Here is a 273,678-nt window from a genome sequence, read left to right on the forward strand (position 1 = left end):
TTTCAAATTGCCATAACTTTGTCATTTCTCAACGAAATCAAGTGATTCAAAAACGAAAGTTGTAGCCCTTGAAGAGACAAAGAGAATGATACCTTTCCCAACACCTAGTTCGCCGTAGTTTGGCCGGAAACTGCCTCGAAAGCCTCGAAGGTCGCCGGAAACTGGGTATTTTTCAAATGAGTATAACTTCTTCAATACTCAACGAAATTGAGTGAAACAAAAAGGAAAGTTGTAGTACTTGACGAGACGAAGAGATTGATACCTACCTCGACGCCTAACTCGCCGGGGATTCGCCGGAAAATGCCTCGAAAGCTCCGGCCAAACTTTGAACTTATCGATCTCCGTGTTCTTACGTCCAAAAACTTCCAACGAAGCACTCCGAGCTTCCTTGGAACCTCACTAAGCTCACTGTGAGCTTGGATTGTCCTAAAACAAAGTCAATTCGAAGATCATGAACAGTGCACTTTCACGGGGAGTTTAGAATCTAGGTTTTCCGAAGTAAAACTTACCTGAAATTGGTGTCTACGTGATCGTGGAGTCTCCAGGAGTTCGATGGTGGTCTTAACTCCGTCGTTGGTGGAAGTTTAAGGTTGTTTTGTGGTTGGTTTGTTCGAACGGAGAAGAAGAGTGACAGAGAGAGAGATTCGTGAGGGAGGAGAGAGAGAGACAGTATGCAGAAAATAGGGAGAGGATTGAGGGGTGTGGGGATCCCACGTGTCCAACTCAATCCAAATTGTTAAATTTTCGCCCCTTAGTCCCGTTTAAGGGCATTTTCGTCTTTTCATGTCCTCGGAATTAAAATTCCGGGACGGGCTGTGACATGTATATATATACATTAATTTATCCTATTCATAAACAATTATGGGCACATTTTTCGTATGAAAAAAGAAAATTGTTTTGTATAATCAGTTATTTTGCATCAAATAATATGGTTTGATAAAAAAAACAAACCAATTAATGTTCTTTATGTTGTAGGTAAATTATTTTACATAGATTAGACATTTTTTATTTGTTATTATATATGCATGTTAAAAATAATTAATCTATATTTATATGTTAAATATAAGTAAATTAATTTTGAATCAAATAGCATTTATTTTGTAGGCAAATTAAAATAGTAGTTACATTATTTTGGTCAAGTTAAACAGTGCCTAAATTATTTCGTAAAAACTAAACCAAGACAAATTATCACCATTAAAATGAAACAATAGATCGTTATTTTTTTATTTGATTAAACAATAGGTAAATTAAGTTGAATATCAGAGTGCGCAACGAACGAGACTAACAAAATAAGAATATTATTAAACAAACGAGAATGCCGAAACGGCTACAAAACCCTAAGAGACTACATTGTGACTAACTTATTCTCTCTGAATAACAAAGCTCTCTATTTATAATAAACTAACCCTAGTCCCTAATAAGCAAGGAAATGAAAACCTAATTCTAATGGGCAAGAAACTCTAATATCCTTGACCCACAAGAAAACCATAAACAATAATAAAATAATAATTAATTTTCCAACAGCCCCCGTCATACTCATGGCGGTACATGTCATGAGTTTGCCAACAAGTAGATGCAGATGCAAGACTCCAAATTTCAGTGCTAGTGCCGATGCCGATGCCGATGTCGATGCCAATGCCAATGCCAATGCTGATACCGATGCTGATGTCAATACAAATACCAATGCTAATGCCAATTCCAACTTCCGAACAAACAAACAAAAATTCAATTCACCACGTTCACAACGTCACTTGAGTGGTCTCCAATCCAAGTACTCGAGCGATCGTCGCGGTAGGAACAACAGACCAGCCAAACAAAAAACTCAACAGTAGCTCCAATTAACAAGTCCCAATAGCAGCAACATGTGAGCTCGAAACATTTAAAAAAAAAACAACCAATTTTTTTTCTTGCCCGTGTGGGCACAAAGTCAAAACCTCAAAAACAAAGCATTTTCTTCTATTTCCCTTTTGTCTTTTCCTCCTCATTTTTCTGTTTCATTTCGTTTTTCCTTTTTTTTTCTATTTTTTTTCTTTTTCTGGATCTTCTTTAAAGTTTCAAACAGCAGCAATACTGCAAAATGGATTTTGCAGCTGCAGCTCTGTATGACGGCCTTCAACAGGGCAAACTACATATGCTGGTCAAATTCAAACGGGTCTGATACAGTGCAAGTGCAAACAGTCGGATTTGTGCTGGGATTCAAGTGGTGGTTCTGCAAGGTGGGGGCGAACTCGATCCAAGTGGTCCTCGGGTCTGGGCGGTGATGCAGCGGTGGGGCTGGATGGATTCGAATATGCAGGGAAGCAGCAGATTCAACAGGTGGTGGAGTGGACAAATAAATTTCAGCAGCGGGTCCGTGCAGATGCAGATGGTGGTTCAACGGTCCATATGCAAAAATGTTGTGGGATGCGAGTCAGGTGCAGGTTCATAAGCAGGAGTACAGAACAAGAATGAATGATGACAAAGGCAAACAAATTGATACCAACGAGAACGGATTGAACCCTAAGGATCGAACCCGCTCTGATACCAAGTTGAATATCAGAGTGTGCAATGAACGAGACTAACAAAATAAGAATATTATTAAACAAACGAGAATGTCGAAATGGCTACAAAACCTTAAGAGACTACATTGTGACTAACTTATTCTCTATGAATAACAAAGCTCTCTATTTATAATAAACTAACTTTAGTCCCTAATAAGCAAAGAAACGAAAACCTAATTCTAATGGGCAAGAAACTCTAATATCCTTGGCCCACAAGAAAACCATAAACAATAATAAAATAATAACTAATTTTCCAACAAATTATATTGTAGGTACATTATGTTTGTAAAAAAAAAAAAAAATAGGAAAATTGAAAGTAGTAGATATATTATTTTTAACCAAATTTCCTTTATTTGTAGGTGAATTATTTGCATGCATTATATATATTATAAATTTCTTTTGAATCAAATAACATTTCTTTAATTTTATAAGTAAATTATTTTGCATGTATTATTACTGGACAAATTTTATAGTGCCCTTTCAGATTTTCATTTGGGTAAGAAAATGACAAGATTAAATTAAAATTGTAAAATGTTATGCAAATTTGAAAAACAAGTACAAAATCTTAACGAAAGTATAACATTAGTGCTGTTTTTTTTGTTCCAAGAAGCATTAACATAGAATTTGTTATGATATATCAATATGCAATGATTTTAAACTTTAATGCATTTTTTTAACTAATCCCTCCCTTCAAATCTGCATAGAATTTAATGTATACATTAAAACTGTAATTAGGGGTGTTTAAGGCATCTAAAAAATGCAAAATGTGTAAAGGCAAATAGAATTAATGAATTTGCTTATGTGGAGCTTAGTCATTGGGTTTTATTCAGGTAAAAAGACTATGTTGGGTTTTATGTAAAGAAACTTGAATTTCAGGGGCTAAAGTCATATTTTCAGTTATTTTTAAAACCCACAAGAGTCCCCTGTTTCCTGTTTTTCTCAATAACTAATTGCAATCCCCTATTATTTAAGGTCCCATTAGGTTTCGCCTCACGCTTAGGCGGGGTGATCCATGGAACGCCTCGCTTACACCTCCGCCTTTTAATACATTGATGCTTTATTATGCTTTGTCTTCACTCAACGTCTCATTTCAAACAATTTGATGGACTCATCTTCTGTTTTTATAGCTGTCATGTTGGATATGAAACACAAAAACTTTATCTAATTTCTTAGTGATTGGCAGTGGCATACATTGAGAGTATAAAAATTATATAGGTTTTTATCACAAATAATTCCTGAAATTGACATAGTCCATTAAGATGATTTTTGAATTTGAAAATCAATCAATGTTGTCCCAAAAAATAAGTAGTGTAAATCAATGTCGTTCTTCTGTTTGAATTTCGTGCACCTTATGAGCCCCACACTCCAAATATTTTGATGACATGTGGATTAAAATTTAATTTTTAATTTAAATAAAAAGAAAAAACTCGACTCCATCCTTTTACTCCGGGGCCATCAAGAGTCGCCGGAAAGTTAGAGCACATGAATTCAATCTCCCCAGCGTCGCAAAAGGGATGCTACACAATTCAAGATGGATTTCCTTGTAAGTTGAATATAAGCATGTTAGCAGCAGCCTTGTGGATGAATGAATGAACATAGTTGCCTCTTTCCCTTACTCTTTAATTTCCTGCAATCCCCTTTCCCTCTATGTTAATTTCCTGCAATTGTCCCCTTACTTTATGTTAATTTGATGCACTTCCTCCTTATCAGAATACACATTCCACACACACCGGAAGCATCCATTGCCGCAGCAATCGTGTAGCTCCGGCTTCTCGGGCAGCGGAGCCGCTGCTTTGCTTCTTTTTCTTCTTCTCTCGACTTCGCTAATTTTATTGGCTGATTTGATTGTTGGTGCTGTATCCCCTCCGCGGTCGGCCATGGATTTTCTTTGGATGGTGGAGCGATCGGAGAAGGGTAGTCGTGGTTGTCGTGTTTGGAGAAGAAGATGGTTTTTGTAGTTGTGTCTTCTATGTTAGTCGAAGCAATCTCGTTTTTTGAAAAGGTTATGGAGATGAAGCAAAGCAGCAAATCACTGATTGGTACCAAAAACTGCCGGTTGAAGTCAAGGAGACAGAATATGGGTTTGGGGAATTCATCAATCTGTTTGGTTGCTGGGTGCGAAGACAAAGACGACGACTATGATTAGTTTATTTTTGGTTTTTTTTTGTTGTTGTTGTTGTTGTTGTTTATTTATTTTTAAACACATTGCTTTTTTTAAAAAAAAAATTAAAAATTAACTTTTTGTTCCACATGGCGAACCAGGATCCTCTCCTGAGCAGTTCCTTAAGGATTCTGTAATCATATCCATTCATCGTATATCGTGCAGTCAGAAATTATATTCTCCAGTTATATTCTAAACTGGAGCTTAAACCAAATTGTTCTTTTGTTTGGCGCAGCAACCGAGGGGCAAAATGGTTTGTAGGCTCCGAAACCAAGTTGCGCATTTAGGATGATCCTTAGATTCCCCTCCCCTTCTCATTCCGGCTGTTCTTTTCAAAGCCCGTAAGGAGCCCTATGTCATTGGCGGTTGGCCTGATTGACCAGTCTACAAGGAATTGGAATTCTGAGTTACTTTCTTCCACTTTCTCGGTCAATGAGGTGGATCTCATTCATTTCATTTCTCTGAGCATACCCAACATTGAGGATCATCTTTCATAACACTTTGATATTAATGGGAGATTTTTCATTAAATCTACATACCACGTAGCTTGTGAATGGCTATTATCATCTTCGCCGCGGCAACCTATTCCTCATCTGGGTCTGTTTCTTCTCCTCTCTAGATAGCTTCGTGGAAGGCTAATGTCCCCCCAAGGTACGTATGATATTTTTGAGGTTGTGTAAGGATATCATTCCCACCAAATTCAACATTTCCTCATAACGCATTCCTAACGACCTGTTGTGCACTTTCTACAACGCCTATGGCGAATCCACATCCCACACTCTCTGAGACTGTCATTTCGCTCCTCAGTGCTTGGTCCCCTCCACCGTGTTCTTCACTCCTGTTATCATAATCATATTCCAACATTCATATTCCAACAACTCCCTCTCTTTCTATGCTTGGGCATCAGACTTGGCATCCTATCTCCCTCATGATAAGTTGGAACTTTTCAAGGTCATCTGCTGAGCGATTTGGAATTGCAGAAACTCGATGCTTTGGGAGGGCAGGTGTGACTCCCCAAAAGTGGCGGTCTCTTGCACGACAACGTGGTGGCAAGAATTTGTTTGATTAAATGCGAACCATCCATCTCACGATGTTGCAAATTTGTCACCCTCCAGATGGATCACTCCTCGGTCATGTCAACTGAAACTTAATTTTAGCAGGGCTTGGAATCGGGATAGCCTTATTGGTGGAGTGGGTGTAATTGTCCGCGAGGGGAATGGCAACTTGTGATAGCCTTTTGTAAGAAATTTCCCAATGTTCTATCTTTTCTGCAGGCATAGGCTATTGCGACTAGAGAAGGTGTGGCCTGGGCGACGAACAAGGGTTTTTGTAATTTACTAATTGAAGGTGATTCTCTTCAAATTATTGGCGTGCTGTAGAATCCCTCGACTAATCTCTCCTCTCTGGGTCAGATTATCGAGGATACCAAAGCTTAGCTCCCCTCGATCACTGAAGATTTTGTACCCACATCTGTCGTCAGGCCAACAACGTGTCTCATCGTCTAGCTCGCTACAGTTTGTCTTTAGGTAGTGAGTCTGAATGGTTATCATCTCCCCCTCCTTTTATCTTGAATCTCCTTGTAGAGGAAAGTTTGTTATTAGGGTGAGTGTGCTTCTTCCTACATGAACTCTTGCTGTACTTCGTAATTTCGAGACTGAGGTTCCCTTTTTGGGCCTCGGTCAGCTATCTAATACACTATCGATTTCTATAAACAAAAATATATAAAAAACAAAAAAACAAAAAAACAAAAAAAAAAATAAAAAACAAACAAACAAACAAACCTTTCGCTCAAGCAAAAAGACGGACATCCTCTAGGCTATGGGTGTGGAGGGAGAAATTCTTCAGTATGCGGGGAATATGACACGGTACATCAAATGTCATAATATAAGTGGTTATAGTTTTGTTTTTAATATCCAGCCACTTGTATTATAATCGTTAGTATACCAGACTGAGTTCTTGGTACATAGACAAATTTCTTGTGAGGAAACCGCACAAGAATAAATTGTAGTCATTGTTCTCCCTGTGGAGTACCAGATAATTGTAATGAGATTTTCTACAATTTTATTATTTGAAACATTCATTGTTGAAAACCATCAAATCTCGAAAGGATGGAGATTGGACAAGTTCTTGGAAAGAAATAATATGATTTTAATGATATTCAAATTTTTACTACTTGTTGGCTAAGTGCGGATCAAGTTTAGAGGTACTGCCATATTTTTCAATTGCAACATGAAAGCACGTGTAGATTTTTGGTGATTAGAATATTTCTCTGCAGTTTACTGTGTCTCTAGTTCAACTATCTCTTAATGAAATTTAAATTAGAAAATTTCACTTGTAATAAAAAAAATAAAGATATGAAAAATCATATTTTATGCTTAAATGATCCGAGCGGATCCTTTGAAGGTCGAGTTGTAGCCGTTTTTGGTGAATAAAATATTGTTTTGGCTACAATTGAAGTGATGAGTAGATTTTATATTATATATATAATTATATTCTTAGTATATTTTGGTTATTATTTTGGAAGAATTTTGATACTTTAAATTGTATTTTCAATATAGGACTTTCAATTTCCTCTAGAGCAAAACATGATCAAATTGATGAATTTTGGAGTAATTCTAGTTGGAGAACGTTCGTGAGTCACTTAGCTTGATCATGTCAAAATATCAGATTTTTCCACTGAGTAGTTATTTTCTAGCCATAGAATGAATGAGTAGTGCACGGTGCTAGAAAAGTGACTTTTGGTCTTAATTGGGAGTTTTGAAGCCCACGATGGCCTATTTTGGTTTCGGCCCCTTCTGGAGATGTATTCAAAACGCTCCGATCTTTAAAACAAGTTATCATTAGGGATGGCAACAGATCGGTTTGGGGACAGAAATGCTATATCCATCCCATAACCGTGAAAATTAACCATATCCATAACCACAAATTAATCATCGCGTATTATCCATAACCATACCCACCGGATAACGGATTTCACATCGGTTAACGGTAATATTCATCTTCGTTAATACAAAAAATATATTCGCCTAATTGAGGAATGATAGTTTAGTAAATATTAATTTTGTCATTAAATATTTGATGTATAAAATGATTTAATTAATGGATCTTGTGAAACATAAAAATTAAAGCTAAACATTGATAATGTTGGTTGCAATTCGTCTTTAATATTATTTAACTCTTTGACAAAAAAAAAGATAATGTTGGTTGATCTTTGATATCTCGCATAAATACTATAAAATTCTCATAGATTTTGATTCATATCAAAACTTTTGAACTTTTCCACAAAATGCAACTCACACAATGTAATTTTTGTATTCTCAAGGTAATAGATTCGGTGAATAATGAATATACATACATATATATATATATATATATATATTACATATTATTCGGTTCGGATTTGGGTACAGATATGGATTAGGGACCCCTATAACATATCCAAAACCATAACCGAATAATATTCACGGTTGTTCCCCATACCCAAAATATACCCGAATTTTCATACCCAAATACAATCCATTCTGACGGTTATCCACAATTATCGGGTTTAATGGTTAGAATTGCCATCCCTAGCTATCATGGGCTAGATTTGGAGGATATTTGAGGTTAAAACGTGGCTGGTCAGTTCCCTTACAGATTCTCCTAGCTTAATTAGGACTTTATTTTCTAGTATATTTTATTATTATTTGGTTTCCTAGTTGGAACAAAAGACTTTTATTTAGGGATTATGCGATAGCTTATGTAAAAGGATATAAGGCTTTGGCCGGCCCTAGTTTTTCTACTTTCTCTTTTATGCAACTTTGGAGATAGGAAATTGGTTAGGGTTCTTTAATAATTTCAGACTATTACTTTAAGGTGTTTTCATTCTTTTTATTCATAATAATATTTTCTAATATTTTAATTATGAATATGCCTAACTAATCCATTTTGCTAGGGCAAAGCCTTGAGCCTTAGCATGAATATGTAAATTTTTATTTGATTGCTTAGGATTGATTGCATGCATGCTTTGACTTATTGATCACTGTGCTTAAACTGTCACATCCCGGGCTCGACTCTGCCGTAGCACGATATTGTCCGCTTTGGGACCCGACCACGCCCTCACAGTTTTGTTTTTGGGAACTCACGCGAGCAGAACTTCCCAGTGGGTCACCCATCCTGGGAATGCTCTGGCCCCCTTCTCGCTTAACTTCGGAGTTCTTATGGAACATGAATCTAGTGAGCTTCCAAAATGCCTCTTGCTAGGTAGAGATGAGAATATACATATAAGGCTTACATGATCCACTCCCCTGGACGATGTGGAATGTTACATAAATTATCTAATTGTCTTAATGTTGGATCACCATTAAGATCTTTAGAAAAGTAATTTGATGCAATTTTGGTCGGAACGTTCCCTGAAATTGACGCTGGCTTCTTGTGGTTGATAATTGTAATTTCACTTAAGATGAACACCATGTCTTAAGGGTTGCATGGTTTTTCAAAGGGTTTCACAAAAAATATTGAGTCCCTCATGTTCATATTTGATCCGAACGTCTGGACGGATTGCATGTTAGATATACGTTCGATTTTGGAGGTTCCAAGTAGAATATATATTAGGAAAACCTAACATTCAAAGGGGCATGTGTATATCATAAGTAATTGGTAAAAATACATAAGATTGCTAGGTGAAGGTGGAACCCTAGTGCTTTTATAAATTGGTATTTAAAACTCTTTTCTTTTATCGTATTAATTTTGGGCGAGTTTACTATTTCTTTTTAATTAAAATTTGTTTTTAATATCACCCAAATTCAAAATCTCATTTCTCAATTTTTAATTTTAAGTAGTTAATTAGGAATTGTTTTTACATAAATTATTTAAATAGTCATTGTGGAGAACGTCATTGCATGAGCATTTATACTACAAAATCATTGTACTCTTGCAAGTATTTTGTGTGATTTTAACCTCTTTTTGTAGGTACTAAAAATCCTATCACGAAGCTAAAAGGAAGGGAAGATTCGTACTCTAAAAAAGGGTAATGCTAGGGAGATTAAATTTGTAGACTAAATTTTGGAAATTAAAGGACATGGAAGTTGATGATTGATTTATTACTTAAACATTGATAAATGTGCTCATTCCTATTGGTGACACATCATTTAATTTGTAAATTTAGTTTCCAAATTTAGTCTCTCTAGCATTACCTTCTTAAAAATAAATAGCTACGTACAAGGGTACAAGCCTCCACTTTAAATGAAACCAACAAAGAACAACGAAATAAGGAGGCTTCTCCAAACGAATAAATCATAATTTATTGACTGATATTGATTTTGAAGGCAATTAGCAAGATTTTTAATTGTATTATCCCTTGAATAATCGCCAAGGAGGTATAATCAGAAAATTTTTTGTCATCAAAATGTATGTAGTTTTGTTAAAAATATAAAAAACTGATTTGACTGAAAAGTATACAAAATTGATTCTACATGTATTTTAAACTAATTATGTAAAAATGATCAATAATAGGTTGGACGGATTCTAGAAATAAAGGATACAAACTTATTCTATATATAATTTTGTAAAAATGGTCAATGAGGATTTGAGCTGATGACACAGATTAATTTCTTGAAAGTTGTATGGGTGCTATAATAATAAACATAATTGTTTAGGGTATGACTAATATTTTAACAAATTGTTTCCATATTTTAGGTTATTGTTTTTGTCTCTCCTAGAAATGTTTAAAAACTAGGGGAGTTGAAATACTACTAGACCCACCCCAATGTCCTATTTTCCCACCACATGATAATCCCACCCACCACATAAAATTAAAAAAGTAAAATGTTATTTCCCCACCCACCATTATTCCCAAAATAACCATAATTTTTTTTAAATAACTCTGATATATCTTTAAATAATATTATAAATAAATAAATAAAAATATAAAAAATGAAAGAAAATGCAAGACCTAAGACCTAGACATTCATCATCTCCTTCACACCTAATGCTGCAAAAACCCCAGATCCCCAAACCACTCTTCTTCCTCTCTTTTTTTTTTTTTTTTTGTCAAAACCGCAGATCTCACGTCCAATTCTCTTTTTTCTCCATTGAAGTTTCTCGCCTTCATCTAGCACACGCCCATTCCTTCTTCCAACCTTTCCGTCGATTCTAACCCATATATTTCCCAACCTCTTTCCACCAAAGATATCACACCCCACCCACCATTATTTATTTATTATTTTAGTACTGAATTAAATAGGGGTTTAAGAATCTTCTTTTAAAAGGATAAATATATTATTAACATTTTCATTAAATGATGGGTGGGGAAATAAGACACCGGGGTGGGAATATCTATATATTTTTGTCTCCATATGTAAGGCTTTCAAAAAACTACTTAAACAATTTAAATGCCGTTTACCAAAGAAAATAAACAAATTAAATGTCTACCCAAATAATACGTAACAATATATCAGGGATTTGGTGGCGTGATTTTGTGAACAACCAAAATTTATTGATATCTTTTATCCTATACGGCATTATATTTCAAATTGTAAAGGGATTTTAAAATTTTCAATTATTGAAATGACCACATAGATCAAATATTGAAGCTATCAAATTAGAAGTAGTTAACAAGAAATGCAATCCTTGATTATTATATCAAATTTATTTTTCTCTTATGACAAGAGAAGAATACATCAAGAGCGCAATACTTTGGCAATTGCTGCAGCCACATAAGCAACATCATGGAGAGCTTGGCTTTCGTCTTTGAAAGGACTGCCGCCGGAAAAACCTCTTTCGCATGAATCTGCGTTTGTGACGACATTAATCATGGCTAGCTCTGCTGACTTATAATCATCTTTAGGGAAAGCTTCAACGGCGTCAGGAATATGAAGATGAAAAATATCGGAGTAGTTTAATCTGCAGTTTGTTGCGGGTGTATTTCCCGGCTCTCTATCGATCAGCTCCTCGACTTGGAGATTAGCTTCGCGTGCCTTAGCCCTAACTGCATCAACCATTATGATGCCTAAGCCTTTGACATCTGCTTTGGCGCTTCGAGGGTCTGATTGAAGTGTAGAGACACAAAGATCGGGATATGGTGTTTGGTTGCATGTTTGTGCGATCAGATTGGCATCCATTGGAAAGAAGACCGTCAGCCTGTTGCAGTGGCTGGTTGGAAGAAAGACAACTAGACAAACAATTTGAATGAGAAATATCAGTGTTTTTGTTGAAGGAGAGTTCAAATTATTCATCATCTTTTCTTTTCTGGTGAGCACAGAAAAATAGGGTAAACTTTAGGACTTCAGTATTTTGTGGTTGGCTTATAGAATATTGGGGGGGGGGGGGGGTGGGGGGGGGGCGGTATATATAGCAATACAGGAAGGCTAAACTAGGATAGAAATATCAAAACCCAATCAGAGTTATGTCAACATAATTCCTTAAAAGTTAAAATAATGAAACCTAAATTTTAATAAAATGACATAAAACAAAATCCCTTAATAAATAAAATATTTTCCTTTTTTATTTTCGGATCGGATTAATCTACAAGAGCCCAGTATGAGATCTTCATCAATATTAATTGGTGGTGTCACAATCACTTTATATAGAGTAAATCAATCGGATTTTTGTACACAAGGGCCAGTTTGGTGAGTTAGCTAGGATAGGTGATTTTCTTTTGAAAATACGTACGATATTCATTAATCAGGTAAAATACGTACAATGAAAGGGAATAGGATGCTAACAATGGGTCTCGATAAAAATCTTACCAGGATTTCAACCTGGTCGTAGGGAAAATAAAGCATCCAGCACCAAATTAAAGAGTAAGACCTTTGTATTATCCATATGTGGTTCTTCTATTTGTTTGGATTAATTACATGGACTGGATTTAAGTCCAATTGAGTCTCATCCTTAGTGTTTCCCCAAACAATGGATTGAGATTCAAAGCTTAACCAATCTCTACCAATCTTATCTCTAAGGGCCAATCTCATCTAGCGTACAAATCGAGCTCCAAATTCTTTTACTCATGTGGAGTGTCAAAAGGATGGAGATTGGACAAGTTCTTAGAAAGAAATAATATGATTATAAACTATATTCGAATTTTTACGACTTCTTGTACAAGTGTGGATCACATTTAGAGGCTTCGCCGTATTTTTCAAAGTTAGAATTGCAATATGGAAGCAAGTGGTAAATTCTACTGATAATTAGGGTATTATTTTTCAATTTATTGCGTTCAACTTCAATACTTTTTTTAATAAAGTTTAGACTAGACATTTTCGCTTGTAATAAAAAAAATTGCGATACTAAAAATCATATTTTGAGCTTTAAATAACTCGAGCGGGTCTTTGAAGATCGAGCTCTAGCCCTTTTTGGTGAATAAATATTGTTTTGGCTACACGAGAAGCTAAAAGGAAGGATAGTTTAATTATCATTATTATTATTTTTAAAAAAGAGAAAGAAAAAATAGGAAGGATAGATTCGTACTCTTAAAAATCAATTGCTACTTCCAAGGGGAAAAAGATTCTCCGGATCTCTTTATACATAATTCACCAAGTTCGGGATCCAAAATGTAGAAATTTGATTCAACGCCTACAACTATTATAACTTTAAAGGGATTTCCTGTTTGTAGCCGTTTGATCAAATTTCAACGGTTCGGATCACAAACTTTGTAGATCCGGATCCCTTTCCCTTACAAGGCTACATGGCTCCACTTTTACGTGAAACCAACAAAGAACAATGAAATTAGGAGGTTTTTCAAAACGAATAAATCATGACCTATTGACTGATATATAGATTTTGGAGGCAATTAGGAAGAATTTGATTTTGTTTTTTTATCCCTTGAATAATCACCGAAGTAGTACAATAACAAATTGTTTTGTCATTCATATTTATGAAACAAATCAACGATGTTACCAAATACTATATTTATATGAGCTGTGTATTTGTCAGTGTGATTGTTTTTCTGTATGTTCCCAATACAGTTGGAGTTGTAAAATCTCTTTTAGTATGACAGCCTACAAGTATGCATGTAATTATCCAACACCCAAATAGGACGTGCATAATCTGCTAGTATTTGTAGTAATTTTTAATTTCTTTTGCGGTTTTAATTGTGCAATCTTTATAAAAGTATTTTTTTTAATATAGTAAGTTTACGGTGGACAAAATCTTTGGAATGCTTATAACAATTAGCTATATACACAAATAATAAGAATTTAAATTTAGGAATTTCCAAACAAAGAAAAAAACTTGAACAAATTAAATGCCGTTGACCACAAAAATTGAAAAAAATAAATGTCTACCCAATTAATCCGTAAGCAGCCATATAGGTAGACCTGCATTCGTGTCGTGTTTTCCGTGTTCGTGTCGTTTTCGTGTCATACCCGATATCTTAACGGGTCGTGTCGTGTAACACCCGTTAAAATAAACGGATAAAATGACCCGACCCGATAATATTAACATGTAATATGACCCGACCCGTTATCCTTTAAGGAAAATATATTTTAAACCAATAAATAATCAAATGAAAAACATAATACTAAATAAGTATATACATATCATATTGTCACATCCAAAACATAAAAACGCATTTTTCTTTTAAGTATATTTTCACTTACCTAAAGTCTTTAATAGTTTTTTAATTAATGTAGAAGTGTAAAAAAATATAGAAAATATATATAAACGCTCGTACTGACAAGCTTTACAACTTTCATGAAGAGCTTAACTTCGAAATTCGCCACTATAATCATATAAATCATAGATAAAAATTTAACCGTTAATTGTTGTTTACATTTACACTTCATTGTTCTCATCAAATTTTGTTTTTTTCAGATTTTGTTTTTTGAAAACTTGATCTATTAGAGGATGCAGGAAGATGAACGGTTTGGATCGTTGATATTATATTCAGAGTTTTACGGTTAGTGAAAATATTGCTTGATGTTTATAAAGTTTCTACAAACTGTATGACTTTGACTCATATTTCAGTTAATCGTAAATTTCGTGATATCAAATATTTGAACCATTCACCTTCTTACATCCGCCAGATGATCATGTTTTATAAAAGAAAATTAAAAAAATGAAATTCAGTAAGAAGAATAAAGCGTAAATGACAATCGACGGTTAAATATAAATTTAAGGTTTATGAATTATAGTGTTGGATTTCGAAGCTGACCAATTCATGAAAATTGTAAAGTTTGTCACTATGAGTGATTGTATTTTTTTTTTTTTTACATTTTTTACACTTCTACTATAATTATTATTAATTTTATTAATTTTTCCCTCAAATAAAAAACATTATTCATGAAGGTTTGGAGGATTTTAAAAATCTAAACAATAATGTAAGTGTAAGCATGATCTACTCGTGGAGGAATAATGATGAATCACGAGTGTTTATATATTCTTTCACATTTTTCATACTTGTATGTATGTCTTCTTAGTTCTTGCCTATACAAATACTATATTAGTTTATTTTAATTTTGGACAACAACATGTTAAGTAAAATTTATCCTAGTAATGATAATAAGGAACTCTTATAATAAAAATAAATAATGACTAAAACTTTTTTTTTAAACTTATATAGAATAATAATACAAAACTATATATTTAATATAGAATATATTGTATATATTAATATGGCTATTGTATTTTATAATAAATCTTTTAGTAATTAAACTTTAAAATTATCAAAATAATTTTTTTCTTAACGGGTTACCCATATGTTACCCGCGTGTATACCCATTAAGAACCCATTATTAACGGGTTCTTAACGGGTCACCCGATAATGACTCGATAAGTTATCGTGTTGACCCAAAACCCGTTATTTTTGTGTCGTGTCAGAAACTGCCGGGTCTACATATAGGGGACTTTTTGATATATGATTTCCGGAGGCATTTAAAAGTTGAAAAGGTTTACAAAGGTGCTTGGGCAAATACTTTTGAAGGTTTTTATGTTGTTTCAAATTTCACCTGAACAAGGGAACATGGCATTTTTATGGCTGTTATCAACGATTGAGATGTTTTAAGAGGTAGCAATGAACTCATAGTAAAAGTGTGTTTCATTTTTGTAAAGAGCAAACCGAGTTTGAATGTGATGAAGGATACTGACCATGGGCACTAATATAACATCCCACATTGCTCAGGGAAGTGGATCCTATAAGCCTTATACATATATTCCCATCTCTACCTAGCACGAGGCTTTTTGGGAGCTCACTGGCTTCGGGTTCCATCGGAACTCCGAAGTTAAGTGAGTTCGCACGAGAGCAATCCCAGGATGGGTGACCCACTGGGAAGTTCTCGTGTGAGTTCCAAGAAACAAAACCTTGAGGGCGTGGTCAGGGCCCAAAACGGACAATATCGTGCTACGGCGGAGTCGAGCCCGGAATGTGGTAGGGACCCGAGCCGAGATGTGACAATTTGGTATCAGAGCCAAAATCCCTGAGCGGAAGTGTGCCGACGAGGACGTCGGGCCCCTAAGGGGGTGGATTGTAACATCCAACATCGCCCAGGGGAGTGGATCCTATAAGCCTTATACGTATATTCCCATCTCTACCTAGCACGAGGCCTTTTGGGAGCTCATTGGCTTCGGGTTCCATCGGAACTCCGAAGTTAAGCGAATTTGTGCAAGAGCAATCTCAGGATGGGTGACCCACTGAGAAGTTCTCGTGTGAGTTCCTAGAAACAAAACCGTGAGGGCGTGGTCGGGGCCCAAAGCGGACAATATCGTGCTACGGCGGAGATGTGACAACTAAACTCGCCAAACCTAGTGAAATTACAATGCTAGCATTAACAATGGATAGAAATAAATGGAAACAATTTAGTTTGTTTTCATTTTTTTTTTTTGAACAAGCGATATTAACTACACTAAGGGGAGGGGTGAGCTTAGCCTCACAATGGGCTAATAAATTGGTTCAAAATTTGCCTTTGGCAAGAGTTAAACCTAAGACCTCTCACTAATCAGTGAAAGAGGAATACCACTAGACCGTAGTACGTAGTGGCTTAAAATAGAACGGCTTAAAATAGAAGATTTAGTAATCATTTTTTGATTTACTGAAAACTATACAAACTGATTATACTAAAAACTATATAAAACTGATTCTACATGTTTTTGAAACAGATTATAGAAAGAAAAAAAAATTATCGAGGACGGGTTCGACTGATGGAATGTATGTAGTTTTGTTAAATATATACAAATGACTCTACTAAAAGTATATAAACTAATTCTTCCAAAAGGTATACAAAACTGATTTCGTAAAAATAGTCAATGAGAGGTTGGACTGATGACATATATATAATTTTGTTGAAAATACATATACAAACTGATTCTATTGAAATTATACAAATTGATCTTACTAAAAAGTACATAGTGATTCTACATATATTTAAAATTGATTCTGCAAAAATAGTCGAAGATGGATTGAATTGATGGCATGTGAGTAGTGAGCACACACCTTTGAAGATCCATTATCAACGTAGCCAAAGTTCTGATCAAGATTAGAGAGTCCAAGAAACTCATCCATATAACATTGTGGAATAGTCCTAGCTGCAGAACCCCCAGTAAACGACATCCCCCCGGCAACACCGGGCAGCGTCACCTTGCACTCCACCGGCAATGGGTTTTGCGTTTCATATCTAAACACAGACCCAGAACGTGACTTCACAGTAGAATAAGACGCACCAACACCAACAACCACCCCATCACCGTCACCGAAATCCGACTAAGCCGGCTCAATCCCAACCTTGATTCTGGTAAGCAAAAACCTACGGTGAGCCAATACGAAGCTATTGGCCGTGTGAACGGCAACATCACATTTTCTACAGAGCAAAGCTCGATCTTCTAAGCAGAACAAGTACCCAACCGCCTCCTGCAAATCATCATCTAAAAAATTAAAGCAAAACCCAATTCGAATTTTGTGTTTTTACGATCAAATTCCTTAACTCTTTCGTTGTAGGATTCGAATCATTGAAATTCACCTGGCAGATATCACATTTGGGTATGTGGGAGCAGGGCCAGTCTTAAGTTTTTTGGTGTCCAATGTGAAAGCTCAAAATGTGCCCTTTTTTAATACGGAAACATATGTTTAAAAAAAAATGATATTTAACAGGGGCTGGAACCCAGTCGAAGTTGGGGGGCTAGGCCCTCTCGCCCAAATTATATTACTTGAGAAAATATACAACGGGAATGACATAGTACTTAAACCCTGACAATCAAAAGTACAATCATATACAACCAATATTAGCAAAGCTCCTTGAAATTTTAAGCTTTAAGAAATTGTCTTTTGGCATTTTTTGAAGCAAAATCATCAAGTATATCATCAAACTCCAAGTCTTCAATCTCATCATTTTCAATGCATAAGATTGCTAATCCATTTAGCTTATCTTGAGTCATAGTGGTCCGCAAGTAAGATTTTAATAATTTCAATTTTGAAAAACTTCTTTCTGCAGATGTCACGGTCACGGGTACAGTCAACAGTACACGATAAGCAATCAAGACATTAGGAAACATGTCAATTTCTTTTACAAAGTTTGCTATTTCCATGGATGTCCAAGAGTTATCACAGAGAAATGCTCTTTCAGGTAACATCATTTGTAAAACCTGTAATTCGGAACATAAATCGGCTCCATCTACATCCATGGTATTTCCATGTTTCAAATGTGCTTCAAGATTCATACAATTTTCTTTTAGCTCTTGATCATCCGATGAAATTAACTTCGGTGCATCAAACAAGAAACCAAAAATAAATTCAAAAGTCTTTAACTGTTCAAACCTGTGATTCATATAATTTTATGTCACTTGCAAAATTTTATATTAAATTATGAATTAATAATTCAAATTTAAAACTTAGTTTACCTCAAAACTCAAAAGGGTTGGTGAATGCACTGAATGAGAAGGACATGTCGGGTTTGTCGCTTGGAAGCTGCAGCACAGCAACTTGCAGTGAGTTTTGAGGGTTAAATTCCTGCACTTGCAGCCAATGGATGGGAGAAAATGACAGAGACGACATGCAGGGCAGTGGGGTAAATGGGAAACAAGGTCGGGGCAGGGGATCGGGAAAAATGAGGATATGTTTGGAACTTATGGTTAATTAGGGACAAGTGGTCCCTCTTATGTTCTTTTTTTTTAATGACCCAAAACCTAGGCCTGTTCAACATTTTTGTCAAACTTGGGCTCTTGCCCTCCAGCCCCTATTTTGGGCTATGGATTTATATATATATATATATATATACACCTAGTTGTGTGGATTTTTATTTTTTGGTGCCCTTTTCAATTTGGGCCCCGGACCAGTGCCCTGGTAGCATTGAGCCTGGGCCGGGCCTGGTAGGAGGAGGACAGAGGAACCCTCTGGTGCTTGCTCCCGAGCTTGTTCGTTTTGCGAACCTTCTCGTCGCACACTCAGAAGAGAGATGCCTCGTCGGCGCATTAGAGGACGTTCGCCTCCGCTACCTCGCAGATGTTACACTGTATCTTCATCTCTTTCTAAACCCTTCCAAAATCTCTTCTTTTGTGAGTTATGTTGGTGTCTCTATCTCTACAGTTGAAAGATGAGGAGCAGGCCCAGCCTAGGCCCAGTGTTGGCAGGGCGCCCGTCCGAGGCCCAAAATAATTGGGGGCACCAAAATTATTTGGGTGGTATATTTATATATGTTTTCATAAGAGTATAAATTTATAAAATTTGGTTCATTGACAAAGAAATTTAACTAGAACTGGTGGTTTTGTTGTTTGAAATTAATGAGGAGGTCTTGGGTTCAAAACACCATGTGTGCTTATTTACCTTTCAATTTTTACAAATTTCTTTTCATAAGAGTATAAATTTATAAAATTTGGCTAAATAATCAAGAAGTTTAATTAGAATCAATGGTTTTTGTTGTTTAAAATTAACGAGAGGTTCTAAGTTTGAAATGCTAAGTGCATGTTTATTCTTTTCAATTGTTACAAATTTTTGTTTGGTTAATTTATTTTTAATTAGTAGCTAGTAGCTATTTAGGTTGTTATTTTTAAACATTTGTTCCAATTCAAGTCTAATTTTTAACAAAGAATAATGCGTTGACCAAATTTTTAGACCAAATTTGCAAATCATATGACGTATCATCAAAAAATTTAATTTAGTACCCATTTATTACATATACATATCAATTAAAGACTCAAAAACATCATTATTTTTTTAATCCCATATTGACAAAGTTAATAAATAAGAAAAAAAACACCTCACAATTTATACAAAAACACTTTAAAAGTTCAGATGGAAAACAAAACTCATATATATCTACTTGTAAACCTTGAGTTTTTTTTTTGTTTCCTTCTCACGATACAAAATAAATTAGTTTTTCCATGTTTCTAAATTATTAAGTTTGAAGTGATTTTCTAAGTATAATTTTATCGATGTCTTACGTGTGAAAACAAATAATTTTTTTTATATAAAGTGAGGTCATATTTTTTTAACATCGTTCCTAGCCTCAAAAATCTCTAGACCGACCCTGATGATGAGCGAGAGTAAAAAATGAGGGACTTTTTATGAGGACAGCGAACAATTTCAAGGTGACACGTGGAGGGTTTTAACAAGTGTCGTGGCTTAGGAGGCCGCCATTGCTTTGCAACTGTAAATCGGACAATATTTCTATTTACAAATATCTTTGGGAACTCAACTGACACTGCGTTCCGACAAACAAAAATTGACAACTTCATTCGAGTCGGGTTTTGATTGGCTCTTATCTATTGGGTTTACAAGTTGAATTAGCAAAGCGGGTTTGGACAAGTCGGTTGTAATTTGGATGAATTAGCGAATTCTATTCCAACATGTTATTTTAAAGTGATGTGAGTGTGGCCAAATTGATTAGAACAAATGTGTTTCCTTTATACATCAACTAAAAATACTGCGGAGATCGCTTTTTTATAACACAAGGTGTTCTTTTTATGCTTCTTTTTTATTAGTTTTAGTTCAAGTTGGAATGAATTAACAATCATAACAAGCTCGTGTATAGTTATTGATTACTTTTTCAATCATCCTCACACTAAATTTTGTACGGTTTGTTTTCGGATTTAGGTAACTTGTCCCACAACATAAACACCACCTAAATCCGCAAAATGACGGCCTAGTTTAGAATGGACACCGGCCGGAGCAAGTAGGCAATATATGGAGGGTACCAAAATTAATGAGAGGGCTCACTCAAGGACTGGCATTGTTTGGTATGGGATGGTACACCTTTCTTGTTGAGGTTTTGAACTTAATGAGATGAGATGAGATGTAGGAACGAATTAAGGGTAGGTGTCCCTATTGAAGGATTATTGAGGCTATAATGCCTTATTTAAGCTGCCTTAAATATCATCAAGTGTCAAACTTGTGTGGTTGGAAATGCTTTAATCTTAGCTGCTAAATGTACAATCACATAATATAATCTACAAAGGAACTAGCAATTTTTCATAAATAATTAGCTCTCTAGGCATTACATGTGATGAACAACTTATATGAAACAAGTGTATTGGTATGTGCGGTTTTGTCTAATAATGCAATGTTATGTCAAAAGAACTTAAATATGCTATTTCATTAATGAACATGACCGCTACTTGATGACACGCATATTTTATATAGGTCGTTCTCCTAGGCATGATAAGGTTACTTGTTGCTTTCATTCAAGCAAGGTCGATTTGAAAACCTTTTCTACGATAAAACAAAAGCATTACTGCAGAATATTTACATAATTGACATCAGATATATAATTCATCATATGATATCATGGCCAACAATTCATTGTGGTTCATATATTTTGCAAGCTGTCAGACACCACCGATTTGTGAGGATTTTAAGACGGGTTTTTATCACAAATTGTCTCTGAAATTGACCCTTACCATCAAAATGATCCTTAAAATTGAAAATCAATCAATGTAGTCCTTGAAAATAGGTATCGCAAATCAATGTGATCATTCTGTCACAATTCTGTTAAGTGCTGATGTGGCACATAAATGGGCCACATAAGACATTTTTTCTCACAAATAATTCTTGAAACTGACCTGGTCCTTCAAATTGACTTGCAACATCAAAATGGTCTCTGAAATTGAAGATTGATCAATGTAGTTCCGCAACTAAAGTCTCAAATCAATATAGTTCATCCATCACAATTGATGTGACACATAAATGGATCACACAAGTCTAATTAATTTTTAAAAAAATTACAAATAGGCTTAATAATTTAATAGTTAATAAAAAAGATTGTCAACCCAAAAACCCAATCTTGCAATCATCTCCAAACTCAGTCCACATTTCTCTACCTCCTTCGCTCTCTATTTTTTGAAAAAAAAAAATTCTCAATACCCCCATCTTTACACATTCAACACCCTTCACTGAATTGAATCTGGATCGAGGTCACATTTGGTGACGGCTTGGCCGATTGGCAATGACTTTTGGTACATCACCATTAACATTTAGGCGATCAACATCCTCACAACCTTAATCTTGGATAACTTGTTCGACAATTCTCTGGTGGTCTGGTAATGCAAAGAACGGCAAGGTCTGCCTTGGGATAATGAGGTTATAACCGAGGTGAGTTTATTGTTGGTTGGAAACTATTTTCATATCGCCTCTTAGGCCTTGGTTAAGCCTTGTGCCTATGAGAATTTATGGAAGGGATCTCTCTTCGGAGTAGGCCATACTATAAGAAAAAAAAATCATTGTGCAAAAAGGTATTTAGACAACTTTTTTAATTAATTATTAAACCCACATCAGCACATAACAAATTTTTTTACAGAATTGTAGTGGAATTATCATATTGATTTGCGACATCTATTTTCAAGGACTACATTGATCGTTTTTCAATTTCAGAGACCATCTTGATGGTGTGGGTCAATTTCAAGGATCATTTGTGATAAAAACCCGTAAATCTTGTGAGGCCCATTTATGTGCCACACTTAACGGAATTTTTAACGAACCACATTGATTTACAATGCCTATTTTCAAGGACTAGATTTATTGATTTTTAATTTCAGAGACCATCTTGATGGTGAGGATCAATTTTCAGAGACCATTTATGATAAAAACCATTTTAAGAAATGCATCAAATCGGAAAGTTGAGAAACCCTCCAAGAGCCACTCTGGGAATTTTTTATGGTGCTCGGATTCTGAATTTTTTAACCGTTAGATCTTTATTCAAACAAACAACAAGATTTAATAGTTCAAAAACTCCAGAGTATCCCACACTTTCTAAAGTACCATAAATTATTGTTTTCTCCATTGTCAATAATATTGCAATAAAATCTCAACTTCTTTCACTACTTGACATTTAAATATGAATGTGTCGGCCAATCTTAACCTCGTTCATGAAATCATGCCAATTTTCGAATCTTGTTAGGATGGAAAGGTGCCTGAGTGGCTGTCTCCCATCCTAGCTAGCTAATAATGTGCTTTTTGTTTCTCTAGTAATGAAACGATTAGCTCCTTCCTTTACTTAGTCCTTGTTTTACATGCCTATAGATAGCAACCTTGTTGCTCATAGATTAGCTAGAGAGGCTTTAGGCTTGAGGAAGAGATACATTTTGTGTTGAAGCATGCCCTCATCCATCCTCTAGTGCAAGCAGATATATGATGAAATGTGGCAGACATACAACATGGATATATAAATTTGACATAATGTTTTTGTACCATGCATCAATGGATTAATAGAATACGACTAGAAGGGCCCTGATAAGATTTGTATTCCTGTAAAATATTGTAGTAAATTTTCCTTTTTATTAAAGTTTATTTATAGCTACACTTCTGCAATTCGATTTTAATCTCATTTCGTTCTTTGTAAAATAAAAATCGTCTCCTTACTCCTAAATCTCAAAATTTGCTCCACTTTATCCATGGAACTCAATTTTGATCCCATTTTGACCCTTAAAACGCAAAAGTCGTCATTTTGTATGATAAAACTAACTATCGCTCCATGTTGCCTTAATCTCTAATTTCGTCATGCGCGTTTGATTTGGGTGCACCATCCCAATCAATTTTTTTTCCTTCATCTCTGCAACTCAATGCATAGCGACCCAAAAAAATCCAATTCTTAATTTTATCCTTCAAATTATTAATACTTTTTTATTGTTGAAAGTTAATACATAATAGAGATTTATAATTAAATTTATTGGCACACATGTTGCATAGTCTTATTTGGTGGTTGATCCCACGTATGTTTCAGGGAGAAGGGAAAGCATACCAGTCAAGTTTTGAGTTTTAGTGAGTAAAATTGTGACATTTGAATTACATGGGAAAAAATGAGATTAGAATCAAATTCCATGAAGCGTAGCTAAAAGTAAGTCTTTTATTAACAAAAGAAAAGTCACATATTTATGCCTTATGGTCGAGTAGATGGTATTTTTATTCCTAATTCTTTTCATGGAGAGTCCTTCACCGCTAAATATGGTCCAGTATTTATGCTTTCCCCCTGTTTAAATATTTTTAATCAATTAGAAAACCAAGTTTTATAGTGCTTCATGGTCAATATCTAAGAATCTTTTTAGGTACTAATATCAATAGGATAAGATGGCATTTTTTTCTCTGTGAAAAACAAGAAAAAGACACTTTGCATGATCGCGTTATAATATGGCCACAAGAAGTATATAGGTAAATGTCTTCATCAATTGCATGCTTTCTCTCATACGACAAAGGGAATCCGAAAAAGCTCAAAGATCACATTGCACCAACTCTGTCTTCCTTTGCTTTCTAGCTCCTAAATTAAACTAACTAGCTAATTACACCCTCTCTTAATTTATAATTTCCTTTTTCTCTCTTAAACTAACTAGTATTCAGTCTTTTGGTATATATAGTCGTCTTCATTTGATGAGAAGAAGTTTCAGATTCGACTCGCTTACGCATGCTATAATATTATATATATGCATCTCAATTTGATCTAATCATACCCTGTTATAGTTACACTACTTTGTTGTAAATGTGCTGTCGTGTTATCATGATATATTTGTAAATAGACTTTCCTTCATAAAATTAAAAAAAATAAAAATAAAAAATAAATAAATAAAATAAACTGAAGAAGGGGTCGGAAAAAAATATTTGTCCCAAAAACCCAAAAAGAGTGAGCGAGTGTATTTTCCAACAATTAATTAGTCGTTTGTATATGGATATACAACACCACATGTTAATGTTGACCGAGAATTGTGCTAAAAACATAGTGATAGAGAATTTATGAAGAGTTTACTTTTAAAAAAGTCTCTTTAACATTTCTCTTTTTTCGTTTTATTATGACCTTCCATTAGAACAAAAGGATTTAGCAATTTCCAGACAAACTAAAAGTGACCTCCAAAATTTTCCTAATACTATAAGACCAACACTATAGTAATTAATCAATTAATTAAGAGCACACTAATAAAGTTGATTTATACTGCTTTCTTTTTCATAACGAATAATTGGAATCTAATTTTCCGAAAGTTTGTGAAGTGGCGGCCAAGGGCTCATCAAAGTGCATTGACAAATGCTTTTTGTAAAAGTGTCTTAAAAAAACTGCTTTTTGTAAAATCATGTAGGAAAGAAAACAGAAGCAAAGTAGGTCCAATGAGAAATGTGTAAGCTCACGTGAAAGCCAAGTTAACAAAGGTTTGAGATATGAAGGCATAAACCCAAAGATTATGCTGCTGTCGTCACCATGTATATGTCTTGCTGAAGAATCAATATAGATCCGAGCCAGCAGACAATATTCGACAGAATATATAAATAATAAATCTGCTTTTTTATGTTGTTCAGGGCAAAAAAATGAGAGAATGGACCTATTATTTATTAATCTTACTTTTACTTCTCACGACCAGACCATAACTATTTGTTTGTCGATCCTCCTCAATGTTACCACAAGACCTTAATGCACTCTAGTAATATTTGTAGAAAAGTGGCAAATTGTGATTGAATGCTGATAGCATGTCACGTACAACATGTCAAACATAGAGTGACTACACTTAGTTAGGTGCGTCTTTAAGAGTTCGAGAGTCATATGTGAAATTTACACAAGTGTCCTTCCTTAGATAGTTTTTTCCAAAAAAAAAAAAAAGGTAGAACAATGTATTAATTCTAGAAAACAATAACTTAAATCAAAATCAACTTTATGACTCACTGATTATAACTTTTACAAATGTCATTAAATAATAAATTAAAAGAGCTACGAACATAACTTTCACTAAATAATCAAAAGTAGTTCAAAAACAATCAAACAAGAAAAAAGGTTTCATAAACTCTAAGTTAAAAGTTTCATTTGAATATATAACATTATTAAATAAAAAATTGAAAAAAAAATGTTTTTATGGTATTGTTATTGACAATTTCAAATATCTCATTGTGCACTCCAAATTTTTATATATATAAAAAAAATTACACTTATAAGGAGTGCATAATGAGATTTTTTTTTTAAAAAAAACATACAATATTATTTAGGGAACTTTAACGAAAAGCTCCTGGTACTGTTCACTTTAACGAAAAACTACATTTTTACACTAAAAAGTCAATCCTGGTACTATTTACTTTACCCTTTATTTTGTCCTTATCATTAAAACTCAAAGTTTTCAAGTCATTTTCATTAATTTTCCTTATTATTTACACTAAGGAGGAGGGAGTGATCTTAGTCTCACAATGGGCTAGCAATAATGTGGTTCAAACTCGCATTTGTCAAGAATTGAACCTAAAACCTCACACTTACAAATGAAAAGAAATACAATTAGACCGTAGTGCATAATGAGATTTTAAAATGCTAATAAAAGTAATTTTTTTGTAATATATAAGTGGCAAAATGATTTGAAGGCCCTTATTTGGGGTCATGTAAGATTACACATTTCGCTCACCTATGAAGCCCCCACTATACTTAGGGCTGGTTTGGTATTACTGTGCTTTGAAAAAAAATTAATGTGAGAATAAGCGGTTGTGCTGTGAGAATAAGCGGTTGTGAAATAAATCAGCAGAGTGTTTGGTAAACTTTTTTATAAAAGTGCTTTTGGAAAAAAAAAAAAAAAGCAGTCTGATAGTGGGTCTTTTCATTAAAGGAGCACTGTAGCTCCGTGTGCTTTGGAAAAAAGCCAGTTTTCCAAAGCTGCAAATAGCAGCTTCAGCTTTTTCCTTTGATTTCAGCTTATTCTGACAACAATTTCCAAAATAAGCCATTTTTTTTCAGTTTACCAAACACCTAAAACCCTCACAACTTTTTTTCATTGGTGCTTTTTTTTTAAGTACTTCACTTCCAAACCACCCCTTAGTGCACCATGACGCCAACTTTGTAGCTGATTCTTTGGAAAATGCACCATGAAGCCAACTTTATAGCTGATTCTTTGGCTAATTTTGGAAGAACCATTTCGTTTGGTTATCTCAAATTTTCTCTAGAACAAGGTAGTGCAATACCGATGAATGCTGGTGTTGTATGGCTCAATACAGGCTACGTGTCTTTTTATGTTGAAGGCTACGTGTGTTGAAGGACTTAATTTGACATAAAAAAAATACCAAAACAATCATCAAGGACTTTGAGGCAGACATAACCCCATATCCGGATTGGTCCATAATTTTGTGCAACCTTCTTTAGAGATGTATTCCAAATGAACTAACACTATATTTGGATGAGGGAAATAAACTTGGAATTTGGATAAAAATCAAAATTTATAAATTGACATGCACTAATTCCCTTGTTTGGATTTATAACATAGAAATTTAGAATTTCCGCGTGGAAAAAAAACTTGGAATTTGGGGCCTCTAATTTCCAAGTTTAAGTTCCATGTAAATAGGTGTCATTTCCCAATTTCTATGATTGGGAGTTTAAAATTAACAAATTCCGTTTTCAATTCCATTATTTTTTTAGGTTAACCAAACAACAAAATTCACAAATTCTAAAAAAATAAAATTCCTTCATTTCAATTTCTGTTATTTTAAAATTCCTTAGTAACCTTAAATTTCTTCGTCCAAACATAGTGTAAGTGAAAAAGTTTTGACCCATGCTTTTGAAATTCCACTATTCTAGCCGTTTTTATTTGAAAAGTTCTAAATACCCCTAACAAATGTCTAAATCGGTTGGACCTGCGGGTTGGTCCTTTACTCGTTGGCCGATCCGAGGTGCTCGGGTTCTAGTATCTTTGAACCGTTGTCAGCTGATAGACAAGAAAGATCGATCCGTTCAACTTGTGAATATGCAGGCGGGTTGAGCGGTTTAGGGGGTTGTTCGATTTGTCACGGTAGTTTCATGGTTTGTGGGCAACTACGTCGGACATGGACCACGGGAACACAAAGAGGGATATAGAATTCTAGTGCGAGATTGTAGGTGATTTTAGAATTAAAGAGCCAAGTTGTAAATTTAGTGGAAGGTGGTGGGATCCCATGTAGGAGAGACCACAATGTATGACCCGAAAATCAAATTCTCAACACAAAACCCAACCTAGCTTATTATGGGTAGGTCGGCTGTTGGTTGGTTGAGCCGTGAGAATGCCCAACCATTTAGACTAATGTCATCCTTTGCAGTTTGAGTCCAAATTTCGACCTAAAAGTTTCCACAAACAAAAATTAACCACGATAATTGGTGCAGGGGAGAGAGATGGATAAATAAGAGAAATGCTAAGGAGATTTTTAAAAGTGACTATTTAAGGATTCTCCGTCACTTCATATTTTTAAGTATAATGTTTTATAATGTTGACATGGGAATTGTGCGAAAAACATGAAGAGAAAAAGAGCTTATAGAGAGTCTCCTTAGCATTTCTCAAGAAGAAGACATTGTACTGCAAGCTAAATATACTAATTCTCGCCATTTAGTACTAGGTCTAGTGGTATTCATCTTCACTTGTAAATGAGAGGTTATAGGTTCGATTCTCGTCAAAGGTGAATTTGAACTACATTATTGCTAGCTCATTGTGAGACTAAGTTCACCCATCCCTTTTAGTGTAGATAATATCATTTGTTAAAAATAAAAAAAATAAAAAAAATAAAAAATAAAAAACTAATACTAATTTCCACATCCTATTTAGTTCACCATAAAGATGCTTAAAACTCCAACATGTTTCGAAATTCCAAACTTTTCTGATACAAGAGATATTGGTGGAGCCTGGAGGATCTACTTTTTTTATTTTCTAAATACATTAAAATTTCGATCCAAACTTTTTTTTCAATTATAAATACATTAAAATTTCGATCCAAACTTTTTTTTAAAAACTTTTAGAGTTGGAATTTTCAAAATGTTGAATTTGATTAAGGTGTGCTGTCGTTAGGAAATTTTAATCAAAATTAACATTTCATGTTCAACTTGACCCTTAAATTCAATTTAGTACAAAATCATATTTATATTTGCAAACAATTTTCTATGCATGCAAGCAAGGCCGGCCCAGGCTCAATGCTGGCAGGGCGATCGTCCAGGGCTCAAAATAATCGGAGGCACCAAAATTATTAGGGTAGTATATTTATATATGTTTTCATAAAAGTATAAATTTATAAAATTTGGTTCAATGACAAAGAAATTTAACTAGAACTGATGGTTTTGTTGGTTTTGTTGTTTGAAATTAATGAGGAGGTATTGGGTTCAAAACACCATGTGTGTTTATATATTTTTCAATTTTTACAAATTTCTTTTCATAAAAGTATAAATATATAAAATTTGGCTAAATGATCAAGATGTTGAATTAGAATCAATGGTTTTTGTTGTTTAAAATGAATAAGAGGTCCTAAGTTTGAAATACTAAGTGCATGTTTATTCTTTTCAAATTTTTACGAATTTTTGTTTGGTTATTAATTTATTTTTAATTAGTGGCTAGTAGCCATATGGGTTGTTATTTTTAAACATTTGTTCCAATTCAAGTCTAATCTTCAACAAAGAGTAATGCGTTGACCAAATTTTTAGACCAAATTTGCAAATCATATGACGTGTCATCAAAAAGTTTAATTTAGTACCCATTTATTACTTATACATATCAATTAAAGACTCAAAAACATCTTTATTTTTTTGGGAGTTTTAACAAAACACTCTCAATACTGTTCACTTTTAACGAAAAACCACATTTATACCTTTCCCTGGTACTATTCACTATACCTTCAAAAATGGCTTTTCATTAAAAAGGAAAATCTTTTGGACTTTTCGTTAGTTTTTCTTTATTTTTTTAATCCCATATTGACAAGGTTAGTAAATAAGAAAAAACACCTCACGATTTATACAAAAACACTTTAAAAGTTTAGATGGAAAACAAAACTCATATCTATCTAGTTGTAAACACGGAGTTTTTTTGTTTCCTTCTCATGATACAAAATAAATTAGTTTTTCAGTGTTTCTAAATTATTACGTTTGAAGTGTTTTTCTAAATATGATTTTATCGATGTCTTACGTATGAAAAAAAATAATTTTCTTATATAAAACAAGGGCGCATTTTTTGGCATCGTCCTGGGCCTCAAAAATCTCTAGACTTGGCCCTGCATGCAAGCTTCTTTTCGTATCAATTCGAAATATCCTACTTTTTCTTGCTCTAGAATTTGTTCGTGCACTATCATAATCCAACCATAAAAGAAAACAATATAGCCTCTCTTTTTTTTTTTCAGTAGTACTAGGAAAATTAAAGGGGGTGTATTCAATTGGGATTTTAAGAGATTTTAATAAATTTATAAATTCATAGATTTTTATGGAGTTTAACTGATTTGTAGAGATTCTATGTAAAATTTTGATTCAATTCCCTCGAAATCTCTTGAGAAGATGTGAGATTTGTGGATACTTAAAATACACTACAAAATCTCTCCAATTCCCTCTAATCCCTCATTTTTTCCAAATTCTTTAAATTCAAATTCTAATTGAATACACCTGAAATGTTATAAACTTCTTTAAAATTCTAATTGAATACACCCGGATTTCTAAGGATTTTAATAAACAATTTTAATATCATGATTGAATACACATTGAATTTCATATAATCACTTAAAATCCTGATTAAATACCCCTAGATTCATTAAAAGAATTAAAATCCCTCAAAATCTCAATTGAATATATCCCCCTAAATTTCTAAACTAAGGGGGGTGTATTCAATTGAGAATGTGAGAGATTTTAATGGATTTATAAATCCATAGATTTTTATGGAGTTTAATTGATTTGTAGAGATTCCATATAAAATTTTAATTCAATTCCCTCGAAATCTCATGGGAAGAGGTGAGATTTGTGGATGTTTAAAATACACTACGAAATCTCTCCAATTCCCTCTAATTCCTCAACTTTCTCAAATTCTTTAAAATAAATTTCTAATTGAATACACCTGGAATGTTATAAACTTCTTGAAAATCTTAATTGAATACACATGGATTTCTAAGGATTTTAATAAACTATTTTAAAATTCTAATTGAATACACCTAAAATTTCAGAGAATCACTTAAAATCCTGATTGAATACCCCTAGATTCATTAAAAGAATTAAAATCCCTTAGAATCCCAATTGAATACACCCCCCTAAATAATGTGAATATTGATAATTGAATTATTACTTAAGTATTGACTTACGTGTTTTTTTTTATTGGTGATATATAATTTAGTTTGTAAATTTGATTTAAAATTTGGTACTCTTAACATTATTATTTTTTTTTCCTTCTCTCTATCCAAAAAGAAAAAAAATTCAAAAACAAACAAAAGGGGAACAAATTCCCTCCAAATGATTGGTAGCCCCTCCTCCCTCCTCTCTCTCTCTCTCTCTCTCTCTTTCTCTCTCTCTCTCTCTCTCTCTCTCTCTCTCTCTCTCTCCCGCCATAAAAGCCTTTCTGACGACGCTACCACTGTCTCCCAATTACTCTCTCTCATCTCTGTCGCTCGCATTTCTTCCCAGATATTTCCTCCAACTGCATTTCCCCTCTCTCACTTCTCCATAACACATTCCATCTCTCTCACACCCTATAACACATTCCATCTCTCTCTCTCTCTCTCTCTCTCTCGCAATCGGACGACGAGGACCTCTCAGTGTTCATCGGAAGCTCCGGTCGATTTTCGAACGAATCGGTTAGCTCTCTCTCTCTCTGAATGCAAATTATCTTTTTTTTTTGCTTGATCCAGTGTTTGCAATTGCTTTTAATCTCGGATTGTTCATCGAATCCAATTTCTGTCGTAGTTGTATTGATTCTTGTGTGAATTAAGTTTCAAGAAATCAGAATATTATATTAATTTCAATTTATTGCGAATCAATTTAGGAAAAGTAATAGCTTTTAGTAGCAATTCCATTTAATTTGCCAATAAATCTTGCAGACCTCCGAAATAGTCCATCACATATTCGTGTGTGTTGTGTGTGTATATATATATATATGTATGTGTTTGTATTTGTTTTCTTGATATGACTGTGAAATGCAAAGCATTCAAAAAGATAGGGGGAAATGTGTAGGAAAATCAAAGAAAATATGATAAAGGCCGAGAAAATTTTTGGGGAGAATTTTCTGTTACAAAAATGCAACAACTTGCAGGCTTAGTTAGATCAGTTACAATTCTGTTAGGGAAGTTAGTAAACAGCTGGTAGTGATCTGTCTACCTCAACCATGGCAGGAGTTCTTACTAACTCCATTTGCTTTAGCTTTTAGCTCTTCTAGTCACTCATATTCTCTTCCAGTACTGTTATCAAAAACCAATTTTTACGCCTTGTGTCGAAAAGTACCATTTAATGCAGAACCAGATTGGATTTTCTTTCGGCGTCATGCCTTCTAAGTTCATAACAAATAATCACTCTAGCACTAATCAAGTTCTTGATTAAGTGTTCTGTCGTTCGATGTTTTAATATGACGGTCTGCTAGAAAATATCTGCTAGCAAAGGTCGATAATGTAAACTAATTTACACACTACTAGAGATTCGAACTTGAATACAGAGAGACACACTTGTGTAGCTGACTAGGCCATAAAAGTTTGTCTGTTAGAGTTTCAACTTTTTTACAGCCCTTGATGAGATTCCGCCAAAATTCCACCATGATGTGAATCTTTTTTACCGTCTCCAAAACCAAAAGAAGTTTGCTAGCTTGATTGGATGTTAATTTGGTCCAAAGCTCAGGATATTTATCAAAATGGGACCCACCGAAATCTGGGTGCCAAAGTTTGGTTTGCATGTGTGATAAATTTAAATTTTGCGCTGCAAGTTCTCTGACTAGGTGAGTTTTTTCACGAGCTTTGCACCGTTGAAAGTAAAAGGATACCTCCCCTTATCTGATTTGAGCACAGCACAGGAAAACAATAATACCAACGCCGCTTGGATAAGGACTTGTATGGAACAGTACACCATTATGATGGCGTCCACATGTCCTTATTTTATGTGTAAATTTTTGTCCGCATGTTCTCATTCTATTGACACAAGACGCCATGTAATGGTATACCTGGATGTCATATAACTTGCCCTCTTCCACTTGGCTTGCTGTAGCAGGGAAGAAAACAACGCACTGAGCGTTGCATGCACATCATATGACCTCCTTGAAACTTCATTGGCCTATTCCTTCCATTTAGTCACATGTTTGTGGTTCTTTGTCACCCCCTTTTCCTTTTTCTTTTGTTTTTCGGTAAGAAAAAGCCAGAGAGGGAGGACCAGCAAATCTTTATCATCATTCAAAAGATACTCCGAGAAGAAGATACTTGAAAAAGTCCAGTGGCATATTTTTTTTTCCAAGCCAAAATGTTTTCTTTCTCCTTTTTTCAACTAGTCAATGAATGTTACGGTTTTTTCTCTCTCAGATTTCCAGTGCCTGCTGTTTATATGTTCTTATTTACCTAATTTTATATGCCACTTTGATTGCTGGATAAATCTGAATTTTTCTCTTTTGCAACCATTGTTGAAATGTACAAATTTTTCTGGTTGCTTAAGGTTCAATGGTCGCTTCCCAGCGATAGAGAGGTTCTTATTTTACGATACAAGCGATTACAGCAACAACCAAGCCTTAATCCATTTAGGGTTGGTTTGGTATTGCTGTGCTTTGAAAAAAAACTGCTATGAGAATAAGCGGCTGTGCTGTGAGAATAAGCGGCTGTGAAATTAATCAGCAGAGTGTTTGGTAAACATTTTTGTAAAAGTGCTTTTGGAAAAAAAAGCAGTCTGATAGTGGAACACTGTAGCTCCGTGTGCTTTGAAAAAAAAACCAGTTTTCCAAAGCTGTAAATAGCAGCTTCAACTTTTTCCTTTTATTTCAGCTTATTCTCACAGCAACTTCCAAAATAAGCCCTTTTTTTTTTCAGTTTACCAAACACCTAAAACCCTCACAGCTTTTTTTCATGGGTGCTTTTTTTAAGCACCTCACTCCCAAACCACCCCTTAGTGAGGTCGGCTGTATGAATTGTAGAATGTCACCGTGCTCGGTTTTACACCAAGTTATCCGTTAGCTCCAAGTACTCCATATGTTTTCTTAATATCTCTTTCAAAGTCTTCCTAGATCTTCCTCTACTCCTTTTGACCTAGGTGGCGTCTTGATGTAGCTTTTGTTTTTCGACTTAGCATTAATTCTGCTCCAGTTAGGGGTGTGCTTACTTAGTCCCTAATTAAAATGCATCATTGTACTTGAATACTAAAGTGTTTGGAGCTTTATTTGGTTTAGTAAATACAACTTGTGGTCCTAGGCATTGTCGCTGCTTTATATTTTCATCCTATTTAGTCAAAGTCCGACATGTCGTTGATTAAAATGATGTCCCTGTTAAGAATTTCCACATAAATGTGTGCTTAATTAGTGTTTAAGTCTTCGCCCTCAATTCTGTCCCTCAACTTTATGCGCAGCCTTGTACTTTTTGCCTTTATAATCTAAGAATCAAATGAATGAATAACATGTTTGCATGTTCTGGCTTCTTTACTTTACTAACTTTTTAGTAGAAAATGATTTTAACTCAGCGTTTATCTCCTACTGCATACTCTTGTTTATTTCTTATCTTTGAATGAAGTAAATCAAATGAACGGTTTTAAATCGAATGTGTAAAAGTAGAAAAAGAGACGTGAAGAAATCATTCCCCGACTAAAAATTGCCTGTCCATGTGTAGGGAGAATAATTTGTTTGACCATTTATTCAAAATTCAAACTTAATTATGCATCCAGAGTTACCCATATGTCAGATCGATGGAATGTTTTGTGGGTCATAATACGTAGTGATGGAAATTCCACCAATTAGCAGTTAACACTTGAGTCAAAATTCTTGTTTTCGTCAAACTTGTGGGTGATCTTCCAAAATCGTAGTCAATTTATAGATAGGATCAAAATCGCTACAAAATAATATTGGAGGAGGTCCTTATATTTTAGAAAGAATTTTGTATTCCTTTATTAAATTATTATGTCGCATGTCCAGGCACAACCGCTCCAAACATATTTTTTTTTTGAAGTCAAAATGCTTGTCATTCAGTATGCTAGGACATGAGTCACGCACAATTGCCCTTACATTTTTTTAAGCCCAAACGTGAGTCGTCCACTATTCTATGACGCATGTTATGTCCTTATAGCAACTTTTTAGTGATGTACATCACGTAGATTACTATTAGAAATCAGCTATGCGTCTACGAGTGTTTGCTCCTAACATTTTCTGAAGCTCAACTCTGTGGTCCAATATTTTTTAAAATTGGCCATTTCGCTAAAAGGACATTTTAGTGTTGTGCTTAATTTGCATGGATCATCGGCCAGAAATCAGCTACGCATCAACATGCGACAGCCCTAACATTTTGTAAGGCCCAAATGTGCATTGTGCATCGTCCAGTATTCTAGGGTGTTGGTCAAGTCGCTATCAAGTAGCAATAGTTTGATTGATGTGCTTTGTCACTCTTGTCAACTTTTGTTGTTGTATTCCTAATAAAGTAGGTTAACAATCATTTGATGTATGATTACTTCCTTAGCTCCTTGAGACTCGGACGAGACGAGCTAAACAAACTATCACAATTTTAAAAGGTTAATGTTAGTGCAGTGACGAAAATTAAACATGCATATGTATTTTAGTGCATGTTCAATTTTTACCGATCTCTTTTCCTTTTAATAACTAACAGTTTCATTTCTTTATTATTATTATTTGAGTTCGACTTTTGGCTAAACTTACATGTGTTAGAGAAGAACCCATTATGTTATTTTGCTATAGGTAATGTAAGTCCCAAAAATTTAGAACTTCATGAGGACGAGAGAATTAATTAGTAAAAAAAAAATTTAGTACAATTAATTAGTAAAATTTAGGAGAATTAAATTTATATAATTTAAAAATATGAGAATATATCGTACATTGATTTTATCTTAAGTACCATCTTTTGTTTGAGATTAAATTGGATGGAACTTATTTTTTTAATTTTTAAAATGCGTGTTGTGTGGTTGTGCTAATTTAACTTGTTAAAAATAAAATTAAACGAAAGAAAAAATTTCATGCGCAAAAAGTGGAAAGTGATGTAACAAAAAACAAAATGAAAAAGAAAAAGGAAATACAATGAAGTGAGTTCCAGTTGTTTTTGGTTGGTCTTTAGCAAGAAATTGTTATCAAATTTTTGTTCTGGATGAGATAGATATCGAGTGAGAAGATAAGAGAGTTGTTTCTTTCCGGTATATATATGTATAGGTTCACTTAAATTTGTACACTAATTTTCCAAAGGTCTTCCAACAGAAAAAGGACAATTAACACATAAATGTTTTTACTAAAAATATGCAGAATTTACATAAGCGGCAGAATTTGTCTTCATATTTCAGTCAACAACAGCAGCGAAGTGTTACTCCACTAATTAGGGCCAGCTATATTTATTTCTAAAACGCGGTTTTGCGTCAAGTCTTCCGTTAACTCCAAGTACTTCAAGTTTAAGTCAAAGTCTATCTATATCTTCATCTATCCTTTTGCCCTGATCCTTTGTTTTGTAACCGGATCTTCTAACCTAGAAGATTAAAAAAAAACTGAGATTATCTTTGATTATGAGTTAACTATAACGTAAATCTTGATGATTTTATTCCATTAAACTTGGTAGATATTTGTATACTTCTATATTTACAAACTTACACATATAGCAGTGGATTATATATAGAAAAGTGCAAATATAACAAGTAGATTAGATATTGACAGAGAAAGATGGAAATTACACAACAGAAACAATTACTGCCCTCAATTAATTTAGTTGCAAATATAGCAGAGCATTTATGCCATTTGTATAAACCACTGAACTAAGCAAAGTATCTCTTTTTCTTTCCTTTCGGGTATAAATATTTTTGTTTACAACATAATCATTGATATCTCCTGCATGGCTGTAAGGATTCTGTACCTTAAAAGCTCACACGAGGATTTTGTTGCTCCTTTCGTTTTTTCTCTCACTACGTTTTCAGATTTTGGAGATTAGCATCTCTCTCTCTCTCTCTCTCTCTCTCTCTAAACCAGTGACTCTGTTTTAGTTGACATCTATCTCCAAAGGCATATTTGATTAAAACTCAAAGTCACAGGTGGGTTTCTAGAGAGAATTCAAGAATTGGGTTTTTTTATTTATTTGTCTTCTTGTTTTGTTTGTGCTGCTTCTGAACTCTTTGGACAGAATTAAATATTCCAACAGAAACAGTATATGATATTGCTTTCTCAGTTACAGCAAACTGAAGGTTTCAGTATGTTCGTATTTCGGTGTCTGTTGTTTCATTTGAATGATGTTCATAATTTTTGGCTGAGAAAACCAGAGAACTCCGTCACTAGCTGAGCCGTGGGCTTTGTTCTCTCTGTCATCTCCTGTTACTGTTGTTTTTCACTCTTTTGCCCTTATGCTTTTAACCTTTTTCATGTTGATTTTATGAATGTGAGTTTTTAAATTGCTACTTTAAAAAACCAGGAGATAGCGATCGACCCCATTTTTCTTACTGTGGATCATGTTCTTGGGATGATTTTTATTAAATTATTCTGTAGACCTGCTTGTCATTTTTGTTTCTGTGACAAGATTATCATGTACTGCTGTAGAGATGTTCTTATGATATTCTGACCAAGTGTGTTACGAATTTTGCTCTTGGCATCCAAAATGTGGAAGATTTTTGTTTGGCCTGTGGTGGTGTTTGATGACTTAGTTTGCTTTAAACGAAATGTAGGACACAGTTGTTCGAGGATCGCTTGTGTTAGTAGAGTTAGAAGGCAGGGTTCATTACTAGAGAGAGCATATGCCTGGGAACAAGTACAACGGTAATTCAGCCCACATCCCACCAACTCGAATTGAACGGCTCTTGAGAGAAAGGGAGCTAAGGAAAAATATCAAGGCCTTGAACTTGAATGAAACATTTGAACCTGAGTTGCAGTTAAGAGAAGATGAAAACTCAAAAGCTGCCCTTGTTGAACGATTCTTGGAAGGGGCTGCAGCTGCAAGGGCGCTTAATGAGGGATGCGAAAAGCAAGACGGGAGGCCTAGCAGACAACGACTGTTGGTTGTGGCGAACAGGTTACCTGTCTCTGCAATTAGGAGAGGTGAAGATTCATGGTCTCTGGAGATGAGTGCAGGGGGTCTGGTCAGTGCACTTTTGGGTATGTGGTGTTTTAACTCTTCTTTAAATACTGATAATCCTTTATCGAAGTGTCTGTTCCGGTGTGTATCATTTTAATACAGGGGACAAGATTTTCAATTGTGTTGATATCCTTTTCATTTTAAGATTTGGTATTTTTCCTGCAAAGATGAACCTAATTTGTACTGGATGATTTTTTCCAAAGGTGTAAAGGAGTTTGAGGCAAGGTGGATTGGTTGGGCCGGGGTAAATGTGCCGGATGAAATTGGACAGAAGGCGCTTACTAGAGCTCTTGCTGAGAAGGTTCAAAATTTTGTCATTCATAGACATAGATTCAGCTCATTTTCACTGATTGATGATGTATACAACTTTCGGTGTAAATGTTCATGAAATTTTAAAATGGTTGTTTTGTTCCTTGCAGAGATGTATTCCAGTTTTCCTTGACGAGGAGATTGTTCATCAATATTACAATGGCTATTGCAACAATATTTTGTGGCCCCTTTTCCATTACCTTGGACTTCCACAAGAAGATCGACTTGCCACCACCCGGAGTTTCCAGTCACAGTTTGCTGCATATAAGAAGGCAAATCAAATGTTTGCTGATGTAGTTAATGAGCACTATGAAGAGGGTGACGTAGTTTGGTGCCATGATTACCATCTTATGTTTCTTCCAAAATGCTTGAAGGATTACGATAGTAAAATGAAAGTTGGTTGGTTTCTCCACACCCCTTTTCCTTCTTCTGAAATCCATAGGACATTGCCATCACGATCAGAACTGCTACGTGCAGTTCTTGCAGCTGATTTAGTTGGGTAATTATTCCTTCTGCACCAGTAATTACTTTTCTTTGCGATTTACCTTGCTGGATAATTGAGAAATGCTGTTACAAGACTTGGCATATCTTTCGAATCTATCAAGCTTGGTTGTCTTTGCATCTACCATTGAGAAAGTATTTCATGTTTTCGCTGACATATGCACGCAATATCAGGCCAAAACATATCCTTAAAATATCTATACCAATTGCTAGAAGCACCCTCTGTTCTTGACATTTAGGTCATCCGTAAAAAATATCAGCAAAAACTAATGACATCTTGTTCTATTCCTCAAATTCTTAACACTATCTGGTTTTCATCCTTGATGCATAATACTTATGTCTAGCCGTGATATTTTTTTTTCTTTTATGCTTAATCTATCTTCAACTGCATTAGTTTGCTGGCATGAGGCATGATATAGCTTATTGTTTTTCACATGGTTCAGAAATTTCAGAAATAGAAAACCCCATTTATGTAGAAATAACGTGTTTTGATGTCTTTTTGTTGATCTTATGCATTGAACATTGCCTCCGTTCCTCTTCTGAATTATGCTACAATCATCCAGAATAACCATAAAATAATAGAATGTCTAATGGGTCTGTACCATTAAAGCGTGATTCAATTTCAATTAGCAAAATGAGGAGGCAATAATATGGTATCCAATTACCAGGAAGGGAATAGTGTTGACTGCTTCTGTTTGCTACTTTGAGATGTTGTGTGAAGTGATTTCTTGCGCAAAAATGTAATACGCATAACGACTATAAAGTTTTGTGACTTTTGTCTTGTTTTTCAGTTTTCACACTTATGACTATGCACGGCACTTTGTTAGTGCTTGCACTCGCATTCTTGGACTTGAGGGTACACCTGAAGGAGTTGAGGATCAAGGGAGGCTTACTCGAGTGGCTGCGGTCTGTATCTGTTTAATTGTTACCTGTTTTTTTTTTTTTTTTTTTTTTTTTGGTACTTTATCTTTGAAGGTTTCTAGTATCTTTTTATACAAAGTTTAGTGTTTAAAATTTTGACTGATATACATGCATTGGAATCTAATTCTAGCTGTACTTGCTACGTTATGTGTGCTTTAATTTCAGTTTCCTATTGGAATAGATTCAGACCGCTTCATACGTGGACTTGAGGTTCCTCTAGTCCAAGAACACATTAAGAAAATGAAGGAACGGTTGGCTGGGAGAAAGGTACATATTCTTTTGTTGTTTCAGTGAGAGTAGCAACGATCAGTCATGCAACTCAAACACAGAGATTTATTTCTGTTAACCTTCTTTATTTTTTGGCATCATTACTCAAAGGGACTTCATAAATTAGTTCATTTTTTAAAAAGATTTTGGGAATAGAAGCCTTAGAAGCTTTTTTTTTTTGTTTAGAGTCTTCAGTGAGGAAAAACAAATAACATTTCTAAATTTATACCTCTTTTTTCTCTAGTTATATGACTGTTTTTTAACATTGCAGGTAATGCTAGGTGTTGATCGCCTTGATATGATTAAAGGAATTCCTCAAAAGTTACTGGCGTTTGAAAAGTTTCTTGAGGAAAACCCAACTTGGCGTGACAAAGTGGTTTTGCTGCAAATTGCAGTGCCAACAAGAACAGATGTTCCAGAGTGTATGCCCCCTCCTTAAGATGCTTTGTCAATTGGTTTTTGTACTCTTAGTTGTGAGTAGAATAGGGTAGGATCTATATACTCGTTTCATTTCTTTGTTTTATCTTGATTATGAGGTATAAACTACATATCTTGCATTTCTGCAGATCAAAAACTTACAAGCCAGGTTCATGAAATTGTTGGGAGAATTAATGGCAGATTTGGAACTTTGACCGCTGTCCCAATACATCACCTGGTATGTCCTTGTTTCCTAAGTAACTATTCCATGATATATTATTGAAAGGGCATATTTGTCACTCAGTTGATGTCACGTTATTGGTCTTTGTTAACTTTCTGTTTGATGATAGCATATTCGCAGGCATAATTTGAATTTGAAATGCTAGATTTATGAAACAAGGTTCATTAGTTAGTTAAAAACTTTTAGTTCATCTGTCGTGGAATTATCTCTCCTGCTTAGCACTACTTGATAGAGTGTAATAGTTTAATCGCCATTATGATCAATAGCAGTAGTTATTTTTTCATCTATTTCAAGTTTCAAGATCTACTACATTTGATTTGAATGTAATACTTCCTAAACAATTCTTTCATTGTCTGCAGGATTGTTCTCTCGACTTTCATGAATTGTGTGCACTATATGCTGTAACTGGTACTATTCTACATACTCTGACTCTGGTTCCCTGTTTCTTTTTACCCATAATTTTTTTCGAGCAAATAATTTTTTGACATAACTTTTCAGCTAGTATCTAAGAAAATGTATATATAAATTTTCAGCTAGTGATATCTCCTTCTGTCTCATTTTTTTTTTCATTTCCAATTTGTCCAGATGTAGCACTTGTCACATCCCTGAGGGACGGAATGAATCTTGTCAGTTATGAGTTTGTGGCATGCCAGGATGCAAAGAGAGGGGTCCTTATTCTGAGTGAGGTAATAACTAGAAACTTGCATGCTTTCTTATGCTTTATCTTCATTCAACGTCTCATTTCTACCAATTTGATGAACATATCTTCTGTCTTTATAGCTGTCATGTTACATGGATTGGATCCGATGCATGAAAAGTTTATCTGATTTCAAAAACCGTACATAATCATCTTTAAAACAATCTAATATTTGGTCTTAGAACTGTAAACTCGAGTGGAAGTTAGTGTCATAAATTTGCTGGAATGGAAGCTGGAGTGTAATCTTTTTACCTTTTGCCTTTTCTTGCTTTGGCACTTCTTGTTCCTTCTGTAGTTTGCTGGTGCCGCACAGTCTTTAGGTGCTGGAGCAATTCTAGTGAACCCGTGGAACATCACAGAAGTTGCTAATTCAATTGCTCAAGCATTGAATATGGACTCCGAACAAAGAGAGAAGCGACATAAGCATAATTTTTTACACGTGACAGCCCACACTGCACAGGAATGGGCCGAAACTTTTGTAAGGTATGCATGCTTGAGTGTCATGCGTTTAATTCTTGAAGCACAAAACTATTTCTTTGCTATGTCTGACGATGGTAAACCAAAATAATTTAACATGGTTCCTACTGATTGGGAGTGGCATACATTGAGAGTGTTAAATTTTTTTCCCTTTACATCCTATCAGTTTCGACCCCACTTAGTGGGAAAAGGTGTTGTTGTTGTACATCCTATCAGTTTAAGCATTTGAGGACAATGAAAAAACCCATAAAAATTTGGATATGTTTCTTTTACTGGACGTTGGATACATTTCTGCATATGCAGTTTCTGATACCTTGACCCTTTCGAAATGTAGTAGATGGATTGTATACTGAAACTTGACATGCATATTACTATTTTTCAGTGAACTGAACGATACTGTTGTAGCGGCGCAATTACGGACCAGACAGGTGCCACCGCCACTTCCAAACAAGGATGCAATTCAAAGTTATTTGCAAGCAAATAATCGATTGATCATACTGGTATGTCATCGGAATGTCCCAGTTAAGAAGTAATGTCCATGTACCTCTATTGAATCTTTCTTTACATATCATATATCTGCATGGTATTCAAAATTTGATGGATTTTTTCATGGTATTCTTGGTCAATTATTGGAAGCTTGATGCACATAATGGTTAGGTTTTGCAGAATAGTCTTATTGGTAACCAAATCTCTATGTACACACCAAATCTCATTCCCCAAATAATAGGTTTCGGTCATTTAGTGGAAGTGTATGACATTTATAGTAGATAATAGTACATCAAGACACACCAATTTCGATACCATGAAACATGAAGTTGTCAGCTATCTCATTGATTGTTATACTTCTTTTTTCGATTCTTCGATGACCATAAGGAGCTGAATTCTCTTCTTAAGCCATCCAACTTTTCCAGATTGTGTAGGCATTGTAGTTAAAGGGAGGTTTTATGGTTTTACATCTGGTTGGCGTTTTCTTTCATCCTTCTGATCTTTCTGGTGATTGGAACTCAGGGATTCAATGCAACATTAACTGAATCAGTGGACACACCTGAGAGGCGAGGTGATCAAATAAAAGAAATGGAACTTAAACTGCACCCCAAATTGAAAGAAACCTTGTCAGCACTCTGCAATGATCCAACAACAACTATTGTCGTCCTCAGTGGGAGTGAGAGACATGTCTTAGATGATGTAATTCATCCATTTCCACATCTAAATTCTTTACTACCCTTACCTTATCCCTTTTCTAATTAGGGTGTTTTTACAGAACTTTGGGGAGCTTGACATGTGGTTGGCAGCTGAAAACGGGATGTTTTTACGCCTTACAAAGGGAGAATGGATGACAACAATGCCTGAACATGTGAATATGGAATGGGTCAACAGTGTGGAGGTGCTCTTGAGCCTTGAATTCCGTTATATTCCTTTTACTTGTATCGTCTTTCCTTCATACTTACAATGCTGATGTTATTGTTTCAGCATGTTTTTGAGTATTTCAAAGAGAGAACACCGCGCTCACATTATGAACGTCGTCAAACTTCCCTTGTGTGGAATTATAAATATGCAGGTACTAGCTTTTTTTTCCAACCATCTAACCAGAAAAAGAAATTGGGTTCATTGAACCCGATTTCACTTGGAGATGGTTTTTTGAATGTGTAACTTTTGGTTACTCTCATACCTATCTGTTTCTTTTTCACCTTATCATAATTGTAGATATTGATTTTGGGAGACTTCAAGCCAGAGATATGCTGCAGCATCTCTGGACTGGCCCAATTTCTAATGCCTCTGTTGATGTTGTTCAAGGTAGCCGGTCTGTTGAGGTTCGAGCAGTTGGTGTGACAAAGGTGAATCTATGGATGCTTTTCTGCCTGTTGCGTATATTTTTCATACAAAAGATGATTTGTTTGTTTTTCGTTTCTGAAAATTTTCTGTTCCGGTTCAGGGTGCAGCAATTGACCGTATATTGGGAGAGATAGTTCATAGTAAATCCATGACATCCCCCATTGATTATGTGCTGTGTATTGGACATTTTCTTGGGAAGGTAACTTGTTCCGCAAGTCATGCGTTTTCTCGTCTCTCAACCCAGTTATTTGAGTAGCGTTCAACACTCGAAACCCTCTTTTTTTCATCGATTTATGATCTTCTTGTGGTATTCAAGCGTCTGTTTCATTTTCATTACAGGATGAAGATGTGTACACCTTTTTCGAGCCAGATCTTCCGCCTGATCCGAGTAGTCTTCCAAGAACCAAGATACCTGATGGACTAAAGCCTAACGAGAGGCGATCTTCTTTGAAGGCTCCGGCCATCAAAAGCGGCTCAAAATCGTCTCAGAGCAAAGCGCAACGGGCGCCTTTACCAAACCACGAGAAGAAAAATGCAAATCACAACACCACGAATCCACGATGGCCATCTCCAGAAAAGGTTTCGTGGAACGTACTTGACCTAAAGAAGGAGAACTACTACTCTTGCGCTGTCGGGCGGACTCGCACAAATGCTCGGTATCTACTTCAGTCCTCGGATGATGTTGTCTCGTTTCTGAAGGAATTGGCGGGTGCCTCTTCTGCAAGCGTTTCATCTTCCGGTTCGGAGATATAATGCTCTCGAATTTCTCGAAAGTGTAGCTTCACTTTGTAGCTGTTTGGACTGTAGATATTTCTAATGCTTCAGCTGAAGTATTAGATTATTGTTAGTTTAGGTACTGAAACCATCTAAACCACACTGATGATTAAAGACTTAGGGCTATATCCCTGTTCGACAAGAGGCCATATCCTAGTAAGCAAGCAAGGCTGGCGACTTGTAGCTCTCGAGTGGGCAGCCCTCCGACAAACTTTTGCGGAGCCCACATGGGGCTATATCTTAGTAAGCAAGCTTCTTATTTCTTATTTCTTATATTCTCTCTCTACATCCAATAAACAATTAGAACCAAGAAAGATAAATTTTTCAATGTGCCTGAAATACGTTTGGTACACCAAGTATCATAATATAAGTGGTTGAATTTTTTTTTTTTTTTAAAAAGTATCCAATTACTTGTATAATGACATCTATTGTACCGAGCCGTATTCCCGGCACGCTGAAAAAATCTTTCAAAGACAATACACTAAAGTAAAGATATATTTTGGAGGGGTAAAACATAGCACACCGCTCTTTAACCATGCACACCTGCAGACGGCTTTATGTACTCTTTACTTTGAAATCAAAGGAGAATCAACGTACAAATTAAGGAGTGTATAAATTGAGGGCAGAAGTCTCTCCCCGATAAAAAATTGTTAAATTTGGCTCAACTCTGCAGAGTCTAGGCATAGTCATGAAATTTGGCTCCGATACTAATTGTTAAGAACCCACGAGTGGAACTTGCCCCTTAAAATCGACTTGTACGAGGAGAGTGCCCAAGTTCTTAAACTACTCAATATATAATATATTTTTTTTGGTGTGACAATTGGAACCTAACACTTTATTTGGATGAAAAATTTAAAATGACCGAATTTTATTTTTTAGAATTTATGAATTTTATTGTTTGGTTAACCTAAAAGAACAAAAGGATTTGAATACATGATTTGTTATTTTTAAACCATCAATCCTGGAAATTTGGAAGATGACACATATTTACATACAATTTTAACTTGGGAGTCCCAAATTCCAAATTTTTTTTTCCCCAGGAATTCTAAATTTCTATGTTTATGAATCTAAAGGAATTGGTGCATGTAATTTTATAAATTCTGATTTTTGTCAAAATTCCAAGTTTATTTCCCACATCCAAAAATAGTGTAACAGAATAATTACCATGGTGTAAAAACCCATGGGATAAACAATAAACCGCTGTAAATCTACACCATTTCTCTCAGGATTTCATTTCTTTTAGCTCTTGAATTCAAGCAATGAACGACTCCGTGGATATATAAGCTGGTAACAAGATAATTATAACACCACATCTCCGCATCTTCATTGAAAAGAATGTCAAAAAAAGCTTACAGAATTATATCTATAGGGAAAACCGAACCCGTCGAAAGTTTTTGTCAAATGGAACACCAAAAAAAGTAAGATACACCGACGAAAACAGAGGAAGCACACTCGGTTGAATTATACCAAACACCCTCTAGGCATAGAAGAAACAATGACAAGGTAAGAATGAGTAATGAGTGATATTGATCAAACTAAATTGAGGTAATCTAAGCATATCGCCTGCTAATGTGGATGTCGAAGGTTGTACTGCGCTCGATAACTGAAATTTGCTTACACCTTCTTGTTTGGTTCAAAGACATACTTTATCAGCGACTCCTTGATTGGTAGCAACTCGGGGAACTCTTTCTTCAACTTGGACGCATCCATTTCGTTGTTGCTTCGAGCTGCAACTATAACCTTGGCTTGCTCTTCGAGCGTGAAGTTAGCCCATGTAAACTTCGGGTCAATGTATTTCTTGTACATCTCCAGGATCTCATTATGGCTCACGACGCCAGGGTGTGTGAAGTTCCATATGCCCCTCAAGTTCCGCTTCGCCATCTCAATAGAAATGGGTAGTAATTCATCCAGGATGGTCATGCTGTTAGGAATGTTTACCACTTTGTTATAACGAGAGATCTTGGTGATGAAGTTGCGAGGGTTGTTCAGGTCAGATGAGATGGGCATCCGAACTCTGAGAGTGCAGACATTGTCGAATTCTTTCAAGAGTTCCTCAACCTGATTAAAAATAAATAACAAATATAAGACTTGAGAAAAAATAAAGAATGGAGAACAAAACCAGGAAGTCTGAGTGAAATTTACCATGGCCTTGGTTTTTGAGTAGAAAGAACCGTGGAAATTGGGTGTGTCTTCTTCCTTGAACCCAATTCCCGAACCCTCTGGATGTTTAGCGTCATATTCAAATATACACCCAGTAGCAAAGTTCATCATCAGGAGTCCATGCTGTCTGCAAACATCTGCCAAGGTCAAGGTTCCAGCAACATTGACTCGAATTGTTTCTGCTTTATGAGATTCGCACCAATCAACATTAGGTCTACCAGTGACACCAGCAGCATTGAACACATGGGTTGGCTTGACATTCTGAATATCTGCCAATAGTGATGAGCGATCCTCCAGACGCCCTTTTCCGTATTCATAAGGAATCCCTTGTTTTTCACATAGCTTCCCAAGTACACCCCCAATCCAGCCAGTCCTACCATAGATCAAGAACTTATAGGGAGGTTTAAGAGGAGTGCCACTGGCTTTGGAAGGTGGAACCAACATTCGGGGATTACTTGAGACAAAGGATTCAGATTTACCCTCTTCAGACTCTTCCGATTGTCTCTCAATCCCACCAGGCATCATCAGCATTCGAGGATGAGGTAGCAGAGCCCCAGATACATCACCCCACCAATCAGGATTCTGAGTGTACCATTCTATAGTCTTCTTCAACCCATCTTGCCACTGAGTTCGTTCTGACCACCCCAAAATCTTCAGCTTCTCATCATCTAGGAAATACCTCTGATCATTGAAAGGTCTGTTTTCAACAAACTTGATGTTTGTCTCTGGGTCAATTGAGAAAAGTCTGCATATATCTTTGGCCACATCAATAACTCTCCTTTCCCTCTTTGTTCCAATATTGTACACATGTCCAATCTCTCCTTTGTGAAGAATGAGCTCAAAAGCCTCAGCAACATCCTCGCAATACAGATAGCTTCTCACGTTAGAACCATCCCCGTGAATGGGCAGAGGCTTCCCTTGCATGGCCAACAGAATAAACTTTGGAATCAATTTTTCAGGAAATTGATTTGGTCCATAGACATTGTTTCCACGGGTCGTTATAACAGGCAATCCATAGGATCTGCCATATGCCATAACAAGCATTTCTGCTCCCGCTTTTGTTGCGGAGTATGGATTTGTTGGGAGAAGTTGAGATGCTTCATGGTTTCCCACAACAGCATCTTCATCAGTCTCACCATAGACCTCATCTGTGCTGACATGGATGAACCTCTTGATTTGTCCAGTGACTTTGCAAGCTTCTAGGAGAACATGGGTGCCGTAGATGTTGTTCTTTGTGAACTCAAAGCTGTTACCAAAGGAGTTGTCGACATGGGTCTGGGCAGCAAAATGCATTATCGTATCAATCGACTCAGTGATGAGGAGATAGTTGACAAGGTCAGCACTGCCAATGTCCCCCTTAACAAACTTGAAATTGGGTGATGACTTCGAGGGAAAGAGGTTTTTCAGATTTGAACAATAGTCAAGCTTGTCAAGCACAACAATGTTGTAGTCAGGGTAACTGCGGATGAGCCGGTTGGCAACATGAGATGCAATAAAGCCAGCAGCCCCAGTTATGAGGATGTTCTTGGGGGTATATGAACCCATGTCGGGGAAACCTCTACAGATCAAACATTAGGAAACCACAATGAGAACCGAAGCTATCACGACGCATACCAAAATATAACCACAATGGGAACCCATGTCGTGATAAAGCCATAACCCTAGGTAAAACGACGCTATCACGACAATGCAAACAATAGGAAACAGATAATTCAAATGGCGGATCCCCTTAGTTTAAAACAAAACAGAGCGACCAAAATCACATGAACTTTCTAATTTGTTGATTAAAAGCTCAAAATCACCAAATCAAGTACATCCTATACAACCAATTTCTTAGAAATGACTCATCGGTCATCAGTATCATAAAAAGTTCCCACCACCTCAGTATATACTAAGCATTAACTTTTCTTTTATGTTTTTCCTTCCCCTACAAGCAAGTAAACATACCCGAATCGATATCAAACAGAAGCAAGATCACAACACATTACAAAAACATTCACTAAATCCTATCACATCTAACAGACCCAATACATCAACTTTCAGATCATGCATATTCAGAAACACACAATAACATCAAATCATCCAACCCATTCGGATTAAACATAAAAAGATCAGAATCTGATCCCCATTGATAATGCCATGTTAGTAAATCAAAGCTTAATAGCAAACCCAACGCTCAAAACTCTACAAATTTATCACAGATCTAACGATGCAAAAGTACCCAAATCACAACTACCACAACTAATGCAATGATCCAGTACTTTTTATTTTTATTTTTATGATCCAACACTTTGGCCACATAAAATGTAACAAAACATTGCAAAAGACAGAGTGATATGCTTACTTACAAACTTGACTCGATCAAGATCGACCAACCCAGATGGAGAAATTCAGAGACGAATCCTCAGGAGGCCAACGAAAAGAGAGAGAGAGAGAGAGAGACTCAGACAGAGAAATTAGGGAGCGAAAAATGGCCACGGATTGACTTGTGAAAGAATGGAGGTGCAGAGTCTCTGTAAATCTTAGAAACAGTTAAGGGGAGCCGCAGAAGAGACCGAATGACTAAAATACCCTTTCTGGTTGAGGAAATTACAGCAGCGCACGTTTTGTGGGCCCGCCTCTTTTGTAGGGGTAGGTTGGGCGCAAATTTTGGCTTGCAAGTCAAAATTGTGATCTTCTATGAGGTCAAGATCAGTTGAAGTTGTGGTCTTGACAGGTGAAATTCTTAATAAGGCCAATCAGATTTTGACACGTACATTATTAATAACAGTAGTTCAAATTTATTCAGCGTAAGTAAAAAATGTTACCAACAGCCGTTAACGCGTCAATTGGTTGTGTGAAACTGAAAATGTTTCAATTATAACCTTTAACGTTAAGATCTTTTTGTACTTTTGACGCTTATTGTTGAATATTTTTCTTTTTCTTTCATTTTCAGTTATTTAAAATTTTTCAATATGCATCGTTGGCTGTTTTTCTTTATTTTGTCAAAATTTTGAAACAATCTAGAATTCAAATATAGGTAAAAATGTTAACCGCAATTGCTCACGTATTAAACAGTTGTCTGAAACTGAAGGTTTTTTAATCGTTACATGATAAGTTTTATTGTCCTTTTTACTTCTTTTCCGTTTTCCATTAAATTTTGGGAGAAAAAAAAAAGATGATTGAAATTTCTGACTTATATTTTATCTCTCCTCATCGTTTTTCTTATATATATATATATATATATATATATATATGTGTGTGTGTGTGTGTGTGTTTTTCTTTATATATATATATATATATATATATATATATATATATATATATATGTTTGTGTGTGTGTGTGTGTGTGTGTTGAACTCAAGAGGAATATGATGTTAGCCACCATATGGGGTTTGCCCTAATAGGCTAATAGTGCAAGGAGACTCTGTCATGCAGAAGTTAAAAGAAGATTGCTCTTTAAGTACGCTAGCAATTATTCATTTTGCATCTATGTTTGAATTTTATTTTTTTTGCGTAAAGTTGATAAATTTAAAGTAGAATATCTCGTGTATAAATAATAGTAAAAAACAAGGCCATTCCATTTTGTAAATCGACATATAATATAAAGCTTTGCTAACCTCAATTTGTTTGCAGTTGATTTTGTGTTTTGTTCAACATTCTTACTCATCTTCCGTATATAATTAAAGAACAATCCCTAAACCCTAATCATCAAAATACATGTGAAATAATTAATCAGATCATCACAAATCGCTTTCATCAAGATACAATGCAAATACTTGAAGAATGTCTTGGGTCCGATCTTGGCTCTAGTGAATCACACAATGGTGGTTTAGGAAGGTTGAAATGTCTCTAGGAATCTTCCTGACCTCCAATTGAATAGACTGCCATGATGAAGCCACCAGCTGATCATTTTTAAGAAAAAAAAATACAATGCAAATCACCGAAGCATGCATTAATTATTATCTTATGTTGCAACGTGATCAAGTGAAAGGTTGAAAGAGATGTTGAAGTGCTTTTTATATTTATTATACTTGCAAAAACATGCATATCATTCTTTGTCCCTTACATAATTCATTGTTTTCGGCCTAAATTATGGGCAATTCCAGGATCTAGCACATGTTGCTGTCTTCTTTAAAACTATAATCTAATAGCTGGATGGAAGATGTGGAGAGGAGTGGGGAATTGTTTTTCATTCTTGATCAAGATCACCAACAAAATAAGAACAGGTTGACCATATTGTTTAATATCTGATGATGATCCGATCTCACCTGTCTATGTTGCAAAAGAGGGTATCTTAAAATTTGGACTGGTAAATAATAGCACTCGAGTAAAGGACGGCGGTCTTGTGGTATTTCTTTTTACTTGTTAAAAAATAAAGTTTTAAATTTAACTGTTATGAATGATGAGTCTATGCTAAATATAATTGACTCATTGTGTTGTTGAGTCCAACTTACTACAACCAATATCGTTTTATAAAAAAAAAAATAAACGAGAAAATGATTTTGTAATTCACACCAATATATAATGACAAATTGTCGACCTGTTGACTAAGGTAGTGTGGCTGCCTCATCCCTATAAATCAGAGCATTTTAGAATATTTGTCAAAAAAAAGAAAAAATTAGTATCCGGTCCTAAGTTTCTAATGTTCATTGATTAAGACCTTATTAGTTTTTAAATTTTGATCAAAGTCCCTAACATTAATATATTAATGAATTACATGTAAATTACATAATTTTATATAAAAAATTAGTAATTGATTTAGAGTTTTAATACTCACACCCTTATTAAACTCCTAATTAATTTTCAATTCAAACATTTTCCAAAAATAAAAAATAAAATTAGAATAAGTTTGTACCCATAAAATTTTTATAAAAAATTGAAATTGTTTTAATCTTTTATGTATCCATTCTTAAATATACCAATTGTTAAAAATGTACCTTTTTTAATATAAAATGTACCCATTTTTATATAAAATTTCATTCAATCTTTTCCCTAATCCATTTTTTAAACTTATATGGGTACATTATATTTCGTTGATTCGAGAATGTATCCATATTAAGTTTAATAGAAGAAATTTAATAATGTTATTAAGCCTAATATCTTTTTTTTTTGTGCTTTTGAAAAATGTACCCATGTTTTGGTACAATAATTTTTTCGTTAGTTTTGATGAACATGCCCATATATATACACACAATATATTGGAAAGTATAATTCATCTTTAATATTTTTAATCCCATAATTATGGGTTTTATTTAAAATCTCATTAATATAAATAACTACAAATTTCATTTTTAATTTAAAAATATAATAACCCACATAGAAATACATTATTACATTAATGTCAGGAACTTCGATCAAAAACTAAAAATCACAAAGGTTTCAATCAAAGAACATTGGTAGTTAGGGACCGTATCTAAAGTGAGTGTAAAACATTTATTTTAGTCTTGAAAGTGTTCTACCACAAGAAGTTAGGATCCAACTTTGGGAAGTTTATATTTTTATTGAATGGAATGATCGACTTGATCAAATGGTTCTTGCGAAGCCACGTGATTGTATTCCGACAAACGGGGAAGAGAATCAGATCCATGTTGAGTTTCAAGGTTTCTGCAACAATTTTGGTAGTGAATAGGTAATACCTCATTACTTGAAAAGCCGCTCTACTGGATGATTTTCAAGTGAAAAGAGCATTGCATATGATCAAGCTAACCGAACTATACATACACCATCAATATAATCAAAATAAAATTATGGTTTTAGACCTTGCCTCTTGAAGTGGAATGCTTTGAATCCACAAGGAAAAGAACACCCTTAGTGAGAGAAATTTAAATATATTGTCGATAGAGATGAAATTCAAAAATTAAAGGTCCAAACCACTCTTGTATAGCTAGATGATACATGAATGTATGTGCTACATAAATGCATACATGATACGAAACATGAACCTAAGCCAAAACAATGAAATTTGCCTATAATTTTTTAGTACAACGAAATGTTTATATTAAGGAGATAGAAGGCATTGGTTAAGCTACACAAAGGTACCATAATAATTTGATTGGAACTCACTTTCAACTTAAGAATGGGAAAAAACATTTAAGGATGAAAAATTCTTGTTCGTATCATCAGTAAAGAAATCATTATAAATGGTTTAATGTGTCTCTATAACTGTCACTTAGTTTCATAGTCTTGTAACATGTCTTTAGTCCAATTCTCGTTAAAGGCAAGTTCGAATGAAATGAAAATACCCAGTTTCATGTCCTACATCACACCCAAAAGTTCTAAAAAAATAAAAGGGTCAAATTGCAAAATAATTCATATGATTTCTATCAATAATGATAATTCCATGTGATGACAAATGCATGGAATTCCAAAACAAGCAAATAAATCTTTATTGATATTAAACCCAACAATTATCACATATCCCATTTGCAAGCAGTAGCATAATTTTAATTCGTAGTAATAAATATTCCAATAAGTCTTAGTTAAGGAAGGAGTTTGAAATCATAAGAGTATTCTAGCAGAGCTGAATCTCAAAAGAGAGACAATCTTCTGCAGGCATGCATGCATATACCAACTTTCAGAGAGTTCATTTTCTATCTTTATTGGCATTCGGTATCCACCAACTACGCAAGCATGGTCTCGTTCAAATGGCTCAAGTGTCACCCTTTGTTTAGGCGTCAACTGTTCTGCCCCCATTCTTTCCATTTCATGTTCATAAACTTTCTCAGCAGGAAGAGTGGAGTCTATGCAATTTGCCTGGAAAAACGCCGGAACAAAATATAAACCCAACCCTTTCACACTGACCATTTGGAAACAAATATATTAGATTTTCTTTCTGAACTAGTACCCCAATGCCGATTTGCTCCCTAAACTTTTATTTGGACCCCATTAAACTACTAGAAATGCCTATGTTCCCCAACCATCATATTTACATTGCATCTAATTTTCTATATATACGTGCATGCCAATAATTTATTAGTTTATTAAAATGTGACAATTTTAACAAAGTTATTATACGACATTTGGTTAAAGTGACCATGTATAAAAGTTTTGGTCTAAAGTTTAGTGGGAAATTATAGGTAATGGGGTACGTGTTCAAGTGTGAAAACCGGCAGAATGCCTAAAAATATAAGTTGAAACAATATATTAGCAGTTTTCAGAACAAAAATAAGGGCAACACAAACCTTGATTGAGATCAAACAACAACCTCCTACTTTGAGGAAATAATTTGCATTCAAACCTAAAATCCTTGCCTGCACAGAAGAAAGGGTTTAATAGCAAAGCGGATTTTCGGGGGAAATAAAAAAATCAAAATGGACTGAAAAAACAAAGTGATTCATATCCTCCCCGCCATCTCTGTGAGCTTTAATAGATCAGGGGAATAAAACTAAGCATTATATATGGAAAAATTAAGCATTATATATGGTCATCACTACCAAATTTAAGTTGACAGCTCTACCTCTCATTTTGGAAGCATGCATGCACATGCAAGGCTAGAAATACACACACACACACACACCAAGTAGATCTTGAATGTATCCAGATCTTGAATTTTTCATGAAATTGTTGAAAATCAATGCATAAAATGGGGTAAAAATAATTCATAACCAAGATTAGCATCAGCAACTCAATGTTGGAATCACCCTTAATTGATTGTTTAAATGGTGTGCCTGAGTACATCACATGCTTAATTGGTATATTAAAACATCTCAAACCCTATAATTAATCAACAAATTAGTTATGTCACATGACGTATGTGACATAACTGTCATCACTAAAAGAAAAATGGGCAACATCCACGAATAGATATTTTTGAAAGCATGACAAAAAGTTTAAACGTGACAAGAAGTCAAAAAGTTGTCGCACTCTAGATAAAGTAAAAGAAAAAAGAAAATTGATACGTTAAACTTAATTAATTTGTTCTTAAAGAAAATTTGATTTTCAATATGAAAAAAGAGAAACAAATACATAATCGACTCAAATTAGCATCAGATACTCAGTATTGAATCCTTTTATTTTTGGATAAAGGAATTTCTGAGTACATCACATGCTAGATTCGAGAATAATTCAAGCTTTGAAAATCAACAGTTTCGTGCCACAATCCATATGTAAACTTTGAAAAATGTTTCAAATTATTTGAAAGAGCATTAAAAAAATTAACTACTACTACTAAAATATTAGTAGAAACAATTTATCTAAACAAAATTTGATCTTGTAAAGGCTGTTTCATATCAATTTTTTGTTTTCATGTCTCTAAAAACTAAAAAATAATATAAAAAAATAGCTTTTCATTTTTTGTTTTCAATTGAACATCGTTATCAGAAAAGTTTTTAGTTTTAAAAGAAAGGACAATAAAAGTAAATGAAATGATTTTCAAATGGTCCCTAAATAATTTTGAATGGTGATTTAACATGTTTATATATAACAAATGCAACATATATGGCTAATGCAAAACCCTTGTGCGAACTATGGCATATCAAGATTGTTACCATGAGAAAGCATTAAGTATGAAAATCAAAACTGTAATTCTGTATATAAATAAAATCTAACACTGAATTGGTGATTCAGTGTATAATAAAACCTGATCAGGCTGAGCAACATCTGCAAATATGACATCTACAAGGCTGACGAGCATCCAATATCTGGCTGGGTGTCTTGCGTGTACGATGATTGGTATGACATTAGTTCTCTTCTTTGCCATGTTTACCAAGTCCCTACCACCTCTAGGGGAAACTTCAACCGCATACACCACTTCTAAGACTATTAAGTATAATAAAATCTGCTCCACATGTCTATAATATTGTCCAAGATGTAGGAACTCACAATCCCAATGATAGTCAATGCCAGCCAAGATTGCAGCTCCCAGCTTTGAACGAAAGGGGTTCCAAACCCTATATTCCACCCTGGTTCCATCTACATTCTGAATAATATTACAAAAAAGAAATAGTTCCAAAGGAATTACAATCAATTCTATACACACACAAAAATAACTGCATACTATCTGCAAAATGTTCTTTTACATAATGCAACATATATAAACTAAAAGGGCTCAGTTAGGCCATCAAGCTTAATTAATTACATCCTTTCAAATAAATAAAGAGAAGAAACTCGCATGGAAAGGCACACTGCACGGTTCCACAGATTAAGGGGAGTTCCATACATTATGAAACAGGTAATCAAGAAGAAACTTGCATGTATAAAGGCATACTCCACTGTTCACAGAGCGGGGTAACATAGCACTATATCGTATTGTCCATAGAGTGAACATTTATTGACCACATAGTGATTGTTTATAGGTCAGTACTATTTTTTCCTCTTTTTTGGCTCTATAGTAGTATACATCAATCCTACTTCGTGCACAACCGAGTTGGGATGTGTAGGAAGGGGCTTATATACATATAATATTTGGAAGAATATTGAATATGCATATATAGTACAGACCTTTTTTTCGGTTACAAAACTGCATAAACTTCTCAGAGCAACTCTAGCGTTGCAAAGGCCCCCTAGGGCAACTCATTATTGAATCCACCCAATGAACAGTAACTACTTTTAATGAACAGTAACTACTTTTAATGAACAGTAATTGCATTTTGCATCTCCACCCTAAAACTGAATAACCATGGCAATAAGTAATAAAATATTAGTATTTTTTCCTTACCCAATCCATCAGACATCCCCATCACCCTTTCCCTTTTTCCCTCATTTGACCGATTCTTCATCTCTATCCTTCTCTCTCTCTTTTCTTTCTATCTCTCTCTTCCTTTTTCTTTCTTTCTCTCCCTCTTTTCTAGCTCACTCTCGTGAGCTCTCTTCCTCCTTCCTCTTCAAACCTTCAACAAATCAAGCTCAAAAATAATATTTTTGGAATCCCTAGAACCCAAGGAGCCCAACCATGGCCTTGCATGCGGCATCGGTGGAACTAAAGAACACAATTAGTTGTTGGCTTGACTCTTTAAAACCCTTTAACGCCAGCCTCTCAACTCCTAGCCTCAGCCATTCATAACCTCTACATAAAATATAAAATAAAATAAAATAAAAAAATAAAAACAGAGCACTTCCACCACAAATTTCAAAACACCATCATTCCAAAAGCAAAAGCAAAAGAGAAAGAGATAAGAAAATATAAAGAATTTCACGAAAATGGCTGGTTTTTGTTTTTATGAAGAGGAAGTAGAGGAGGTTGAAGAGAAAATGATGCAAACGGAGCAGTCTCAATCGACGGCTCAGCCACAGCAGCAGCAACTAGTGGTGCAAAACTCCGCCGGAAGCCTCTGCTTCACAGCAACATGTCGAATGAGGACGATGAGATGTCAAGGTCGGCGCATGCACTGATGCTGCACATCAACCACAAGTCACACAGCCCTCAGGCTTTTGGGCTGTCGATTCCCGCCTGGCCATCAGGGACCATGTTTTTAGTGACGAGAGCATCGCCCTTAACAGACGTATGTTTGAAAACCCCTTCATGCACACCATATGGGTGATAATTCACCTGGTCTTATGCGGTCACCAGGAGCTGGTCCTCTGCGGAGACCACGAGGGTTATCGGGGCCTCTACGAACACCAGGAGCCTGGCCTCGGCGAACACTAGGAGGGCTTGCAGGGCCTCTATGGACACCATGATTACCAGAACCACAGTGGGCAACACGAGCAACACCAATATTACCTCTATTATATTCAATCAAAAATCCATAAAACATATGGATAATCATTAATCTAGATTCATATATATAGTTTTGCTAATACAATCAGACATTCATTCAATGTCAAGGAAGAAAAGTTGACCACATTAATTTTGAACATGAAATATTGTTGGATTTGACATTAAATCAACATGCCTAAACTAAAAAGGATTAGGATATCTTGGATGCAAGATATTTGGATTTGTGTTTCGTAGTTGGTTTGAGATTTGGTTTTATTATAGGATTTGGTTTCATATATTATAGGGACCTATGACATCTATTAGTATAAATAGATGGATGTGGGATAGAGTTTTGTATGTGAAAGTTATGAGAGGCATAAGTTTGTATGCTTGAGAACACTTTATGTTTGTGAGTTATCTTGTATTTGTTGGTAACCAATAAAGCTTCCGTTGTTAGATAGGTACTCCTATATTAGAGGAACTCTGAAATCGTTGTGTTTTGTTTATTACTTGATTGGTTTTTGGTTTAGTTTACAACAAGTGGTATCAAGAGCTTAAGTTCTTACGTGGGTTATGACTATCACGTAATGACGAAGACTGATGATTCTACCAGTGGTGATGATGTTGAAGAAAAGTCTGGCAATATGAAATCAAGACGACGGTTCAGAGTGCTAGGTTTGAAATTGAGAAATTTGATGGAACGAACAACTTTGCTATGTGGCAATGTGAGGTTTGAGATGTCCTGATACAACAAGGTTTGGTTGTTGTGTTAGGAGACATGCCATTTGCGATGAAAAAAGAAGAATGGGAAAGATTGAATGCTCATGCATGTTCTATAATTCGGCTATGCTTGGGAAAGCAACAAAAGTATGGTGTGATGGACATAACTTCTGCGAATGAATTGTGGGCTGCATTGGAGACAAAATATATGAAGAAAAGTGTAGAGAATCGACTGCATCTCAAGAGCAAGTTCCAGTACAAAGAGGGCACGAAGATGATTAGTCATCTAGAAGAGTTTAACAAGTTTCTAGCTGAATTGGCAAATCTTGAAGAGATAATCAAAGATGAAGATAAGGCCTTGATCCTGATGAACTCATTACCTGAGTCTTATGAGCCTTTCGTGATTACTTGGATTTATGGCAGGTAGACAATTAAGTATGATGAAATCTCAAGTGCTCTTATGAATCATGAGGTGAGACACCTTGACAGGTAAGAAAGGAATAACTTTGAAGCATTGATAGGGAAAGGAAGATCGAAAGAAAATAAAGGTTCATACAGGAAAAATAGTAAGTCTCATACTAAAGGAGTCTCAAAGAAAGAATAGGAAGTTCTTAGACAAAGATGAGTGTGGTTTTTGTCATGAAAAAGGAATTAGAAGAATGACTGCCTTCAAATCAAAGAAAAGACTAGAAATAAGAAGGATGACTCATAAGCAAATATGGCTGAAGTCGAGGATAATGATTTTGTCTATGCCTTAACTACATCGAGCACTGAGGATTATATGAAAGAGTGGGTGCTCGACACAGGTTGTACTCATCACATGACTTCTCAAAGGCATTGGTTTTCAAGCTTCAAAGTTAGGAATGGAACTATGTATATGGGAGATGATAACCCATGTACAACTCAAGGAATTGGAAGCATCAAGATCAAGCATCATAATGGTGTGATTTTAGAATTGCATGGTGTAAGCTACGTCCTAAATCTGAAGAAAAATTTGATCTCACTATCGAGTCACAAGGCTACAAGTTTTACTCCGATAACAACGTGCTCAAAGTTGCTAAAGAAGCATTTGTCATAATGAAAGGGCCTCAAAATGGCTTACTTTATATGTTACAAGGAAAAACTTTGGAAAATGGAGTGGCTATGGTAGTTGATGAAGTGCAAAGTGATAAAAGTGACTTGTCTGCATTATGGCACATGAGGTTGGAACATGTAGAAGAAGAAAAATTGCAAGGATTGATCAACAATGGTGTTTAAAAAGATCAAAAACTGGAAAGATAGAGTTTTATGAGCATTGCGTTCTTGGCAAACAAACAAAGGTGAAATTTGGCTCAGTTGTTAATCAAACGAAAAGGATTTTGGACTATGTTCACTCTGATGTTTGGGGGCCTGCAAAGAATGCTTCTTTAGGTGGAAAAGGATGGTTTATATCTTTTATTGATGATTATTCTCGCATATCATGGATATATATATATGATGAAATGAAATGATTAGGTTTTTGACATCTTTCTGGAATGGAAGAACATGGTGGAGAACAAGACTAGAAATAAGATTAAGATAATGAGAAGTGCTAATAGAGGGGAATATACCTTTGATCCTTTCTTCAAATTGTGTAAAAATGAAAGGATTACTTGGCATTTCAGTGTCAGACATACTCCACACCAGAATGGGATTGCAGAGAGACTAAATAGGACCTTGCTCGAGAAAGTTCGTTGCATGCTACCTTAAGCTAAGTTGCCAATGAGTTTTTGGGCAGAAGCTTTAAGCTATGCATGTCATGTGCTTAATCGACTACCATCAACAACATTGGAGGGTAGAACACCCATTGAAGTGTGGTCTGGAAAACCAGCTCAGGACTATGATAAGCTATGAGTGTTTGGACGCAATGCCTACTTTCATGTGAAGGAAAACAAACTGGATCCACGAGCCAAGAAAGTTGTCTTTATGAAATTAGTGGTGTGAAAGTCTTCAAACTTTGGTGTCCCGAGTTGAACAAGATTATAGTAAGTAGAAATGTGACATTCGATGAAAGTCACATGAAATTGAAGGAATTGTTCAAATGGTGGAGCTTGGGGAACAAGTAGTAGTTATGAATTCACAGCTAGGTAAGGAAGTTGTGAAAGAAGAAAGACTAGGTGATCAACTTGAACATGAAGAGAGTGATCACAAAGAAGAAACAACATCAGAAGAACTAAAGATACAAGATGATTGCATAGCCAAAATGAAGGGAAAAAAGACATATCCCTACCTGCGAGATATAAAGATTGAATGGCCTGCATGATAGATGCATTGCCAGTAATTAATGCTAAAATTCCCACTAATTTTGAAGAAGCAGTAAATGGTGAAGAGGAGAGTAAATGGCATGATGCAATGGACGATGAAATGTTCTCCTTTCACAAGAATAAGACTTGGGAATTGGTAGAGCTACCTAGAGGAAGGAAAGTAATTGTCTACAAATGGGTTTATGCAAATAAGGATGGAGTGGATAACAAGAGCTTGGTAAGATTTAAAGGATATGCTCAGAATGAAGGAATAGGTTACAATGAGGGAATGGGTTTATGAAAATAAGGATGGAGTGGATGACAAGAGCTTGGTTCGTTCATGTACTTGTTAATCTATGTGGATGACATACTCATAGCCTCAAGCAATATTACAGAGAAAGAAAAGTTGAAGAAGCAAATGAGAAGGGAGTTCGAAATGAAGGATCTTGATGAAGCCAAGAAAATATTGGGAATGGAGATCATAAGGGATAGACAAAAAGGTTTGGTGTGTTTGTCTCAGAAACAATATCTTGAGAAGTTGTTACAAAAGTTTGGAGTAACAAAAGACACTAAGCCTATAGGAACTCCATTAGGTGCTCACTTCAAGTTGAGCAGCCAACAATGTCCCAACATTGATGAAGAAAAGATGAAAATGGATGGTATTCCATATGTTAATTTGGTTGGAGGATTAATGTATGATATGGTGTGTACTTGTCTTGATATAGCACACACAACTGGAATTGTTAGTAGATTCATGCATAATCTTGGAAGAAAGCATTGGAATGCTGCGAAGTGGATACTAAGGTATTTACATGGAATGAGGGACAAAGGTATTTGTTTTGAAAGATGTGATGAAGGAATTGATAAGTTCTCAGTTGGATATGGGGACTCAGACTTTGCTGGAGACTTAAACAAGAGAAGATCGATGACTAGGTATGTGTTTACTATGGTAAAGGGTCCTATATGCTAGAGATCAATATTACAACCAATGGTGGCACTATCAACCACAAAAGCAAAATACATAGTGATTGCTGAAGCTATCAAAAAAGCAATGTGGACTCTGGGGTTGTTAGGAGATTTAGGTGTAGAACAACACAAGTTGGATGTATATTGTGATAGCCAAAGTGCCATTTATTTGGCCAGATATCAAGTACATCAAGCTAGGACTAAGCACATTGATGTACGATATCATTTTCTAAGAGAAATGGTAGCTGAAGGTGAGATTCGTCTAAAAATGGTTGCTGCAGAAGATAATCTAGCTGATATGTTGACAAAAGTGGTTAATGCAACTAAGTTCAAGCACTGCTTGGATTTGGTGCAGTTGAAGCCAGTTTGATCTTGCGATATGGTGGAGCAACGGGAGTTGTTTGATATCTCGTTATGGATTTCATGCCAAGGTGGAGATTGTTGGATTTGGCATTAAATCAACATGCCTAAACTAAAAAGGATTAAAATATCTTGGACACAAGATATTTGGATTTGTGTTTCCTAGTTGGTTTGGGATTTGGTTTCCTATATTTTAGGGAATTTGTCTAAACCTATGACATCTATTAGTATAAATAGATGGATATGGGATAGAGTTTTATGTGTGAAAGTTGTGAGAGGCATAAGTTTGTATACTTGAGATTGAGAACACTTTGTGTTTGTGAGTTCTTTTATATTTGTTGGTAATCAATAAAGTTTCCGTTGTTAGAGAACTACTCCTATATTAAAGGAACTCTGAAATCATTGTGTTTTGTTTATTGCTTGATTGGTTCTTGGTTTAGTTTATAACAAATATACATATCTACATAGCATTATAGCAACAATTAAACATGCACAAGCACGAGCGCACACATATATCTAAAAATCTTTATACAAATTAGGGTTTAGTCAGCTTTGGAGGTTTAAGTCCATATCATCCTTGACCAAACAAAATGGTACAGATTTCATAATATACACAAACAATACTAACAGCAGTTTACCAAAAAACAAAACAAAAACAAAAAACAAAAAAACAAAAAACAAAAAAAAAACAATACTAACAGCAAAACACAGGGGTGTGAGAGCGCGCGACCGAATTCATACAATAGATAAACTGAAACATGAATTTATATGTAGGTATATGTAAAGAGAGGCGATGAATATAACTACTAATATTATAATACCTCTTGGAGTTGTCATTGTTAAGCCAAACCAGGGTTAGGAAGAAAGCAAGGAGAATGCGATCAAATCGAGTGGAGGAGGATGTTGACACAGAGCCGCTTTTAGGGTTTAGGGTATCTCGGAAAGGGGGTCCGTCTTATATTCATGCTTCATGGAAGTCCTTCTCTATGCGGATCCTGGGAACCACATGACTGTGGCTGTTGATGCAAATCGTGCGGTCATGGATCAAAGTTTTTATTATTTATTTTTCAAATCGAAGTTAATTTTTTATCTTCATTCTTCGTGTATTTCTTCTTCCTAGCTCTTCTTTTTGAGTGTGTAGAACGTACGCCATGAGCAACAAAGACATATAAAGCAAATTTACAAATTCCTAGTTGAAATGTGTCATTTGTAAATCTCCCTCACATGCTTTTGTAATGCACATAGAAAGGACATTATCTAATCGTGCATTACTAATTATAATGATATTTAAGTCGGTAACGTATTGCTTAGTTAGCTAGGTCGCAACGTGGTGAAGTGAAAGGCTGAAAATGATCGTGTCTCTCCACGCAATCTTGACAATTGCATGGATTGCATATGCATGGTTCTTTGTCGGTGTACAAAAAAAAAGTTAAGTACATGTCAAACAAAAGAAAATTGGACTTGGAGTGTCTGCGCTCCCCATCCCATACCATTCTTATTCCCTTCTATTTCTGTGGTCACGGTTAAGCCACGTCAATATTTTATATTTCCATTGTTTTTTATCTTATTATTTCTATACAAAAAATTAATATAAAATATAGACGTGGCTTAACTGTCATCACATAAATAGGAAGAGATGAAAAGAGAATGGGACGAAGGGTAGATAATCCAGGTCCAAGAAAATTTCCGTAAATTATGGTGAACTCTAAATACCACATGATTGCCCTAAATTATGGTGAACTCTAAATACCACATGCTTCTCCCTTTTTTATTTCAATCAATAATTTAATAGCTGCATGGAAGGCGTGCAACTTTCTTTATGTCCATAACAGTTAAGTTACGGGGTGCTTTTTTTTTCTCACCAACACTTCAAGTGGTAATGTTAATCACTTTATTTATTATCGTTGGATAAGTTAAATTTTGAGATTGTGTTTATTTATTGTACATATCTCGAAATTTAAATTGATCATCTAACGATTTGAAAGTGGTGAACATAAATATTCACTTTAAGTGAGTTATATACAATACCTGAATAAACAACATGTGGGCAGCCTATATGATTTTCTATTGGGAACTGTTATTAGCACTCTAAAAATCATTCTACACTCCTCACAAGTGTGTTTTTTTCTTCTTCTAATTATAGAAAGTTTGGAGTGCCAAATGAGATTTTTGGAGTGTTAATAACAATTTCCTTCCTATTATCCGATTAATCTTATTTTTAGAGAAGTTCACTGTGAACACAAAATTTTCCTGAAACGAAAGAGACAAGAACAACGTGCACAAACAAATATTTGTATTTGATGATTTTGGGTTACAATCTCTCTCTATTTTGATCCTCTGATTCGATCTCCGTAAGGTGTTGATTTGTGAATGTTTGATTGATCCAAGGGCCGTTGAGGCTTGATCTTGGATGAACTGTTGGAAGTTTCTTCAAGGGGCCATGGGCTTGATCTTTGAAGATGGATTTGAGCGGATCTTCAAGGAGCCGTTGGGGCTTGATCTTGAGGATGAGTGTTTCTTCAAGGGCCGTTGAGGCTTAATCTTGAATAACGGTGATGAGCGGATCTTCAAGGGCTTTTGGGCTTGATCTTGAAGAACAGTGATGAACGGATCTTCAAGGGCTTTTGGGCTTGATCTTGAAGAACGGTGGCTTGTTGATCTAAGGGCCGTCAGGACTTGATCTTGGAAGAACGATGAACGAAGAACACTTTCTTCAAGAGCCGTCGGGGCTTGATCTTGAATTGGTGGATGATTGTTGATCCAAGGGTCGTCGGGGCTTGATCTTGGAAGAACGGTGGATGATTGTTGATCCAAAGGGTCGTTGGGGCTTGATTTAAGGATGAACGTTCTTCAAGGGCCGTGGACTTGATCTTGAAGGTGGCTTTGAGCGGATCTTCAAATGGGCTTTTGGGCTTGATCTTTGAAGAACAGTGATGAACGGATCTCCAAGGGCTTTTGGGCTTGATCTTGAAGAACAGTGATGAACGGGTCTTCAAGGGCTTTTGGGCTTGATCTTGAAGAACGGTTGGATGTATGGATTTGTCGACGTTCGTTGATCCAAAGGGCCGTTGGGGCTTGATCTTGGGTGAACGATGAACGAAGAACACTTTCTTCAAGGGCCGTCGGGGCTTGATCTTGAAAGAACGATGAACGAAGAATGAAGAAGGCTTTCTTGATTCTTCGGGAACCTGGATGCTTGAGAGCTTCGGAGTTTCAGAGCTTCAGAGCTTCAAGGTGTAATATGAATTGGTTCCTTTAAATGAATGAAATGGGCTTGTATTTATAGAATTTTCCAATGCCTAATTTTGAATATAATATCCCAGATGAAATAAGTCGTTTCTGCCAGGTGTTGACACGTGTCCTATTTGATGACTTTTCCAACTCATTTCAATTTTCGTTGAGTCACACGCTACGTGTAAAATTTATGTAATACATGAGCGTTGACACTTTGATTTATCGGTCAACATTTATTTACGAAATTTCGATGTCTACAAATGCCCCCACTTCAAGGCACGTCGTATACATGTGCTTGTCACGTGTAAGAGATGCGTTTTGAAGTCCCTTACTGTAGATGTCGATCCAAGGGCCGTCGAGGCTTGATCTTGAATTGGGCTGGAGATTTCTTCAAGGGCCGTTAAGGCTTGATCTTGAATTGGGCTTGAGATTTCTTCAAGGGCCGTTGAGGCTTGATCTTGAATTGTTGTTTGAAATTTCTTCAAGGGCCGTCGAGGCTTGATCTTGAAGGTTGAAATTGGACCACAAGGAGCTTCATGTGGTAGATGATCTTTGGCTTTGGTAGTGGGTGAATCGGCACGTATTTTGTTGCGCTTGTTGACTTTCCACAGCTTTGATCTTGAACTGGGTTGGAGGATTTTCTGGATTCCTCCAATTGTTGATTTTCCACAGCTTATTCTTGAACTAGGTTTTGATTCAAGGGTGGTAGACACTTAATCTTGAATCGGACTTGTGATTTCCTCAATGGCCGTCGAGGCTTGATTTTGAATTTGGCTGGAAGCTTCTTCAATGGCCATTGAGGCTTGATTCTTGAAGGCTGACTCGAACACATGGCAAGCAGGCACGAGGTGAAGGTGACGACTTGTTGCTTTGTTCAATCTTTCTAATTCACACCTGAGCAGTTTGGTCAACGGTATGATCTTCAAGGTTGATGAGCTCTTCTTCCCATTGGTGACTTGATCTTTAAGGATTTGATTCAAGGGTGGTGAATCAGCACGTGCAGCCCACAACGCCTAGTAAGTCGACCCAAGAATTTGAGGGTCAAAACGAGTTTTTCATCTCAGACTTTTTCTGCCGAGTTGACTGAGCATGCTGCATTCTTCTCTGCTTGTTTCTTCAGGCAGATATGGCAGCTTATCGAGTTCTTCAGCTCGGACTCCTTCTGCTGAGTTGACTGTGCAGGCCGCATTCTTCTCTGCTTGTTTCTTCAGCACGTTGTCTCCACATGCTGCAAGGTATCATTTTCACTTGCCTTATCTGTTCTCCAGGCAGATGTGACAGCTTCTATGGAAGTACAGCAGCAGTGGGAGACGAGTACTCGAGAGCAGTGCTAGGCAGGCAATCAGGGAAGGGTTCCAAGCAGTCGGTTCCTTTCCCGAGTTTGAGTGGAAGTTCCGGCATATTGTTTTCTTTATCCTTGTCTTTGTAGGTAGGAGCAAGGACAAAGGAAACGACAGGGAGAACGCATGATATGAGATACTCTTGCTTTCTACCCTGGTGATATGAGATACTTTTGCTTTGAAGTTATTGGCTTACAGAGGTACCCCAAGGAATAAGGAACACTAAGTGACTCGAGATGCTTCGTTGGGAAGGCATTCTCGGAGATGAAGAAAGGTTCTGTATGTCTGCCTTGCTATGGAAGGTGAAGGTGGACAGTTATAGGAGGTCCCTTAATACCTGTAGAGGTACTATTCTTTCACTTGTGTCGGCAACTAACGCGTGATTGAACAGTAAACTTTCACGTGCTTTCTCCTTCACCGAAAATCTTCGACAAATTGCCCGTGATTTGCGCAAAGTTGAGTGTGCATATGACAGGTGATGACGCGGCTGAAAAAGACTGGCTCCTCTTCGATATCTGGGATCAGCGCTTCGACAAATTACCCGTGATTTCCGCAAATCTGAGTTTGCGTGTGACGGGTGCCGACGCGTCTGGAAAAGCAAGATGCTTCTCCGATTTCTGAGCTTGCCTCTTCGATTTTTGAATGGCCTCTTCGAATTCTAAGCTCGCCTCTTCGATCTCTGAAATCCCGTCGAGTGCTGATTTTTTTATAGAGGCAGGCAGTTCATTTCAAAGCACACTTGAATTTTTGCTTGTACCTTCTTGCACTTCTAAGATCTCGATTTGTCCGACCTCTTCTTTCTTTAACACCTTTGAAAATGTCTGGCCCCTCCGATCGTCGTTTTGACTTGAATCTTGGTGAAGAGGCAGTCCCTTCTTCTCCAGACAACATATGGCGCCCATCCTTCATATCCCCCACTGGTCCTCTTACTGTTGGGGATTCAGTGGTGAAGAATGATATGACCGCTGCGGTGGTGGCCCGGAACCTTGTCACTCCCAGAGATAACAGACTACTTTCCAAACGGTCTGATGAGTTGGCTGTTAAGGATTCTCTGGCTCTCAGTGTGCAGTGTGCAGGTTCTGTGTCTAATATGGCACAACGCCTATTTGCTCGAACCCGTCAAGTTGAATCATTGGCGGCTGAAGTGATGAGTCTTAAACAGGAGATTAGAGGGCTCAAGCAGGAGAACAAACAGTTGCATAAGCTCGCACGTAGCTATGCGACAAACATGAAGAGGAAGATTGACCAGATGCAGGAATCTGATGGTCAGATTTTACTTGATCATCAGAGGTTTGTGGGTTTGTTCCAGCAGCATTTGCCTTCGTCTTTTGAGGCTCTGCCGATTGCTGAGGCTTCAAACAGTCAACCTCCGGCACCTACTCTTCCTGGAGCTCCGCCGAGTTGTGAGGCGCCACCTAATCGTCCTTGAAGATCCCCTCTTGTAATTTTGAGTTGATTTGATTTTTTTTTTTTTTTTAAAGGTATGTACACATTTATGTAAAATTTCCAGAAAAATAAAATGGACTTCTATTTCTCTTAATGCATTTGTTTTTTTTTTTTTTTTTTTTGCATGGTGCTAGCCACCAAGGATCCACTTCTTTATATATAACTTTTTTTTCTTTTTTTTTTTTGCTGGCACATGGTGCCAGATGCACCATCCATTTATATATGTATATATATTGTTATTTATTTATTTATTTTATTATTATTATTATTTTCTTTTTCTTTGCATATGGTGCCTGATGCACCTCCTCTTTTTTTTTCACGTAATGACACCACTTTGCTTTGCTCCACCATTTTTTATGGTGCGCACCACCACTTCCTTTTTTTATTTTTTTATTTTCTTTCGGTGCTAGCTGCCACCACTTTCTTTTTGCATGCACCATCTTTTCATTTTTTATTATCTTTTTTTTTTGTCATGGCTGAGGCACCACCTTTGCTTTTCCCTTTTCTTTCTTTTCCTTTCGTGGTGCTTACACCCACCATCACTAATGAAATGATGGCCCTCATACTCATACCGCACCATGATATATGTATATATTTTTTCTTTATATACGGTGCTATGCAAGGATGGAACTCGACGGAAAACATGGAGTTGAGGAGGCCAGGCGCTGCGGTGGAAGGAGTCGATGCCGAGAGCGCAGCCCAACTTGCTCCGGGTGTGCGCACCATGTGCAGCAGGTCAGGTTTGGGTGGAGTGAGGACGGAGCTGTGCATGAGCCATGGCGGAGGAAGACAGTATCTAACTCCTAAAGTCGCATCTTCTTTATCGTCAAGTGAAGTTGCAGCTGCAGTGAAAGAGACAGCCTTTGGTGGTACCATCACCGTCAGAATCTTCACAAGTGACGGCGTTGACGGGGACGAGGTTTTGGAACCGAAAGAACGCACGGCGAGGAAATGACCGGGGCAGGTGAACCCAGATCTGAAACCGACAAGTTGTCACTCAATACGGTTCGGAGACGACGTCGAGCCACCTGATTCGAAATCGCTGCCGCGAGCAAGAGTGTCATCGGGGTGACGGTGTTGTGACGACGGAAGCGCTGTGCAGCAACGTCGTAGGCCTTCGCATCCGTTCAGTTTCTTCTGGAAGACTGACGGAGACGACGGTTGAGAGTGGTGGTTGCAGCGTGTGCATCCATCACTGCTATTGCTGGTGTTTGTATGAACGTGCTGTTTCGACTTAATGTCACGTGTTCCACAACCAACTTGATTTATTGGTTGATGACACCCTGCGGAAGATGAGGATTGTGCTTGACTTGAAGTACCAAAACAAGGACTTACATTGGTTCGTTTTCTTGAATCACTTGTTGTGTTGACGGAACTGCCGCTGCAATTTTTACCAGCATCCATTCTTGACTTTGCAATTTCCATCATTTCCATGCTTTGTCGATATCACTTAAGCCACAACTGTCTCGATTTCTCGGTTGTTGACCACTTGTGGAAGATGAGGACTGTGTTTGGCCTGATCTTTCATGGATTATCACACCATTTTTAGGCTTTTGACTACTAATGCAGCCAGATTTAATTGATCTCGAAGTGAAGCTCAATGAACTACTTTGGATGGCATTCCAATTTTCTCGGAGTTCTTATACTCGAGTGCACACATAGCGACGGTGAACCAATGTTCTTGCAATTGATGCTGCAACACTTGGTAGTGTTTCTGCTGGCGTGGTAATTACTTCATCCGCGATACTGGTAGACCTGTCACGGACAACTGGAAGTGCAAAGTGGTATGGAATTCTAGGGATTCTTGGGAGTTACCTATTAGCCGCCGAGCTATGACCATATGATTCTTGTTCAATGTCAAAGGCCGATATATTTAGGTCTTCGGGCACAGTATTATGCTCCACATTCAGCTCCCTACTTCTTTGCAATACCGCTTTCGTCCCGGTCACTGCTAGTGGAGATTTCGATCCAATTCCTTCAGCGATGAGGCGTACACCGTTTTCCAACTCGTCCCTGGAGTCGAACACTCCAGAAACCAGGCCCAGCTGCTTAGCCTCCGGACCCGAGAACCTTCGACCCGTAAGCGCTAGTTCAATCGCGTTTCCGTACCCGACAATTCCCGGCAGCCTCTGAAGCGTCCCGAGGTCCGCCGTGATCACCAAGTTGACCTCTTTGACCGAAAAGAACGCGTCCTTGCTGCAATACCTTATGTCTCAGGCGGTCACGATATCGATACCACCGCCGATACACGCCCCGTGGATGGACGCAATCACTGGCTTCCGGCACCGCTCAATCGCCGTGATCGCATCCTGCAACCACTTGATCTCCCGCCGAAACTGCTCCCCGACGCGGCCTCGGTCTACGGAGACAAACTTTTCGAAAATCGATGTGAGCGTTTTGAGGTCGATTCCGGCGTAGAAGCGGTCACCGGTGCCGCTGAGGACGATGACGTTGATGTCGACAAGGCTGCTGAGTGGGCTGCCTTTGGTATCTTTTGGATCATGACGACTTCTTTGGATGGGCTTGCAGCATATTGGGCTTGGTGTTGCTTTGGGATCCATATATATATATATATATTTTTTTTTAATACATAAAACATATGTATTTTTTTTTGTAAATACGTAAAACATGTATCTTTTTTTTTTAAATACATAATAACATATGTATTCATTTTTTTTAAAATAAAATTGACTCTATTTAATAAAGCATTTATTTTTTATTTTGATTTGACTGAACTTGTAATTGAATATTCAAGTTGCCTACGTACCCTTCCAAGGAAAGAGATCAAGTCAAAACGTAGTTCAAATACATACATATATATATATTTTTTTTTGGTATTTTCTTTTTTTGTGCCGTTTGTAGTTTCAGCTCGTGCAGGCAATGAGCGTTGGTGTCGTTTGCAGTTTCAACTCGTGCAGACAAGGAGCATTTGGTGCCATGTTGCCGTTTTAGCTCGTGCAGGCAAGGAGCGTTGGTGTTGCCTTTTATGCTCGTGCAGACCAGGAGCGTTGGTTTGTGCAGTTTAGGCTCGTGCGAACAAGGAGCTTAGTGCCATGCAGTTTAGGCTCGTGCAGGCAATGAGCGTTGGTTCGTGCAGTTTAGGCTCGTGCGAACAAGGAGCTTAGTGCCATGCAGTTTAGGCTCGTGCAGGCGAGGAGCCTAGTGTCCTATAGTTTAGGCTCGTGCGGACAAGGAGCTTTGTGTCCTACAGTTTAGGCTCGTGCGGACAAGGAGCTTTGGTTCGTCAAGCGATCTGAGAGAGTTGTTCCTCGCAATCTTCATAGCAAGGAGCCTTGACTGAGTAGTTGAAGAAATCTTCTGGGAAGATGTCACACATCGTGATGGGGATGGATGATCTTTGCGTCAAAGTTTCATTATCTCCAACACTTTCACATTGTTCTAGAGGTGAACATGAGCTGTTTTGCCCCCTTTCCCATTTGTGAGCTTGTGGAGAAGACATATGCTTTTTGTGCAATTTCTTCGGAGTGACATAAGTCCATCCTTCAACTTCACTCGGCTTGACTGGCATGTTTTTGGAGCATGCCCCCAGCGATTGAGGTGAAGATTTTGAGTTGACAGAGCCGGAAGTGACGTCTTCTTCCAGGATTTTGTCTTCTTTGTCTTCTCGGGCCTTCTCTTCAGTGCAGTCCTCTTGGGTTTGTTGCCGTGAAGATTGGCCGGTGTAGATGATGGTGCGCCTCCTTACCTTCAGTGGTCCTTTTGTGTCGACTTCCAAAGTTGCTTGGCGCTTCATCCTTGAAGGAATCAAGCTTTGAACATCGTTTTTTCCTGCTAGACTGTCGAGCTTCTCTCCCTTTGGCGTTGTCTTCCTGTTTCTAGAAGGCTTCTTAGTTTCTTCAAGTCTGTCCAAAGCCGACCGTTGCAGAGGAGATCTAGCTGTGCCACTTTGTTTCTTGGGCTTTGATAACCTTTCAAAGACTGATCTTTGCTGTGTTGGCATCTCAAGCCTTTTGAAGACAGAAGTTTGGTCTCGACCACTGATGCGATCAAGTGTTGCAATTCTAGGTTTTGAATAATTCAGTCTTTCGAAGACTGAAGTTCGAGGGGCGGGTTTAGGCTCCTCTTTTGGCCTTGTGGCTTGTGGTCTTGGCTTCCTCGTTTTTTTGTAGGTCATCGATGTCCGCCATTTCTTATCACCAGTAGATGCATCTTGGTTGCTTGCCATCGGTGATGGTTGTGTAGGAGGTGCCATGTGACTTGAACATTGACGGGAATGATCATGCATGCTTCGGAGATGCACAGGATCGAGTGATTCAAACACGATAGTAGTAGTGTGTGCCGCCACCGTGTCTTCGAGGTCAAGCTCGATTTCCCCTTGCTGTGCTAGCTTCAGGATGAGATCTTTCAGTACGAAGCACTTTTCCGTTGGATGACTGATGAAGCGGTGGAATTTACAGTATCTTGGGTTGTCGGTACGATTCATCTCTTCCGGCCGTCTGCACTCAGGCAAACTGATCACCTTCTTGTCCAACAGGTCATCCAGCATGGCAACTATATCAGAGTCGGGGAATGGATAAATCTTCTCCTCAAGCTCCTTCAAAGTGCGTCTACGCATCTCTTGATCACGAAAAGCTTCGGTTTGAATTGCCTTGCCTCGTGTGGAGATTTTGACGGGAGCTGTGTTGACCGTCATCGCTTCCTTGGTGGGTTTCCATGCGGCCTTTTCCACCTTTGTCCCAAGAACTTTGTCGTTCTTGTAGTCGGCGATCGGTTCTTTCTTCCCATGATGGGCGATGCTCAACTCCATGTCATGGGCGCGAGTAGCCAATTCCTCGAAGGTCCGCGGTTTAATGCCTTGAAGGATGTATTGCAAACCCCATTGCATGCCTTGGATGCACATCTCGATTGAAGAAATCTCGGAGAGTCTGTCCTTACAGTCGAGGCTTAGATTACGCCATCGGTTGATGTAGTCCATGACTGGTTCTTCCTTCCATTGCTTCGTGCTCGTCAGCTCTAGCATGCTCACAGTACGGCGAGTGCTATAGAAGCGGTTGAGGAATTCCCGCTCTAATTGCTCCCAGCTGTTGATGGACTCGGGCTCTAGGTCCGTGTACCACTCAAAGGCATTTCCTTTCAGCGAGCGCACAAACTGCTTGGCGAGGTAGTCTCCCTCCGTCCCCGCGTTGTTGCAAGTTTCAACGAAGTGGGCAACGTGCTGTTTCGGGTTTCCCTTTCCATCAAATTGCATGAACTTTGGTGGTTGATAACCCTTCGGCATCCTTAAGGCGTCGATCTTCTTTGAATACGGCTTTGAGTACAACCCGAAGGTATTTGAGCTCCCTTCGTACTGTGCCTTGATGGTGTTGGTGATCATCTCTTGCAGCTGCTGGATAGAAAGAGATCCCATGAGTGCCGCTGCTTGGTCTGGCTCCGGCTTCGCATCGTTTTTCTCCACCTGAGGCTCATCTTCTGGGTTAGGGTTCTCGTCGTCCTGTGGCTCCAATCGGCTGACGAGTGCAGCGATTTGCAAGTCTTTTTCTTCCACAGTTTGGGTTAGCCTTGCGATTGCTTCATTCATCTGAGCCAGTTGTTCTTCAACGGAGGTAACGCCGATAGTCATGACTTGTGCGACCAATAGACGTGACTTTCCTTTAGACATCCAGGATGCTGATGAAGAACGTCGTTGGCTGCTTTGGGATGTCATCTTATGTGCCTTAGCATCATGCTTCGGTGCCCCCAGTGAGGTCAGGTTGATGACAGACTCACACCTTGGATGCTCCCCTTGCTCTTTTAGCGGCACCAATTTTGAAGTGGCATGTTGAGGAGCGGTCGTGGCGCCAATGGATTGTCCGTTTGCGGCAGAAGTGCTTAGGATCCTTCCCTCAGTGGTTGCAAGAACGGCTTGTCCCTTGCTTGATGCCATTGACTTTGAGGTGTGCTTGGATTCCTTGAACGGAGAAAGAGATGAGAGGTAGAGATGGTCCCACTGGGCGTGCCAATTTGTGAACACAAATTTTTCCTGAAACGAAAGAGACAAGAACAACGTGCACAAACAAATATTTGTATTTGATGATTTTGGGTTACAATCTCTCTCTATTTTGATCCTCTGATTCGATCTCCGTAAGGTGTTGATTTGTGAATGTTTGATTGATCCAAGGGCCGTCGAGGCTTGATCTTGGATGAACTGTTGGAAGTTTCTTCAAGGGGCCGTGGGCTTGATCTTTGAAGATGGATTTGAGCGGATCTTCAAGGAGCCGTTGGGGCTTGATCTTGAGGATGAGTGTTTCTTCAATGGCCGTTGAGGCTTAATCTTGAATAACGGTGATGAGCGGATCTTCAAGGGCTTTTGGGCTTGATCTTGAAGAACAGTGATGAACGGATCTTCAAGGGCTTTTGGGCTTGATCTTGAAGAACGGTGGCTTGTTGATCCAAGGGCCGTCAGGACTTGATCTTGGAAGAACGATGAACGAAGAACACTTTCTTCAAGGGCCGTCGGGGCTTGATCTTGAATTGGTGGATGATTGTTGATCCAAGGGTCGTCGGGGCTTGATCTTGGAAGAACGGTGGATGATTGTTGATCCAAAGGGCCGTTGGGGCTTGATCTTGGAAGAACGATGAACGAAGAACACTTTCTTCAAGGGCTGTCGGGGCTTGATCTTGAATTGGTGGATGATTGTTGATCCAAGGGCCGTCGGGGCTTAATCTTGGAAGAACGGTGGATGATTGTTGATCCAAAGGGTCGTTGGGGCTTGATTTAAGGATGAACGTTCTTCAAGGGCCGTGGACTTGATCTTGAAGGTGGCTTTGAGCGGATCTTCAAATGGGCTTTTGGGCTTGATCTTTGAAGAACAGTGATGAACGGATCTCCAAGGGCTTTTGGGCTTGATCTTGAAGAACAGTGATGAACGGGTCTTCAAGGGCTTTTGGGCTTGATCTTGAAGAACGGTTGGATGTATGGATTTGTCGACGTTCGTTGATCCAAAGGGCCGTTGGGGCTTGATCTTGGGTGAACGATGAACGAAGAACACTTTCTTCAAGGGCCGTCGGGGCTTGATCTTGAAAGAACGATGAACGAAGAACGAAGAAGGCTTTCTTGATTCTTCGGGAACCTGGATGCTTGAGAGCTTCGGAGTTAAAGAGCTTCAGAGCTTCAAGGTGTAATATGAATTGGTTCCTTTAAATGAATGAAATGGGCTTGTATTTATAGAATTTTCCAATGCCTAATTTTGAATATAATATCCCAGATGAAATAAGTCGTTTCTGCCAGGTGTTGACACGTGTCCTATTTGATGACTTTTCCAACTCATTTCAATTTTCGTTGAGTCACACGCTACGTGTAAAATTTATGTAATACATGAGCGTTGACACTTTGATTTATCGATCAACATTTATTTACGAAATTTCGATGTCTACATTCACATAATTAATAACAATTTGCTAATTTAAAACATACTGATTATAGTTAATATTGTATTTAGTTTAGTAATTTTTCTTATGTAATAGTTTCTCTTTGTAAGTTTTGGCGATGTAAGCCGTAAAGAATCTTTTTTTTTGTAATATTTTTATTCTTGAAAAAATAATTAGGCTATACACTGTGCCAAGTTGGAGTACTTGTTGGTTTTGTTTGGTGGCATATAATTAGATTACAACATTGACCCAAAAAAAAAAAAAGATTACAACAAGCTCTTGAAAAAGTAATCATGTGAGTCTACAAAACTATTTTTGCCTTATGACTTTCGTCTCAAGCTCATTGATCACCTCCTATAATTTTTTTAATAGAGATGATCTAAGCAATAAAAGCCAAACTAAATAAATTACCATAATTTATAATGAACAAAATAAAATTTTCACTTCGTTTTCTCAAGTTTTTTTTACTTTCTTTTACTCTCATCACCAGCACCAGGCATAGAACCTCGAGCCGAAAATGACTTACGCTGACAATAACTACCAACTACCATTGATATAAATTTACGTAGAAACTTACAGATCGCGCACTAAGTAAAGTGACATATTAAAAAAGATACCTAACCAAGTGAGCCGATCCTCGTTGGAAAAATATTTACACCTTTCACTCAAGATGGATATAGTTGCATCTCCTTATTATCATCTAGTAGGGAACCTTTTAATCAACTAGAAATATCTACATCATTATACTTGAGATATAATATGCATTTTTACAGAGAAAATCCTCTAGAGTTCCTACTTGGATGTTCCTTCGGTAAACTACATTTTTCGTGTTTTGTCCAACATCACTCTTAGTTTCTATTATTAATTTTTATGTTCATAATGTTTGAAGCGTTAGCAATTTAAGGAAGATTATGAATATCTTTTCTTCAATTGACTTAAAATCGCAACCAAAAAATTAATTGAACTCATAAATATCACTCAAGAATACTTGAAAATCCAATGCGTCCGGGTAAAATAGATATTTGACAATCATATCTATAACCTTGATAATTAAAAATCTAAAATCGGATCTGTGACATCAATTTTTTTAAACATATTTTAATGAGGTATACTTCGTAATGTATTTTAACGAACTAAACCATTTATCTTTTAGAACATCTCATAGATCATCATTGCAGAAAATTAGATAAATTCAAAATTATTAAGTTATTCATTTGTAATAAAGAAAATGAGCGAATTCCACAAAGAAACCTTAAATCCTTATTCCAATGGTTATATAGTTTCATATTTTGGTATTTTTTTTAAAGGCAAGATCTTTGAGAGAAGACCTAAAATATAAACGATTTGGATCGTTAAAATACATTAAGAAATGAACCCCACAAAAACGCATGTAAAAAATTATGTAAAAAATAATATCACGGATTTGTCTTCAAAACTCAAAATTCTCTAAGATTGAACACCTTTTTAAATAGGAAATTGTTATTATCACTTCAATAATCTCATTCTACACTCCAAATTTTCTATATTAGGAAAGAAAAATACATTAGTAAGAAGTGTATAATGAGATTTTTGGAATGCTAATAACATTTCCCTTTAAATAACCCATAATGTCTTTATTTTTTATTTTTTATTTTTATCAAACAATAGTTTAGATGTTAAATTAATCATTAACAAAGTTCGAATCCATACCATCAAACAAGAACCCAACAAAGTTCGAATCCATACCATCAAACAAGAACTCAACTTTTTCCTCTGGAAAAATACCACCTGCCCGGTCTCTCAGTCCCTCAAAGACTTATCTTTTGCATCCAGATTTAATCTAAATCTGAACCACGGGTCCACGATTCGATCCATGTTTATAACATGTCATGATAGTGGAAATGTCAAATGAGGGGAGTTGTCGGACCTGTCGTACCTAATGTGCATAATGACATCAAGCATGTGATTGTACATTGTAGTGGTCCACTCATAACTTCGTTAATATCAGCCAGCTCAGCATTCCTTGTTCGAATTAACACCATCCACCCATTAATTGTTACACGTGTGTCAATGAACACACAAGTATGAGAGATTTTTCTCCCATCTCAAACCTAATTTATCAAGCGTCCTAATATAACTGGAAATAAGAAATTTGAATTAAGCTACAGAATAAGCCTACTATATTTATATTCGTTATGAGGACTTAATAGAGGTGTGTTATCCATACATTATTTTTTACCTTTCATACATCTCTTGTTAATTTGTGTCATTTGATCTTTTTCAATTCGTCCGATTCGATAGTCGAAAATTAAAAAGATATGTTAGAAGTAAAAATGAGTAATAAAAAAATTAAGTTAACCACACGATAAATTAATATAATAATTTGTTACCGAGCTTTTGGTTTAATTTAAAACTTATCACTTATAAGCTTAGGATAATACCGAGGAACTGTAGGACCAAGCAGCAAGAAATGTCTAAGCTTTTATTAGTCGACCCCTTGAAAAGTCCCAAGTTGGAGTCTTGAAAGCCATGGAGTGTTCTACATTTGCAAATTGTCTAAATATAAAATATAATGAGAGGCAGATAACAATTATAAGGACATGTGCTTATTAAGCAACAGCTCCTCTCCTTTTCTCTGAGACCTGGGCGGCTCTGCCAAATTTCCAATATTTGAGAGAGAGAGAGAGAGAGAGAAGGAGGTTTGCCTATAACTCTCTTGGGGTTTTTTTTTGAAAGGTGATTTGGGTTTGCTTTCTGGTTGTTTAGTGTGGAGTTGGAGTTGGAGTTGAAGGGACTGATGGTTTTTTCACCTTCAAATCCCGTGTTCATAATCTGCAAAGGTGCAGCTGGAATTGCAGGTGCTATTATTCTCTTGAATCTTTTTTGTTTTTGCGATCATTGTCCGAATTGTTACTGTTTTTGGCTTTTAATTTTTCTTAATTAAGAACTGAAATTACCCATTAAAGATTAAACCTTGGCTTCTGGTATTGCATTCATTGCAAAAGGAAGGATAACTTTTTTGGTGGAGGTATGATAATCCAGTAGGTTAATTTTGGTTGGAAACTGTTGGCTCTGTTGATTTCTAGGCAACTGGGCAAAAGTCTTGAAGTTAGTTCAGCAGCCCACGTTGCTGTTTGATATCAGGATTGTTAGTTGACAATCGTTATCGACGAGAGTTTTTAAATTGGAAAACATATTGATGTTATTTTGCAGTGATGAGAGAGAATTTTAAATCTTCAAGACCAATTCTTTTGTGCTACCAAGTTATCATGCAAAAGTTCAAAGCTTTGGCAGCAATATTTGATGTATTGCCATGCGTTTTTCCTGACTGATATCAGTTTTAAATCTCTTTCGCTCGCCCTATTTAGTAAGAAGTTTCAATGCTTGGAATGAGGCATTTCGTGAAAGCAGCAATATCGACGTTGAGTTCTATTGCTGTAAATACTGAGCTACAACAATGCATCAACTCTTGATTCACATGTTAGTTTGGCTGAAAGCTTTTGTGTGCTGCGTACTCTAAACTAAGCTGTTCAACTAATAAATGTGGGATTTGTCCATCTAAGTAGTTTCTGAGGCTTACTGTGCTCGATAACAAATTCGGAATCTCAGACATCACTAATTTGCGTTGAACTATAGCAGAATGTTGGTATTAATGCTTGGACATGTGCGCAAATCATATCTTAGAACTTTAAATCAAGAAACACCCGGTTACACCGGCAACTTTAAACATAAAAATATTAAGAAAAATTATTTCCTGCTATTTCAAATTCTGAGTGTTGAATCGTAACCTGTGATGACCTCTGATTCTCGCAATTGAATCCAGGATTATATTGATATATGTATATACGCATATTGGGGTTCCACTGATTTTTAATATCTGTTGCAGGGAACATCTTTGCTTTTGGACTGTTTGTTTCACCAATGTAAGTTTTTATCAGTTTGGTAATAATTAAATGTGAGAAAACATGAGAACAAGAACGATTTGTATTCATTTCCTCACCGGTTTGTTTTTTAATTGGCTTTATTTTCTTACTTTCAGACACACATTTAGAAGAATAATGAGAAACCGTGCCACTGAAGAGTTCTCAGGGCTCCCATACATATATGCCCTTTTGAACTGCTTGATCAGCATGTGGTATGGATCGCCTATTATATCTCCTGATAACATAATGGTTATGACGGTCAATTCAGTTGGCGCGGTGTTTCAATTAGTGTACATAACCCTCTTCATAATATACGCTGAGAGAACAAAAAAGGTTACCTATATTATTCACACCTGATACCTTGGTGAAGTTTCTGAAAGCCTTATTATGTTCTAAGTGTCGTTAGTTCCCTCTATCTTTGCAGATGAGGATGCTGGGATTGCTGGCAGCAGTTTGTGGTCTAATTGCAATCATAGTATATGGGAGCTTGCAAATTCCTGATGCTGCTTTGCGTCGGCTAGTTGTTGGACTGCTTAGTTGTGCATCTCTAATATCAATGTTTGCATCTCCTTTGTTTATAATTGTAAGTTAATCCAAGGCCCTTGCCGTACTTTCTTTATTTTGGTTTATGTTGGCATCAACTATGTATTTTGTTGTGTTACCTTATTTACTTTGTTGTGTTTTTGCAGAACTTGGTGATCCGAACAAAGAGTGTTGAATTTATGCCATTCTATCTCTCCCTTTCCACCTTCCTCATGAGCACCTCTTTCTTGCTTTATGGAATTTTTAATTTTGATCTCTTCGTTTATGTAAGATTCCCTTGCAGCACATCTTCTCTATTTTTTAAGAAAAGATATATGGAGCTGTCAATTCAGATTAAAGTTCTTGGTTTCCCAGGTCTTACAGTATCATTCTTGATGCATTTCAGGTCCCAAATGGAGTAGGAACCATTTTGGGGATTGTACAATTAGCGTTGTACTTTCATTATAAGGATTCGTCTAAAGGAAACTCCAGAGAACCGTTGTTAGTTTCATATGCATAAATCAGTTCCGGAAACAAGAGAGTGCATGTGTTTTGTCTTTGACGTAAGTGTTATCTTTTTTTCAATTTTATTTATTGCAACGGGAAACCATAATCTTCTCATTTCTAGCATGTACAAGTCTGATCCTTCTGAGTGTCAAATTTATCACAAATAAATGCTATATATGCTCCATTTTCCCCACGCAAAAGAAATTTGTGGCCTGGGTTTCCCTTCCCTGAATACATGAGTACATGTAAAATTAATGTCATGCTAATCTTTTGAATTCATCCTTGACTGTTAATAGGTGAGAACAAATCTTATCAAGTAGGCAAAATGATTGGAGAGAAGAGTGGTGCGGCTTACCTACTTGAAAACAAAAAGTATGTCCTTTCGACCTTTCAATCTCCTCTCAGGTCATCCCCCTCGCCCTCACTCTCTCCCTCTGTCTTTCTATGTGTGAAAGTGCATCTATGTGTATCATAGATAGTTGGAAGAGTTGTCAGACTAGTAATCCCATTTTTTTATCGGTAGCATTCATGAATTGGTATGAGTTCTATGATGTAATTGTTTCAGATCATCGGATCAACTTCTTCTCATCTTTCCTGCATCAAGTTGAAACCTGTAAAGCCGTTTTTATATGGCTTTAGCAGCTTCACTATTGGTATATGTCAAGGAAAAGAACGGAAGAGGTCAAGGTTCAGATGTGAAACACATCCTGCCTTATTTGTACAATCAATACAGTGTCACGGTTTCAATTCCACTTTCCTTTCTCAGCTTCTTTTTTGCTTATGTGATTTGTGATTGTACCTTCTGCTTCAGAATCAATCATGAAATACTTTTTGATTTGCTTGTGTTTCTATTTCGCATTCGTATTCTCTTTGGGAATTTAGGTAAATTCAATTCTCTTTCTGAATTCTTTACTTTCTTGTGTGATAGCATAAAATTGTCTAACATGTTAAATTGTTGACTCATACCTGAAGCTTTAGAAGAAACATTCTAGCAAACCATCTGAACATATCAGAAATACTAACTGGCTTCATTAGAAACCTCTGTTCCAAAGAAACACGGGAGGACTTAAAAGAAACGTGAGTTGCAAGCTTAGGTACTTGAGGCATGAGTTGGTTGTGATCGGAAAGTTTTAATTAGACTGAAAGGAACAATAAGATCTGCATAGATTAGCTGATATCAATAATTCTGCATAAACAAGTTCTTCGATATCTTTACTGCCAAGCTTTCTAAGATATTAGTGGGTTAACTAATGGAGTTTATAGATTTTCTTGCACATGCATTGGGAAGGGGAGATTAATTTTGAACATGGGAATTTCTATGGACCATCAAATTAGCACTTGAAAGTAGTTATTCTGCACTCCTTCCGCCCTTGTCTTTTTCTTTAGGGACGAGTTCAGAATGAATATTTTGGAGTGCCAATAACATTTCTTGATTCAAATATGGCAGATGAAGCGAGAAGAGATCGTGCATTCCTTTATTTGCACATTGACTGTTTATCTGTCATTGTATACAAAAACTTCATGATGCACATCACTGGTAGCTACCACTCTGTTTTGGTAAATCCCTTTAAAAACATTTCTGTTAGAAAAACTACAGCAAGTCCCTCAAAGTTGTTCTTCCAACACCAGCAGTCTTATCCTGCACATCAAACCAAAAAGAATATGTTGATTGAGAAAGATGCAACATTTGATAACAAGAAAGTTTCTCTTGGGTCTAAATTGATACAAAGCTTTAGATAAATCTCCGTGTTTTGGCCAGATTTGTGTAATTTATAGGTCTCGGTTGTTATAGAGGATTAGATTGGGATGGATAACCTCTGAAGTCAAGGCAACTTGAAGGAGGAGGAGAATGATTATTCGTTAGGGGGTTAGATATGAGGGAAATTCTCTCTCCTAAACCTACTATTTTGGGGCCAATTGGAATTAAGTATTTTTTGTTAAGAAATCCATCTCCAACCGCTAAGTTGGTTATATTTTCTTCATTTCTTCCTTTAACATACCTTCAAAATAGTTCCTTTCTATTCCATTCAAATCCTCTGTACCAAACGAGGCCATAAAATTGTGTTTTGTGCATATGCTATGTTAAGGGTATCCCAAATTTGAGAGAGAATTTTTCCTATAAGCACTTAAAAGATCTTCAGCCTCTCCACTCATTGTCAATTGGTTTTGGGTTATACAGTTATGCTCTAAATCTTGTATGCAAGGCAAGATCCTTCCCACCAAAATTTTGATTATCCAAAAATGGTTTCATAAAGGCTTAGAAATTTCATCTGTTTTCGTCTAGGCGATTTGGGTCGCGTTGGTGCCTAAGATTGGAAAACTCATAAGATTCAACATATGTTAAAGGAAGAAATAGGTGCCAATTTGTGATGACTAAACCGTCAATTTAGACAAATTTTTGAAAATTAACATTTATTTATGTTTTAAACGTACTTTGAATCTAGTGAGTTGTCAAGTTCAATCCGATTACAAAAACCAAATGATTCCTAAACATGTTCTTCACCATGCCATGATGTTTAAATTATCTTGTGGTTACCAATGTGCATAAAACAATTTATCGTAGTCTCTGACATGCAAAAGATTGTGAAATTCTTATCAACTATCAAATCTATGTTCCCAGCAAAAATAAGGGAAAAAAATCCTTTTGGTCACTGCGTTTATACCTAAAGTCGATTTTGGTCACTGTGTTTTTAAGTGACCAAAATAAATGTTAGGTATAAAGACAAAAAGGTTTGTAACCCCAAAAATAAAATTCAAAGGAAAATTACTAGATTGATGAATTATACCTGGTTTCTAGTTTCCTCGTGGAAGTCACACAGAGGCCAACCTCTTTCATCATAGAGAATAAGCCCACTGAACCTCGGAAGCTCACATTTCTCCCCCATAAGTATAGGCCTCTGCCACACAGGAGAATCCGAGTTATGGCTTCGCCACCCTACTTCAACCTCAACCCTTTTGTCCAGCAGCGGCCGCGGCGTCTCTCTCCAGCTCCCGCCCCTCCTCTCCTCCCACTTGCTCCTTCTGCTCCACCGCACTGAGTTCACCAACGCCCTCTTTATCGACCCCCAACCACAACTCGGCTCAGACCATTTCGGTTGGCCTACTACCTCCTCTCGCTGGCTGCTCATCACAAGCTTCTGCTCCTCCGGCTTCCTCTGAGCCTTCTTTAGCAAAACCGTCGCCGCCATGCAAAGACCGACGATGGCGAACGCAGCGGAAACTAATAGCAGAAATGCTTGTTGGGTAGAGAGCTTCCACTTGTCTTCTAAATTCCACAAAGCTTCCATGGGATTTTGTTATTTCCTTATATGGTGTATAGCGACTAACAAAGTTTAGATTTTGATGATTTTGTATGGGGAATATTTAGAAAGGTAGAAACAGAGTGATGATTTCTTATACGTAGAAAGATGCATGCTAATTCTGCATTGATAGTGTACGGCCTACACGTGATGATCCACCGCCTGGCTGCAGGGCGTAGCTGCTCTCTTTGGTTGAGTTTTTACGACCGTTGGGGAATTAAGGCAGTCATGGGGTATCCATGGTTGTTCTAAACCCTAATTAACCATCTCTCTCTCTCTCTACTATTATATGGAACTTTAAAATTCCTCGTCCAAACGCACCGTTGCATAAGAGTTGCACGACTAATTTGCCGTTTTCATTTCCTCGTGTCATAAACTGAGATTTGACATTTCTTGGTTGGATGCGACATGATGATCACGATCAATGTTATGTTGAGGACAACTGAGGATAAATACGAAGCAAAGCAAGAGCTCACGAGAGAGAGAGAGAGAGAGAGAGAGAGAGTCAAACTTCCATCAACCCTTGCCCATGCATGCATTTAGATATAAAAAAAAAGAAGAGTGTTTTGTATTGTGTGAGGAATTTGGATCCTCTCCGGATCTTAATTTTGGAGTCTAAGGATTAGAAAATTCAAGTTCTTGGTTTGTGTGAAAAAGAAATCAAAACTCTTGGTTTGTGTGAGATACTGATCCTTGGGCTCCGGACAGTGAGATCTAAAGTAGATATTTGTCTATGTGTGTTTTAACAAACATATGGCCATATAACCATAACATATGATATCAACAATGTGTTAAATAGATTTAAGGTACGTATTAACTTAACTAGGCCAGTTTGGCAATAGATTCGCGAGACACAATGCAGTTCGAACGATTATTGTTAAAGCCATGTTTGTGTCATAGTTCACACGCGATTAAGTTGAACACTTAAGCTCAATTTGAATTCGATCGAGTTAGTTATGTTGTACTTGAACAACCATGTATCGTTTTTATCTTGTTCCCAATCATAACTTCTCCCATTCATTTTCTTCTATTACCCATTAATATGGGTTCATATTTCAAGTTCAGACATTATTGAGTACTTCAGTTAAGTGCTATTCCGCTTGTAAATGAAAAGTTCTTAGATTTGATTTGCGTGAACGACAAGTGTGACATCAAAACTGTGGCTGTTAGCCAAACAAATGGACATTATATTATGGCTGACTCATTGTGTGCGGTTGCATGTTTTATGCGGCTCCAAACTAAACACACCATCCGCAAATGATGTTGGGCTTGGGCCCAATAGCCAATAATTCGTACTGTTCTCTCCGGCCCTGCTTCTTTTCATTCAAAGTCCATTCTGATGAAAAAAGAAAAGAAAAGAAAAAACAGAGAAAGAGAAGGGGAAATTCTTTTGGTTTCCCTTCACCTTCCCCTCCTTCACAACCCCAGCGAGGAAAATCCTGCTGTGCTAGGGTTTCTGGACCACTCCGAGCTCGTACCGCGACGGACTCCATGCCCAGAAGCCCCTCCTTGTGACCCTCGCAGGCCTCTACCTTCCCAAAGGTTAATAATTTCTACATTTCATGCTTTTTTCTTACTGTTTCAATTAAATTCGTCGAGTATCACTTTACTTTTCTGTGGAAATATAGCTCTATTTTTCTTCTTGGATGACGAGAAAATCGAAAATATAGTTCGAGTTTTTTTAATTTGGTTTTTAGTTCTGTTGGGTTGTAATAATTTTGGGAATTCTGATTTTATTTTCTTGCGTTTTCTTGGCAACCAAACATATATTTAGGTAGATGGATGTGGATTAAGTTGATGGATTACAATTTTTTATTTTTTATTTTTTTTATATAGTTGAGTGAGTTAGAAGTTAGAGACTCGGTGAGAATAATGCCTTCAAATGTTTTAGAATAGAGGTTTCTAGATGGGTTTTTTATTTTTCAGCTAAATTTTTATGTTTGACAGCGGCAGATATAAGTTCGTCGTTGGTAGATAATTGAGATTAGAGTTGATGTCATTCAGGTTTAATTTCTCAAACGCGCTTGGTTGATCTTTCGAGAAGGAAATATTTTTGTGGTTGAGTCTTTGAGTAAAAGAAAATCATGTCCGGAAGAAATCGTGGACCACCTCATGCTGGATTGCCCCCTCCGGTTCACGAACCCCCATATGGAAGAGGACTTGGTCCGATGCCCCATCCTGCATTGCTCGAGGAAATGAGAGAATCCCAGCTTGGCATGGGTCCCAGACAACTTCCTCCCCACCCTGCAATAATTGAGGAGCATCTTGCGGCGCAACATCAAGATATACAAGGACTTCTAGGTAATAACCAAAGGCTGGCTGCAACCCATGTTGCTCTTAAGCAGGAATTGGAGGCTGCTCAATTTGAGTTGCAGCGAATGGCTTACCATGTTGATTCACTGCGGGCAGACAAGGATGTCAAAATGAGAGATTTGTATGACAAGTCTGTTCGTTTGGAAGTGGACCTTCGTGGAGTGGAGGCCATGCGGAATGAGCTGCTTCAGGTTCGTGCTGATATCAAGGAGCTCACTGCTGCGAGGCAGGAGCTCTCGGCTCAGGCACAAGTGATGACACAAGATCTGGCTAGAATGACTGCTGATTTGCAACAAGCACCAGCTTTGAGAACAGAAATTGAAGCAATGAAACAGGAATTGCAACGTGCCAGGTAGATTTTGCATGATTTATTATTGTCCTTGAATTTACAGTTTATGTTTTGATTATTGTCTTTGGATTTGTTTTAACTTTATGAGTTATTTGTTTGCATTAAGAGCTGCCATTGAGTATGAAAAGAAAGGATATGCAGAGAATTATGAGCATGGTCAAATCATGGAGAAGAATTTGACATCAATGGCTAGGGAGCTGGAGAAACTTCGTGCAGAAATTGCTAACACGGAGAAGAGAGCAAGAGCTGCAGCTGCTATTGGAAATCCAGGTATACAATCTGTTTTTAGTTTATATTGTTAGTTAGTTTGAATTAAGATTTCACTCTTGAAACTTTTTTTTTTAATAAAGAACTGAAATCTCACAGAAAACAACATACCAATGGATCGTGGAGGAGGAGAAAAGATTAATTAAAATAATACTATCAAGTGGAAAAAAAATATACCACTTATGGGAGAAACACAATAACAAACTATCAAGGTGTACCACATACTGAAAATTCCACTTTCCTTCAGCTTGCATCACACTGTACCAGTGGAATTATAACCTTTTATCATTATCTAAGTTTGACAAGTTTTTCTTTAATTCAAATATATACTTATGTTGTGAGTTTTAGCCTCAAAGAATGCTCTAATCTGGATATGTAATGGTTCTGATTGATTTTGTTGAGGCTCAACCATGCCCATACATGATGTAAAGTATAAAAAGCCAGTCATGGACAATTTGCCGAGTCAACTAACTTGATACCTATAAAGCTTAAGTTGGACCTGACTGTTAGTCTTTTGTATACCCACATCATATGAGGATTCAACTTCATCCGATTCAATTTCTATGAATTAATTCATGGTTTAGGGCCTTTAGGCCTGTCCGATTATTCCATACTTTTTTAAATTGGTTGTCACAATCACATTGAAGCAGCACAATTTGATGATAATTATATTTTATATTTTCTTTTATTTGGAGATTCATTTGGAATTACTGTTGATTTTGTCTTTTAATTGTCTCTAAAGCTGTAGGTTATAATGCCAATTATGGGAATCCTGAAGCAGGATATGCAGGAAACCCCTATCCTGCCACTTATGGCATGAATCCTGTAAGTTTTGTTCTCTTTCATGAATTCATAATAGGCGTGTTTGTGTGGATACCTGATTAAAGCATTGATGTTTTTGTTTTGTATGTGCCCACACGATAATGCATATCTGTGTAAACTGCTGTGGCTATTATGAATGCATTAGTTCCTCCCTCATTTTTCAGGTACAGAGTGGTGCTGAAAATTTTCCTCAGTATGCACCTATGCCAGGTTCATGGGGTGCATATGACATGCAGCGAGCTCAGGGACACAGATAAGCTAGTTCATCCATGGTGCTGAGCCCTGTCTTGATTGGTATCTTCGCCGCGGTGTATTAGATGCTTAGGTCTGTGATTGAAGTGTTATCTGATAGTAACATTTTGGAAATTTAATTGTTTATTGGGTGTTTAGTAACTGTACCTAAACACCTCAAAAACTTTATTACCTTGATGGTGCAGTAAACCATTGATAATTTGGTGTTCTTTGATGCATATATTTGCATTATGTTCTCTAAAATGCATTTCATTATAATATCAATGCTTCATTTCCTTAATTATGTATACATTGCCAACTGTCGTATTTAGACAGCTGATAGTATTTTCTGAATTCTGTTTCTACCTTTTTTGTGCTCATCATATATAAGATGCTTTGTTTGTTAGGTCAGTTTGTTGAATTTCTCCGTTTTGAAACAAGAACATTGCTAGTGCTTTACAAAACTCAAAGTTTATTGGTGGATTCTGCCCCTTGATTGTGAATTCGTGTCATTTACTTGTGAGCTCCCTTTTGTTAGCAAATATGGTTTATTAATGCTCTTCCCATTTGTTGGTTAAGGTTAGTTTCTTTTTCTGTCTTGTTTGCCAATATATTTTAAGGCTCAATTAGGTTTCTGCCCTAGGAAGCTTTTGTGCTCTGCTCGTGTAATTGGATTACTGCATAATGTTAGGGGAGCACTCCTGCTAGAAGCACTTTCATTAGAAGCACAACTTTCTCAAAATCTAAGTGCTTTTAGAGTCCTTAAGGACTATTAAGTTTTCTGTCAAAGGTTGTCATAAGCGCTTTTGGTTATTTGGAAGTGTTCTTCCAAAAGCAGTTGCAAACAGGCATAGAATGTTGATAAGTTGATCTTTGATAATTGATAATTCACATGAGGACTCAAATCCTTTATCATTGTAGCTTGTCATTTCTTCTTTCATTAAATGTAAGCACTTGGTGAATTTGTTTTGTGCTAGGCTACCATCAATATATTATTTCTTTTTCTATGCTTAGGGTTTCATCTGCCCCTTTGTTTTTTTCCTATTGATTTCTTACATCTTGTAAATAATTTCCATTCTATGATATAAGTGTTGCTCCGTTTTCTCATCATAATGGTTGTGCTAGCTTAAGCTAGCTTAAAACTCAGGAAAGTTACTTTTCTTGGAATCCTATAAAGGAAGAAAGTATCACACACAACCACACACTTGAGAAGATAAACATTCGAAAACAACTTGCATTACTTTGTATAGCTCACATATAAATCAACTCTTCATGTTTATTTGGTGACTTGGTTATTTTGATGTTCTGGAGATTTCTGGATTGATACAAGTTGTGGAGTTTTTGTTGTATTTGGCAAGACTGAAACTCTAATTACAAACATTTAGTCAGACATTTTGTTCGTTTTAATGCATGCCAGATTATTTAAAAGAGGAAGTTGTGGGATTAGTATAATCTTTTTTTAGTCCCAAAACAAGGAATAATGAAGTATTCATATTGAATCTGTAAAAGGTGTGGCAACCTCAATTAATATTAGAACTGCATGTAAAAAATTCTTGGGATAATGGACTGAATACTCAAGGACAGGTCATTAACTTATTGTATATCGTAGATCTAATAGAAAATTCCCATATAAGATTTTATTCACCAATGTTTTACTGTTAGGGCTAATAACCAAATTTTTGCAGTAGTACTTAATGTTTTCTGTTTAAACTTGTTAGCCATGTGCTTTATTTTGGTTTTGTTATTTTAGATATTGTTGTGTGCTTATGAGTGGAAGCGCCCCTCAAATTTGGGGGTCTCGAGTGAGTATGTTGGTTTCCATTGAGTTGTGTTGCTCATGAGTGGAAGCGCTCCTCAAAATCACTTAAAATCTCCGGTGCAGGCTGGCTGCTGAGTTTGAATGAGCTGTTACCCCTTGCTTGATTTGTTATGTCCAGGAAACCTTTGCACCCAGGAAACTTGGATCTGTTTGAAGTCAGCTTTTTAGAATTTGAGTTAGATTCCATGTGTCTGTTTTCTATGTAGTGGAAAAATCTTAGTATAGTGTTCTCTCTCTTTCTCTCTCCTCTCTCCCCCCATTCTCTTCTCTCATTGTGCATGGCATGTGTAAAGAGAGGTCTTCATTCTTCCCCTTCACTTTTTGACTGCGGTTTTTCAGTTTATGGATTATAGGTTCTATAGTCATTCATTTCATTTACTAGGACTATGGTGAGACAGATTTATGGGACAATGGGAGTCAACTGTTAAGGACATGGATTTTTTAATAGCAAGAAAGTGCTCGAAATTTTTCATGAGTTTTTTCATTGAGTTTGGTTCAAGAGATACTCTTTAAGGAAACTTTATTTCCGTATCTTGTTTCTTTAGAAGAACAACAGCATAATGTAAGGGAAGTGTATTCATAGCATGAGGTATGCTGTTCATTGCGAAGACATTCAACAATGGAGCTGCAGAATAAGTTTCTGGTCAAGTAAGTGATATGAATTTCTGACTTTTCCCAGTCTTTGTTTTGTTCTTCTGTACTTTTTTTTCTAAAATATTCTTCCCCTCTTAGTTGTTACTGCAAAATCGGGTTTCTTTAGAACCAGACTCGTTAGTTTTGTGTCCAAACCCCTTGTCAGTGGCATTTTCTAGGAATTCCTTGTGATCTGTGATTGAGGTAGTTTGGTACTTCACATCCTTACAACAACAACAACAAAGCCTTTTCCCACTAAGTGGGGTCGGCTATATGAATCCTAGAACGCCATTGCGCTCGGTTTTGTGTCATGTCCTCCGTTAGATCCAAGTACTCTAAGTCTTTTCTTAGAGTCTCTTCCAAAGTTTTCCTAGGTCTTCCTCTACCCCTTCGGCCCTGAACCTCTGTCCCGTAGTCACATCTTCGAACCGGAGCGTCAGTCGGCCTTCTTTGCACATGTCCAAATCACCGGAGCCGATTTTCTCTCATCTTTCCTACAATTTCGGCTACTCCTACTTTACCTCGGATATCCTCATTCCCAATCTTATCCTTTCTCGTGTGCCCACACATCCCACAAAGCATCCTCATCTCCGCTACACCCATTTTGTGTACGTGTTGATGCTTCACCGCCCAACATTCTGTGCCATACAACATCGCTGGCCTTATTGCCGTCCTATAAAATTTTCCCTTGAGCTTCAGTGGCCTACGACGGTCACACAACACGCCGGATGCACTCTTACACTTCATCCATCCAGCTCGTATTCTATGGTTGAGATCTCCATCTAATTCTCCGTTCTCTTGCAAGATAGATCCTAGGTAGCGAAAACGGTCGCTTTTTGTGATCTTCGCTAGATTGCTCCGGTCATTAGTGTGGATAAGTATATAAATGGATAGAGATAGGAAAGCAAACACAAGATGTACGTGGTTCACCCAGATTGGCTACGTCCACGGAATAGAAGAGTTCTCATTAATTGTGAAGGGTTTACACAAGTACATAGGTTCAAGCTCTCTTTTAGTGAGAACAAGTGAATGATTTAGTACAAATGACATTAGGAAATATTGTGGGAGAATGATCTCGTAATCACGAAACTTCTAAGTATCGGAGTGTGGTGTCATCTTGACTTGCCTTATCTGTCTCATAGGTAGATGTGTCATCTTCTCTGGAAGTACTCTTCCTCCATCCAGGGGTGGTATCTTTAACTGGTGGAGATGCACAAGGTAATGTATCAATTTCACTTGAAGCTTACTTGTAGTTTCAAGCTTGGTCAAGCGCGATACAAACCATGTAGTAGGAGTCCCCCAAGTCGCCGAGCTAGGGGGTCTGCTGAAAGAGGTGACAGACAAGGTAAGCAATCAGAGCTCCGACTGATTGTTCACCTTCTCCCCATCTTGCAGCAGCATGAAGGATAAAGAGAAGAAAAATGAGAAGAGATGATATGAGATACTTTTGCTTTTGAAGAAGTAACTTTCCACAGGCTTATTCTTGAACTGAGCTGGAGGGTTTTCTGGTTTCCTCCAAAGTATAAGGCCGACTGAAGAATTTGAGGGTCAAAACAAGTCCATCAAATCTAGAGTACGTTCCACCCTGCTGATATGGGATACTTTTGCTTTTGACAGAGTAATGGATGTATCGGCACGTGTGCTGTTACGCTTGTCTCCACATGCTTCCTTGTATCCTTCGCACTTGCCCTATCTGTTCCTCAAGCAGATGCGGAATCTTCCCTGGAAACATAAGATGTTGAAGATGAGTACTCGAGAGCAATGCCAGGTAAGTAATCAGGTAAGGGGTTCCAGGCAGTCAGTTCCTGGCTGGAAGCTTGATTCCAAGTGCTGACTGATTGCTCTCTTTCTCCTTGTCTTGCAGGTAAAAACAAGGCCAAAGGAAAAGACAGGGAAAAAGCATGATATGGGATACTCTTGCTTTTAACCCTGATGATATGAGATATTCTTGCTCTAGTATAGCTTGTTTGCAGAGGTATTATCGGGGGGAAAGAAAGCTGAATATTTCGAAAGGCTTCGTTGGGAGTGCCCTCTCAGATATGATGAAGGGTTGAGCATTTTTGCAGGTCTGCCTGTCCGTTGGGGATGGAGGTCGACATATATAGGAGTCTCCCTAACAACAAGTAGTAATGCTATTCATTTACCCTACTTGGTCATAGCACGGTAGTGGGAGCTGCCAGTTTCACATGTGTTAACTCTGTCAGAGCACTTTGAAAAAGTGGTCTGTGGTATCTGGCTCTCGAGATTCGGAGAACGATGCCTCTTCGATTTTTGAGAAAGCAATCATGCTGGGGGTCTGGCTCTCGAGATTCGGAGAGCAGTGTCTCTTCGATTTTTGAGGAAGTAATCATGTTGGGAGTTTGGCTCTCGAGATTCGGAGGGCGGTGCCTCTTCGATTTTGGAGCAAGCAATCCTGTTGGGAGTGTTGTCTCGAATGTGAGTAAAGGTTGGGCATGTTTGCTAGTCTACCTTGCCCGGAAGCACAAAGGTTGACACACAGGGACTTTCCAATTATCTAGCAATGGTACTGTTCCTTTACCCTCTCTTCGCTTTTGAGAAAGTAGTCATGTTGGGAGTCTGGCTCTCGAGATTCGGAGGACGGTGCCTCTTCGATTTTGGAGCAAGCAATCTTGTTGGGAGTGTTTTCTCGAATGTGAGTAAAAGTTGGGCATGTTTGCTAGTCTACCTTGCCACGAAGCACAGAGGTTGACACACAGGAACTTTCCAATTATCCAGCAATGGTACTGTTCCTTTACCCTTGTGGGTAATAATATGGTAGCTAGACCTTCAAAATTTATGTGTCTAAACTTTGTTAGTGCTGTTTCTTTGCTATTCTTTTACCTTTCTTGGTCAAAGCGATGTAGTGGGAGCTGCAAGCTTCACGTGCTCAACTTTGGCAGAGAACTTTGGCAAAGTTATCTGTGGTACCCATGAGCTATTGTTGCGTGTGGGAAGTGGGTGATTGAACAGTAAGATTCATGTGCTTTCTACTTCACCAGAAGTCTTCGACAGAATGCCCATAATTTCTGCAAAGCTGAGTGTGCGTGTGACAGGTGCTGACAAGGCTAGAATAGTAGGTGCCTCTTCGATTTCTGAGATCGGCCCTCGTGGTCTCTGAGCAGCCCAGCTTTTGAGAAAGCGAGCGCCTCTTCGATTGATTCGGAGAACGATGCCTTATCGATTTTTGAGAAAGCAATCATGCTGGGGGTCTGGCTCTCAAAGATTCGGGGAGCAGTGTCTCTTCGATTTTTGAGAAAGTAATCATGTTGGGAGTCTGGCTCTCGAGATTCGGAGGGCGGTGCCTCTTTGATTTTGGAGCAAGCAATCTTGTTGGGAGTGTTTTCTCGAATGTGAGTAAAGGTTGGGCATGTTTGCTAGTCTACCTTGCCACGAAGCACAGAGGTTGACACACAGGGACTTTCCAATTATCCAGCAATGGTACTGTTCCTTTATCCTCTCTTCGATTTTTAAGAAAGTAGTCATGTTGGGAGTCTGGCTCTCGAGATTCGGAGGACGGTGCCTCTTCGATTTTGGAGCAAGCAATCTTATTGGGAGTGTTTTCTCGAATGTGAGTAAAGGTTAGGCATGTTTGCTAGTCTACCTTGCCACGAAGCACAGAGGTTGACACACAGGGACTTTCTAATTATCCAGCAGTGGTACTGTTCCTTTACCCTTGTGGGTAATAATATGGTAGCTAGACCTTCAAAATTTATGGGTCTAAACTTTGTTAGTGCTGTTTCTTTGCTATTCTTTTACCCTTCTTGGTCAGAGCGATGTAGTGGGAGCTGCAAGCTTCACGTGCTCAACTTTGGCAGAGAACTTTGGCAAAGTTATCTGTGGTACCCATGAGCTATTGTTGCGTGTGGGAAGTGGGTGATTGAACAGTAAGATTCATGTGTGTTCTACTTCCCCAGAAGTCTTCGACAGAATGCCCATAATTTCCGCAAAGCTGAGTGTGCGTGTGACAGGTGCTGACAAGGCTGGAAAAGTAGGTGCCTCTTCGATTTCTGAGATCGGCCCTCGTGGTCTCTGAGGAGCCCAGCTTTTGAGAAAGCGAGCGCCTCTTCGATTTCTGAGATCGGCCTTCGTGGTCTTTGAGCAGCCCAACTTTTGAGAAAGCAAACGCCTCTTCGATTTCTGAGATCAACCCTCGTGATCTTTAAGCAGCCCAGCTTTTGAGAAAGCAAACGCCTCTTCGATTTCTGAGCAGGCGCCTCTTCGATTTCTGAAGCTCCGTCGAGTGCAGATTTTTATAGGGGCTGGCATTAAGTTCCAAAGCACACTTGAATCTCCACCAGTAGAAGCTTCATTCTTGCACTTCTAAGATCTTGATTTGTCCGACCTCTTCTCTCTTCAACACCTTTGAAAATGTCTGGCCCCTCCAACCGTCGTTTTGACTTGAACCTTGTTGAAGAGGCAGCCCCGCCTTCTCCAGACAACATATGGCGCCCATCCTTCGTCTCCCCTACTGGTCCTCTTACCGTTGGGGATTCCGTGATGAAGAATGATATGACCGCTGCGGTGGTGGCCAGGAACCTTCTCACTCCCAAAGATAACAGACTACTTTCCAAACGGTCTGATGAGTTAGCTGTTAAGGATTCGCTGGCTCTCAGTGTTCAGTGTGCAGGTTCTGTGTCTAATATGGCCCAACGCCTATTTGCTCGAACCCGCCAAGTTGAATCATTGGCGGCTGAAGTGATGAGTCTCAAACAGGAGATTAGAGGGCTCAAGCATGAGAATAAACAGTTGCACCGGCTCGCACATGACTATGCTACAAACATGAAGAGGAAGCTTGACCAGATGAAGGAAACTGATGGTCAGGTTTTACTTGATCATCAGAGATTTGTGGGTTTGTTCCAAAGGCATTTATTGCCTTCGTCTTCTGGGGCTGTACCGCGTAATGAAGCTCCGAATGATCAACCTCTGATGCCTCCTCCTTCTAGGGTTCTGTCCAGTACTGAGGCTCCAAATGATCCCCCTCCGGTGCCTTCTCTTTCTGGGGCTCTACCGACTGCTGAGACTTCTCCTAAGCAACCTTTGTGAAGGCTCCCTCTTGTGTGTTTATTTTGACTCATGTATATGTACATATTTGTAGCTTATCGGGGATATCAATAAATAAGCTTTCCTTCATTTCAACGTATTGTGTTAAATACACCAAAGCCTTCTTCGCTAAGTTCTTTGAATTTGTTCTGGATTCATTTTCATAAGGATTCGACGTGATCATGGAGTGCCGGCTGTCGACTACCTGACGCCCTCCCCCTCCTCCTTTATCCGGGCTTGGGACCGGCCATGTAAGACATAGGCGGAGTTGGTACTTCACATCCTTGATCCTCTTTTTTACGTCTGTTGGGTCTTAGATGTCAAATCAATGGAATAATGTTTTAGACTTCTATGGTTGCACCTTGGTATCAAGTAGGATTTTATTCTCCGATTATTTTGTTTTGCTTTGTTACTGTGATGACCAAGCTCTGACTGATTGGTATTTCATGTTTGCTATGTGTGTACTGTGTAGTAATTTAAGGTCAATTAAGGCTTGCTTTCCTTCTTGATTGCAATATTTTATAGCAAAAATTAATAGAAGCAAGTAAAGCTGGAAATGAAATTGGGTAGAACAAAAGCCATTTTGGTAATTTTGGATATCGAGTTTAGAATGAAATGGCTTTACATCGAAGCATGAGGTACTCTTGTTACAAGATGGTTTAGGAATGCAAGGGTTGTAGTGAAGCATCTGAGTAACTGATATAACTGACTGTATGAAAATTTACAAAGTATTCATAATAGAGTTAGTCTAGGGAGGAGCATCATTCTTTCTTTTCTAGGCAACATGAAATACATTGCCTGGGTTTGGACCATGAAATGGCCCTTGGTAGATTTACCACCAACTCTCACCACTGAAACTTCAGTGGGCAACATTTAGTTTGTTTAGTGAGTTTCATTATGGAATATGGATCACAACTTTATGATCTTAGAACTGTACATGATTTTTCTTTTGGCTTTTACTTGAGCATGGTACTGTTTGGAAGATTATATATGATTCAACTGCTTATTTGGGTGTTATTTTATACATAGGTCTAAGATAAATGCATAACTAACTTTCAAATGTAGACCTTTTTATTTAAGTTTTATTACTTATCTTATCTGATGGTTTAAGCCTTAAAACAGTGCTGCTTAGTTTTCCTCTCTTCCTGATACACTATTTCATGTAGGTTATCTTCATCATTTGAACAGAAGTTCATCAATTTGATCATACTGTTTTTTGGGAGGGGGACAGAGGCAGTGTTTAGCTAGTTTATGTGTATAATGATATTACACTCATTTTAGGGAAGCTGTATTTCGGAACGGGGTTTAGCTGCAATTAGTACCCCATTGCATGATTTCTCTCGAGTGGAATGGAAATTGAATCTGGAACTAATGTTGTTTCCTACTGAGTTTGTGTTTCATCAAGTCTGTCTTTATGTCCTATTTTCTCTTGAGTTCTGTTCATGATCACTTGCATTTTTAGAATTAAAGCAATGAATACATGTTTATATATCTGGTCTCTTATGTTCTTCATGTATGTCTTCATCCAGGTTCACAACCTTTTGACCCTGCAAATCTGCTGCCTTCCATGTATGTCCAATGTTTCTCAAGTTCAGTTCATGATTTCTGCAAATCTGCTCATGAGGTATGTCTAACCATTCAACTTTACACCTTCTGTATTTTGTTTTATCATTTTGATAATGCTGCTGCTTTTGGTTTGTTATTAAACAAAGAATACCATTATAATTGAGGTTTAGTACTATCTTAGAAATTTTGCAAAAGAAGACGGATACATGATGTAATAAACAAATTGGGAGGTTGCATTATAAGCTAAAGTTGAAAAGATTGAATGGGCTCATACGTGGTGATGCAAGATCGATGCTTTTACTAAAGTGACTTGGAAAGTTAGAGCCATGATTCTAGAAATAGTTGTCACATAGGTTAATTTAATGAATTTTCCAAAATAAGCTTAGAAGAAGAGCGGTAAATTGTAATGAAACTTTGATGAGAGAACAAGGGATTTAGGGTTTGAAAATCTGGACAAAGGTTTCCTAAAAGATGAAAGAGACTTTTTAATTATATGCCATGGCTAAAGGTGACAGTGACAATTAAACCTTATGGATACCTGTGGTTCAGATTAGACATAGACGGATTTGTGGGGAGATTTAAATGTTGTCAAAACAGGTCAAGAAAGAATCAGCTTGACTCTGGTGGTGCAAGTGCTTCTTGAGAATTAGCAACAAAGTTACTTTTGGTGCAGGTTTCATGAGAGAACTCAGATTAAGGTTTCGTGGGTTAGTTAAAGTCTACATTTTCAGAAGGAATTAGAAAATATAACCCAGAGGATACTTCAATTCTTACGCACTTGGGATTTGAGTTTCGTCACACGGTTCTCAAAGAAAGCTGCTGCCAACTTCGTTAAAAGTAAGGCTCCTGCCAACTGCGTTTAATTTTGTCTAAAAATAGTGGGCCCGCAATCAAACAGAAGTTCTCGCAATGATCAATTTGTCTTCACACACACACACACACAAAACTACTCATACAAGTCTCCATTGAAAAATTGAAGAGGAGACATTTCTGACAGTATATGTGTTCTAGGAGATATTTAACTGCCTAAAAGTTTAAGCTGATTCATTTTGTTTTCCTTATTAAGTACTTAATATGTAGTCCAAACCAGTTGGCAATCTTTCCTCTCCTTCATCAAAGAACCATTGACGACTGAACCCTTACTATCTGGATTGGTCAGCTTACAATTTGTGGCAGAGGCTAAAAGCCTTCCTTTTAGAGTGCGTTAAGTTCCTCCTATGAAAATGCCTTGTGAAAGCTTTACTGTGGATTTGATTGCTTCGCACTAACCTGCTGAAATCCTTCTAGTAGTGTTTCAACCTAGTCTAGAAGTCCTGTAGACGCAGTTGATGGAGTTTAGTGTATGATTGCTTTGTAGCAACACATTGAAAATCAAATAACTGTCTGTTTATGGGGTAAAAAAAGACAGGATTCATAAGTGCTAACCAAGTTTGGCCTGACATTATTTGCATGGGGTGTGCTATCTACACACCCCATTTTACTTTTCACACACCCTTTGATAATTTGTCCGTTGATCTTCTTCAATTCATCCGATCCGACGGCCGAAAATTAAAAAGGTGTGTGAGAAGTAAAAAGGGATGTGTGGATATCACACTCCTATTTGCATATATTCTAAGAGTTGTGTTGTATGCAATTTATTTGATAAGTTGAATTATATTCTCAGGTGGTGATTTCCCAATTGCCGCACAAGCTAAAGCCAGACTGGTTTGATTCCTGTTATCTGAATGCAATGAACAAACAACGAGGTGGTTCGATCTTATGATCCCTAATTTGGTGGTGGTAGCAATGTTGGGTGACCATAAATTGCCTCCTCCTCCGTGCTACTATAATCAGAAGGCACCAGGTAAGGTGTGGGAGCTGGCACAATTGCAAACAAACACTATTTTTGTTCAACCGTTTCTCCATTTTTTTTGCAAGAGAGAAGTTTGTGTTTTTCGGCAAGGGACTGTTTGATAACCATTTAGTTTTTAGTTTCTAGTTTCTAGTTTTTGGTTTTCACGTTTTTTGAAATTTAAAATCTTGTTTGGTAACTACTTTCAGATGAAAACTGAAAACTTAAGGCAAAATTTTGAAAACTCAAGCGTATAGTTTTCAAGTTTTGGTTTTTAGTTTTCATATTTTTGAAAACTAAAAACAGTTACTAAATAAGATTTCGGTTTTCGGTTTTCAGTTTTCAAAAAAGTGAAAACAAAAACTGAAAACGAAATGGTTATCAAAATGCCAATGTTGTGTTTGGATGAGGGATTGTGATGGTACCAAGGGATTTAGGAAGGAGTGCACTGCAAAACATTAGATTGATGCATTTGAAATGACTGCAATGCACCAAGTAATTTGTAAATGACTGCTTGAAAGGGGCCATTTGAAAATCCGTCATTTAGTGGCCTTGTAATGCTCATGTAGGTGTACTTTGTAATCCATCTAATTTTTTGTAGTGCACCTCTAAATAATTTTAACTAAATATCGTCGTACTTGGAAATTTCTCATCCAAACAGACCATATTAGTTTTTAGTTTTACGGTGGAGAACCCTTTTCCCCTCGTTGTTGAAAATCATGATTTTTACATATTGGATGACGGATTTGCCTCATCGTTTAATTAACACAAGGAGGTAAAGAATTAAAATGATTTCAATTCTTATCTCTGTAAGTAAAACTAATTTCTAATTTTTCAGGTATTCGATTATGAACTTGAATATGGAACTCACATTTCTTTTCGGTGTATGTTAGTGAACAGAGAAAAAATAATTAGAATATCCATATTTAAAGAAATGTAGAAATTTTGAGAAATGAAATAATTCTAATATCTTTCCTTACAAACATGCTATAAACTTACGCACAAACCAAAACAAAAAGTTGATTATAAACAAAACTAAAATAAATAAATAAAATGTGGCCAAATAGGACTATTCATTATATTGTTGGACAAGTAGTTCTTTTGACAATGGAAAGTTTGATAGAGATGATTGGTCTGGATATGATTATTCACTATATTGAAAGTATTTTGAAGGAAGAAATAGACGACAACTTTCTTATTTATCTAGTTGAAGATTACTTATGAAGAAAATATATCTCACTAATCCTCACAAAAATGGTAGAATTAAAAGGGTAACTTTTCTTCATGAGTAACCTTCAACTTGGACAAATTAAAAAAGTTGTCATCCATTTCTTCCTTTAAATACCTTAAATATAGTAAATAGTTTTATTCAAGCCAATTCTCTATATCAAACGAGACTTTTAGGTATTGGATTACAGACCTGGATAAAACCTACATTCTTTATGTGTCAGTAAATACATGGATAGTTAAGAATTGAAATAATTCGAATATCCATATATTATTAAATGCATAAAATCCATGAACCAAAATAATTCTACTACCCCTTTCTTAGTTAACAAGCTTTAGATTTCTTCACAAACTTATTGTAGAGGGTGATTTCAAAATTAATAAATTTAAAAAAATTTAAATTATTATTGATTGTTTAATGCCTTAGAGAATTAAAACTGTTTACCCATAGTTGTCCCAACTCCCAACAAAACACTTATGGTGCGTTTACGTAACGGGAATGGGGTGAGTGGAAATGGAATTGCATTCCTTCTAAAGGATTCATGTGTTTACTTGTATTTGGGGAATCAAAATAAAGGTGGGGTCCACCTAAAATGGGGAATTCAATTCCGGATATACCCGGAATCCGATTACCAAGAAATAGATGGTAATTGAATTCCGGGAGAAAGGGACCATCAGCAATCAAATTTTTCTTCCCAAACTACCCTTGTACTTCTTTTGATATCCCAAACACCCCTGCAGCTTCGTTCCCAACGCAGCACCTCATCGTTACACTCTACCATTTGGAACCAGATGAAGAAGCTGAACAGCTTGCCCATGAGGCATTGCGCATTCGTGAAAAAGCATTTGGAAAGGACTCCTTTCCCGTTGGTATGTTGTTGTTTTCTTTAACTGCAAAGGTGGGGTGGATCTGCAGCAGAGAAAAAGGGGTAAAAAAATCAAGGCTGGGATATGGAGGGAGGGAGCATGAAAGGTTCTTCGCAAGGGTGGGGTGGATCTGCAGCAGAAAAAAAAAATATGAAAGATTAAAAGTTTTATTAAAAATAATTAGCATATAAAATAGATTAGTTCAACTAGGGCTATTTTAGTAATCATGTTAGTTTTTATTCCGATTCATAAGAATTAGTAAACAGTTTATATATATCAATGTCTTTCTTACTCCAATTCCAGACAGTTTTAGTAAACAACTCTAACAGGAATCTGATTCTAATTCCACCTTATTCCAATTCTTCCTCCATTCAATTTCTTTCAATTTGATTACGAATTAGTAAACGCGTCCTTAAGCAAAAGTTGGCCCAACAAAATTACCATAGTCCACTTTCAATAGGGTTGGTTGACTAACTTTCAAAAGGGTTGGTTGGCCGAATAACTGACTTGATGGACTCCTTGCGTTGCATGGCACCTTCTCTAGAGTTTCTATCGACAAAACAAAAACTTCCGATGAGATTCTCTACAGATTAGAGAATGTAAGATTATGGGGTTAAGCTGCTGAGTTACTTGGGCAACGAATTTTCAGGCCTCACTAGTTGTTTCTTATTTGGGAAATGTTATTAACACATCATGTACAATTTTCTATACATTTTGCTTTCAGTGTTTTTATAAATTTAGAGTGCATGATGATTTTTTTTCAAAGTGTCTTTAACAGTTCGACTTTTTATATTAATTGTCGTTATAAGATTATTGTCAATGAGTTGTGATTTTCAAAAGAGTGGCCTTATGCCCACCGCATTATTTTATCTCCTCACCCACCTTATTGTTATACATTCTATCCCCACTCACCGTTATTTCCAAAATAACCCTTGCTTTACAAAATAATTATAATTTAAAAAACAATTATCATTAAACAAAATTGTTCCAAAACACCAAATACGATCGGGGTTCTAATTGTGGAGGTGGAGAGGTTTATGATACTTTTTATCCCTTTTATTTTTTAGTAAATCCCATAAGGCTCATAACATAGCTATATTAATTTATAGAAGTTTCAAAATTTTCCCACCTACGATGCTCAACATTTTATCTCACTAGGAATTATAACAACTGGGAATAACTGTAATTGAAATGCCGAATTTGTTTATGAACTATAACATCAATTACTCTTCTCAACAAAAAATTTTGTAAGCTTCCTATTCGACAATTCCAATTGATTCTGGAAAATGTTAGAGCCGTCCTTGCCCACGATCTTGTTATTTGACATGCTCGTCTCCTCTGCTAAATATTATAAACCTCTACACCTCCACAATTAGAACCCCGATCGTACGTATTTGGTGTTTTGGAACAATTTTGTTTAATGATAATTGTTCTTTAAATTATAATTATTTTTTAAAGCAAGGGTTATTTTGGAAATAATGGTGGGTGGGGACATAGTTTGTGTTTATTTATTTATTTATGGTGAGTGTAAATATAAGGTGGGTAGAAAAATAAGACACTGAATGGTGCTTAGTAGAACTCTTTCAAAATTCTTATTGATTGTTTAATGCCTAATTAACGAATTAAAACTGTTTACCATCAACTAGCCCAACAAAACACTTAAGCAAAAGTTGGCCCATCAAAATTAACATAGTCCACCTTACAATAGGGTTGGTGGACTAACTAAAGATGCATGACAAATGACAATTGTTAAGGTATGAAAAGGTCTCTGGTTACGGGAGAGGCGAAGCTAGGGTTTCTTTGCTCTGGGAAGCCAGGTTTTTTTTTTTTTTTGCTCTGGGAAGCTAGGGTTTGATCAGGTTATACAGTCATGAGTAAAAAAGCGTACATCCGAAAAGAAGACGAAAAGCAAAAGGCCGCCATAGCTGCTTCCGAATTACCTGACTTTGCTATCCACCAGGTCTTCCAATTACTTTGCCCTAGAGATGTCGTTCGGGCCAGTATCGTTTCCAAGCAATGGGAACGTGAGTGGCATTCTGTCCCTGTATTAGATTTAGACGAGGAAAAGCATGTCGGCGACTACCTCCACAGTATTCACCATCAAAATTTCATTGACTACGTGACGTGGTCTTTGAAGTGCCGCCTGAAAGATAAGTCGCCATTAAATAAATTCAAGCTCCGTACCATTCGGCATGTTGACTATCGTCTCGTAGATGGGTGGTTGAGTTTGGCTCTTGAGAGAAACCTTAAAGAGTTATACATAAGTACATGTAAATACAGTAACTGCTATGGCTTATCCGCACCTGATAATGGCAACTACTGCTTATCCCACAAGGTTCTCGATGCAAAGTTTTTAACTGTTCTAGATTTGCAGTTTGTGAGGATAGACTCACATGATTCGATAAGGCTTCCATCTTTGAAATCTTTGTCCCTCAAAGAATGCTACTTGCGGTACTTCCACTTGCTTTCGGGGTGCCCTTCCATTGAGGATTTGTCGATAAATTCATGTTACGGTCTTTCAGATGTTAAAGTTTCGAGTTCCACCCTCAAATCTTTGGAAATAATTATGTGCTTCGCAATGTATGATGTTAAAGTTGAAGCTATGAATCTTGAATCTTTTAGATTGGGTGGCAATCAATATAATTATCGTCTGAGATGCAACATGGTAGACTTTTCTTCTTGTGGAGCACTTAGAAATCTGGATATCATTTTTGCAGAGCTTGAAGAGCAATGGTTTGAAGACTTTGATTCAAGATATCCCGCCGTTGAGCGTTTGATCTTACTTAAGTGCCGCGTCTTGGGACATATCAACCTCAGAAGTCAGCATCTAAGACGCTTTGTATTTGAGAACCAAGGATACGATTCAATTCTGAGAGGCAGAATTGATACACCAAATCTAAATTATCTTGGGTTCTGGGGTAGTGTGACTTGGCCGAATACGGAAGTTCATATAAAGGCTCCAAATTTATCCGAGGCTACAATCGTACTTAATGACACATGCACGACGCCGATGTTCCCCTTCCAAAAGAGTTGTTGTATAAGAAACTTTCTTGCAAACTTTGATAACTGCGGAACTCTACTAACTCTATGTGCTTGTGATACTAAGGTATGTACAAATGTGTGTGTGTGCGCGCTTGTCATGGGACAGATGTGGAACCATGTTTTTTACACAATTTTTGACACACATTTTTGTAGAGTCCACTTCGTAATATACTTCAACGATTTCAACTGTCCATCTTTTAGAACATCATTTACAGACCGTCCTTGTGAAAAATACAAAACCAAAACCATTAAAGATGATCTATGAATGATGTTCTAGAAGATATACAGAGGTCCAGATGTTTAAAACACATTACGTCATAAACCCCACAAAAACGTATGTCAAAAGTTCTGTTGTATCCGCCCCATATAGTTCGTATGTCCTAAGGGTGCTTATTATTGAAAGTTTTTAATTCTTATAAATTAATGATTAATTTCCTTTTTCTTGTTTGTGTTTGAAATTGTGTAGGCTCTCATCTTTCCAGAAAACATGAGAAGGGAATGCTCCCCGCCATTAACTAGTCTCAAGCATCTTAAGGTAATAACCGATATAGAGGAGGTATACCGTTACCCAAAAACAAACACAATCGTCAAAATAGCTGACTTGATGGACTCCTTGCGTTGGATGGCACCTTCTCTAGAGTTTCTGTCGACCAAAACAAAAACTTCCGACGGGATTTTCTATGAAATACGCAGAGCTGTTGATGAGGTACTTGGCCAACGAATTTTCAGGTCTCACTAGTTTCTTATTGGAAAATGTTATTGACACATCATTTACAATTTTCTATACATTTTGTTTTTAGTATTTTATAAATTTGGAGCACATAACGACCTTTTCAAATTGCTTCTTTTTTCGTTTTGCTTCTTTCGATCGGTTCTTTGTTAAGGGACTCATGATCCTCTCGGGATCCTTGTATGTGACACTTGAATATACTAATTATTCAAGGGTAGTACTATATTTACGCACATTTTTTACCTTTCATACACTCTTATTAAATCTTGTCCATTGATCTTTTTAATTCATTTGTTTTGACGGTCAAAAATTGAGTGGAGTGTGTGAGAGTTAAAAATAAGTTTGTTGATAGTACAAACCTTATTCAAATTTTTTTATTGCAATTCCCAATGCTTATATTAAGTAGACCAGTTTTTTAGACCAAAATTTTAAATTATATGATGTGTCACTAATAAAAAATAAGCACGTTAATCAATATTTAAAGAATAATCAAATCATCAACAATCATTCTATATAATTTACAGAATTTAATCAACAAAGTTAGTCTCCTTAGGCCATCTCCAACCAAAGAGTCTAGATGGCCAGAAGGTCGAAAATAACACGAAAACCGTCTCCAACTGAGGGTTAGGCCAAAGAGTTTGTGGGCCCCACCGGGCCAAAACCAGCCAATCAGGCTAGCGGATTGGCCATCTCCAACAAGCCAGCCAGCCCACTTTTTTTTTTTTTTTATTTCTAATTTTTTCCTACACCTTTTCTCATATATTTTTCACCATTTCATATCATCTTACCTCATTTTATTTCAATTTTTCACATTTCATACTATAACCCTTTACCTCTCGGTTAGAGATAGTTTTTTGTCACATGACTATCTTTGGCCTACGACTCTTTGGTCCCTCAATTGAAGAGTAAAAAATATAACCTTACAGTATTAATTTTTTGGAATACTAGAGGGACGTGTCCTTGGCACTGCCCCAAATGAAAAAAAATTTAGAAACCAGTCCACTCTGCAAAACGCCGTAAACATCTGGAACTGAAAGCAAGTACCCAGATAGCGAGAGATACGAATCCAGAGAAAATGCAGTCGTCACTCTCATATCCCCATGGAATTACAGGCTTCAAATTCCAACCAAACCCCATTTCACTCCTATTTTCATACTACACCAACACATCTCATTCCTCCTCTTCTTCCATTCAACTCGCAGCCACATTTTCCCAGCAAACCCAAATGGCATCTACCCTCGAATCCCTTTCCACCCATACCAACTGCCAAGAACGCACGACTACCACTAGCTTCGCTTCACTGTGGCATTTCGTCGAACAGCTCCAATGCAAATGTTACCAGAAGTTTCAGGGATTGGGTTGAACTGGTTGGCGAGTCTGTGTCGACTGCGTTTCCGATATGGGTTGCTTTGGGGTGCCTGTTGGGGCTCGTCAAACCGAGTTCCTTCAATTGGGTCACACCCAACTGTACCATCTTAGGCATAACACTGACCATGCTCGGCATGGGCATGACCCTCACTTTTGACGACCTTCGTGGCTGTCTATGCCCAAGGAGTTGCTTGCCGGCTTTTTTCTTCAGTACTCGGTTTGCAGCTCCACATTTCATATGTATACTAATGCTTATATTGAATTAGCACATAATTGAATGAGTACTGAATGCCATTCCCTTCATTTTGTTTGATGCATATGGATCAATTGTGTTCATGTTACAAAAAATCTTTGATCTTTGTGCTAATTTCCCAGTTCAAGGGAGTGTCAGCTTTTTTGTAAAAAGGTCGTACCCAGTGCACAAGGTTCCCGCTTTACGCAGGGTCTGGGAGAGGTGAATGTCGGCTAGCCTTACCCCCATTTATGGAGAGGCTGCTCTCAAGTCTCGAACCCGAGACCTACCACTCATGGGAGTGTCAGCTTTTTTGTAACTCCAAATATATAAATTTGTTGCACACTCTTAGTTGAATGCATTTTTGCTCACCCCCTATTGATCGGAGTTAAATTAGTTTAAATTTTGAGATTCGTATCTTAGATCAATTAAACGAAGCTAATATAACGGTGACCATTGAGGGAGAGCGTCATCCCCACAGTTTGGGGAGGGGGGGGGGTTGGGGTGGGGAGAGCAAAGATACACTTCTCTTAGTTACCCCTGCAGAGTTCAGCCTCTTGTTTTCTTAGGCTCCACTGTCAACAACTTTGATCTTTCGAACATTTCTAAATCTGTTCTTTTGTACTGGGGTTAAAAATTATGTGTACTTCAATCTGTTTAGGCACAAATATGTAACATTTATGATCTAATGGTGAGTACTTGTAGGTGATGCCGTTATCAGGATATTTTGTGAGCAAGCTCCTGAATTTGCCATCGTATTATGCAGCTAGTTTGATATTGGTTGCTGCCCTGGTGGTATGTATCTATGCCAGTCTTTTCATAATTATTCTTGTTTACTCAGCTTTTTCTGAATACACTTCTTCCCCGGTTTACTCTTTTGCAGGAACAGCAAGTAACATTGTAACTTACATTGCGCGGTAAATGAATTATCCTATCATAGAATAATACCCTTTTTCTTATCTGTGTCCAAATCTTTTTTTTTTATATCCGTCTAATTTGCTGAAAGTTCCATTTTGGTGCTTGAAATTTAAAAGTTTCAACCGTGAGAGCAACTAGTAGTAATTATCACTCTTTTATGTTGCCAACCCCACACAGATTTTGGGTGAGTTGGATGGGTATAATCATATTGAAAAATTGTAACATCGACATGTCTACATTCCACTTGCACCTTGCATGTGCATACCACCTTGCTGCTAAGGTGAATAGGACCAAACGGGATGAAACTAAAACTTACAAAACCTAGCGTGACGGAAATCTACTTCGCCTTTTTCTTCTCTCCGCGGCCAGAGGATCTGATGACCTTGTTGTTTTTGCAGTGGAAATGTGGCACTTTCAGTTTTAATCCCATTTTCTCCTAAAACTCCGGTAAAATTGTATTTTGGTTAACATTCTGTTATATCTATTTCGTTTGCCTGTTAAAAGTTATGGGGTGAATTAAGCTATCTCCTTTTGGAAAAGATTCGTTAAATATTAAGTATGGGTAAAGTTGTCCTCTGTTCGATTCTCAACCTAAAGTGATCTGCTGAAAGCTCAGACCTTAATGTACTGGGCGCAGCCATACATATTACACTGATTAGCTTACAACGATGAGGAGAGTATTAGATCTGTCTCATAACGAGGGAGATATTCCTTTAAGTAGTTACTACTTACTACAAGCTTATTTCAAGGAACCTTACGTCTTTTATTCTTTCATATTGTAGATCATGATTCATGATCCCCTTTCTCACAGCTAAACTTGCCGGTCAATATGTTGCAGTAGATGCTACTGGGCTTCTGTTCTCAACACTGCAGGTAAGCTTTCAATTGTTTTGCCGACTTCTTAATTATAACTGTTCCTGTTTTAAATTATATTAATGTACCATATGCGTTGAACACAGGTTGTGCTTCTCCCTGTTTTGGCCTGTGCATTTCTGAATCAGTATTTCCAAGGCCTGGTTAAATTTGTATCCCCTTTGATGCCACCCATCGCTGTGGCAACTGTAGCTGTTCCTTGTGGGAATGCAATTGCCCAGAGTTCTTCTGCAATCCTTACGTCTGGTAAACAACTGGTGCTAGCTGCCGCTCTTCTTCATGTAAGTGGATTTTTCTTCGGTAACATCTTTTCAAGGATACTTGGGATTGATGTCGCATCATCAAGGACTATCTCCATCGAGGTTGGCATGCAGTTAAGCATCATTGGGTTTTTTCCCCCGGATATTTTAAAGAGAGTTGCTTCTCATTTTCATCCATTGACTGTTCACATCTTTTCCATTGCCAATTACTTCGAGTGAAAAGATATTGCATTCATTTTTTCAAGCGAGAATACATTACTGTCGTTTGTTAATTTCATTCTACAGCCAGTAAGCCAAAGACATATGATTGCTTATGACGTGTGTATGTATAATAGAAAGAATGCCTGTCAATTTGTATCATGCATTATCAGTTGTCTGTGAGTGTTGTTATCGGCTCCTTTATGTTTCATAACTGTCTGTTTATGGGGTAAAAAAAAAAACTGGATTCATAAGTGCTAACCAAGTTTGGCCTGACGTTATTTGCATATATTCCTAAGAGTTGTGTTGTATGCAATTTATTTGATAAGTTGAATTATATTCTCAGGTGGTGATTTCCCAATTGCCGCACAAGCTAAAGCCAGACTGGTTTGATTCCTGTTATCTGAATGCAATGAACAAACAACGAGGTGGTTTGATCTTATGATCCCTAATTTGGTGGTGGTAGCAATGTTGGGTGACCATAAATTGCCTCCTCCTGCGTGCTACTATAATCAGAAGGCACCAGGTAAGGTGTGGGAGCTGGCACAATTGCAAACAAGAACTATTTTTGTTCAACCGTTTCTCCATTTTTTTGCAAGAGAGAAGTTTGTGTTTTTGGGCAAGGGACTGTTTGATAACCATTTAGTTTTTAGTTTCTAGTTTCTAGTTTTTGGTTTTCACTTTTTTGAAATTTAAAATCTTGTTTGGTAATTCCTTTCAGATGAAAACTGAAAATTTAAGGCAAAATTTTGAAAACTCAAGCGTATAGTTTTCAAGTTTTGGTTTTTAGTTTTCATATTTTTGAAAACTAAAAGCAGTTACCAAATAAGATTTCAGTTTTCAGTTTTCAAAAAAGTGAAAACAAAAAGTGAAAGCGAAATGGTTATCAAAATGCCAATGTTGTGTTTGGATGAGGGATTGTAGTGGTACCAAGGGATTTAGGAAGGAGTGCACTGCAAAACATTAGATTGATGCATTTGAAATGACTGCAATGCACCAAGTAATTTGTAAATGACTGCTTGAAAGGAGCCATTTGAAAATCCGTCATTTAGTGGCCTTGTAATGCTCATGTAGGTGTACTTTGTAATCTATCAAAACTTTTTGTAGTGCACCTCTAAATAATTAAGAGAACGGATTGCAGAAGAGACGAAAAAGGTAAAAAAAAAAAGAGAAGGGGGAGATAGAAAGAAGAAAAGAGAGAGAGAGATTGGAGTGAGAGGGGAGGAGGGAGAGAAAATAAAGGAGTGAGTTTAAGTTTAAAAACTCACTTTTTGTTATTTTTTAGAGAATAGACTATATTTTTTTAGTTAGCCTTGAGTTCAGTTTTTGAAAATAGTCATATCAAATAAATTTTTTAAGGTCTAAAACTTAAAAATTGTTTTTGAGTTTAAAAAGTGGGATTCAAGTAAAGTATAAAAAAAAAGAAAACTAATGAAAAGGGCTTGAAAACTTTGAGTTTTAATGATAAAGACAAAATAAAGGGTAAAGTGAATAGTACCAGGATTACTTTTTAGTGTAAAAATGTGGTTTTTTGTTAAAATGAACGGTACCGGGTGCTTTTCGTTAAAATTCCCTATAAAAAAAATGCTCTCTAAGCTAGAAACCAGGCCTCCACACTACACAACACTGTCAACGCCTGGAAGTGAAAGCAAGTAACCAGACAGCGACAGATACAGATCGAGAGAAAATGCAGTCGTCACTCTCATATCACCATGGAATTACAGGCTTCAGATTCCAACCAAACCCCATTTCACTCCTATTCTCTCACTACACCAACACATCTCCTTCCTCCTCTCCTTCTAGTCAACTCACTCTAAGATCCCATTGCAACTCGCAACCACAATTTCCCAGCAAACCCACATGGCATCTACCCTCGAATCCCTTTCCACTCATACCAACTGCCATGAACGAACGATTATCACTAGCTCCGCTCCACTCTGGCATTTCGTCGAACAACTCCAATGCAAATGCGACCAGGAGTTTCAGGGATTGGGTTGAACTGGTTGGCGAGTCTTTGTCGACTGCATTTCCGATATGGGTTGCTTTGGGGTGCCTGCTGGGGCTCGTCAAACCGAGTTCCTTCAATTGGGTCACACCCAACTGTACCATCTTAGGCATAACACTTACCATGCTCGGCATGGGCATGACCCTCACTTTCGACGACCTTCGTGGCGCGTTGTCTATGCCCAAGGAGTTGCTTGCCGGTTTTTTTCTTCAGTACTCGGTTTGTAGCTCCACATTTCATATGTATACTAATGCTTATATTGAATTAGCACATAATTGAATCGAGTACTGAATGCCATTCCCTACATTTTCCATTTGTGTTCATGTCACAAAAAATCTTTGACCTTTGTGCTAATTTCCCAGTTCAAGGGAATGTCAGCATTTTCGTAATTCCAAATATATAAATTTGTTGAACAGTCTTAGTTGACTGCATTTTTGTTCACCCCTTATTGATTGCCATTAGATTAGTTTAATCTTTGAGATTCGTATCTTTGATCAATTAAACCAGACTAATATAACGGTAACCATTGGGGGTGAGCATCATCCCCACAATTGGGGGGAGCAAAGATGCACTTCTCTTAGTTACCCCCCGCAGAGTTCAGCCTCTTGTTTTCTTAGGCTTCACCGTCAACAACTTTGATCTTTCAAACATTTCTAACTCTGTTCTTTTGTGTGTCCTTCAATCTGTTTAGGCACAAATCAGTAACATTTATGATTTAATGGTGAGTACTTGTAGGTGATGCCTTTATCAGGATATTTTGTGAGCAAGCTTTTGAATTTGCCATCGTATTATGCAGCTGGTTTGATATTGGTTGGTTGCTGCCCAGGTGGTATGTATCTATGCCAGTCTTTTCATAAGTATTCTTGTTTACTCAGCTTTTTCTGAATACACTTCTTCCCCGGTTAACTCTTTGCAGGAACAGCAAGTAACATTGTAACTTATATTGCACGGTAAATGAATTATCCTATCATAGAATAATACCCTTTTTCTTATCTGTGTCCAAATCTTGTTTTTTATCTCGTCTAATTTGCTGAAATTTCCATTTTAGTGCTTGAAGTTTTAAAGTTTCAACTGTGAGAGCAACATGTAGTAATTATCTCACTCTTTTATGTTGCCAACCCCACACAGATTTTGGGTGAGTTGGATGGGTATAATCATATTGAAAAATTGTAACATTGACATGTCTATATTCCACTTGCACCTTGCATACCACCTTGCTGCTCAGATGAATAGGACCAAACGGGATGAAACTAAAACTTACAAAAACTAGGGTGACGGAAATCTACTGTGTCTTTTTCCCCTCTTCCTGGCCAGAGGATCTGATGACCTTGTTGTTTTTGCAGTGGAAACGTGGCACTTTCTGTTTTAATGACAGCTGCAAGCACTTTATCAGCTGTGGTTGGTAAACTGATGTAAATTTCTTTTGATATGTTTTTGGTCTTGAAGTGGTGGTACTTGTATGGTGCATAGTTTAGCACATATATTGAAAATGGTTGGAAAGTTAAGTTTGAATCCCATTTTCTGCTAAAACTCCAGAAAATTTATATTTTGGTTAACATTCTGTTATATCTATTTTGTTTGCCTGTTAAAAGTTATGGGGTGCATTAAATTATCTCCTTTTGGAAAAGATTCGCTAAATATTAAATATGAGTAAAGTTGTCCTCTGTTCGATTCTCAACCTAAAGTGATCTGCTGAAGGCTCAGACCTTAAAGTACTGGGCGCAGCCATACGTATTACATTGATTAGCTTACGACGACGAGGAGAGTGTTAGATCTGTCTCATAATTGGGGAGATATTCTTTTAAGTAGTTACTACTTACTACTTACTAATGAGTTAAACTATAAGCTTATTTCAAGGAACCTTACATCTTTTACTCTTTCATATTGTAGATCATGACCCCCTTTCTCACAGCTAAACTTGCTGGTCAATATGTTGCAGTGGATGCTGCTGGGCTTCTATTCTCAACACTGCAGGTAAGCTTTGAATTGTTTTGCGGACTTCTTAGTTATAACTGTTGCTGTTTTAAATTATATTAATGTACGATATGCGTTGAACACAGGTTGTGCTTCTCCCTGTTTTGGCCGGTGCATTTCTGAATCAGTATTTCCAAGGCCTGGTTAAATTTGTATCCCCTTTGATGCCACCCATTGCTGTGGCAACTGTAGCTGTTCTTTGTGGGAATGCAATTGCCCAGAGTTCTTATGCAATCCTTACGTCTGGTAAACAAGTGGTGCTAGCTGCCGCTCTTCTTCATGTAAGTGGATTTTTCTTCGGTTACATCTTTTCAAGGATGCTTGGGATAGATGTCACATCATCAAGGACTATCTCCATCGAGGTTGGCATGCAGGTAAGCATCATTGGGTTTTTTTCCCCGGATATTTTAAAGAGAGTGGCTTCTCATTTTCATCCAGTGACTGTTCACGTCTTTTCCATTGCCAATTACTTCGAGTGAAAAGATATTGCGGTCATTTATTCAAGCCAATAAGCCAAAGACATATGATTGCTTACGATGTGTGTATGTGTAATAGAAAGAATGCCTGCCAATATGTATCATGCATTATCAGTTGTCTGTGAGTGTTGTTATCGGCTCCTTTATGTTTCAGAATTCGGTGCTTGGAGTTGTTCTAGCCAGTCAGCACTTCGGAAACCCTCTAACTGCGGTACCATGTGCTGTTTCCAGCGTTTGTCATTCAATCTTGGGTAGTGTCTTGGCAGGATTCTGGAGACAGACTGTGCCAACCCAGAAGCAAGATTGAAATGTCATGTAGAAGCTTTAGACGAGGAGCACAAACATAAATCCTTCTATTATCATATGAGCTGCTATTTGTTGGAATTTCTTTGCGTATTAGCGATGGAACTGTTGGATTTGCAATTTCTGCTATGTTGTATTTACTTTGCCTTTCAATGTGAATCCTTTTGATTTTCTACTTGTGGATTTTAACTTAGGGTCACATATTTGTTCATGTATGAATGTCTTCCTATTTCTATGTTTTCAAAGATAACAGCAAGCCTAAATTCCAAAAATATCCCCACCCATTCTTGGAAACAATGAAGTGCAAGATTTTTTGGTAATCTAAAGTCTGTTTGATAATCATTTCGTTTTTAGTTTTTATTATGAATAATGAATGCAGAGGTGAATACAAAGGGTAAAGGAATGACGAGCAAAGGTGGAGGAATGGCGGCGGGAAGGAAGTTAGGAAAGATTATACAAGATGAAAATTGAAAACTAAAATCAATTTGTAATAGAGTTTTGTTTCCTGTCTTGCGTCCACCATCTTTGTTCTTTAATTTTTCAAATACATTCTCTCTATCTCAACCAAGAAAAACTAAAAATAGTCCAATCCAAAAGGGGGATCAAACTCGGAGGCAACGGAGTACGCACATTATGTTAGTCAACCAATCTAACCCATATCTACAAAGTTTCATGTTCGAATTCCTCTTCCCGTAATTAAAATAAATTTAATGTAGATTATCTCTTATTTGTAAAAAAAAATAAATAAATGCTCTAGGACATTTTTAGTTTCACTCAAATTGTAGCCCAAGTCCAACAACAAAACCGGACATCTCACCCAACCAGGTTTGGGACCAAAATTCCCATCGGGCGCTGGTTTTTTTCAAAGCAAAATTGAACGGAACCAAAAATTTCGAAACCCCGCCAAATTCAAATCTCGGCTGCAAAAAACTCAAAACGAAAGCTCCTCAATTTCAAAGTTCCCACCACAAATCCAATTTTTTTAATTTCTTAATTCGCTTCAAATCCCAAATCCCAAACCAAAACCTCAAAAAGTCTCTCAAACTCTCTCAACTAGTCCCCCCACCGAATCAATTTTCTCTGCCCAAAAACCAGACCCACAAATGGATCAGAGATTTCATGGCCTGCCTCCTCTCAAGAGATTCAGACTCATGCAGCAACAGCAGCAGAATGATGCCCTTTTGTCCCCGTCGAGCCTTCCGGCAAAGAAGCGAAAGGCGCCAAGAGACCAACTCGTTCTCTCTGACCCCACCGCCTCTGCTGCTGCCGGCTCCACCTATTCCCTGCCTGCCAAGAAAAGGGTTTGGGCGTTTCAGCCCGATTTGTTCACTGAAGAGCCACTTTCGACATTGGACCTTAATGTCGAGTATAAGCCGCCTTTTGGGTGGGAGCTGGAAGAAGAGGCAGTGGAGAAATTGGAGGAAGAGAAGGGAGAAGCTGAAAATGGTTGCAATGAAGATATTGAAAATGCCCGAGACGAGAAAAGCCAAGAAATCGCAGGGGATGGGGAGTGCAATGAAGAAGAAGAAGATGATGCTGATGATGGGATTGTTTGTGCTGTTTGTCAGAGCACAGATGGAGATCCATCAGATCCAATTGTCTTTTGTGATGGGTGTAATCTGATGGTTCATGCCTCCTGCTATGGCAATCCACTCGTAAAGGGTATTCCGGAAGGTGATTGGTTCTGCGCCCAATGCGCGTTTTCAGCTGTGCATTCTCAATCCAATGAGTCCTGTTCTTGCTGCTTATGTCCTGTCAAAGGAGGGGCAATGAAGCCCACCGGAGACGGCAGGTGGGCACACATTGTGTGTGCGCTTTATGTCCCGGAGGTGTTCTTCAAGGACCCTGAAGGCCGGGAGGGGATTGATTGCTCCAAGGTTCCGAAAAGGCGGTGGAAGGAGAGATGCTATGTTTGTGAGAGTTCAAAGGGGTGTGCTATTCAGTGCTCCGAGCTTAAGTGCCCTCTGGCATTTCATGTGAGTTGTGGCTTGAATGAGGATCTTTGTATTGAGTACAAGGAAGGAAGGAATAAGGGAGCTATTGTGGCTGGGTTTTGTAAAAAGCACTCAGATCTGTGGAAAAAGGTAGGTGCTTTTTTGCATATCACTTCCCCTTTGAGTTTTAACTTGATGAGTTTGATTATCGTATTTTGATGGGGATTTTGCTAATTGGGTTTCTTTCTATTTGCAGCAAGAACAAACTGGGAAGTACAAGATTGTCGCTAGAGAAGACTGAATAGTACAAGTAATTAAATTTTGATGGATTAGTGTTTGATAATTGGCTTTTTCTTTGTGTCCGGAATTTACATGTTGCTGTCATTTTTTTAGATGTCTGTAGGGTTCTAGTGTCGACTTATTTGATTCTTGCTGTGACTGATGATGCATTTTACTTAGACTCTAACATATCGTCGTTGTGTTCGGGTTGAATTCAAGTAATGTTGAGCATCTGCTAGCCAAGGAAACCCAGGTTTAGGTTTGAGCTAAATGATTTAGACGAAGAAATCCACTCTAATGATGTTTCAGCTTATGTTACGAAAGTTGATTTCAAGTTGTATTTACAGTGTTGTGAGTTTTTAACTACTCATGGCAATAGATGTAAAAGGATTGTGGGGTTTCATCTGAATAATTATATCGTTTACTTATGTGTGAGATGTCTGATTTATGAATCTTTCGTTCGAATCGCCAGGCCTGGCAGAGGAAATGCTCATGTCTGTCTTTTAAGGATGTCTTCCAAATATTTACATATGTGGTCTGCACTTTGAGTCCTACTGTACATCGTTGCTTTTTTAAGTGGCTTAGACATCCCATTTGCTAGATATTTGTGGATTCTTAAATATATATTTAGTTGTTAAATTTAATGATGTATGTTATTGTTTGGATCCAAAATTACACATCGGTCTATACAATTAAGGCCGTTGAGTGAGTATAGCTTTCAACCGTTAAATGAAAAGGTGAAGATAATTTTGTTATTATTAAAGGATAATATTATGGTTTTTATTATAACAATTATTTTTTAATATGAATTATTTTGACAATGGGATAGATAGGATGCAGATTATTTCCCCAAGCAAACAGTACAGTTCAAATTGATTTGGGATGTTTGGTGTGTGGTGGTGGTGACAAATTAACAAGTAGTTAGAAATGAATTTAAAATGAAATTGAAATTCATTAAATGGGTGCATGGATGGGTGATGCAATTATAATGAGATAAGAAAGCCTAGGTAGGCTAGGTTTTTCGTCATGATGGGACAAGCCTGGATAGGCTCTTATTATCTTTGAAAAGTCAGTTATATGAAGATAGGCTTTAGCCTATGCCACATACTAATTATTCTACGAGTTTGAGTTTTAGTTGGTTTTTACGAAATTATCAGGTTGTGTCAAGCAAGTCTCGGTCAATAAGGATTTTTGAGTTCTTATTGGTAGATGTCATCTTATCAGCCTTCTCAGCGAAGTGAGGTGTTATTAGATTATACATTCAACACGTTGAAAGTCGAATTTGGAATTGAATTTTGCAGAACTAGTAATCTTGTCTTCAGGCTTTAGAACTCGAAGGTCGAGACTTGTTCCTTTCTCGGCCGTAGTTGTAAAATTAAGAAGTCAGCAGTGCATCCAACGCACACTAACATATTTCACTCCTCGGCCGAGCTCGGCCAACGAGTTGGCATGTCCCTTACATAATTGAATAACGTAGTTAGCTTATTAGTTACTCGGTTTACGCGCTACGTAAACTTGATAGTTTTTAAGGCCAACAGTTATACATAAAATTCTACATAAGCAAGATAAAAGAAAGACACGGAAACTAGAAAATGTCAAAAAGTTAGGTTCGGATCTCTTTCGTTTTCATCTATGGCACATTGGCATATGAGCTATGGATTTGTAGCTTTCAGCTCTTGCATTTAACTGATGAGTCGTGTTCTTGTCCATGCAACTGCTTATGCCTGTCCAAGGGGTGGTTTGGGACCCATGAAAAAAAACTATGAGGGTTTTACGTATTTGGTAAACTAAAAAAAAAAGGTTTATTTTGGAAGCTGTTGTGAAAATAAGCTGAAATCAAAGGAAAAAGCTGAAATCAAAGGAAAAAGCTGAAGCTGCTATTTGCAGTTTTGGAAAACTGACTTTTTTTCAAAGCATACTGTATTACAGTGCTTCTTTAATGAAAATAGTGGGCCAACTTGCATGGATACCATGAAGTTGAAATTTTACCATAAACAATTGATAATATGGATAATAGCCCAACTCTTTATATTATAAGCACATGGAAGCTTTGATAAACTTCCAATATAAGACATTTCTGCATGTCCTCACAACTCTATTTCTCATCACGTAACTAAGGATGATCTTTGGACGGATTGGGTCAGAGACAAGGTTTTCAATTTTCATTTCAAAAATTTGAGATCGAATTTGAACTTCCTCCAATTTCCATTTTTTTTATCAGATTATTCGAAATTGAAATTATCTCAGAATTTTTGAAATTAGAATCTTTTTGAAAATGTTCGGATTTGAAGCGGAATTCTAATGGCTAATCTGAAATTTCAATCCAACTTGCACCCTACACGTGACTGAGAGAGACACGCAAAGAAATATATACTAGCAATTAGAAGGCAACTTGTTTTTGAAGGGAAAATTTTCTCGAGGCAAAACCTAAAATGACTTTGTTTACATGCTCTTGCGGGCGGGTTTTTACACTTACAATGTCAATTCATTTTTTTTTCTTGAAAAGTAAGAATCACAAGTTGGAAGGGTTATGAAGAGGTGGTTAGGGTTAGTAATGAGATAAACCAGAGCTTTAATTATGAAAGATTTTTTAGTGTGTCGGAAATTCAGCCCAGTGCACAAAATATCCTAATACAAGTGATATGATACTTGAAAAAAAAATTAACTACTTGTATTAGTTGACATTTGGTGTACCAGATCGTGTTTCTAGTACATTGAAAATTATCTTTAATTATAATGATTTTTGTTTGATCTACATAACTAATAGCTGATGAAACTAACCAATAGTGTCTGAACTAGAACCCTTATTACATTTGAAAGAATATTCAAATAAAGTGGCGTACCGCCCACGTGTGTTTGTATATACACACACACAATTCATAGCTAATATTCATCAAATTCCAAATCATAAAGTCTGCATGCAGATCTCAAGCTTTGACACTTTCCTTCTTGTTCAGTAATTCAACGTCTCTATCCGATTTAGGGTTGTAAAGTCCATGACCAAATCATTTACGTACAATACAAGTAAAATTCTCGAATGGATAACACCAATACTATCACCTCACCACCTCTCTATAAATACCCTGCATGGCATGGCCTAAAAGAAAACACACACACATTCTACAATATTACCAGATACTTGTTTGTATATTGTGAGATATTTTGAAGGGGATCGAAAGTACTCGAAATTATATATACCATGTCTATGAAGTTGATTGGGAGCCTCTGCAGCTGCATATGGCTAGTCATGGCCATATCAACCCTAGCCCAAACATCCGATGACTCGAATGCAGTGCTTGACACTGCCGGGCAGGCTCTTCAATCCGGTGTAGACTACTACATCCAACCCGCTATTACCGACAATGGCGGGCGTTTCACTTTGGTCAGCAGAACTGGATTATGTCCACTTTACGTTGGTCAAGAAAATGTCTCAGGTCCTAAGGGCTTGCCTGTGACATTTTCTCCTTTTGTTGAGGGGGAAACTGTGGTGAGGGAAGGAAGGGACCAAAAGATCACATTCTCAGCAGGCACAATCTGTGTGCAATCAACCACATGGAAGGTGGGTGAGACTGATCAAGACACCCAAAGGAGATTAATTGGCACCGGAGAAGACGAAAACCAAAGCCTTCCTGGCCGTGCTAGAAACTACTTCAGGATTACAAAGCAGGCAACACCAGATGGTGTGTACAATCTGGAATGGTGCCCTACTGAAGTGTGTCCAACTTGTAGGTTCATTTGTGGATCTGTTGGTGCTTTTGTTGAGAATGACAAGAGGCTGGTGGCCTTGGATGGTTCAGTGCTTCCTGTTGTGTTTGAGAGGGCTTAAATTTAAATATGTCCACATATTATATGGGAAACTAATTAATAATTAAGGGGATCTTAATTAATAATAGCTCTTTCTGTAATAATGGGAATCATGTCCTAGCTGACTATGATCATGATCTCTTCTCTCTTTTATCTCAATAAACTGGTGCAAACTAATATGGTATTGAAGTTAATGATTTCTTAATTATATATTGTCGTCGTATGTTAATTAATTATGAAAAACAGGTGCTAACATAAACAGTTCATCTTTTTTCTACCCTTAGCTTGACGATGGCTTTATATACGTTGATACATGTCATCTTTAGTGATATGTTCTCATACAAAAAAAAAAGACAACCATACACACCCTTTGCTGGTGAGCTACCCTCGCCTACCTCGTCTATAGACATTTCTATCCATCCGCGCGTCTTGTGACTGTAATGGTTGGGGTTGTTCTGTTTGTGAAGTCAAATATAACGAAATAATTAAAGGATAGTTATGACTTAAATGTGTTCATAGGATAATGCTTACTTTCCTCTTTCGAGAGGAATATGTCCATTTCACCACTTTTAATAACACATATTTTTAGCTGAAAATTCATAATCAGAGTCAATTTTTTAATCTTCGTTAGAATATATATATATATATATATATATATATATATTTTTTTTTAATCATTCAAATCAGAATTTATTTAATTATTCAAATGTATCATATAACATTATTTTATATCATAATATTATACAAAAATTAGAAGGGATAGGTTGACTTCCTGATTAATGCATGTCTCCCACCTTTAGGTTGGAAAAAAAACAGTTTGAACATGTATACATTATATATCTACTGAATTATCAATCCAATACTAATTAAGCACCAAGCATGGCCTAAAAGACTAACCATGATTAATATATAAACACATGTGCCGGGCCACATGTAGAATGGAGTGAGTGGTTGTGAATCTGTGATTCTGATACACCATGATTTCCTCCAATAACGATGAATTATATATAATTATATTCCTCTCAATCATCCCTTTAATTAGGGAAAGGGATCTGCAAAATTAGGGAAAATGATTTTCGCCGGTTTTTTTTTTTTTTGAAAATTTTAAGGATTCTGTAATCATGATCATTTTTGAACGAAAACTAAATTTAAAATTAAATATAAATAGTATTGAACGAAAACTGACCGCACGATGTACGATGAACGATTACAATTACATGATCCTTAGGATCCCTAGGAAAAGGATCCACGCCGGATCGCGGATGCTTTTCCTTTAATTAGCATTGTGCGAATTTGGATCCCATCCGAATTCAAATTGTGGGGATCTTTAGGATCATCACGTCTTAACCATTCATTGTATATCGTACGGTCAGAAATCTTTTGACTTTTATTTATTTAAAATTAAACACAAATAATACCTGACGAAAACTAATCGCACGATGCACGATAAATGGTTAGGATGTGAGGATCCTCATCCTCATCATGCAACTCAAGTGATCAAACATCAGTTATCCCTCAATTGACGGTGTGTTTAATTTCTTCTTTCTTTATTAAGGTAGTGTTTTTCACTTTCTTTTTTACATTCAACACTTCTTTGTTAATTTTTATCCTTTATTCTTCAATTGATTTGGTTCGACAGTAAAAAAATTGAGAAAAGTGTGTGGTACTATATTAGAAGCGGTAAATTTAGCTACATATATAACATGTCAACTATAATTAAATATAAAACTCATCATTCTTGTGAGTCGACTTGATTGATATCATTTTTCTTGTACAAATAGAGGAGAGAGGAGCCTCTTTGTGAGGATCCTAGGGATCCTCAAATTACATTCGTTCATCGTATATCGTGCAGTCAGAAATTACTGTAAGTTTTTTATTTAAAATTAAATATAAACAGTACGTGACCAAAATTGACCGTACGATGCACGATAAACAAATATAATTGAAGAAATTTTGAGATCCTCATCAAAAGTATCCAACGATGATCCTCTCTACAAATATAGAATAATATTAGACTAAAAATAGTCAAAATTCCTTTTTAATTATAATGAAGAAACCGCTTGTCCTTTATGAAAAGCTGTCTCTTCTAGTTAGATCAAATTTAGGTTGGTGATGTTGAGAGTTGTCCCATATCGATGAGGGACAATGTTTGCTATGTGTTTATATAATCTTGGGCTACTCCTCACATAGCCAATTGGTTTTATGGTGAAACCTCAATTTCATTATGGTATCAAAGCAAGGTTGTCCACGTGTGAAGTCAAACGGCCACACACACTCTACGTCACCCAGTTGTTATCCACGTGTATGCTTGAAAATCCGCTACACGTGCGGAGACGTGTTGAGAGTTGTCCTACATCAGTAAGGGACAAGGTCTGCTATGTGCTTATATGGTCTTGGGCTACTCCCTACATAACCAATTTGTTTAATGGTGGAACCTTAATTTCATCAAGTGACTGGTCCACATCCAACTAATAGTTCAAACAGAAAGTGACACACAATGGAGCCGCTACACATGCGGAGACGTGTTGAGAGTTGTCCCACATCAGCAAGGGACAAGGTCTGCTATGTGCTTATATGGTCTTGGGCTACTCCCTACATAACCAATTTGTTTTATGGTGGAACCTTAATTTCATCAAGTGACTGGTCCACATCCAACTAATAGTTCAAACAGAAAGTGACGCACAATGGAGCCGCTACACGTGCGAAGACGTGTTGAGAGTTGTCCCACATCAGTAAGGGACAAGGTCTGCTATGTGCTTATATGGTCTTAAGCTACTCCTTACATAACCAATTTGTTTTATGGTGAAACTTTAATTTCATCAAGTGACTGGTCCACATCCAACTAATAGTTCAAACAGAAAGTGACGCACAATGGAGAAAGTATTGTACGCAAATAAAGCAACCTCGCGAGTCTAGACATTTTTTTCACAATGATACGTATTATGCATGTTGTTTGAAAATTTCAACTAATCAGTTAAAGTACCTAAATACTATAAACTCAAGTTCTATAAGCATTGTATTTTTTTTCCCTCTACACTGCCCTAGTGGGCCTTGGTTGCCTCATGTGAGAAAGTAAAGATAGAAGAGCCTCACATTAGGGAAATAACAATGTAAGGGTTTATAAGATGTTGGGTTACTCTACATATTACCAATAGTTTTATGGTGGAATCCCAACTTTATTCATGATATCAGAGCAAGTTAGCCCACGTGTGAAACTCAAAGGACGCACATGTTCCACGACACCCAATTCATGTTGTCCATGTATTTGATTTGAAAATTCACCACATAAGAGGGCGTGTAAGAATGTGAAGATAAAAGAGTCTCACATTAGCGAAAGAAGAAACTTTGCAAAGGCTTATAGGAGGTTCACCCTCATCATTGATCGTCAATCGTCATCATAGGACACACGGCAAGAATGAGAGAGAGGGACATAATATATATATATCCACAATACGAGCCCTCTCGATAGAGCCATCAACTTGGTGTTTTAAGGACCCACCTGCAGCCAACTGTACGTTTGCCTCTTGGTAACATGACCAGTTCCATCACACCACTTTCAACACTCGAAAGAGATAAGGAACCTAAAATGAAGACAACTTCAGGAGGGGTTTAGACTGAGTCTTGAAAATCTCGTGGAAAACCCTTTTTACCAGGGCCTATCTAAAAGTTAAAACACCCAGCACATGCAGCGTACGCAAAAGCCAACTATGGAAGAAAAGGCATCTGCCGGGAAGAGTATGTACGGTGGTTCTCTTCTTGTTCCTAGTGTTCAGGAATTAGTAAAGAAGCCAATATTCAAAATCCCACCCAGATACATACAGCCTCATCATCAAGATGGTAATTACCAAAAGCATGACATGAACATCAATTCTGAGCATCTTGCTGACCAGATACCATCCATTGACATGCATAAATTGCTTTCCCAAGAATCAACCAATTCTGAAGCTGAACTAGCCAGGCTCCATTTTGCTTGCAAAGAGTGGGGTTTCTTCCAGGTAATTAAATTACTAGCTTTTTCCATTTAAATCTTTCATCCAATAGTTCTGATTGTTTTCGCCCACGAGTTCGAACAATTTGTCGATGGTCATTTAGTAGTCTAGTATCATCTAGTCTTCATTGGCTATGTGAATATTAGTACATAATATTAATATGTAATCATGTAATTAAATATATTTAATTCACCTCAAATTAAGCTTAATTAGTAGTCCACTTCAATATTAAACTTCCCCTTGATTTGTCTTTGGTTGAAATTCATGTTAACAAAAAGGAAGTCGATCTGAAAAATAGCCAGCCCACCCTTTTGGGAATTCATGGCTTTGCCTTGTTAATTATTTAGTTATCAATTGTGTGGCTGATCTGAAAAAAGTTGAGACTTCACAGTAAAATCAAGTAGTAATATCAGGTCAACTACTTATAAGTACATGTAAGGGTTCTTCTCTCCTCATTGTGGGATTCATACTCTCAACATTCTCACTCATGTGTGGCGAGTGATTAAGCCTAATACATGGACAACACAAATTTGGTGATGTAAAACACATGTGGACGTTGAACTTCAATCGTGACCACCTACTCTAATACTATGAAGGAAGTTTGTGGAAGCCTAGGGGTTAAGCTATAAAATAAGTAGCTACAAAAAAAATTTGATTTATAGTTTTTTGTTCTTCTTTTCCTTGATGAACTTAGCTTCTTGTTAGTTTATAGGCCTAACCTATGCTTTTCACCTTGCCTGCATACTGAATTTTTTTAGAGTTCGCTAATTCGTAGGTTTTTGGCCGTTGTATTCACTCTGTATATTTTTACAGTTGGTAAACCATGGTGTGAGCTCTTCCTTGTTGGAGAAAATGAAGACAGAAACTCAAGAATTCTTCAACCTACCCATGGAAGAGAAGAAAAAGTTTTGGCAACAGCCAGGAGACGTGGAAGGTTTTGGACAAGCCTTTATAATTTCTGAAAACCAAAAACTCGATTGGGTTGACATGTTCTTCTTGAATACCCTTCCTGTCCAAATGAGGAGGCCTCACCTATTTCCAAATCTCCCTTCTCCTTTCAGGTCCTCTCGTTATCTCAAATATATATATGTTTGTGATTTTGTGCAATATGAACGGGAATGCATGCATGAATATATCGAAGAGTAATGTTATTTAGTTAAAAAAAAAAAAAAAAAACCTGACGTTATTTGTTGACAATCTCATTGATACAGGTGAGTACCACATACAGACTCACTTTCATTATAACAAATATTAACCTTTTGTGTCTGAATACAGTGCATTATGGGCATTTAGGTATTCAATTCCTTACTAAGCTCTGGTATCGAATTAGAATTTTATATTGGGCCTTTTTATGAGGTAAATTGTCTTAAATCTTTGGAATCTATACCCATAGGTACGCTAAATATTCAAAGAATGTATTCACAACAATGTACTATACTCTACGTACCTATGTGTATATTCATGATGACCGCCATGGTCGAATTCTAATTATGGCACCAATGTCTATTAAAAAAACCATCGACATTAATCCAATTTTCTATTCCATAATTTAATCGAGTATTTTGCAAATATTTTAATCAAATAATAATCCTTTATTTTGTAGCTAGGTAATTTATTTTACATGCATTATTATATTGGGCACATTTTATTATTATAACATATGTACCAATAATAGATAATTTTGAATAAAAACCATTACTTCATTTTGTAGGTAAATTATTTTTCATGTATTGTGGCATATATTGAGCCCATTTTATTATAATATGTAAGTACAAATAATTTACCTATATTTTTATAATGCAGAGAGACCTTAGAAACTTACTCATTGGAACTGAAAAACCTAGCCATGACTATCCTATCACACATGGAAAAAGCTTTGCAGATGGAAACCAAGGAAGTGACCAAGTTATTTGAAGATGGACTGCAAGCGACGAGGATGAACTATTACCCTCCATGTCCTCAGCCGGAGGCAGTCATCGGTCTGACCCCTCACTCTGATCCTGTAGGCCTCACCGTCCTCCTACAAGTCAATGAAATGGATGGTCTCCAAGTAAAGAGAGATGGGATTTGGGTTCCTATTAAGCCACTTCCAGATGCATTTGTTGTGAATATTGGAGACATTCTAGAGGTAATGATATTCACTGGTAACTTTAACCTTTTGAATATTATCTTGCTAGATCGATACATAGAAGAAAATGTTATCCCACAGTCAAATTCATACAATTGATCATATATATATAAATTTCATGTTCAAAACTAATTTTACACTGTAAGGTTAGTGTTTACTTATATGCATGTATGCATGGCAGATTCTAACAAATGGGACGTATCGTAGCATTGAGCATCGTGCAACTGTGAACTCTGTAAAAGAAAGACTCTCAATCGCCGCATTTCACAGCCCTAGATTTGGTGGTGAAATTGGCCCGGCCTCTAGCTTGATGACAGAACAAACACCAGCAGCATATACAAGGGTGGGAGTTGAAGAATATTTCAAAGCCTTATTTGAACGTAAGCTTATTGGAAAGTCTTTTCTTGATGAACTGAAGATAAGGCATGATGGTGAGCAGTAGAGAACTGCTCAACTACATGCGACTTTCTGATGACAAGAAAAAGGTGTATGTTGTATAACTATATGCCCAAGTAAGTACCTAAGTTGTAATAACATGCATATACAGAGGTAGGGCCTTCCTTTTCAAGGCCGTTGTGTCCCATGTTTAAACCATCTCCCTCTATTTAGTACAGTTTAGAGTAGTAATTTCACTAATAAAATGTTGAGTTTAATTACTTATTTAACATTGGAAGGTTTCGTACCCTTGACTCAGTCTACTCCAACCGGTGAATCCACTAACCCTAGTGGCTTACTTGTGATTTCTATCATTAGTCTATTCCACCCGTCACTCTATAGTACTCATCACATGACCAAGTTTCTGGGACAACACTCAAAGATTTTGCCCTCAAACTTCCATTAGTCAATGTTCATCCAGGATTAGAAAATAACACTTGATTATTATTAATACCCAATAGTGCATACACATAATTACACAAGGCACAATTGGAAAGGGAAAAAAATGGATTTTATACAATCACTCCACCCTCCTCAAATATGAAGACTACCACCCCTCTTTGATATTGAACCCACTCAAGACAATCCATACTGAACAGCTCCAGTGTTCCGGTGAGCAGCTGCAGCTACAGCTACAGCTACGGCACCTACAGGACCAAACTGAGATTGCGCGTGCAGTAATTTTGAATCTATCGAGTTTAATTGATCTACTTTGGCGGGTGGCGGGTAGTATGGGTTCGTATTGACTTCAATGGCCATGCCCGGAGAAGACTTTGCTGCTAAGTTGCACTGTTCGGGTTGGGGTTGCAGTTTAGCATGTGATTCATACCTCTGCACCTCCACTCCAGCCTTGTCTTGATTGGCAGTATGAATTCTGAAGAAGCAGTGTGGAGAGACAGACTGAGGAGGAACTGCGTTTCTGTATAACATCCTCGGATCATACATTTCCTTCACATTTCTGCCATTCTCGTATGGAAGAATTGGTCCAACAACTCGCCCAGGTTTTGCTGTAGGGTAAGGAAAATTATTAACACTACTAGAGCATAAACAAAACAAACAGATGCACCAATGCTATATGCTATGCCATGCTGGGGTTTTATTTGAACCTGGGCGTGACATGGCTAGTAAATCATACGAATGACAAAAATAAAGTCATTTGTGCTTCTGAAACTCATATTCCGAAGGGCCAGAACATGCTGCTTGTTAGGCAATAGTGTCAGAAGAAGTGGTGTTGCAGAAAAAGAAAGAGCATAAATTGGGTTATTGATAAATCATCACTAGATCATGATAAATTCTGCCAATTCTAATTTGAAATTGCATACCTTAAAATAAGATTAGCTAGGTATTATTACAAGGCAGTGGATTACCTGTTGGCACCCTCGGTGGTGGCCTTGAAACTTTTGGTGCATTTCCAGAAATTGTGTCCGTTACTCTAAAACTGCTAGAAGCCTCTTGTGTCTGTCGGTTCTCATACGAGACCAAATTTGACTGTGCATTAGGGGGGACTGTACTTGAGTGAACGGTGGATCTGAAAACAAGGACATCGATAATCAAAGAAAAAATCCCAAAATCAACATTTTTACCTGATGATAGCACAAGACTAACATTGACCAACACCAAAAGGAGCTTGAAAATAACATACCGTGGAAGGGAGACATGCTTCCTCTCTGGAGGAATAACCGGTCCACTTTTCCCACCATTTTCCTCAAGATAAGCAAACTGCTTTCTGAATTGGCCTATTGCACTGCATTGAAGAAATATTATAAATATTATGGAAACAGCAAACTCTATATGACGAAAAACTGTGATAGGATTGTTAAGAAATAAAATTTCAACCTCGGATACATAAAACTTGTGCCTTCAGTCCCATTCATGTAGTCCTTAAGTAGCTGAGGATGGTATTCTAGTATTTCCCGGTAAATTAGCTCCCTGATGTCCTCCTTTGTGACTCTACGCCTTTCAAATTCAAATTCCATCTTCGAAATAGGCTGACAAGAAGGTTCTCTCTCAACTTTGGCTAGACCCTTGAAGTAAGGATCAGCTAGTGCCTGTGTAAAACAAAGAGAAAAAGTTTTAGTCCACCTCTGTTAAACAAAGAGAAGAACAAGCTCCCCAAATCTACTTGCTAGATGCATTTTTAGTAAATCTTTATCTGGCACAAACCTGCTCAGCAGTTGGTCTATCCTTTGGGTCAAAAGCCAATAGCCTTTGTAATAGGCGCAGTGCTAGAGGATCTGCTTTAGGAAATTTTTGTGTAAACGGCACAGGAGGTTTTCTCTGCATTTCCAAGTATTTCCTTGCCTTCTCATTTCTAACCTGAATGTAAAGAAATAGCCATAGCATTAGTAACTAGAGAAAAAACAGCAAACTCACCAATATGCATGTGTGCTTTTGAGTGAGTGAGAGACTGAATGAGAGAGAGAGAGAGAGAGAGAGAGAGAGAGAGAGAGGAATAAATGGCACATACTCCAGAGATGGTCTCGAGCGGAGGTGTTCCGAGGAGATCAGTGATCAAATCTAATTGATGAATAACGCTTTTACCCGGAAACAATGGCTTCCCTGTCAATACCTCGGCAAAGATGCAGCCAATACTCCATATATCAATTGCAGGTGTGTACTGCATACAAGAAGCAAGCAAAAATCAGATCATCGAACCAGAATTAGAAAGCTCATGAAGCACTTGAACCACTCCAGAGAAACGGACATAACCTGACTCAATTACCTGACTGACAGATACAACTTCCAGGAGAATTCAATAGTCCTCCCTGAACAAGAATTATTATAATCTAGTATTACTGCTTACTATAAAGCACTCAGAAGAGAAAACACTCCAGACAGAAATAAATGCATGATTTCATCTATGTCAAGCCAAGTAAATTTCCAATGCTTATTTGGCTCTAAATTGCCAATCAAACTTCTTATTTCAAAAGTAAACTCACTTTAAAACAAGTTGAAAATAAATGTATTTAGGCAACGCCACAAGAGACTGTGAGACGAGAAAGGTCAATAACAAACCATACAGCATCATAACAACACCTCCAAAAAAAAAAAAGGAGCATGATCTATTTATATTGGCATTGGCTCTGAAATCTGAACACAAGTCACTGATGTTAGAAAAGGCATACCTTGGAAAGGAATGACCCACATAATTCTGGAGCTCTATACCATCTTGTAGCAACATAGTCCTATAAGTGCATCAAAGAAGCAACATCAATGCCATTATTTATTGCGCAGGATTGAAACAATTAACAAGTAATAAAATTCTGTTAAAGGAAATTGGAGATTGAAAATGACTCACTGTCCAAAATATTGTTGTTGGAGTATCATTAAAGGCAACTCTTGCTAGTCCAAAATCACAAACTTTGAGCTTGCAATTTGCATTTGCCAGTATATTTTTTGGCTTAAGATCTCGATGATACACATTTGCTGCAACCAAAACACTAATTCTTAGGTCATAGTGCAGACCTAATCATGAAATTCACTCTTGGGTTTCCATAAATAATAAAAAACTAAAATGAGAATATATCTACCATTGAAGAATTAATACAACTATGGAGACATTCGATATTTAAACACATTATTTATGAAATTTAACAATTTATGGGAAAAACCAATAAAGAACAATGAGCATAAATGAGAAAAACAGGAGAGTCACCTGTATGCATATATTTCAAAGCACGTAACATCTGGTAAAGAAAGAATTGAAGGTGTTCGCGGGTCAAGTCATCATTAGCCTTGATAACTTGGTGAAGATCTGACTCCATGAGCTCAAAAACAACATAAATATCTTTGAACTCTTTCTTTGAAGGTGGCAACATGATCCTCTTAATTTCAACAATATCAGGATGTCTTAAAAGTCTAAGCAACTTAACTTCACGCAAGATCCTAAAGGCATCAGAGATGTGCTCAAAGATATCATGTATTTTCTTTATTGCAACTTTCTCCCCAGTATGTGTGTCAATAGCTGCACAAACAACCCCATAACTTCCCTTCCCTATGACTTCGAGAATCTTATATCTATTAGCTTCACCATATTCGGTGAAAAAGTCCATCTCTTTCAGCTCCTGAAAAATAGAAAGAATACATTTAGAAAAACACGTGCATATATTATACACATAAATTTCAAAAATCAAACAAATTCTAACTTCCTTTTGTACAACAAAATACAATGTCATAACATAAGTTTTATGACAGACTAGGTGGTAAGCAGAAAAATCCAGCAAATTTTTTATGATCCGAAAAAAAAACAGCCTAAGATATATCACAAAAGCACCAATTATTTCATAACAAATGCTTCTTCCTCAGGTCAAGGTTTCATTCACGTATCTCAGTTGAAGAGTTATGTTAAAGAGTTACCAAGACACCATTTCTGTTCAAACAGGAACCAAAGACATACATTGTGATAACTATACTCATACGGCCCTCCAACAAAGTAATAGAATCAGGTGCCAGAAGAAAAGGGAGCAGAGTAAAACAGTATGCTATGGTGGAGTACAGTTATAAAAAGACTAGATTCCTTGCTTTGAAATGCAGTTCCACAACAAAGAAACAGAAAACAAAAAATAAAACACAATCTGACCAAAACCACATAAAAAGAATATCCAAAGCACATTCTTTAATTAAACCATTCTGCTTGTAAGAGTGACCAAAACAAGATAAATAGCTCAAAAAATTACTACAAAAACAGTAGCATCAACAGAAAACACAATAGAAATAGCAATTGAACAGTTCACCCAAGAAACAAGAAACTGGAAAAAAAAAATGCCACCAAAAAACCAAACTGGGCTTAGTATTAGTCTTACAGGCATTGATAATATGGTGAAAATTCAGGCTTACAAAACCCAATAAAATAATATTAAAGAAAATCATAAATCCATTAAATTTTGAATGATATCTTTCAAATTCCCGAACACATTCTCTTAGCAGTCAAATGGATGATGATAACCCCAACCCAGGTCTTGAAAAAGCCCAAAAAATTCCAGAGAGAGAGAAAGATACCTTATTTTGGTGATCAGGACGCATCATCTTCGTCTTGCTCTTCTAGTAATCGAACAAAATTCGAACTCGAAGGAAAACGACGACTGATAAAGTTCTAGATACAAAATCTTTGTATGAAGAAGTCCAAGAAGAAAACTAAACTATCCACATTTGCACCAGTCCGAACGACGAGGCCAAAGTCCTTTCTAGCACAAACAAATACACCACCAACCTCCTCTCTCATCCAAATCCACACCCTCCCCTCAATTCCCCAATTTCCCCAAGATCCAGCAATCCCAAAATCAACCCCAAATTCAGAAATTTCAATAACAAACTGAAACGGAAACCCTAGAAACTTTGGAAAAATCCAATTTCCAAACCCCCAGGATTGTTCGAAATTTGAAATTGGAAACCCTAGGCTCTCTTTGGGAACGAGAGATCCAGTAGGGCGGCAGTGGCGGTGGCGGATCGGAGAGCAGTGGAAGGGAATTCAAAGAAAGGAGCGGAGAGAGATGGTCGTATTTGCTTAAATTTTGGGGATTTAATTGATAATTTTGATTTTTTTCGTTTTATCCACCACAACGGACATTTTTTTTATATTTTGAAATTTCTCCGTCCAATTAATCTCTTTACAAAGTGTGTACGGTGTACTGCTGGCGTATATGTCAGTGGCCGTATTGGTAATTCATTCAAATATCATGCCTCTTTGGATGTTTAGACATAGAGAATAATAAATTCCATCTTATCCTATTTGAATCCACTAAACTATATTTACACGTGTTGAGACTTTTTACGAGCTTTTTTATTTTTACGATGAAGTTAATATTTGTCCTAAATATTCTATTTTTTCGTCTAATTATAAATTTTGTTAGGCTTATTATATTAACACTTTACAAATTGTTGAATAAATCTCACATACTTAATATACTTCATACTTAATTTTTCAATTAAAAATTATCTTTATATACCCCACATACCTCTCCATAATACTCTCACACCCCACATTCTCAAAACACACATTATATTTCTATATACACCCCAATTTCTTCAAATTTTATAATACTCATTTTTAATTTTGATGGATTGAATCTAGATACCATGTTGTTCCTAGGCTAATTACTTATGTGATTGACTTGTTTTTCATTTCCAGCTTGAGAGCATATTATCATTAACCGATTTGGACGCTAACACTTATCTTAAATTTTTTTATCTTTGTGCAGATTGAAAAATCTTATGTCACTTCCAAACTCAAGAATTATTCAAACTCAAGATCTTATGTAACTTTTCTATAACAAAAAAAATAAAAAATAAAAAAGAATTATTGAAAGTTTCAAGCTATTAACATTGCAATTCACAGAGTTGGTTCAAAGGCATAAGTTCTGATGTTTTTCGACATAGTAAATGCCGGGATGTGATAAAATGTGTGGTTGGAGAGAAAATAATTTCTTGCAGTCAAAGTGATCAATAGCATTGGCATATTCATAGACATTTTGTTAGGTTTTCTCAATCAATGTGTTTGTAGTTTCATTAGTTAGAATTTTGTTCAACAATGGAGGGTGAGAAGTTTTATTCACTTGGAATTTTTTTTTTTTAAACTTAATAAGGTCGAAATTGTCATTGTATAGTATAATAAATAAGTAATTTAATATTAAATTTTTTGTAGGGTGCATTCAACAATATGTGGGGTGCTAATAAAAAAAGTCATTTTGTTATATTAGATGCTAAATTAGTTACTGATAGGATTCAGATTCACATGATTATGTAAGGATTCAACTTTTTTTTATTACTGTGGCAAAATGTTGTGAACACGGAAAATTCCTGAAACGAAAGAGACAAGAAACGACGCGCACAAACAAATATTAAGTATTTGATGATTTTGGGTTACAATCTCTCTCTAATTTGATCCTCTGATTCGATCTCCGTAAGGTGTTGATTGGTGAGTGTTTCGTTGATCCAAGGGCCGTCGAGGCTTAATCTTGGATGAACAGTTGGAAGTTTCTTCAAAGGGCCGTGGGCTTGATCTTTGAAGGTGGATTTGAGCGGATCTTCAAGGGCTTTTGGGCTTGATCTTGAAGAAACGGTGATGAACAGATCTTCAAGTGCTTTTGGGCTTAATCTTGAAGAACGGTTGGATGTATGGATTTGTCGACGTTGTTGATCCAAGGGGCCGTTGGGGCTTGATCTTGGATGAACAGATGATGAACGATGGTGTTTTCTTCAAGGGCCGTCGAGGCTTGGGCTTGATGAACAGCGGATGAGCGGATTCGATGATGTTGTCGATCCAAAGGGGCCGTTGGGGCTTGATCCTTGAGGATGAACAGTTGATGAACGATGAACGCTTTCTTCAAGGGGCCGTCGAGGCTTGGGCTTGAAGGTGGATGATTGTTGATCCAAGGGCCGTCGGGGCTTGATCTTGGAAGAACGATGAACGAAGAACGAAGAACACTTTCTTCAAGGGGCCGTCGGGGCTTGATCTTGAATTGGTGGATGATTGTTGATCCAAAGGGCCGTTGGGGCTTGATCTTAGGATGAACGAAGAACTAAGAGAGCTTTCTTGATTCTTCGGGAACCTGGATGCTTGAGAGCTTCGGAGTTTCAGAGCTTCAGAGCTTGCTTAATGATTTTGGTTCCCTTAAAATGAATGAAATAGGCTTGTATTTATAGAATTTTCCAAGGCCTAATTTTTGAATATAATATCCCAGATGAAATAAGTCGTTTCTGCCAGGTGTTGACACGTGTCCTATTTGATGACTTTTCCAACTCATTTCAATTTTCGTTGAGTCACACGCTACGTGTAAAATTTATGTAATACATGAGCGTTGACACTTTGATTTACCGGTCAACATTTATTTACGAAATTTCGATGTCTACAAATGCCCCCACTTCAAGGCACGTCGTATACATGTGCTTGTCACGTGTAGGAGATGCGTTTTTGAAGTCCCTTACTGTAGATGTCGATCCAAGGGCCATCGAGGCTTGATCTTGAATTGGGCTGGAGATTGTTTCAAGGGCCGTTGAGGCTTGATCTTGAATTGGGCTTGAGATTTCTTCAAGGGCCGTTGAGGCTTGTTCTTGAACTTTTGTTTGAAATTTCTTCAAGGGCCGTCGAGGCTTGATCTTGAAGGTTGAAATTGGGCCACAAGGAGCTTCATGTGGTAGATGATCTTTGGCTTTGGTAATGGATGAATCGGTACGTATTTTGTTGCGCTTGTTGACTTTCCACAGCTTTGATCTTGAACTGGGTTGGAAGATTTTCTGGATTCCTCCAATTGTTGATTTTCCACAGCTTATTCTTGAACTAGGTTTTGATTCAAGGGTGGTAGACACTTAATCTTGAATCGGACTTGTGATTTCCTCAAGGGCCGTCAAGGCTTGATCTTGAATTTGGTTGGAAACTTCTTCAAGGGCCGTTAGGGCTTGATCCTTGAAGGTTGACTTGAACACATGACAAGCAGGCACTAGGTGAAGGTGACGACTTGTTGCTCTGTTCAATCTTTCTAATTCACACCTGAGCAGTTTGGTCAACGGTATGATCTTCAAGATTGATGGGCTTTTCTTCTAGTTGGTGACTTGATCTTTAAGGATTTGATTCAAGGGTGGTGAATCGGCACGTGCAGCCTACAACGCCTAGTAAGTCGACCCAAGAATTTGAGGGTCAAAACGAATTCACCGTCAGAGTGATTGCAACTTTGATGATATGAGATACTCTTGCTTTTGAAGAAGTAGCGGATGAATCGGCACGTGCTTGGTTGCACTTGTCTCCACATGCTTCAAGGTATCATCTTCATTTCCTTTATCTGTTCCTCAGGCAGATGTGGCATCTTCTCGAGTTCTTCATCTCAGACTCTTTCCGCCGAGTTGACTGAGCATGCTGCATTCTTCTCTGCTTGTTTCTTCGGGCAGATATGGCAGCTTCTCGAGTTCTTCAGCTCGGACTCCTTCTCCTGAGTTGACTGTGCAGACTGCATTCTTCTCTGCTTGTTCCTTCTGCACCTTGTCTCCACATGCTGCAAGGTATCATTTTCACTTGCATTATCTGTTCTCCAGGCAGATGGGGCAACTTCTTTGGAAGTACAGCAGCAGTGGGAAACGAGTACTCGAGAGCAGTGCTAGGTAGGCAATCAGGGAAGGGTTCCAAGCAGTCGGTTCCTTACCCGAGTTTGAGTGGAAGTTCCGACATATTGTTTTCTTTATCCTTGTCTTTGTAGGTAAGAACAAGGACAAAGGAAAGGACAGGGAGAACGCATGATATGAGATACTCTTGCTTTCTACCCTGGTGATATGAGATACTTTTGCTTTGGAGTCATTGGCTTGCAGAGGTACCCCAAGGAATAAGGAACACTGAATGACTCGAGAGGTTTCGTTGGGAAAGCATTTTTGGAGATGAAGAAAGGCTCTGTATGTCTGCCTTGCTATGGAAGGTGAAGGTGGACAGTTATAGGAGGTCCCTTAATACCTGTAGAGGTATTATTCTTTCACTCGTGTCGGCAACTAACGCGTGATTGAACAGTAAACTTCACGTGCTTTCTCCTTCACTGAAAATCTTTGACAAATTGCCCGTGATTTGCGCAAAGTTGAATGTGCATATGACAGGTGATGACGCGGCTGAAAAAGACTGGCGCCTCTTCGATATCTGGGATCGGCGCTTCGACAAATTACCCGTGATTTCCGCAAAGCTGAGTTTGCGCGTGACGGGTGCTGACGAGGCTGAAAAAGACTAGCGCCTCTTCGATATCTGGGATTGGCGCTTTAACAAATTGCCCGTGATTTCCGCAAATCTGAGTTTGCATGTGACGGGTGCTAACGCGTCTGGAAAAGCAAGATGCTTCTCCGATTTCTGAGCTTGCCTCTTCGATTTTTGAATCGGCATTTTCGAACTCTGAGCTCACCTCTTCGATCTCTGAAATGCCGTCGAGTGTTGATTTTATAGAGGCACGCAGTTCGTTTCAAAGCACACTTCGCTTGTGAAAACTCCCCTCTTGTACTTCTAAGATCTTGATTTGTCCGATCTCTTCTTCCTTCAACACTTTGAAAATGTCTGGACCCTCCGACCGTCGTTTTGACTTGAATCTTGGTGAAGAGTCAGTCCCGCCTTCTCCAGACAACATATGGCGCCCATCCTTCATATCCCCTACTGGTCCTCTTACCGTTGGGGATTCGGTGATGAAAAATGATATGACCGCTGCGGTGGTGGCCCGGAACCTTGTCACTCCCAGAGATAACAGACTACTTTCCAAACGGTCTGATGAGTTGGCTGTTAAGGATTCTCTGGCTCTCAGTGTGCAGTGTGCAGGTTCTGTGTCTAATATGGCCCAACGCCTATTTGCTCGAACCCGTCAAGTTGAATCATTGGCGGCTGAAGTGATGAGTCTCAAACAGGAGATTAGAGGGCTCAAGCAGGAGAATAAACAGTTGCACAAGCTTGCACACAACTATGCCACAAACATGAAGAGGAAAATTGACCAGATGCAGGAATCTGATGGTCAGATTTTACTTGATCATCGGAGGTTTGTGGGTTTGTTCCAGCAGCATTTACCTTCGTCTTCTGGGGCTGTACCGACTGCTGAGGCTTCAAACAGCCAACCTCCGACGCCTTCTCTTCCTGGAGCTCTGCCGAGTTGTGAGGCGCCACCTGATCGTCCTTGAATATCCCCTCTTGTAAATTTGATTTGATTTTTATTTTTATTTTTTTATTTTTTTTTTTAAGGTATGCATAATGCAAATTTGTGTAAAATTTCCAGAAAAAAAAAAAAAAAATAATAATAAAATGGACTTTATTTCTCTCGATGCATTTTTTTTTTGTTGCTATATACATACATATATTATGTACATACACACCGCATTATCATAACTTCATTTTCTTTTCTTTTCTTTTCTCTTTTTTTTTTTTTTTTTTTTTTAAATTTTTTTTTTAAATTTTTTTTTTTAAATAAATATATATATATATATATATATATTTTTTTTTTTCTTTCTTTTTCTGCACATGGTGCCAGACGCACCATGAAACCCCTTTTTTTTATTTTTTATTTTTAATTCCTTCTTTCTTCTTTTTTTTCACGTGTAGCTGATCCACCACTTTTTTCTCTTTTCAGAATGGTGCTCATGCCATTCTCCTTTTTTCACGTGGTGCCAGCACCGTAAGATTCCATTCTCCTTTTTTTTTTTTTTTTTTTTTTTTGTATAAATTTCGGTGATCTTCACTGCACTACCGTAGCATGTTCACTAATGGTTGACTTTAGCGGCGGGGAGGGCGGTGCCCTTGGTGATGTTCAAGACGACGCCGAGTTGAGCACTGCTTTTGAAGGTCTCACAGAGGCAGGAAGCGTCGGCTTTGAGCACAGTCTTGAGGCCGCTGCAGCAAGTCTCTGCCAGCTTCGTGTCCGTGTTCCCATTCGACACAAATGACAAGCAGTCCGCCATGTTCAAGATCAGGCTCGAGCAGTCCACCGCAGGAACCGGCGCCGGGCAGTCCCCAAGTCCAAACGACAGCACCGCCATCACCATCACCACAGTGCTCATCCAAACCCTCGTTGCTGCTCCCATTTTTTTTTTTTTTTTTTTTTTTTTTTTTTTTTTTTTTTTTTTTTTTTTTTTTTGTGGGATTGTGATAACTCAAGAAGGAATGATGGCACCAAGTAGGAAGTGGGTTGGTGAGACAACAGACTTCGCGGAGAGATTATTGCAGTCGTGTTCGCCATTGCAGATGACTCCAGGCCAGGTGCAGATCGAAACAGACTCATTCCATTGGACCCGGTTCGCGTGTGGGGTGTGGGTGTGCGGACGAGTCGGTCGAGCTCGCGGAGAGCAGATATGTCGAGATTGAGGCGTCGGGTGAGGAGTTTGTTTGGTTTGCTCCGTGCACAAAAGCTGCTGCAAGGGATTCCTGCGCTTCGCCGCCTCGTCGCTGAAGTTCTCCGACGGAGGCAGGCCCAGCTCGTCGTCCGAAGCTTCTAGCAGGTATCCAAGGTCAGGATTTGACTCGCCGGACTCTGACGTCAGGTCAACCACCAGCACCGAAGCTGGATCGGTCTCCGACTCTTGCTCCGTATCCGATGCCGGACGTGGCGACGACTGACAAGAATTTGTTGCGGCAGCTATCTCTTCCTCGAAGCTCTCATGACGGAGTCGAGGTCCTGAGTCGTGGGATCGGCGTCCGAGTCGTCGAGAAAAACCCAGAAGGTCTTCCCTGAGCCGCTTCACCTCGGCCGAGTCGTCCGAGTTGTCTCGGACCCGCTTCTTGTTCTTTGAGGTGTGGTCCTCCATGTTTGAAATAATACCAATCGCAAGAGAGAGAGGAGAGTTTTTTTTCAGATGAAGCGTGGGGATGTCGTGCTCTCTCTGGGAGAAACCATGGAGATTTGGGCATGGTCCTTGCTGTTGCAGGCGGAAGGGAGGAAGAGACCCGTGCTTGATGGGCTTCAAGAGCCTGACGGCGATATCTAAACCATTGTTGGCCCAAAAAAACATTGTTGTGGTGGATTGGGGCAGCAGAGGTATGGTGCAGGATCTCTTTGGGCTTCGATAAGGGCCTGGGCTGCACGGGCTTGGATCCACGCGCTGTGGGCTGAGAATGGAACTTATATATATATATATTTATTTATTTATTATATATTTTTTTATTTTTTTTTTGTTGAAGAAACTGTTTCATTCATTTTTTTTTTAAATAGTACACATTATGACATATGTATTTACTTATTTAACATAACACATTCTAACATATGTATTTACTTATCTAACATAACACACACATATATACATATATATATATATATATATGCCTTTCAGCGCGTCACTTTTACCGTGTGGGGTTGTGCAAGAGACTTCAGCAGGGATTTGCTATGTAGCGCTCGAGGCAGAATGTAAGGTGGCAAGCTTCATGATCGGCTAGTCGTTTGACGGCGGTCATTGAAGTCTCTTCGTCGATTGGAGCATGGTGGCCAGAGTGACGAAGCTGGTGTTGACGGCCTTGCTACTTGCCCTTGCCGCTTGGAGCTTGAGGCAGAATGTAAAGCGTCGAGCTTCATGACCGGCTAGTCGTTTGACGGCGGTTATTGAAGTTTCTTCGTCATTTAAAGCATGGTGGCCAAAGTGACGAAGCTGGTGTTGACGGCCTTGCTACTTGCCCTTGCCCCTTGGAGCTTGAGGCAGAATGTAAAGCGTCGAGCTTCATGACTGGCTAGTCGTTTGACGGCGGTTATTGAAGTTTCTTCGTCATTTGAAGCATGGTGGCCAGAGTGACGAAGCTGGTGTTGACGGCCTTGCTACTTGCCCTTGCCGCTTGGAGCTTGAGGCAGAATGTAAAACGTCGAGCTTCATGACCGGCTAGTCGTTTGACGGCGGTCATTGAAGTTTCTTCGTCGTTTGAAGCATGGTGGCCAGAATGCACTGTTGTTGCTGCTTGGAGCTCGTTCCAGTACGTCACTTTTACCGTGTGGGGTTATGCAAAAGACTGCGGCGAGTTTATGCTGTGTAGTGCCTTTTGTTGCAACTTTCCTCGGAGGTGCCGTCGCCGTGCACACCGACCATGCCGCCTGCCATCTCATTCCTTTAAAGAAATAAAGTATCCGTATTTTGGATTTGCTCTTTATTCTTCAAAGTGTTTGTGTTTTTATTGATGATGTGACTGTACTTGAAGTTTTGAAGTTTCAAGTTGCCTACGTACCCTCGATTGAGGAGGGATCAAGTCATGACGTAGTTCAAATACATTTTTTTTGTTTGTTTGCAGTTTCAGCTCGTGCAGACCAGGAGCGTTGTGCCATGCAGTTTAGGCTCGTGCAGGCGAGGAGCTTCGTGTCCTACAGTTTAGGCTCGTGCGGACAAGGAGCTTTGGTTCGTCAAGCGATCTGAGAGAGTTGTTCCTCGCAATCTTCGTAGCAAGGAGCCTTGACTGAGTAGTTGAAGAAGTCTTCTGGGAAGATGTCACGCATCGTGATGGGGATGGATGATCTTCGTGTCAAAGTTTCATTATCTCCAACACTTTCACATTGTTCTAGAGGTGAACATGAGCTGTTTTGCCCCCTTTCCCATTGGTGAGCTTGTGGAGAAGACATATGCTTCTTGTGCAATTTCTTCGGCGTGACATAAGTCCATCCTTCAACTTCACTCGGCTTGACTGGCATGTTTTTGGAGCATGCCCCCAGCAATTGAGGTGAAAATTTTGAGTTGACAGAGCCGGAAGTGACGTCTTTTTCCAGGATTTCTTCTTCTTTGTCTTCTTGAGCCTTCTCTTCAGTGTGGTCCTCTTGGGTTTGTTGCCGTGAAGATTGGCCGGTGTAGATGATGGTGCGCCTCCTTACCTTCAGTGGTCCTTTTGTGTCGACTTCTAAAGTTGCTTGGCGTTTCATCCTTGAAGGAATCAAGCTTTGAACATCGTCTTTTCCTGCTAGACTGTCGAGCTTCTCTCCCTTTGGCGTTGTCTTCCTGTTTCTAGAAGGCTTCTTAGTTTCTTCAAATCTGTCTAAAGCCGACCGTTGCGGAAGAGATCTAGCTGTGCCTCTTTGTTTCTTGGGTTTTGATAACCTTTCAAAGACTGATCTTTGCGGTGTTGGCGTCTCAAGCCTTTTGAAGACGAAAGTTTGGTCTCGACCACTGATGCGATCAAGTGCTGCAATTCTAGGTTTTGAATAATTCAGCCTTTCGAAGACTGAAGTTCGAGGGGTGGGTTTAGGCTCCTCTTTTGGCCTTGTGGCTTGTGGTCTTGGCTTCCTCATTTTGTAGGTCACCGATGTCCACCCTTTCTTATCACCAGTAGATGCATCTTGGTTGCTTGCCCCTGGTGATGGTTGTGTAGGAGGTGTCATGTGACTTGAACATTGACAGGAATGGTCATGCATGCTTCGGATATGCACAGGATCGAGTGATTCAAACACGATAGTAGTAGTGTGTGCCGCAACCGTGTCTTCGAGGTCAAGCTCGATTTCCCCTTGCTGTGCTAGCTTCAAGATGAGATCTTTCAGTACGAAGCACTTTTCCGTTGGATGACTGATGAAGCGGTGGAATTTACAGTATCTTGGGTTGTCGGTATGATTCATCTCTTCCGGCCGTCTGCACTCAGGCAAACTGATCACCTTCTTGTCCAACAAGTCATCCAGCATGGCAACTACATCAGAGTCGGGGAATGGATAAATCTTCTCCTCAAGCTCCTTCAAAGTACGTCTACGCATCTCTTGATCACGAAAAGCTTTGGTTTGAATCGCCTTGCCTCGTGTAGGGATTTTGACGGGAGCTTTGTTGACTGTCATTGCTTCCTTTGTGGATTTCCACGTAGCCTTCTCCACCTTTGTCTCAAGAACTTTGTCGTTCTTGTAGTTGGCGATCGGTTCCTTCTTCCCATGATGGGCGATGCTTAGCTCCATGTCATGGGCGCGAGTGGCTAGCTCTTCGAAGGTCCGTGGTTTGATGCCTTGAAGAATGTATTGCAAACCCCATTGCATGCCCTGGATGCACATCTCAATTGAAGAGGTCTCCGAGAGCCTATCTTTGCAGTCGAGGCTTAGAGTGCGCCATCTGTTGATGTAGTCAATGACTGGCTCGTCATTCCACTGCTTTGTGCTCGTTAGCTCTAGCATGCTCACAGTGCGGCGGGTGCTATAGAAGCGGTTGAGGAATTCTCGCTCTAACTGCTCCCAGCTGTTGATGGACTCGGGCTCCAGGTCCGTGTACCACTCAAAGGCGTTTCCTTTTAACGAGCGCACAAACTGCTTGGCGAGGTAATCTCCCTCCGTCCCTGCATTGTTGCAGGTTTCCACGAAATGTGCGACATGTTGCTTCGGGTTTCCCTTTCCGTCAAATTGCATAAACTTCGGCGGTTGATAGCCCCTCGGCATCCTTAAGGCGTCGATCTTCTTTGAATACGGCTTTGAGTACAACTCGGAGGTATTTAAGCTCCCTTCGTACTGTGCCTTGATGGTGTTGGTGATCATCTCTTGCAGCTGCTGGATAGAAAGAGATCCCATTAGTGCCGCTGCTTGATCTGGCTCGGGCTTCGCATCGTTTTTCTCCACCTGAGGCTCATCTTCTGGGTTAGGGTTCTCGTCGTCCTGTGGCTCCAGTCGGCTGACGAGTGCAGCGATTTGCAAGTCTTTTTCTTCCACAGTTCGGGTTAGCCTTGCGATTGCTTCATTCATTTGAGCCAGCTGCTCATCGATTGAAGTTGCTCCAATGGTCATGACTTGCATGGCTGAACCGTCGCTTGAATCGGCATCGGAGAGCATGGATTCGGAGTATTTCCTTGGGCTTTCCCCCCTTGGTGCCCTTAGCGAGGCTAAGGTGATCAAAGGCTCGTGCCTTGGGTGCTTTTGTTCCCTTGGCATAGTTGATGCAGAGGTGAAAGAGGCGGCAGAAGTAGCTCTTGCCATGCTTCGAGTCGTGATGCCTAAAGTGACACCAGTTGCGACGAGGACGCTTTTGTTCTTTACGTCGGTTGCGGGAACAGTTTGAGCCTTCCTTGATGCCATTAATTTTGGAAGTGCGCTTGAATTTCTTGAACGGAGAAAGAGATGAGAGGCAGAGATGGTCCCACTGGGCGTGCCAATTTGTGAACACGGAAAATTCCTGAAACGAAAGAGACAAGAAACGACGCGCACAAACAAATATTAAGTATTTGATGATTTTGGGTTACAATCTCTCTCTAATTTGATCCTCTGATTCGATCTCCGTAAGGTGTTGATTGGTGAGTGTTTCGTTGATCCAAGGGCCGTCGAGGCTTAATCTTGGATGAACAGTTGGAAGTTTCTTCAAAGGGCCGTGGGCTTGATCTTTGAAGGTGGATTTGAGCGGATCTTCAAGGGCTTTTGGGCTTGATCTTGAAGAAACGGTGATGAACAGATCTTCAAGTGCTTTTGGGCTTAATCTTGAAGAACGGTTGGATGTATGGATTTGTCGACGTTGTTGATCCAAGGGGCCGTTGGGGCTTGATCTTGGATGAACAGATGATGAACGATGGTGTTTTCTTCAAGGGCCGTCGAGGCTTGGGCTTGATGAACAGCGGATGAGCGGATTCGATGATGTTGTCGATCCAAAGGGGCCGTTGGGGCTTGATCCTTGAGGATGAACAGTTGATGAACGATGAACGCTTTCTTCAAGGGGCCGTCGAGGCTTGGGCTTGAAGGTGGATGATTGTTGATCCAAGGGCCGTCGGGGCTTGATCTTGGAAGAACGATGAACGAAGAACGAAGAACACTTTCTTCAAGGGGCCGTCGGGGCTTGATCTTGAATTGGTGGATGATTGTTGATCCAAAGGGCCGTTGGGGCTTGATCTTAGGATGAACGAAGAACTAAGAGAGCTTTCTTGATTCTTCGGGAACCTGGATGCTTGAGAGCTTCGGAGTTTCAGAGCTTCAGAGCTTGCTTAATGATTTTGGTTCCCTTAAAATGAATGAAATAGGCTTGTATTTATAGAATTTTCCAAGGCCTAATTTTTGAATATAATATCCCAGATGAAATAAGTCGTTTCTGCCAGGTGTTGACACGTGTCCTATTTGATGACTTTTCCAACTCATTTCAATTTTCGTTGAGTCACACGCTACGTGTAAAATTTATGTAATACATGAGCGTTGACACTTTGATTTACCGGTCAACATTTATTTACGAAATTTCGATGTCTACAAATGTCACTTGCTATTTGCCCTAAATATTTGCTTTGGTCATTCCACAAGTCATCTTGTGATCTAAACCTTTCCTTTTTTGTCATTACCAAAGGATGAAACGAAATAGAAAATCAAAATTGACAACATTGATTTCAAAAGAAAAAAGTTCGACATCAAATTAAATCAGCATATGTACTCTTCAAAATGACGCTGTTTTAGTCCTTAACTTAAGTAAAAGAAAAACGATGTGTAGCTCAAAGAAAGAAAAAACTACATGTCGTTTTTTCAGGGATTTGAGAGATCCCTTCGTGATGTCAGCAGCCATTTTTCTCCTATTTCCTCCATGCACACGCTATTTCACGTCGTTCACTCTTGAAGACTCAAAATTATTCAGCTCCACTTCCTTTTTTAATCTCTCCACCATTGCTAAGATCCGTCCACCAACAAGAAAATATAGAGAAGAACAAGCATGTATTTTTAACCTAAATTTTCAATTTCTTAGTTCCAATATGTATTTCCATTTTTGTTTTAATTCCCATTATTGCTTAAGTTTAGGATGGTGAGTTGGTGATTATTATGAATTGGGTTTATGTTAGTTGTGATTTTGTGATGTTTAACCTTGATTATTAATTTTAATTTGTTGATTAGTTAATTGGGAATTTGAATTATGATCGGTTAATTGACGAGGAGAGGTATTTGAATATAACTAAGGGTAAGAAACCATCACCACCACCACCACCATCACAACCAAACTAATCCAAGTAATGAATCTTCCAAGAGAATGAAATTGGATGAAATCTTAGTTAATCTTCCTGCATACCCAAGACTTTGGCCTCCAATGTCAGAGTATCCTAATTCTCGAGATGAAATTGGAAAAGCATATAAGCTTTCATTTTTGAAAGTTGTAATGTTGTTTCCTTTATGATTTATAATAGTGTCGTTTAATTTTAAAGTGTTTTTCCACAACTACTCATAAGCCGTCATATTTTGTCCACCCAAGATTATTTTTGAATCCGTCCTTGAATATTGTCTCACTTTGTTTACCAAATGACCAAGAGAATAAAACTTCAATCATTATATGCATTATGAGGATGCCATTAGTACACTATATATACAGTTATTTTACCAAAGTTATTGTATTGGTTCTATATGAGAAATTAAATATGTAGGAAAAAGTAGTTGAACACAAACAATACTGTTGACTTCTAATATTTATATATGAGAACTAGTCAACTTGCCTGAAGATTAAGGTCACCAACTCAAAATATCTTAATCTTCTTCATCGCGCGTCATCAATTTGGCCGCCAAAGTCATAGTACATAGCCACAAATTCGGACCATGCAGATTACGTCGTCGTTCCTACAAGTACAACTACTGTTCCATCTCTTCGACTAGTATATATCGTGAGTTGCAACATGATTTTCCTGGACCACGTTATTTTCATGCATTGCTGTTTCTGCTTGAATCTCTACACAACCAATAGTGCCACCCTCTCTCTCTCTCTCTCAAGAAACACGTTGGTGTAGTGATGATCCCATGGGCATACCAGGGCCGACCCTGAGAATTTGGGGACCTTAGGCGAGTCTTCAAAGTGGGGCCCTAAAATTCTCAGATCTCCAACTCTTTGTATATTGGTATGTAGTAAAAAAAAATCGCTAATTACATTAAAAGTCTATTTCTTCATCGAATATCATTAAAAATTCATATCAAAAGAAAAGAGATACTAACATTACTTAATATTACATGTCACATGTCTTTAGACGCAAATGCACTAAGTGTTTGCAGTCAAGAGATTGAGAGTGAAGAGCAATAAAACTTGATGATCAAGAGAGTAAAAAACAATAAAACTTGATTGACGAATATAATAACTCAACAACGCCAAGTGGTTCTCTTGCGTTCTTTCTAAAATCAACACACACTAGCGAATCAAATTTTAGAATAACCTAGTTTAAAAATAAATTATTGAAAAAGAAAATTTAAAGTCAAAGTTATGGTTACCTCAAATTCCAATCTTCAGGACCAAGTGATAGTTGCTTAAACATTCAATAGAAATAGAAAGGCTGGGAAGTTGAAAGAAAAATGATTACAAAGTTATGATTATTCTGGTTTTTGTTATTTTTTAGGTTATTTTCAAAAGCAAAAGAAAAAAAATGCATTTGTACATATTGAGGCCATTAATTTCACTAGCCTCTTGTCACACATGTAGGCATGTGACAATTGGCCTTTGTATTTTTTTATTTAAGAAACTCAAGTTTTTTCTATTTATACAATTTATATTAAAAATATTTTTGAAAATAAATAAGAATTTAAACATAAACCACCCACTAACATGAAGTTTTGTTATTTTTTTTCTAAAGTTGAAAATTTTAAATTCATTCAAAATTAATATTTGTTGAATTATTTTAACTCCTTTTGATTCTTGTAATTTTAAATTTTTAAAGAGCAATTTATCTTTAATTTCATAGATTTGAAAAAAGCAAAAACTAATGCCACCTACAATGTCATAGCCCGTCCCAAGAAATATTTATCGCTAATGTGAAAAGACTAGATTACCCTTGGACATTAAGAAGTGTGGTGTGTGATTTGTTTTGAAATGAAATTATTTGAATTTTCCTAAGTTTTTGGAACCACTTAGGAACTAAGAAACTTTGGTTTTGATTGGGTGTTGATTAGTTTGGACCACACATATCACTTCTCCTTTCTCTCTCTTCCCTCTCGTGTTCTCTCTCTGTCCCTCGGACTCTCTCTATCTCTCTCTCTTCTCTTCCGTACGAACTCAAACCCAAAACCCATTGAATCGTGACCGATCGAGGACGTTGAAGGCACCATTGTGTTCCTTGCAAACTCAGGAACACATCTAGACCATTTTCAGGTAAGGATAGCTTCATTTTCACGTTGAAACCATAACCCCGATTTAGGGTACTATTCATGCAAACGTTAAATCTCGTGTTTTTGGAAATTTCAAGCTTGTAGGAAGCTTAGTGAGGTATCAAGGAAGCTCGGAGAGTTTTGTTTGAAGGTTTTGGAGGTCGGGATCGTGTGGATGAAGCTTGGCTGGTTTTTCTTGGAATTCTCCGGTGAGATCCCGTGACTTTTAGAGCTTTAAAATGGTATAACGTGATTGTAGATGTCCTTAGCTTCATTTTGGTACCAATTGCATGAAAAATGGTTGAGAAACGAGTGAGAAATCAAGGTTTTAAAAATTCCCAGTTTTCCGGCGACGGCGACGGTCGCCGGAGTCCCAAGGTTGAAGGTGACAGAATATTCCGTCAAGTTTGACGGAATATTCCTGGAATATACCTGACGGCGTCAATTGACACCGTCAGTGTGCCTGGCACATGGCCGCGCGTGGGGGGCACGTCTGGCCGTGCCATTGTCGGCGCGTGGGGACGCGTGAGGCTTCCAAATTTTTTTCTAAAAATATGGGGATGATCCTGAGGTTGTGTAGATCACTGTGGTATATTCATATACCCATTTTGAGTAATGTATGAGAAGTTATTGGCTAGTTTTGTATATGTGTTTAAAAATAACGTTCTTATAGTTAATTCGCATATAGGTGAGACCTATCCCGAGGACGAGCGTATACACGGGCAACTCGGGGGTTATGACCCTTCGACTTATCAGTGAGTGGGCTTTTGTTTTCAATATATATTTATACACTTGATATATTTCCCAGAAATGCATTTTTAAAGAAAGTATGCTTTGAAATAATATGCCAAATGCTTCTATATTTTGAATATGCCTTGCATGATTGCATACATTTATAAATGTGGTGCTGTGGAGGCACATGTGAGTTCAGGTAAATTATGTTTGGTTGTGTGAATCATTGATGATGTGATATGTGATATGTGATTAAGTAATGTTGAGCTCATAAAGCTGCACCTAAGGTGATTGTGAATTAGCCAGAGATATGAAGTACATGCCTGTTTATTTATGTCACCTCCCACACTATATGCTCATATTGGATCCAACTTAAGTGCACAGTCTTGTCGTACAGACCTTATTCATGGTTCCGACTTGTAGGTGACTAGCGAACTATTGTCCGGCTATTATGAGAGAATAGAGTTTAGCATAATTATATTTCACCCAATTTTATCGTACAGACCCTTTTCAGTGGTTCTGACTTATGTGCAGTATATTGCCGTATAGGTCATAGTAGTGACTCTGGCTAGATTGAGTTTGAGCTATGAATTATGGGAAAATCTTACATGTTTTACAGCGAGGGGTTAGTATGTTGATAAATGAAATGTTTTTTTGTAAAACATTTGTTTTTGCCCACTCACGTTTTCTGTTTTGCGCCCCTCCAGGTTCTAAGTAAGTTGTTGTTAGTGGCTCGGGATCGTCGACAGTTCTGACTTATTTGAATAATAGTAGGACATTCCTGGTACTGTGTAACTAGTACTTGTCCTACTGGACTACACCTAGACTTATTATGCTCTGATTAGGAGTGTTCATTATTGTAACCAACTCATATCACTTTCGTTTAGTAGTGCACTCTAGTAATTTGGTTTTCAATTATTCGTGTATTTGCTATCTTTATCGCTTCCGCACTGTGCACATGGCTACGTCACTCTCACGTGACGGCCAACATGCCTTAACCTCGGTCGAGGTGTGTCAGTCACATCCTGGCTCGGGTTCACCACATCCCGGGCCCGTTCCACCACCGTAGCACGATATTATCCGCTTTGGACTTACCATTCCCTCACGGTTTTATTTTTGGGAACTCACGAGCAACTTCCCAGTGGATCACCCATCATGGGAGTGCTTTGGCCCCCTTCTCGCTTAACTTCGGAGTTCCGACGGAACCCTAAGCCAGTGAGCTCCCAAAAGGCATCGTGCTAGGTAGGGATGAGAATATACATTTAAGGATCACTCCCCTGGGCGATGTGGGATGTCATATACAAGGTGTTTCAAACCGCCCACCCCAATGAAAATGGAGTGGAACCGTTTCCACTGTACCCACGAAATAATCTTGATGCTTGTTACGTTTTCTTTATTTATATTTTATATATAGGATGTATAAAAAAATTTGGGGCCCCCTCCGAACTTGGGGGCCCTAGACGACCGCCTACCTCTGCTACCCTTAGGGTTGGCCCTGGGTCGTACATAGGGAATGAGTTACACTCCGCATTCCTATTTGCGAAGGCTGCAGAATGAGAGTTTGGATCGTTGAAGAGAAGTAGAGATCAAAGTCATTCAAGTTTTTGAGGTTTTGTGAATTGAGCCAGGGACATCAAGATGGGCAAATGGAGGCTATATTGAAATTAAGTCGTCTGGATCTTTCAGTCCTCACACTATAGACACAAAGATCCGAAGTGAATCTCAATCTGTATATATGGACATACGTACACATTCATGCACAAAACTACAACCAACGTGGACATATAATATGCTTACACTAGGGCTGACGAAAGAAAACTATACGTGCATTCAATGGGAACGTTTGTGGCCGATTGAAGCCAAATTATATATGTATGCGCGCATCAAACAAAACGTGAAATACAAGCATTGGTTACAAACATCAACTGATCGAGGGTTATGTCAACACACCACTACAACAATTTGAAGCTCATATAACACAAACAATGAACAGATGGCAAAGATGACTTATATCAACTACTCACTAGAAGCCAACAACTATTCTACCAAATCATATAAGACTTTTAAAACATTTGTGTCCATAGTAGGATCTTCTTGAGAATTCGTGCTCTCAACAGTCGAGAGGGAACTGAAACCTCGCAACGAGAACAAGTATAGCTGCACATGACATCCCGTCGACTCAAAAGGTTAGGACACTTCTGATGCAGAATTATATCTTAGGAATATATTCATTAATTTAGTCTCCTATTTGTAATAGAGTTAAGAGATTACTTTCCTATATATTCCTTACATTTATGATTTTTTTTTCCTGTTTGTAGCAGAAAAGTTAATAGAAATAGGTGTTTTTGTACCTCATGGATGAGACTTTGAATGATCAAGAAAAAAAAATTTGAGACTCGAACGATTTGAAATTACCAAAATAAAAAAAAAATGAAAAATAGAGAGAGAGGAAATTGCTCTATGTACAGGGAAATTTTTTTAATGGGTCCGGAATTCATAATCGGTATATCACGTGTTATTATAAAAATGGTAAGATATTTATGTTAAAAAAATTAACAACTTAAAAAATAAAAAAATATCTTATTTATATAATAACACCTAATATAATTCCGAGTAAAATGAAATTTTTTTCCTGACCATTTGGCTCTCTTATCAAATCACCCACAAACTTTTTCCCAAAGCAAACAGCAATGAAAAGAATAGTTTGCTTTTTCATAATTGTACAATCATACTTTTGATTATGTCATTTCATCTTTTTTCTGCTTTTAGACCAACAAAATATTTACCAATTAATTCAACAACATTTTCGAGATCCTCTCAACCAATAAATAGCAACTTTTAGCACTGAGAGATTTTTCGGTATAACTGATACATAGAGTGATACATTATGTATCATTATATAAATGATGAAATATTTATGTTAAAAAATTAATAACTTAAAAAATAAAATTTATCACCACTTATATGAAAACAAATGATGTATCACTTATATTCCCATCACAATAAAAAAAATCGCCTTTTAGCACAAACTAAACAGCAAATTCACATAATAACTATTTTCGGTTCATGAATTATTATCGGTCAACTAAAAACTTAGCCTTTTGACCCTGCACTGTCTTAAAGCAAATCAATCACAATCAGCAGGCGCTTAGGCCACCTAGTCACTACTCCATTACCCCATCATCTCTTCAAAGGTATTACTACTACAGCTATGATCTACACAATGCAAAACATCGTGCACCAGTAGCATGTACAGAGGGGGAAAGCTTTGGTGCCATCAGGAGATCATCATGTGAGTATCTCACTTAACTCTCGATTTAGTAGAGTGATGGAGCAGATTCAATTTTGGCTCAGCCACTACCCTCTCTAGTTCAATCACAAGGATATTCTCATGTGAGAATCTCACTCAACTCTTGATCTAGTAGAGTGATAAGGCAGGTGAAATTGTGGCTCCGTCAGTGTCCCTATAGTTCAATCTTATAATGCTTTACGTAATTGGTATACGTACCACGTTAAGATTTAAACCTAATTATTAAGGTAGATTTCTGAGCAAGTTGCATGCTAGCTAAACTTGCTATTATATATATATATATATATATATATATATGTATGTATTCCTACAATTTCGACACAAGAAACTAGTATACTAACTACCAAATGATATTGAGGTTTCTTGTCTTTACATTCTAACAAAATTACATGATAGTACAAACAGAATTTGAACCACAGTAATAGGTGCTTGAAGTAATTTTTTGTGCTTTAATTTGTCATTCACACTACTTTAAAAAACTTTACAGTGCGTGAATTGACATCTTCACGTTGGGTTGAAAGCGGTACAGTATTACTTTAGTTTTGAACGAAATGAAGAGTGTATCTTTGAAAAAAAGAAGAAGAAAGATAAATTAATCTTTATGCAATTTGAACCAGCTAGCTAGCTAATATGCAAAGAAAGAAACATATATGATAAAGAAAATAAGAGTCATACGATTACTAGGTACTTCTTCGATCGCTGAGGAATTTATAGAATTACTGACAGGATTTGCTCCTGAATGTACTTCGTGCAACGCTTTCCTTTTGACATGATGATGATTTCCTTCAACAGATGATGAATAGTAGAGCTGCTGATGATTGACATGAAATAGATCAGGAAGTGCCTGTGTGAAAGAGAGAAGAAAAATATAGTAGTCCTCAAGTTTGTATTCTGTGTAGTTACCTTGACCCGGAAATCATTTGATGATTCTCTTACTACCTTAGTCTTGGTATCCTCATCTGAAACAAACACAGGTTCATGTTAACTCATCAGAATATATGTGCGGGAGAGGGAGGGAGAGAGAGAGAGAGAGAGAGAGAGAGAGAGAGAGAGAGAGAGAGAGACCTTGTACTTTTCTTGTGGCCAAACTTGAGTGAGCAAAGAGATCATGGGAGAGGGAGACTAGAAGGATTAGGAGAAAAATCAAGTAGAAGTTCATAGTGTTTCGTTAGTAGGGGATCATGATAGAATATTGGTGATCAACGATAAGAAGTGTGGTGGAGAGAGAGAGAGAGAGAGAGAGAGAGAGAGAGAGAGAGAGAGAGAGGCTCCAATGCAATGCATAGGGAGATGATGCTCAGTTCAGACAGTTTGAGATAGACAACAAAAGATAGTAGTACGTTTGTCTATTGTAGTTGGGGATGCACATGGAGAAGTGCATTCACACGCATGTGTGCATATAAGCGATCCTTTTATTGTAGGAGAACAACTTACATAGAAATTGTACATTATCACGTGATCTCTCGTGCCAGTACAACGAGAACATATGGACTAAGTTTTTTTATTTCATTGGCACCAAGATCCTATAAATTTTTTTATTTCATTGGCACCAAGATGTCATTGAAGCAGTATACTTATATCATATTAGTCGTTAACTCATTGCATGCTTCTTTGGGGATGTTTTTATATCTATTCAAGTTTGACTTGTTTTTTCGGCCTTTGGTCCTGAATGTGAGTAAAAGACGAAAAGGGGAGACGCATTTGGAAAACTACGTTTGTAACTAGGACAACCATGTAGCAGCGTTCCCAACCAATTATCGCATGAAATAGCTAAAACTTGACGGGGAGTGATAAGATTGCAATACTGTTATCTTAGACCATCTTCAATGAAAATGTCAAATTATAAGAGTTAAATTACAATTGATAGCTGATGTGGTAATCTGATGTTTTATGTTAAATTTTATACTTATCAGAATTGTCAAATGTTATTTTCTTATTTTAATATACTTTTAAATTGTTGTAATTGTTAAAAAAAAATTATTGATTGAATGTTAGTTGAATAAAGGACCCACCATTAAAATGAACTAAAAATAAATTTGACATTAATGTCCAATTTGACTTCTAATCACAAAGCCTTTAAATCTAATAAATAAATAATACTTCGATTGTATAGACTTTTGATGTTAAATATGCACAGTGACATCCCACTTAAGATTTTGACATCTCATTCGAAGATGCTCTCTGGCCTCGTTTGGCAGTTCGGATTGTACTCTACTGACTATTTCTATCGGATTGGATAAATAATCACTGAATAGTACTGACTAAATTAGTCGGGCGTTTGGTGCAGTATCAGATTAATGATCGTATTATTTATATAGTGTTTGATATTATATCGGATAGGAGGAAAACTTAAAAAAAAAAAAAAAAAACAAACAAACAACTGAAAATCTAGTTCCCAGATCTCTCCGCCCCCCCCCCCCCACCCCCCAAAACTTCCTCCATTTCTCTCCCTTCTTCTTCCCCGACTATGAAGAATCCCAAATAATGAAACCCATATCTCTCCGCTGCACCCCCAAACTCCCTCCCTCTCTCTCTTTTTCTTCTTCCCCGAAGGTAGTTGCAGGTGACAGGGAAGACGATGGCAGAAGGCGACGACAATTGCAAGCGATGGCAGAAGGAAAGCGACGGCAGTTGCAGGCAATGGCAGAAGGCGACGGGGACAGTGATGGCGAGAGAAGGTGACGGGGAGGACGACAGCGATGGCAGAAGGCGACGGGGACCACGCCAAGGAAAGGCGAGAAATAGTGGCTCGAGTTCGCGAGCGGAGAGCGAGAGCAAGAACAAGCGGAGAGGAAGAGACGAGGTTGACTAAGTTATACGGTGAATTTGGACGGTATAACAAAGCAGGTAAACACCGGGTAAAAAAGGTGAGCCCGGATTATTTAATCTAGTGCCTATTTAATCCAAACGGCACCAAACACCGTACACCATATTATTAGTACCATCTGATGCCTTATACGGTGTGCCAAACAGGGCCTTAGTGTCTAAATTGCCCGTAAGCACCTTATGGTTTTGTTGGTAAATGTCTTCAGCTGATTGTGTTGTATCAGGAAAGGATTGAAAAACAAATGCAACAAAGGAAGCGGGCCATAAATAACTAAGGAAAACTAATTAAAAGGGCTTGAAAATTTTAAGTTTTAATGATAAGGACAAAATAAAGAGTAAAATAAATAGTACCATGATTGACTTTTTAATGTAAAAATATGATTTTTCGTTAAAATGAACAGTACTAAGAGCTTTTCGTTAAAATTCCCAAATAACTAATCAAAAGTTTGGCTCGCGTTTCAAGAGCTAGGTGTTAGGCTTTCACATGCTCACACAAAAAAAAAAAAAAAAAAAAAGAGTTACCAAAACATTTCCGATACTATTCACTTTTAACGAAAAACCACATTTATACATTTATCTGATACTATTCACTATACCTATAAAAAAGACTTTTCATTAAAAGAGAAGTTTTTATGAACTTTTCGTTCTAAAAAAAAATCGATCGAGGAGAAAATACATCAACCAGCAACAAATCATGCATCCATAATCTTCCAACACGCAAGAAATCAAAATAAAAATTGAGCTCCGGAAATCACACGCACAATTTAAAGTTAAGAATCCGCAAAACAGGCATTTTTAATAGATCTGCTTTTCGAAGAAGAAATCAATTTGACAACAGCAATTCTTCGTTCTAAGTTCTTCCGAATAATAATAAGCCAATACTGTAGTTAACGTAGATAAAGGCAAAGTGGGGACACGAACCTATATCAACTAATTCGAATGCATCCCTTTCAATCTATAGACTAATTCAAAGATCTGCTCTTCCTGGATATCTAGGGAAGGGAATAACATCTCTGATGTTGTCAATCCCGGTAGCAAAGAGGACCATTCGCTCGAATCCTAACCCAAAACCACAATGTTTGACAGTCCCAAAACGCCGCAAGTCAAGGTACCACTCGTATGGCTCAGCAGGCAGACCCATTTCCTCAATCCTGCAAGTCAGTTCATTTTAACATTACATAATACAACTACGCACTCCAAAGTATGGGGAGAGAGATTCTGCAGACGTCTCCACTGGAAAGAAACTCAATAATATAACAATAATAACAACAGCAGATAAGATCACTAAAACAGACCAATGAAATAATACCTGCTCATAATAATATCGTAACGCTCTTCCCTTTGGCTTCCCCCAATCAACTCTCCCACCTGAAATATACAAAAAAAACATAAATGATAAGCGAAAGATACACAATGCTAAAGTATACAACAGAGCAGTGAACTCAACGATACAAAGTTCAGAGTACAATGCCCACCTTTGGTACCAAAACATCCATAGCAGCCACTGTTTTTAAATCATCATTGAGCCTCATGTAGAACGCTTTGATCCCCTTAGGATAGTTGTAAACGATAACAGGTTTTTGAAATAATACTTCTGTCAGGTATCTGCACAAAACCAGAACGAATCAGTGAGGTCAATTTAATAAGTAACCATAATAAGACAAACCAGTAGACTAATTCTAAGGGACTACCTTTCGTGCTCAGATGCCAAATCAATCCCCCACTCTACATGGTTCTCAAACTTCTTGCCCTTTTTCACAGCATCAATTAGCAGATCTACTGCTTCTGTATAGGTAATCCGTTTAAAGGGTGTCTTAGCAACCATTGTTAGACGATCAATGCAAGTTTTATCAATTTTGTCAGCCATAAATTCCATGTCTTCCCTGCAGTCGTCAAGTAACCACTGACACAGAAATTTCACATACGCCTCTGCACAGTTCATATCATCCTACATGAATACACAAACTATAAGACATCTGCATGACAGTAGGATTCAAAAATACAAAAATTCATGAATACAACTCCTATGTTCCCACGATAAACAAACCATTCTCTAAATCTTACAAAGCATTCAAAAAAATGATAGAGAGAATTGAATTCCGACAACCAACTAAACAATGAAAATAAAGGACCTTTAACAATACTTCAAATTAAGGATACTAGAAAGCAGATATTAGTTCTAATAGAGAATCCTAAAAGAAGGCCAGACAGTCATTTTCTTGGACCACTGTAAAATCTGTATTGTAGCGAAGTAAACCTAATGCTGAGGATTTTGATATTAACATTATTGCATCTACATAGCATTTTGACATGAAAGTTGCCATTATATTGCAGATAATTCATCTCTAGCAACAGTGACCAGTGAGTAAGAGGGGTGTTTTAACAATACTTCAAAGTTCAAAAGAAGACACAAGAAACAAATAGGAATTAAAACAGAACAAAAGGGTTTAGGAAGACTGTTAAGAAGCTTAAGCTAGATTGTTGAATTAAACATGTTCTTAAGTGTAGGTGACCGAAGCATAACACTGGGATATAACATAGAAGACATATATACAACCTAACATTAAAGTACGCAATGCATCTTTGACCACAATAAAGCTTCACACACCTCAAGTTCTGCAAATGCAATTTCTGGCTCCACCATCCAGAACTCTGCCAAATGCCTTGAAGTATGGGAGTTCTCAGCTCGAAAAGTAGGCCCAAATGTATAGACGCTACTAAGAGCACACGCATAAGATTCGACTTGTAATTGGCCAGAAACAGTCAAAAAGGCTTGACGGGCAAAGAAATCTTGGGTATAATCAACCTTCCCATCCTTTCGAGGGATACCAGGTTTAAGCTTAGATCGCTCCTCCAGCTTTAAGGCATTATCCTTTGCCTTTTTAAGCTCAGCCACAGCAGCACCAATTTCCTGCTTACTTGCTTTAGCAGATTTCAGCTGTGCAACATCATCTCCTCTCTCCTTGATGATAAGCTTGGCAGCTTCTATGTCTGCTTCTGATGGAGGAGGGTTCTCAATCAGATCCTTTTCCAACTTTTCAGCTTCACTAAACAAGGTTGTGACTTGAAACATCTCACCAGCACCCTCACAGTCACTGGTGGTGATAATTGGAGTTTGCACATAAAGAAATCCATGCTTATGGAAAAATGAGTGGGTTGCAAATGCCAATGCATTTCTGATTCGGGTAACTGCAGAGATCTGAAAGCAGATACAATATAATCAAATCAAACACTAATTGTCAAAATCATAAGAGGTCCTACAAGCAAGATAAAACTAGAAAAGGCCTTGGAAGCAACACATTATCATCAACAATAACTGCCCTTTAAAATCTCTCCATAAAAAACCAATGTCATATTCAATCAACCATTTTTTTAAAGGAAAAAAAAAGCCTCCACATAATTCATATTTCATTAAAAATTATAAGAAAGAGTTATATTAATGAAATTAATAAGAGTCAACAAGCTGTCCAAAACCAGCATTACATCAATAAGCAGTAAGCTAAAATGGTAAAGAATACACTTCCTGACACAAGTTGAAACCCATAACATTAATTAGGCTCCTTAAAACAGCTGCTTTCCAATCAGCTAAACAATAAATTGTAATGTCTTAAAATGTGAAAATAATTGAAGCGCAAACAGAAGGCCAATCTCACTTAATCCAGTAACACCTGCATCCCCTCCCCACGGTGATTGTCAAAATTCCTTCTTTTCCTCTCAGACCAAATAAACTAAAGCGCCAAAGAACACAATATACTCAACATCATAATTTTTTTTGTTACTTCCAGCAAAGGCTTATGCCTTCTAACTTCCAAGAAAAGAAGGAAATGCATGAAGCTGGAATTACGCATATCTCATTCATTCTTTTCAATAACTACTACTACTTTTCTTCCCTTTTTAAATGAAACCAGATGATAACTACTAATTATCCATTATCTAAGGATCTTTTCCTTTTCACCACTAATACCACAGAATGCTCTGATGGCCAAGTACATGTTTCTAATCAAACAGAACGAACTAAAATACATATACAATAGTGCATAAAGTTATATTAATCATAATGATAAACACAATTAAAAAAAATTAAAAAAACAAATCAACACCCAAGGGCCCAAGTACAAATTAAAAATTTCTATAGGCACACAATATACCTGCGTGTATGGTTTATGAGTTTAAACGTGTTTCATATTGATGCAAATAACTTACAGTGTTGGTTCTGGAACGCAAATGAACATGCTCCCTCAAAAACTCGAGGGTGAGTCTGGTCTTGGGCAACGGGTATTTAGCTGGGTCAACCGGACCCACATGGATCACCTTCTCAACATCAAGCTCCACCTTCTGCTTTTTCCCATCTGGGGGAAGCTTAAGCACACCATCCACAGACAGGCAAGTACCGGTCTGCACAAGCTGCCCAAGGTCATACTTGTCAGCCTTCACAATCACCTGAAGGTTGCTGGCGCATGACCCGTCATTCAGCTCCAGGAATGCAAATGCATCCTTGTCTGCCTTGCGACCAGTCTTCACCCACCCACCAATCCGAATTTTCTGCCCAGCCAACCCAGATCCTCCATCAGGTCGCGAAATAATGGAACGGATGAGGACTCTATCAGAAAACTCCGCTTTAAGAACGGAGGCATCGTCGCTTAAGGTTACTGCAGCAAGCTGGGCACTTGGAGGCGTGGAATCATCAGCCATTAGGAGTTGGAATTCACACTCAAGCCAAAGGAAATAGCTTGAGATGGCAGCTGGGTATTGTTACCCAGGCAAATGTCTGCAAAAGACAAAGGACAACCGATTATTACGATTCAATCTTCAAAATCAAGTGTGTGCATGTGTTTTCGAAAGCATCAAGAAAATACAAGAAAGGAACAACAGAAACAGGAGTAAAGCTAAACACAAATATAAACCTTCATCGAAATTTATAGCACACACATGCAAAACATCCATGGATGCAGCATCAAACACAACCAGCCAAACCAAAACAATGAATTATTAAAAATTTCTAAACTTTATCAATTATCTAGTATGCCCATCACACGCACAACCGAAAAGTCAATGAAATCACACTAAACATTTACGAAATTACACTAAACATCTACAAAATTACCCTAAATCGCAGTTTTTCCACATCAATTTCAATAATTTATAAGTAACCAAACAATGTAAGCGACGACATTTAAACTAAAACAGTAAATCCAAATTTCAGATTCTAAATTTCTGATAGCGAATTGTGAATAGGAAATTTGGTTACCTGACACGGAAGTGAAGGGTTTTTTCGTTTCACTGCAAAACCCCAAGATATTTCGATTTCAGAGTCCCCCTCTCGGTTTCTTGAAACCTTAGTTGTGCACACTTGGGGCCGCAGCCACTCGTTCGCTCGCTCACCACCGCAGCCACCAAAGAGAGGGAAGGATGGGTTCTAGGGCGAAATGAATGAAACGACAAAGGATACAAAGAGAGTAATGCTAGTCAAAAAATAGAATTTGGACCAACAAAAAAGGGCAAGAAATACAATTTTTTTTTCTCTCTTTTCTTGCTTTCAACTTTAAATGATACGTTTTTATTCTGTCCGTGAGCACAGTCAAGCAAACTCATTATCTCAGAACATCGAAGAAAACCAGCACAAATTTTCTCAAGTTAGGCTTAAACAAGTCATTCATCAAACTCTAAAAGGTTGCAAGTGCATCAGTGAGGCCGAAAGCTGTTTTAGGCACATCATCAGGTTGCATTAGAATCTAGTGGTATCCATCGAAGATCAAGCTTGGAGAAATAGGTAGCACCATGTAGCTCATCAAGTAGGTCATCAATCAAAGGAATAGGGTATTTATCCTTGATTGTCAGTGCATTGAGTTCTCTATAATCAATACACATGCGCCAGGTTCCTTACTTCTTCTTCACCACAATGATAGGAAATGAAAAGGGGCTATAACTTGGTCGAATGTACCCTGCAGCAAGCAACTCTTAAACAACCTTCTCAATTTCATTCTTTTGCAAATGAGCATAATGATAAGGGTGCAAATTGGGAGGTTTTGCCTCAGGCACCAATGGAATATGGTGATCATGCATCCTCGAAGGAGGCAGCTGAGAGGGTAACACAAACAAGTCTTCAAGGGCTGCAATGAGAAGTTGCAAATCTTGTAGTTAAGATTGTGCTAAATCACTTATCTGTCCATTTTGATCCTCCAACAAAAAGAGACCTAAGTGTGAGTGGGAGAGTTCCTTGTCTAAGTGGTGGAGTGAAACTTCCTGGATAAGTGCTTCCACTTGAGGGTTGTGATACAACTTATAGTGTTGCTAATTCTTTGTGAATTCCATTGTCAACAATTGGAAGTCCCAAAGGACAAGGCTGATTGTAGAAAGCCAATGAACACCCAAAACAACATCATATCCTCTTAGAGAGGGGAATAAAGGTCCACTTCACACTCATAACCTCCCAAAGATAGAGAAGAAGACCTGCAACATCCATAATTTTTCACTTTTCCTCCATCTGGAATCATAACTTCAAAACATTGAGTAGATTGAGCTTGTTGCCCCTACTACCTCAAAAGCTTTGAATCTATGAAATTATGGGAACTACCAGAGTCCAACAAAATCCTAATAGCTTGTCCATTCACCGAGCCATTAACCTTCATCGTGTGAACAATTTGCTTAACATTAGTACAATAAAAAACACATTCACTCAATTCCATGAATTGTAATTCAGGATTAGATTCATCAACACGCTAATCAAGCAGTCCTAGATCAAGTTCATCAATCATAAGCAATTGTTTAAGACCACATTTATTACCTTTTGTCCACTTATCTAAGCAAAACCAACATTCCCCTCTTTCTCCCTTTTATTGAATCTCATATAGACTCAATTTTTTAATAGGCAAGGTTCCAGTTCTTGGTATAGTGTGAGGATTAGTCCCTATAGGTTGAGGCTTAGGGTTAGTAGCAACTCTAGAAAAATTTGACCTTATCTCAGAAATCTTAGATTCCAATTGCACTGCTATAGCTATAGCATCATGCACAGTTGCAAGCTTAAGAAGTTTCAAATCAAATTTCAACTCACGTTTAAGTTCTCCCCAGAAGTAGCACTTGAGGAGAATCGGACCCAAATCACTAGTTCTATTAGCTAACCTCCTTAATTCAGCTATATAATCTCTGAGTGTACATGTTTGTCTAAGCTTGAATAGTGACTTAGCACTATCATCGAACTCAGATAGACCAAACACTCAACAAAATGCTTTGGTAAAGTTTTCCCATCGTGGTGTGGTGTGCGCACAGTCCATCCATTTGAACCATTTAAGTGTTTCCCCTTCAAGGTGAAAGAAAGCCGTGAGGACGTGTTGAGTGTTAGGCGTAACACACCCTAACTCGGAATGTCCATCTGGACTCCGAATCGAGCTATGTTGGTCGATACTAGAAGGTGACGAAGCCATAAAGTGTAGTGATGTGGAAAATATGAATAAATTTAATGTGGAAAATATGAATAAATTTAAACCTTAAAATGCCTAAGTACAAGGGTGACAAACGCTGCCACTAAATCCTGGAGGGATTATAATGTTTTCAAAAAGGTTTTTATAAAACTTTATTTTCAGGCTCACGCACCTTTATTTTTCGCCATTCCAGGATTTAGTGGCAGCATTCATGTCGACAAAGATTTCTGGCGTACGTTCATATTGAAGACTACTTCATATGGTATAATTCTCAATCTACTTTACTGTACTTTACTTATGCTCTAACATCAATTGTGAAATGAGTTCATTCATGCTCACTAGCACACTCTTATACTTAGACACTTTTAGGTTTAAATTTATTCATGTTTTCCACATCACTACACTTTATGACTTCATCACTCTTCTGGTGTCGACCAACACAGCTCGATTTGGAGTCTAGGTGGACATTCCAGATCAGGGTGTGTCAAGGCGTGTTGTAGAACATGAAGAATCGGTCTGCCTTGTAGATCTAGGCTAATGGATTATCACAATCAACGAAATGAGGGAAATCCACGCTGGGAGTCCAGGATTGGCTAATTTGGACTTCTCGGCAGTTAAATCGGATATGGCTCACGCGGTGGGAGTTGATCATGAATCACTGGAGCTGAAGAACTCTCACTTTCCCGGCGAATTGCGAGTTCCCAGTGAAACTGTTCGAAGTACATCAGAAGACGATTATCCAGATGGACTGACAGTTTGGACTACAGGACCTCAGAGATGGTAGTATGAACGAAAGAGTTCACCGCCTCAGTGATGATAGAGTGGATATAAGCAATGGAAGCTTCGAGAGCTGAAACACGAGCGTCTATGGGTGTCACACGAGCGGTAGTAGGTCGGCGGGGCATACACAAAGGAAGGGAACTAGGAGAAAATGGGTGATACCAATGTTAGCACCCAAAATCTAGATTCGACCCTATAGTAATAGAGGTTACATAGAGAATAAGAAGAACAAGGGAATTTCTATTTTAATTTCAATAATGATCGTTGCCTCCACTATCAAGAGGTTGTAACAAACTCACCAAACATGTGAGTGCTAACTCAGCAATACAAGACAAAACATAATAAAAATATCCCTTCAACTTACTAAAATACTACTAAATCCCAACTTATTACATTTCCATACTAAAACTACTTTTTCTTTTTCATTTTCGTCATCTTTCTTGTGATCAAGGTAATCACAAAATTGGGTCATAACACCAGATTGCAACATCACATTCGCATGTCTGATGGTCGCACCAGAAACAACACTCATGCGATCAAGGTGGACCCCACCACTCTCCAGCGCCTCAACGATCAGCTTCCTATGCGCGTCCTCGCCCACCTGGCCGAGGAAGCATGTTGGGTAAGAAAGTTTTCCACCATAGGCACCCTGGTTAACGCCTTTGTCGCCGGGCAGGGTCTGTTCGCTCTTGGCCGAAATGATCCCACGTTTATTGCGTAACCGGTCGATTTCAACGTAGATGTTGGCATTGGCAGAACCGACCACCAAGAGCGGCATGGTTGTGTCGGTAAGAGGGGTTACTAGGTTTGGGGTTTTTGACGAGTCTATGGAGAAATAAGGAAATGAGTTTGTTTTTTTTTATTGAAGATTTGGGTTTACCTTGTTGATTGATCTGGTTTGGTGAGTTGAGAAATGGGTTTGAATTTTTTCGTGCCATTGATTTGATGGTGAGAATGTTCATAGGTGGGGCCATGAAATGACCAGAATGGTCCTGGCTTACCTTGAATTTTTTTTTTCTCACACAAAAAACAAGAGTTATTCTTTTGATTTCCAATGATTTTTCACGGGATTGAGGCCCCAATTAGAATATTTTTCTTATTTCTTTCATTGGGTTCGATTTGAGGCTATGACTTCTATGCAATTAATCAGTGTCATTATGAGTTTTGCAGAAATTAGGTGATCAGAAGAAGGAGAAAGAGAAAATAGGTGAGATAACTAGTTTTTATTTTGATATTTGCTTTATTCTCATCCTCCTTCATTCCTCCACCACTTGACAAGAAAGACTTCACACCAAACCCAAAAGTATTAGCTTAGGACATGACATACCTTTATTTTTCTTATGTCACAAGAGCATTTTAGAGTTAGATTTTTAGGCCCTTCCTGAACTAAAATTCTGACTCCACCATTGAAAATGTTGCTACTCAGATTGCACTCATTGCTCTCTATCTCTCGTCTGAGTGAACTTTCAAGAGTGATGATGCTAGAAAATGAAGGGAACGTACCCGACAGTTTTCTGTTGAGACCTAAAAATTTTGTCACTTTTACTTTCCAATTTTACACTTTAAATTTTGGAAAATAAGCCACTTAGTACTACAGTCTATTGGTATTTATTTTCACTTGTAAGTGAGAGGTTTTAGGTTCAAATTTCGTAGATGGTGAATTCAATACTAAATTAGGTTGTCCATTGTGTGACTTAGCCAAACTTGACATGCTTCAATCCTGATATTCCCCGAACACTATAATAGACACGTGATGGCCGACACCCGAGGGTGACGAAGGCCATTTATTGAATGCAAATGCTGAGAACTAAAAATAAGAATAAGAATAATAGAAATTTAAATATAATGAATATGAAATTTAGGAACGTGTTCAGAGCACACATCTAATCTAGAACACTAAAAGAAAGAATACAAAATTGAATGAATAAAGGAATGTGGGTCCTACACCGAGATGACTCGAAGATGCCAATGCGGAAGTGCCTTGATGCCGGGATTGTACGCCTTGATTCTAAGTCCTGAAAGAGGTGCAAAACAAACATGAGTGGACCAAGTTGATATATATATATATATATATATATATAAAATAAAACAGTTATCAACATACTAACTCCCAGGTTTTATGAAAACACATATAGCATGATAAATAAAAATAGGTTTTTCGAAACCTAGCATGTCGTGTAAAGTCTCAAAACATATCTCGTATATATAGTAATCGCTAGTGAATGTCCAATCTCACTCCAGGCCCCATGCCAGCTCCCCGTCCACGTGCCAATTGCAAGAGGAAAATCACCTTCAGGCCTCGTGCCAGCTTCCCGTGTCTCTTAGCCCGTAGTTAGAGATTATTTCTTCAAGCCCTATGCCAACACCATAACCTTGCCCGTGACATAATCTATCCCTCGCCCCTTAGCGAAATAGGGACCACTAGGTAAGTACAAAACCATAGAACATACATATATTTGAAAAGCAACTTCATAGTATAAAGTCATCCATCATCTATACTATAATGAGGTATTTGAAACATGTTCTAAATATTATATCGTCATCCATCATTACTTTAGTCTAAAGAAAGCATTGCAATTGGCACTGTTCTTTACTGTTCATTGTTTTTGGACCCCAATTTCACTTTATTTACGAGGCTGCCACTGGCTCTCTCTGCTGCTGATCTTCATGCCGCGTGTTATAATCATGGAAAGGCAGGGGTGCGATGGTCATTTTAGTCTGTAGGGTTTCGAACGGGATGGGTGGGTTAGAGACTTTCATTTCCTTTCTTTCTGATGAGCTGCAGTGGGACTCGGGGACAGCATGCCGTCGGGAGAGAGAGAGCGAGCGAGCAGAGAGAGAAGAGAGACAGGGAGGAGAGAAGAGAGACAGGGAGGGAGAGAGATAGAGATTTAGTGAGAGGAAGGCATGCGGCTTGCAGGCAGACAGAGTCACAGGGGGTGTACGATTCGAGGGAGAGAAAGGGGGTTGGTTTCGAAAGCTCTACCTAGGGTTGTTTCAAATCTTTTGTGCTTTAGGATTAGGTTTACAAACTCTATTCATATCATGCAGCTTCAGATTCGAAATTGTGATTTTGGTCGGCAAGAATTCTAGGGTTTGTGACGTTTGTGAGGTTTACACATTTCAATCTCCTTTTGTCTTCGAATTCTCTCTAATTTATTGCTATGTGATGTAACTCTTATTCTGTGTATTTTACTGATCAATCGAACATGCAAAGGTAGTGATTGAAGCCTTTTGTTGCTGGTTTCCCTTCGATTCAAAATGTAAGCTTTCTTTCAATTCCTAGATTACTGTTTGAATAAACATAGGTTTTAACTGTTCATGATTTTTGCTAATAAATTAGGGTTTCTTGCATTGTATTTTTTTGTCGTTCTCTTGGTCTCTTTGCGTCTCGAGAACCTAATTGCAGGTTCCTTTTCCATCTTCAATCTTTGCTTTTTCATTTTTTTTTATTATGCTGCTTTTCTATTTCCAGGTTCTTATATGTTTTAATAAGCTTTAATTTCGTTTGATTAGCTTTAATTATATTTGATGTAGAGTATATCTATGCTTTGAAGCTCTGACATTTCCAGGCTGTGATTTGGTTTGACGTTTTGTGCTTGGCTTTACTTCTGTGCATAAAGAAATTTAAGAGTTTTCTCAATTTAAGTGTTTTTCTCAATTTGTTTTGTTCTGTGCATTTAAATTTAATTGTTTTTCTCAATTTTTTTCGTAATTTGTTTTTCTCAGTTTTGGTTATTTGAACACCTAAATCATGTTCTGTTTTTTATCATGTTGATTCAAAGAATGGCCCTTTCTTTTGCCAATCATTTAAACCTAAATGATTAAAAACAGTTCACACATTTGCTTCCATTTCCAAGCTGTCATTTGGTTTAAGGTTTTGTAATTTGCTTTGCTTCTATGCATTTCAATTTCAATGTTTTTGTCAATTTGCATTTTTATTTGCATATTCCAGCAAAGATAGATATTTTTTGGCCAGCCAAAAGTATAAAATGTCAATTTATTGGAGGTGCTTTTCATTTTGTGATTTAATTTTATTCCAAGATTTGTTAACCCAATTGCCATTTTACATTTAAGTTAAGTTTATTCCAAGGTTTTTCATTTATGCCTCTGTTACTTTAAAGCTTCATGTTTCTTTAAACTTCATGTTTTACAAGAATCTAAGGCACAGATGAAACTGTGCCAAACTTGGCATGTGGTCATTCAAACAATTGAATGAAAGAAGAAAATTATGGCAAAAGTGGTTGTTTGTGAATGATTGGACATAATTTTGTTCTTTCATTCAATTGTTTGAATGACCAAATGCCAAGTTTAGCAAGGTTTCATCTGTGCCCTGGATTCTTATCAGCCAAGCATCCCTGTTAATGAATCTGGATTCATATGGTTGTTGATTTGAAATTGCTTTTCACTGTGAGCAGGGTGCAAGTGGTTAATTAGTTAATTGTTTTCACTCAAGTTTTGCTGATTGTTCAAATGAGTTTTAATCACCTAAATCACGTTCTGTTTTTAAATAGGGAGGTTAGTGGGATCTGTTTTGATAAGTCCCTTTATCTTTCGATGTGAAACCCACAAACCAAGTAGTGACGGTTGAAAGCCTCAAACATGGCAGGCGTGAATTGGAGGTACAGTGACGGTCAACAATTGCCTCCGTTGTTGATGAATTTGGCCGTCAGAAAGAATCTTACGGTATGTTGAATTTCTTGAATTTCCATTATTTGGGTTTCCTCTATCCTAATTGCGTTGTATTTCTCATATCAGAGCTGTTACGGGTGGAGGCAAGCTAGAGCTGGTATAGATTATGAATATTAGTTTTGCACAGCGCTGTAATTTTGATTGGTGAGATCATCCTAATTTAAAAAAAGAACAGCCATCTTTCAATTCAATAGTAAAGGCCCTCATTCAAATATGAGTTTTGCATAGCACTGTAAATAGTGTGTAGTTGCAGAATTCCTATTTTGATTGGTAGCTTTGTTGTTTTTTTGTTAAGTTGATTTTAATTTATAATTAATTTACTTAATTTTTAGTACAATTATTTGCTTTCTGGTATTTCGAATCTTTGGATGGAGTTAGTCAAGAGGGGATTGTAATTTTTCAAATTTAGGCTCGACAAAATGATTGAAATTTTGAAACTTTAGGCAATTGAAGGCGTTTGATTTGAGTTTCCGCATTTGATTCAGTATGTAGTATATGTGACTGATTATGTTTTTGGTTGAGGATTGGGGATTTTGGGTGATTAGGTTTTAGTTTCTAGCTTTTGGGTTATTGGGTATATTTTGTGTGTGTGTGTGTGTGTGATTGGAGATCCAATCGCAGCGACGAATTGAAGAAGATGAAGATCATAGTGATGAACGGAGACGAACAGATCCTCTCCTTAGACATCGATCCTTATGAGATTGTAAAACCCTTACTTTTCACTTTAGTAGAAACCCCCAATTGATTTTATAGTTCTTTCAATTAATTTGGAAGTTCAAGTTCTCCTTTTTTTTTTTTTTACTTGAATTTGATTTTTTTTTTGTGATAGGTTGAGAATGTGAAAGCTCTACTAGAGGTGGAGGTGAGAAATTTCATTTAATTCATGATTTATTGTTGTTTTTATTTTAACCTTATTTTTGTGGGATTGTGCTGTTTTGGGGGAAAGCAATATTAAATTGAGTAAAGTTTAGGTCTTTCTGTAATTGGGATTTAGAGTAAGAGATGAAGAACTCAATATGATTGTAGAATTAAAAGTTTAGAACTCTTTTGGTTTGGAAGCTAATTTTAAATTCAGTTAGCTGATCAGTTAATAGAGAAATGTATAACGAATGAGTGCTCTTGGTGTCAGAGATGAAGACTTGAAAATGATTGTATCCAATGACGCCTTGAGGTATACTTGATAATGTTGTACTTTATGTGTAATTCACTGTATAATGTTCATGCATTTAATTGAAGGGGGGAGGGGTGATGTCGGTGTCACAAAGAGGTTTGCATGGTTTGCACAATCACAGGGGTGGGCGTAGGATTTCAGGGAAAAAAAGGGGGGGGGGACTGAGCGGTGATGCTTGAATTGGGGGGGGGGGTTGTTTCTGCGTGTGTGGTCTTTAGTGAAATATGGATCCATAACAGCTTTAAATCTTATGCTTTTTACATGCTTTACTACTTTCTAATTGTTCAAGTCTGTCAATCGATTGATGGGTTTTTCTCTCAAATCATGAAAAGAAACCATATCTATGAGAAGGCCATGTTGTGTTGAAACTCTAAATTTCACTCTTTAGGCCCTCTTTGACTTGAATTCATAGCCAATGTGACTGCTTTTGCAAATTGAATTCAATTTTTAGCTCGGCAGAAGGCGTTTAAATTGGTGCAACTTTCCACTTCTCAGTTCTCTAATCCTAGGGTTTTGGTTTTTTTTTTTTTTTCTTTCTCTCTTCCTCTTGGTACTTTGATTTGGGGTGACAATGATGTACCCTGATCCACAACACCACAAACAACAGCACCCACAACATCAGCAACAACACCCTCAACATCAGCGGCAACACCCTCAACATCAACAGCACCAACCTCAACATCAGCAGCAACATTTGCAACACCAGTAGCGTCAACAATAGGGCGGAGAATTTCATAGCCCCCCCTGGGCGCCACCGGCCCCAATGATGCATCAGCCGTCGGTATGCCCCCCGGAGTATCACAACCCACCTGTGCTTGCTCATCCTCTTCCTTATGATGGTTTGTACCAAATTATGCCTTTGTCTTTGCTATTTTGTTCTGGTTCTTTTCGGTTTTGGTTGGAAATTAATGGAGAATAAAAGAAAACAATTGAATTGTGGGGAAGTACCTAAACAAGAATTTGGTTGCATTATACTTCTTTTGTTGACTGGGATTTTCAACTTTAAAGCGCATTAAACCTTTAGAATTGGTTTTGGATCTTGAAGTTATTGAGATTTGCAATTTAAAAGGGTAGGCCAGTGAGGCCAAGGGTGTAAATGATATTTGAAAATAGTGGTTTAATTTTTTTGAGAGGTTTAGTGCAGAATTTAATATAGTTTCCCTTTTTTTTATAATGAGTGACAAATGGTTTGTTTGTTGCAGCTCATGCTGACACTTTTCTTGGATAAAAGATGAGAAAGCTTACACAGAGGAGAGCAGTTGATTATACTAGCACTGTCGTGCGATATATGCAGGTAAAGTATTCATTTTTTATTATACTTTTGTTCTCAGCAAGAAGTCATCCTTTAATTTGACTGGCACATGTAGTTTGGGTGTGCATTTATTTGTTCATTTTTCTATGTTATATGAACCCGTATATTTTAAAAGTTGTCATGCGATATGGTCTTATCTCTTCTTAAGGAAGACACCATCATTTTAACATCTGTTCCGGGCCAGTAAACAGTCTAACAAACCTCCCTGGAACAACCCAACCACAACCCCTACAAAGGGCAGATCAGAACAGCAAACACCACATAAAATTAAAAACTCCAGTTCGGATATTAAACTCACAAAAGATCACTATGTTATGTCCTTTGGATATGTCTGTTTCATTTTAGGTGTAAATAACCTTTTTAAGGATTCAGGTTGTCATTGTCTCTTAAACTTGCAAATTTATGTTAGTGATCAAGTATCCTAAAATCATTTATTATTGTGTTCAGTTACTGGTATAATTTTTTTTTTTGGTCAAAATGGCGAGTTTCTCAATACAGTTTTAATTTTTGTGCGAATAATGTTTGTAAAAAGTGTGTTTTTATTTAGTTCACCATTCATGCTTTTAAAGATAAGAAGTCCAATGCTCTCTCAGATGTTAGTTTTGGGAGGCAAAGTTTTGAGCTTTCTGCATTAAATGTCTTATTTTTCGGACAAAATTTTGTGTTTTAAGATGTAATGAACAAATTGTTGCTGGTTGGGTTTTGTGTTGTTGCAAATTTACTTGAGATCCTCACTTGATATCCCATTTATGCTTCCTATGCTTCCTTCTGCATAAGGACCAACCCTGGACATCCATTACTCATACACTTCCTCTACTTTATAGCAGGCTGTGCTACCGAATTTGAGTTAATTTTTGTAACTTTTTTGTTAATTGTTGAATTGGCTTCTAATTATATGTTTTTGCCTTTTTAATTTACCGAGAAATTGATGAAATTAGAATGGAAAGTTGTTTATTTGGTCAAAATAGTTGAAAATTCACATTCCTTAATGCTATTTTATTGGTTGAGGTTGAATTTGGTACTTTTCCTTGGGATGCAAAATTTGTACTGTAATATTAACTGGATATACTCTTACTTTGATCTACCTGTTTAATGGGCAATAATCTAACTATCTGCTGAGTTGAAATTAGTCAAATAGGTTCTTTATTGACTGGGCTTAATAGGTTTTTGGTGGCATTTTTTATGAAGGTAATTTTTTTGGTGGGTTTTGTGTTTACTGTAGTGAATTTTGGGTGATTATGTTAGTGGCGTTTGTATTTGGGTTTGGGCTTGATGGGGTTTGTTTTTGATGATTGGTTGTTGGTTATGAACTTACTTTCTTGGATTTTTTTATATTTTGTTATTTAAATGTGTTGTTTTTTTTTTTTTGGTGAAGAATTAAATGGAATTTTGTGTAATGTACTACATTGATGAGTGCTTTGTTTTCAGTCCATTCTTGGGTACATAATCTGATCTCCTGATAAGGGGCATCACCTGAAAAGGTATCACATGATTTGATTTCAGTTCAATGTTTCGTTCATTGTTCGGGGTTGTTATTATCAATGTAGAAGTTTTGTTCTCAGTTTGAGGTTCTGAATTATTTTGATTGAAAGTTTCGAACTTTATGACTTACGATTGAAAGAATAATTTTCAACTATTTTCATATAATGCAATTTCTGTTCTTGCAATTTGTTAGGAGCAAGATCGGTTGTTGAAACACCATTTGTGAGAGTTTGTGCGTCAACTAACATAAAACAAAGAAAGTCTTCACACCAAATGGATGGGAATCGGTAAACCATTCAGAACCTAAAACTCATTTCCTTGGTAATCTCCATTACTTATTGAATTAGTATTGTTATTATTATTATAATTTTTGCCCACAAAGAGAGCTTGATACTAAGAAAATGAGAAGCTTATGAAACCACAATAGGGTATAAATAGTCAATAATTTTATCCATTTGCTCTATAATTACTGCATAAAAAACTAAAAACCTAGACTATCTGCTGAGTTGAAATTAGTCAAGTAGGTTCTTGATTGACTGGGCTTAATAGGTTTGTGGTGGCATTTTTTATGAAGGTAATTTTTGGGTGGGTTTTGGACAAGAAACAAGAACCATTTTGCTTCATTGTTCCAAAGTATTATGTAGAGATTGCTTTAATATCTTGGCTTCTTGGCTGTATGTCGGGTGTCTGAGATAGGATTTAGGAGATCTGGTTTAGGTTTTGCAGAGAGAGAGAGGGGGGGTGTTCCGAAAGAAATGTGAGGGGATTTAGGCGAGGGATTTCAGGGATTTGTTTAGGGTTTCTTTTCTGCAATTTGCAGACAGACAGATGGGACAAGGGTGAGAAAGAGAGATGGGAGAATTTTTTGTGAGGGTAAAGGGAACGGGTAAGGGAGGTATGGGTATGGGTAGGGGATGGAAAAGCATTTCGTTTTCCATTTCTTCCTGAAACTCGAGGGATTTATGCGATTGCAGAGAGAGAGAGAGATGGGGGTGTCTGTTAGGTGCCCTTTAATTGTCACTTTTGTGATTTGTCCATCCTTGATTGTTGTGTGATTCATTCTCACGAACGTTCTATGCACAAGGTTTCATATTATTCCTTCCTTTTAATTTTGATATTATTGTGCTTAATTTCAATTCTGTTTTATTGGGTGATTGGATTAACAGACCTTGGATATTTTGGTATAATAATTTCACATCACGTGTTGCTCTTTTGCATCACCTTAATTGTTCGTCAGATGCTAACTTTTAATTATGTTTTCTTTGGGTCAGTCTCCATCTGGTAAATTTGTCCATCCTTCTGGAGTGGAGCACTATCTTTCTAACAGCATAAATGCTCTGAGAAACTGCCATGGAGACAAACAGTTGTTTACTCCATTCTAGGTATGTTTTTCTTTAGTATTTTAGAGGGATTCTTAACTCTTCCCCATTGTAATCTTAACCTTTGTATCTATCTCTCTCAAAAGACGATGAGAGTAACAACTGTTGAAAAGCAAATTCTCAGATGTATCTAAGCTTATACATACATTGGACAAAAACTGAATCTTAAATTGGGGCAGTGAGTTCTGCAACATCCTGGTGCTGCATATATTGTCACTTTTAAAAGTTGTTTTATGTCATTTTCGTAGGGCAATTTAGTAGATATTTAGCACATAAAAGAAGATGCGTGAATCAATACATTTAACCTAATAGTGATTTGGTTCAACGTAAAGACTACTGCTAGGGCACTCAAGTCATTTTCTTAATTTGTGCGCATATATATTATACGTAACCAACACATGTTTTCAAAGGACGTTAGTGTTCAAGCTCTGTTGATATTTTATTCAGTTCATTTTGATTTTGTTTTTCAGTTGTGGTGATAGGATTGTTTTTTCTCTTTTCTTTTTTCTTTTTTTCCCCCCTCTGTACAGCTTTTCTAAAATTCAACTGTTGTTCTCAATTTGGTTATTTGAACCAAGGCCAGTTAGGATGTGCCTTTGGAAGGTCTCACTGCTTTTAAAGTTGAATGGTGCCAACTAAATATAATGCGTTCATTCTTCAGTGTGTGAGCGTATGTCTATGCACTGTATTTAGGGGTTGTTGTACGATTCTAGGGAGATAAAGAGAGGGGATTGAGAGGTCATGCTAAGGAGAGTATATTGCTTGCCACTGAGGAATATACTTCATATAATAGCAATGTGATGATGTGTGGCATATGATGTGTGGCATGCTTTAACTAAGGAATATTTTTGTGTAGTAAGAAAGCCATATAGAGAGTCACATTTTTTGTTTTTTGGTTTTTTTGGGATTTGGTAACTGAAATTTTGTGTGAACTAATGTTTTTTTTTTATTGGAAACCATCTCTTTCTAATAAAAGACGTTCAGTTTTTCCCACAAATTGTACAATGTGTTTATATGCCAGCTCACTTGAATGTATATAAAAAAGACTTTGTTCATAATTGTGTTGAATTTATTCAACTTAAACGTGTTTTATTCATCCGATTACACTTGAAACAACAGATTCCCGCAGCAACGCGCGGGCATATTTTCTCGTATATTCTATAAAGAACACGGGTAATAGGAAAAATAATAATAATTCAAACTAGCATCAATAAGCATGTTATCTCATAAAACGTAATCATTAAATCAAGCTTTTCATGTATGCATTTTTACTATTAAAACATGCATTTTAGAAGGGGTCCACTCACCTTACATTGTTGGTGCACAACCGTACAAATAGGAATAATAGAATCACCGCTATTAATTTCACCTAAGCACATAAAGAGTACAATTACCAAAACTATATTCAAACGATTGAATTTGGGAAAACGGACATTAAAAACAAGTTAAGGACGTTGAATTACCCTAAGAAGGGTCCCGAATAAATTTATAAAAAGTCAACACGAAGAATATTCCTTGGAATATTCCAACCGGATGTGAGTTTGGGCCGAAAGGTCCTATGCCCAAAGGCCTTGGGTTATAAGGGTTAATGGGTTAGGCTTTTAAGGGTTTCAAGGGTCACGGGTTGGGCTAAAGGCCCGTGGGTTTTGGGGCTGGGTTCAAGGAATTAAAGGGTTTTGGGCTGGGCTTGAAGCCTGGCCCAATTGTTCTTGGGTTTTTAAAAGAAAACCAAATAAATAAAATAAAAAGGATTTGGGTTAGGTTTAAAGCTTAACGAGTCAAGGCCCTGGGTTTGGTCGATTGGCCTTGGGCATGGAAGCCCGCTTCATGCTGGGGAAGAAGGCCGAATTTTGGCCTGAGAATTCTCGAGCTCCGGTGGAGCTCGAATCTTAACCATTCTAAATGATGTAAATACCAAAAATATAGATATCAAGGCAAAGAACAAGAATATACCATGAAAAGGTTGAGCTGACGTCGAGATCGGCCGAAGAATGCTAGCAAAGGCCGAGTTCCTCGTCGAAAAACATGGAGAATATTTCCCCGACATGTTTATGTGTCCAACAACATACAACACACTTAATTTACTGCCACACAACGTAAAATGACGAGTTAGAGGTTTCCCGAGGCTTACCCATGTCGGAGGGATAAGATATCTTGCTGGAGTCAAACTCCAAATAGTAGGGGTACCATTGTGCAGAGAGAGAATGAGAAAGAGAGATAGAGAGAGATAAAGAGAGAAAGAGTAGCACGGTGGTGTGGTGGTGTCGTCGTCGAAGTCTCCTTGGGTGTGGGGGTAATTGGGTGTGTGTGTGTGAGTTTGGGGAAGAGGGAAAGAAAGAGTTGTAGAGAGTTTCGGGGAGAGAGAGAGGTGAGTGAGAGAACAAGGAGAGAGCATATGGGGGGAGAGGTCGGGGGACACAAATTAGGGGTTGGACCCCTTAGTGTAAAATATATCATTATACTAAAAATTTTTGGAAAATACAAATACAGAGCCTTTCAATTTTACCGAAAAGTTTGTGTAACATAACAGAATGAGGATGTATTTATTCAATTGAAAATGGGTTAATTTTTGAGGATGTATTTCTTCAATTGAAAAAAGATTTTTTTTTTTTTAAGGTCAATATTTTTATAAAGTTATCATTTCTTTTTGTAATAATATAGGTGCCCACACATTGAAAGGAGAAGAAGAAATAAGCGGTGGATGACAAAGCTACCAATAATTCACCGTCAACAAATCATTAACAAAGTGATAGATGACTCACTTACAATAAATCGCTAACAAAGCTTTTTGGTTTGTACTTTACGCTATTTGCTATAAGAGTAATGCGAGGGAGACTAAAATTGTAAACAAAGTTTTGAAAACTACAAGACATGGAAGTTGATAATTGATTTATTACTTACACATTGATAAACGTGCTTATTCTTATTGGTGATACATCATTTAGTTTGTAAATTTAGTCCCCCTAACATTACCCTTGTTATAAATAGGTGATGAGAGCTCATTGGTAAACACACCACTATTCTAAAAATATCTGACTGGACGTTAGGCAACTGACCACTGTCTTGATTATTTCCTAGACGTTTGAAAGTTAAGAAAGTGCGCCTATATTCGCCTAGGTCGCGTTTCTCACTTAAACAGAAAATCGATAACTTTTGTTTTGTATTCTAATATTTCAATAAATTTTAAGAGAATTTTAAGAGACTTTGTAAATGCTTAAATGAACACTTATTATATGCTTGTTCTCAAAGTTTTCAATATAATATAATAATTTACCATTTTGTTTTGTAATTTATATATATCCCGTAGAATATGTGTGAGATCTCGTATTCGTAGTTTTGACACATTTGTATTAACCACGATGGTTGACAATGTGAAGTACAATCCAGAAATGATGACGTAGCCAGCAGAGAGACTCTTTCTCCAATACAATCTCAATGAGAGCCACATATCCAAAAACATAAATCTGCTGCTCCAAGTCCCTTCTAATACCGTGATCCAGCCAATCCAATTGCAGATATCAAATCAAAAGCAGAAGAAAACTATTAATTAACGGCCGTGCTTTAACTAACACCATCATCGTTTTTTCTTCGATAACAGAAGATCAATCTCAGCTGACGATTTCATGCCCATTCGGTTGTTGCAGGACATTTGAAAGGTATAAGATAGCTAAATTTCAAGGTTGTCAATGGCGTCTTCTAGTTTTTGTTCGAGCTTACCCACAACAACTGCTCGCATTTCCTCCAAAACCCAGTTCGCATCTGCCTTGAAATCCAAGAAATTAATTTTGGTTTCCCGATCTTTGGTCAAACCCCAGAGGCTTTTCTCCTCTGTTCGTCGTATAATGGGTTTATCTGCTTCTTCCCCAGACAGAACTCAAGGTATTTTCTTTTCTTGATTATATATATATATATATACACACACACACACATGGTTGATGCTAGAGAGAACATCTACCAGAACCATATAGTCTCTAAAATATGGTCTAAAAGTATGCTATTTTCCTCTCTGTGTGTGTATATATTCATGGGCGTAGATGGTGTCCCGATGACAAATTCAGTCAGAGTTTTGGTTCTCATTTAGTTTTATCTAGAGAATTTCTTTGTAATTGTATTTGGTAATGGATGATCTTTTGTTATCTAATCTCTTCTTGGAAGCGATCGCTAAGACCTAAGAGTCGCTTCGCTTTCAGATAACCAAAAAGCACTTCGAACAATGTTTAGCAAGAAACTTGAAAGTGTTTTCAAGTGCTTATGGGTTGAAAAAGCACTTGGAGTACCCCCTGGATAGTTTTCCGAGATGCTTTCAATTAAAGTTCTTCTATAAAAAGGCATGGCTGGGTCATATGCAATTATGTTGCAAAAAGTTCAAGGTTTTTTAACTTTTTTTACACGAAATTGATTTTGGTTATGTATATGCAGGATAATCTTGAATGTCAGGTGTTAAAAGTTCAAGGTATTTTTACACGTTGTGTTTCAATTTTGTTGGTAATGTGCAGAGACAGGTGTTGGTGATTACAAATCTGTAAGTGATCAAGAATGGAAGGAGAAACTCACAGAGGAACAGTTTTACGTTACTCGTAAAAAGGGAACCGAGAGGGCTTTCACTGGGTATGCTTCTTAATTCCTACTTCTGTTTCAGATATTTGGTAACTTTGGTTCATCAGTGTGGACTTTCATATGATTGCAGAACACCTGCTATAGCCAAAAGTTTGAGTTTTTGTTCATTTTTGGGAGCTTCTGAAGGGTGGAAGGCCTGATCAAATCTAGAGAATTTTGGAAACACTAGAAAGTTCAAAAAATACAATTTGAAATCTGAATTGAGTAATCATCTTGCAAGTTAATCTAAGTTTTGTTACCTATGGCTGTCCCGTTGTAGTCGTTTGCTTGTCTGGGATTTGGCCCTCTGAACCTAAAACAATAAAGAGGCCTTTGATAAACGAGGATGCTGATTAGTTCATTTTTCTGCGCTTATGCCCTTGAGTCTGTTAAGTAGGACAATATCTATGTAGAATGTGTTAGCTGATTAGTTCTTTGTTGACTCTGCTATTTTTCGCCCTCAGTCACCTCTCCATCTAGAACGTTGGAGAATTTTCTGGCAGCTCATGCATCGTAACCTTAGTCGTTATGTAGCATGCGCCTTATCTGCTGGCACAGAAGGAGACTTATCGGCCTTTAACTGTTTGTGTAAAGGTCTTCATGGTGCACTGTGCATAAGTCTAGCAAGGCTTTCTAACCATGTCTCGGAGCAAATATGACTCATGAACAAGTACTTAGGATGGTATATAGCATAAAGGATGGGTTTTCTCTTTTCAGCCTCATGTCTTGCACACACATCTTTTTACCAGTCGCAACCTGGAATACATGGCGGAATGAAAAATGTTGCTCGTGCTTCCCACATAAACACATCCAAAACGACCAATGTCGAGACAGCCACTTGCATTATATCAATAACCATTTTCTTCTGTTATTCATGTTGGCTTTTTCCTCTTAATCTTCAGGGAATACTGGAATACGAAAACTAAAGGAACATACCATTGCATATGTTGTGACACACCTCTTTTTGAGTAAGTATCATTCTTACTAATTTTGCATATTGTCCTGTATCCTAGTGGATAGGGTGATGTATTTTCACCCATGCGTCATGGGTCGAACTTTCCATTGAACATTATGCTCTTGTGTATTCTATAACATTGACTGATATTTCTTATATTCTCTTCTGCAGATCATCTACCAAATTCAATAGCGGAACTGGTTGGCCATCGTATTACCAGCCCATAGGTGACAATGTGAAGTCCAAGTTAGACTTGTCTATATTTATGATGCCTCGAACTGAAGTTCTTTGTGCCGCTTGTGATGCTCATCTTGGCCATGTCTTCGATGATGGTCCACCACCAACAGGAAAGCGTTACTGTATCAACAGGTGATTAATCACTCACCATTTTTTCTCCTTTTGCCCGGTTATTGAAGCATTTGTAGTCGTTTTGAGGTGATGACTCATGAGAAACTACCCTGCAGTGCCTCCCTGAAACTAAAGCCAGAGTAGGAAGCAACACACCCTTCTTGCGGGCCACCGGACCAAATACGTTGCCACCAGAGGGACACCGAGGTGGAGTGAGTCGCTTCGTTGAGTGAGATCGAGAGTTTAAGTAGTTGTTATGTTCATGTTACATAATGATAAGGAACTGTTGTAATACATGTTTATGAAGACCTCAAGTGCATATGGGCAAATTCCTTAGGCGAAATATACATATGCATATTAATATCTCATATATAGATTAGATTGCAGTATATAGTCGTTATATTGTACTTCTTTAATCTCTACTTTTGATTGAAATCACGATATGATTTAACATTTGAGTATCTTTCTACAACGTGTTGCAATCTGAGTGATTGTTTTGGTGTTTCATTACATCTTATCAACCTAGAACCTTAGGGTGCCTTTGTTTGCTATGGTTAGTATTCACTGGACTGGACTAACATTCATTGTAGTCTTGTGTTTGGTGCTGCAAAGGATTAACTTAAATAACGTCAGGTCGGACTCGCCTCGACTCGGGGCTTCGTTAAGCGTAGTTAGCTGATCCAGATTGAAAGCTTGGTATTAGTTAAGAGTATGTCACTGCCACTCATTCGATAGGCACACAACTACCAACTCTCTTATGATTTATTTATCTACGAATTTCAAATACTGACTAATTGATATCGGTTCTCTTTATTCATTAGTATAGACAGATATCGTTGACTATTCCAACTAAAAAATTTGAATTGAATTGTGCACACTATTAATTCGGTCAATTTCTGTAACTGATGTCACAATTTTTCTCATTAACCAAATTAAAAAAAAAAAAAAATTGAGTTCAAGTGGGACGAAAAAGAAAAAGAATCGAGGATCTGAGTGAAACAACAACACATAATTAGGGGCAAATTCGTAATATAGTTAAAATTAAAAATAAAAAATAAAGATAAAAACGCTGGTTTTCCCACTCTAACCCCCGAAATCCAAAATCCGTTAAACCCTTCCCTCTTTCCTTCTCCTCCAGCACTCGCAGAGCAGCCCGTCTCCTTCTTCCCCGAAACTCACCTCTCAGAAAGCTTCGATTATGTACGGAGGCGGTGAGTTCCGAGAAAACCTAACAGCACTCGCATGCTACAGAGATTTCTCTCTTTTTTTTCCTCCATTTTTTTTCTGATTTTTTTGGGGGAATTTCTGGTTTCTTTGGTGTTGCAGATGAGGTATCAGCTATCGTGCTTGACCTCGGCTCGCACACTTGCAAAGCCGGCTATGCCGGTGAAGAAGCGCCGAAAGCTGTCTTCCCTTCGGTATGTGCTTCCTTTCTGCTCAATTTTTAGTTCGACTTTGCATAGTGGCAGTTACAGTTACTCTGGTATGTTCTTTTTATTCTTGAAGTTCTTAATTGTTGTAGAAAATTTCACAACTTTGTTACTATGTTTAATCGAAATGCGAACTTGTAGTGGTAGCACTGAGGATTTTCATTTTATAGATTTGGGAAATGTTTACCCCTTTGGTCAAATTTAGTGGTAATGCAGAGTGTTTTTCAATTGCCCATTTGAAACTTTTAAGATTTTTAGCTAAAGAATTGTTCTTTATGAGTCATTTTGGGTACAGATTTGGTGTTTCGACCGTCCCAAAGTATTTGAATTGTATGCTGTTGTTTACTCAGAAGAATGATGAGTCCTTCATCTCAATTTTCCACACCATGATGGATAATGTGAAACTTTTGATGGAACATCTTTAATAGAGGGGGCGTTAAGGCTGGTGGGATATATGTGTAATCATTTGGAATTTTTGAAGAATGGATGAAGCTTTTCATTTTTTTTTTCCGAATTTTTTTAGACTTATTAGTTATGAAATTTATATGCATCGAATTTCCAGGTATTAGGGGATGGACCTTTCTAATTAAATCAGTCACATTAGGTGTAGAATTTGTTTACTGTGCGTCTGCCTGTTAATTGGATATTCATTATCACTAGTTCAAGTGAATTAAAAATGTAACCTTATTTTTGCATCTGTTTTTGTTCATTTAGGTTGTTGGGTCAATTGATCAGATGGAAGTTGATGCAACTGAAACGGAAAACAATTCTGGATCTGCTGTAGATCCAAAGAATAATTCAAAATCTCTTGATTCTGACAAAGCCAAGGGAAAACGCAAGTTATATGTAGGATCTCAATCCTTAGGGTACCGTCGGGATCATATGGAGGTCAGTTTTGAATTAAAGGCTTTTGTAATTGAAGCACAGTTCAGATCTTTTGTAATAATATTTTGATTAACTACTGCTGTTGTATCAGGTGCTGTCACCCATAAAGGATGGAGTTGTTGTTGACTGGGATGCTGTGGAGGGTATATGGGACCATGCTTTTAGGTAACTACTAATGGATGAATTATAATGGGTTAAATTTTTTTTTCTCATTTCAATTGTTGATTAGTGAGTTGATTTAAGTGAGATAAGGCATTCATATAATGCAACGGCCTGAGCAGTTAGCTTCTTCTACTAGGCTTGTGGACATAATAGTCCTAGTTTCAGTTTAGGATCTAATGATCAACAAATGATATATTGTAATTTTGGCAATCTATCTAGTACTGTTTTCTGTCGTATGTTATAACTGCGGTAATGCTTTGGTACAAAATTTCCTCGCTGATATTGGGTCAGAAGAATATTGATTCCATCTCTTTTCTAGGAGTGATCATCATATGTTATAAGTTTCTCTTGTCCAATTATATTCCATTTTTCATTTAATATGAGTTTGGACTTAACAGATATTGTAATACTGTAGCAACATATGTTGTTCCAAAAGTCCCATCCAATACTTTTACATATTGTGAAGGCTTGGATTTTATCCTTTTCCTAGTTAGTTCTCCATCTAGCAATTTCTATTTTCCAATAATTTAATTCTATTTCAGTATATTACCATATCACTAAGTGCTTTGCTATTATTTTCAGGGAATGCCTATTGGTTGATCCTAAAGAGCATCCAATGCTACTTGCAGAGCCATCTTCGAACACTCAACAACAAAGAGAAAGGTAATTTGGTAATTATTAAATTTTCTGATTAGTTCAAAATTGTAATTAAGTCAAGCCAAAATGCTTATGCGATTTTTTGTGTATTCTTTTGTGATAAACTTGGACTTCAGGGTTACCCCTATGCCTTTGAAAAGCTGAACTTTAGGTTTGATTGATGGGAAAGAGATAATTTAGGTAAACATGACATTTAACTACTTTTATTTCTCGAAAACGTAAGTGTAACAAGTTCAGATTTAACCAGGGATAGGCCTTTGGAGATAGGTAGCTTTGTCAATGGTATCATGACTTGTAGATTTAGACTGGTTAATGGGTGTGAACCATGTGGTTTACTTGATATTACTTACTTAAGAGCATCTTCAATGGAGAGATGCAACTACAAGTTCTACTCCAATGGGGGAGATGTGAACTTGGGATCCCATTTGCTTTTCTCTCTTTACTAGCGGGGTCCACCTTCAAAGATCTTAAACAACAAGATGGCTATTTACAGTTTTGGGCCAAGATGGGTACTTACATCTTGTCCATTGGAGTGCTTTCTGGACAACAAGAGATGCATAATGTCCATTCCAAGGCATCTTGCATCTTCCATTGGAGATGCTCTTAAGTATCATATATATAATCTTATGCAAGACTCTGATATACAATGTGATGTTTTCTGTTGTCGAAGCTGATGTCTTGATTATGTTCCTGTACTCTAATTGCATATTTGTTGTTTTTAACTTGTAATAAATGTTCCTGTACTCTACTTGCATACATTGGTTTCTTTGTTTTTAACTTGTAATACTTATATGGAGTCACTTGAGAAAATGGTTGTATTAACTCATTAGATTGACAAATGCATATAAATTTTTTGTTATCACATACAAGGCTGGTAAATGTGATATATATGTTATGCAAGTCTGTTATAGAATGAACTATAGTTTTTTGCTGTGTAGACTGATGGCTTCATCATGTCTGTGTACTGTTGTTGCATACCTAGATTTTGTTTTTCTTAAGTTTCTAACTTGTAATAATTGAGAGAGGATCCTTGCTGGATCCTTCAATCACTTCCGTTCATCGTACATCATGTGGTTAGAAATCATTGTACATTTTTTTATTTAAAATTGAATATAAACAGTACCAGACGAAAACTGGCCGCACGATGTACGATGAACGGATGTGATTGGAGGATCCGGTGAGGATCCTCATTCGTAATAATTATGCTGGACCCACTTGATAAAAGGTTTTATGCAAATGATATTATTTGTTACATAATTATTGATGGTTTAAATTGGTGTCTTTATGTAGTTTACTTTTTATGTTAAGTGATGGTTTTATCTTGTACCCAACAGGACAACAGAACTTATGTTTGAAAAGTACAAAGTTCCTGCCTTATTTTTGGCCAAGAATGCTGTACGCCCCTGTTCATCTCATCTCCCTGATTCCAACTTGTAGAACATGGATTACTATATACAGACTCTGTTCTTTGTTTCCTTTTAAATATCAGACTGCAATTGGTGAGTAACTGGAATTTCTTTTATGCCAGGTTCTCACATCATTTGCATCAGGCCGTGCTACCTCATTAGTAGTTGATGGGTAAGAGACTACATAATTTTGACTTTCGCCATATTTAATTTTAGTACTTGCACATCCTCTTTTGTTTTATTACAATTATATATTATTTCATCCTTTCATTTTCACGCTTATGCATAAGCTTAATTAAGTTAAACTGTTCACTTGGGACTCAATTTCTGTTCATGCAGACCATGGATCCACATGTTTTTGCTTTATGTTAATCCCAAGAAAGAGACTGTTGATGTCTATACAAATCCGTTCATCTTCTAAAAAAAATGTCAAAAAATTATCTCTATCAGTCGACTTTTGGTAAAAGTGGACACATGCAGAAACTTTCTGAAAATCTGATGTTTTTGGATGTAACTTTAGGAATCATAAACCAAACGATAATGTATCAATTGAATTTTTCAAACTTTATGGAATACTACATCTGTGGATTTGAAATTGTTTTATTACAATGTAGAACTTGTACGAGTTTTTAATATCGGTTCTAGTATGATTTAATGATGTATTGATTGTCCGTTTATATTTTGCCTGATTATTGTGAATGCAAAACTAACATATGGTATTATGCAAAATCACAAAATTTACCTAGTGGTGGAGGATCAACTACAGTTGCTCCAGTTCATGATGGCTATGTTCTTCAAAAGGTATTTCTCACTTTTCTTACCAAATTAAATGATTGATCTTGACAAGAAGTTAATTTGTTGGTCATTGTTATATGGTTACATTTCAGGGTGAGCTATGTCTTTTATTTTGTTCATGAGCTGCTTGTAGACTGAACTCATGCACTGTATAAACGTCTTTAGAAACCTTCTGTCCAAATTGAAAAAAACTGAAAATTTAAGAATGCTTGTTTCTATGATATCATTTGTAACCAATCATTCTCAATTTTTTGACACTCTTTTTCTTTCCTGTTTTGTTGTTTTTCAACTTGTTACAGGCTGTGTTATCTTCTCCTATTGGAGGAGAATTTCTTACTGATTGTTTGACAAAAAGTTTGGAAAGTAAAGGAATGACGGTGAGTGACTACACAAATTTGGTTTTGGAGGGGAATCAATGGCCTGAAATTACTGTTGTATTCTTAATTAATCCTTCTTATTTATTTGTAGATTAAACCCAGATATTCTTTCAAGAGAAAAGAAACGCGACCTGGAGAGTTTCAGGTACCTTTTGATTTTATTGGTAGATGTATTAAAAAATAGTTGTATGCAAGAGTTGCAAAATATGCTTCCATTCTGAAAATTATAGTGGTGGCTTGGTATACTGGCTGTCTGGTGATTAATTGTTCCTCTGGAACTATGCACTTTTGTTTATCTTGTTACCAATTGTGAGACTTGGTAGGTATTCGACTTTGATGCATATTTTTGTTTTCCTTATTTAGAGCTTAATGATATTCTCAATGTTGTAGGTAGTAGATGTTGATTTTCCAAATACCACAGAAAGCTACAGACTCTATTCCCAGGTTTGTGATTGACCAGAATATTTCTTATTGAGATATGAATCACATGATGTATTATTTTTCCAATTCTGCTGAATGTTTCTTCGTGGCAGAGGATAATTGCTAGTGACATTAAAGAATGTGTGTGTAGATCCCCGGACACTCCATATGATGGTTTGCTATTCATCCCTTCTCTCAAGTGTTTTAATATTTTTAGACTATAGACTTGGTCAATGACATCAATTTTTGTTCAGGATAGCAGATTCCATTTTTCGTTCAATTGGCTATTATGTTATTTTTGCTACTGAGATTAAACAATATTCATTTGTATAATACCTAATATTTGGAAGGGAATTTGTTTGGATTTTCCCTTTATTCACAAATGATATCCTTGATCGTTGCCTGGAGGTCCATTTATGAACTTATTTTCTCTAAAAGGTTTCTTGATTTATAAACTTATTCAAATGTTAAGGCAATTAGATGTGCAGAGATAGCTTAATTCTTTGACAGCTTGATCCGTTTGAGTTTTGGGATTTTTGCAGGCAAAGAATGCTTAGTTTTTTGACAACTTGATTGCTTGGAGTTCTACGATATCGTTTACATTTACACGATGAATGGATGATGCTCTACTCTTTTTTTTCTTTTTCTTTTTTCAATGAATCAACCTTGTCAGTTATTTTCATATTGTCCGTAGCTGTATTATATGCTCTATTCTTCAAGCAAAGAAAAAAAAATGTTCAATTAGCTTTCTAATAGGATTTTCATTTTCATTTTCCAGAAATCGCGTATTCAAACATTCCAATGACCTCATATGAGCTTCCTGATGGCCAGTGAGTCCTATTCTTTTGCATCTTTGAATTCCTTAGATCTGGTCTTAATCTTGTTAATTCATGGTGCACTTTGTTAAATGATGACTGCCTAATTTTGCGCATATTGTCTACTATTTAATTAGCCTTGATTTCTGTTTCTTATATAAATGTGTAGTTACTTTATGATCATGCATGATACAGGACAATTGAAATCGGTGCTGATAGATTCAAGATTCCTGACATTCTATTTAACCCATCATTGGCTCAGGTGGATGTCTTCTGAACTACATGATGCCAGCTTGTTACTCTTTTCTTGAATGCTTGAAAATCTCATGGGACACATTTGCATTTAACCATGATCTGTTATTATTTATTCAATAATTTCATTTAATTGACGCTTTGAAGTTACCAATTTCATCTTTATATGTGAACCTTGTGTGAAGTGAGATATGGCTGTTTCATTCTGACCAAATTATTATTATGTTTCTGACAAGAAATCTCTAGCAAAGTACAATGGACAATAAGTCCATCATATGCTCCGTCTGTTTTCAGCGTTCTTTACACTTAAGTGCTGACTCAAAGAATATCTCGAATTTGTTTCTTTTGACTGTTTTAGTTTTTAATCAGTAAATTGGCTTTCGTGGAATAGTTCATTACTTGATTACTAACTTCTTCATGTCTACTGATTGCATGGGTGATATTTTGATATATGAAATAAAATATGCTTGTGAAATAGAGCTTGGTCAGTCTCATAATTTGATTAGGCTCCTGGAATTTTTTTTGGATTGGATATTACAATTTAAAAAAAAAAAAAAATTGCTGGACCACATTATACAAGTCAATTGTAAATTGTACTTCATAAGAAAGTTTGATCCCTGATACTATTATGATATCCCTGTTACCAAATGCTTTTCTGTTGAAGTGATTTCTGGATGGATTAGTTGCATAAATATATGTTTTAATTGGTAAAGAATAATATATTTTTCATGCGTGTTTTACCTGTCATAATTTGTTTGCATGAAAATGTCAGACAATTCCTGGTATGGAGCATTTTGCAGAGATTGCTCCCGCTGTTCGTGGTCTTCCACAAATGGTAATTTTTTGCTTTATTTGACAATAAGTGGGTGTATTTCTCTTTTTTTCTTTTTCCCCCTCAATTTTTAATTCATGGTTAACCTCTCTGGTTTGCTCTCCAGGTTATCGAGAGCATTAACAAGTGTGATGTGGACATCCGTCGCGAATTATTTAGTAGCATACTGGTAAAATGCATGCACTCACTTATTTATTTTTCTTTTCAGAGTGTGAAATCACTTATTTTATGCGTGATATCTCTTATGTTTCCCCAAGTAATTGACAAAAATTAGCAAAAATTGGTTTACTTTAGACATCTGGATGCAAATAAATATCTTTTGGGACTTACTGAGAGTGTTACAATTTCTATGGGAATATGCGGACTTCCTGAAAGCGTTACATCCATTAACCTCAAAAGTTCCACAGAATTTCTTCACATGCGACGTAGCAGAACATACTTCAGAAATATAATATGGTTTTCCTTCTTTATTTTATACAGCTTGCCGGTGGCACAGCATCAATGCAACAGCTAAAGGAACGCCTTGAGAAAGATATGCTGGAGGTATAGCTTTTAAATGAAACACTACCATGGTCTTATTTCTCTTTTCCTGTTTCTTGTTATTTTTCTTCCAGCCAACGTTCGGTTATTGAATTTGGAATCTATTTGGTATATGGTTTCATTTAGCAGTAACAATTTCACGATCTCAGAATTCACTGTAAGATTTTAGTACTAAATGTGTTTGTGCCATTACAACTTAGGAGACTATGATCTTATTGTTGTGTTGTTCAATGTGTTTGTGCCGCAAGCAATAGCAAACATGCTTTTCCCCATTTCCATCAGTTCATGAAAACATTGGCCATTGGCTTAATAGTTTGATGTCATTGTTTTATCTACTCCCCTTTTCCAACTGGTAGTGTTTATTTGATTAATTATTTATAGCTTCATGGGCATTGAATAAAGACATAGTATTTCTAGTATGAATTATTAAAATCCCGTCATTCAATCTGCAGGAGTCTCCTCAAGCTGCTAGAGTCAAAGTATTGGTGGCTGGCAATTCAACAGAAAGGCGATTCAGGTAATATGCATAGCTTCAAGTCCTCTTTTCCTCTGCCCATGCCGGCACAAGATCCCGTACATAAGCAATTTGGCTGCAACTCTGCAACTGTTTGTTAATTTTCTGATTTATTTCATCTAAGGATTTACAATTTCACATCAATGATGCATTAACAGATCAAACGATGTGAAAAATGAATTGTGAAACTCACTAAACTGGTTTCAAGTTTCACCTTATCTAGTTATAGCTTATGTGTTGTTGAATTTAGTGTTTGCAATATACATTCATCCAATTTCTCATCCCCTGACTTCATGTTGGTGTTTAATTTTGCAGTGTTTGGATAGGCGGAAGTATATTGGCGTCTCTTGGTTCATTCCAGCAAATGTGGTTCTCCAAGGCTGAGTAAGTTTCATGACTTCACCAGTCTTGCTTATCTGTATTAAACGGTCTACATCGTAAATGGTGATTAAGAAATCATGTAAAGTGTTTTATAGTTCCTTCTTGATATTTTGCTTCATATGATTGCGATTGACAGGTACGAGGAGCATGGAGCTTCTTACATACAACGAAAGTGCCCTTGAATTTTCTGTTTTCTGATTAGCAAGTAGGAAAGGTTTGTGCTCGATGTCAACTTAATTATTACTTCCGGATTCTTATATTTTCTCCTAATATAAATTATAAACGCGAAATTACTTTTCTACGTTCAGGTCTCTCTCGTTCTCCATCACGCTAGCCTTTTCCCGAATGATCAAAGCTTCAAAGCCCGTGTTGTCGAAATGGATGGAGGGATGCTTTGTTTTGTATCGATCATCGCTTATCCCGTGTACCGCAATACTTTTCACTGCTGTAGCTTGTGTTAATGTCCGTTGATTAGGGTTCAGAGTGTTCATCTAGTTTATACACCAACTTTGCTAGCTCGACTAGTTTTATATGTCAAGGCCATATAACATTTCTAACAGCTTATGTTGCTTCTTACACGACCCTCTTTATTTATGGCCATCGGATTGATTAAACTAAACAGATTAAATAGGAGTGTGTGAAAGGCTAAAAAAGACATGTGAAAATCATTTCCCATCGCGGAAATGCATGAATTCGGATACCAGCCAATATTACTTGGGTGCACCCTAGATCGCATTTATCCACCCGAATTGCAATTGACAAATTTTTCGTCTTACAAATGTTATAATCGTTGCTGTCATTAACTATGTCGTAGATCACAATTTCAAAATCATCTAATAAATAAAAAAAAATAAAAAATTAAGAATACCGTTTAGCAGCCTATATGCATTTAACAAGTTGATGATTTTGGTTTTAATAGAAATTATCGTAACCATTTATTCCCTTGAATTTGATGAACAATTCAACATGGATGTGTGAAACCATTTCCAATTTGATTGACTTAGATGTCTAATTACTTGTCTAAATTACAAGTGACAAGTAATTACAAACCTTGTGCAATAAGCAATCCTAGTTTTACAGTATAATAATGTGGTTCAAATTCGTCTTTGGCGAGAATCAAACCTAAGACATGTCACTCACAAGTGAAAGGAATACCATTAAACCGTAGTACAAAGTGACATTTTGAACTAGATGCAGTGTAGAAACATCCACTTCATCCCACCTATTTTTAGTTGTCAATTATCATTGTTCGGCATTTATTCTATCAAATGCAATTCGGGATTATAACTACGTTCGCTTCCTGCGTGAGTATCTCTTTGATCATTGTTTTTAACTTCATTTTCATGTAGGGTGATTTGCCTGTTTTTGATAATTTGAACCAATTGGAGCTGGACTTTAGTGATTGCGATTACTCGGAATTGCTAACAAAGTTGCTCAAGAGCTCACCAAAGCTAGAAAATCTTGTTATCAAACGTCAAGTAAGATTTATTTCCACTGCTGCTACGTGTTTCCCGGTCTGCAGTCTTTCAGGATTCTCGTGTCATTCCTTCTTTTCAATGATTTTTAGTATTGTACCGAATCTGCTGAAGAATACTCAAACGCCGAGGATGAAGAATTTGATCCACCAGAGGCTGTGCCTATTTGTTTGATGTCACACCTCAAGATCACCACAGTAAACGAATTCAGGGGAAGACCGTATGACAAAGAAGTGGTGACATATTTGTTAAAGAACGGCGAAGTTTTGAATAAGATGACTGTTTCTACCATGAAGGCTTTTGGGGATCGCCAATCTGCAGAAGAGAATGCGTTGCGGAAGGAAGTTTTGCTGTTTCGAAGGGGTTCAAAGACTTGTCAAGTTGAAATGAAATTTTAGGTTTTGGTATGATTAATTTGCAGTTTGTTTTGTGTCACATATTTTCTCATCAACGTTCTTTTTCTTCTTCTAATTTAAAACATGAGCGCAATTCTTCTTTCTCATGTTTGGATCATCTCTTATGCTCACTAGTCATGCTTGTGCTGCTCTCCAATTTCAACTCATTTGGATCAACTCTTAAAATTTCTGTTACTTTCGTTGAATTTTAATCTAACGCCGGCTTTCCTCTGGAGATTTAAAGGCGACATTTGAGAATATATGTGTCGTTAACATGGGAGTCCGATAGTTATACCACGAAATAGAACCATTTTTTGAATCATTTGTACGTGTTTACTTACAAAGAGTGAAAACTTTGGGTGACCCAGTTTGAGAGAGAGATCATCAAAGCTTTGACGTTGGGTTTGCAATTTAGTTATATCGGGGATGTAAGTTCATAATCCTTGCTTGAGATTACTCGTGTTGTTGCCTCCCTCATCTTGTAGATTAGTCTTCTGTTATATCAGTATCTCAAAAGTGGAAATGTCCACGGCAGATTTTAATTTCAACGTTGAACTTTTATGGCCAACTTTTTTGTGATATATGTGCATTAATCATAACTGATGCTTTGCAAGTTCCGAATGGCGAATGCCCGTAATCGTCAAGCTGAAACAAAGAATCGAACACTACCATGTAACATGTCAAGTATCTAGTAAGAGAACGTTACTATTAATTAAGTGTTATCCTACATGTTTATTAATCTCACACACGTACGTTGTCACATTGCAGCAACGATCGAGCCTAATGCGGACGCAGAGTGTTCAAAAAGCTTGGGAAAATCCATCTGAGTTGTGGCCCATTTCAATCTGAGAGACTGATTAACCCTAAAATCTTCAGGCGCTTGAGCAACATTGAGTGCCTAGTTAATGATGGCAACCCTATTACATATGGTGCAACTGTCTCTTTTCAGTATGTCGCACCACACCGGTTCCCTCTTGATGTTTCCTCCCTCTCTTGCTCAAATTAATGTCTTCAATATGTACTCACACAAAGTAGTAGTGCTACAATGTATGAACTGCAGAAGTGGATAATGAGGAAGATTCGTTTTTATTGGATTTACAAGGCCTTGACTAGGTGTAACTTTTTTTGTTATTAATAAAATTTCAACTTGTGCCGTCGAGATCTTTAAAAAGAAAAGTAAAAAGGGTTGCAAGGCCCATTTTCTTATGACAGTTGTTTTACAATTTCACCTTGTTCGTGCTCTCGTCGCCTATGTTCTCGCAATGAAGGACAAGTTGGGCAAACAATTTGGATCTTCATAAGAAAAAACCAGAAAAGATCTTATTAATTTCCTTGTTGCTGTACAACTGAGGATGGATAATGTTGAACATCATCAACAAAAGAGAATTGCAACGGAGATTGATGTCAATAAATTTTCAAATGTGTTTTGGCTACAAATGAGGAGGAGAGTTTCGTGGGTTGCAAAACGTTTGATGAGTGAAAGAAGTTGTATAAGTCGACCATTTGGGTCCGTGTCCTTATTTTGTTCAACTTTCATTGTCACTGCTTGCTGCGGATGAGCCTTGTTAACAGAACCTGCATACAAATTATCAGTTGATTTATTGCAATAGAGTAGAATGTAATACACAGACCGGTCTGACTCGGTCCGGTTACTCGGTTTTGAATTTTTCGATTAATATGGTTTTTTTTTTTCTTTTTCTTTTTTGTATCTTTAACATGGTTTGATTTGGTTTTCAGTTTGGCGGTTTTTATGCCCATCCCTACCTAAAATGTTTGCACCTCGAGCTTTCTTATGAAAACAAAAACTAAAAAACCAAGAAGGATGATTTGATAGTCCTATCGGATTCATATTCCTATTCCGATTCCTATTCTTGATAAGAAAATATTTGCATCGAATTCCTATCCTAGTAAGAAAATCATATTCCGATTCCTTTCTTGATAAGAAGATAACATTTGCATCGGATTCCTATTCCTAAGTAAGAAAATGATATCTGCATCGATGGGGTGGTTGAGTTGTATTTAAACGCTTATAGTTTTATTTCCTTTCATTCATTCTCTTCAAGATCCAGTTAATTAATTAATTTTAATGCCAGTTTTAATGGCGGCTCCTCCACCTGTTAATTCTTGTTCGACATCGTCGACCAACTGTTGTTGCTGCTGCAGATCTTCGAAGCTTCGTCCTATTTTTGATCTGCTCTCAAATATACACAATCTTATGCCTATGAAGCTGGACTGGGTCAACTTTTCTGACTGGAGGTATCAGATCGACACCATTCTGAGAGCTTACGATCTTATAGGCTACGTCGATGGCTCACTCAAATGTCCAGACAAATTCATCGTTCAAACTTCAACGACGCGGAAGATGGTTAATCCGGCCTATGAGATATGGTGCAGGGAAGATCGAGCAGTGATGGCGGGGATCAATACTACGCTCTCAACTTTAGTACTCAGGGAAGTCAAGAAATGCTCTACAGCCCGACAACTATGGCTTGTACTAGAGCAAAATTATGAGGATAAAGCTATGTGGTGACACACCAATTTTTATTTTTCACACACCCAGATGGTAGAAGATCAACCATAAAAAAACTAACAAAAATGTGTGAAAAGTAAAAATAGATGTATCAATAGCACTAGCCAATTATAATAAGACATACGCATCTCCAAACTAGCTTGCTTGCAACTTTCAACCCTACCCCTTCACCAATACACCTGTTTATACCTAAAATTGTTGATCTCGATGGGAACAAACAAATCTCTAAGTTGTATATTTGAGTTGAGATTTTACGAACCCATTTTTGCCTGTGGTCCCTTTGTGCCTTTGTTAATTGGCTGATGATTTGGTTTATTTTTTATTATTTTAATTATTATCAAGTTAACATTAATTATGTTTAGTTCAATTAACAAAAGCACAGAGGGGCCATAGGCAAAATTGGGTGCAGAAAATCTCAACTCTGTATATTTACCTTCGTAGACCAACTCCAAGGTAATCTTAAAATTTACCTTATATTTCCCCCCATTTTTTCCTAACCCTTGGGCCAATTTGGCGTAATGGGTCAGAAGCTAAATTGGGTCAAATACCGGTCAGAAAGGTGGGTTGGGTTAGTGGAAGAGACGCGCCTAACTTTTGCCCAGCACGCGGAGCACCAGACGCGTGACACCTGACGAGCTGACGACAGATAACCAGCGGGTCCTATGCACATGGGTCTGTCAGCCACTTGCACAACCCCAGCGGCTAGTTTTGTCAGAACCAGGATCCTCTCCTGAGCAGTTTTCTAGGGATCCTGCAATCTTGTCTGTTCATTTTATATCGTGCAGTCAGATTTTGTTAGGTACTATTTATATTTGAATTTTAAAATTTAAAATTTAAATAATTTCTGACCGTACGATATACGATGAACGGACATGATTGCGGGATCCCTAGGATCCCTAGGGAACAGCTCAGGAGAGGATCCTGGTTCGTTTTGTCATCCAAAGGCCATGATTAATTGGACAATTGGTGGATCCAACAATTCAGGTTCAATTTTTTTATTTTATTTTATAAATTTATTTAATTCAACAGCTGAGATCGAATATGATCAAATCTAATAATAAAAAAAAAAGATTTAACTGTTCAAATTTAAATTGAACTTCTAAAAGCTTTTAGATAATAATGCAGGAAGCTCAATGGACAAAAAGCTTTTGGATTGGCCTACCAGATGCAAAATAGCACTAGGTGCGGCAAGAGGAATATCGTACCTTCATCACGATTGCATCCCTCACATAATCCATAGAGATATCAAATCAAGCAACATATTCTTGGATCAAAACATGGAGGCTTGAGTGTCTGATTTCGGATTGGCCACCTTGATGGAACCAGATAAAACTCATGTTTCGACACTTATAGCTGGAACTTTCGGATACTTAGTTCCTGGTACAGTTGAAGTGCCACCCATGAATTAACAATAATATTTCTAGTAGCATACTGCTTAATTACCTTCTTGTGTAGAATATTTTGATACGGGAAGAGCAACAGCGAGAAAGGCAATGTTTGTTGGTGGCTAAGCATAGAAGCTAGATCAGATGCATTGCAGCTGAAGAATGAAAGAAGGAAATGGAGTTCGAATGGTCTAAGTGTTAGATTAGTTGAAATTCAAATCATGTAATGAACAGACAAGATTATAACATCTCTATGGTGCATATCTTGCCATGTGTCTAGTTTGTTAGGAGTTAAATGAAAACATGTGATGTGCACGTGATCATAGTCACACTGCAAGTGTGTGTGTGTGGGTATGCAACAACTATAAATCCCACCATGTATGCCGACTTTGGAGGATCGAATCCAAAGTAGATTTGAGGAGCAATGTACTCCTTCTCTCTCAAAAGTTCATCTCTGATATTCAATTACTTGTTAAATTGATTACAAATACATAGAGAAATTGAGCTCAAAAGTAGCTCAAACACTAACATTGCCTCAGAGCCAGGTTGGATTTGAATCTGGGAGTGAATATGTGAGTGTTCATCTGGGTTTTCAATGAAGAACACAGAAGCATAAAAATGGCTGGATCTAGCACTGATCTTCATGCACCAATAGTCACGGGAGTCAATTATGAATTCTGGTGTATCAGAATGATGACTATATTCAAGTCTCACAATCTGAGGAGCTTTGTTGAAGATGGCTTCACATTATTGAAGGAAGGGAAAGAGACGGATGAAAAGCAATTTCTTACTGATCAGGATCTCATCTCTAGAGATGCAAAGGCGTTGGGATTGATACAAGGAGCTGTGAGTGATGAGATCTTTCCCAGAACTATAAATCAAGAGACTGCAAATGATGCTTGGGATGTTCTTAAGCAAGAATTCAAGGGTGATGCTCAAGTCATGGCTGTGAAACTACAAAGTATTCGCCGTGATTTTGAATATGCTAGGATGAGAAATAATGAATCCGTCTCTGATTATCTAGCTAGATTACCAGCCCTTGTGAATAAGATGAAGATGTTTGGTGAAACGTTGTCAAACAAGAGACTAGTTGAGAAAATGTTAATTAGTCTAACTCCTGCATATGATAACATTGTGTCTGTCATTGAGGGAACTAAGAAATTGGATGAGATTGATCCAAATGAGGTTGTTGCAACTCTGAAAGGATTTGAGCAGAGGTTGAAAAGGCATACTGAAGATGAGGAAGTCAGTGATAAGGCATTTAGCAGCCTTAGTATTCAAAACAAAAGTGGATCATAAACCACTGGGTACAAGGGGAAGAAGCCTTTCAAATTTAGAGACAAGAAGGGTGATTTTAAGGCTAATGATAGGCCTTAATATGCTACCAAACCTTATTTTAACAAGGGGAACATAAGAGAGGCATGCAAAATCTGTGGGAATATACACTATGATGAATGTAGGTTTAAGGGAAAGCCAAAGTGTCATAACTGTGGCAGATTTAATCACTTTGCCAGAGATTGCAGAAGTAAACCAGTTCAACAGGTTGAAGTGGCATAACAAATGGAGGAGGAAACCTTTATGTTCTTTGCTTGTAATTCTGCTGTAATAGTCAAAAGTGAGCATGTTTGGTATATTGACGTGGATGCAGCATTCACATGACATCACATGAGTCTATGTTGATTAATCTGAACGGAAGTGTTTCAACAAGAATCAAAATGGGTAATGGATATATTGTCCAAGCTAGTGCAAAATGAACCTTGGTTATTGAACTAAGGGAGGCACCAGACACATTAAAGAAGTAATGTTAGTGCTAGGACTGGATGAAAATCTCCTAAGTGTGGGGCAAATGATGCAGCATGGTTATTTCTTATTATTTGGAGATGACCAGGTTGCAATATTTGAAGATAGAAGCTTGGAGAGTCATGTTGTTACAATACAGATGACTGGTAATAGATGTTTTCCACTACTTATGAAGGATATGAATGGTTCTGCACTAAAAGCTAGTATTGAGGGTGATGCTTGGGAATGGCACAAAAGGTTGGGGCATTTGAATTTTAATATCTTGCAATTATTGTCCGATAAAGAAATGGTGTTGAGTCTACCCAAACTCAAGAAATCAACAGGTGTCTGTAAATGGTGTATTGCTGGAAAACAGCACAGAGATGCATTCAATAAAGAGTTAACTTGGAGAGCAAGCAAGCCACTGTAACTTGTTCACTCAGATGTGTGTGGACCAATGCAAGTCACAACATTTGGAGGAAACATATATTTCTTGACATTCATTGATGAGGCCACCAAAATGTATTGGGTTTATCTCCTAAATCACAAATCATAAGTGTTCAAAATGTTCAAGAAATTCAAAGTCATGGTTGAATTGCAGAGTGGCTACAAAATTCTAAAGTTAAGAAGTGACAGAGGTGGAGAGTACAACTCTCATGAGTTTATTCAATTCTCTGAAGACTTAGGGCTTGAGAGACAGTTGACTATGACCTATTCTCCACAGAAAAATGGTGTTGCTGAGAGAAAGAACATAACCATTATTCAAATGGCTAAGAGTATGCTTCATGACAAGCATTTACCCTATGAGTTCTGGGGAGAAGCTGTTAACACAACAGTGTATTTACTCAACAGATGTCCAACAAAGGTTGTGGACCACAAAACTCCATTTGAAGTTTTCAGTGGCATGAAGCCAGGTATTCAACATTTAAAGGTGGTTGGATGTATCTGTTATGGTCATATACCTTAACAATTAAGACAGAAACTTGATGAATCCACTATGAAAGGTATCTTTGTTGGATATGGAAAGATAGATAAATGATACAAGATTTAAAACTTGAGTACCAAGAAGATATTTATGTCTAGAAGTGTTATATTTGATGAGAAGGTACTTGGAGTTGGAATGCAGAAAATGGTGAGAAACTATCATTTCCTGTTAATCTGAATTTACCTGAGATTGATCCATTACCACTGAGAGATGATATTAAACTAGAAGGGAGTGATTGTGTAACTCAAAGGGTCACTGATTCTCAAACTGAGAGTGGTGAATCCGGTTCTGCTAAAATCACACAAGTTAAAGAAAAGTCACTAAGTGAAATATATGCTAGATGCAATGTTAGCATGATTGAACCAGAATGCTTCACTAATGCAACCACTGATGTAGCTTGGAAGAAAGCAATAGATGCTGAAATTGAGATGATAGAGAAAAACAAGATCTGAGAATTGGTTGATAGACCGTTAGGCAAACCTATTGTTGGAGTGAAGTGGATATACAAGACCAAATTGAATATGGATGGGACAATCCAGAAGCATAAGGCAAGACTTGTTACCAAAGGTTATACACAGAAGCCTGGTGTTGATTTCAATGAAACTTTTGCTCCTGTTGCAAGATTGGATACCATTAAGACTCTCATTGCCTTAACAGCTCAAAAGAATTGGAAGCTATTTCTACTTGATGTGAAATCAGCTTTCCTTAATGGAGTGTTGCAAGAGGAAGTTTACATTGATCAACCTGAGGGATTTGTAGTGCAGGGTGCAGAAGACAAAGTCTATAAACTGAAGAAGGTCTTGTATGGGTTAAAACAAGCCCCAATGGCATGGTATGAAGAAATTGATACTCATTTGCACAATTGTGGATTCACTAGAAGTCCAAGTGAGGCATCCTTGTATATCAAGTCAAGGGGAGAAAGTGAAAGCATTATTGTCTTTATCTATGTAGATGACATTATCTACACAGGTAGCAGCACTGAGTTGTTAGAAGAGTTCAAGTTTGACATGATGACCCTATATGAAATGACAAATTTGGGACTATTATATCATTTTATTGGCATAATAATACTACAATCTGAATCTGGGATTTTCATTAATCAAAGAAAATATGTTGTTAGTTTGCTGCAGAAATTTGGATTAAAGGACAACAAACCTGTAAGCACTCCATTGGTGGTGAGTGACAAGCTTAAGAAAGAGGAAGAATGTGAGAAAAATGATGAAAATGTATATAGGCAATTGGTTGGGAGTCTGTTGTACTTAACTGCAACAAGACCATACATTATGTTTACAGCTAGCCTACTTGCTAAATTCATGCATGGACCATCAAAGAAGCATCTGGGAGCAGCAAAGAAGGTTCTCAGATATATACAAGGCATATTAGACTATGGGATTGAGTATGAGAAAGGCAAAAAAACAATTTTTATAGGCTATTGTGACAGTGATTGGAGTGGGGATGAAACTGATATGAAAAGCACATTTGGATATGCTTTCTCTTTTGGAAGTGGGGTTTTCTCTTGGGCCTCAGTTAAACAACATAATGTTGTTTTGTCAATAGCTGAAGCTGAGTACATGAGTGCAATTGAAGCAACCACTCAAGCTGTGTGGTTGAGGTTTGTACTTCAAGATATTGGTGAAGAACAAATTGAAGCTACTCCTCTCTATTGTGACAATACATATGCCATTGCTTTGACAAGAAATCATGTGTTCCATCAAAGAACAAAGCACATTGGAAGAAGATATCATTACATTCGAGAAGCATTGCAGTCAAACATCATCAAGCTAATCTATTGCAAATCTGAAGATCAGCTTGCAGATATTTTCACCAAGGCCCTGCCAAAAGATTGATTCTGCACACTCAAAGAGAAGCTTGGAGTTAAACCAGCTACCAGCTTAGAAGTGAGTGTTGGTGGATAAGCATGGAAGCTGGATCAGATGCATTGCAGCTGAAGAATGAAAGAAAGAAATAGAGTTTGAATGGTCTAAGTGTTAGATTAGTTGAATTTCAAATAAGTAATGAAATAGACAAGATTATAACATCTCTACGGTGTATATCTTGCCATGTGTCTAGTTTGTTAGGAGTTAAATGAAAACATGTGATGTGCACGTGATCATAGTCACGCTGCAAGTGTGTGTGTGGGGGTATGCAACGGCTATAAATCCCACCATGTATGCAGACTTTGGTGGATCAAATCCAATGTAGATTCAAGGAGCAGTGTACTCATTCTCTCTCAAAAGTTCATCTATGATATTCAATCTTTAAATTCATTTCAATTACTTGTTGAATTGATTACAAATACATAGAAAAATTGAGCTCAAAAGTAGCTCAAACACTAACAATGTTTACAGTTTTGGAGTGGTTTTACTCGAGCTTCTAACCAGAAAGAAACCTACGGAGGAAGCATTTATTGAGGAGGGAACAAAGCTTGTGAAATGGGTAAGTTATGAACTCAACAATTCAATAAACCATAGCAACCATTATTATCAAATCCTCCATATTCTTACTTGAATTGCCATAAAATTGCTTTCGTCGTTGATCAGCGACTAAATCAATCAGTTAATGATGTTCGTAGGTGAAGGCAGTTGTTCAGGACAGAATGGAGGAATATGTACTTGATTGTAACTTGGGCTGCTGTTCAGTCGATGAGATAAACACTGTTATTAGTACTGCATTGGTTTGGCTCGAACCAGAGCCTTCAAAGAGGCCTACCATTGCTGAGGTTGTCAAGATGTTTGAGCATTTCAAAAATAACATACTTGCGAAAGACACTTAAATTGGTACACCTCTTTATACCCAAAATGTTTGTACCTCGAGCTTTCTTATGAAAACAAAACTAAAAGGGTTTTTATCACAAATGATCTCTGAAATTGACCCTTACCATCAAGATGATCCATGAAATTGAAAATCAATCAATGTAGTCCCTGAAAATAGGTGTCGCAAAATCAATGTGGTCATTCCGTCACAATTCTATTAAAAAATCTGTTAAATGTTGATGTGGCACATAAATGGACCTAATAAGTCATTTTTTCTCACAAATTGTCCTTGAAATTAATCCATTGCATCAAAATGGTCCTTGAAATTGACCCGCGACATCAAAATGGTCATTGAAATTGAAAACTGATCAATGTAGTCCCTCAAGTCAGTGTCTCAAATCAATGTAATCCTTATGTCACAATTCTTTCAAAAATTATATTATGTGCTGATGTGACACATAAATAGGTCACACAAGTCTAATTAAATTAAAAAAAAATTACAAATAGGCTTAATAATTTAATAGTTAATAAAAAAATTGTCAACCTAAATACCTAGTCCTGCAATCACTTCCCGATCCCAGTTCACATTTCTATACCTCCTTCACTTTCTATTCTCTAAAAAAAAAAAATCTTAATGCACCAATCTTCACACACTTTGACACCTTCACCGAATTGAACCTGGATTAAGATCACCTTTGGTGACGTCTTGGCCCATTGGTAATGACTTTTGGGACATCACCGTTAACATTTAGGCGATCAACATCCTTACAACCTTAATCTTGGAGAGCTTGTTTGGCACTTTCCTAGTGGTCTGGTGATGCAAAGAACAACGAGGTATGCCTTGAGATGATGAGGTTATAACCGAGGTGCATCCATTGTTGGTTGAAAACTATTTCCACACCCCCTCTTAGGCCTTGGTTAAGCCTTGTGTCTTTGAGAATTTATGAAAATGAGCTCTCTTCAGAGTAAGCCCTATTATAAGAAGAAAAAAAAATTCCATTGTGCAAAAAGGTATTTAGACAACTTTTTAAAGTAATTATTAAACCCACATCAGCACATAACAAATTTTTTTATAGAATTGTGGCGGAATGATCATATTGATTTGCGACACCTATTTTCAAGGGCTGCATTGATTGATATTCAATTTCAGGAACCATTTTGATGGTGTGGGTCAATTTCAGGGACCATATTGATGATGTGGATCAATTTCAGGGACCATTTGTGATAAAAACATGTAAATCTTGTGGGGCTCATTTATGTGCCACATTAACACTTAACGAAAATATTAATAGAATTGTAACTGAAGGACCACATTAATTTGCAACACTTATTTTTAGGGATTACATTGATTGAATTTTTTATTTCAGGAATCATCTTGATGGTGAGGGTCAATTTCAAGGACCATTTCTGATAAAAACCCAAACTAAAATAAAATTAACCAACAAGGATGATTTGATAGTCCTTCAGATTCATATTCGACTTATTATATTAACACCCCACATTTTGTTGAATGCACCCCACATATTTAATACACCACACATTTGTTTTTTCAATTAAAATTTATCTTACTACACCCCACATACTTCCCCATAATACCCTCACACCCCACACTCTCAACATATACTTTATATTTTCTACACCCCACATTTTCTATTTATACTTCACACTCTTCACATCTTACATCTTAGGTGCAAGTGAAAAATCATGGAAGTATCCTTCTTCTATTTATTTTAAGTAAAAAAATAACATGGAATTGAAAAAAGATCAAGGAAGTATCCTTCTTCTTGTTTTAAGATCATTATGTGTGCGTGGACATATGGAGAGAGTCATGAGGGATGTCTAGCTCTTGGGTGTCAAACAATTACTGCAGTTTTTGTTTATGCATTTTAATTCAACTACAAAAACAAAAACCCAGGAATAAAAAACAGAAAGTATAAAACTTTCAACATGTTCTTATATCTGCATTGCTTTAATAAACAGCTCACAAGAAACCAACAGAGCATTGATGGGCGTTGCTTATGTTTTGTAACAAGTTATGACTTTCTTCCATGTTCCTGGAGATGCATTGATATCACTACTTCATGACAATTTTCTCTGCCTAATAAGCAAGATAAAGCTTTATCAACAAAAACCAGTGCCTTCATCTAAGGGTCATGAAGAACATTCACTTTGTCTGAGAGTTGAAGAAGATAAATAATCTTGAGATAAACAATTTAAAATGATTTGGGGTGTATTTAGAAAATTTTTAATTATTTTAAGGTTGAAATTATCATTGTATAGTAGGTTAAATAAGTTATGGGAAATTTTATTTGAACCCATATAACCTCTTTTTACACCCAACTTACTCTCCACACCCATATTATTTTTAATTAAACTATTAATATCTTTTTAAACCCAATTTTATTACCTAAACTACCCTCATAAACCCAATTCAATATGTAAATTTATCTTTACACCCATACTACTAACTTGTTGAATTTGTCTTCTTTCTTGTGAATTTGTGATAACTTTTTCTCTTACAGAATAACCAAATCAATATGATTTAGATTCTGATTTATGCATTCCCTAATTTTGGTTTTTACTGAGTTTGATTTCGAGACTTAAAAGTCAGAGGCTACTTGCAGTTTTTCTTTAATCTTGTTATATTTTGCATTTGTTAGAAAAACATCAGTTGCAATTTTGTTTGACACGTTTATCTATACAAGTTTAGGTATGGGATTGATGTCTGCCCCAGCACCCTTTGCGGTCATATTGTTGCCAATTCCATAAGCAATTTTACTCTCTTCATTGTGTCCTTTTGGATGATTACAGCTTTTATATTGACATTCGGCTTCAAATCTTTGTTACAATGTTAAAAAAATACTTGACCGGTGATTTTCACACTCGATTGAATCTCTTGCACTCCTCCCTTTGAGTGCAAAACACTTAAAGATGATTATCAAAATTGCTATTCAAAAGTTTATGTTTTTTTTTTCCTTTAACTTTTTACCACCTTTTAGCAATAACCCTTAATTTTTCTATAGGTGCCTATGCTCTTTGCCATTTGAATTTAGTTTTATGAATATTTACATAAATATCATCAATCTGGTTTGTGCTTGACCAATTTTAACTAGTACATAATCTACATCTTCTGTCTCCTTTGCCTTGACGTTGGAGTGATTGCCTCAATTTTCTATAAGATGGACTGGGAAGTGGTATGCCTTCATGGACTTGTGATTTTTATGTGCCCCACATTCAGTCACGAATCTTATTTTTTTCGTCACTTTCTAAGTTTCGTAGAAGAAAGATTAGATTGGTGATAGTAAGAATTTGATTATTGGATACAGGTTTATTGATAAAATTTAGTTTTATTGTTAATTACATATTATACTTTATAGTAATTGTGTAATATGTAAAAAAGAACACTTCATAATTAAAATTTAAGTTGGGTGTGGAAAAGAATTTATATGGGTTTAAATAAAATTTCTCATAAGTTATTTAGTATTAAATTTAATGTGAGGTGCATTCAACATAATATGGGGTGTTAAAACAAACCTAGTAAAAAAATATTTGCATTGGATTCCCAGTTAAAAAAAAAAAACATATTTGCATCGGATCTCTATTCCTATTCCGATTCCTATTCCTAGTAAAAAATAATATTTGCATCGGATTCGTATTCCTAGTAAGAAAATAATATTGCATCGATAGGGTTGTTTGAGTTGTATTTAAATTTTAAACGCTTGCTGTATCATTCTCTTCAAGATCCAATTAATTAATTTTAATTCCAGTTTCAGTGGCGGCTCCTCCCCCTGTTAATTCTTGTTCGACATCGTCAGCAACCAGCTGTTGCTGCCGCATATCTCCAAGGCGTCGTCCTATTTTTGATCTGCTCTCAAATATATACAATCTTATGCCTATGAAGTTGGAGGGAGCTGACTTTTTTGTCTGGAGGTATCAGATCGTCACCAACCATACTGAGAGCTTACGATCTTATAGGCTACGTAGATGACTCACTCACATGTCCAGACAAATTCATCGTCCAAGATTCAACGACGGGGGAGTGGTGAATCCGGCCTATGACACATATTGTGCTGGGAGGATCAAGCAGTGATGGCGGGGATCAATACTACACTCTCATTTTATGCATTCAAGAAAGCCATGGATTGCTCTACAGCCAGACAACTATGGCTTGGACTATATCAAAGTTATCATAGGATCCCATATCGAAACTCGCTTGCTTGCAGCTTTTCAACCCTAAGTATGTACTTGACGGTAACTTAGGCTGCTGTTCGGTCGATGACATTAACACTGTTGTTAGTATTGCATTAATTTGCCTCGAACCGGAGCCTTCAAAGAGGCCTACCATGGTTGAGGTTATCAAGATGCGAGAGAAAACCAAAAATAACAAACTTGTAAAAGATACTTAAATTTGTACACCTGTTTACACCTAAAATGTCTACCTAGAGCTTTGTTTCGTCATTTCTCTCAGATATGCAAAAATGGATGAGCAATTGAAACAGACATTCTCTGTTATTCTTATTTTTCTGTAAGCATTATTTGTGTTGTAGCTTGAACTTTAACCGGAGAGCACTCAGCAAGATAGCTACCATAAGATGGTTGAGCAATATATTTTCTTTGAAATTATACCACTTCCCGGTCCAACTCCAATCCAAGGTACAAAAATAGATACATAAACGAAAGACGTCAGCTCAAGTGGCCAACAGAGGAAATGAAAAAGCTTACTTGTAGCATCTACTTGAGGATTGATTCCAGTCCATTCAAAACCGAAGCTTTCAAGGAGGGAGAAACTGGAGTATCTCCGAAGAATACGTCAAACAGAGCAAAAGCCACGTTTTCTGATTCAATTTCAGCATCCACACCAGACGGAAGCCCATCAGATGAGATACAGACCTAAATATCACAATAAATCTCATTTGGTAAGATCGCATACAAAGAAAAAATTTACATAGAAGTATAACATAACTATGTTGGTTTACGTTTGCAAAGCAGCAAGCAACACAAACTAGTATCAGAATGCGTATCAGAGGAAATCCGAGAGAAAAAATTCAGGGAAACATAGAACTCCCGAAAGCCTGCACTAGTTGGTATGCATAAGAAACCAGTAAATTCGTACTTACAAGCATTTTGGAAGGATCTGGCCAAGTCAAAAATATGAAAGTTCCCTTCTTAAGAGGTTGCCCTTGAAAGATGCTACGGAATGTGGATAGTGCAGATTCATCAATAGGAGTTGGTGATTTGATTCTTGGAGAGATGGCATCATTCAAGGCGTCCCAAAAAGTTTTCCCATCAACATCTCTAACCAGAACAATCTGTAATGATTTCACCAAAGGAGCTGCAGTTAGGAAAATTAACGTTAGCAACACAAGTGTGTGTGGCAAGGAAGATGCACAATTTTTATGATTATTACATAGAAAAATGGAGCTGAACAAGGATGAATCCTCTTGAATCTCAGAAGTTGATCTTCCTTTCCAAGCATTCAAACTATTTAAGATGGACTGGTTCGCATATAGTCCTGCAGCATAGACTTTTACGCCAATAATTGCAAAGACCTTTTCCCTGTATCCTGCAACCATTGACAACATTGAAGTTATATGCTACATGCCTCGCCTCAATTTAATTAAAAGCTACTATAATCTCAGAATTTGTATCAAAAGCCAGCACATGGCTATCTTAATTTTCTTTAGAAAGAATGCATTTTGGTATATATGATATGAAGCAACTGACCAGTTCCAAGCAAGGTCAATGAACTCGAGCAACCCGGCAGACTCAAAGATGTTTGAAATTTCTCTTTGGTAACAGGCTCCTCGATATATTCTGCCCTTCCAACTGCAGTTTTGTATATATAGAAAAATACATCAGAATTTGTTATGAATGCAATCAAAGAAAATGCATAAGCATCCAAATATAACAAAATATATTTTCTTTACTTTCGTTCGTTGTCTCAGTCTTCAACGAAAAAGCAAAACAACAACAACAACAACAACAAAGTTTTATCCCACTAAGTGGGGTTACATTTATGAATCCTAGAATGCCACCGCGCTCAGTTTTACACTAAGTCTTCCGTTAGCTCCAAGTACTCCATATCTTTTCTTAAAGTCTCTTTCCAAGTCTTACAACTGGAGTTAGGTGTGTCTATAAGGTTAAATCTTAATCAGATTGTCTCCATGTTTTCAAAGTTCTGAAACCAGTATCAAATTCTACAACTTCACCAGGTTTTGTTGTTTCATTTGAAGCAATATAATAACAAAATCGACTAAAGTCACTGACTTTCCGAAATCTACTCACTCTCTGACCAGAAATCTGATTGCTTTCCTGTCATCCACCTCAATTCAACAACAATAAACCTATAAAAAAATATGACCACATTTACAAGATTTTTACCAGAGCTTTCTGCAGTCACACTATTTATCCCATGGACATTTTCAGATGCATTTCTTCTTGTTCTACATGACTGTTTTGATTTAAACAGAAAGAAAGTAAATTCTCTGCAGATAATTACCATGGCAACTGAAATTTCAAATGAAAATAATATACCAAAACCTTTTTAATTTCACACAGAACAAATTGAAGTTCAAATTCTGCAGATAACTGAAAAAAGAAGTGAGGAAACTGAGTGGGAATACTTCACCTGAAGTTGAGGAAGCATTCACTGCAAAAGGGGTCCGAGATTTAATGTTCTTCTGAAGGGAGAAGTGAATGGGGGTTTGGCAAATGAGAACACTTGGTTTTGAAATTCCAGTAAGGAATCCAATTCTGGGTTTGGGAATGCAGTTCCTGGTGGGAATGGGAGATTGGAGCCATTTGGGACTGCAAATTGATTGAGCTTCAAACATGCTTTCAGCCTTTGGATTCTGGAAAACCTGTTTTCGGTTTTCCAATCAAACTGTTTGATAAGTGAAAAAGATGGGAGTTTTACCGCGTTTGTTTTTTTTACTGCAGTAAATAAAGGAGAACTGTTCCGAAGTCCAGCTCTCTGGGCACTAATAAATGGAGTTTGATTGGTAGGACCGTAAGATGACGATGACACGAGTTGTAAAACCAATCATTAGTCGATCGATTATTTGCTGACTCTACGAGCAAACAAGGAATGGATTCATTGTCAGGCTGCGTCTCCGTGCAATAATACAATCTCATAAGTTAAAAGCTTATTGATATTATTGCTTAATTAGAATTGGAAACTACGATGATGGTAAACCAATTTCATATAAATTTGAGGTTGTATTCGTTGCACAACTCAAAGTTTAAATTGTAAATTTGATTAGTTTCATGTGTTTTATATAGGACTTGATAAATCTCCGACAACGGTTGTCTTTAAAACAAAAATGTTATTCTTACTATATTTTTCATATCACATTTCTATCATCTTTCTAATAAAAATGAAACTCACATACGTTGATATATCTTATTTTTATTGAAAATATTATACAAGTATGATTTGAAAAATGTGGCAAGCATATCATTACTAATGTGAACTGTGAAGCCAGCAGTCGGTCAGTCACTCCAATAACTTGGGGTGGAATCCGAGGTGGCTGATGATGTGAGGTAGACGCAAAGTCCCTCTATACGTGGAAGTTGTTCTCAAAAGCTCCGATCTTTGCAACTGTTACAAGAGAATTCCAAGAGGGAATTGGATCCTCTCGAGCTCAAGCTCATAATCCTCCTGATCAACATACGTGAGCTGTTGGATATTGATTAAATGGTTACAAACAGGAGATTATTCTAAAAATTATAATAATTGTAACCGTTAGATTAACATCCAACGACTTACGTGGGCTGGTCAGCAGGATTCTGAGTTTGTGCTCAGGAGAGGATCCAATTCCTTCCGATAGCATCCCAAAACGGATCACTTAACTCACTAATTGATTGACCCCCGGTACTAAAAGATAGCCGTTACACTTTGACCTTTTCTCCCACTTTAAAATCCGACCTTTCTTTCTCTCTGATTCCTTTCCACCATCAGAAAACACAAAAGATTTCAACTTTCTTCTTCTTCCTCTCCTCAACTTTTTTGTTTCAATGGCTAAAATAGCTCTCTCTCTCTTGTGCTCATGCTCTTGTCCTTCACTTTAGGTACTTCTCATATACCAAATTTGGTATAACCACACAAAGGACCAAACTTTAAGGGGTGTGATATCCACACACTCATTTTTACTTCTTATATACTCTTCTAATTTTCGACCGTCGGATCAAATGAATTGAAGAAGATTAAGGAACATAAATCGACAAGAGGTGTGAGAAGTAAAAAAATAATGTGCGTGAATAACACATCCCAAATATTAGCTTAAACTCATTTTTTTATCACAACCAATCAATCATGATATGATTGAAATTATCACAGTTATGGTCCACAATACCATGCAATGTGCATCACGTGAGCTTCTGTCAGGTTACTCACCTCAGCTCCTCCCTGTGACGACTCACAGTCTAACACACGAGCTGCTGTCAGGTTGGGCAAAGATAGAGTCTAACAACGAGCTGCTGTCAGGTTGGGCAAAGATATGATCCATTAGTTTCAGTGCCTATAAACTATTCCTTCAGGCTCAATTTACGATATTTCCTCATATTTAAAAACTAATCATTGTTTTAGTTTATAATTGAAAATTATCCTTGCAAGCATTTTACCAAGACTGGTAGCCGTTCAGTGATTTGATAAATAAACGGATACAATGTTATCGACATATAGTTAAATATTCACAATAATAAACGGACACAATTTTTGATAACTTAAAAAGAATGAACAGTTTAGATTATGAGATTATTTTATAAAGGATGCCCAAATAAATAGTAAACATTATATTAAGTTATTAACTGGTTAGTGTTTGAACATTCCTATATATTTACCTTTGGGTGTTCCTTTTCGACTTAAAAAAAATTAGAGAGGTGTTGTTATCATTCTAAAACTTCTAATTAGCTTGCCATTGTTTTCTTTTTGTTTTTTTAATGCAAAGGTGAACACTCAGCCATTGAACTTTGCATATTATAATGTATACATATAAAACATATAATAAATTGATATCTGCACAGCTATTTTTTTATCTCCGGGCCTCAAGCGTCCTCACAACTATCATGTTAATGTGATTGTCCGATATAATCTAACTAGACCACATGATATATTTTCTTCTGTGTAATCCTACGCAGTTGACCTAATCCCATAAATTTACTAAAGTGCTCTAACATACGGTTATGAGAATTCAAACTTTTATACAAACAAGTACAGTACCTTACGCAACTGACCTAATTCGCATCTACACTTGTTGACAAAAAAAACAGAAAAAAAAGAAGACCTAACCCGCATCTACACATACACAAAATAATAATTATTTGGGTTAATATTTGTGTAGATTTATAATAAAAAAAAGTTGGGCAATAATTTTATCACACTACAATAATTTGCAAATGAGTAGGATTCTCTTATTTCCTGTTACCATTCTCTCTCATCCCCTCCTCTCACACTCTTCTTTTTGTCTTATTCTTTATACAAAAAATTCAAAACAAAATGTAGACACGGCGTAATCGCAACCGTTTAAATAGGAAGGGATGTAAGAGGAGAGAGATTAGGAGATGAGAGAATCCTACTCCATTTGCAAAAGAGGTAAAAAAAATCAGACAATAGAATAATATTCAGGACATTCTTGAGAGAAAAATCTTGATAGGTGGAAGATCCACTATCCATGTGATGACCACCAGTCGTTCAGAGGGAAATTGATTTTCTGGCTCTCATCTGACCAACAAACTTGAAAAATTGCAAGGACAAAGCATTTGCAACCATAAATACAATTCAAACCTAAAAGCACTTCACTTCCTCTTCAAACTTCTCCCCACAATACAAAGGCCCAACTCTTTTTCTGAGGGTCACTCATCTCTCTCACTCTCTCCAACTGATAAGGAGGAGCAAAGAGAACTCTCTCTCTCTCTCCTCTCTCAAAAATATATACATATACATACATACATATATATATATGTGTGTGTGTGTGTGTGCATGTGGGCTTCTTGGATTCACTCAATTGCTATTCCAACTTGTGCTCAATGTTAAAACAGAAACCATTCCCAGTGGCCCCATTTGATTTTTTTCGCAGAGTTTTCTTCATTACCCACAACTGTTTTAATGACCATTTTCTTGCTGGCGTTTCGTTTCTGAGAAAATTTTGGTGATTTTCCTTTCTGGGTTTTTGGTATTGGTGATTTTGGCTTGTGGGTTATTGAGTTTTGGTGACCTTGGCTTCTGGGTTTTTTCTTTGAATGATGTCAATGACATGCCACACTCTTGATGGGAGAGCAGTGTTGGATTTTGTGGCTTGTGGGTGTTCTTCCAATGCTTTGTTGGATCGTTATTCGGTAAGGAATTACTCAAAGACAAACTCCAAGGGGAGTTGTCGAGGTTATGGAGCTCGGCTGAATCGAATTCGGTGTGGAGTTTCTTCAATGAAAACAGCTGAGACTCCAGCACCGAAAAAGGCAGCTGAGGCTCTGCTAAATGGTAAGGCAATAGAACTTTTTGTTCCAAGTTTGAACTTTTAATTAATTCAATTTATTTCAATACCATATGAGTTACTTCTATCAAATGCTTGAAGTTACAGTTTTTTATTTTTTTTGTTCTTGTTTTTACCGTTGTAGGTGTTCCTCAAGGTCTTCCACTAGTCTTGAATTTAACTAAAGAATCCAGAAAGCCGGTTTCGCTGACAAATTTGTTTGAAGTTGTTGCTAATGACCTCCTGACATTGAATCAAAATCTTCAGTCAGTAAGTGCTCCTTTTGGATTTCCTGGTGCCGTGTGATACTTATATCTATTAGGAAGTGTATGGTGTAGAATGTCTCGTGCCGGGCCCAGCTGAGTTTAGTTTTAAACAATCTTTTTCCGCTTGATACTTATATCTATTAGATACTATGTTTGCTTTCAAGAACAAAAAACACTTTGACCTTTTCTCATGAGGCCCTTTAGAAAAAAAAGTCTCAATACTACTCTGAGAAACGAGAATACATGTGTGCATATGTTTGTTGGCGTGGTGATGAGCTTCGGTTAGAAGCTGGCAATTTGGCATCTTTTTTATGTTTTGACATTATGACGGATAACTCTTTATAGGTACATAGGTCCTTGTTAAAGCCAGAATCGTTTTGATAAATGTACTAATAAGTGGAAGTGTCATGCTTATTTGGAGGTTGTCTTGCCCTTCCCATTTTATTGACCGTAGGTATGAATATAATCCTTGTTCACTTATTCTCGCCATGCCTTCCCATTATATGTAGATCATGCTGTTATCCATTTGATTGCTTATCAGTTATAGTTGAGCATGCATATCCAATCGCAAAAGTCAGAAGTCCCTTATCCCAGCGGTTTGGGTAGGCAATATAAATCTTTACCCTGTTCTTTCTTGTTTACCTTATCCCATTTACGAATTTTCTTTATATTTTTGAAATCATCATCATCCCTGCCTTCATTCCCAATCTTGCCGATTCCAAAAGGAAGAAATTCGTGTGATAGTCTGTCCTGGTGGTGTTATATTCATTAGTTTGAGTGAGCTGCATTCTTGGGAACACTTTTCCAGTCTTGAGCTTGTTGTACAGTGAAAACTTCTTATCAATCATCCTGGTACGGCTAACTTTTTCCAGTCTCTCGCTGCCGAATTATGGCACCCTTGTCATACCAAAATGTTCATAGACTTTATTTCTGATGTCTTATAGCGTACATGATTTTCTAATGTAATAATTATAGTCGACTTAGCAAGTGTTTAGAAAATCAACCATGTGAATATAATGTTATATTGCATTACTCCTTATGGTTCAGCTCGGCTTTATGATTAAAAAGTTGTGTGCTTGATGATTTATGGAAATTTTAGATTAGTGCACGTTAGTGTCAGGGTGACCTGTGCTGAGATTATATTATCAGGCCTTATTTTCTGTTTATATCTACTTTAAGTGGAAAGGATAGTTTGTGATAATATGCTTGTTTCAGATTGTTGGTGCAGAAAACCCCGTCTTAATGTCAGCTGCAGAGCAGATTTTTGGTGCTGGTGGGAAGAGGATGAGGCCTGCATTGGCGTTTCTAGTGTCCAGAGCAACAGCAGAACTAGTTGGGTTGAAGTGAGTTTGATCCAATGTTCTTAAGCAGTGAGTATTGTATGAGGTTAACAGATTTTGACTTCACTCTAAACTTTTCTGTTTAGGGAACTTACCAAAGAGCATCGGCGGTTGGCGGAGATAATTGAAATGATCCATACAGCTAGCTTAATACACGATGATGTATTGGATGAAAGTGACATGCGACGAGGTAGACATCTTTAACTTCTTATATATGTCAGTTTTAAAGTTATAGAGATGTCTGTGTCAAAATATATCACATACCTAACCTTTGGCCCAAAATTTTAGCTACTACGGTACCTGTCCATAAATTCTCAACAAACTTTCTACCTTAAATTCCTCGTTCTTATGAATGCCTGAAATGTCTGCAACGGTTGAGGGCAGCGGCTATCTAGAAATCATTGCCAGTGAATGTCTAGCACAAAGCGACTACCACATATTGCTCATGCTTTTATTATTTTATAGTGTTTCATTTAGTTGTTTTCTTTTATCCCCATAGATCCAATTCCAATGAATTCGATCCTTATTTGCAGGGAAAGAAAGCGTTCATCAAATGTTTGGTACAAGAGTGGCAGTTCTTGCTGGGGACTTCATGTTTGCACAGTCGTCATGGTATCTTGCAAATCTAGAAAACCTTCAGGTCATCAAGCTCATCAGCCAGGTAAGTTGTGTCATGTTTATACTCTCGAAGCCTTCATGGACTGCGATCTTGTTTCTAAAAGACTTCAAACTCAAAAGTCGAAGAATAAAACAATTAGAAAGAGGTTGCAGTCTGTTGCATACTTGCAACCTTTAATTTAGACGTAATTCAGTTAATGCTATGGCAGGTTATCAAAGATTTTGCAAGTGGTGAGATAAAGCAGGCATCTAGCTTGTTTGATTGCGATGTCGAACTTGAGGAGTACTTGCTTAAAAGCTACTACAAAACAGCATCGTTAATTGCTGCAAGTACCAAAGGAGCTGCTATTTTTAGTGGGGTTGACAACTATGTAGCGGAAAAAATGTACGATTATGGCAAGAATCTTGGTCTGTCCTTCCAAGTTGTTGATGACATATTGGATTTCACACAGTCCGCGGAGCAGCTGGGTAAGCCTGCTGGAACTGACCTCGCCAAAGGAAACCTGACAGCCCCTGTTATATTTGCTTTGAAGAAAGAACCAAAACTAAGAGATATAATCGATTCAGAATTCAGCGAAACTGGTTCTCTCGACGAAGCCATTGCATTGGTTAAGGCTTGTGGGGGGATTGAACAAGCACAAGAATTAGCGAAAGAGAAAGCTCATCTTGCAATCCAAAATCTCGAGTGTCTTCCCAAGACTGCTTTTCGATTGGCTCTGGAAGATATGGTGATGTTTAATCTTCAACGGATTGATTAGAGGGCTAATTTTTTTGGAAAGCCTTTATAGCTGTGGTAAGCATAAAGGAAGAAAGGTAAAAGATTGAAAGCTTCAACCGTTGCAAGCACTTTTCTGCAAATGTACAAAAAGTGCTTCCGGGTAAAGGTATATATGCTATAGCTGAAGCTCATTATAGTGTTGATTTAATTACACCTTCTTCATAAATTGGCATAAAAATGAAATTAATACTTCACCATTGTTGGACAATAAAATTCTGAGGTCATCAATAATTTTCACCAAAAATATTCCCTTGTTCTTTGAACTTCAACAATTCCATGTTTGGTATATCATTCGTGCGTGCACGGAAATGATTGTCACATAAGAAATTTCCCGTAAATTTATTATGTCTTGATTCTTAAGTTTTTGTGATATTTGAGTACCTTCAGAAAAAGAAAAAAAAATGAAAAAAAAGGAGAGTATATGCAATTTAGGTTTGTTCTTTTGAAGTCATTGAATATTGATATTCAATTCGATCCAATGTTGAAAATCCAACCAATCCAAAAAAAAATAAAAATCAAAAATAAAAAATCAAAAATCAAAAATCAAATGATCAATTTTATTATGAAGGAATGATCTAAAATATCAAATTTAAGTTTTTGGCTAAAATACGTCCATAAATTGATATTTAATGACCATATCTGACTGTCAATGGTTGAACTATATCAAGTTTGTAGAAGTACCACAAAAAACTTTCTTTTATTATAGTAGTGCCCCCCGCCGATCTCTCCTCCACCATTTTATTAAGAAATATAAGGGAAAGAAAAAGGAAAAAATACAAGCGGGGGACTAAGCCAAGATTATCAATGACAAAATGATCAACGAAACCGATAATAAGGGCAATATGAAATGTCACGAGCATGGGTAGAGACAACAAAATTTGGAACCAGAGACTACCAGTGATAAACATAACTTCTGCCCCAAATGAAGCTAAAGAATCAGCAACTTGATTTTCTTGTTATATATGTATACATATAAATCGCTTTTGACAAAATCACTAAAGATGATTTTACCAATCCACCATAAGAAATCAAGAGACTGCATTATGAGCCTTGAAAAGATAATGAATAACCAACATGGAATATGTTTCAATCCATATATCCTTCCAATCTTTGACTACAAATAAAAAGCTTCAATTATTAATAAATTTTTTACATTCTTCTTAGGAAAAAAACTTGCAAAATCACTTATGAGTAGAAGTGCTTATTAGATAAGCATTTTTAGAGAGGTCCATTGGTTAAAAAAAAAAAAAAACTAAATTAAATGGGTTAGATTGGATCATATGTTCTGATTGTGGAGCGGCCCAATTCCACCCGCTAAATTATAGTTTAACCCGACCCTTTCGTTTGCTCGTCCCCGTTTTCCCTTGGCCTGATACACAAATTCCTTCGGCCTTTCCTGATGGCAAAATAAGCCGTGGATCTGTCAGCAACTACATCAAAGTTCATGCGTTTGCTCCACATCACTGACGCCTACCTCTGCTCCTCCACCCTGGTTCGTTTCTAAACCCTAAACCCTAAATAGGTCTGATGTCAAACACATCGGATTCGGGGTTACGGGTCAAATTTGGATTGGATCAGATATAGCCCATGGGTCGGATCCTGGTTTAGGTCGGGTATGGAGTCGGGTTGGATTCGGGTCGAGTATGAACATCGGGTCCAATCAGAGTTTTTGGATCGGGTCGGTTTTGACCTGGATACCCTAAACCCTAAACCCTTAAAACCCTTAAAACCTTAAACCCTAAACCCTAAAAACCCTTAAAACCTTAAACCCTAAACCCTAAAAACCCTTAAAACCTTAAATCCTAAACCCTAAACCCTAAACCCTAAACCCTAAACCCTAACCACTAACCCCAAACCCCAAACCCCAAACCCCAAACCACTAAACCCTAAACCCTAAACCCTAACCACTAACCCCAAACCCCAAACCCCAAACCCCAAACCACTAAACCCTAACCCCTAACCTAAACCCTAAACCCTAACCCCAAAATCCTAAATCCGAAACCCCAACGCCCTAAACCCTAAACCCTGAACCCTAAACTCTAAACCCTTCTCTCGACCCCGACATCACCACCAACCACCACCACCAAATTCACCACCCACCGCACAAAATCTTCCAAACACTTCCTCGGATTCGTCGAATTTCTTACAAAATTTACAGCCATTCAAGCTTTCTAGAGAGAGAGAGAGAGAGAGAGAGAGAGAGAGAGAGGAGATGAGGCTTCTGAGCGACTGGGGACAATGGAGAAGCGTAGCAAAAGAAGCCATGGATCTGTCAGTAACATTAGCAAAGTTCATGGGTTTGCTCCACGCCACCGACGCCTACCTCTGCTCCTCCACTCTCGTCCGTCACTCTAACAATCCCGTCACTCCTCTTTCCCAATTTCCATTTTCTAAATGCGGCGTCGTCTGATTATCCGTTGCTTGCAGGTCTACGGCCCCAGTATGCTCCCTACCCTGAACATCTCCGGCATGCTTCTCTCCGAACACGTGTCTCGTCGAATTGGGATGGTGGGTTCCGGCGATTTGGTCCTGGTTTGGTCTCCGACGGACCCTCGGAAGATTGTGACCAAGCGTGTCCTGGGTATGCAGGGTGATAAAGTCACCTACTTTGTCGATCCCAAGCACAGCGACAGGTAGCAGACGACTGTGGTATGTGCAATTTTTACTGTTTTTTTTTGTTCTAGTTTGTTGATTTTATGGTTTTGGTAAATTTTTTGTGATTGCAATGAAATTTTCACTGCATTTTGTACTTTGGGAGTGTTGGTTTTGTTGTAAAACAAGTAATTCATCTGCATTTTTTAAAAAGGTTAGTAACTTGTAATTTGAATGGCATGTTCTTGGTGGTTTTAATGGCTTGTTCTTAATTGAAGATGCATTGGACGTTTCGGTTCAATAGAGCTCCATTTAGGAGTAGTGCGTATAGATTTGAACGAAGAAAATTGAGGTTTCATCATAAAACCAATAGGAAATATAGGAAGTAGCCCAACCTTTTATAAGCCCTCATGCAAGATCCCCTCCTCCCATAAATGTAGGACTCATTCTCAACATTGAATGGCTGCTGGATCATTGAGGTTGTGATAATCACTAACATATTTGTATACTGGCGGTTGGGACGGCCATCGACAGTTTTTTTACAAAACTTAGTGGCCATCTAACATATTTGACACAACCTTCTTATTCCGATCATGACGTGTAGCATATTATCAATCGAAATGCTAGTTTTATTATCCTGTGTTCTACCTGTACACAAATTCTTTTCTTTTGGTGCTTTTTGGATTCAGAGTAGGCTGTCTTGTGTGTTAAGCACCTTGAGTTATATTATGATCCAGGAGGATCTTAATGAGATGATCAAGCAATTCAAAGTAGGGCTCAAAAGCTTCTTCCTTTGTTTCTGATCTAAAAGTTGTTAGTTTCCTCTCCTACGAACAATGTTTATGCGCACGAAAAAGCACACACGCTTTGTTCCATACTTTGACTCAAAACAATGTAAGCGCAACTTTCAAATCGTTAAGCCTAAAACTTTTATTCAACACCAATAAACGTAATACTTTTTACCATAACCAGAAGTAGAAGGGAATGACCAGTCTGTCGTATTCCGATCAGCAACAGATGAACTTTACTGACTTCTGCAATCTTATCAGCAATCTGCAAGGAAAACAAGCGATGAATAGAAAAGGTCACTAACAGAAAGTAGAGTCGTAAGTTCCAACAGTGAACTGAAACAGAACTACGGAAACTTAGTATGGGAGGTTCTATCGGTCTGGAGAAATCAGCAAATTAACAAGATCAAGCAAAACAGATCAGATAGGGCAGGCAGACAGAGATAAGGACAGTGAATTACATAATGTTCTAATAAGTCCTGCTTCTGACATTGCAAATACTGTTCGTCATCACATGATAACTAGCACTATTTCTAGACAGCCAGCATTACCCCGTTAATCAATATAGTGTATTTATATCACTGCATACCTCTGTTATCAAATGGTAAACATGAGCAGTTAATGCAACCTTCACCAAGAAGGTCAAAACACTAGCCACCGAATCTTGTAACTCAATCTCCTTATTGAGTACTTAATTTACAGATATGAAAATGATACAACTAAGTAATTATTCCTGGAAATGAGCAACAAAAGGATAAATGATTCATGCTTTAAGTACAAGTCATCTAACAGCACTTGGCACATCAACCGCCATAACATTATAAAGTCATTATCGAATCCTAGAGACTTGTTCAAAATAATTCTTGGAGCCACAGAAAAAAAGGAAACAAAAGGGGCAAGGGGACGAGAATTCCATCACTGCTAAATGAAATTTGAGTGATGTCAACACCACTAGATGATTCAAGAAAACTGACTTCTAGTGCAATCAAAATTGCAATCAGAATTTTACCTTTGTTTCATCCAAGCACAAACTATTAAGTTCCTCCTCTTCATAACCTTTCCCCTTTGAAAAATTCCATACAGATTGCTAAGTCTAGTGTCTTTGGAAGCAGAAGCCATTTTATTGTTTAAAAGAAGCATCTGCAAAAGAAACTTATCACATTCGCATACAGTTTCTTCCTCTATTTCTCCTGAAAGTTAATTATCGAGCCTAACAGCTACTTCTCTGTTTCGGGCCACTATTTCCTTTCTTCTAATTAGACCCTACTTCCAATTCCATCGTTTTCAAATACCACAACAAACTTGTAGAAATGGTGACAATCGCCATCCAAGATGGCCAATTTTCAAGCTTGTGTAAACAACCTGTCGACATTGCTGGCAACAGGCTTGGCAAAGAAATCTAAGATGTTGTATCAAACCTCAAACACAATGACATTTTGAAGACTATGACGCTCGCAACCGAAACTTGTACAACTATAAAAACTTAGCTTCTTGATAATTACCAAGGTTTTCATTTCGCAATTAAACATTTTCGCCATTTCCTCAGCATCAAATCTCTTCCACAGCACTAAAGTTTTGATTTCCGTAAGAAACCGATTGCAGTAACGAACAAATGACACATAAATACTCAAAAACATAAAAATAAGCAGACCATCGCAAAACCCATTTCTGAAAGCGAAGAAATTGCAAACAAAAAGGAGAGAAAACAATGGAAACGAAGAGCTTGAGAACTTACCGTTTTGGGAGGCTACCAAGACGCTTTCTTAACGCCATTCAGCATGCCTTTGGAGGCGAGAGCACGGAAAACGATACGGGACATACGGAAGGTCTCGTAGACGGCGCGTGCGCGGCCGGAGAAGATGCAGCGGTTCCTGACGCGCGTGAAGGAGCTGTTCCGGGGCAGCTTGGAGAGCTTGAAGCGGTTCTCCTCGCGCAGATCGCTGGGAAGGGTTGGGTCCTTGCAGAGGGCCTTGTACAGGTTCCGCCTTAGCTCGTATTTCGCCGCCAGCAAGCGGCGGTGGTGGTCTCGGATGTTGGCATTTTCTTCAGACACTGACATCGCTGCTCTTTTGGGTCAAATGGCACATTCTCTGATTTTGGTCGATGTCGGGTCCTAGGGTTTTAAGCTTTGGAGACCTGTCAAACCGGGTCGGATTTTTACAACAGGCTTTTCCGAAACGAATAGTAGAGGCCCAACTAAAACGATTCACACTAAAAGGCGCCATTCAAACTTCAAATTGGTGCCTTTCTCTTCTGTACTTTTAACAATAATCTCCAGTGCTTTCAGTCTCATAGCGTTCCATCGTTATCATCTAAAAGATGGGAGATTAATTTGCTTCAGACCTACTTGTTTCATGTTAAAATTAAAAAAAAAAAACTTACAAATTAGAGTGTGTGTATATATAGGAAATCTTTAGGGGAAGGGATCCATTTTTTTCTATAAAAATGGGAATTAGTTGTAGGATCTACACTACATCGAATTTTAACGATCCGAACTGTCTATTTTTCAAGTTGCAACTCATAGATCATCTTTACAAAATATTAGCTAAATCTAAAATGTTTAAGATGTTTAATTGGGTTCAAAGAAATTAACGAATACTTTGTTATATAAGAAATAATGAAATTTTATCTTAATAATTGAATAGGCAAATGATTTCGGATTGAATTGAATTTTTGCACAGATGATCTATGAATCGAGACTTACAAAATAGATGGTTCGGACCGTTGAAGTTCGACGTGGAGTGGGTCCCACACAAAATCCCCATTTTTTGAAAAAAAAAAGGGAATCTATTTGCATAAAGGGCCTATATATATAGGAAAAGGATCATCGCGGTATCCTAGGAATCCCGTGATCGTGACCATTTATCGTATATCGTGCGGTCAGTTTTCATTAGATACTATTTATATTTAATTTTAAATTTTAAATTTTGAAATTATTTATGACTAATCCTTTTCCATATATATACACTAGAGATGAGCACACACTTTGTCAAAAGATACAAAATTACTATTTTGCCCTTCTCATGTCAACATTGTGTATTCAAAAGTGAGAGTAAAATTGGAAAAAAGGGGCAAAAAGTTGACAAGCCCTCTTCTCTTACCATAGTAGATTACAACTTTAAGGTGACTTAGCGCATCAAAAGTTGGTTTAGTGCTTCCAAAGACTTACAAAACTTCTTATTGTGCTCGAGTTTGCCAATTCAGATTTTGACTTGGTAAAACCATTGCCCCAAACAGGCAACACTGAAGTGGTCTCTTGCCCAGCAAAGTAAAACAGCTTTCACTCTTCAATCACATCTTCAATACTCATTCCAATGTTTTTGTTGTCCCCATGCTCCTCAATTTCCTTCAAGTTGGACTCCAAAACTATACCCAATCAGTCATCTTTACGTACCTTCACCTCACTTGATCATCTTCTCTCTTCTATCTATAACACCCATGAGTAAACCTTTTATATCTCAATTAACTTCCTTCAAACTCTTGTTCATTTTGGTTGGTAGAAACCTGCACAAAAAAAGCACTACTTCAATTTTTTTGGAAGACGTCAAGAAGATTAAGTGTTTTCACCGATTATTGTGACATTTGTAACCTAGTCTGTTATAAAGGAGAAATTTTGGTGTCCGTGTGACTCCAGACACAATAAAACTCACATACGCCACTGCCCCTAACATTGAGGCCCACCACTCTCCATGTCATGACCTCACCCCTCTCTCGCACTACTTTTATGACTCATTACCTCCGAGTTCTGGATGGAAGAATTTCTCGTTATAGAGATAGTAAGATGTAAATTTTGTAATGTTTTTTTTCCAATGAAAGACGATTCAAATTTTACCCCATCCTAGAAATTATCAGCACATATTGTGCATAAAAAGCATATTAAGTACTAGCCATACTTTCAACTTCTCCAAATGGAATGCAGAGTTGATAATCTTTCTGTTAATTAGGACTTGGATTAGTTACTAGCCTATTTTGATATGCGGTTCGGATCGTTGATGGGAATGTTAAAAATAAGTGGCATACCATAAGAGTTCACAATTTGATGGGGAAATGGGATGACATGTGGCGCAATATCATGGCAGCAAGAGAGTTTGATGGGTTTGGATTGTGCTTGTTGAGCTCTCCTTGGTGTCTCCAATTCAGCACCCTCCATGCCCATGTAATTACTATGCACACCAGGACAACACTTGGGTGCAACACAACTAGCCATTGATGCTTCCAGTACTACTTTTTGTGTTAGCTTTTTGAGAGAACATTAGACAAGGGTTCAACTTGGAAACTTGTTTGGGAGGTGGAAATTGGTCTAGGTTTTATTTAGTGTTAAGTCACTAAATTAGTGTGAATACTAATTACGTAGCCCCTTATCCAAGTCCATATATACAATGTATTTATTACAAATCATTGAGTTGAAAATGACAATTATGTCCGGATAATGCTTAACTACTTAAAAATGAGTAAAAATCCATGCTCAAAATTCTTCGTGTCGGATTCACAATACTTCATGTTTATAATCAGAACTGTTCATATTAAAGAAAACTACCAAGCTCTACCAATTTTATTGAAATTGAGCCACAATTTGTGGGCAAAGACAATTACAAGCATCAGAACATTTACATTTCCAGCTAAAATGATTCTTAATTAAGTAATTGAAAAAGCAATGAAAATATAAGCTGAACACTAAATCACACAAAAGAAAGAAGGTGAATTCTTTTTATAAGAAATTGATTGGAATTTATTTGCCCATAGTTTCTACTTACATATTTTCTCTGGTAGATACATGGATATAGTACAGTTCTACATTCATCTGGAAAATCGCATACGGCTCTGATTACAACAAGACAATAAGCATGGAGAAAGTAAACTACGAAATAAGAACACATCGTACAAAATGCAGGCACCAAGATCAGCACAGCAGTAAGAAGGTGCCCGACTCTGATGAACAAAACAATCTCTTTTAACTTTGGGGTTCCGAAGCCGGGCTTTGACATTGTTCAAGAATAATGTTACAGTTGTTCATGGTGCGTGCATCAAGGAGACCGTGATTCCACAATTTGATCATAAATAATCTCCAACACCTGCCAAAGTGATTTGTCATTTGAGATTCGCGAAATATAATCAATAGCAAAGCATGATAATACTAGTTGTCTTCCGGATCGTTTTTGCTGGATAGGGGGAGGATGATGCAAAGACAAAATCACTTTATACAGATGTGTTAAATCAGATCATACGATTCACCTGTTCATACTTCATAGCAGAAGGTAAAGTCCTTGAACTTCAGGGCAAAGAACGAAAAAGGTTTAATATTATACCAGGTCCACATCTGAACGCCACTGTAAATATAATCCTTAATTTTGCGTTTGAATGAGGGACTTTTAAGTTCATGGAACTCAGGCTTAATTTGTTAGAAATGCATTACAAAAATTAGATAAGAGGGGGTTGTTAATGACTATATGCAACAAATTCGAGGGAACTAACAATCAAACGAGTGCGATTAATACCATATCAGAGCAGGGGATTTGACAAGATCATGCTCGTGCAATCTCGAAAATGCCTCACATGCCCAAGGAATATGACCGTCAGCCAATACCCTGCCATAATTGCACAAAATAATTCACATAAAGAATCAAGAGAAAACTAAGGGCCTATTTGGTATTCTATTTGAAATTTTTTATCATTTCTCAAAATATTTCTTAAGAACATTTCTTGATAACAATTTTTTTTAAGACTAAAAAACTTGATTGGTTTGCGATTTAAATTTTTTAAATCTTATGACTTAAACTAGACAAAGAGATCTAAAAAGAGGGGGTCGCAGGAGAGGGAGAAAGAGGAGAGAGGCGGACAAAAAGTAAGAGATGATTGAAGAAAAGAGAAAGAAGAGAAAGGGTCGGACGAGATAGAGAGGAAGAGGAGTGAGAGAAAGAACTGAGAGAATGAAGAGAGCAGATTGGAGGGAAGACGAAAAAGGTAAAAACAAAACGAGGAGAGAGAAAGAAGAAAAGAGAGAGATAGATTTGGAGTGGGAGGGAAGGAGGGAGAGAAAAGAAAGAAGTGAGTTTGAGTTTATATACTCTAAAAACTCACTTTTTATGTTTTTAGAGAATAGCCTATATTTTTAAGTTAAAGTCTTGAGTTTAGTTTTTGAAAATAGTTCTACCATACAAGTTTTTAAGGTCTAAAACTTGAAAATTGTTTTTGAGTTTAAAAAGTTAGATTCAAGTAGAGTACCAAACAGGCCCTAATGTTTATCCACACAAGAAAATGAAGTTGTCCGTTTTTCTCTTGACCTGGTGCTTGTCCATCATTGAGCATTATTCATGCAAATGAAGAGCCCTACCAGACGTGCCATGATATCAACGGTTGTAATTAAAAAAATTGAGTGTAGAGAAATTACTGTTGCTTCCTCACGAAGGAGTTCCACATATGCATCATTTGCTTCTCATCTTTAGTCACATCAACAAAATCATCAAGCATCTACAATAGAGTAAAATACCACTTATTCATTTGCTAGATGCCAAGTCAATGTAAAGTGCTGCTAACATATTCCCAAATAAGCTTCCAAATGTTCAACGCAGATCCATGTGCACAGGAATGCAAAGAAAATAAAACAAAGTCTAGATGGCAAGAAAATATTTTCCTCGATGACTCAATCAGCCATCAATAAAGGTCTTGTCTGACTGAAAGTCAGTTGTCTAAGAAACATATGGTATTCGCAAGAGAGAGGTTCAGTTTTATACCCTTCGGTCTTCAAGATCAGCAACATCATCATCAACCTCATCCTCACTATTCTGATCTGACAAAACTTGTTCCAACATCATCGGCTTCAAGCATAAAAATAATAATTAGGAATTCAGTGCCGCATATTCTAAGTAGTGTCATTTAAATATATGAGCCAAAAAGAAACTAAACTATTGACACCTGTTGGCCTTTGGAGCTAGCAACTGAGCAAGCGGCTGATAAAGCAACTGTTGCTAGCAGCCCTCAATGATTATACTAATATAGAGTCATACCATAGCAGTTACAGACTTATGATACAAGTGCAAGAATAATTTACTGTGACAGAACACGTGCTAAAGAAAAGAAAAAATATTATGGTGGGTCAGGCCAAAAAATCAGATTGCTCTCTCGTTCATACACCAAGGAAAGAAAAATTGGCAAATTCACAAAGGCTTCCATATATGACACTTCAGAGTATATGATAACTGAAAAATTCACAAAGCTTAATCAGCGTTCGGTGATGCATTCATCACATAAGTTATTCTCACCTGGGCCCTATGTGAGTGAAAGAACTTTCTCTTCCGCAGGAGGGCACAGCTGAAAATATAGAGAAAACTTCTAGATAAAAACCATATTCATATGTGGCCACATGCAAGACTAATAATCGACATGCAAAAGCAAAATACCACAGTATAAAGAACACATTTTAAAATAATTGAAAATTAACTTTAATGGAAAGTATTACACTGCTGATACATTGGCAAGTGAAAACACAGCCTGTCCACACATGATCAGTTTTGAGGGTGTGCGTCTGTGCGTGCATGCATGCATGTGTGTTTGTGTGTGCATGTGTGTGTGTGTAGATTGACAAGTTAACATCAGAGCAGCTTGGGAGCAACGGTTAGCATCCATCTATTAAGGTTCAAATTCACATGCATGCACAGGCTCAACAGAGCTATTCATCCATTCAGGTTGTTTTATCAAGTTTTGCTGAACCAATCCTTTTGGTTTCAGGAAAATAGGAACTGAACCGAACCAAATAACCAGTTCAGGTCACTTTAAGTCAGTTGCTTCATATGGTTCAGGTTGAGGAAGTTGTTGGACAGCGCTACCAGAATTTTGTTAGTTTTATTAAGAATGAGTAGCCATGCATCCAAGCAACATATGATGGATCTAAGCACACGCGAAGCCATAGATTGGTAGCTGAAGGCCAGGTAAAACCTCATACATTTGGCTTTGATGAGAATCATATACACCCATAAGTAATTACACTGCAGTATTTCATGAGAGAGAGAGAGAGAGAGAGATACTTTCTAGGGTCTGGGCGCTCAACAGATAACTTTCTTGTCTTTGCAAATAGAAGCGTTGGAGGTGCAATATTGTTTCCCGATACTGACTGAACGCAACCAGGATCACCATATGACTGTAGCGTGGAGCTTGAAAACCCTGCAACATTAAAGCTGGATTAAACAAATTTCAGAGACAGCAGCACCAACCGTATCATTCTGCAGATTACTCCTACCTGATATTCTAGCCTTATCACCTCTACTAGAATGAGCATCTGAGCAAAGAAGTTGAGTGTTTGACGACAATATCCGGAAAAGGATTGCATTAAGAAATATTAGTTCAATCTGCCTAAAAGAATAATAACTCCAAAATTCTTTTCAGACATTAGGTAAGGAAAAAAAAATTACAATGCACCTTTAACTCAATATGTTCTTCTCAGCGTAAAAATAGGAAAAGTTAACTATGTGTTACAAACATAGAATAGCTATTTGTGTCACTCCAAAGCAAGTCTAATAGAGACATTGCTCAATTATTCAGGCCTAATTTAAGTGAATTCTCGTAGAAAATAATATTCGACAGATGCTTTGCAGGCACCTGAAGGAGTTACTACATAGGTCTCCAGGAGAACAATGATATTTCATCTGCAGTCCGGAGCTTGAAATTTCATGTTGCAGGACATGTTCAGATTAACTATGTCAGGAACACTTCGGGTTCCTAACAATAATCCAATCAACTAGTCAAGACACACATGAGGATTGGTTGATCCATAATTTTTGGACCATACACTTATTTTGCAAGGAATTAATACTTATTCAAGTCTTCACCATTACTAAGATATATCTTTCCCATATAATTCCAGAGAAAATAATTCTTAGCTAAAAGACAGTTCAAATCTTTGACACAGTTCAAAAAGCCTTATTTATTCCATCTTTTTTTGTCCTTTTTGGTTGTCTAACCTCCATTGACTTTAAAACAACAAACACCCACCCAAAGTATAACATTGCCAAATACATATAAAGGAGAAACAAAGAGAGCTTCAGCACCTTCTACTTTCTCAAATTTTTAATAATAATCGATCATGTAGTCAATTCAGATAGTTTATGTGAACATGAGAAAGAACATGTACCATCGGCCTTGTCCAAAAGCTCACAAAGTCCAGAAGGAAAGTCAGACTCTAAGACGTGAGGATGTACGTGCTTTGCATTTTGATATAGGCTCTTGGGTCTTCTGCGTCTTAGTGGCTTTGAGCTGGGAAATGCATGAGCTTACTCCTTTCAGTTTAAGGCATTCATATATCTCAAATAAAATTACATATGGGCCAATAAAGAAGAGAAAACTTACCAAAAGGAGAATACTTGTTGCTTAGGATCAACACCATCAGCAACAATCTGAAGAGAAAAAATAAGATCTAAATTTCTGCAGCTAGTTATCAAGGTATTTCTGCATTTTTTTTCTTTTGTACCACTACCATCTGTTTTTTAAGAGAATGTATTCTCAAAGTTAACTACAATTCATAAATTGGCATAATAGTCGTTTCATCTGTCATCTTCGGCAGCCAACATCATCTTTACTATTTCAACATGTATATGTCCAAAGAAACTAGAAAAGATTATATCATGATGACATTTGCCCTAATCTAATTCCAAATTAAACATAGGACAACTCATGATTGGGGAAGCAACCTTGTATGGGACTTGCTCAATTCCTCGGGTAACAATATACACACACAATGTAACATTAAATTTTACTGAATGGAATGAAATATGGTTGCTAATACTTAATACAGAACTTGATCGCTGAGAAATGTTATTTTGCTCTATCATCAAATAATAGAAGAACACATACCTCAGATCCCCAATTATTAGTTTTCACAGACACATTTACAGCTTGATACTCTTCGGTTACCTATAAATAATCATCATTTTAGTAGCCATCGGTCTACCATAATTAAATGAACATAATCCCACTAAGGTTCTCACAGAATACTAACCCAAAATTCAAAGTTGAAGAGATCATGTGATGAGAACAAATGATGTCTCAGACCCTACAAAAAAGATTGAATAGATTTTAAGCATCAGTCATAAGTGCACTAGCTATTGGTTCAATTTCAGATTGCTACACTCCTACTTTTCCCATAAGCTTAAGCTATTAGAATCAATTCTATGTGTACCAAGACTTCAACTACGAGAGGGCAGGTACTATTTTTATTTTAATGTGGAATTGAGTGGCACAATTTGAGCACAAGACCTTCTGCTTTGATACCATGAAAATTTGTTATTTTTCCTAAAACCTAAGTTGTTAATATGTGAAGTAATTAGTTATCAATATACAATAAAAAACAGATTTTGGCAGAAAGTTGCACCTTGAAGCTTGCACAACTAACCAAGCAAAATGGACAAGAAAAATCTTCAGTTACTGCAAGATGAACAAAGGATTATTTCACAAACAAGGGAATGTGTATTCATTGGTATACAAAAATATATTAATTGGTTAAAGAATGTGAGGAAGAAGAAAAAACACATTAATTGGAATACAAAAATATTTTTTTTGTCTTTATTGACAAGGAAATGGAAGTATAGAATAAAATTACCAATTTCCATATTTTAACTTTAAGCTGCCAACATGTCCCATAACGAAAATTTGGAAGTTGCCAACAATTATAAGATATCATTAATACCTTCTGTCCGTTGCAATGTATTGTTGTAGTATCTATAATTAAAAATCACATTTCCTGCCCTTAACCTGGACAACACAAGTAACAAATATTTAAGCATATTGCCAAGAGCTCAAATATAGACATATACATACTGATATAAAAATAAAATCCTCATTAAAATCAGCTTAAGATCACACAGATTTTGTACTCTCCATGAATAGCATGACAAATCACCCATTTGCATGCAAGAAAATGAAGTATAAGAAGTTTTGTGGGAGTATATCCAAATTAAGTTCATAGAGTCTGTTCTTATGGAAAAATACCACGAGACTAATGATCAACTATTTCAATTTAGACTAAAAAGGTCGTACCCAGTGCACAAGGCTCCCGCTTTACGCAGGGTCTGGGAGCGGGAGCCTTGTGCACTGGGTACGACCTTTTTAGTCTAAATTGAAATAGTTGATCATTATAAAATACAAGTAGTGACCCAAAAACTAAGTTTTATAAATATGATCAAACAAAAAACAGTATCCGATAACAACAATTTCAGGGAAGCAAAAAGTTAGAAGGAATAACAGAATGACGTGAACAGGCAAATTTACTTGATGAGAGATGAAAATTACCGAATGATATGAGGCAATGATGAAGAAGGAATGTCACTACATATGTAAGTGCTATAAGGAGATTTTTCCCTAGCACCAAATTCCTCTGCAGAAATGGTGACCTGCACTAGCTGAGAAATGACCTTTGAAAGGCCCAAGCAACCAAAAGTAACAGATATTCATCAGCAACGGTTGCCAAGAAGAGAATGTTGAATACACATACATGTATGTTCCGTGCCTAGAGAGAGAGGAGAGATTCAAATTATTGATCTAAGAAGAAAACACTGAAAAAAGAACATACAACAGTTTCTGGATTATGGGGAGTTGCAATCATAAGGCACTTGTCCTCATTTAAACAGCTCAACTGCAATAGGGAAAAGACCAAATCAACTGAAAGTGGAGAAAAGAAGGCCTACAATTATACAGGTCCAATCACGAATAAGAGATTGGAGAAAAACTAAATTATTTTGACAGCTACAATGTCATAAGGTTTACCACATTGTTAACCAGGAGCTCTTAGTCAAGAAAATTACAAATAGTTAATCAATAGTCAGGGAACTGATGCCATACCTTCAAGAAGCAAGAGCGCATGTCAGTCGTTGAAATCATCTCAGCTCTCTGTCCCAAACCAAAATTAGGAGAATTCTCCCAAGAGATATAGAGTAATTCAAGTGGTATCTTGCTCCATAGACAATATCCTCCTGCATTTGCTGTCAAGCAAAATTGACAGTGAATTTAGAACCAGAATAAAAATAGAACTGATTTGAGCAATCAATCTCATAAGAAAGAAGATTAAAGTCGGTGAATTAATTCTCAATATTACAAGGTACAAAGAATGTTTCATCTTTCACTCCACATATCTTGGTGTGAAGAAACATTTATTCACATAGTTTAGACAAGGCATGACATAAAGTGTACTCGTCCTATCTTATTTTTAAAGTGGGTAAAATAAATCAGAAATTCAAAAATTTAGGGAGCTGCAAATGGGTCATATAGTTAAACATCTGGTCTCTGCATATCGTAATGTGCCAGCATCATGTAGAACATAAAGTTTACTAAAGAAATCCAAACTGCAAAATTATGTCAGACCTGTCACAAATTTAAATTTTAATCTGTTAAATAACATAACAAAATTCAAACATGTGATAGAGCTTAGCAAGTAAAGCTTTAACTTACAAGGGAAAGAAGACATATCCACAGGACCCTTGGATAAATTGATTCCACGAAATGGATTTTGTGCTCCCACTACAATGAACTAATATATGAGCCCAAACATTTCGATGACATCCACATAAAAAAGGTTTCCATACCAACAAAATTTCACAAAAAAGTACCAAAGCTGACGAGCAAGATTGCAAGTGAGCCAGATTTAGCCTCCAGTGTTAGCTTATTAATGTCAGGCAGAATAAAATGTGCTTGAAGTTGACTACTCCCATCAACCCCAGTGGAATTGCTTAACATGCAAGCCCGACTGAATCGATATGTAGCAGAATACTTGTTCATACATTCCAAGACAGAACTCTTATCAGATACATGAAAATGAAACCGGAACAAAGCAACACACTGATTAACAATTCGAAAACTAAAAACATACATAGACATACCTCTGGAACCGCAACATCAGGAACTAGTCTGGCCAAAAACACATACAAAGGAAAGAGATTATGGGTTTGTACACCTTCCTTCTCATACATCGAAATGGAAACCGTCATTTGTATCCTAAATTTCAACCAACACCAACCCAGTCAGTAAAAAAAAAATTAGCACACACTTGTATAGACACAAAAGTTCAAATTTTAATTGCTGCCATTACCTCCTTCTGTGCTTGGCCTCTATTTTGTAGCTCAAACATCTTTGAAGAAACGCCGGCTACATTCGAAAAATGCACACAAACCCATTACAAAGTGGCCACCGAAGTATAAATCCTCGATTTCATTGGTCACGTAAATGCAAATAATTTAGCTGAACAATACGAAATAAATTAGTACATTTCTAATAGCGCGGCGTTGGAGAATGTTGTAGAACTCAACAGGCTTGCAATAGACAGAGAGGCTTTCCTCCGCCGCAATTTCTTCCTCCGCCGACATCCGCACCCGCGCCTCCTGCCGGCACATGTTACCGCTGCCGCTGCTGCTCCTCGCGTACCTGCAACCAAAGATTCAATTTTTCTAGGCGAAAGTCGCAGCAACAGAGGAGTGAGAGAGAACCCACATGAGGAAACGAGAGCTTACGGAGCCAGGAGGAAGAATTGGAGCTGAAGACGAAGAGATTGGGTGGAGGAGAAGGTTTGGTGTCTGCAATTCTTCTTCTGGCTTTTGGGTTCTTCTCGGTGTTTCCTTCCTCATCGAAAATCGCGATGGACGCTCTCTTCTACCAGACTCCCTCACTCAGTCTCTGCGTTACGCTGCCATTTTTCTCAGCTGGCAACTTCGCCTCTTTCTTCAGACCAAAAATTATATTTATAATCCTTTGCCTTTTGTTTTTTTTTAATTTTTTTTTAAGAAAACTAATGGAAAATGTTTGGAAATTTTGAGTTTTAACGTAAAGATAATAAAAGATAAAATGAATAGTACATGATTGACTTTTTAGTGTAAAAATGTGGTTTTTCGTTAAAGTAAACAGTACATGAAGTTTTTCGTTAAAATTTCTTCTTCTTTTTTTCCAAGGTTTTGTTTTCGCTTAATTTTGAAGAAAGAAGAAAAACGATAATAACAATGGACGTTTTATAAAGCGACGTGTATAAAATAAAAAATATGTAGTAATCATTTCTCGTTTTAGTAATTTAGACAGATGTGTGATTTGCTTGGCTATAAATCTAAGTGTAATTTTTAATCCTTTTATCAATCCAAACCAAATATTCAAGATTTTTACCAAAATATAGATTATGACCAAGAAATTCAAAAGAGAGTGATATGATCTATGAGTTCAGTTGACCAAAACCAAAAAATCTATGAGTTCAGCTACAACGTTTATAGTCTAACTCAACTAATTTTGGGATTTTGAGATTCCTCGAGATTGATTCATGTTTGACTCGGTTGTAGTATTGTTTTTTTTGAATGTATTGGCTTTCCTTCTTCACATTGATGAGGCATCTATTAGGAATGTGCATTTATCATGAGACTTGTCATGTTATAAGTTTATTTGTGTTTGCTTAAATAATTTTTAATTTTTCATCAAAGTTCAAGCTGGTTTCAGAAATGAGCTAAACCAAGCTAAGGTTCAAGCTTAATCCATAAACGAGCCAATTTCGGCTTTAGTTCAAGCTTGAAACTGAACAAGCTTTGACCGGCAGTGTAAATAGTCATATTCTGCAAGACTTGGCCATTCTCTAGCAAATACTTGGGTACTTCAATCTGATCATCTGGATTTCCCCTGAATGCCCTCATGGAGATAGCTTTGATGTGCGACGTCAAACAAATAGGAACAAACTCTGGTGGATTCCATGGAAGATCTGAGTCCGCATAATCTCGGTTTACTTGAAGCTTAATCATCAAGCTTTTGTCAATTTTGGAGGGGCGGCGATACTCATACTCATTTTGCAAGACAAGGGAATGTAGAGCAGGTGATCTCTTGAGCAACTCTATTAGCATTTCCCACCCCTAACAACAGCTGTGAAGAACCAGCGTCAAATCCATTTTCTCAAAATATCAAACGCAGGCACAGGCACCTTCATCATCTCTAGCTATCATGCCAATAATGATGAATCTTGGCTTCGAGTAGGGATTATTTACTCTCCAAGATATAACTTGACAAAAGCTGCTCACACGATATCAACTTTTCAAATATTTGGTGCATTTATAAAAAAAAATTGTCTACATCTTGAAGTGCTCAGACTTATGCTTAACCCCTTCAGTTTAGGCAAAAAACTGTCTGAAAGACTTAACGTCAATGGTCAAATCTTCAAGTACAGGGCATTGAGATAAAAGTTTTTCCATTGAGTGAGTCTGAGGGTAATGAAATGTGATGTAGGAATACTGGCAACAAAATCTGTCATCAGCTTCATAACCATTAGTGTTTTGCACATGAAAAGGCTTTTAGGCAATTCAAATTGCTCGTAATTATCAGATGATTGAACCCGAAGATCATGTTCCTCAGCATTACGCCTAATAGCAGTGCGGATCGAAGCATCAACATGAGAAAAGTCATCCACATAGTTATTAAAAAGACGGAAGTTTTGAATGTTGATGAGTCATGAAAGAAGAGCACACGATCAACAAACTCCGAAAGTCAGCAGAGGAGGAGAAATCTCGATCGCTGAAGTCTAGATTGGGAAAAGAGACAATATGTTCTTCCATCTTGTAGACAATACGCTGGTACTCACAACATGTTTTGCTGAAGGGAAAAAAGTATGTGACAAGGAACTGCATCTGGTAGTTCGCTGATCCAATTTTTCGAACTTGCTTGACTGTCAGACTTCGGACCCATTTGTAACCTGATGCATTTTGGGAAATATTGTCATGTTGCAGCACGCTTTTTAACTTGGTAATTCACTGTCAAGAAGCTTTTGTATAAAAAACTTCACATAGAAAAGGCTTTTCATTTTTTGGTCAATCTTTATGCTCTATTTTTGCTAATCAGAAATTGATGCAGAAAAAAAAATATAAAATCAGAAATTTCCTTTGTTTTTGAGTTATAATAGCTGTACAATGAATGATAAAAACAAGTAAATTTAAAATGTCTTGGCATATGTTTTGTTTAGGGACCATTTGATAACCATTTGGTATTCAGTTTTCATATATTGCAACATCAAAATCTCATTGTCACATCCCAGTCTCGAGTCCACCGTAACACGATATTATCCGCTTTGGGTGCCGGTCACGCTCTCACAGTTTTGTTTTTAGGAACTCACACGAGAACTTCCTAGAGGATCATCCATCCTAGGATTGCTCTCGCTCAAACTCGCTTAACTTCGGAGTTCCGATGGAACCCGAAGCCAGTGAATTCCCAAAATATCTCATGCTATATAGAGGTGGGCATGTACATATAAGGCACATTCCCTCCTCTTCGTTGTTCGATATGGGATGTTATACTCATAATTTCAATCATAGTAAAGTCAGAAAGTTTTACCATCTACAGAAACAAACAAGGGGAAAGACTTGAATTTCTAACCCTATTTACCAAACAGATAGTAAGAGGGTTTAGTAACAAATAGTTCGACCGAAGACTTAAGCATTGTTCATCCACGAAGCAGGATAACTAGATAAAGATACGAATTCATTATCGTTCCCTTTTGAAAATTTGTTTAGGCTATTGCCTCATTTGGTAGGCCGGATAATTAAAGGATGGGAGATTTTTTGACGTTAATTGGACTTCGGAATGGGATAAGATCTATCTGGCTCAATTGACAAGAACTAAAAAAAAAGACCAAGTAAACAGGTGAAACACAAAACGAAAACGATACTCAATTAACTGTTTGCCTAGCAGGTAGGTCTCAGACTAAAAAAATAGGCACAATAGTGTCAATTGTTTGTCAAAGGGGTGCTCGCTTGAGCAAATCAAAAGAAAATGAAGGAACAGAATTAACAGGGGTAAAATGCGGAGTGCTCGCCTAACAGATATATTATGCCAAACCAGCTTCAATTTTCTCCAATTATCAAACGCAGGCAGAAAACAAGAGTGTTTGAAAGTTGATATAAGAAAATACACCACGGAAATAAAACTGCCAATGATTCTTTTACAACTTTTAAAATGAAATCTTTTGGAACCCTAGAATATGATACCAAGCCTAAAATTGCATTTCAACTTCACACGTCTTCGAGCCCCTTTGAAACAGCAAAAATTCCTCGAACAACGCCTTCTTCTGTTCATCCGAAGTCACCTCTGTAGAAATGGTCATCTTATTCAGCACTTCGCCGTTCTTTAACAAATACTTTACCAATTGCACCTCATACCGCGTTCCCTTGTATCTGTTCACAGTGATAGTCTTGAGGTGCGACGACAGAGAGATAGGCACAATCTCTGGTGGATAAAATTCATGCTCAAAGTCTTCTTCATTGCATTCTGAACATTTCACAAACTCTTTATAACAATCAACGAACGCGCCAGAAATCAGGCTGCCTGCTGGAATAGGAGTACTATAGCTGTAACTGCGTTGTACTTTGTGTTCAAAGACGAGATGTTCTAGATTAGGTGATCTTTGGAGTAACTTTGTTAGGAATCGCCAGTAATCACAGTCAAAAAGAACCAGCTTCAATTGGTTCAAATTGTCAAAAGCAGGCAAATCACCCTATATGGAAATAAGTTCAAGCAATGATCACAGATAAATTCATACAAAAACTGACCATTTAGTTAGCATAATTCAATGTAGTGTAAAGAAACAAGTTAAAGAGATACTTACCTCCAAATTATGTGCTGAAAGAGACAGGTATTTGACATTGCAGATATCTTTAAAAATCGCAATTGCACGATCATGTTGTTCTGCATATTGGTGAATATCTTCCACATCTGCAGACTCTCCACTAGGCTGTTCTTCGTATGGGAGATCAATGTTTGCTTTCACTACGGAATTTTCATTGATCGATAAAGAGAAGTTTGACAAGCCATATAGCCTGACGTCAAGGGACTCAAGTTTGGGAGAATTAGTACAAAGCTTGAAATCCTCATCAAAATTTTCAGTTTCTATACTTAACACTAACGTCTTCAGTGCTGGTGCAGAGATGTGAATATCTAGACTTTCAACATCATAGTCATCCAGAAATCCACCTATAACCAAGTCTTCCAGTACAGGGAAGTAAGACAAAACCTTTTCCACCGAGTCAACATCAGGATGATGAATATCAACATTGAGGAACTTGAGATTTGGGAAACACTTTGATGTAGGAGGACGGGCAATAAAATGAAACTGCAGCTTCAAAACTTTTAGTGTTTCGCACATGAAAATGTTTTGAGGCAATTCGAAATTCTGGTCTGGTTCTGAGTGATGAACACAAAGATCAAGTTCAACAACCTTCCGTTCTATTGCAGCGTGAATCCAACGATCAACAGGCGGGTGTTCGAAGTAGTCGTCGTCACAATGAAGATGGAACTTTTGGATCCGTGATAAGTCATGAGAGTCAAGTACTTGATTCACAAATGCCGTAAAATCATTAACCTCAGGGTAATCATCGTCACAAAAGTATAGATTGGGAACTGAAGTCCATATGTTCTTCCATCTCTTAGACAACACGGTGGTCCTCACCGCATAATTAGTTGGAAGAAACGAAAGTATATGACAGAGAACTTCACTTGGTAATGCGCTTATCCTATCACTCACTCGCTCTTGATTCTTTGGCATCGAACCCATTCGTACCTTCCAGTAAAAATTTATAAAAAAAGATAAGCCAAACTTTTACAATCTAAGGGAGAAGTAAATAAGCCAAATTTTTGGCATATCATACTTCGATATTTCATATCAAGAATTTTACAAATGAATGGCAATAACTTTGCATTTAACCACAATGTCCTCAAATGATAATTAATTGCCTTCCGTGATATCTATTTACTATTTCTTAATGGAAAAAAAAGAAATAGATCCAAGAAAGGAAGAATGCAATATTGGAACATTTCTTGAGGAACTAAATTCATTGAGAAAACAAAAACAACAAAATAAAGATTTAATATTTTTGTTGAGATAACCAACAGAAAGAATAAGACTAAAATCCCTCTATTGTTTTCGGCAGTTTTCTTGGTATCCAAACAAATGGTAATGTTAAGGAAGTAAACATGTTATTAGGAGAAAATCTGAATTATGAGAGTGGAGCACAAAACAAAACATATTTTTCAAAATTCATTTGATACAAAAATAAGTAATGAGTAATGAGTTTTTTTTTTTTTTTTTTTTTTTCATATAGTATTGGGAGCTCATTTTTCAATCTAGTTTTAGCTTCTCATACACCTCTTTTTACTTCAAGTCCTCATATTAAGTACATCAGAAGAAAACAACAGACATGATTAAACAAGAGTGTGTACGATGAGAAAAAGAATTTGTGCTTATCATTTCTCATGGTTATTTCGGTCAGTTTGAGATGAGTCTATTCATCTGGTAAATGAATTAAGGAGATCACATTCCAAACATACATTTCATTTGATAAAACAAAATTGAAAACTAAAGGAGTTCCAAAAATCAATCCACTCACCTTCGTAGAGGTTCTTTAGAACTTTGATTCGTCGTCTTAACAAGGTGCGAGTGTCAGGAGACCCAAATTTTGTATCTTAGGGTTTTTGGTTTCGTGCGGCGTTGAAATTGTGAGGTGATGAGGGGGTCAATGATTAGTTATTTATACATAGAACACTTTCATAGCAGGTCCCCTTGTATTTTTATATGAACAATACAAATCTTCATCGTACAGATGTCATAATCAGAATCGTTCATTGCGAACGCTACACCTCTCTTTGAGCTGTCTTTGTTTATCAAGATTGCTTAATGAAGAAGTATTACAAAATAAACTTAAGCATTTAAAACAATCTGGTAAAAAAAAAAAAAAATACAAGTTCTCATTCCCACCAAAGAAAGTTTATAATAATTATCATAGAATAGGAAAAACAACAATCAAATGTAATAAGAGCACTATTTCTTATGCAGCGTCCAATTTCTCATCAGCCATTGATCACCAAAGTGAACATCAGATACTGCAGTCAACTTCATAACAAAACTTGAAGGTTGAAAAATAAATGAAATGCATAACGTTAACCTCTGATGCTTTAAGCAAGAAATTGAAGTTTGTCCGAAATAGAGAAAATCTTAATTAGTTTTTCCACCCTTCGCCACAAAAACTTAATTGCTAATTAATTTATTTCATTCCTTCAAATTCAATCCATCCAACTTTGAAGGGGTTGAATATTACGGGCCAACATGAATGCTGCACCCCACAACTCTTCCACTTTACACAAAATAATGGTACAAAATGTATGCAGTAGCATCCATCCGTTCATCCAAATTACCCCTTACCTTTCTTTCTTACAGTTGTAAGACAAGCAAGTTCGGATATACTTACCTTCAAAAGATGAGCTAAAAGGGATAGATGTTTAACATTGCAAATCCTTGCTAGAAACGTGGTTGCACTGTCAGAAGCGAGGAATTGTAACATTTGTGTAATGGTCATGGAGGTCAATATGTGGCTTTGAATAGAAAGTGTGCATATTCTCTAGAATATAATCCGAGAAACCCAGCTGAACCAAGGCTTTCAAGCTTGAGAGTACATGTAAAAAGTTGTCCCCTTGTTTCTCAAAATGTTCAGTTCAGAAGCGTAAATATTTAAATTAAAAACTACACCATACCGAAGATATCCTTCTATAGCCAAATCTTCACGTACAGGGCAGTTCGGGAAAAGTAAAACATTGAGTCATTTTGAGGATAATTAAGTATAACCACTGTTCCAAAAATCTCTGCCTAGAACCGCCTGATGAAATTGAGGTTCCACCATAAAGCGAATTGGCTATATGAGGAGTAGCCTAAGATCATATAAACACATAGCAAACCTTATCCCTCACCGATGTGGGCAACTCTCAACACGCCCCCGCACGTGTGGTGGATTTTCAAGCCTACACGTGGACAACAACTGGGTGACGTAGAGCGCGTGTGGCCGTTAGGCTTCACACGTGAACAACCTTGCTCTGATACCATGATGAAATTGAGATTCCACCATAAAATCAATTGGCTATATGAGGAGTAGCCCAAGATCATATAAGCACATAGCAAATCTTATCCCTCACCGATATGAGACAACTCTCAACACCGCCTAGGCGCTAGGCAGTTGACCACCGTCCTGATTAGCCTCTAGATGTTTAAAAATTAAGAAAATGCCCCTAGACCCGCTCAAGCGGGCGCCTACCTGCTCAAGCATAGGTCACAACTCTCACTTGGACAAAAAATCACATTTTATTTTTTCAATAAAATGTAAGAGGCTTGTTGAATACTTGGATGAACACGCATTATATACTTGTTTTTTTTCAATATGTTCTAATACTTATAATCTATATGTCATTTTATTCTACAATTTATATATGCTAAGACAATTATGTGTTTTTTTGAAGTATAAATATAGGCACTTATTTATACAATATATATTTAATTTACTTAAATCCGTCTAGACCCAGCCGTAGCACTTAACGTCTTTTAGAACCTTAAGTATAACATAAAGGAACTTGAGAGACTTGGGAAACAACCAGATGCGGGAACATTGATAATAAAATTCGACCTCAGGGTCAAAACCATTAGTATTTCGGATGTGAAAAAGCTATTAGGTAACTCAATAATCTGGTCTCCATATGTAGCAGCATAAAGATCAAGCGAAACAAAATTATATTTCTACCTAAAAGAAGTTTGAATCCAACCATCAACGTGAGAGGAACTGACCTTTTGGAAACAATCACAGGCAAGACCCATTTTTTGGATATCCGATGAATCATGAGAGGAAAGTACCTGCTCAACAAAATTTTAAAAGATCATCAGAATCAGCAGGAAAATCCCCGCAGCGGAAGTCTAGATAGGGGTAGAAACACATACATTCTTCCATCTTGTAGACAGATTGCTGGTCCTGACAGTCCATTATCTTTCAAGGAAAGAGTGTATATATGCAACAAAGCACCACATTTGGTAATTTGCTGACCTATCTTTAACTCTTGCCTGAGGCTTTGACATGAAAAGCTTGAAAGCCAGTGAACATTCCAGAAAATGCGGAACTGCTGTTAATTGGAACTTATAGGTTCAGCATCCACACGTAATAAAAAATAAAAAATAAATTCTTTTAGGGGTTTTATTTAAGACTGAAGCAAATGGAAAGTGAATGTATTTTTTCCACCCTTTATATATGTCTACACAGACTGTAGAGAGTTATAATTGGATGATTCTACTGATTGGGGTGAACCCGGAGAAGCTGCCATGAGGGAGGGGGGCGGCTAGGCTAGCGGATAGGCTTAGGGTTTGACAGAAAAAATTACCTAAACTACTAGTACCATATGTAAGATACTATAAATGGATAATTCTGTTGATTGGGGTGAACCCCTTTCCATATACATCACATACCCTTGTGGCACAAGTAATATTATACTTAAAGTAATTCGAATACAGAATTAATTACAATTCCTAAAGCACAAGAAATCTTAACTAGTTAGGTACTCTATATCAGGTAAAAAGAAAAATGCATGAAATTCTACGAGTCCAACAGAACAGAAAATTTAGCAAATTAAAATCTTAAATAAAATTCTGCTTCCTGAAGTATCAAATTTTATTTTCTAGAGAAATAAAAAAGATTCCAAAGAGGCGAACAGAACCCAGAAGAAAGTATTGAACGGAGCATTTTTCCAGGAAGAAGAAGAAGAAGAGTACCTGACAAGAGAAGAGCCTTAGTTGGTGGCTCAGATTGGTTACTGAGAAACGAAGGGAAATGCTAACAGCAGCGGTTTCACAATTTCTGCAACTCTCAAGTCTGAGAATTCCACAAGAACAGCAGCTCGTTCTAACTTTTATCTCTTTTTTTGGTCAAATAAGGTTTATCTTTGTTTGGCAGTTAGCATTCCATAAATCAAATATAAGTAGAACTGGATCTAGCATAGTTGGTTTAAGCACTTGTCGAGAGTAATAAATTGGTTGCTAATTTGAATTTCATTTACTGCAATTCAAATTAGATTGGATTATAAGCGACATTGGCAGCTACAAATAGCAAATTCGTTCATTGTCCTAGCTTCAATAAAGTACTCGGAGAAATGAAATCACACTTCAATGAATTCAACTTGACAAGTCTTTGAACCCCTTTCAAACGTAGCAAATTCCTGGTGCAACGTCTTCTTTTCCATATGACAACGATTTGCACATATCGTCATTTTACTTTAAACCATACCATTCTTCAACAAATACTTCGCCACTGTCATCTCAATATGTCGTCCCTGGAAATTCCGCACAGAGACAGTCTTGAGCCGCAACAAACAAACAGGCACACATTCTGATGGATTCCACTGATGCCCTGAGAACCTCGAACTAAATTCAGTGCTCGACACAGTTATTCAAAAAGAGTGAAATGAAAAACTTTAACAGGTGCAGGTTGGCATAAAAACGGAGAGTGTAAACACATTGATCATACTCACATCTTCTAAGACAAGATGTTGTAGATTATGTGATATCTGGAGCACTGCTTTTAGCAAATTCCAGTAATAGCAATCATGCGGAACCAACTCCTCTGGGAGGAAGTATCGATGACAACCACCCTTCATGAAATATATAAACATTGATCAAACATAAACGCATTAAAAAATTTACTTGCTATTTCAAATCATAAAGGCGTACGTCAACACGCACTGTGTTTAGGGAAGAAAGAACACTAAGATAGATCGATATCAGGGAAGGTAAACAACTCTGCAAGCAATAGTGTAAAGGAACAAGAATCAGGGTATACTTCTGCACATTCACCTGAAAGAGAGAGATGTTTAACACTGGAAATTGCTCCCATAAGCGCAATGACACGAATGACAAAGAAAGTACTTCATTCCTTTTCTCGACACGCTTCGAGAACAATATTGGCATTAACAAGAGAGCTTACATTCTAGAAAAAATAATATGCCATAGTATTCTGGCTAAGATTAATGCTTTTCAGATTTGGAGCAATAATTAAAACATTGTACGGACTTGTGGGACAAGCTGACAACCTTATTGTCAAAGTCTTCAATTTAGACGCAGAAATGTTGAAATTAACATCCACAGAATCTCCACGAGTGCCAACAAATTCATCAATAGTCAACCCTTCAAGTAGAGGGCAACAAGAAATGAGCTGCTCGACAGAGTTGTCAAGAGAAGTATGAAGTGTAATATGGAGGAATTTGGGACTCGGAAAACACCCGGATGTAGGAGGATAGTAAGTAGTACAATTTGAAGAAAGCTTCAAAACCTCCAATGTTTTGCACTTGAAAAGGCTTCGAGGAAACTCAAAAGTATCCCTGCGGTTATACTTATAAATATGAAGAAGATGAAAATCAAGTTTAACAACATTATGCCTGGTGGCAGTGCAAAGCCAACCATCAATTCGAGTGAAATCATATAGATCAATACAACTAAGAGTAAAGTTTTGGATTTTTTATGAGTCACGAAAGAAAAGTACACGATCAACGAATGTCATAAAATGATTGTGACATGCATCTTCACCTTCATCTTCATATTCCGGACAAAAATTTGGAATATAACCAAAGTGTAGATTAGGAACTTTAGTCCATATTTTGTTCCATCTTGTAGACAAAACGGTGGTTCTCACAGCATGTACCGTTTCAAGGAAAGAAAGTATATGACAAAGGATCGTCTCAGGTAATTCACTGATCCTATCTTCAATGCTTGCGAGGTTTGATATTGAACCCATTGGTAATGGTAACCACCTCTAGTCCTCTGTGTCTGTACATTTCAGTTCAGTGAAAATTGAAAAGGTTAATGCAAACTCTTAATTTTGATGCTCTGTAAATGCGTCAAATTTAAGTTTCTGTTTAACATACTACATTATATTTCGCTTTTTTCTATTTAAAATGCTAACTGGCTTCACATAATTATAGACATGAACTCTTGAAATTCCACATTACCATGAATTATATATGCTTAATTTTTATGGAAACAATCAAACCCCACTAGAGATTACCTACTCAAAATTACATTTTTTTTTCCAGAGAAAAGCAGAAATGAAAAGACTTGAAATATTTTCTTGGTAACCAAACATTTGAGAATGTAATTGTTGTTGAATATATCATTCTAGCTCAACAATAGTTAGTTAGACAGTTGAGAATGTGGCTATATAAACTGTTGTCTCATAGTTGTAAATATTCATTCAATCAATACAATTCCTATTCTCTCTAAACACTCTCTCTCTCTAGAATCTCTCTTTTTTCTCTCTGCCTTCTTCCTCTTTCTCTGTACAAATCCTTCATCTTTGCAATGTAGTTAACATGGTATCAGAGCCACCAGGCTTACACCTTGGATTCTGGTGGTTCCGGTTTTCATTAGTTTTCATTGTTTTCTAGTTTTTTTTATTTATTTTCTACTCAAATTTTTCATAGAAATTTTGTCAAAGTTCTTCGGTGCTTCCGCGATTGTCCTGTCACTTCTTGGTTGATTTTTCGTCTGGGCTATGAACAAAAAAAAAAAAATTGTCGGTGATATCTGGATTTTTCATCTTCCATGCGTAGTCGGTGATTTCAGAAATAAAGTGCATCTGGGTTTTCTTCAGAATTTGGTGTTGCTTCGTCGGAGTTCGGATTTTCCTCAGGATATGGTTCTGCAACCTCGTGCATGGATCTTGATCCTTCAGGTCAAAATAGAAGTGCTGGGTTTGCTGGGTGCAAGCCATTGGTGGGTTCGAAGCATGTTCTCCCTCTGGAGATGCAGTTTTAATTACCAAAGATGATCTGGAAGGGTACCATGGAACTTACGACGACACTGCTCGGGTTCCATGCCTTTTCGCAATGTGAGCAGAAAGGTCTCACTCTCTGCTCTTTCTGCAGATTTTGGTATGGTTCTCTGCTTCTTCCTTTCATAATGTTTCACTGAACTTGCACTGGATTTGGGTATGGTTATTGAAGTTCTTGGAGTCTAGTTGTTGTTCAAGATTGAAGTTCTTATCAGGTTCTTGATTTCTGGTTTTCACAGTGCACATAATCTATTTGATTAAATGTTTCAGTAAGAAAATGTTTGATTTCTGATCGAAACAGAGGTGAATATCTTCGTTCATATCTTCTCTAGTTGGGGTACAGATTCAAGGTTCGTAGAATGTCAGGTTCCTTTATCTTGCACTCTATGTGTTTGATGGAATGTCGCAGTCAAAGTTCTTTGCTTCAAATTGCATAATTGTTAGAGGCCGATAGCCATAAGTGTTGAAATCATGAAAATTGTAGATAAATGAGGTGTTTGTTGGGATAGAGAGGCCGATAGCCATTTCCCTTTTATGACCCACTTCAGAAAGGCCGATAGCCAGAAGTGTGTGTAAGTTGTTTGTTTCCTCCACAAGGCCGATAGCCTGAGTGAAAAGTTATGTTTCAGATATTGTGTGTTACTCCTTAAAGGCCAATAGCCGGAGTAACGTTCTTGAATAGTTTTTGTTTGTCGTTATTGTGTGCAACTTCATTAAGGCCGATTGCCGGAGTGTAGTTCTTGTTCCTTTTCTTCATTAAAGGCTGATTGCCGAAGAGGGTTGTGTTTCTTGATTTCTGTGATTGTAAAGCTTGTTGTTTGATGACTGTGGGTGCTGCTGAAGCATAGATTGTGTTGACTGATGAATGGGAGATTGTTGATTCTGTTGAAGACTAGATGGATGTGATTTCACCATAGAAGTGGAGATTGGACAAGTTTTGGGATATATCCTTGCTGCTGCCACGGCTGTTGTGGAACTATCTACTGCCACAGTTGGATATGATCTGACAGATGTAAACCTGAACCAGTTGGTTGAAAGGGTATTGGTAGCTACAGCGGTGAATCAGTTTGAGGGGCTGAAATTCTTTGGGAAGTTGATTGATGAGTATGAAATAACACTGCTCTTGAGTAATTTTTCAATGCTTGCAGCCATGGAGGATTAATTGATGATGGGAGCAGGGCTAGGAGTACATCGACAAGAAGGATTTCATTGTTCTGCAGCATTCATTCAATCTCAACCTGGGGATCCCAGTTGAGATTGAGGGGGGATGTTGAATATATCATTCTAGCTCAACAATAGTTAGTTAGACAGTTGAGAATGTGGCTATATAAACCGTTGTCTCATAGTTGTAAATATTCATTCAATCAATACAATTCCTATTCTCTCTAAACTCTCTCTCTCTCTAGAATCTCTCTTGTTTCTCTCTGCCTTCTTCCTCTTTCTCTGTACAAATCCTTCATCTTTGCAATGTAGTTAACAATGGTCACGATGTAATTACTACACCTGGTAAGAGCTGATCTGATCTACGCTGTGATAGCTCTGGAAAATACCACCAGTTTCTCTCTGCAACTCTCAACTCTCTAAATGGAACAAATGTGTCACTCAATGGACTGTAATGATGGTATTTTCAAGTGTTTGTGCTGTAGTCGAACCCCTTTTCACTAATCGTTTGCTTGTCTAAGACATTCTTTGGGGTTTATTTTGCTTCTTTTGTAGTTAGGTGCTTCGTGCTTACTGTTTTGGCCAAAGAAAGGTTATATACTGCTCGCCATGTTTTGGGCACCTGGGTTTGCTTCTTTTGTGGTTTGGCTTTCACTATATTGTGCATTTTGTCTTAATTACCATTCCACATGAAATAGAGACCACCGATGTATATAAGTCAATGAAAACTTTAGAAAGGACATATTTTCTTACCAAATTGTGTATCCCTTTTTCTTGTCAATCTAGAGAGATGGTTGTAAAGGCGTTTATCCTTACAGGGCATGCAATGATATTAAACTGGCCCGAAACATTAAAGACTGCCACCCTCCCACATAAATTGCATGTGGGTTGGTTTGGTATACATTTTCGTAGAACATGCTCAAGAGGTGTGCTCGGGTTGTGTTGCTTCGGTTTGGGGTCAAAACTGAAACCAAACCAACCTATTCTGTCGAGCTAAAATTGCTAACCGAAACCAATCAAATCGGGTCTAAAACTGATCATGTTGGTTAACCGACAATGGCAGGATGGTTTGGGTAGAGTGGGAGAGAAAGAGCTATCATCTGGACAGAATCATGATGGTGGTGGAGGAAGGAAGAATGGAGGACATGACCTTGCTCCCTCCCTAAGCACAAATTAAACTCCCGACGTTAATAAATTATACTATAGTGGTCAAAGAGAGGCTAAAATACATTTTTGAGTCTTCAAGATCTATAAAAGAATGGTCCCCTAAAAAGGTGGGTTCCTCGAAAAACAAGTGAAAGATGGAGTCCTTTGTCGTGTAAAAAGGGCACAAGCTTATCTATGAATGTGTAAGAGATGTGGATGAGTGGTCTGGCAATGCCCACATGCCCATCATCTGCCATGGACTTTTCCATCATTTCTTCGCTTTGATTGAGTGGTGGCTCTCAATTCCTCGTAAATCCACCACAATTGCCCAAATTTACTTCAATTTGTGTGTGTTCTGGTAGTTTGTCATCATCATCCCCATCGCTGTCTCCTCCCTGGGGTTCTTTGCAGATGCAATTTCTTTTTTTTTTGGAAATATTTTGACCAAGTAACGTGAGTTTATTATTGGCTTTGGCTATTGAGTTGTATTTGTACACATGCTCCAATCCAAATAAAAGTCCTATCCTATGCATAAAGGTCCTTTGGAATTCATCGATGGGTGGTAGCCACTAGTCATCTAGTAGCTTTTTGGTTAATGCATCCCGTCTGTTACCAATGCTGTCTTTACTATACTTTGTTGCGTATGTTTAGTTCCTCACAAGCTCATAATTGAAGCCAATCAACTCATTGAACTTCAAGATAATTGGCCCGTCCCATGTCACTCAAGTTCAAATCTCACTTTTTCTAAATAAGATTAAAGTAGTTTTTTACTTTTTAATACATATCGTCTTGTACAAAATGAAATATCTTAGATCTACCCTCTGCCAATGGTTTTACTTTGAGAAAAACCCCACGTACACAATAAATGAAAAAACTTTTGCAAACCCCAATGATGACCCTTGGATCTGCTCTAATCCTTGAAATAAAACTCAAATTTTAAGTTATAAACTTATCTCAACTTACTTCAACCCTTGGGTCAAAACTCATTTCTGGACAAAATTTAGCTCAGAATTCCTCATAGGTTAGTGGGGCTAACCCACCATATATGCATATTTTTTTAGTTTTATATTTATAAATTCATTGAATCTAACGATTAAGATCTAATTTGATGAAATCCAACAGTAAAAAAAAAATCTAACGGTCCAAATTTAAATATAACGGCTAAAGTAATAAAAAAAACTTTTATATGTTTCGTATTCTTTTATAGTATTTCACGAGTTTTATGGTGTCGGTTAGTTATTTTTTAATATTTGTCAGAATCTAAATATTTTTAGGTTAAAATGTTCATAAAATTAAATTAGGATAGTCTACATATTTTTTCTTTTAAAAAGTTACTTTAAGAAAAAAAAAAAGCCTAAATTCATTATTTAATAATTTAGAGCTAAAATTTTAACTCTGAAGGGTTGAAGTAAAAAAGTTGTTTCTGAGTTAAAACTTAAATTTCCTGGGCTAAAAAATTTAGGTTTTAACCAAAGGGTTGGAGATGGTCTTAGGTGTCAGTTGTGTATAGCCGATTAACTCGTCACTCGTCCTCACCTATAAAAAACACTATTTGAGTCATGAGAGAATTTCATTGTTTTTAATTTGCCCTTTTTGCCACTTAGTACTACGGTAAAGTATTATTTTATTTCACTTGGTTGTAAGTGACAGGTTTAAGTTTAGAATCTCATGGATGGTATGTTCGATACCAATTTATTCTTCACCCCTTACTGTAAGAAAATACTTGTGTCCCTCCCATGAGAATCGACTTGTCCCATAACTTGAGATTAACGCATCTCCACCGTAAAAACATCATAATAGAAATTCATGCGTCTCGGGTTCGAAACTCTTCCTTCCTTAATTATTGTAGTAATTTCAAACCCTACCCCCTCCCCTTAATAATAATAAATTAAAAAAAATCATAATCAAATTCGTTCATTCTCTTTTTCAACATCTAAAGATAGTCTATGCAAAAAATATTCAATTGGAAGATCAATTAGTCATTCATGCATGTCAAGCCAATCAACGCTTTTGATATAAAATATAATCCTCATAATAAACCGTATATTTGTTAGATGCATATGAATGACTAAACGGTGTTCAAAATTAAATGATTTTTTTCGTATAAATTATAATAAAAGGGTTTTGATTATAATGTTTGTATGTTAACCATTAGTCTTAATCAGTATCTTCTTTGTCCCACCAGTTAGCCTTGAGAGGATCATTGACCTCCGCTTCCAAACTTCTCACCTCAGAAGATTGATAAACCAAAATCTGACAGGCATTGGAATTTTCTTCTCACCTCAGGAAACTATGCTACAATTGGAAATATTTTCAAACTTTTACACTAAAACTGAACAATTAAGAAAAAAGGCATTAGAAAAATACTAGATTAACAACTTTTTAAGAAATGGCAATGTCTGCAAAACAGTATCATATATTGCCCCTTCTATCATCACCACCATAGGTAAGTCCATAATAGAATTCCCAGAGAGTCCGAAGAACCTATCGAAAGTTGATACAAGAAAATATACCACAGAAAAACTAACTGGAAACGACAGATCACCTTCAAAAACGAAAGAGGATTTTTCTTTTCCTAACCCTAGAAGCACACTGGATAATAATTCACTTCTGAAACCCACAATCGCATTTCAACTTGACAATCGAAACCCCTTGATCATCTTCTGCATCCATTTACAGTGATGGTCTTGAGGTGCACCATCAGAGAAAGAGGCGCAAACGTTGGTGGGATTAAGTACTTGCCGGAAGTCTACTTCATTGGATCTGTAACAATCACACTACAAGAAAAATGACCAGTACACACACATAGTTAATTGTGCCCTATGAGACTTAAGGACACCAATATATGTGTTCTTTAACAATAGCAACACTCCAGTGAATTTGAACCATATTATTGCTAGCCCATTGTGAGACAACACTCCAGTGAATTTGAACCATATTATTATTAGCCCATTGTGAGACTAAGTTCATCCCCTCATCCTTAGTGTGATAATATCGTTTGTTCAAAACAATAACAACAACAACTAAATATCATGTGTGCCCTCTATGGGCATGCCCTTTGATCATAAGGCACAATATTGTCTTTTGTGCTCAAAGAGAGAAGCACAAATAAGGTTTTTTGGTGCCTCAATTTTGACATGTGTCAAATGATTTTTCCGAGCCATGTTAGCACAATTTTGTTATTGTGCCCAATAGGTTAAACGTTAAAAAAATACAAATATTACAAAATCAAATAGTAATACCACCGGTAAAAAATTATTCATACTGATAATGAAAACAATTCCTAATACATTTTTTCTTCCATGAAAATGAACTCAACTAAATCTAAGAATCTAACAATGTAACAAATATCATTACATTTGAGTTCCTCGCAAACCCAACAACACTTAACCACGCAAACAACCTTTAGCCCCTGCTCCAACCTCTGAAAAATGGCCATGAGTAAGAAACATACTTTGATATATACCAAATTATAGCGAACAAAATACGCAACTAAAAAGAGCAGCTAAACTATCATTACTAGCAACCAAGATGTACAAAACATTAATTTCTAAGAAAGATAGCATCTGCTAAAAACCAGAAAAAGAAATTGAAGTAAAAGAACATCATGCTACCTGAAACAACTGTGCTATCAAATTAGAATCATACTTCCTTGCCTGTTCAATTGCATTGCATTGCCGGAAAAAGATGAAAAGCAAAGCAACTGAAAAAAGGTTCGCAAATATATGCAACTCACCCTTGATAAGGAATCTACACAACCGTAAACAAGCATCTGCAAAAATCAAAGCAATTCATTCATCTTCTTTCACAATAGTTCATGCTGTTACAAACTCGAAAATGGATTTGTGCCAAATCTCAAATGCATTTTGAATATAAAATGCTTGAAGAAACCAAATTACGCTTCAATGATTTCAACTTCACAAGTCGTTGAGCCCCTTTCAAACATTGCAAATTCCTGGTGTAACTTCTTCTCGTTTATAATCCCAAGACCTGCATATTGCCATTTTACTCAAAACTTTACAATTCTTCAATAAATACTTTGCCACTGCCATCTCAACATGTCGTCCCTGGAATCTCCGTATGGAGATAGTCTTCAGCCGAAACAAACAAACAGGCACACATTCTGGTGGTTTTTACTGATTCTCTGAGAACCTTGAACTAAATTGGTGCTCTGACAGTTATTCAAAAAGAGTGAAATGAAAAACTTTAACAGGTGCAAGTTGGCATAGAACACAGAGTGTAAACACATCGATCATACTCACATCTTCCAAGACAAGATGTTGTAGATTATGTGATATCTGGAGCACTGCTGGTAGCAAATCCCAGAAATAGCAATCCTACAGAACCAACTCCTCTGGGAGGAAGTATTCTGGGAGGAAGTATTGATGACGACAACCCTTCATGAAATATATAAACATTGATCAAACATAAACACATTCAGAAATTTATTTCGCCTACTATTTCAAATCATAAAGGCGTATGACAACACCCACGATGTTTAAGGAAGAAAGAACACTAAGATATATCGATATCAAAGAAGGTACACAACTCTACAAGCAATAGTATAAAGGAACATGAGTCAGGGTATACTTACTTCTGCACATTAGCCTGAAAGAGAAAGATGTTTAACATTGGAAATTGCTCCCATAAGTGCAATGACACGATTGGCAAAGACAGTACTTCGTTCCTTTTCTCGACAGGCTTCGAGAACAATATTGGCATTGACAAGAGAGCTTACATTCTCGAAAGAGTAATAGGCCATAGTATTCTGGCTAAGATTAATGCTTTTCAGATTTGGAGCATTAATTAAAACATTGTACGGACTTGTGGGACAAGCTGACAAACTTATTGTCAAAGTCTTCAATTTAGACGCGGAAATGTTGAAATTAACATCCACAGAATCTCCACGAGTGCCAATAAGTCCATCAATAGTCAACCCTTCAAGTAGAGGGCAACAAGAAATGAGCTGTTCGACAGAGTTGTCAAGAGAAATATGAAGTGTAATATGGGAGGAATTTGAGACTTGGAAAACACCCTGATGTAGGAGGATAGTAAGTAGTAAAGTTTGAAGAAAGCTTCAAAACCTCCAATGTTTTGCACTTGAAAAGGCTTTCAGGAAACTCAAAAGTAACCCCGCGGTCATACTTGTAAAGAAGAAGAAGATGAAAATCAAGTTTAACAACATTACGCCTGGTGGCAGTGCAAAGCCAACCATCAATTCGAGTGAAATCAGATTCATCGATACAGCTGAGAGTATAGTTTTGGATTTTTGACGAGTCACGAAAGAAAAGCACACGATCAACGAAAGTCATAAAATGATTGCGACATGCATCTGCATCTTCATCTTCATATTTAGGACAGAAACTTGGCATATAATCAAAGTGTAGACAAAACGGTGGTTCTGACAGCATGTACCGTTTCAAGGAAAGAAAGAATGTGACAAAAGGATCGTATCAGGTAATTCACTGATCCTGTCTTCAACGCTTGCTTTATGGAAACAAACAGATCCTAGATGAAAAGGTTCAAGTATAATTGCATTCGATCAGGGAAACGAAACAATCAAACCCCACTAAAGATTATTTACTCAAGATTACATCTTTCTCTAGCGAAGAGCAGAAATGACTTTCGTTGTGATGTTTAGCTCATTCTCTTACCACTCGTAATCATCACCCTTGAATGTTACAAAATCTAATTGCTCAAAATGAGTGTAAAGATGTTGTCCCCTTATCCTTGGATGTTAACAATGGAGAAAAAAGGCATTACAAAGATACTAGATTAACAACTGTTCAAGAAAATGGCAACGTCTGCAAAACAGTATTATATATTGCCCCTTCTATCATCATCATCACCGTAGGTAAGTCCACAGTCGAATTCCCAGAGAGTCTGAAGTACCTATCGAAAGTTGATACAAGAAAATATACCACAGAAAAACAAACTGCAAACGTCCGATCACCTTCTAAAACGAAACCCTAGAAACACACTGGATAATAATTCAATTCTGAAACCCACAATCGCATTTCAACTTGACAATCGAACACCTTTGGAAACTGTAAAATTTCCCTGTATAAGTTGTCAAATAGATGACCTGGAATCCCTTTAATAGAAATGATCATCTTTTGTAGAAATGTCCCGTTCTCTAACAAGTACCTTACCACTTGCACCTCTTCCCGCCTTCCCTTGAATCCGTTTACAGTGATTGTCTTGAGATGGACCATCAGAGAAAGCGGCGCAAACTTTGGTGGATTAAGTACTTGCCGGAAGTCTATTTCATTGCATATGCTACAATCCTAAAAGGTATTCAAAAGAAAGAATGAAAGCATGAGAATCCAAAAGGCTACCATGTTATTAAACAAGTAGCATAAGTGGAAGTACATCTTACCTCGTGTTCAAAGACGAGATGTTGTAGGTCAGGTGATTTACTGAGTAACTTTATTAGAAATCCCCAGTAACCGCAATCATAAAAAACCAGGTTCAATTGGTTCAAATTGTCAAAAGCAGGCAAATCACCCTACATCAAAATAGGATCAAGGATCACAAAAGATATTCATGCAAGAATTGAACATTTTCTACACATAATTCTGTCCCAAATATAACGTAACGAAACAAGTCAAAGACAACATACCTCCAAATTACGAATTGAAAGAGACAGGTACTTCACATTGGAGATATTTTTCAGAATATCAATGGCACGATCAGCCTGCATTTTATACTGGAGACTATATTCCACATCTGCAGATCCACCATTGGACAGTTCTTCGTACAGGAGGTCAACATTTGCCTTGACGACGGAATTTGCATTGATTAACAATAAAAACTTTGACAGGCTATCCAGCTTGACGTCAAGGGATTCAAGTTTTGGAGCATTAACACATAACTTATGATCATTGCCACCATCAGCATTTCCATACGCTAAATTTATTACTAATTTCCTAAGTTCTGGTGCTGAGATGTTGACATCCACATCATAATATTCAAGGTATCCCCGTATTTCCAAATCTTCAAGTACAGGGAGGTAAGAAAAAAGCATCTTCACTGAGATACTTTCAGGATGCTGAATTACAACACAGAGGGACTTGAGACTTGGGAAACACTTTGAGGCAGGAGGATTGGCAATAAAATTGAATTGCAGCTTCAAAACTTCTAGGTTTTTGCTCGTGAAAAGGGTCTGAGGCAATTCAAAATAATCTTCTGCATCTGAGTGAACAAAAAGATCAAGTTCACGAACATTGTGTCTAATTGCAGTGCATATCCAACGATTAAGAATAGACGGTTCGACGTTGAAGCAGGAAGAATGAAGACAGAATTTTTGGATGCGTGATAAGTCATGAGAGTCAAGTACACGATCCACAAACGCCATAAAGGCATTAACATCAGGGTAGTCATTGTCACAAAAGTATAGATTGGGTACGGAAGTCCATATGTTCTTCCATATCTTTGACAAAACAGTGGTCCTCACAGCATACTTCGTTGGAAGAAATGAAAGTGTGCGACAAAGAATATCATTTGGTAATTCACTTATCCTATCACTAACTCCTTGACGCTTTGGCCTCGAACTCATTTGTACCCTTCAGTTAAAATTGAAAAAAGTAAACAAATAAAATATTTATTTAAGCTCTGCATATGGTTACTAGAATCTAATGGGGAAGTAAATGCGCCAACATTTTAGTATAATATATTTTGATATTTCATATCAAGAATTTACAAAGAATGGCGGCAATAACACTGCATTTAACCATAATGTCTTCGACTGATAATTGCCTTTCACAGATATATTCCACCCATGAAATTCCACTTTGCCAAGAAATTTTTATTACTAAATAGAAACAAACAGATCCAAGAATAAAATATTCGATACCACAACATTGTTCTGGATGCTTTATTCAATGAGGAAATAGAATCAACAAAATAAAGATTTCATCTTTTTCTAGAGACAATCAACAGAAACGGTAAGACTTAAATTTATCTATTCCTCTATAAATTTGGCAGTTTTGGTAACCAAACAGATGAGAATGGTAAGGAAGTCAAAATGTTATACCTGGTAAGAGCTGAGCTGCTGTGATGGCCCGGGGAAAATATGAATTGGTTGTCACCGCCACTTTCTCTGCAACTCTGAAGTATGAGAGTGAAGCACAAAACAGAACACACATTTGACTTCGTACTAAAACAAATTGAACAACATAATGAGTAAAGACAAGGGGGAAGTTATGGTGGAAATGGCCCTTCCCCTTTGCACTACCACCTCCCTAAAACATGCAGAAATTGGATGAGAGTTTGCAAAACATGCAATGAAATTTGAATTGTTCTGATGCAGTAATTTGGGATGAAGAAGCTCTTTCCTAGTTGGAATCTTCTATATAAGATGATATGCCTGTTACCCTTGGGTTTCTTGCAATCAGTGATTCTTTTCAGCTGATAATTGAATTAAAAATATTACATTCCAAACATGCATTTCATTTTGACAAACCACAAAGGAAAAGGAAGGGGGTTTCAAAATAAGACTTAAGGGATTCGATTATTGCTCACCTTTGCTCTTGTAGAGGCTTCTAAGACCTTTGATTCGTTGTCCTAAAGAGGTGCGAGTGCCAATTGAGGATCAAAATTTTGATCTTTAGGTTTTCAGTTTCATCCGGCGGAAAGTTTGAGGGGGCTGAGGGGTCAATAAAGATCTATTTATACCCAGTTCTATTTTGTATTTATTAGAATTCATAAGTTGTCCGTTTTTGTTAGAAATATTCTATCTATGTAAATTTTCCTTGTTTATTGAGTCCCTCTATGGTTTCTTGCACAATAGCAGGAAGAAAATAAGCACTCCTATTCACACTGAAATAATAAAAATTCAGAAAATCAAGTGCACCCATAAAGTGAGCCACTTTAGGCTACACCAGACCAACAGGAACAAATTCTTCACTCTAAACATTGCATAGAGCCTGAGATTCACATATGACCCCTCTCCAAGTCCTAAGCAATTTTAATTCTACAGTATATGAAGAATTTATGCAACGAAAAACAAAGAGACTGCGTACTTATGTTCACCTTTGATAACAGACTCATGGCAAAAGATCATCTTCAACGAAGCATCCATTGTTTCCATTTCAAACATCAACAAAGCTAAAATTAAATTCCTAGATAAAAACCCTTATAAAGCCAACAGTGTCACTTCGATAAATTCAACTTGACACATCTTAGAACCCCTTTCAAAACATTAAAAATTTGCTTGTATACCTTCTCTTTGTTAATCCAAATTCAGGAGCATGAAAAGTCATCTTCTTCAAGACTTCACCATTCTTTAGCAAATACTTTGCTACTTCAATCTCATCTACTCGTGCCTTGACTGCCCTTATAGCGACAGTTTTGAGGTGTGATAACAAACAAGAAGGTAGAAATTCTGATGCACTCCAATTAAGCTGTACGGATATATATATCTGAAGATATATACCAGATTTCTTCAAGCATTACGCCTAAGCATTCTTCATTGGATGTGGCCAGGTGTACTCTTGAGTGACTCTATTAGGTGTTTCAACCAGAAGCAGCAGATAGGAGCAAGCAGTATCAATTTTCTCAAGTAAACAAAACTCCTTTGTGAAATATAAAGCATTAATCAAACAGAAATTCATGTGAAAATGAAACATTTGGTCATGCATAATATACTATTTGGAATCATAGTTGCCAAAAGGGGAAAAAGACTTCAGTTATAAAGCTATGTTTGGTACCTTCCATAATGCAAGTGAAAATCTTTTCATGCAGGTGGCATTAAGCATCTTTATTATTTCCTTTCCTTACCAAAACATTAGTAGTGAGTTTCTTTCAATCTATCATACATAATGACAGTACGTAATGCACAGAACAAGTTAGGATATGCTTACCTTAAAAATATGACCCTAAAAATACAGATATTCGGCAGTGGAAATTCCGGCCAGAAGCTTATGCATACGGTTACCAAATGCATATTGTTCATCGTCTTGGTACCTCCAATTGACAAAATCTTGGCTTCGACTAGGGGTTTTGTATCCTCCAGGATATATTTTGACAAAAGGCCCTCGTTGAGATGAAATTTTTAAAGTTTTGTAACTTGGAAGACCAAATGGAGTTCTAAAAACTTATTCTTATCCACTTCAGTTCATGTGCAGAGATGTCAAAGCTCAATACTTCTCCAAAATCTCAGTCAAAGTTCAAATCTTCAAGTACAGGGGGGACTTCCACTGAGTGATTTTGAGGATACTGAAATGTAACATGGAGGACTTTGAGACATGGGAAACAACCAGACGTAGGAATATTAGCCATAAACCTTCACCACCACAGGTTCAAAAGACCACATCAACATCTCACCATCATCTGATTCAACCAAAAGATCAAGTTCCGCAACTTTACGCCTAATGGCAGTGCGAATCCAACCATCAGCATGAGAGAAATCCTGGCTAAAATCCTCGGCAAGGGAATAAAAAACACGGAATTTTTTTATGCTTGTTGATTCCCGAAAGAAAAGCACACAATAAACAAACTCTGAAAAGCCAGTAGAGGAGGAGAAATCTCGACTGTCGAAGTTCAGATTGGGAACAGAGGCCCTTATGTCCTTCCATCTTGTAGACAAAGTGCTAGTCCTCACAGCATCTTTTGGTACAAGAACCGAAAGTATACGATAAAGAACTGCATCCGGTACCTTGCTGACCCTCTCTACCTCCGGCTCGAATCTTGGATTCCGAACAACAACTCATTTGTAACCTAATTAAAGAAACCGAAAAGACATGAAATTGCATAGAAATTAAAGAAACCGACAAGAAACCGAAAAGAAACCGAAAAGACATGAAATTGCTCAAACCTAGAGGTCTCTGTAGACTTAAATTAAAAATTAAAAAGTTAAAAGCTCTTAAATTTATGCTCTGTTTTGTTACGCAGAATCTAAAACGTAAATAACAGAAATAATTGCAAATTTTTACATCAAATCCCACTGTCTCAGTAAATTTTTTACAGATTGAAACAAAAATTTCACCAGACATAGTATAAATACACAAAGTTCAGACTTGAACTTTCAGTTCTTTCCATTTACTTTTCTCAGTTTTCTTGGTAACCAAACAGATGGTAAGGAAATCAAAAAGTTAGGAAGAAATTACCTGATAAGAGTTACGAGAGGACCAGAAAAATGCTAGCTTTGGTGAACGGTGAAGAAGCTGATTGGTTGCTGAGAAAACCGGGAGAGATTGTGGCTGTTTGCCCTTCTCATACCATCTCTGCAACTGCAACTGTCAAAGTTTAAACGCAGCGCTGTTGCTCTTTCCTCCTTTGCTTCCATGGAAAATTGCACAATTACCACATGAATTTTCCACTTTTGTGGTAATTACCACACAGACTAAGCTATTTTGCAATTACCCACCCAAATTTTAGAGTGTTTTACAATTTGGTTCCTTTAACGGAGGTGATTTGCACACACGGTTTTTTTTCTCACCTTTCACACTCTTTGCTTTGTTTTTGGCTTTCAAGTTAGTTTATTTGGACGATAACCACAAGACGTGAGACTCACAGACGTATGTCTAATGGAATCATCAGGTGGGTTGTCGAGTTCAATTTCAACCTGTTGGCCAACCAAATAGACTTGGTTGGACTGAGTTTCACGAGTTTCACCAGAGATTCAGATAAAGCCGAAAGGTTGTGAGATTATTTCTTATTAGCATTTTACCCAAACTAGTCCCTCATGACGGCATAATTCCTCACTTTAGAAACTAATTTGAAATCGATAGAAGTAGTCATGAGTTTGTCCATCACTCATTTTGGTTTTTCTGTGAAAAAATCTCTTTTAAATAAAAACCAAAATATCAAAAATACCCTTAATATAATAAACAATTGGCCAAAATGATTTGCCAAAAATTGAGGGTAACTCTGTGATTTTCTCCTTACGTAACAGAGATTTTTTACGAAACGATCAAAATGATCAATGGTGAACAAACTTAGAAACCAATTTTATCGATTTTAGTCTTAGGAACCAAAGTGAGGAGCTATATATTGATATCGATATGGGTTGCATTCGATGGAAACGATAGAAAATTTCTAAAAATGTTGAAATTTAAAATGAAACTTGCCATTGTAGTTGTCGGTATTTTAGCTGAAATTTCAAACACTAGAACTAATCAATTAGAGTAAATTGTAGCAATGATCCCTCAACTTTAATAAGATTGGAGCAATGGTTCTTCAACTAAAAATCTATTACCATTGGTCTCTCAACTTATCAAAATGAGTAGCTATAGTCATTTTCATCAATTTCATCAAAATTTTGTCAAAATGAGTTATGTTGGAATGATCATTTATACAATTAGGGTCCCTCAACTCATCAAAATGTGTAATTATGGTCATTTTCATCAACTACGTCAAAATTTTTGTCAAAACGAGTTATGTTGAAATGACGATTGCTACAATTGGGTTAAAGTTGAGGGACCAATGGTAATAGATTTTTAGTTGAGAGACATAGCTGCACGTTTTGATGAGTTGAGGGACCAATGGTAATGAAGTTTTAGTTAAATGACCATTACTTCAATTGAGTTAAAGTTAATGAATCGTAACTACAATTTACTCAATCAATTAATTACATGTAAATTACAATTGGAAATATCTTATAAATTTATTTAGTGGTCATACATGCGGTCGATCATCGGAGTACATGTAGTTGATCATACATGCGTATTAAAATTGGAAATATCTTTCTCCGGTGGCTGACGACGAGGGTGATACCTGCAGCCTGCGAGTGATTGTATGCATGCGACTGCCGACGGGTCCATTAATAACCGTTGGAATTCAAAACGCCCCGTTTGGGGTCGGTTTTCCACTTTATCAAAACCCAACCCTCGCGTTGACCAATACCAGAGGGGAGGATGGCGATCAACATCGTGGACTACGAGCTACCGTACGACACCCACAACGTGTACGACGTGTCGTTTTACAACGACAGAGTCCACACCATGGTCACCAGCAACTCAGCCATGGTGGAATCGTGGCTCTCCAACGTCACTCCCGCCAACCCCAACCACCGCATTGTTGGCCTCGACGTCGAGTGGCGCCCCAACAACCGCTACTACCACAACCCGATCGCCACCCTGCAGCTCTGCACCGGCCCCAACTACCCCGGCTCCCTTCAAATCCCGGCAGGCACGGTGCTGCCCGGCGTCTGCTTGGACCCCAATTGCCTAATATTCCAGATTTTACACTCCGAATTGATTCCCCATTCCCTATCCACTTTCCTCGCCAATCCTGCCTTCACGTTCGTCGGCGTCGGCATCGAGAGCGATTGCGAGAAGCTGCTTTCAGACTACAGGCTGCGCGTCGCCAACGTTGTTGATCTTCGGGGTTTAGCAGCGGATAGGTTGGGGGTTTGGGAGCTGAGGAACTTCGGGTTGAAGCGGTTGGCGAGCGCGGTGCTGGGGAAGGAGCTGGAGAAGCCGAAGAGTGTGACGTTGAGCAGGTGGGACAGTCAGTGGCTTACTTATGCTCAGATTCAGTATGCTGCTGTTGACGCTTTTATTTCATATGAGATTGCTAGGCAGTTGAATCTTAGGGGTGCTTAGATGGATTGGAATTCGACATTGTTGCGATGAGAATTCTAATGTTGATGTTCTTTTGCTTTAGTACAATTGTTTACAATGTTGGGTAGCTTTAGAAATTTGGATTAGAATGCTGGTTTATTGGAACATAATTAAGGATTTCGTTCGATATTGTGGATAACTTTTCGTGTTGATGTGTTGTAAGTTGCACTTGTGAGCTCGTTTAGTAATTGCTTTACGTTTCTCATCTGATCAGATGGTTTTGACTTCGGCATCTGTATATAGTATACATGTATTGTTGTTTCCTGATTGACTCTGTTCAGTGCAAGTTTGTGGAATGGAATGGTGATGTTGAAACTCAGAGATGAAAATCGAAATGTCGGGCTTTTGATGCGTTTAGTAGCGTAGTAGAAATTGTTTACAATGTTGGGTAACTTTAGAAACTTGGATCGCTTGCTGGTTTTAATCGGTCATAGTTAGGGATTGGATTGATATCGTGGAAAGCTTTTGCTAGTGATGCTTTGTTAGTTGCAATTTTTGAGCTAGTTTAGTAATTGCTTTATGTTTTTCATTTGATCAGATGTTTCTGACTTTGGCATATGTATATGCATATATTGTTCGTTTCCTGTTTGAATCTGTTCAATGCAAGTAGGAAAAGAATCGGACACCTCCTTGTTAGATGTGTTGACGGGAGTCCGTGAATTGCTGCTTAATCCTTTGTTTCTGACTGTAAGAGCCAGTTTCTAATATTATTACGGCACAATGCATGTTCTTGTTTGACATATCTTGGGTAGGCTTCAAAGACTTAAGCTGTTAAAGATGTTCCGAAATTAGGCTCGCATGCATCATATGCTGCATGCGTGTTGATGCAAGCTCAAATTGTAAGCATCCTGTAGTAATGTACCGGGAAGTAAGAGCACCGACTTTATGTTTCCATGTTTACAATTCGAGCTTGCATCAAACTGTATTGCGATTTAATTTGTTTCATTCCCCCAATCTGTCCAGTTTTTAAGGGGGTTGAATATGATGGGTCTGCATGCAGGCCACACCCCTCCACTCTTCCTCTCTACAGAAAAGGAAGAGAAAACTCCTCCCCTTTTTCTGTGCACCTCATGTGTGAAAATCGCTCTACACCGTGGAATGGTGCATCGGATCAAAGAAAAAATCCGAGAGGTTATGAAGCTCGTATGAGTGACATTAATACAGACATGTGATTAAAAGACATCCAATCCCAATTATAAAACAACATTTCACAATCCTTTGAAAATCTACCACACCACCACCGTCGCCACCCAAACTCCACCATAATCGTGCTAGTGGCATCTCCCTGCCATATTCTTGAAACGTTGTCTGAAAAGTTATCGGATTATCATATTATATTATTATTGAGTTTAATTAGCGAGATGGAGTTGTAATTTGCAACATGTTCATAAATAATGTAATTTTGCAGCTGATGGGTTAGCCAAATTGGGTTTAAACAGCGAGAAGCCTCCTCCAAACCGATTACAAGAGATATACTTGCATGAACCGATTACAAGAGATATACTTGCATGAAGCTATTGTATATTGTTACAACCTGTCCCTTATTTTCATGTATTTTATTTATCAAAGTAATAAAGGTCGTACCCAGTGCACAAGGCTCCCGCTTTACGCAGGGTCTGGGAGAGGTGAATGTCGGCTAGCCTTACCTCCATTTTATGGAGAGGCTGCTCCCAATTATTTATCAAAGTAATGAAATTACAAAAATGCTCTTGACAGGCTAAGTGAAGATCCTAAGTGGTTTTATATGTAAAAGCATCTCTTTATGTAATTTCAACTTTTTCCTTTGTAATTTCCCTTCAACCAAAACTTAATAAGTATTTAGCTTAAGTCTGTTGTGCTAGGATAGCACCAAACCTTATGGAACCAACTCTTGATAACCCACAGGAAATATATCAAATGAAATGCAAGAACAAAATATTAAAGACACCAAGATTTTAACGAGGTTCCTCAACAGTCAGTGTAACTGGAGTACGTCCTCGGAGCAGTAGGAGCTCACCCAATAATCCACTATCAACCAAATGGGAGTTTACAAAGTGTTGGCAATCTCACAACCCAAATAACCCAATACACCCAATAGCTCTCACACACCACAGAAACAAATAGAGAAAGAAATATAATGAATAATTTCTTCTCTATACATGTAGCTTAAAGCTATTACAACAATAACTATGATGGATGATTGCTAACCAAAAAGAAGAGCACCTTCTTCTTCTTTTCTGCTCTCAGTTTTCTACTCTCTGCAGCTCTCTTTGCTCTCTCAAAGATGGACTACTAAAACAGAAAATAGTGCACACTCCTTCCTCTCTCTTTCTCACTTCCGTATGCTAACATTCATCCATCCTAAAACAACTAATAAACAAAACCAAAGTAAAGACATAATGATTACTTTACAAACATCATCATGACTTTCCTTTTTTCTTTTCAACAAACATAATCATGATTTCTTTCACTTTTTTTTCTTTTGGTTTGTTTATTAGGAAAGGTGATGGCCACTTGGCCACAATTCAACAATCTCCACCTTGGCCAAGTTCCGAAAACGCTATGATAAGCCAACCAACACAATTGACCCAAAAAATCACTCCCAAACACTAGCAAGAGAACAATTCATGCCAAGCCAAATGCTCCAAAAACAAAACTCCTACTGCTCAACACCTTCTTTATATAGGCATAATGTGAGCCAAGTTCAAACAGTGAACAAACTTGGCTACACCAACAACCTTAGTCAACATATCAGCAGGGTTGTCTTTAGTTGGAATCTTCTGGAGAATGATTTCCCCTTCACCAACAATTTCACGAACAAAGTGATAACGCACATCTATGTGCTTGGTCCTCGCATGATGAACCTGATACTTAGCCAAATAAATGGCACTCTGACTATCACAATGTACCTCCACTTGCTTCTGATCAACCCCCAAATCTTTAATCAGCCCATGTATCCAAATGGCCTCCTTTATAGCTTCAGCAACTGCCATATATTCAGCCTCTGTAGTAGACAAGGCAACAGACGACTGCAAAATGGACCTCCAACAAACTGGTCCTTTAGCCATAGTAAACACATAGCCTGTAGTAGACTTCATTCCATCCAGATCACATGCATAATCTGAATCAACATAACCAACTGCAAAATGACCAATACCAAAGTCATCTATCTCAAAGCATAAACCAACATCTCGAGTACCATGGAGATACCTCAATATCCACTTAGCTGCTTGCCAATGCTCTTTACCTGGATTATGCATATATCGACTCACCATGCCAACTGCATGAGCAATATCCGGTCTAGAGCATACCATTGCATACATCAAACTACCAACCAAATTTGCATATGGTATATTTTTCATTTGCAGCTTCTCTTTATCAGTTTTAGGACACTGTAGAGAACTCAATTTAAAATGAGGAGCCAAAGGGGTACTAACCGGTTTGGTTGAATCATGAACTCCAAACTTCCGAATCAACTTCTCAAGGTATTGTCTTTGATTCAAACTGACGAAACCCTTTGCTCTATCTCTAGTGATCTCCATGCCAAGGATCTTCTTCGCTTCACCAAGATCCTTCATCTCAAACTCATTCTTCATTTGCTTCTTCAATTTCTCAATCTCTTCGACATTCTTTGAGGCAATTAACATATCATCAACATATATCAATAAATAAATGAAAGACCCATCTTGCAACTTCTTGAAGTACACACAATGATCATATTGACTTCTAGAATAATTTTGTCCTCTCATAAATTTATCAAACCTCAAATACCATTGCCTTGGAGATTGCTTCAAGCCATAAAGTGATTTCTTCAATTTGCAAAACAAATTTTCCTTCCCTTTCACTATATACCCATCCGGTTGACACATATAGATCTCTTCATTCAAATCACCATGTAGGAAAGCCATCTTCACATCGAGTTGCACAAGCTCAAGATCATATTGTGCAACAAGAGCTAACATAATACGAATTGAGGAATGCTTCACAACCGGAGAAAAGATTTCATTGTAGTCAATGCCCTCCTTTTGTGCATACCCTTTAGCAACTAATCTTGCTTTAAATCTCACATTGCTTTTCTCATCAGCATCTTCCTTCTTGGCATACACCCATTTGCAACCGATAGCTTTCTTGCCCTTAGGCAATTTAGCTAACTCCCAAGTCTTGTTCTTCAAGAGAGAATTCATCTCATCACCCATGGCATTGCACCACCTCTCATTTTCTTCACTCTCAATAGCTTCCTCAAAATTGGATGGAATCTCATCAGTGATAATAGGAAGAGCAAAAGAGACATAGTCACTATACCGAGTTGGCTTGGTAATTTGTCTCTTTCCTCTGTTCTTGGCTTGGCAATAGACTTTTGAGGTGAAACTTCCTCTTCAACTTGAATAGAATCTTCAAGTTCAACTTCTTCAACATCTTCATGGTCTCCAACTTCTTCACTTGTAGTGGCTTCGACATCAGCGGAAATAGGATTTGAAGTACCAGAGACAACTTTCTCAAGCTCCACCTGTTGGACATCTTTCACATTCTTCTCAGAGTCTTTGAACATACTTTCTTCATCAAATGTCACATCTCTGCTGATTACAAGTTTTTTCATCTCTGGGCACCACAACCTGTAACATTTGACACCACTACTAAAACCAAGAAAGATAGCCTTTTTGGCTCTAGGATCAAGTTTATTTTCAGTCACATGAAAATAAGCAGGTGAACCAAAAATACGGATATAGTCATAATCAGAAGAAGATTTTCCAGTCCATACCTTCATTGGTGTCTTACCCTGAATAGCAGCTGAGGGTAACCGGTTGATGATGTGACATGCATAATTAACTGCTTCTGCCCAAAATGACTTGCTTAAACCCGACTGAGACAACATACATCTAACCTTCTCAAGCAAGGTTCGATTCAATCTTTCTGCAACTCCATTTTGTTGTGGAGTTCCCCGAACACTAAAATGTCTCACAATTCCTTCCTCTTTGCAAACTTTAAAGAAAGGGTCGGATGTGTATTCACCACCATTATCCGATCTCAAAATCTTAATCTTTCTCCCAGTCTGGCTCTCAACCATTTTCTTCCAACTCAAGAAAATGCTCAATACCTCACTCTTGTGCTTCATAGTATAAACCCAAGACCTTCTTGAATAATCATCAACAAAGGTCACGAACCAATGTCTACCACTCAAAGAGGGAGTCTTTGTAGGACCCCAAACATCCGAATGCGCATAATCAAGAATGTCATTCGTCTGATGTACAGCAGTACCAAACTTCACTCTAGTTTGCTTCCCCAAGACACAATGCTCACAGAAATCAAGCTTACAAGTCGTGGCACCTTTTAGAAGACCTTTTTTCACAAGCCCTTGTAGAGCTTTCTCACCGGCATGGCCTAATCTCATATGCCACAATCTAGTAGTATCTGAATCAGATGTGCCCATATTTTCAGAGACTACAAATGCTTCACCTGTCACAGTGTTTCCCTGCAATAAATACAAATGGCCACATCTAGGAGCTTTCATCACAACAAGTGCACCATAAGTAACTTTCAATGTCTGTCCATCTGAATGAAACCTGAAGCCATTGGATTCCAAAGTACCCAAAGAAATAAGATTTTTCTTCAAATTCGGTACATACCGAACACCTGTCAACTCTTTAACCATGCCATCATGCAACTTCAAACGAACTGTACTAATCCCTTTTGTTGTGCAAGGATTGTCATCTCCCATGAACACAACGCCACCATCAAACTCTTTCAAGCTTGAAAACCAATCCTTGTGAGGAGTCATATGATGAGTACAACCCGTATCCAACACCCACTTAGTAGCACAATCAAATGATGAGGAAGTGGTTAAAGCAAAGTCAGAAAAATCTGTTTCAACCTCAGCAACATTAGCTTCAGAACTTTCTTTGCCTTTGGTCTTCAATTTAGGACAATCTTTCTTCCAATGACCTTTATTACGACAAAAGGCACATTCATCCCTTTCCAAAGGTTTTCTACCTTTAGAGTTTCATCTAGGTCGAGACTGTGATTTTTTCCTACTAGAAGATGATCTCCTCTCCGATGATCTACCTCTAACAAATAAAGCTTCAGAGGTACTATCATGATTTTTATCTCTATGCCTCAATTCATAATTCATCAAGGCATTTGACACATCTTCAAATTTCACAGCTTCTTTACCATGCATAATAGTGATAACAAAATGCTCATAAGAGTCCGACAAGGAATTCAACAATATTAAGGCCTTATCTTCATCTTTAATATCCTCATCTAAATTTAACAAGTCGGTAATCAACTTATTAAAAACATCAAGGTGTCTAATCATTTTTGTACCTTCTTTGTATTGGAAGCGGTATAGCTTTTTCTTCAAGTGTAGCCGGTTCTCTGCACTCTTCGTCATATACTTGTCTTCCAATTTTTGCCACAATACACTTGCTACCGTCTCCCGCATCACAAAATACTTCTGAGTTTTTGCAAGGCACAACCGAATTGAAGAGCAAGCCCACAAATTTAATTTCTCCCATTCCGGCTTCGACATAGCTTCCGACTTCTCTCCCAAAGCGGCAAGTAGATCTTGTTGAGCCAACACATCTTTGACCTCACATTGCCACATCCCGAAGTTGTTTGTGCCATCAAACTTTTCCACTTCGAACTTTGCATTTTGCACCGTAGTTCTTGCAAACCCAGAGGTGCTTCCAAAAGGATTCTCATCTTGCCCATCTGACATCTTTGGCAACTAGACAGTACCCAAGAGCAACCAGTGCTCTGATACCAATTGTTGTGCTAGGATAACACCAAACCTTATGGAACCAACTCTTGATAACCCACAGGAAATATATTAAATGAAATGCAAGAACAAAATATTAAAGACACCAAGATTTTAACGAGGTTCCTCAACAGTCAGTGTAACTGGAGTACGTCCTCGGAGCAGTAGGAGCTCACCCAATAATCCACTATCAACCAAATGGGAGTTTACAAAGTGTTGGCAATCTCACAACCCAAATAACCCAATACACCCAATAGCTCTCACACACCACAGAAACAAATAGAGAAAGAAATATAATGAATAATTTCTTCTCTATACATGTAGCTCAAAGCTATTACAACAATAACTATGATGGATGATTGCTAACCAAAAAGAAGAGCACCTTCTTCTTCTTTTCTGCTCTCAGTTTTCTACTCTCTGCAACTCTCTTTGCTCTCTCAAAGATGGACTACTAAAAAGGTCGTACCCAGTGCACAAGGCTCCCGCTTTACGCAGGGTCTGTGAGAGGTGAATGTCGGCTAACCTTACCCCCATTTATGGAGAGGCTGCTCCCAAGTCTCGAACCCGAGACCTACCGCTCATTCATCCATATGCTAACATTCATCCATCCTAAAACAACTAATAAACAAAACCAAAGTAAAGACATAATGATTACTTTACAAACATCATCATGACTTTCTTTTTTTCTTTTCAACAAACATAATCATGATGTCTTTCACTTTTTTTTCTTTTGGTTTGTTTATTAGGAAAGGTGATGGCCACTTGGCCACAATTCAACAAAGTCTCACCCGTCCATTCTTCCTTCCTTTTTCCGGCTACCCCTTTCTTTTCCTTCTATAATCCTCTTGTGGACATAGTGTAAAGGGAACAAGTTAGGACAGACCTACCTCGTTATCAGGATAGTCAATTGTAGCGGGGAGGAACTTGAGACTCGGGAAACAACCAGAGGTGGGAGGAGTATGGAGGTAATAAAATTTCACATCAACTTCAAAACCACCAGTGTTTTGAACGTGACAGGGCACTGGGGCAACTCAAAAAGGCCGTCAGCTACATCATTTACATAAAGATGGAGGAGATCGCGTTCAACAACATTATGCCTGATGTGAATCCAACCAACAATACAAGCTATATCCTCGGCATCAGACCAACGAAGAGAGAATTTGTGAATGTTCAATGAGCCATGAAAGAGAAGCACATGGTCGACAAATCCCATGAAAGCAGCAGAGTCAAGCCAACGTAAATCTCTATCGTTGAAGTTCAGATTGGGAGTAAAGGTCCATACATTCATCCATCTTGTAGACAAAACCGTGGTCTTCACAGTACCTTTTGTATGAAGGAACGAAAGTATGTGACAAGGAACTCCATTTGGTAGTTTACCGATCCTATCTTTAGCTGCGGCATGAAGTTTGGTTTCTTATATGGAGAATTTTTCCAGGAACATTAGTTCTAGAACTACAAGCAACAGCAAACATCAAATCGTTTACAGAGATGAAAAATTCAAAGGTTAATACTTGAATTTACTACTATTGCTCTATTGTTTTTTTCCCCTCAGTTTCTGTGGTAACCAAACAGATCATAACGAATCAGAAGGTAAAGAAGTCAAAAAGTTACCAAGAAAAATTACCTAATAAGCGCTTCTGGTACGGCCAATGAATAGTAAAAGCTCTGATTGGTATCTGAGAAACGGTAGGAAAATCCAAGAAAATGAGAACCGTAGTACTGTCGTCAACGTGAACGTCTCAGGCTCTCCCATCCTTGCAAAGTTTCGAAACTCGGTACTTCTTTCTTCTATTCGAGGGCACTTTAGTTTTACTGACATCTTGAAATTCATAAAAGTTTCAAGTACTTTCTTTCTACACAAGCATTTGAAAGTGCTTCATTAACACACACTTAGCAAGTTCTTTAGACAGTACTGTTGTGTATTGTACTCAAATGTAGTCAAAAGCGATTTTACTTGTAAAATCGTCATTTGCAGCCTTAAGATTTCGTTAAAAGAAAATAATTTCCACAACACTATTTAAGCACACTCATGTTTATCTGCTAACCTTTATATCGAGTACAGCAAAAGACAATAAAGGACCGGTTTAAACATGAATGTGCGCAAGAGAAACAAACGTGTACAAAAATCATTTCTTTTGGTTGAGAGGGGGCTCAATGCCCAAACCAACGAAGCAGACAACATTAATATGGAAAGGGGCAGCAATATCTTGAAAGACCAATTTCCAATACAAACGAAAATATTGAAACTAAAATGCAAATAGATTATTCAGTACCATCTTAAGAAGAACTACATAGTTTGCTTTAGTTTTCTTTGCCAAAAGAACCTTTCTAAAACAGAGAATAAAATCCCTAAAACTCATCATGCTCAAATTCCACTTGGCATGCCTTCGAACCCCTTTCAAACCAACAAAATTCCCTGTATAACTCTTTTTTTTTCGGCTGAAAGTAATTGGTAAGAATATTCATCCTATTCAAAACTTTGCCATGTTTCAGCAAATACTTTGCCGCTTCCATCTCATCCTCCCTTCCCTCGAATCGCAATATTGAGATGGTCTTGAGGTGCGATGACAAGCAGACAGGCACAAAAGCTGGTGGATTCCATCCGTGCTCCAGGTGTCCATAATCTTCGTCGCAGATTAAACCCTGACAGTTATTTGAGGAAAGAATCAAAAGAGAATCATTAAGAGCAGCATGCTGGTATTGTTGGTATTGAGAAGTTTACTAACTCAACACCAAAATATGTGGGTGATAAGTTTACAAACTCTATCACACCTCTCACTTTCTCTCTCAATAAAATTGGACTAACAAACGGAGAAGGGATAGGAAATAACAAGCTTCCACGAAACACACTTTCTTGATATATGAAATAAAAGGCAGTTTACAAACTGATGAAGAAAAAAAAACAGAAGCTTACAAGCTTATGAACCTGAGAGAATACAATCAGAAAAATGGGATTTGGATGGGCTGCTTCTAAAGCCTTACGAGAGGCTTCCTTAAATACTACACAACCTACACCTTTACACCATCAATTGACAGCACACAGACAGCAGCATATCTGCTGTCTTTAACACATGGGAACGTGAAAAAAATCAAGAGACCAAATGTGCTCCAGGTTGTCTACATTCGGCTAGCACATGGCAGCACCATTCCAGGTTGTAGTCACAACCTTTCAGTTAGCACATGGATGAACTTTTAGCCTTTAAAGTTGCAGCATGTGTGGATACATCCTGTAAAGAAACTAACAGCCATTAGCAACCTTTTACAGCCTGTTTTGAGTTGAATTTCCAACACGCCCCCTCAAATCAAAACGCCTTCATGCCTAGCATTTCACGCAATAACCTGAATGGTTCAACTGGCAGTGGCTTAGTGAAGATGTCAGCCACTTGTTCCTTCGTGTGACAATAGACAAGCTCAATTGTCTTTTGCTTCACATGGTCCCTTAGAAAATGGAACCTGGTATCAATGTGCTTGCTCCTTCCATGTTGAACAGGATTCTTTGCAAGCTTGATAGCTGAGATGTTATCCACATGAATCACAGTCGATTCCACTTGTGGATGACACACTGACTTCAACAGATTTCTTAACCAAATTGCCTCACACACAGTTGAGGCTACAGCAACGTACTCGGCTTCACACGATGACAAAGCAACAATTGATTGCTTCTTTGAAGTCCATGAGAAAGCTGTTGATCCTAGAAAAAACACATAGCCAGTTGTGCTTTTCCTTTCATCTTGGTCACCTCCCCAATCACTATCTGAATAACCAAATAATTTTGCATCTTCACCAAAATTATAAAACAGACCATAGTTTAGAGTACCTCTTATGTACCTCAAGATTCTCTTGGCAGCCAGCCAATGAGACTCCCTTGGTATTTCCATGTACCGACTCACGAGTCCAACACCATAAACTATATCAGGTCTTGTGATTGTAAGGTACCTTAGACTTCCAACCAAGCTTTTGTACACGGTTGAGTTTACAAACTCACCTTCTCCTTCTTTAGACAGCTTCAATCCAGTTGCAACTGGAGTGTTGACAATATTGCACTTATCCATATTGAATTTCTCCAATATATCTCTCATGTACTTTTGTTGAGAGATGTAGATACCGTCACTTTCTTGCTTCACCTCTATGCCAAGAAAGTATGACATTAATCCATTGTCAGTCATCTCAAATTCACTGAACATGGATTGCTTGAACTCACAGAACATTGCTTCATTGTTTCCTGTAAACAACAAGTCATCTACATAGAGACAAATAATTAAGAACTCCCCTTTTGCACCATTCTTCATGTAAACTGAATGCTCGTATGGACATTTCTGAAATCCATTTTGGTGAAGGTAGTTGTCAATCCTTGAGTTCCAAGCTCGTGGTGCTTGCTTGAGGCCATACAAAGCCTTCTTCAAACGATACACCTTTTCTTCTTCTCCTTGTACTTGGAAGCCTTCTGGTTGTTCCACGTACACTTCTTCCTCAAGTACTCCATTAAGGAAGGCTGACTTGACATCTAGTTGATAAATTTTCCATTTATGATGAGCGGCAAGAGAAATTAGCAATCTTACCGTGTCAAGTCTTGCAACTGGAGCATAGACTTCATCATAGTCCACTCCGTACTTCTGTTTGTAGCCCTTTGCTACAAGCCTTGATTTGTATCGATCCACACTCCCATCTGCAGTGCGTTTGATCTTGTAAACCCACTTGACACCAATAGCCTTCTGATTTGGTGGGAGCTTTGTCAACTCCCAAGTGTCATTCTTCTCGATAGCATGGATTTCTTCCTCCATGGCTATTCTCCAACGATCTTTTTCCACAGCTTCATTGAATGAGAGAGGCTCGTGGTCTGCATACAAGCAGAAAAGGTTGGTTTCTTCTTCTTCTTCTTGTCCATATATCTCGGTAAGACTTCTTAGCCTCACTGGAGTTGAAGAGCTGCTTTCTTCACTAGATGTAGGACCACTCCTTGCAGTTCTGTGCAATGGAGTTGTTGTGGTTGTTTGAGCAGGTTGTTGCTCAACAGTTGGTACAACTTCTGGTTCTTCAAAATCAGTGGAGACGATCTTCTCTTTACTGACTTCTTTGTTGTTCCACTTCCATGCCTCTTCCTCACTGAAGATGACATCTCTACTAACCACTAGTTTGCCAGTTAGTAGGTTGTAGAGCTTGTATGCCTTGGACTCTTCACTATAGCCCACAAACACACACTTCTCGCCTTGATCATCGAGCTTTCTCCTCTTGGCTTCTGGAACTTGAGCATATGCAACACACCCAAAAACTCTTAGGTGTGCAACACTCGGCTTGTATCCACTCCAAGCTTCTTGTGGTGTCATCCTCTTGACACTCTTTGTTGGACATCGATTCAACAAATAAATCGAACAAGCTACAGCTTCTGCCCACAACTCTTTTGGCAAATTCTTCTCCTTAAGCATGGATCTTGTCATGTCAAGGATGGTTCGATTCTTTCTTTCGGCTATCCCATTTTGCTGTGGTGTATATGCAGCAGTCAGTTGATGCCTAATTCCTTGCTCCTTGCAGTATGCTTGGAAAGCATTGGAGGTGTACTCTCCACCTCTATCTGATCTCACAGCCACAAGCTTGTGGTTGCTTTCAGCCTCTGTGAGTGCCTTGAACTCCTTGAAGATTTTTAGGGCAGCCGACTTCTCCTTGAGAAAATAAACCCAAGTCTTCCTACTGAAATCATCAATGAAAGTAATAAAATACCTATTACCTCCATAAGACATAGGATCCAATGGACCACATATATCCGTGTGTACCATCTGCAGTGGTGCCTTTGCTCTCCATGTATCACCAACAGGGAATGATAGTCGTGCTTGCTTGCCAAGCACACAACCTTCACATACTTGGCGTGTGGCTTCAATCTGGGGTAGACCACGAACCATTCCTCCACTTGACAGCAACTTTAGGCCATTGAAATGAAGATGGCCAAATCGAAGATGCCATTTCCATGACTCATCTTCCATTACACCGATGTTGCAACTCCCAATCTTTGTGTTCAACTTCAACGGGAACATTCGGTTCTTTGACATTTGAACACGTGCAATAAGTTTTCTCCTTGCATTCCTGAGAGTGAGAAACATATCCTCCATATGTATAATATACCTTTTCTGGAGCAGTTGACCAATGCTCAGAATGTTGCTCTTCATACCTGGTATGTAGTAGGTATCGGAGATGTATTCTTCTCTACCATCCTTCTGGATGATCTTGATCTTCCCTTTTCCTTCAACTGGCAACTTTGAGGAGTCACCAAGACTTACAGATCCATAGGCCCCATCTTTGAGTTCGGCAAAAAACTCCTTCTTTCCACACATGTGATTGCTTGCACCAGAGTCCAAATACCAAACATCTTGTTGGCTACTGGAATCATGGTGTGCTAGCAAGACTGTAAGTTCCTCACCAGCATTTCCATTTGATTCTGCCATGTTGACATGCTCACCATTTTTATATGAACATTCATTTGCATAATGTCCATATTGCTTGCAAGTGTGACATTGGATATGCGCCTTTCCTCGGGTAGATCTCCATTCTTGAGATTGACCTCGGTTTTGTTCATAGCCTCGACCTCTTCCTCGGGCTCGTCCTCGGCTACGGTTGGATGAACTCCCACGACGTGAGTTCCCCTGCCCACGACCTTTATTTGGTTTGTCAATTTTCAATTTTGACTCCAAAGCTTGCTCTAGCATTGTGGGGCTTGCATTCTTCTGAATGCGTTGCTCGTGAACTAGGAGGGATCCTAGTAGCTCCTCTACGCTCATCGCCTCCAAATTCTTGGATTCCTCAATGGCAGTCACCACATGCTCAAACTTAGATGTGAGTGACCGGAGTATCTTCTCCACAACTCGTACTTCATCGAGTCTCTCGCCATTTCTCCTCATTTGATTTACTATCACAATGAGCCTTGAGTGATAGTCGGAGATGCTCTCCCCTTCATTCATGTGAGCAGTTTCAAAATCTGCTCGAAGTGACTGTAACCTCACTTTCTTGACTCGATCTACTCCTTTGTAGATTGTACTGAGTGTGTCCCATACTTGCTTGCTCGTTGTTGCTTCTGCAACCTTCTCGAACGTTGAATCTTCTAATCCTTGATAGAGAAGATATAACGCCTTCTGGTCCTTCTTTCGTAAATCCTTGAGAGTGTTCCTTTGATCTGCAGTATATGTGGCTTCTTGCTCGGTAGTGGGTACAACATACCCATTACTGACAACTTCCCATAGCTCTTGTGATCCAAACAATGCTTTGAATTGGATGCACCATCTTTCATAATTTTCTTTCTTCAATGTGGGAACTTGGAGCTGCACTAAGTTGGATGCCATAACTGCTGCACCTGCCAGAATGGTATTCTGGCTCTGATACCAATTGTTGGTATTGAGAAGTTTACTAACTCAACACCAAAATATGTGGGTGATAAGTTTACAAACTCTATCACACCTCTCACTTTCTCTCTCAATAAAATTGGACTAACAAACGGAGAAGGGATAGGAAATAACAAGCTTCCACGAAACACACTTTCTTGATATATGAAATAAAAGGCAGTTTACAAACTGATGAAGAAAAAAAAACAGAAGCTTACAAGCTTATGAACCTGAGAGAATACAATCAGAAAAATGGGATTTGGATGGGATGCTTCTAAAGCCTTACGAGAGGCTTCCTTAAATACTACACAACCTACACCTTTACACCATCAATTGACAGCACACAGACAGCAGCATATCTGCTGTCTTTAACACATGGGAACGTGAAAAAAATCAAGAGACCAAATGTGCTCCAGGTTGTCTACATTCGGCTAGCACATGGCAGCACCATTCCAGGTTGTAGTCACAACCTTTCAGTTAGCACATGGATGAACTTTTAGCCTTTAAAGTTGCAGCATGTGTGGATACATCCTGTAAAGAAACTAACAGGTATTACGTAGCAGACGAGGAGATAAAGCTTACGTCATAAAGTTGTATGACAAGATATTCCAGCTTTGGTGATCTCTTGAGCAACTCTGTTAGCAAATTCCAGTGATTGCATTCATAAAGATCCAGCTTCAATTGGTTCAAATAATCAAAAGCGGGCAGAAGGGCAGGCTTCATGAAAGACAAAGTACTGATCAAAGATAAACTTTTGCAGAAAATTAAACATTTGGTTATATACAATATCTCAAATCATAAATTTTCCAAAACGAGAAAAAGGCATTAACCGCAAACAATAGGTTTGGAACAAATAAAGAATAATATACTTACCTCCAAAAGATGAACTGAAAGGGTTAGATGCTTAACATTGTGAATCCCAGCCAGAAGCCTTCTTGCACGATCAACAAAGCACGGTGCTAATGCACTTGCATAATGTTCAGGAAGATAAATCTTGGCTTTGAAGAGATGGTTTGCATTCTCCAAATGGTAACTTGAGAAACCCTCCTCTCTGAGATCAAACGTTTCAAGCTTGGGAGCGAAAATAAAAAAAATGTCCCCATTTTTATCAAAATCATCATAGTCCAGACTTATCCTTAACCTCCTCAATTCAGGAGCAATGATGTTGAAATTGAAAACTACACCATATCGATGAGAACCTTCTATAGCTAGATCTTCAAGTACAGGGCAGCTCGAGAAAAGCTTACAGATTGAGTCATTAGTAGGCTCTTCAAGTACAACCCGAAGGAACTTGAGATTTGGAAAACAACCTGATGCGGGAACATTGGTAATAAAATTTGAACCCAATTCCAGAACCCTTAGGGTTTTGCACGTGAATACGCTTTCAGGCAACTCGAAGGTTTGGCCTTGATATGAATCAGCCAAAACACTAAGTTCAATAGAAAGATCAAGTTCAACAACATTATGCCTAACAACATTGCGAACCCAACGATCAATATGAGAGAATCTGATGACGTCGTCACACAAACAGTGAAGACGGAATTTTTGGATGTCTGATGCATCATGAAAGGAAAGTACACGCTCAACGAAATTAAAAAGGTCACCAGAGCGAGAGAAATGCCCACGGCGGATGTCTATATTAGGAATAGAAGCCCATACATTCCTCCATCTTCTAGACAAAACGCCGGTATTCACACAACATTTTGTTTCGAGAAACGAAAGTATGTGCAAAAGCAACGCGTCTGGTAATTCACTGATCCTATCTCTAACATTTTCTTTACCCCTTGACCTCAAGGACTTCAAACACATCCCTAAAAACATGGTACAATGTTGTAAATTTAAAGACAGCTTAAGCTTTCGTACTTAATAATTCATATAAAAAAATTCAATAAATTATGTTTTATCTGAGTTAGAAACAACAAATCAAAGCAGATAAAAGCACATGCATGTTCTTACCCTTGTATCAATAAAATAAAAAATAAAAACGATTTTTCAATTACTTATGTTTTATTTACATGAAAATGGATGCGGATCTAAAGCGAAAGAGTAAGGCCTTCTGACCTAAAAAATTACATGGTAAGATATGGTTCTTTTTTCTTTCTTTTTTTAATAAAATAATTTCCTCTATATTAGTCAGAAACAACAAATCAAAGCAGAAAAAATATCATGCATGTTCTTGCCCTTGAATCAATAAAATCAAAAATAAAAACGATTTTTCAATTACTTATGTACATGAAAATGGATGCGGATCTAAATCGAAAGAGTAAGAACTTTTGACCTAAAAAATTAAAGGGTAAGATCTGATTTTTTTTTCTTATAACAAAAAATTCCTCTATATTCTTTTCTGTTTTTTCTCGGCAACCAAACAGATGGTAAGTCGTTTGACAGAAAAAAACAGATGGTAAGGATGTCAGAAATTCAGAAGGTGAAGTACCTGATGTGAGCTTCTGGGATCGGATGGACCCAGAAGAGTGATCAGATTTGGTGGTTGGTGGACGATAAAATTGTGATTGGCAGCTGAGAAACGGTGAGGAAAGATAAGAAAGTGAAAAACCTGAAGAGAAACCCTATCGGGACTTATTTTAACCGCAGCTGCTGCTGCTCTCAAAGTGCGAACATTTCAGATTCTCTTGACTCGAGAATTTATATAAAGTCACCATCTTTGACCTTTTTACTTTGGTAAATGGGGTTTTTATTACCAACCAAACATGCGATTCCACAAATGGTAAAGAAATGATAAGCAAACAAAGCATATGGATACGGTAGGTGCTTTTGTGTTTTTATTTTTTATTTTTTTCAATAATAAAGAAAAGCTATTTTTTAAGTAGAAATAATTTTTTTGGAAATGAAAAGTTGTAAGAAATGAACAAAAATGGTGGTGATTCACAAATACTATGTGGAAACGAACTAAAAAAAAAGAGATATCGAAGTAGTACTTGTAATGTCGAATAATTAGGATCAAATTCCTTGAATAGCTCCTCGTTTGCACACTGAAGAGCCAAATCCAACGAGAGCAAGAATCATTCTTTTACATAAATTCTATCTGTTTGCAAGGTGTGTGCGAGAAACCCGTCCAAGTGCACTGATTAGTAGTGCATTCATTATTTCCCTTAGGAGAACGAGGTTAGCGATGATTGTTTCAGCCTGGGAAACAGTCAGTTGATGTAGGGATGAAACAAGCACAACTTAATTTCGCTTGTTCATCCATCTTTTCCCTTTGAAAGCCCGTTTTGAGAAGAACTTGGTGAAGAAAGCATTGGTGGTACTTCTCCCTAGACGTGACTTTGGCCCTCCTATTTGTTGAAACATGGAGATTCAACATTTCACCTTCTTTCACATTGTTGAAATGAGATAGAAATCTAATATGCATTGTCTTCATTCAGATAATGCTCTTACACAAGTTACAACTACCTTTTACTTCCCTGTACAGAATCAAAACAAGTTCCAAATTTAAATTGTTATAGTGTACTTCTTAATTGCATACAACAGAATCACGAAGCATGAAGAAAAGAGAAATGCGGAAATGTTTTCTTTCTGAAGGTTGAAGCGTGTTCATTGTCTCCGACATAGAGCTTTCTCTCTTCTCACTTCTCGTTAATATGACCATGGCACGAATGCAAATGCAAGTATCTTCAGATATAAAAGAGCCCACAACAAATAGTTTCATCTTAAGAATAACAACGTTGCTTTAATATATTATTGCCAACCAGGACCTTTCAAAAACATAGAATCGAACTTCAAGCAGAATATCCTGGAAAAAAAAACTCATCTTAATCAGATTCGACTTGACATTTGACAAGTTGTTGGAACCCCTTCAAAACCTTCAAACTTTAATCTATGCGTCCTCTTCTTGAGATCCAATGCTAAGGTTAATAATCATCTTATGCAAAACTGTTGAGAATCAATGTCAAGCCCAAAACCATAAGTAATCCACAACCCAATCTAAAGTCCAAGTCCATATCTAGTTTGATGATGTAAGT

General features: G+C 37.4%; 27 protein-coding genes, 3 long non-coding RNA genes and 6 pseudogenes across 55 annotated transcripts; 17 read left to right on the forward strand and 19 right to left on the reverse strand.

Annotated features, from left to right (window-relative positions):
* Positions 1-11,281: 11,281 nt before the first annotated feature.
* LOC126616501 (cell wall / vacuolar inhibitor of fructosidase 1-like) lies at positions 11,282-11,982 on the reverse strand. The gene has a single exon (XM_050284580.1). It carries the CDS (start codon positions 11,916-11,918, stop codon positions 11,361-11,363), a length of 558 nt encoding a protein of 185 aa, XP_050140537.1. The 5' UTR covers positions 11,919-11,982; the 3' UTR covers positions 11,282-11,360.
* Positions 11,983-17,032: 5,050 nt separating this feature from the next.
* Positions 17,033-19,122, reverse strand: LOC126617184 (B-box zinc finger protein 22-like; annotated as a pseudogene).
* Positions 19,123-31,355: 12,233 nt separating this feature from the next.
* LOC126616497 (alpha,alpha-trehalose-phosphate synthase [UDP-forming] 1-like) lies at positions 31,356-44,717 on the forward strand. Of its 4 annotated transcripts, none has more exons than XM_050284569.1 (18): positions 31,356-31,591; positions 37,608-38,034; positions 38,218-38,315; positions 38,434-38,822; positions 39,616-39,730; positions 39,911-40,012; positions 40,284-40,434; positions 40,579-40,667; positions 41,030-41,078; positions 41,256-41,356; positions 41,663-41,850; positions 42,227-42,344; positions 42,853-43,029; positions 43,106-43,228; positions 43,315-43,402; positions 43,549-43,679; positions 43,778-43,876; positions 44,017-44,717. In XM_050284569.1, the coding sequence occupies exons 2-18, from the start codon at positions 37,677-37,679 to the stop codon at positions 44,428-44,430; spliced, it is 2,790 nt and encodes a 929-aa protein (XP_050140526.1). In that variant the 5' UTR covers positions 31,356-31,591; positions 37,608-37,676; the 3' UTR covers positions 44,431-44,717. The 4 variants fall into 4 exon arrangements, with proteins under 4 accessions (XP_050140526.1, XP_050140530.1, XP_050140528.1 ...); XM_050284573.1 differs by having other exon boundaries at positions 43,639-43,679; XM_050284571.1 differs by lacking the exon at positions 31,356-31,591 and adding an exon at positions 36,707-36,983.
* A 1,030-nt stretch (positions 44,718-45,747) lies between these two features.
* On the reverse strand, positions 45,748-49,124 carry LOC126616498 (trifunctional UDP-glucose 4,6-dehydratase/UDP-4-keto-6-deoxy-D-glucose 3,5-epimerase/UDP-4-keto-L-rhamnose-reductase RHM1). Of its 2 annotated transcripts, none has more exons than XM_050284575.1 (3): positions 48,960-49,124; positions 46,594-48,169; positions 45,748-46,509 (listed from the first exon to the last, which is right to left on the reverse strand). In XM_050284575.1, the coding sequence occupies exons 2-3, from the start codon at positions 48,154-48,156 to the stop codon at positions 46,066-46,068; spliced, it is 2,007 nt and encodes a 668-aa protein (XP_050140532.1). In that variant the 5' UTR covers positions 48,157-48,169; positions 48,960-49,124; the 3' UTR covers positions 45,748-46,065. The 2 variants fall into 2 exon arrangements, with proteins under 2 accessions (XP_050140532.1, XP_050140531.1); XM_050284574.1 differs by having other exon boundaries at positions 48,956-49,122.
* Positions 49,125-53,091: 3,967 nt separating this feature from the next.
* LOC126617185 (rRNA 2'-O-methyltransferase fibrillarin 2-like) lies at positions 53,092-57,208 on the reverse strand. Its single transcript, XM_050285222.1, has 5 exons — positions 57,122-57,208; positions 56,986-57,079; positions 55,172-55,560; positions 53,775-53,843; positions 53,092-53,346 (listed from the first exon to the last, which is right to left on the reverse strand). Exons 1-5 carry the CDS (start codon positions 57,206-57,208, stop codon positions 53,092-53,094), a joined length of 894 nt encoding a protein of 297 aa, XP_050141179.1.
* An 11,341-nt stretch (positions 57,209-68,549) lies between these two features.
* On the reverse strand, positions 68,550-69,396 carry LOC126617186 (uncharacterized; annotated as a pseudogene).
* Positions 69,397-69,433: 37 nt separating this feature from the next.
* On the reverse strand, positions 69,434-70,117 carry LOC126617187 (delta(3,5)-Delta(2,4)-dienoyl-CoA isomerase, peroxisomal-like; annotated as a pseudogene).
* A 7,350-nt stretch (positions 70,118-77,467) lies between these two features.
* Positions 77,468-80,692, forward strand: LOC126617363 (bidirectional sugar transporter SWEET2-like). The gene is made up of 7 exons (XM_050285421.1): positions 77,468-77,761; positions 78,790-78,826; positions 78,943-79,159; positions 79,251-79,409; positions 79,516-79,635; positions 79,755-79,911; positions 80,152-80,692. Exons 1-6 carry the CDS (start codon positions 77,701-77,703, stop codon positions 79,866-79,868), a joined length of 708 nt encoding a protein of 235 aa, XP_050141378.1. The 5' UTR covers positions 77,468-77,700; the 3' UTR covers positions 79,869-79,911; positions 80,152-80,692.
* Positions 80,693-81,303: 611 nt separating this feature from the next.
* Positions 81,304-83,268, reverse strand: LOC126617365 (uncharacterized; annotated as a pseudogene).
* A 1,229-nt stretch (positions 83,269-84,497) lies between these two features.
* On the forward strand, positions 84,498-108,266 carry LOC126617362 (protein FLX-like 1). 8 transcript variants are annotated; one of them, XM_050285415.1, is made up of 9 exons: positions 84,499-84,696; positions 85,159-85,819; positions 85,923-86,086; positions 86,826-86,908; positions 87,070-87,230; positions 89,501-89,603; positions 96,158-96,252; positions 96,868-97,031; positions 97,858-98,173. In XM_050285415.1, the coding sequence occupies exons 2-5, from the start codon at positions 85,239-85,241 to the stop codon at positions 87,160-87,162; spliced, it is 921 nt and encodes a 306-aa protein (XP_050141372.1). In that variant the 5' UTR covers positions 84,499-84,696; positions 85,159-85,238; the 3' UTR covers positions 87,163-87,230; positions 89,501-89,603; positions 96,158-96,252; positions 96,868-97,031; positions 97,858-98,173. The 8 variants fall into 8 exon arrangements, with proteins under 8 accessions (XP_050141377.1, XP_050141376.1, XP_050141372.1 ...); XM_050285420.1 differs by lacking the exon at positions 89,501-89,603 and having other exon boundaries at positions 84,498-84,696; positions 86,832-86,908; positions 97,858-98,589; XM_050285419.1 differs by lacking the exon at positions 89,501-89,603 and having other exon boundaries at positions 84,498-84,696; positions 85,102-85,819.
* On the forward strand, positions 101,946-107,393 carry LOC126617357 (FBD-associated F-box protein At5g22730-like). Of its 4 annotated transcripts, none has more exons than XM_050285408.1 (6): positions 101,946-103,225; positions 103,628-103,867; positions 106,197-106,286; positions 106,375-106,408; positions 107,221-107,282; positions 107,369-107,393. In XM_050285408.1, the coding sequence occupies exons 1-4, from the start codon at positions 101,990-101,992 to the stop codon at positions 106,393-106,395; spliced, it is 1,587 nt and encodes a 528-aa protein (XP_050141365.1). In that variant the 5' UTR covers positions 101,946-101,989; the 3' UTR covers positions 106,396-106,408; positions 107,221-107,282; positions 107,369-107,393. The 4 variants fall into 4 exon arrangements, with proteins under 4 accessions (XP_050141365.1, XP_050141362.1, XP_050141363.1 ...); XM_050285405.1 differs by having other exon boundaries at positions 107,192-107,282; positions 107,369-107,392; XM_050285406.1 differs by lacking the exon at positions 107,369-107,393 and adding an exon at positions 106,808-106,856 and having other exon boundaries at positions 107,192-107,275.
* Positions 108,267-109,304: 1,038 nt separating the features above from the next.
* LOC126617359 (probable sodium/metabolite cotransporter BASS1, chloroplastic) lies at positions 109,305-112,673 on the forward strand. The gene is made up of 7 exons (XM_050285409.1): positions 109,305-109,964; positions 110,481-110,574; positions 110,662-110,695; positions 111,089-111,143; positions 111,636-111,719; positions 111,806-112,093; positions 112,350-112,673. Exons 1-7 carry the CDS (start codon positions 109,428-109,430, stop codon positions 112,500-112,502), a joined length of 1,245 nt encoding a protein of 414 aa, XP_050141366.1. The 5' UTR covers positions 109,305-109,427; the 3' UTR covers positions 112,503-112,673.
* A 734-nt stretch (positions 112,674-113,407) lies between these two features.
* Positions 113,408-115,139, forward strand: LOC126617361 (uncharacterized). The gene is made up of 2 exons (XM_050285411.1): positions 113,408-114,582; positions 114,689-115,139. Exons 1-2 carry the CDS (start codon positions 113,602-113,604, stop codon positions 114,731-114,733), a joined length of 1,026 nt encoding a protein of 341 aa, XP_050141368.1. The 5' UTR covers positions 113,408-113,601; the 3' UTR covers positions 114,734-115,139.
* Positions 115,140-117,798: 2,659 nt separating this feature from the next.
* Positions 117,799-118,709, forward strand: LOC126617367 (kunitz type trypsin inhibitor 104-like). The gene has a single exon (XM_050285422.1). It carries the CDS (start codon positions 117,911-117,913, stop codon positions 118,535-118,537), a length of 627 nt encoding a protein of 208 aa, XP_050141379.1. The 5' UTR covers positions 117,799-117,910; the 3' UTR covers positions 118,538-118,709.
* A 3,336-nt stretch (positions 118,710-122,045) lies between these two features.
* On the forward strand, positions 122,046-125,297 carry LOC126617360 (protein SRG1-like). The gene is made up of 4 exons (XM_050285410.1): positions 122,046-122,510; positions 123,318-123,565; positions 124,308-124,632; positions 124,814-125,297. Exons 1-4 carry the CDS (start codon positions 122,199-122,201, stop codon positions 125,072-125,074), a joined length of 1,146 nt encoding a protein of 381 aa, XP_050141367.1. The 5' UTR covers positions 122,046-122,198; the 3' UTR covers positions 125,075-125,297.
* Positions 125,298-125,490: 193 nt separating this feature from the next.
* On the reverse strand, positions 125,491-130,613 carry LOC126617356 (mitogen-activated protein kinase 19-like). Its single transcript, XM_050285404.1, has 10 exons — positions 130,066-130,613; positions 128,723-129,131; positions 128,366-128,493; positions 128,193-128,252; positions 127,535-127,684; positions 127,231-127,383; positions 126,904-127,115; positions 126,710-126,811; positions 126,435-126,595; positions 125,491-126,074 (listed from the first exon to the last, which is right to left on the reverse strand). The coding sequence occupies exons 1-10, from the start codon at positions 130,090-130,092 to the stop codon at positions 125,644-125,646; spliced, it is 1,833 nt and encodes a 610-aa protein (XP_050141361.1). The 5' UTR covers positions 130,093-130,613; the 3' UTR covers positions 125,491-125,643.
* Positions 130,614-136,266: 5,653 nt separating this feature from the next.
* Positions 136,267-136,587, reverse strand: LOC126617369 (non-specific lipid transfer protein GPI-anchored 31-like). Its single transcript, XM_050285426.1, has one exon. The coding sequence runs from the start codon at positions 136,585-136,587 to the stop codon at positions 136,267-136,269; it is 321 nt and encodes a 106-aa protein (XP_050141383.1).
* A 51-nt stretch (positions 136,588-136,638) lies between these two features.
* Positions 136,639-137,307, reverse strand: LOC126617366 (uncharacterized; annotated as a pseudogene).
* A 12,563-nt stretch (positions 137,308-149,870) lies between these two features.
* On the reverse strand, positions 149,871-151,051 carry LOC126617368 (uncharacterized). Of its 2 annotated transcripts, none has more exons than XM_050285424.1 (3): positions 150,607-151,051; positions 150,445-150,500; positions 149,871-150,352 (listed from the first exon to the last, which is right to left on the reverse strand). In XM_050285424.1, the coding sequence occupies exons 1-3, from the start codon at positions 150,698-150,700 to the stop codon at positions 150,167-150,169; spliced, it is 336 nt and encodes a 111-aa protein (XP_050141381.1). In that variant the 5' UTR covers positions 150,701-151,051; the 3' UTR covers positions 149,871-150,166. The 2 variants fall into 2 exon arrangements, with proteins under 2 accessions (XP_050141381.1, XP_050141382.1); XM_050285425.1 differs by having other exon boundaries at positions 149,871-150,349; positions 150,607-151,050.
* Positions 151,052-153,130: 2,079 nt separating this feature from the next.
* On the reverse strand, positions 153,131-157,835 carry LOC126615672 (asparagine--tRNA ligase, cytoplasmic 1-like). The gene is made up of 7 exons (XM_050283540.1): positions 157,616-157,835; positions 156,571-157,135; positions 154,976-155,566; positions 154,059-154,315; positions 153,843-153,972; positions 153,677-153,735; positions 153,131-153,518 (listed from the first exon to the last, which is right to left on the reverse strand). The coding sequence occupies exons 2-7, from the start codon at positions 157,057-157,059 to the stop codon at positions 153,335-153,337; spliced, it is 1,710 nt and encodes a 569-aa protein (XP_050139497.1). The 5' UTR covers positions 157,060-157,135; positions 157,616-157,835; the 3' UTR covers positions 153,131-153,334.
* Positions 157,836-163,118: 5,283 nt separating this feature from the next.
* Positions 163,119-166,416, forward strand: LOC126614531 (uncharacterized). 2 transcript variants are annotated; one of them, XR_007620414.1, is made up of 4 exons: positions 163,119-163,828; positions 165,080-165,251; positions 165,324-165,960; positions 166,087-166,416. It is a non-coding gene; the product is annotated as an uncharacterized LOC126614531 (long non-coding RNA). The 2 variants fall into 2 exon arrangements; XR_007620413.1 differs by lacking the exon at positions 165,324-165,960.
* A 1,219-nt stretch (positions 166,417-167,635) lies between these two features.
* On the forward strand, positions 167,636-170,741 carry LOC126614532 (uncharacterized). Of its 3 annotated transcripts, XR_007620417.1 has the most exons (3): positions 167,636-167,722; positions 169,416-169,509; positions 170,494-170,741. It is a non-coding gene; the product is annotated as an uncharacterized LOC126614532 (long non-coding RNA). The 3 variants fall into 3 exon arrangements; XR_007620416.1 differs by lacking the exon at positions 167,636-167,722 and having other exon boundaries at positions 169,243-169,543; XR_007620415.1 differs by lacking the exon at positions 167,636-167,722 and having other exon boundaries at positions 169,243-169,509.
* A 3,488-nt stretch (positions 170,742-174,229) lies between these two features.
* On the forward strand, positions 174,230-176,953 carry LOC126615198 (peptide methionine sulfoxide reductase B1, chloroplastic). The gene is made up of 5 exons (XM_050282972.1): positions 174,230-174,480; positions 175,098-175,209; positions 176,100-176,165; positions 176,324-176,521; positions 176,617-176,953. The coding sequence occupies exons 1-5, from the start codon at positions 174,288-174,290 to the stop codon at positions 176,642-176,644; spliced, it is 597 nt and encodes a 198-aa protein (XP_050138929.1). The 5' UTR covers positions 174,230-174,287; the 3' UTR covers positions 176,645-176,953.
* A 615-nt stretch (positions 176,954-177,568) lies between these two features.
* On the forward strand, positions 177,569-186,525 carry LOC126615196 (actin-related protein 4-like). The gene is made up of 21 exons (XM_050282970.1): positions 177,569-177,711; positions 177,827-177,918; positions 178,645-178,818; positions 178,907-178,980; positions 179,560-179,640; positions 180,969-181,029; positions 181,163-181,212; positions 181,787-181,841; positions 182,135-182,212; positions 182,304-182,357; positions 182,603-182,656; positions 182,746-182,806; positions 183,411-183,462; positions 183,643-183,709; positions 184,472-184,534; positions 184,638-184,700; positions 185,012-185,074; positions 185,524-185,588; positions 185,901-185,969; positions 186,103-186,180; positions 186,275-186,525. Exons 1-20 carry the CDS (start codon positions 177,699-177,701, stop codon positions 186,146-186,148), a joined length of 1,335 nt encoding a protein of 444 aa, XP_050138927.1. The 5' UTR covers positions 177,569-177,698; the 3' UTR covers positions 186,149-186,180; positions 186,275-186,525.
* Positions 186,526-186,932: 407 nt separating this feature from the next.
* On the forward strand, positions 186,933-187,839 carry LOC126617188 (putative FBD-associated F-box protein At5g38570). The gene is made up of 3 exons (XM_050285223.1): positions 186,933-186,938; positions 187,316-187,444; positions 187,534-187,839. The coding sequence occupies exons 1-3, from the start codon at positions 186,933-186,935 to the stop codon at positions 187,837-187,839; spliced, it is 441 nt and encodes a 146-aa protein (XP_050141180.1).
* A 2,030-nt stretch (positions 187,840-189,869) lies between these two features.
* Positions 189,870-197,288, forward strand: LOC126617189 (receptor-like serine/threonine-protein kinase At1g78530; annotated as a pseudogene).
* A 4,573-nt stretch (positions 197,289-201,861) lies between these two features.
* Positions 201,862-204,214, reverse strand: LOC126615197 (fatty-acid-binding protein 3, chloroplastic-like). Its single transcript, XM_050282971.1, has 5 exons — positions 203,897-204,214; positions 202,993-203,094; positions 202,676-202,831; positions 202,386-202,600; positions 201,862-202,158 (listed from the first exon to the last, which is right to left on the reverse strand). Exons 1-5 carry the CDS (start codon positions 204,099-204,101, stop codon positions 202,000-202,002), a joined length of 837 nt encoding a protein of 278 aa, XP_050138928.1. The 5' UTR covers positions 204,102-204,214; the 3' UTR covers positions 201,862-201,999.
* Positions 204,215-207,040: 2,826 nt separating this feature from the next.
* LOC126616763 (solanesyl diphosphate synthase 2, chloroplastic-like) lies at positions 207,041-210,983 on the forward strand. Its single transcript, XM_050284875.1, has 6 exons — positions 207,041-207,745; positions 207,883-208,007; positions 209,219-209,346; positions 209,430-209,533; positions 209,877-210,004; positions 210,171-210,983. Exons 1-6 carry the CDS (start codon positions 207,508-207,510, stop codon positions 210,717-210,719), a joined length of 1,272 nt encoding a protein of 423 aa, XP_050140832.1. The 5' UTR covers positions 207,041-207,507; the 3' UTR covers positions 210,720-210,983.
* Positions 210,984-211,991: 1,008 nt separating this feature from the next.
* On the reverse strand, positions 211,992-212,832 carry LOC126616772 (uncharacterized). Its single transcript, XR_007621253.1, has 3 exons — positions 212,748-212,832; positions 212,493-212,583; positions 211,992-212,452 (listed from the first exon to the last, which is right to left on the reverse strand). It is a non-coding gene; the product is annotated as an uncharacterized LOC126616772 (long non-coding RNA).
* LOC126616766 (uncharacterized) lies at positions 212,693-213,589 on the forward strand. Its single transcript, XM_050284879.1, has 2 exons — positions 212,693-213,080; positions 213,167-213,589. Exons 1-2 carry the CDS (start codon positions 212,952-212,954, stop codon positions 213,374-213,376), a joined length of 339 nt encoding a protein of 112 aa, XP_050140836.1. The 5' UTR covers positions 212,693-212,951; the 3' UTR covers positions 213,377-213,589.
* A 647-nt stretch (positions 213,590-214,236) lies between these two features.
* LOC126616767 (ribosomal protein S14, mitochondrial-like) lies at positions 214,237-216,229 on the reverse strand. Its single transcript, XM_050284880.1, has 2 exons — positions 215,855-216,229; positions 214,237-214,384 (listed from the first exon to the last, which is right to left on the reverse strand). The coding sequence occupies exon 1, from the start codon at positions 216,176-216,178 to the stop codon at positions 215,867-215,869; it is 312 nt and encodes a 103-aa protein (XP_050140837.1). The 5' UTR covers positions 216,179-216,229; the 3' UTR covers positions 214,237-214,384; positions 215,855-215,866.
* Positions 216,230-218,812: 2,583 nt separating this feature from the next.
* LOC126616759 (polycomb group protein EMBRYONIC FLOWER 2-like) lies at positions 218,813-227,826 on the reverse strand. 4 transcript variants are annotated; one of them, XM_050284863.1, is made up of 22 exons: positions 227,607-227,825; positions 227,364-227,520; positions 227,189-227,244; positions 226,980-227,094; positions 226,710-226,869; positions 226,552-226,620; positions 225,946-226,085; positions 225,677-225,739; positions 225,397-225,518; positions 224,795-224,859; positions 224,480-224,532; positions 224,108-224,161; positions 223,963-224,022; positions 223,459-223,505; positions 223,244-223,365; positions 222,353-222,391; positions 222,141-222,276; positions 221,379-221,427; positions 220,851-220,934; positions 220,508-220,587; positions 219,615-219,704; positions 218,813-219,191 (listed from the first exon to the last, which is right to left on the reverse strand). In XM_050284863.1, the coding sequence occupies exons 2-22, from the start codon at positions 227,487-227,489 to the stop codon at positions 219,071-219,073; spliced, it is 1,851 nt and encodes a 616-aa protein (XP_050140820.1). In that variant the 5' UTR covers positions 227,490-227,520; positions 227,607-227,825; the 3' UTR covers positions 218,813-219,070. The 4 variants fall into 4 exon arrangements, with proteins under 4 accessions (XP_050140820.1, XP_050140822.1, XP_050140823.1 ...); XM_050284864.1 differs by lacking the exon at positions 218,813-219,191 and adding an exon at positions 219,201-219,508 and having other exon boundaries at positions 227,607-227,826; XM_050284865.1 differs by lacking the exon at positions 222,353-222,391.
* A 3,227-nt stretch (positions 227,827-231,053) lies between these two features.
* On the reverse strand, positions 231,054-232,657 carry LOC126617190 (putative F-box/FBD/LRR-repeat protein At5g22670). The gene is made up of 3 exons (XM_050285224.1): positions 231,713-232,657; positions 231,473-231,601; positions 231,054-231,391 (listed from the first exon to the last, which is right to left on the reverse strand). Exons 1-3 carry the CDS (start codon positions 232,655-232,657, stop codon positions 231,101-231,103), a joined length of 1,365 nt encoding a protein of 454 aa, XP_050141181.1. The 3' UTR covers positions 231,054-231,100.
* Positions 232,658-247,791: 15,134 nt separating this feature from the next.
* Positions 247,792-253,529, reverse strand: LOC126616760 (putative F-box/FBD/LRR-repeat protein At1g78760). 4 transcript variants are annotated; one of them, XM_050284869.1, is made up of 7 exons: positions 253,145-253,529; positions 251,900-252,755; positions 251,259-251,540; positions 250,072-250,137; positions 248,659-249,601; positions 248,416-248,544; positions 247,792-248,323 (listed from the first exon to the last, which is right to left on the reverse strand). In XM_050284869.1, exons 3-7 carry the CDS (start codon positions 251,297-251,299, stop codon positions 248,006-248,008), a joined length of 1,497 nt encoding a protein of 498 aa, XP_050140826.1. In that variant the 5' UTR covers positions 251,300-251,540; positions 251,900-252,755; positions 253,145-253,529; the 3' UTR covers positions 247,792-248,005. The 4 variants fall into 4 exon arrangements, with proteins under 4 accessions (XP_050140826.1, XP_050140825.1, XP_050140827.1 ...); XM_050284868.1 differs by lacking the exon at positions 251,259-251,540; XM_050284870.1 differs by having other exon boundaries at positions 250,072-250,145; positions 250,560-252,755; positions 253,145-253,526.
* Positions 253,530-254,680: 1,151 nt separating this feature from the next.
* LOC126616764 (3'-5' exonuclease-like) lies at positions 254,681-255,806 on the forward strand. Its single transcript, XM_050284877.1, has one exon. The coding sequence runs from the start codon at positions 254,894-254,896 to the stop codon at positions 255,581-255,583; it is 690 nt and encodes a 229-aa protein (XP_050140834.1). The 5' UTR covers positions 254,681-254,893; the 3' UTR covers positions 255,584-255,806.
* Positions 255,807-264,574: 8,768 nt separating this feature from the next.
* Positions 264,575-272,294, reverse strand: LOC126616761 (FBD-associated F-box protein At4g10400-like). 2 transcript variants are annotated; one of them, XM_050284873.1, is made up of 4 exons: positions 272,133-272,294; positions 270,572-271,509; positions 270,281-270,415; positions 264,575-264,977 (listed from the first exon to the last, which is right to left on the reverse strand). In XM_050284873.1, the coding sequence occupies exons 2-4, from the start codon at positions 271,505-271,507 to the stop codon at positions 264,684-264,686; spliced, it is 1,365 nt and encodes a 454-aa protein (XP_050140830.1). In that variant the 5' UTR covers positions 271,508-271,509; positions 272,133-272,294; the 3' UTR covers positions 264,575-264,683. The 2 variants fall into 2 exon arrangements, with proteins under 2 accessions (XP_050140830.1, XP_050140829.1); XM_050284872.1 differs by having other exon boundaries at positions 270,572-272,294.
* Positions 272,295-273,678: the final 1,384 nt, after the last annotated feature.

This window comes from Malus sylvestris, chromosome 3 (assembly GCF_916048215.2).
Source record: "Malus sylvestris chromosome 3, drMalSylv7.2, whole genome shotgun sequence".
Lineage (NCBI taxonomy): Eukaryota > Viridiplantae > Streptophyta > Magnoliopsida > Rosales > Rosaceae > Malus > Malus sylvestris.

Bases quoted from the DNA above. Each gene is read 5' to 3' on its own strand.
- LOC126617363 (XM_050285421.1), top strand. From the start codon at position 77,701: ATGGTTTTTTCACCTTCAAATCCCGTGTTCATAATCTGCAAAGGTGCA. The intron at 78,827-78,942 runs GTAAGTTTTTAT...TCTTACTTTCAG, and splicing joins GGACTGTTTGTTTCACCAAT to ACACACATTTAGAAGAATAA. The intron at 79,160-79,250 runs GTTACCTATATT...CTATCTTTGCAG, and splicing joins ACGCTGAGAGAACAAAAAAG to ATGAGGATGCTGGGATTGCT.
- LOC126616497 (XM_050284569.1), top strand. From the start codon at position 37,677: ATGCCTGGGAACAAGTACAACGGTAATTCAGCCCACATCCCACCAACT. The intron at 41,357-41,662 runs GTAATAACTAGA...TTCCTTCTGTAG, and splicing joins GGGTCCTTATTCTGAGTGAG to TTTGCTGGTGCCGCACAGTC. The intron at 43,877-44,016 runs GTAACTTGTTCC...TTTTCATTACAG, and splicing joins TTGGACATTTTCTTGGGAAG to GATGAAGATGTGTACACCTT.
- LOC126617360 (XM_050285410.1), top strand. From the start codon at position 122,199: ATGCAGCGTACGCAAAAGCCAACTATGGAAGAAAAGGCATCTGCCGGG. The intron at 122,511-123,317 runs GTAATTAAATTA...ATATTTTTACAG, and splicing joins AAGAGTGGGGTTTCTTCCAG to TTGGTAAACCATGGTGTGAG. The intron at 123,566-124,307 runs GTCCTCTCGTTA...TTTATAATGCAG, and splicing joins AATCTCCCTTCTCCTTTCAG to AGAGACCTTAGAAACTTACT.
- LOC126616498 (XM_050284575.1), bottom strand. From the start codon at position 48,156: ATGGGTTCATATACCCCCAAGAACATCCTCATAACTGGGGCTGCTGGC. The intron at 46,510-46,593 runs GTAAATTTCACT...ATTTTTAATCAG, and splicing joins ACTCAAAAACCAAGGCCATG to GTTGAGGAACTCTTGAAAGA.
- LOC126617368 (XM_050285424.1), bottom strand. From the start codon at position 150,700: ATGAACTTCTACTTGATTTTTCTCCTAATCCTTCTAGTCTCCCTCTCC. The intron at 150,501-150,606 runs GTCTCTCTCTCT...TGTTTGTTTCAG, and splicing joins GGCCACAAGAAAAGTACAAG to ATGAGGATACCAAGACTAAG. The intron at 150,353-150,444 runs GTAACTACACAG...GTCAATCATCAG, and splicing joins CAAATGATTTCCGGGTCAAG to CAGCTCTACTATTCATCATC.
- LOC126617185 (XM_050285222.1), bottom strand. From the start codon at position 57,208: ATGGTGTCCATAGAGGCCCTGCAAGCCCTCCTAGTGTTCGCCGAGGCC. The intron at 57,080-57,121 runs GTCTCCGCAGAG...GCATAAGACCAG, and splicing joins AGGCCCCGATAACCCTCGTG to GTGAATTATCACCCATATGG. The intron at 53,347-53,774 runs GTTTGTGTTGCC...GCGTTTTTCCAG, and splicing joins GTTGTTTGATCTCAATCAAG to GCAAATTGCATAGACTCCAC.
- LOC126617188 (XM_050285223.1), top strand. The intron at 187,445-187,533 runs GTAAGATTTATT...AATGATTTTTAG, and splicing joins ATCTTGTTATCAAACGTCAA to TATTGTACCGAATCTGCTGA.
- LOC126616501 (XM_050284580.1), bottom strand. From the start codon at position 11,918: ATGATGAATAATTTGAACTCTCCTTCAACAAAAACACTGATATTTCTC.
- LOC126616759 (XM_050284863.1), bottom strand. From the start codon at position 227,489: ATGTGCCGGCAGGAGGCGCGGGTGCGGATGTCGGCGGAGGAAGAAATT. The intron at 223,366-223,458 runs GTAAGTTTTCTC...TGCATTTCCCAG, and splicing joins CAACAAGTATTCTCCTTTTG to CTCAAAGCCACTAAGACGCA. The intron at 219,705-220,507 runs GTAATTTCTCTA...CAATTATGGCAG, and splicing joins TCCTTCGTGAGGAAGCAACA to GGTATTGGCTGACGGTCATA.
- LOC126617359 (XM_050285409.1), top strand. From the start codon at position 109,428: ATGCAGTCGTCACTCTCATATCACCATGGAATTACAGGCTTCAGATTC. The intron at 111,720-111,805 runs GTAAGCTTTGAA...CGTTGAACACAG, and splicing joins TTCTATTCTCAACACTGCAG to GTTGTGCTTCTCCCTGTTTT. The intron at 112,094-112,349 runs GTAAGCATCATT...TTTATGTTTCAG, and splicing joins CCATCGAGGTTGGCATGCAG to AATTCGGTGCTTGGAGTTGT.
- LOC126615197 (XM_050282971.1), bottom strand. From the start codon at position 204,101: ATGTTTGAAGCTCAATCAATTTGCAGTCCCAAATGGCTCCAATCTCCC. The intron at 202,601-202,675 runs GTAATAATCATA...TCCTAACTGCAG, and splicing joins GTTCAGCTCCATTTTTCTAT to CTCCTTTGGTGAAATCATTA. The intron at 202,159-202,385 runs GTAAGTACGAAT...TGTGATATTTAG, and splicing joins CAGATCCTTCCAAAATGCTT to GTCTGTATCTCATCTGATGG.
- LOC126617190 (XM_050285224.1), bottom strand. From the start codon at position 232,657: ATGGGTTCGATGCCAAAGAATCAAGAGCGAGTGAGTGATAGGATAAGC. The intron at 231,602-231,712 runs GTAAGTATCTCT...ATTTCCATATAG, and splicing joins TTTCAGCACATAATTTGGAG to GGTGATTTGCCTGCTTTTGA. The intron at 231,392-231,472 runs GTACAACGCAGT...TGTTATAAAGAG, and splicing joins ATCTCGTCTTTGAACACAAA to TTTGTGAAATGTTCAGAATG.
- LOC126617362 (XM_050285419.1), top strand. From the start codon at position 85,239: ATGTCCGGAAGAAATCGTGGACCACCTCATGCTGGATTGCCCCCTCCG. The intron at 86,087-86,825 runs GTATACAATCTG...TTGTCTCTAAAG, and splicing joins AGCTGCTATTGGAAATCCAG to CTGTAGGTTATAATGCCAAT. The intron at 86,909-87,069 runs GTAAGTTTTGTT...CTCATTTTTCAG, and splicing joins CCACTTATGGCATGAATCCT to GTACAGAGTGGTGCTGAAAA.
- LOC126616760 (XM_050284868.1), bottom strand. From the start codon at position 251,991: ATGAACAATATGCATTTGGTAACCGTATGCATAAGCTTCTGGCCGGAA. The intron at 250,138-251,899 runs GTAAGCATATCC...TCAGAGTTGCAG, and splicing joins TTTAGGGTCATATTTTTAAG to AGAAAGTGGCGGTGACAACC. The intron at 249,602-250,071 runs GTATAACATTTT...TTTTAACTGAAG, and splicing joins AGCAGCTCAGCTCTTACCAG to GGTACAAATGAGTTCGAGGC.
- LOC126615198 (XM_050282972.1), top strand. From the start codon at position 174,288: ATGGCGTCTTCTAGTTTTTGTTCGAGCTTACCCACAACAACTGCTCGC. The intron at 175,210-176,099 runs GTATGCTTCTTA...CTTAATCTTCAG, and splicing joins ACCGAGAGGGCTTTCACTGG to GGAATACTGGAATACGAAAA. The intron at 176,522-176,616 runs GTGATTAATCAC...ACTACCCTGCAG, and splicing joins AAGCGTTACTGTATCAACAG to TGCCTCCCTGAAACTAAAGC.
- LOC126615196 (XM_050282970.1), top strand. The intron at 179,641-180,968 runs GTAATTTGGTAA...TGTACCCAACAG, and splicing joins ACTCAACAACAAAGAGAAAG to GACAACAGAACTTATGTTTG. The intron at 185,589-185,900 runs GTAATATGCATA...TTAATTTTGCAG, and splicing joins TCAACAGAAAGGCGATTCAG to TGTTTGGATAGGCGGAAGTA.
- LOC126617361 (XM_050285411.1), top strand. From the start codon at position 113,602: ATGGATCAGAGATTTCATGGCCTGCCTCCTCTCAAGAGATTCAGACTC. The intron at 114,583-114,688 runs GTAGGTGCTTTT...TTCTATTTGCAG, and splicing joins ACTCAGATCTGTGGAAAAAG to CAAGAACAAACTGGGAAGTA.
- LOC126617367 (XM_050285422.1), top strand. From the start codon at position 117,911: ATGTCTATGAAGTTGATTGGGAGCCTCTGCAGCTGCATATGGCTAGTC.
- LOC126617356 (XM_050285404.1), bottom strand. From the start codon at position 130,092: ATGATGCGTCCTGATCACCAAAATAAG. The intron at 128,253-128,365 runs GTGAGTCATTTT...ATGCACTTATAG, and splicing joins CAACAACAATATTTTGGACA to GACTATGTTGCTACAAGATG. The intron at 126,075-126,434 runs GTAATCCACTGC...CTTACCCTACAG, and splicing joins ACCACCGAGGGTGCCAACAG to CAAAACCTGGGCGAGTTGTT.
- LOC126617369 (XM_050285426.1), bottom strand. From the start codon at position 136,587: ATGGGAGCAGCAACGAGGGTTTGGATGAGCACTGTGGTGATGGTGATG.
- LOC126616761 (XM_050284872.1), bottom strand. From the start codon at position 271,519: ATGTTTTTAGGGATGTGTTTGAAGTCCTTGAGGTCAAGGGGTAAAGAA. The intron at 270,416-270,571 runs GTAAGTATATTA...TCTTTCATGAAG, and splicing joins TTTCAGTTCATCTTTTGGAG to CCTGCCCTTCTGCCCGCTTT. The intron at 264,978-270,280 runs GTAAGCTTTATC...AATAACTGTCAG, and splicing joins TTGTCATACAACTTTATGAC to GGTTTAATCTGCGACGAAGA.
- LOC126616764 (XM_050284877.1), top strand. From the start codon at position 254,894: ATGGCGATCAACATCGTGGACTACGAGCTACCGTACGACACCCACAAC.
- LOC126617357 (XM_050285408.1), top strand. From the start codon at position 101,990: ATGAGTAAAAAAGCGTACATCCGAAAAGAAGACGAAAAGCAAAAGGCC. The intron at 103,226-103,627 runs GTATGTACAAAT...GAAATTGTGTAG, and splicing joins TATGTGCTTGTGATACTAAG to GCTCTCATCTTTCCAGAAAA. The intron at 103,868-106,196 runs GTACTTGGCCAA...GAGTACTTGTAG, and splicing joins TACGCAGAGCTGTTGATGAG to GTGATGCCGTTATCAGGATA.
- LOC126616763 (XM_050284875.1), top strand. From the start codon at position 207,508: ATGATGTCAATGACATGCCACACTCTTGATGGGAGAGCAGTGTTGGAT. The intron at 208,008-209,218 runs GTAAGTGCTCCT...TGCTTGTTTCAG, and splicing joins TGAATCAAAATCTTCAGTCA to ATTGTTGGTGCAGAAAACCC. The intron at 210,005-210,170 runs GTAAGTTGTGTC...ATGCTATGGCAG, and splicing joins TCATCAAGCTCATCAGCCAG to GTTATCAAAGATTTTGCAAG.
- LOC126615672 (XM_050283540.1), bottom strand. From the start codon at position 157,059: ATGGCTGATGATTCCACGCCTCCAAGTGCCCAGCTTGCTGCAGTAACC. The intron at 153,973-154,058 runs GTAGTCCCTTAG...GGTTTTGTGCAG, and splicing joins TTGGCATCTGAGCACGAAAG to ATACCTGACAGAAGTATTAT. The intron at 153,736-153,842 runs GTGGGCATTGTA...TGTATATTTCAG, and splicing joins TGGATGTTTTGGTACCAAAG to GTGGGAGAGTTGATTGGGGG.
- LOC126616766 (XM_050284879.1), top strand. From the start codon at position 212,952: ATGAGGCTTCTGAGCGACTGGGGACAATGGAGAAGCGTAGCAAAAGAA. The intron at 213,081-213,166 runs GTCCGTCACTCT...CGTTGCTTGCAG, and splicing joins ACCTCTGCTCCTCCACTCTC to GTCTACGGCCCCAGTATGCT.
- LOC126616767 (XM_050284880.1), bottom strand. From the start codon at position 216,178: ATGTCAGTGTCTGAAGAAAATGCCAACATCCGAGACCACCACCGCCGC.